General features: G+C 57.6%; 5 protein-coding genes and 1 long non-coding RNA gene across 13 annotated transcripts; 4 read left to right on the plus strand and 2 right to left on the minus strand.

Moving 5' to 3' along the window:
• The first annotated feature begins 14,987 nt into the window (after positions 1 to 14,987).
• NAA40 (N-alpha-acetyltransferase 40, NatD catalytic subunit) lies at positions 14,988 to 29,039 on the plus strand. The gene is made up of 8 exons (XM_059931857.1): positions 14,988 to 15,256; positions 21,210 to 21,305; positions 22,707 to 22,759; positions 25,101 to 25,196; positions 25,286 to 25,444; positions 25,576 to 25,659; positions 26,110 to 26,187; positions 26,439 to 29,039. Exons 1-8 carry the CDS (start codon positions 15,251 to 15,253, stop codon positions 26,578 to 26,580), a joined length of 714 nt encoding a protein of 237 aa, XP_059787840.1. The 5' UTR covers positions 14,988 to 15,250; the 3' UTR covers positions 26,581 to 29,039.
• An 8,901-nt stretch (positions 29,040 to 37,940) lies between these two features.
• On the plus strand, positions 37,941 to 39,947 carry LOC132370907 (cytochrome c oxidase subunit 8A, mitochondrial). Its single transcript, XM_059931859.1, has 2 exons — positions 37,941 to 38,129; positions 39,619 to 39,947. Exons 1-2 carry the CDS (start codon positions 38,016 to 38,018, stop codon positions 39,712 to 39,714), a joined length of 210 nt encoding a protein of 69 aa, XP_059787842.1. The 5' UTR covers positions 37,941 to 38,015; the 3' UTR covers positions 39,715 to 39,947.
• A 5,411-nt stretch (positions 39,948 to 45,358) lies between these two features.
• OTUB1 (OTU deubiquitinase, ubiquitin aldehyde binding 1) lies at positions 45,359 to 53,687 on the plus strand. Its single transcript, XM_059931858.1, has 7 exons — positions 45,359 to 45,463; positions 47,108 to 47,169; positions 47,415 to 47,513; positions 51,675 to 51,793; positions 52,040 to 52,124; positions 52,240 to 52,434; positions 52,577 to 53,687. Exons 1-7 carry the CDS (start codon positions 45,406 to 45,408, stop codon positions 52,772 to 52,774), a joined length of 816 nt encoding a protein of 271 aa, XP_059787841.1. The 5' UTR covers positions 45,359 to 45,405; the 3' UTR covers positions 52,775 to 53,687.
• Positions 53,688 to 53,829: 142 nt separating this feature from the next.
• MACROD1 (mono-ADP ribosylhydrolase 1) lies at positions 53,830 to 207,156 on the minus strand. 2 transcript variants are annotated; one of them, XM_059929781.1, is made up of 11 exons: positions 206,560 to 207,152; positions 196,035 to 196,136; positions 195,274 to 195,390; positions 68,550 to 68,579; positions 55,763 to 55,879; positions 55,149 to 55,270; positions 54,998 to 55,028; positions 54,739 to 54,812; positions 54,273 to 54,354; positions 54,144 to 54,180; positions 53,830 to 53,973 (listed from the first exon to the last, which is right to left on the minus strand). In XM_059929781.1, the coding sequence occupies exons 1-10, from the start codon at positions 206,855 to 206,857 to the stop codon at positions 54,176 to 54,178; spliced, it is 978 nt and encodes a 325-aa protein (XP_059785764.1). In that variant the 5' UTR covers positions 206,858 to 207,152; the 3' UTR covers positions 53,830 to 53,973; positions 54,144 to 54,175. The 2 variants fall into 2 exon arrangements, with proteins under 2 accessions (XP_059785764.1, XP_059785765.1); XM_059929782.1 differs by lacking the exon at positions 68,550 to 68,579 and having other exon boundaries at positions 206,560 to 207,156.
• FLRT1 (fibronectin leucine rich transmembrane protein 1) lies at positions 89,001 to 165,870 on the plus strand. Of its 7 annotated transcripts, none has more exons than XM_059931861.1 (4): positions 89,001 to 89,151; positions 152,863 to 153,302; positions 153,522 to 153,789; positions 163,152 to 165,870. In XM_059931861.1, exon 4 carries the CDS (start codon positions 163,201 to 163,203, stop codon positions 165,223 to 165,225), a length of 2,025 nt encoding a protein of 674 aa, XP_059787844.1. In that variant the 5' UTR covers positions 89,001 to 89,151; positions 152,863 to 153,302; positions 153,522 to 153,789; positions 163,152 to 163,200; the 3' UTR covers positions 165,226 to 165,870. The 7 variants fall into 7 exon arrangements, with proteins under 7 accessions (XP_059787844.1, XP_059787847.1, XP_059787843.1 ...); XM_059931864.1 differs by having other exon boundaries at positions 152,863 to 153,122; XM_059931860.1 differs by having other exon boundaries at positions 152,863 to 153,789.
• Positions 184,063 to 185,042, minus strand: LOC132370050 (uncharacterized). Its single transcript, XR_009504516.1, has 3 exons — positions 184,981 to 185,042; positions 184,472 to 184,657; positions 184,063 to 184,180 (listed from the first exon to the last, which is right to left on the minus strand). It is a non-coding gene; the product is annotated as an uncharacterized LOC132370050 (long non-coding RNA).
• Positions 207,157 to 217,402: the final 10,246 nt, after the last annotated feature.

The raw sequence follows: 217,402 nt of genomic DNA on the forward strand, positions 1-217,402 counted from the left end.
GGGTTCCCTGTCACCCCAGCTGGGAGCAGCATCCCCCTCCCCCAGGACGAGCACGGGCAGAGTGACAGACCGGGAAGCGGGTAGAGCGGCACAGACGGAGATGGGGGAGGGGGGTGGGCAGAGACTTTCAAAGCCAGACCCAGCCACCCTGCCAGGCACACAAAGAGCCAGCACACACACCGGCGACAAGCTGCGCCGGTGCCCGTCCCCGCCGCCGCAGGCACGTGCTGCCGCGCACACAGGCCGAAGCCCCCTCCCACCCGTCGCCCCTCCCACCCGAGCCCCAGACTTCTAGACACACCTCCACCCGGGCACGCCCCGCTGTGCCCAGACTGAGCCGAGCCTGCACTCGCACCCTCCTCTCCCTTCCCTTCCTCGGCCACTCAGTAATCAGATTCCTAAATTTAGAAGCAACCCAGGGCCCAGCCAGGGATGGATCCCCGCCCCCACCCGCTGCCTGCGGCCAGCCGGCCGGGGTCCTGCGGTCGGGCCACGACCCGGCTGGGGCCTCCTGGTCCTGGGGGCTCCTGCGGGCGGCCGGGCAAAGTCAGGCACAACCCCACCCAGCTGCGGTGCTGTCTGGCCACATGGGGCCACACTGGGGCCACCCAGCCGGCAGCCACGTTGCCCGCCACACCTCCGGTCAGAGCTATGGGGCCTTTTTCCTCCTCTTAAATCATGGATTGGGCACCAAGCCCCAGGGTGGGGAGGTCTGGATAGAGGAGAACGAGTGGGCCAAGGGCAGGTCTGAGCTAAGGGGTCTGCTACAAATGAAAAGAGCCTCCGCAGCCTTACTCCTCCTGAGTGGCCACCCTGCCCCCAGCACCTCCAGTCTTTAGGGAGCCTCTCATCTCTGTCCCCTCCTGCCTGGCAGGCAGCCATCGCTGCTCACAGCCCTCTCCTATGATGGAGTCTTCCATTTTGCCCACACCAGCCCCTCTTGAAGCAGGGCCTCAGCTGGGTCCCCCATTTCCCCCTTGCCACTTTTCCATACTCATGCTTAGGGTCCAGGGCCCAGCACCTCACCCCACCCCCAGGCCACAGCATCATGCTTATTCTGGCCTCCCTCCTCCTGGGCTGCCCCAGGTACCCCCAGCCACAGGCGTCCCTCCTTCCTTAGCACCCCTCCCCCCAGTAAGAACCTAATTCTGTTCTCACTTCTCCCTAGGGCCTGGAGCTCAGGGCCAGAGGAAGATTCTGCTCTGGAGGAGGGGGCAGGGAGGGGAGGCTTATTCCTTGGCGTAGAGAGGAGGGGGGCAGTCCCTAGGCCCTGGTGTGATGAGGCTTCCGCCTAGGAGGTGGGACGCGACATGGGAGGGGTATCCTAGGAATTTGGGGATGACTCTGGGGGCCACAGTGTCCAGAGAGAGAGAGGAGGCACATTCCTAGTGAGCAACCTCCTCCCCAAGGGGCAACGGTGCAGGGTTAGGAGGGGGAGGGGCAAGGCCCCACCCTCCCACCTGCTGCAGCCGCCCCCTCCCCAGCTGGCCCCCTCTTTTGTGCAAAGCCACACAAAGGACAAGGGGCCCCGGCCGGCCTGGCCATCTGCTCCCAGCAGCCTGAAGGCTCTTAAAGAGACAGCACCCCCTCCCTGCCCTGGGGCTGTGGGGCGGGATGGACCGGGTGCGCCACCGGACCTGGTCTCAGCGGTACCCCACGTGCCACCCACTTTTCCCTCGCTCCCCCAGCCCCAGGTCGGGAATCATTCTCCCTCAGGCCAGGGGCACCGAGGTGCCACGTGGCCCAGAACAGGAGGCGTGGGAGGGGAGAGAAAGGAGGCAGCCAGGGACCAGCCCCTCCCCTCCTGCCTTAGGCAGAGGGGCCAGGGAAGCTCAGTAGTACAGCACTAGTACTGGGGTCCCTCACCTCCCTGAGGCCACCTCTGAGCTTTGTGAGCTGCTGCCGGCCTCCGGGAGTGCCCTCCCCGCCGTCCTCACTGAGGAGCTCACCCTCGGCCTTCCTCAGGGAGGATGCCGGTGCCTGCTTTTTGAGGGCTGCAGGCCGCTGGGCAGCAACCCCGTGATCCGGGCACATTTGCTTCCTGGGTTTTCCAGTTGAGGAAACTGAGGCTTGGCCAAGCCCCCCCACAGGCCTCCACAAAGCCAACGCCCCCGGCTGTGTCTGAAGCCTTCCTCCCGCCCCCAACTGCCACCCCCCCGCCCCCCACCCCTGGGCCAGATAAGGGTCCTCACCCCTGAGATCCCCCGGGAAGCCAGACCAAGGCGCTCAGAGCCTTTGCCACACTGCTGGGGACACCAGTTTACATTATTTGTGTGATTGTTTGTTTCTCGACTGTCTCCCTGCAGGGCGGCATGGCAGGGATTGGGTCCACTGTGTTCACTGCTGTGTTCTCAGTGCCTGGCATATAGTAGGCACTCAATATTTGCTGAACAAATAAATGCCAGAAGCCCCAAAAGCCTTCCTCTTCGCTGGGCTCCTCTGTCCCCTGCGTGTTGGGCATCTTGCCTCCTCACTCCTCGAGGTGAGGCAGAGCGGACAAAGGTCGAACAGGGATGCTGGGAGAGAAAAGGAGGGTGACCTTGAACAAGCCACCAGCCTCCCCTCTCCCTCCTCCCAAAGGCGGGGGCAGCTCCAGCCAATCCTGAACCCGTAGCCCTGCCAGACAGACTGGGACTGTCCTGAGCTCTGGCCAGGCAAGGCTGGCCGCTGCGGTGTGGTGCCTGGGACCCCGGCCAGGCCCTCAGTGGCCAGAGCCAAGGGGCTCAGCTTGGGGAGGGTGGCAGGCAGGCGGGCCCTTGGGTGGGGGAGGGAGGGTGGCAGGATCTAAGGAGAAACCTGGCTGAGCAGCGGGGGAGTCGGACTGGAGGCCAGGGGGAGATGAAGCTGGAGAAATGGAGAAGGTGGGCTACAGTGTGGAAGGAGCATGGGGGCGCTCCCTCCAGGGCCCTCACCCCCTCAGCCTGCCCAGATAGGACTTCAATTCCTCCCTCCCCGCCAGGCCCCCGGGGCTCACTGGCAGGCGTGTGGCCCAGGGCACTGCCCTCCTGGGCCCAGTTAGTAATCTCATGAACTGGCCCACCCTCCCACCCGGGGCTGTGAAGAGGCTGAGAGAAGGTGACAGAGGTGACGATCCGGTGCTTGGCATCGCCTCAGCACCGTGGCCACGTGAGGGGTGGGGGTGGGGGGCGCTAAAGGAGCCCAGGCCAGCACATCTGTGAGTGGCGCTGGGGGCGGGCAGAGCAGAAGCAGGCGGGAGGTCAGCAAGGAGACCCCAGGCTTCCTGACACCCATGCCGACGAAAGCTGACTCCCTGAGTGAAGCAGGAACTAGGGCGGAAGGGTCAGGGAGACCTTAGCAGAGAGACACGAGAAGGTGACAGGGGCTCCCTGGAGCCACGAGGGGGCAGCTTCCAGACCTGGGAGCCCCCTCTGTTTCTCCGGAAGCCAGGAAAGGAACCTCCCCTCACCCTCACCTGGGCAATAGCTGGCGCCCTCTAGCGGTGACAGCGTGGACCAAGGGGTCCCACCTCAGCTTGGCCACAGATGTCCTCCCAGGGAGTCTGAGCACGGCACCGTGAGGAGCCCATTCTCCTAGGGCAAGTGCATGCAGTCAAGATCCTCTGGGGCCAACTGAGCTTTAGATCCAATCCCCAGCACGTCTCCTGGCCCCAGAGCCACCCAGAACCTCCCAGAACAAAGTCGGGTGGAGCGGAAACCCCTAGAGAAATGGCAGAGGAGAGGGGAACCGCAGGGAAAGTGCAGGAGCACTGCAGGCCAAGGAGCTCAGCCCTGGAGTGAGTCCTGGCTCTGCTTCTTGCTTGCTGTGTGGCCTGAGGTGAGTTACTTGGCCTCTCCGAGGCTGAGTCCCTCCATCTCTCAAAGGGAGCAATAACGCTGACCTCATCTGATTGTTGGGAGGATCCAACATCATCTCAGATGGAATGTAATTGGAGTCTCCATCAATGCTGCTTTCCTTTTGAAGCAGGGGTCCCCTCCTGAACACCCCTAGCTGGGCTAGAAAACCACCCTTCACTTCTCTGTGAGGCTGCCCATGCTCTGTGCACCAGCTGAAGGCCATTGCCACCTGCAGCTCCTGGTTCTGGCCTCTGGAGCTAAAAGCTCTTCCTCTGAGGCATTTGACACTTGACAACCTCCCTCTGACTTGTCTACCGCTTCAGGTTCCTGCCTTCGGTCTGATCTCGCCAATCCATCACACAAACATAGCTGGATACAGATTCTCAAATACTGCTTTGATCAGGTCTCACTCCTGCTCAATAACCTTGCATGGTTCACTATTGCCTTCCAGGCAAAGTTGGAGCTTCTCCTCTCCCAGCCCAGTACTCAAGGCCTTTCTAGCCTGTATCTGATCCAGCTGAACAGGTCTGCTCACTACTTGCTGAGCCCTACCTGGTGCCCCAGAATACCCCATCCACCCTGCAGACCCTGGCCTGGCCCACTTATTTGCATGCCCCATACCTGGCCAGTCCCTTGGGACTGCTGGCTTCTGCTGGCCAGCTCTGCTGCGACAGGGCACATCCAGCGTTCCCGGCTTGGCTACAATCACCCTTCCTACTTCCCCCAACCTGCCCCCCTCATCCTCCTCCTCCACCACCCCATCTGCTGCATGGCTCTTAGCCCATGACCTTGCCTTCTGCTTCCAGAGAGAATAGAGGCCTCTGGGAGGAACCCCCTCTAAGGCCTGCCCCTGCACCCAGAGATTCACTCCTTCCCTCTCACCTCCAGTTGTAGGTGTACCTTCCCCCTTCAAGGCCAACCTCCCTCCCAGGCTCGGCATCTCTCAGCGACACACACACACACAGACACACACACACACACACACACACACACACGTTTGGTCCTCATTTACCTCTCCTCCCTCATTATTCTCTCCCCTTCGGCATGTCAACCTGCCTAAGGCCCTCCATCCCAAGACACTCCCATCCCGCATGTACACCAACACACACACGCACCCCTTCCTCCATCCCAAGTTTCACCTTTAGCTACTCCTTTCAGCTACAGCTACTGAAAGCTAGTGCTACCTTTTCTCTCTCTCTCTCTCTTCTTTTTTTTTTTTTTTTTTTTAAAGCTGAGCTTCTCAGGGAATTCCCTGGTGGTCCAGTGGTTAGGGCTCTGGGCTTCCACTGCAGGGGGTCTGGGTTCAATCCCTGGTCGGGGAGCTAAGATCCTTCAAGCCGCACAGTGCAGCCAAAAAAAAAAAATTAAAAAATAAAGCTGGGCTTCTTAAAAGAGTTGTTCACACCCCTTCATCCTTGTCCTCACCTCCCACTCACTCTGCAACCCACTGCAGTGTTGTGTCACCCTCTGCCACTCCACGGAGACTGCTCTTGCCAAGGTCACTAGTGGCTGTCATCTCTAAACCCAAAGGACTTTTGACGGGCCTGGACTCAATCCACCTCTGGGCAGGACGGACAGAGAGGGCTACCCCTCTTCCTGGACATGAGCTCCCAGCTGGCGTCCATCCTCTCTGCCTCCAAACCCTTGCTGTAGATCCTTCGGTCCCAGGCTACATCCTTAACTCCCCGGGCTGTGGACACTGCAACCTCCATCTCCAGCCCCGACCCCTGCCCCTGGCTCTGGACCCCCATACCCAACCAACTGCCTTCTGGACATCTGCTCAGTTTTCTCTCAGACACCGCAAGCTCGGCCTGTCCGAAATGGATCTCCGCCTCTTGACTACCCGTTGGCTCTGCCTGCCCACCTCTTCCCACCAGTCCCCGACAAAGTACAGAAACTTCGGAAATGCCCTGGACTCGTCCTTCTGCTTCACTTCCGAGTCCAACAGCCTCCAATTTGCGTCAGCCTCTTCCCCCATGGCCACTCCCTCTCACCCCATGAATGAAACCGCCTCCCAGCAGGCCTCCCTGCCTCCTCTCTTGGTCCCTTCTAATCTATTCTTTATTCAGCAGCCAGGGCAATCTTTCTCACATCCAATCTAATCAAGTCAATCCGCTGCTTTTCATTATCCTTTGATAATCTCCTTCAGAATCTGGCCTCCTGATATCCCATCCCCCTTTGCCTTTCTCCTTCGGGGATCCAAGTGGTGCTGTGGAGTTGATCCCACCCCAATGTCAGCCTTTCCCAAGGCCCTGGAGATCATGATTGGTTCAGAAGCGGACTAGAGACCTAAGCCGGCCCAATCAGCATGTTACAAATATGGGATGAAGGCCAGGAAGCTGAGCCTGGAGGGCACCACAAAGAGATGGGAAAAAAACTGGCTTCCCAATGACATCAACTTTACCTGAAGCCACTGAACCTCTGAACTTTTTCGTCACGTGCGCCAGTACCTTCCTTTGATTGTTGGAGCCTGGTTGATTTCAGTTTTCTGTCACTTGCAACCAGAGCCTCTGAAATAAGACATCTCTCAACATTACCTCACTTGAAGTTACGCTTTAGCCATGCCCAACAACCTGCAGTTCGCTTGGAGTCTGTAGATGCGATACCTGATACCTGGGATGCCAATCCTTTCCTTGTTGACTAATTCTCATTTGCCTCACAAAATGAAAGTCAGTTTCACCCTGTCTAGGACATCTGCTCCTCCCCATCTCAGCACCGATCACACTCTAATGTAACCACATACCTGTTTACCTGTCTGTCTCCTCCTTGAGGCTGTGAGTCCTGAGAGGGCAGGGCATCTGTCTTACTCACCCGTGCACCCCCAGCCCCTCTCACTCCACAGGTACCTACACCGCCAGGTCCCGGGAAATCACTTCTGCCGAATCTCCCCTGATTTTACCAACGTATTAGGATCTCCTTGTAGGCAAAGATTTATAATAATAATAGAAAATGCCAACTTCTGTGAGTGCCTATTATTTCTTTTTTCACAGCTATATTCCCCAGACCCTAGATTAGCACAAGTACATAGTAAATGCTCAATAACTATTGTTGAATAAATTAATGGATGAGTAACAAACAAATTGAATGCTCATAGGTACCAACCACAGTGTGCAAAATGCTTGCCTAAATTATCTCATTTTCCTCCACAGTAGCCCTGTGAGGTAGGTAGTCTAATTATCTTCATTTTACAGATGAGGAGCTGAGGCTTCAGAAGATGATCTGCCTAAGATCATAAAGCTTGAAAGTGGCAGAACTGGGACTGGTTTCAAGCCAGCTGATGCCAGAGTCCTGTTTTTTATATTCCTGTGTCCATATCCTTCCAGTTAAGATGCATTTGGCTGTTCCAAGAGGCACCATCATTTGATGGTGCTTTGAGCAAAGTGGACATTTTATTGTTTCTCCTAAGAAGTGTGGAGGTCAGTGTCACCACTGACAGTGCTCAGTGGTCACCAAGGCCTCAGGTGCTTCTCACCTCTCAGCTCTGCTTCTTCCATGCATCAGAAGATTTCCCCTCATGGTCCCCAGATGGCTGCAGCTGCTCCGAGCATCCCACCCTCGGAGGACAATTTCCAGAGTGTGAGGGAAGGGACATAGAGCAGGGGCTTTCTCCTTGGCATGTCTCTTTTATCAAAGAGAAAAACCTTTTTCAGGAATTCCTGAGCAGGCCTGTGCCCCTTAAACCAATCCCCTGCCATGACATCCAGGGATCTCCACCCATCACCTGAGCAGTTGGGGCTCTGTTAGCAAGGAAGAAGGAAACATGGCTCTTGGGTAGACAGGCAACCCTGCCCTCTGCTGCCCTCCCCATCCCCCTGGCACCCTCTGTGCACTAGAGTATTCAGAGATATTTGTTGGCTGAACTACAAAGAGAAGAAGCAGGTAGCGGGGTTCTCTTCCCTGGCAGACTTGGGTTATGGCCCTGAAGTCACGGCCTCCAGGTGCCCACATTTCTGAGGATGAAAACCAGCAAAGAGGGCTGCAGTTCCTGGTGGAAAGCTAGACCCAGTGGTCCAGTGCAGAGACAGATAACCTGGAACAGACAGACAAGTTGATGGATTTTGCGGGTTAGATGTATGCAATCATTCATTCAACAAGCGTTTATTGTCCATCATCTCCTCTGACTCCTCCCTCTCCTCCACAAAGTCTTAACCAGCTGATACTGGTGGACAGGTTGCCTGGAGACTGCTGATGAGGACTCTGAGTCTGCACCTTGCTTCAGCAGAAAGGATGCCAGGAGGGATTCGTAATGTCTGTCATGGGCACAGAATGAGTGGCAAAGAGGCAGAGAGAAGGAGAGAGTCCAGGAAACAACAAATTATGGAAAGACTGTGACCCTAAAGAGGGGACTCCAGAGTGTTATGTTAAGCTGTGTCCTCCCCCAAATTCATATGTTGAAGGCCCAACCCCCAGTACTTCGGAATGCGACTTTATTTGGAGATAGGATCTTTACAGAGATGATCAAAGTGAGGTCAATAGGTGGGCCCTCGTCCAGTACGACTGGTGGCCTTATAACGATGGGAAATTTGGAACAGATAGCCATAAACGGGGAACAGCATGTGATCATGAGGACGGCCACTTACAAGCCAGGGAGAGAGGCCTGGGACAGCTCCTTCTCACACAGCCCTCAGAAGGAACTAACCTTGCCAACACCTTGATTTTGGACTTCTGGCCTCCAGAACTGTGAGACAATAAACTTCGGTTGTTTAAGCCACCCAGCCGGGGGTGCCTTGTTACAGCAGCCCTGAAAAACTACTACATGGGGCAACAGCCTCTGGGCTCAGGGGTGTGTGTGTTCAGATTGGGCACGACTTACCTGGACCAAGACCTGAAGAGGCCGTGGGCCTCCAAGTCAGGACATCTCACCCCCTTCCCACCTTTGGACCCCTCTCTGGCCTTGGCGTCCTTGGCTGTCAAGGAGGGATAGACTAGATGACTACCTGGCCTCCTAACCAGCCCTGAGGCTGATGAGACCAGCTGTCACTGTTAAATCCAGCCACCAGTTGTTGCCTTCTGTTGACTTCTAATGCCAAGGGTGGGGCCTGTGGACCTTGAAGTTGAGAGTAACAAGTATGACGTTTAACTGCCTTGTATTAGTTATGCCAGAGTAGTGCTGTGTAACAAAGGACCCAAAGCTTCTGGGAGTCAGAATCTCAGGAATGACTTCACTGGGTGGTTGTGACTCACGGTCTCCCGTGGGGTTGCTACCAAGATGTTGGCTGGGCTTCAGTCCTCTGAAGGTTTGACTAGTGTGGGACAATCATCTTCTAAGGTGGCTCACTCACTTGGCCAGCAAGTGGCATCTGGCTGTTGGTGAGAAGCCTCAGTTCCTCACCTCCATGGTGCTGCTTGTGCATCCTGACAGCACAGCGGCCGGCTTTCCCAGAGGGAGCAATGCAAGAGACCAAGGCAGAAGCTTGGTCTTAAGTTTTGATAACCTGACCTTGGGAATCACACCCTGTCACTTCAGAAGTATTTTATTGTCACATACGTCAGCCCTACTCATTGTTGGAGGGGACTATGTAAGGGCATGAATACCAGAAAGTCACTGGGGCCATTTGGGTAGCTGGCTACAGCAGGCCGGATAAGAGATCTGGTACCAGAAGGGATTATGGGGGCAAAGGGTCATGAAGGAAGAGTCTTATGCATTGAACTTGGGAAAGATGGAACCTTGGGAGTGTATTAGTGTCCCAGGGCTGCCATAACAAATTTCCACAAACTGACTGGCTTAAAACAACAGCAATTAATTTTGGCCAAAATGTCCAAATCAAGGTATTGGCTCGGTTGGTTCCTTTTAGAGGCTCTGAGACAGCTTCCATTCCGTGCCTCTCTTCTAGCTTCTGATGACTCCCAGAAACCCTTGGCATTCCTTGGCTTGCAGCTCCTTCCCTCCAATCTGTGCTTCTGTCTTCATATGGCCATCTAGCCCCTGGATGTGTGTCTCAAATCTTCCTCTGTTTTCTGTTATAAGAACGCTGGTCCTTGGATTTAGAAGCCAACCCTGAATCCAGGATGATTTCATCCTGAGATCCTTAACTTAATTACATCTGAAAAGATCCTATTTCCAAATAAGGTCACATTCACAGGTACCAGGGGTTGGACTCGGGGACACTATTCAACCCGCTACAGGAGGCATCCCCATGGAGGGGCTGGTTGATGCCACGACCTAGTGTCTCCATCTGCTTTGGCTCAGGTGTCACCTCCTCTAGGTAGCCTGCTACCTCTCCTTTGTGCCCCACAGCACGGGTGCCTGGTACCACCACTGCACCGTTATTCCTTCAATGAACATTTCCTGACCACCTGCTCTATATCAGGCACTGAGCTGGGTCCCGGGAGTTCAGAAGTTCAGGTTGCCAGATTTAGCACACAAAAACACGAACACCCAGTGAAATCTGAATTTCAGATGCAGAGTGAGTTCCAGTTTGCCCCCCCCCCCACCCCGTATTGTGTATTGTATCTAGCAACGCTAACAGCAGCGGGGGAGAGAAGCACAGCCTTCAACTGAAGGAAGCCTACAGTCTTGTGGGGGAGATGGCAGGGTGCAACAGGGGGAGAACAAGGCATCAGGAGACCCAGGGAGTGCGCCCGGGCCAGCAGGAGTGAGGGGAGTGAGAGGAGGCTTCTTACATCTAAGCTGGGACCCCAGGGGTGAGGAGGAAAAAGAGTTTCCAAAGGTGGGGAGATGGGGCCCTTGCCAAGCAGGCAACACCAAACATGCAGTCCCTAACCCTGAACAGAGCCTGCAGCTTCCGAGGGCTTTAACTGGCCCACCAGATGTGCATTTTAGAAAAAGGGCAAAGTATGGGGTCACACATGCCAAAGAAAAAGAGTGTTTCAAGGAAGGGGGAGAGAACAGGCCAGGCGTGGCAGGGAGGCCCAGAAGGATCTGGGCTGAGACGTGTCCCTTGCAGGTAGCAAGGCTGCTGGAGGCCTCGGGAGAGGCTTCCGTGGGGCGGTGGGAACAGAAGCGAGGCTGCAGCGGCTCGAGAGCAGGCAGCGTAAGAAGCGAGGAGGAGGTAGAGACAGGGAAGGCCGCTTTCTCCAAAGGTTTTTGGGTGGAGCGAGGTGGAGAGCAGGAGAGCAGGGTTGAGGAAGGCTGGGGGAGGGCGGGGTGACTGAAGGGAAGGACCCTGAGGGGAGGAGGCTCAGCAGCTCTGCAGGTGGCAGGGAGGGGAGGGTGGAGTGCATTCAGATTCTTTTCTGGTCTTTTTGTCTTTTCTTCGTTTTGGGAAATGGAAGGACTCTCCTTGGCCAGCTGATCACAGGGTGCAAAGTTTGCCCATCCGCCCCCCACTGTGCTGTGAGTGCCGTGACAGGCCCCCTGCGGGGCAGGGCTACCTCCCAAGGCTGCTCCCCTGCACGGAGGACTACAGTGTAAGGCAGCCCCCAGGCCTCCGCTGAGCATGTGAGTGAATAGATAGTCGGGAGCAGTTGAGAGCCGTGGAGTGAGGAAGGCAAAGCACGGTGTTTGGGGGAGCGGCCGACTTGGAAGGAAGGGGAGTCCAGGAAGGAGGTGGGAGGGGTGCAGGGCCTGGGAGAGAGGGGAGACAGTGTCCCCATCCTGAGAGGTCAGAGGAGGGTGGAGAAGGTCGCCTGGGTTCCCTGCATGCACAAGAGCTGGAGGGCGTGGCTAATGAGTCAGGCCTAGACAACAGCCTGGTCACTAGGGGCAGAGGCTTGGCAGAGAAGGGAGGGAGGGTGGTGAAGGGGGTGGGGTGGGGTGTGTGTAGGGGTGGGGAGATGTACTTTTGTCCCAGGGAGGGGGTTCCTTTCCTGCCCCAGGCCATGCCAGGTGCCTTACAACATAATCTCATTTATTTATTTATTTTTAAATATTTATTTATTTGGCTGTGCCGGGTCTTAGTTGCGGCACATGGGATCTTCGTTGCAGCATGCGGAATCTTTAGTTGCAGCATGCAGGCTCTTAGTTGCGGCATGCATGTGGGATCTAGTTTCCTGACCAGGGATCGAACCTGGGCTCCCTGCATTGCGAGCGTGGAGTCTTAACCACTGGACCACCGGGGAATTCCCTCATCTCATTTAATCTCATGAATTCTCACCACCTTGCCTGGAAGACGATGCCGATGATGAAGATGACTGCTATTGGTGGTCTCACTATAAATAAGGAAACTTGATGCACCTTGACTAAAGTCACAAAGGACGGAAGTAGCACAAAGGACGTTTAAACCCAGGCCGGTCCGACTCCGAAGCAGGCTCTGTCCTCCACCCCATGAGACCAAGGAAGCCCTGAGCAGGAGAGAGCCCAGAATTGGGGGCAGCCCCCAGGGAGAAGGACACTGCTGTGGGGCAGGAATAGGGCATTGGGCCTTCTCAGGCCTCTCGGGGGCCTAGGTGATGTCACCTCCCCAAGGGACTACTGGGCTCACCTCCCGGGCCTTGTCTGGTGTCCAGCAAATTCCTGCAGCCTGGGGAGGATGGACCCAAGAGTGAGGGGTGGCAGAAGAGACAGGGCACAGGGCATCACAGTGGCGGGCATCTGTTCCCTGAAACAGCTGACCGTGAAGTTCAATGTGGGTGAGGAGACAAGAGAAGCCAAAATAGGGTGGGGAATTGCACTTTGCCCCTCCTCCCTCTGTGAATCCCCTTGCCCCACCCCTTCATGCTTCCTTGGCTGGCAAATACCATTTCCTCCCCTGGGATCTCCTTGCCTCCTCCTCCTCCTCCTCCTCCTCCTCCTCCTCCTCCTCCTTCAAGGGCAAGCTCAGAAGCCCCCTCTTTCTACCTTGGCCACGCTCCTCCCACCCTTAGCTCCCTCTTCTGGCCCCTGGCGTGCTAGCAACCAGATTTTCTGACCCAGGAATGGGATGTAGGCCAAAGAGTCATTCATTCTAGTCTACCTACATTCCCTCCACGGTCTCACCCAGTCTCATCCAGCTTTAAATACCATCCAGACCTGATTGCGCTGAAATTTGTAACTCCAGCCTGAACCTCTCCACTGAGTTCCAGACTCTGATTACTCCACATCTCCATGTGAATATCTAAAGAGACATCTCAAGGGACTTGCCTGGTGGTCCAGGGGTTAAGACTTTGCACTTCCACTGCAGGGGGCATGGGTTTGATCCCTGGTCAGGGAACTGAGATCCCTCATGCTGCGCGGTGTGGCCAAAAAAAAAAAAAAAAAGTCTCATACCTGACGTGGCCAACACTGAAGTCCTGATCTTCCCCTCCTCCACCCACCTTGCTCCTTCCAAAGTTGTTCACATCTCAGTTGAAGTCACTCCATTTTTCCAGTAGCACAAGATACCTTGAAGTTATCTTGACTCTTCTCTTTCCCTCACACCCCACATCCAGTCCATAGGCACGTCCTGTTGGCTCTCCCTTCAACACGCATCCACATCCTGAACCTTTCTCCCACCTCCGCTGCCATCCAGCTGGTGCAAGCACCATCACTCTTGCCTGGGTTATAGCAGTGGCCTCTGCACTGCCTCTCCTTTGACCTTGCCCCTACACTCTTTTCTCAACCCAGCAGCCAGGGAGTCCTATGAGCACATAAGCCAGTCCTAATACTCCTTCCAAACTCTCTAATGGCATCCCAGCTTGCTCTAGTCCTGGCCAAGGTCTTTATGTTTTTAAAATAAATTTATTTATTTATTTAGGCTGTGTTGGGTCTTCATTGCAGTGCGCAGGCTTCTCATTGTGGTGGCTTCTCTTGTTGCGGAGCACGGGCTCTAGGCGTGCGGGCTTCAGTAGTTGTGGCGTGTGGGCTTCAGTATTTGTGGCACGCGGGCTTAGTTGCTCTGCGGCATGTGGGATCTTCCCCGACCAGGGCTTGAACCCGTGTCCCCTGCATTGGCAGGCGGATTCTTAACCACTGCGTCACCAGGGAAGTGCCCTGGCCAAAGTCTTTTAAAACATACAAGCCCTAAATGATTCTCTCCTTACCTGTCTGATTTCACCACCCACTCTTCTCCCACCGGCCCACTCTGCTCCAGCCACATTTGTGCTACGTGTAGTTCTTCAAACATTCCAATCATGCACCTGCTGGGGAGTATTGCACTAGCTGTACCCCCAGCCTGCAATGCCCTTCCCCCAGATAGCCTCACCTCCTTCAGATCTTGACTCAAATGTCACCTTTTGTTTGCCTTCCCTGAACATCTTAGTTTAAAACTATAAACCTGACTTTCCCCATCTGTCTCCCCTGCTTTATTTTCTCCATAGAACCTATATCATCTAACGTGTTACGTATTTTACCGGTTCATTCATTTAGTTTATTATCTGCCTCTTCCTTCTAGAATACAAGTTCTACGACGGCGGTGCCTTTTCTGTTTGGTATTTTCTTTGCTGCCTGCAACAGCGCCTGGCATATGGTTAGTGCCAGTGTTGCTTGAGTGGCTGTTTGGGGGCCGCCCCTGTGCTGAGCACTGATGATGGGATAATGAGTAAAACCTGACAAAGCCTGTGAAGTTTGTCTTGGGCAGCGTTTTTCTGAGTTTCATGAGTACGACCCTATCTGGGAAGTCCTAGAAGAGAAGACTCTGGCTCCACCCCTGGAGATTCTAGGGTAGGTCCCGGGTGTGCGCAGTGCACAGGCTCCCCAGGTGATTCTGATGCGGGTCAAGTGGAGGTCACACTGGTCTGCTGGGATAGACTGAAGTTAATATTGTTCAGGACGCCTAATGTCTCATTTTCACAGCACCTTCCACTCTCCAGTATACAGTTGTTACATGCCTGTCTCACCTCTAAACAGTAAGTTTTGGACTGGGATGGCATGTTGCTCCTTTCTGTGCCCCCTGGGCTCTGCACAGCGTAGGTGTAAGTGCTAGTCAGTGTTTGAGAGAGCGAATGAATGGAGGGTGAATGAATGGTTAGAAGAAGGATGAATGACTCTGGTTAGAAAAGGAATTTCAAGAGTTCATGATCTAGAAGGTGGGAATTTTCCAAAGACTTCCCCTGTGCCAGAGGGTTGTAGGAGGGACTGGTATTTCAGAGGTCGTGACGCGTTTGGTTGTCTGGGAAGCTGGCTGCTGCGCAGGCTGACCCCGGCGGGCGGGGGAGAAGCGGAACAGAGCGCAGAGGCGGCACTGCCACCCACCCAGCTGCCCAACGGCGCGCTTCTCTCGGGGCGGCGCGGCCGTTGCCATAGCTACAGACACAGCCAACCGCGGAGGGGGCGGGCCCGGGCTACGTCATTCCCAGAGCGACGCTGCTCCTCGCCTCCCGCCTCTTTCGGGTGCGAGACCCTCCGCCCGCCTCCCCAGCTCTCCACCTGCGCGCCTTCCCTCCCCGCCCCGTCCCCTCCACGGGCTCTGCGCCGGCGCGGTGCCCGCCGGGGCTCGAGGGGGAGCCCGCGAGGCGCATGCGCCGTGCGGGGACCGCCGCCGCTCTGGTGTCGCTGCCGCCGCCGTTGCAGCCGTTACCGCCTCCCTGCTGGCAAGTGTGGGAAGGAGGAGCTGAGGGCCACCGCCGCCGTTGCCGCCATGGGGGTGAGTGAGGGAGGGAGAGGAGACGCGAGGGCCGGGAGGGCTCCCCGCTTACCCCGTCCCCTGCGCCCCCATTGTTCCTTGAACCCCCTCTCACGTGACCCCGAACCCCTCCGGCCTCACGTGACCCCCAGCCCCCACATGACTCGACTCCCCCAGTCTAAGTGTCCCGATGCCCGGCCCAGCCCGGGAATCTCCTGGAGAGCCCCGTCTCCGGGCCCCACCCCCTCCGGTGCCCCCCGCCTCTCGCGTCGTGCTCGCCCTTGCCTTCCTCTAGGACGTGTTATCTTCTTGGCCTCCCCTCTACCCCCGCGCGGTCCCTGGGTATCCCCCCTGCCCCCAGGGGTCACCCATCACCCCGCTGTCACCGGCTTCGCGGCTTCCCATATCCTAGGCCTACATTGGGTTGGAGGGAACCGAGGCCCAGAGAAAAGAAGGCACCCAGCCAAGGTCACACGGACAGCGACTGGGCGCCAAACCCCGATTCAGGGCTCTCGAGACCCCGGCCGCCCGCCTCCCGCTAGTCGGCTTCTCAGCGAAGCTGGTTTCCCCAGTCTCTTTCGAAATCTTTCCACCAGGTTCCTCCTGCTCCAAAAACATTCTGTTCCTTTTCGACAGAGGCCTGCCTTCAAGGCCTCCCAGATGCGCCGAAGTGGGTCTTATTACTTGGGTTGTTAGTAGTCTTCCTACTTGAGGTGGCTTGGGGTGGGGAAGCTGTGCAGAAGGTGAGCAGGGGGACGATGGAGGAGTACTGGTGATGGCCCCAGCCGGGGATGGATAGTGACCACCTGTTTTGCACAAGGCAGCCTGGAGGTGCATTTTATGCCCTTCCTGGCATGTGCTGTTAGAGGGTTGAGCAGAAGTTATTCGCATGTTTCTGTGAGATCACCTTCCTAAGTCCCAATTAGAGTAGCACCAGTCACTCTCCTAAAAATGTAATTGGCCCTCCCTGGTACCATGTATCTTAGTTTTTACGTGAAATTTCCACCACCTTTAGGGAGTCCTGACTTTGGAGCCAGAGAGACCTCAGTTCCAGCCCCACCTTCCCTGGCTAGCGGCATGATATTGTGCCAGTGACCTGGCCTTTGTGGATTTGAATTTCCTCATCGATGTAATGAGAATGATGATACCTCCCCTTTAGGACAGATGTGAGGATAAAATCAGAGAGTGGCTGTAAATAGCTACATAGGTGCCTCTTAAATAGTGGCTGTTATTTTTGCCTGTATTCTCAGCCTTTAGTCATCTAAAATAGATTTGTGCTATTTTTAACTCATTGGGTTTGTCCCTACTATTATTAATCTAGATTTTTTTCCTCTCCACTCAAATAGTTATTGACTGAATAAATCAACTTGTTAGACAAAAATAGTTGTCTTATCCATGTCAAAGCACTTTATGTAATCCATGTCAAAACACATTCATCATGTTTCAACAAGGACTTTTGGACTGTGTACTTCATGTATAGAAAATCAAGTCTGGAAACCTTAGGCATATTTAACCTAGATTTTAGTGAAAGGTCCCAGACCCCAGGTCTTGTTGAAACTAAATAAAATATTGAGTCCCTGGTATTACTTGGTAAACGTCTACCCAGCATCAGCCACTCCAGACTGAGCAGAAAACAAGAAGCATAACATGCCATTCTCGTTCAACACTTCCTCATTGGTTGAGTTGAAATAGCAGGCCTCAGAGATCCTGCGATCCTTGCTGCTTCCTTAAGGGCCCTGATTGATCTTATTACTCATACTTCACAGATGTGTTTCTCAGAACAGCCCCTACTTAGTCTCTGCAAAAGAGAAATTGAATTTTCCTCCCTGAAGCAGAGCTGGAACCCCCTCATCATACTCATTCCTTATGGGTGGGGGCTGTGGACTCCCCACCTCAGTGTCAGGAGCGTCATGGTTCCTAATGGTCACCCTCCAGAAGAGGGCCCTGCTCCATTTGACAGCCTGACCACAGGCTGAGAGAGTGCATCAGATGGAGCACTGTTCAGAGTTCTTGCACCCTTGCTGCCGCACGTGTTTTAGGAATTAGAATTTAGAGCTCTGTCTCCTTTTGCCAAAAACTGAGGGTTTTTTTCCCTGGATTCTGGATTCTTTGTGGGATGGAGGCATTGATACTGAAAAGCTAAGGGTTGCCAAATCCTTTTTCTGAAAGGTGCCTCCTGCCCCCATCTGGGCGTTTTTTGTTTTTTAATTTCTGTGTGTGACCCCTAGCAGTCATGGAACTACTCTTATGACTAGCAGTCAAAGAGATACTCCTTTGAGGGAATTCCCTGGTGGTCCAGTGGTTAGGACTCCACGCTCTCACTGCCGATGGCGCGGGTTCAATCCCTGGTCGGGGAACTAAGATTCCACAAGCCATGAGGTGCGGCCAAAAAAAAAAAAAAAAAAAAGAGAGATACTACCTTGATAGGAAAAGCAAGGGGAGGAGTTTGACAGCTGCATGTGAAAACAACATTTATATCACACTTGGTAACAAGTGTCATACACATTTAACTGATGTAGTGGAAGGAGCATGGACTTTGGGGTTCAGACCTGGATTTGAATCTTGGAGGATTCATTCAACAGGTATGAACTGAACACCTGCTGTTTGCTGAGCACTGGGTATACATCGGCAAATAAAGCAGATGTGACCTCTCCTCTACCTCATGGAGTGTACAGTCTGGTGGGAGTGGAGGGAGAGGGTGGCCAGAAGACCTCTTTGAGAATCCTGTTCACGGGCTCTGTGACCCTGAAAGTTATCTAATCTCTCTGGGCCTGTTTCCTCATCAAAGAAGTAGGCAGGCATTCCTTGCTGAGTTATTGCAAAGATTAAAATAAATCATCTTTATTAAAGCACTAGCAGAGTGTTTATCGTTAGTAGGTCCTTGTAAACAGAAGTCCTTACAGTAAGGAATTTTTATATCTAGTACATTGTATCATTTTGTCCTTACAACAGTCCTGTGAGGTGTAGGCATTGTTAGCCCCATTTTATGGATGTGGAAATTGAGATTCAGAGAAACTGAGTAACTTGTTGGAGAGAGAGTAAATAACTTGCTCAAAGTCACACAGCTATTAAGTGGAAGAGCTGAGAATCAAATGTGGGTCTCTTGACTCAAAATCCCACACTCTTTATTATATAAAGCTCCCTTGGGAAAGGCACTTAACCACAATGAGCTTTACTGTTCACTGTGCTTATTTCCCATTTTAATTAGGAGAATTTTCCTGTGTCCCTGCAGGATAGTCTTACCTCCGCAAGGCAGGACAAAGCTAATTGGAACAGTAGGAGACTACTTTTCCTAGCGTGTGCTGGGTTTGAGGGAGGGCCCCTGCCTGTCTGGCCCCGCCTGCCGCAGCCTGCCTCGTACCCCGCGTGCAGGCAGCCAAGCGCTTCAGGGGCTCTTTCATTATCCGCAGTCTCTGGCCATGGCGGCCCCAAGCGTCACTGAGAGTTGCCTGGCTCACCTGTTCCCCTGCATGAATGAGCCCATAAATCTCCTGGAGGCCCGGGCTTGGCCCTCCTGCTGCTTGTGCTGAGGAACTACTTACTTCTGGTGCTTAGAAATGAGATGCTGCGGAGGGAACCTACACTTCAGTGCTTTCTGGGTCCTGGGAGTCGCGCTTTCCTCCCAGCACCTCTGATCCCTCAGCTCTGTGCCGTAGAGCTAACGTGCAGGGTGGGGGCAGGCAGCTGGCACCGACTGGGATGGTGTGCTGGCTTCTGACTGTCCTTGGCTGTTCTGTGAGGCCAGCAGTTGTGTTCCCATTTTCCTGGAGGTGGAGTTCCTTTCGCACACGGCGGGTGGCGGGAGGAACAGTGGCCTGGCCTGTTTGATGCCAGAGCTCATATTCTTTCTGCCCCATTGCACAGCCCTGGCGACCTTCCGTCTCAAGTTTCCCTGTCCCTTACCCCTACCTCAGTGTGGACGTAGGGTCTGGGGTGGCGCTGTGCGGGCATGTCACGCCAGCTGTTACCAAGCCAGAAGGGTAATGAGAAGTGAATCACCAAGTGGCTGCCTTGAGGCTCCTGAGGTCTTGTCTTGACCTTACCTTGGCGGAGCTGAGAAGGCCTTGGACGCTGGTGTAGGCTCTCCCGGAGGGAGGCAGGGTGGCTGGTGGGACAGACACTGAATCTGCGGCCCAGCCCTGGGGTTGAGTCTCCCCTCTGCCGCTTACTCTCTGGGGAACTTCGAACAAGTCGCTCCAGCCCTTTGAGCCTCAGTTTCTTGTGTAAAGGGAGGTGATGGTTTCTGCCCTGAGAATTGAACCAGATAATGTTGGTGAAAGTGTTTTGCAAGATGAGTGTATCTCTCAGTGTTGTCTTGAAACCCAGATTCCCAGAGGAAAAAAGGTGGATGATCTAAAACCTCTTTGTGGTAGAGAGGGGCTAGTTCTGCCCCGAGATCCCAGTGTTATGAAGACAGGCTATTCTCTTCTGTTTGCTCCTCTAGGGAGGTAAGAAATGGGCGCTAGCTCTCGGCTTTCTGCACGGTGCTCAGCCTGCAGATAGTAAACAGCTAGTGCTGGGCGAGTCTATGCCTAGCAGGGCCATCCCTGTGAGTCCCTAGTATCTGAGCTCTTGCCTTCTGGTTGCTTGAAATAGGAGTTAAGCAGTGTCATGCCTTGAGGAACCGAGGGTAGAATGTATCCAGCAACTGGGTATTCAGCGCACCGTTTCCTGGGCCAGTCAGTGTCAGGGCTACTGTGGGATCGGAGGAGGCAAAACCTCTCTCCGGTGAGGTCAGGGAAGGGAGGGGTGGGGGCAGAAGAGGCAGTGCGGTTGGTAAAAAGCAGAGCCATCTTCCCAGTGCCTTTGGGGTACCTTCAGGTCTCGGGCTGGGTGGGCAGGCACCTCCGGATGCCTGTGCTGCTCTGCTCCTCCTTGGGAGTGAGGAGGAAAAGTGTCATTTATTGAGCACAGGCCATAGTAACCCTCATGGGCTTAATACTTCAAAGGAGGTATCAAGGGCCCTGCTCATCAGATGAGGGAAGGGGGCTCAAAGAATGGTTGTGTCTTGTCCTAAGACCCGAAGGGAATGAAGGGCAGAAGGAGGCTTTGGACAAGGTCTGTTGGACCCCAGAGCTTGGGCTCTTTTCCCTGTGCTACCAGTTTTTACAAGAGGGTAAGAGGGTCCATTTAGATTTGAGAAAACCTCACGTGAGCCTCCAAACAGGATCTGCTCCATTTGGAGTTACGGGCGGTTTGCAGTTTGCTTCTCTGTGTAAGGACAGCCTCCCTTTGCTCCTCCTCTGTTGCCTATGTGCCCTGCAACTTGGCTTTGCTGACCACGTGTCAGTATGGCCTCTGTCCCCAGATGAACCCCTTGGGGCCCTTCACTCTGCCCTGTCGCTACTAGGTGCTCGGTGTGTCTGCCACTCACTGGCCCTGGCTGAGCAGCCGTTTCTGGGAACAGCTCCGCCGCCTTAAGCCGGAGTGCCCAGCCCTAGCTTAGAAAGGAGACTCAGCTCCCAAAGAGGCTGCCCCCAGACCAGATCTTTGTTTTCTGAAGCCAGAATACACTGAAAAGGCTTACTGAATGAATTTATACTTAGAAACAGCTGTCAGCCGCTACCTCAGATGCCATCACTTCCCTGAAACCTGCCCTGAATGTGTCTAAAATTACTTGTTCCTACCTTAGGAGGGAATGAATGAGTGAATATTTATTAGGCAGCGGCTGGGGGGCCAGGCTCTGCTTCAGGTGTTGTCACGTGCTCTCACTGGGTCCTCACAGTGACCCGGTGGTCCCAAGGGTCAGTACTCTTCCTGATAGGGAAGCTGAGAAGTCTAGTGACGCTCCCAAGGTCTCACGACTGGGACGCGCTTGGGTCTTTCCTACCCTGCCAAGCAGGACCCGGCAGCCAGGATCCGGAGTTTCTGCTGTGGATTGGGGACTGACCCTTAGGGTCTCCAAAGGGAAAGTCAAAGTCAAGTCTTTGATTGGTCACAACCTTCCAGCCAACTTTGCTTTTCCCTGTTGCAGAGGAAGTCCAGCAAAGCAAAGGAGAAGAAACAGAAGCGGTTGGAGGAGCGAGCAGCCATGGATGCTGTCTGTGCCAAAGTGGATGCCGCCAACAGGGTGACTCTTCCCCTCCTTCCTAGTCCCTTCGTCCTGGAACTGCAACTTGGTTTTTAATTTGATTTCTTTTGGCGCCACCCTGTGGCAGAATTGTGTTACTACGCATCCATACCTCTGCTGCCTCCTTGCTGCCGGGGAAAACTAGCCTGGCTGGCAGAGAGCTGCGAGGAGGGCCAGCGGATTGGCCCAGGCGTGCAGGGAAGTGTGGATTGAAGTGGAAGTGGCGTCTTCTCTCTGTGGGTCTCCTTCCTTAACACTAGAAGAGGGTCTGCAGAAATTTTTCATAGGGTTTTGCATTTTGGGGAGGAAACCTCCCTGGTAAAATGTGGTATAGTTTTCTCATTCTTTCCTTCAAACATTTATTGCCTGCCCATGAGGTACCACAGGTTGTGCCAGGGATGCAGCAGCCTGGTTTCGAGGGGCCACAGTCGGGGTAGGAGTAGCTGAGATTCTGAGCACCCGGTGGGCTTGACTGGGAGTGGCTCAGCTTTCCAGTGGAACCAGAGAGATTCTGGTCACCCTTCCTGCCCTGGTTCACGTCCCAGTTTTTGTTATTCTTTTAGTCCACTCAGTAAACATTCACACTTACAAGGATGTGGTGCAGGGACATGATTTTTCATTTTGGGTTTTGACCAGGGGAGGTTAGTTGGGGGCCTCTCAAAAGTATGTGAGTGGTGTTTCCCTAGTGGCACAGTGGTTAAGAATCTGTCTGCCAGTGCAGGGGGCACAGGTTCGAGCCCTGGTCCGGGAAGATCCCACATGCCGCGGAGTAACTAAGCCCATGTGCCACAACTACTGAGCCTGCGCTCTAGAGCCCGCGAGCTGCAACTACTGAAGCCCACGCACCCTAGAGCCCGTGCTCCACAACAAGAGAAGCCACCACAATGAGAAGCCCGCACACCGCATCAAAGAGTGACCCCGGCTCGCCACAGCTACAGAAAGCCTGCGTGCAGCAACAAAGACCCAATGCAGCCAAAAATAAATAAATTAATTAAAAAAAAAAAAAAAAGCTTATAGCATGTAGCCAAAACTAAAATCAGAAGAAAATATATCATTAAAAAAAAAAAAATTATGTGAGTGGAGCAAGGGATCTGTCTTCTCTCTTGGGTCAGGTGGGTGCTGAGTAGGTTTTATGCCCAGAGGCCAGTCTTAGAATTAGGCAGTAAAGTCTCTTCTTACCCCGTCAAATGAAGCTAAAACCCTGTTGGGCTTTCTTCCCAGAGTCTCCCTCCTACGTGTGATTTCAGAGCTAAGGCAGGTGGAGGGTCCGTATATAAGGGCGGCTCCTGGCCCTGGGAGCTGAGCCTCCACTTGGGTCCGCACAGCGTGGTACTTCAGGGTGGAGCCTGTGACTCTGCTAGGCGAGTGTTTGTGCTACTCCTCTTTTCTTTCCCTCCACAGCTTGGAGACCCATTAGAGGCTTTCCCAGTGTTCAAGAAATATGATCGGAATGGGTGAGTGTTCAGCATTCCTAACTTGTCTCCTTGAGTCTCTTCAGGAGTTCACCTTGATATAAAATCCCCCAGTTAAGGAGACAAAGGAATCTGCAAATGAGCAAAGATTGCCTAATCTCAGACTGATGTCTCTGTGGGACTTGTTATTCTCTCCGACGAAGAACCATAGAGCTGAAACAAACTTGAAAAATCATCTAGGCCGACTCCCTCATTTTATGCAGAGGGAAACCGAAGCTCCGAGAAGCTGAATGAGATGTCTGAGCTTATGGAGTTTCTCCCTGACCACAGCGGGGAGCTTTTAATTCCCAGTCCAGCGTTCTTTCCCTGGGTCTGTAGTATAATTGTTAAAAGCCACTTACTGGCTTTGTGACCCTGGACAAATTACTTAACTTCTCTGTGCCTCAGTTTTCGAATCAGAAATGGGTACCTTCCTCATGGAGTTGTCAGGAGGATTAGATGTAAAGTGTTAGTGCCTGGAACATATGAAAGGCTAGGTCAGTGTTAGTTGTTATTACTACTGTTCTTTTTACTAATCCAGTTCACTGCAGAATCTAGACTAAAGCCCCCTTCCACTTTCTGTTCCTTTGGTTTGTAAAATAGGTAGCATTATCTGTCACCCGAGATGCTGTTGGCTGAGGGAAAAACAGGGGCTATGATTTTACAGAGTCATTGCTATGGGTCTGAATCATAACAGTGCCTCTTATTAACTGTATTTGCTTAAGTCAACATATTCTTGAAGCCTCATTTTTTATCTGTTAAATGGAATGATGATGCCAAACTTGGAAGGTTGTTTTAAGGAGGAAAGAAACTATATCCAGCTCTGTAAGTTGCAACTGGTGTGAGTATTTTAATGAGCAAGATAAGACAAATGTAAATGCATGAATTATGAAGGAAGGACTATAGTAGGTAATACTACATTTGCCTTTCATAGCTGTGTCTGAATTTCATAGTATCATATTAATTAATTCTTTCTGTCTGTGATCAGATGCATTATGGTTCCTCTAGAAGCTTTGTCATCATTCAGCCTCTGGGAAGTCCTTTGACATAGTTCAGAGATTCCTCACTGTGATCTCTCTCAGTGTTCCCTATCCCACATTCCCACTGACTTCCAGAAATATGGACCAGCTCTGAAGCAGGCATTGTCAGCTGACTCTGGGCTCATTTGGTGCCTGGAATTGTGTGTGATTTGTGTGGCTGTGATCCTACTTTCATGTACTTAAGGAACTCAGATTAGTGGAGAATTTATACTTGCAAACCAGCCTTGAGAAAATTTATAGCTAAGACAGTTGCAGTGCTGTGTGTGGGCATTTCTGACCACTACATGGTCAGTACTTGGAAAGAAAGGAAGGCTGTTCAGAGCCAGGAAGTTCTGAATTCACAAGGCCACACACATGTGCAGCTCATATGACATACCAGACAGCAGAGGTGACCGTGGATTCCAGTGGTGATGTCTTCTGAGGAGTCGAGTCAGTCCTTTCAGAATGTGGCACTACCTGGAGAATATGATTCCACAGTTTGGCCAAGGAGTTTAACTGTAATTTATTTAATTCATTTAGACCTAAATAGCAGATTGAGGGAGCTCCCTGGCGGTCCAGTGGTTGAGACTTGGCACTTTCACTGCCACGGCCCAGGTTCGGTCCCTGGTCGGGGAGCTAGGATCCCGCAAGCCACGCGGTGTGGCCAAAACAAAAAAAAAAAATAGGTCGATACCTGAACACCTACATCATTCATTAGTTTAGGAAAACAGAGCATGGGGTGAATCCCGATCTACCCTGTTTGATCAGCTGAGAGCACCCACTGTATCCTCAGAGGAAGCAGTGGGCAGGACTCCTCAGGGGGATGTGGGCCATAGTCTTCTTGAAGGGCCTGAGGTCATCCAGCTGCTTTTGCTGGCAAGATTGGTAGATAAGAAGGAAGAGGTCCCCTGGGAGCCCAGTGAAGACTTGATTCCAAATGAAAGCAACAGGAAAAATGCCTAAGGGCAGGAATTGAGGGAACAGAGAGGACTCCGGTGTTTATAACAAACTACAGAAGAGAGGGTGGAGAGAGCAAAGAGCTGGCAGAGAGGGACCGAAGTTTACAAAGTGCTGAGTCTGATAAGGGCTGTGCAGGGAAGGCAGGAAATGGGGCTTGTGGTCAGGGTGGTGGGCTGGTGATGACAGTTGTTAATCTCGGCTTGAACGGCCTAGTTCCTTCACAGGCACCTTCTGTAGTCACATCCGGGCTCGGCTTTTCTCTGTAGATTAACTGAGACCAGGCGGGCTTCGTTGTCAGGCTGTCAGGGCAGCGGGTGGTGCCGGGCCTGTAGCCGCCTCCAGACGCCTCCTTTTCCTCTTCTCAGGTTAAATGTCTCCATTGAATGTAAGCGAGTGTCTGGCCTGGAGCCGGCCACCGTGGATTGGGCCTTCGACCTGACCAAGACCAATATGCAGACCATGTAAGCACGCCCTCTCAGGCAGGGAGCCTGGCCCTCCTCTCCAGAGTCCCTGTCCTGACTGCCCCCCACCCCCGACCCCTGTCTCCCAGGTATGAGCAGAGCGAGTGGGGCTGGAAGGACAGAGAGAAACGCGAGGAGATGACGGATGACCGAGCCTGGTACCTCATCGCTTGGGAAAACAGTTCGGTTCCCGTAGCCTTTTCTCACTTCCGGTTTGACGTGGAGTGCGGGGATGAAGTCCTGTACTGGTAGGGGCCCTGGCCTGGGGGTGGGCGCGGGCGGAGGAGGCACCCCAGCCGGTGGCAAAATGCAGCACGCCCATCTGGGTCTGTGGCAGGCCTCGCAGCCGCTCCACGCTCACTCTGCTTTCCTCCCCCAGCTACGAAGTGCAGCTGGAGAGCAAGGTGCGGCGGAAAGGCCTGGGGAAGTTCCTCATACAGATCCTGCAGCTCATGGCCAACAGGTGAGGGCCGTCTGTGCACCGCTCAGTTGGGAGGAGCTGCCTCTGAGGCATCCCCCGCGGGGGACAGGGCTCACGGGACTGTTCTGGAAGAAAGGTGTCTAGAACCCTCTCAGTAAGCTTCTCTCTGCCCTGCCATGACTCCAGATTTTGTACACTGGGCTCAAGGAGGCAAGCACCTCTGAGTGCCTGTTCCGCGCCTGAGTAATGGGGTGCAGAGAGGACCTGGAGGGGAAGCCAGTCAGGTGGGGGCCTGATCAGCCCTGTCACAGAGGGCGGCACCCAGTGCTGTGGGTGCCCAAGACAGGCTAGAGTCGGGCCTCAGGAATACTTCTTAGGAGCAAACGGGAGACAGCAGGCAGAGACACGAGAGAGCAAGCGGGATTTAGCACCTGTTTCTCTTTCTGGAAGGTTCTTTCTCTTTCTGGAAGGTTCTCTCTGCTTCCTTCTCAGCACACAGATGAAGAAAGTTATGTTAACGGTATTTAAGCACAATCATGGTGCCTACCAGTTCTTCAGAGAAGCGCTGCAGTAAGGAGCTGGGCCGCGGTGTGGGACCCTCTGGGTGGTAGCAGCTGCCTGCCCCAGTGTCTTTTCCCCCATCCTGGCCCCGTTCGTCCTGACATTGAGCTCTCGGTTCTGAGGTCCTTGGGGTTGGCAACTGGGGAGATGGTGTGGGAGCGCCTGTGGCTTGGTCCCCTGCCCTGCTCCTGAACCCTGGCTCCTGGGGAGGAAGGCAGTCAGCTGCCCATAGCCAACCCTTTCCTCCTGCCTGCCTGCAGATTTGAAATCGACGACTCTTCCCCAAGCATGTCCGGTTGCTGTGGGGAGGACTGCTCCTATGAGATCCTGAGCCGGAGGACCAAGTTTGGGGACAGCCAGCACTCCCATTCGGGCGGGCACTGTGGTGGCTGCTGCCACTGAGCTCCCAAGCTCTCTCCAAGGCCTGTTCTCTCCCCGGTTTCAAGCCGCTTGCCAGGTGCCCTCAGAGCTGTGGCCTCCTCTGCCCCAGCCCTGGGGAGGAGTGGTCCGCGCCGCCCCTCCTGCTCTCTCCTAGAAGAGCGGGGTGCCGGAGGGAGCAGAGAGGAGAGGATGCTGCCGGAAGAGCCGGCGGAGGCCGGGGCACGAGGCGCATGCTCTCACGGTGGCTGCCTTCTCACTCGGCTCTCGGCCCTGAGCGTGGGTTCTCCGACTTCCCTACAGCTGGATTCCTGACAAGCCCCCCTCCCCGCCACACACACTGCCGGCCAAATGGAGTGTTTATTCCCACCTTCATGGAAGTCCTGGAGCCCTGGGTCAGGGTCTGGCTGGTTCCCAAAGAGGAATGGGCTCGGTGTAAGATGTGGGCATAGAGAGAGTCTTCAGAGAGACTCCTGTTTCATGGATGGGACGCTCCAGTGGAGACCTCAGGAAGGTCTTTTGTGCCACGACACAGGGAGTCGAGGGAGCTCTTTCTGGCTGTGCCTTCGTGGATCCATTTAGAGTGGAGTCATCCCAGGGGACCAGCCGACTCTGGGAGAAAGGCTGCCCCCCTCTCCCCATTGCTGTCAGTCAGGGGCCGAGAGGACCAGGAACAGGTGTGAATGGGGTCTGCTATGGGGACTGTGGCTTCTCCGGGCTTTGGGACCTGGCTGCACCCTGAGCTTAACCTCTTGATCTCATGGCAGTGACTCAAGATTTTTATTCACAGAAAAGAGCTGAAGCCCTGCCTGCTCTTCTCCGTCACCTCTCACCACTGTTTCTTCCCCTGCCTCTCACCCCACTCGATACCCCTGTTCTTATTCTCAAGGGGGAATAACATCAGGGAGCCCCTTGTCTTCCCCCAGAAGGCCCCTTGCTCCTGCCGTATTTAGTGCCGTTTTCTCTCATATCTTGGTGCTGTTAGCTCTCTGAAGGTGGGTACCCCCCACCGCCACTCCCCCCTTTGGAGAGCCCCCAGCCAGCAGCAGCCCCTTCCTGCACTCCCCAGCCTGGCCGGACGCTGCTCTTCTCTCTGGTGTCACCTGCGGCGGGCGGGGGGCAGGCGGGGGCGGGAGAAGCTTCCTCTCCCCTCCTGGGATAGAGAGGGCGCAGGGTCAGAGCTTAGACTTGCCCTCATCCCCAGACCGTATACCCTTCCAGGGAAGAAAATGACCAAATCCTTATCCAGGAAGAAGCACCTACCGCCTCCCCTTGGTCAACCTTGAGCTCTGCCTTAGGGAGCGTCTCAAAGGCTCTGCCTTTGCGAGGTTGTTCCGGAGGAGGTCTGTCAGTCCTTCCGACCTCGGTCTGCTCGCTCCCCACCCTCTGCCCTGACTCAGGCTGCCTGTGCCGGCCATCTCCCCGATCTCCTCTCCCCGGAGCTGTTCTCGCCTCTCCCCCAGGGTCCTGCCTGTGCCGGGCCTGTGCGCACAGCCTCTCCACTGAGTGCTCCGTGTTGCTCTTGACCTGCCAGCAGTGGACGTGGCACTCCCTCGGAGAGGGCCTTGCAGCTTTACACTGGAATAAGCCCACCTTTGCCCCTACCCTGCTGACTCCCAGGAGATTTTACCTAAGGGGGAGAGTTTTCATTGCTGGAAGGGCATTGGAGGGCTCCTTCCAAGAATCATGGAATGACGGAATCATATTTAGGAAGAGCTTTTCCTCTGATCCCTGCTGTCTGTCAAAGGACAGAGAATGATAAATATTTATTGTCTTAGATCATGGATTTCTGATACCTCCCACCCAAGGGGACCAAAAGGGACCCCAGCGTAAATCCCACATAAAGGGAGTTAAGTGTGCGTGTCTCCCCTCATTGGACACCTGGCACCGAGCCCCATTGGTAGATGGGCACTTGGTGTTGGGCCCTGCTTGTCCAGCCGCCTGTGCCACTTCCCAAGGGCTGCTGGGGGCTCTGGCTGGGTGGGGAGGCGCTGCCTGAGACCCGCAGGTCACCCTGTTGGTGTTGAGCCCATTCAGTTCTCAACCATCAGTCTCTCCATTTCCCCAAGGTCTTGGTTTTAAGAAACATAGCAGGCCTTTTGTACCAGGCTTTTTGGTTTGTTTGGGGCATGTTAAAATATTAATTTTGAGATTTGTTTTTTAGTTGTATCCACCCTATTTCAGGTTATTTTCATTGATGTCAGATGTGTATATGACACGTGTATGGTTCTTTTTAACCCTTCCTGGTGTTTTTTTTTTTTTTTTTTTTTTTTAGAGGAAACTGAAGATAAACTTCTTGATATATATATATATATTTTTTTTTTTTTTTTTCTTTAGAAACTTGTTATCACTGGAATCAAAGGGAAAAAGTGATCTCTTTTTGCATTGGTTGTATTTGTATGTCACAAATAAAAGACACTTTGTTCAGCTGCTGGGATGGCTTCCTGCTGCTGGGGTGCCATTGGCAGCGTGGGCTCAGACCATCCCAGCGTTGGGCCTAAACCCTGGGGGGCACATAGCTGTGACGCCCCACACCTCTTCCTGTGAAGGAAGCTTTGGGCTGAGAAAACCTCAGGGTGTCTGGGGCGAGGAGCCAGAGATGGGAACTGAGACTGAATGCATGTGTTTGTGCCACTTCCCAAAAGCCCTGGGTAGAGGTCACAAGTCTTCTCCTGAGGGGCACCTGCTCTGCTGCTGGAGAGAGTGCCAGGCCAGGCGTTGTGACATTGGACATATGTGGGTAAAGGTAAATTCCAGAACACTTGTGTGGGAGTTGAATAGACGAGAGTAGAGTGTTGGTGTCTCTTTCCTCCCTTTTACTTTATTGGGTTCCTCAGAATATTCTGTGTCTCTTAAAAAGACTCCAGCCCCCTCTTCCCTCCACTCACAAAAGACGAAGGCTCAAAGGAAGGGTAACTCACATCAGGCCTGACAGGGCAGGAAAGTTATGAGCTGGGGGAGGCTCTGGCCCCTCGAGTGTGACAGATGGAGCTGTGCACTTCTCTCCCAGGCCCGTGCCTGGCCCGGGGGAGCCGGGAGCAGAGGCAGGAAGTGGGCCGGGAGCCAGGGCTCAGAGCGCTTCCTGTGGACACCGGAGGGGCCAGCCTCCTTGTGCTGCTGCTTGGTGGTCACATCTGCCGGAAGGTGGAGAGGGCGGCCAGGACGGAGCCCCAAGCCCTACTGAGCCTTCGAGCTCTGGTGGGGCAGTGATCTGGGGAAAGAGGAGCAGGGTTAACAGCTGTCTCGTGGGTGCCAGCATGTTGTGGCCTCAGCCCCGTGGGTGGGGACACAGCCAGGGCACGGTTTGTGCAGCTGCCTTACCTTGGAGGCGTGAAGAAAGGCCTCCCAGTCCTTGGGAAAGGAGAGAGCATTTCAAATGCTGGCAAATCAGAATCATTCAACAGACGTCTCCTGTGAGGGAATTCTGCCCCCTCCCCACCCCGGAGCTCTTTGTTCCTTGAAGGCTGTCTTAATCCCAGGCAGGAATTCCTTGGAATGACCATCCCCTTGCCGCAGGGTGAACGGCCAGAGCCGGAAGGACTGGGGGCCCTTCCTTCCCCGCTGCTGGCCCCATCTGCGCCCTCCACGCCACCTTCCTACGTGGCGGGCTCCCTCTTGGGTCCTCCGAGGTGGCTGCCCCCACCCCTCCCTCCACCCGCAGCTCAGACTTTGTCACTCAAGCGGCACCGGCTAGAGTGCCACCCCGTCAGTGGCGGATGGCACAAGAGGCACAGTGGCGGGACGAGAGGGCCTCGGTTTCGGTCAGAGCCTGAGATGGTCTGAAAGGGACTGCGTTTCCCCAGTGTGAGAAACCTGGTCACCAGACGTTTCTACTGGCAGGCCTTGAAAGTGGTCAGTTCAAACAAACAGGTGTATTCTAGTTTTTTCTGCTTTTCCCTCTCCAAGTGCAACAGGTCGTTTCTCTACCGCCTGAGGTCAAGGGTCTGGGACGGTAGGGGAGGTGCTGCAGAGGCGGCTCGGAGACTGGACAGCCCCATGCAGGCGCGTTGTTACTTGGCTGCGGCGAGGAAGGAAACTGGCGTTTGGTGATTCCCTACTCCGCCAGCAACCACTCACACTTGGTCTTCATGGTGCTGGGTGCCAGGGCAGGATCTGCATCCGCCTGCGGTGCCCTGGCACGTGGTCATGCCCCCGGACAGGATGTTGTTGACATCCAGGTCTTGTGGATGTCGATGTCACCCTTCACGATGCAGTCGTGGGTTGTCTTGTTGGTCCTGGTGGGCGCCATGCCTGGTCTTGAGGTCCTGTCTTCCCTCTCAGGGCCTGGCCAGTAGGGGCGCTTTCTCCTGAGAGAGGCCTGCCTTCTCTCCCATGCAGGGGGCTGCCCAGAAAGACGGGGACTGGAGTTGAGAAGGTCAATATCAAGGCATGTCCGCCCTGCGGAAGCAGAGACTCACCCACAGTGGAGGGCTGGAAGAGGGTCTTAGGACAGGGGTGGGGCCAATGGTGATGACCTGCCTTCTCCAAGGGAGGAGGAAGCAGCCACAGTCATCTCATGCTCAAAGTCCAGGGCCACAGACCCCAGCTTTCCCTCCATGTCCCCGCATGATCTCCTGCCGGAGCCCTGGCTCCAAAGCCTGCAGCCCAGCTTAGCCCCCTCTGACCCAGGCCCTCTGAATCCCATCCTTGCCCAGGGTGGGAGAGCAGCCCCCGCGGGGGCCCCCGCTGCCACGTGCGCATGCGCACGGTTTCTGCAATGCCTGGATCCTACCTGTGCAGAAGACAAGGTGAACATGAAAGCCTGTCCAGGGGCTTTCGGGATCCCTGCTCTAAGAAGATGAACGTCTGCTACAGGCTGGCAGGGAAGGGCTGCCCTGTGCTCAGGGTAGGCCACCCCAAGGTTGGAGGGAGGAGGCCCTGAAGGAAAGGGACCAGGTGAGAGGGCTTGGAGCCGCCGGCAGAATGGGATTGGGGGGTGCAGCCATGAGCCAAGGTGTGGGAGAGCCGACCTGGAGGTGTCTGCAGCTGCCCGCGGGTGCCACCTGCCCTCCTCCACACCAGGACCCAGGAGAAGGTTGGTGCGCCAGGCCCTGTGCTGCTGGGTGGTTCTGGCCTGGCACAGGAGGGTGCTATCGTGGGGAGTGGGCCAGAGGGTGCCTCATCCACCCCAGCCCCTCACCAGTGGTGACAAAGAAGTAGCCGCACTCAGTGAGGGTCTTTATGAGGTTGTCAGTGAGGTCCCGGCCCTCCCAGCCCAGGCGCTGGGTGGCAAGGGGCAGCACACAGCCCTCAGATGGGGTGCTGCCACCCCCAGGGTCCAGCATGATGCGTGGGGGGTGCGTTACACAGGGGCTTCAGGCGGAGCTGGGGAGGGGGCGCCAGGAAGTGGCCTGTACTCATGGGGCAACCCGTGTCCTGAATGCTGGATACAAGGAAGAGGAGGGGCGGGGACGTGGCAGGAGGGGTGTGGGGATCAGGGATGGGGCTCTCAGGTGCTGAGCCTTAGGGCCCTGTGGGGGTCTGGCTGTGAGATGGGGTGTGGAGAGCAATGAAAAGTTATGGGGGTTCGCCCAGGGCTGGAGGTCAGATGTCAGGAGTCCAGAGGTGGAGAGGGGGCCCAGGGTTTGGAGTAGTGAGTCCAGGCTGGGGGCCCAGACGTCAGCGGGCTCTGGACACGAGGTTACAGCACAGTAGGGGTGAGACTGGGGGCCTGGTCCTCACTGGCGCGGCCAGAGGCATATAGCCTCAGCACAGGCTTGGATGTCACCTATGTGGCAGGAAGGTTCAATGTCTTGAACATGACCCGAGCGGTCCTCATCTTGCTGTTGGCCTTCGAGTTGAGGGGGGCCTTGATGAGCAGTGCCCAGTGCTCCTTCCAGGCCACGCACAGCTTGTCGTAGAAGCTGTGGTGCAGATCTCCATGTCGTCCTAGTTGGTGATGATGCCACGCTCCGTGGGGTACTTGAGCAAAAGAATGCTGCACTTGCTCTGGGCCTCCTGCCCACATACGAGTCCTGGTCCAAGCCCATCGTGACCCCCTGGGGAGCTGGGGAAGGAGACCTTGGGTGTGCTGGGGGGGGTCATCCAGCCCAGCAGCCCTCCCCTTCTGTGGGTCTCCAGTTTACCCATCTGTAAGATGGGTGCCTGAGCGCCGTGACTGCACAGGTGTGGGGGACCTTCCCCAAGCCAGCACCATAGTCACACCCGAGCTGGCTCGTCACACTTGGCCGCTGGCTGTGGGCTGCAGGCAGAAAGGGGTTAACTACCACCTGGCTCCAGGCGGGCACCCCGCACCCCGGCCCACAGCCTCCTTGTGCCCTGGCAGCTGCACCTTTCCAGCCAGCTGCGGGATGCCTAGGCCAGGACAGCTGAGTCCCCCTGGGGAGGGCAGCACCCCGGCCCTGCCCCCTGCCCTCACCCTCCCATGTTGCTCCGCCCCCGACAGCTGTGTCCTGGCCTGCCCTGGATGTCTGGCTCCTGGTGACAGCTGTGCCCCAGGAAGAGCAGATGCCCCTTTGGGACCCTGCTCCGTTCCTGTTCCACCCCCGCCCTGGGGGCTCTTTGCTCCTTGTTGAGGACAACCCAGACCAGGGCCGGCTCTTCCTAACCCTTTCTCCCCTTTTTTGCGTGAAAGCCCCCATTTTTAATTTCTCTGTGTGACCCCTAGCAGTTATAGAACTACTATTGTGACTGGCAGTAACAGAGATACTACTTTGATAGGAATAGCAAGGGGAGCAGTTTCACAGCTGCTTGTGAAAACATGTCACACTTTATAACAACAAGTGTCAGTTACATTTAATTGATGTAGTGGAAGGAGCATGGACTTTGGGGTTCAGACCTGGATTTGAATATTGGAGGATTCATTCAACAAGTATGAACTGCGTACCTGCTGTTTGCTGAGCGCTGGGTATACATCGGCAAATAAAGCAGATGTGACCTCTCCTCTACCTCATGGAGTGTACAGTCTGGTGGGAGTGGAGGGAGAGGGTGGCCAGAAGACCTCTTTGAGAATCCTGTTCACGGGCTCTGTAACCCTGAAAGTTATCTAATCTCTCTGGGCCTGTTTCCTCATCAAAGAAGTAGGCAGGCATTCCTTGCTGAGTTATTGCAAAGATTAAAATAAATCCCCTCCTTCTTCTTGAACCCTCCTCTTTGGACACTGGGCTCTTCCTGAGGCTCTACAAGGGCGTCCTGCTGCTACCCCCACCATAGGGAGACAGTCCCCACTGGCCTATAGAGAGGCAGCAGCTGCCCTCAGCGGCCTGGGAGGAGTCTCTTCACCCTATAGCCCCAGGGCTCAGTGCCCAGCACTCACTTGATGTGCCAGGAGGGGAGTTCAGGCCAGTGGGGAGACTGGAGACCCCTAGCTCAGGTTCAGACCAGCTCTGTGTCAGATGCTCTGTGAGGTGGCAAACTCCAGAAGGTGTGTGTGTTTGGGGTGGGGGGGGGGTCAGGTCTGACCCCCTCCCTAGGTCTCACAGCTCCATATTTGGAGAGAGCAATGGTTGAGCCAGAGCCTTTAATGGATGGGGACCAAGCCAGGGGTGGGGTCACCCGGTGTTTCTCTAACCCATGTATGGCCAGTAGGTTCTGGGGGTCAATCCTGGGATGGGGCACCTGGGATCTTCCCAGTCCATATATGACCATCAGGGACTGGGGGCCTGGATGGTGACACTGGTCTCAGGAGTAAGGACCAGCTCCTCCACCATCCCCAAGGCTTGGGATCTATTCCTACTGCTCCATTCAGGGAAGGGGGTGGGGTGGGGGGACAGCTTGGGCCCTGGGATCAGAGCCAGGACCCAGGCTGGGATCTCTAGGCCTCATCATGATGCAGGAGAGACTCCCAAAAATGCGAGCGTAGTGGGCAGTCCTGGGGTAGGAGAATGAGGTCCCCATCCTTGCAGACAGCACAGCAGTTGCCAGGGTGTTAGAAGAGATCCCTGCCTCCCAGAGAGTCTGTCACCCACAGGGTGACAGACCCTGGACCAGTCCAGACCCTTCCCTCCCTGGACCAGTGAGCCCCCTTCTCCATGCTTGCTTATTCTCTTTTTTTTTTATAAATTTATTTATTTTATTTGTTTATTTTTGGCTGCGTTGGGTCTTTGTTGCTGAGCGCGGGCTCTCTCTAGTTGCGGTGAGCAGGGGCTACTCTTCATCGTGGTGCTCGGCTGCTTCTCATTGCGGTGGCTTCTCTTGTTGCAGAGCACGGGCTCTAGGCGCGCGGGCTTCCATAGTTGTGGCTCGCGGGCTCTAGAACACAGGCTCAGTAGTTGTGGCGCACAGGCATGTGGGATCCTCCTGGACCAGGGCTCAAACCCGTGTCCCCTGCATTGTCAGGTGGATTCTTAACCACTGCACCACCAGGGAAGTCCCAATGCTTGCTTGTTCTAATGCCAAAGGAAGTGCCCAAGGGACTGCCCTCATGACCCAGTGGTTAAGACTCCGCGTTTCCACTGCAGGGGGCGCAGGTTCGATCCCTAGTTGAGGCAGTAAGATCCTGCATGCTGCAGGGCGTGGCCAAAAAAAAAAAAAAAAAAGTGCCCAATGTGCAATATTGGAAAATGCAGCAGAAAAAGACCATTTTCCTGCCATCATCTAGAGAGCGCTACTGTTCACAACTTGTGTGTGTCCTTCCAAACTTTTATCTCTGCATATCTATTTCCCTAGGTATGTTTTCTTTGTTTTAGAAAAACAAGATCCTATCACACATTATGTTTTCCTTGCTTTTTTCTTATCTGTTTTAAAACTTTTTTAACTGAAGTGTAACAGGCATACAGAAAAGTGCACAAGTCGTGAATGTCCAGCCACTCATGATGGAATTATCACGGGTGGACGCATTCTTGTAACCAGCCCCCAGAAGCCCCCTCGTGCCTCTCTCGATCCTATGCCCTCCCTCTTCCCCCAGGATCCCCACCACCTGACTCCTCGCCCACCACAATGGCTTAGTCCTGCCTGCAGTTGCACTTTATATAAACAGGACCACACAGTCTGTGCTCTTGGACATCTGACCTCTTCTGCTCAACATTATGTTTGTGGGAACCATCCATGTTGCAGCTGTAGTTTGTTCATTTTCACTGCCGTATAGTGTTTCATTATATAAAATACCACCTGGGTTCACTGCTCTCGTGTTGATGGACTGTCCCTAGTTTTGGGGAGGGGTGGGCTGCTGGAGGACGGGGGAGAGAGCAGAGACGTTGGTATTAATCCAGCTGCCTTATTTAACCTCTGCAAGCCTCCTTCCTCCTCTTTGATGGGAGTTCTGAAAGAAGTCACATCACAGGGGCCACGAGGAAAGCCCTGGAACAGAGCACAGGGGTACCTGCTCGACATACATACACTCTTTTTCCTCCAGACGCAGGCGGAGGAGAGGAACATGAGATTCCTCAAGGGAGTAACCCAGGGAACCACAGAAAGGCCATCCCTTCCCAAAGCCTCTCCAGGGCTCCTGCCTGGCAGTGCTCTAATCTGGGCGTTATTACTTTGTTCACAGGACAAAAGCCTGACAAAGCCCCCGTAGGGCCGCAGGGAGGTCCCTGTCTCTTCATTCTCCCGGGGGCAAGCAGCTGGGGTCTGGGCCTCCCAGCCCTGTGTGCCTAGGCTATGCCCCTTGGGATGTGGGGGGAGGTGCCTAGAAGCATCTGTCCTGGGCTGTTTGCATCTGTCCTGGGCTGTTTGCCAGGGCCCAGGGCAGGGTGAGGGCAGGGGGCCTGGTAGCTGGCGGTCAGGCTGGACCAAGACTGCTGGACATTAACAATACCCACAAACAGGGTGGGGGAGATGGGGAGGGGTGGAGAAGGGCCCTGGATGGCTCAGGCCCTGGGAGACCACCTCTCCAGAAGAAGCTCAGGCACAGACCACCCTTTGGGGCACTCTGGGTCCATTCCCACCTTTCTGTGAGTACCCCCCTGCTCCCATGGGGCCGAGGCTTCTCCTCCAAAGCCCCTGTTTTCCGGGTCTCTTGCCACCTCACCTCATCCCCATCCCCTTTAGCAGCCTTTGATGCTATCGACCACAATATCAAAACTGGAACTGCTGGAACTTCTCCCTCTTGGCGGTTACTTTTGTGGTGGTTAAAAGCATGGGTTTTGGAGTGGATAGACCTGCCCTGGAATCCTGGCTAGGCAGCCTTGGAGCTGCGTGACCTTGAGCAGGTCACCCAGTTCTCCAGGCTTATTTCCTCATTTGTAAAACATTTGAAATAATAATAGCATCTCCCTTGTGACATCGTTGTGAAGGTGGAGTGAGATTATATAGGTAAGGCCTGGCTCAGTGGCTGGCCCCTCACCCCCTTTCCTGTTCTCCTCTACCTATTGTTCAGTCTCCTGCAATTCATAAACGTCTGAGTGTCTGAGTGTGTGCCAGGCCCTTTGGAGACAGTGGTGAACCAGAACAGGCTCTGCCCTCACATGGCCCCCAGCCTAGAGACAGAGATCACTCCCGTGGGCAGGGGCTGCTGAGCACAGAGGCGGCACAGGCCTGGGGTGGCCAGGGAAAGCTTCCTGAGGCAGTGCCACCCCTGTTACTTCCTATCACATCATGGCACTTTCAATAGCTTCTCATTAAGTGTTTGTCTCTTGTCTGTCTCTTACCTCTGGAATGTCAGTTCTGTGATAAGGGAGTCCTTGTTCACCTTGTTCACTGTGTGTCTAGAACAGTTCCTGGCAGACATAGGGGCTAGGAAACATTTGATGAATAAAGTAAGCTGTAACGGTTAGTGGAGACCTGGAAGTAGGAGCTGGAGTGGTGAAAAAGGAAGGCTATGTAGGTAAGAGATGAAAAAGTGTTCTGTAGAACGTAAGATACAAAGAAGCAAAAGGCTTGGGGGTGGGGGGAGGAACCAGAGGGCAAGGAAGAAGGTGTGGAATACTTAGAGATGAGGCTGGAGAGTGATGTCCGGGAATTGGGACTTTGTCTGGTAAGCAATGAGGAGCTTTCAAATTAGGTGTATGACTTGGTTAGATTTATGTTTAAAGAGAAGGGAGGAAGGGAGGGAGGAAGGTCGGCTGCCTACTGCATGGAGACTGGAATTGGAGAGGGTAATAGTAAAGGGGGAGAGTTCATTTAGGAAGTTAGTGTCAGGCGGTCGGACCAGAAATAATGGAGTCCTGGCAGGGAGAGGGGATTTCTGAGTAGAGATTTGAGTATGAATGGAGGGAGGAGTCAAGAGTGCTGCCTGGGTTTCTGGCTTATGTGATTGGGTGGGCCACAGATGTCACTCACGAAGATAGGCGGCTTTGGAAGCGGGACATAATCGAAAGGAACGCCCCCCTCTGTGCCCCGCCCATCGGTGGTAGGATGGCGTCGATTGGCTGTTTCGAGGAAGGCGCCAAAAACTGACAAGGGCGGGCGAGAGGTGTATCCTTACGTCACGTCCTAGAAACATCCGGGCCCCTCTTTTCCCGGCCCCACAGCTGCGGAACTTCCGGCTGGGGCCGCCATCTTGACTTCGCGACCTTGGGTTCCAGCTACTCGCTACCTGCAGTCTGCTCAGTGTGGTCATGTCCGTGCTGACTCCACTGCTGCTGAGGGGCCTGACAGGCCCGGCCCGGCGGCTCCCGGTGCCGCGGGCCCAGATCCATTCCAAGCCGCCGCGGGAGCAGCTCGGGACCATGGTGAGGAGCGGGCCGGGAAGGACATGGGAGATGCCGCCGGCCGCACCTGGGGTCCCGCGGCAGGCTGGGGGCCCGCCGGGTCTGGCGCGCTGCACCTCGCGGCCCGCAGCCTAACGGGGAGCGGCAGTGCTGGTTTGGGTCTGGAGGGCGCGAACGAGGGGATGGTGCCCGGGGTACAGTCGGTGTTCAGTCAGCCCCAGGGTCTCGGGTCAGACCGTGTCAGTGGAGCCCTGCCGCTCCCTCGCTGTGCGGTCTCGAGCAAGCTTCCTTAGCCCTCTCTGAACCTGTTTACCCGTCGGTTCATTGGGGGATGCCTGACGGCTGTCAGCGCTGTCGTTGTTACCGCTTTTATTTATTTGGGGTGGGGAAGAGGACCCCAGCAGGCTTTAGTAATGCCCAGAAACGTGGGCGAGTTTAACCCTTAGTGACTTTCACCTGTTTGGCGCATTTCTACATCTGCCTCAGTGGCAGGACTCGGCCTTGAGTGCGAGTCTTCAGGGTCCAGGTTAGTGGGCTTCCGGTTAGGAGCCGAGCCCGGAGAGCGCTGCGGCGGAGGAAATAATAGTGACAGGAATTGCAGCTGAGTGCCTGCTGGGTGCCAGGCACCGTGCTAAGACTGCTGTGCTGGCCTCATTCGGTCCTCCCAGTCACCCCGAGAAAGGGCCATTTTCTCCATTTCGTGGCTGAGGGAGCGGAAGTTTAGGAGCAGTGTATTGACTTGTCAGAGTCACACCTTCAGTGGCAAAGAAGGAATTTGAACTCCAGTCTGACTCCAAGTTGTGCTGTGATCTTAACTGCTGTCGGTAATATGGAAGTGGCTTTAAAAACGCTTACCTCTAGGACGAAGTGAGAGAGTGGCATGGACATATATACACTACCAAATGTAAACTAGATAGCTAGTGGGAAGCAGCCGCATAGCACAGGGAGATCAGCTTGGTGCTTTGTGACCACCTAGAGGGGTGGGATAGGGAGGGTGGGAGGGAGAAGCAGGAGGGAGGGGATATGGGGATGTATGTATATGTATAGCTGATTCACTTTGTTATAAAGCAGAAACTAACACACCATTGTAAAGCAATTATACTCCAATATAGATGTTTAAAAAAAAACAAAAACGCTTACCTCTAGCCCCAAAGGTTTGGGAAGGGAGGGCTTTTTAAGACAAGGAAGGGGAGATGCATTTTTTTTAGAGTTATTGGTCTGTGCGAGGTCTCTGGGTCCCAACAGACCAGCTTTAAAACAGGTTTAACATCCTTGTTCCTGTCCCTTCACTTTATCATCTGGTGGTGGATTTCCCCTAACCCAGGCTGACCCCCCACCCCATATCTGACCCTTTACCTTAAGGCCTACAGTGGACCTTGGATGCGCTGGCCCTGCTCTGGAGCCTGAATCTTGACTCCTGGAGGGGGCTGTCTGGGCAGACTGCTCGGACTACGAGAAGCCTGGGGGAATCCTGACTCTGAGGGTTCCTTTTTTCTTGTGCTCTGTGTAGGATATCGCCATTGGGCTCACCTCCTGCTTCCTGTGTTTCCTCCTGCCGTCGGGCTGGGTCCTGTCACACCTGGAGAACTACAAGAAGCGGGAGTGACAGGAGCTGTCCTCTCCCTCACCCTGTGACCTGAGCACCCCGGCCTGTCCTGATTGTGTCTGCTGCATTCCTGGCCGGCCTCCCCTGGATCCTGTCCTTCAGTTACAGTGACCTCTTCTGCAATCGTGACCTCTTGATTTCTCCATGTTGACATCCTGGGACCACATGTATCCATTTAGAAGGCCCTGCTCGGTAGGGCCTCCCTTGTAACAATAAAGTCTATTTAAACCCTGCTTCAGAGGGAATTCCCTGGCAGTCCAGTGGTTAGGACTCCGCTCTTTCACTGCTGAGGGCCCAGGGTCAATCCCTGGTCAGGGAACTAAGATCCTGCAAGCTGTGTGGCGTGACCAAAAAATATATAAATAAATAAACCCCACTTCAGAAACTCATCATGCCTTTGGCCTGGGCTCCTGCCTCCATAGTTGAGCTGAGGATGGTGTTGGGTGGGGTGTGGAGAAGAGGGCCTGGCCAGCTGCCTGGCCCTGCCGGCTTACTGCCCTGTGGTAGGTCCAGTGTGCTCAGCCGTTCTCCTCGATACCTGGAAGTGGTGCTTCCATTGCATGCTCTCCTCTGTTTAAATGTTTTCTGGCTTCTGTGGAAAACAAATCCTGTTGTCGTTGGGCAGCCTTTCTTGCTCCCCCTCTAGTCCTCTTGGTTGTACCCAGCTCGGGGCTCTGTGTCTGTGTCTGCCCTCTCCCAGTGGGGCCGGCTCTGCAGCTGGAAGCCCGTTCTCTGTGGGGCCAGCCTTCCCTGTCCTCCTTGGTCGGTGGGCTCCAGCCATTTCTCAGGTGCTTGTTGCCCTTCCTAGTTGCAGGTGGGCAGCGTTACAGTATCTTGCATTTTTATGTCAACCTGGGGCCCCTTTCCTTTTAGCACCATATCTGTAAACGCTTATGCACTGACTGGCTTCCTTGTTCTCTTCCTGCCTGCTTCCCTGTATCCTCCCCTACTTGGCTTGGAGAGTTTGCTGCTCCTCCATCCATCCCAAGGGCCCTTCCTCAGTGATTCTTCCTGGGGGCGCCTCTTAGCTGGGACAGGCATGTGAAGCGCTCCCCACTGCGCTGGAATTCTGACTGCCAGTGTCTGGAAGGAAGGCTCTGACCTGCTGGACCCACCCCTGGAGAAGGACATGGCTTTAGTTCTCTGCATCCTCTTTGCTGGGGTGACATGAATGATTTCTGAGCAGACACAGGTTCAGCGTCCCCTGTGGAGCTGCTGGATGGTGGGCAAAGACGCCAGGTGAGAGCTGAGGGGCTCTAGGTTGTGGGTGCTTTAGGCCCTGGGTGTCAGAACATGCATCTCGCCAGCCACTTTTGCAGGGCTCGCTTTATGTTGACAGGAGCTGAAGGGGGACCCCGCTCTCCCTCCCTTGTCTAGTCTTTCCTGGCCGTTTTGTGTGGTGTCCAGTGACGCCTGGCTGCTGTGGGCACAGAGTAGGCTGTGAGCTGTCTTGTTTCTGTGGTAGCTCCACTGCCCTGACAAGGGTTTGATTGGGTGTCCCCCATTTTTGCGCCCCTGGATCCCAAAGGGACACAGTGGTCCCCTTGGCCCAGGAGGGCTACCTTAGCCCGAAGCTGTGCGTCTTGAGCCACCTCTGAGACTGATGGGAAGCCAGTGGTTACAGGCCAGATCTTCAGGACCCGGTCTGAGAAAGCCCTTAGGAAGCCCAATAGCACCTCCAGCCATTGTGCTCCCACACCTGCTGGGTGCTGCAGCGTGCTGGAAGGAGGCAGGGTTGTAGACTTGTGGGTGGGTGGGAGAGTTTTGGATGTGAGTGAGCTGTCATGCTTGGACCACATCTTCCCCTTGTTCTCAGTGGAGCCACTAAGCCTAAATCTGGTCACCTTTGTGTGTCCCTCTCTTATCCCTAACCAAGTCAGAGGCCGAGGGGCCATTCTTTGTAGCAAAAGCAAGGCTCCTTGTGCTCCCAAACAGCATTTTCTGTGTCTATTTGAGGATGTCTGTCAGATCCTGAGTCCGGAGGGGTGGAGGTCTGTCCTGATGTGCACACTGGGCGGGGTGGAGGGGTGCGGGGGTGGTTACAGTCATGGCAGATGATATAATGTCAAGAATAGTGGACTGGGAGGAGGCCTGGCTTGGCCATTTACTGTATGACCTTGAGCAAGTCATTTAGCCTCTCTGGGTCTCAGTTTTCATGATTGTACAATGAAGGTGGTGATGTGGCACGAAGAATAATGTCTTCCCCAAGATGTCCGTGCTGCCCTAATCCCTGGAACCTTGTGAATATGTTACCTTCATGGCAAAGGGGACTTTTCCGATGTGATTAAAATTAGGCATGTTGAAATGGGAGGTTATCCCCTGGGCCTCGTGTAATCATATGGGTCCTTAAGGTGGACGGGGAAGGCAGATATTTTGCATCTCAGAGATGCCACCTGAGGACTCTGCCTGCCTTGGGGCTTTGAAGATGGAGAAAGTGGGCCGTGTTCCAAGGAATGCAGTGGCCTCTAGAAGCTGGGAACAGCTCTCAGTTTACAGCCAGCAAGGACATGAGGACTTCAGCCCCAGAGCTGCAAGAAACTGAATTCTGCTAATAGAATCTGCATGAGTGGGAAGCAGATTCTTCCTCAGAGCCCCTGAAAGGGAACATAGCCTACAGATACCTTGATTTTAGTCTGATGAAACCCATTCCAGACCTCTGACCTCTAAAACTGTAAAATTATACATTTGTATTGTTCTAAACCACTAAGTTTGTGGTGATTTGTTATGACAGCAATAAGGAGACAAATGTATCATTCTCCTGGTGCTGTGAGGCTCTCAAAGGAGAGGCTGGTGGCTGGATCCTCGACAGACTTGAGGTGAATTGCAATGTGAGGCATTTGCAGGAGGAAGGTGCCCCAAGGAGCGTGGGTGGTGTGAGTCGGGGGGTGGCGGGGCTCTCCCTTGGCCGCCTCTGCCCCTCCTCTGCTTGCTTCCTGCCTTAGGTGGTGTGAACCCTGCAGGCAAGCATCAACCCAGCCAGTGGCCCTGAAGTACAGCCCCTGCTCAGCTTCATCAGCCTGGGTGCACCATCAAAGCCTCCCTAGACCATGATTTTGGAGCTGGCTGCCTGCGGACCGTTGTGCATTCCTGCAGTGGCATCTCCAGAGGTCCGTTTCTGGGCTGGGCACGCCCCCACTCTTCCCACTTGGGCAGCTGCCTGACTCCCAATCCTGTGTTGGGAAGGATCACCGGGGCCTCATCTTTGGCGCACCTTGGGCCTTTCTCCTGGCCATGACCCCCCTGTGAGGACTGTGGCTTTCCCAAGGCCCATACCATGTGCTGTTGCCTGGCCCCTTCCCCTGAGAGGTTGGGTGGGCCTGGAAGCCTTGTGGCTCTCTAGGGCCTCTGTGCCGTTCCATAAACTCTTCCTCTGTGGCTGAGGTTTCAGAGTCCCTGGGTCCTGGTACGGGGTCTCCTCTCCCTCCACCTGACAGAATCCTAGGGACAGGGATGTGGGGTCTGGACACATGCCAAGCCTGTGAGGAGGCATCTATGCCTTGTCGGTTCCACGGAAAATAAAGTCCTGAGCCGCTGCCTGTCACCTTTGTGACTATTTCCAACAGCAGCCTGAACCCAAGCACCAGTGCTGCCTATTTCATTATAGGCCTCAGCAGGCAGGACCAGCAGTGCTGGACAATTTCTGGGTCCAGAATTGGAGTCCAAATCTGGGTCCAAATTGGGAGGCAGGGATAAACGTCTGGAGCTATGCTGGTGATTCCTGGCAAACATGCTATTGGGTTTTAGACGCTTCAGGATAGAGAATCAAAACCCGAAAATGGTAAAAAGTACCAGGAGAGATGGAATGAGGGTAAGAGAACAGTTATTAACTACTAAATAAATTGGCATGGGAAAGAGTGGGGCAAAAGTTGACCATCCTGGGCTGGATTAAGAGCCAAAGTTTCCCCCTGGGCATTTCCTTCCCATTCTGCCTGACAAGAGGGGGAGAGTGGGCAGCAGGTAGGAGGACCCCTCGTTTACACACCCTGCATACATTGAGGGTGCAGGTCTGTTCTTCAAGCCCCAGACCCTTGTGTGGGAGGGAGGCATTTACTTGGTGTTGGCAGCCTGCCTGCAGTCCAGCACTGGGCCACAAATGGATTCCTTCTCACTCCAGAGCAACTGTGTTCTCTGTCCCCGCCATTAATCCCAATCCCAACTCCCCCTGAATGCTCCCCACCCCCCAGACTCCCTAGTCAAAGTAAGGAGTGGGGGTAAGGGTGGAGTTGTCTTATAGTTATTTTCAAGATTTTGTAAAGCCAAATAGAAATCATGTTTTTGTCATCAACTATCTTAGCTCATTTGGTAATACCAGTGCTACTGACTGAAGATCTGATTGGCAGTTACAGATTGCATTGTTAAAATTGGGAAAAGGAATGAACACTTTGGTAGGCATGGAATCCAAACAGGGTGGCCCTTTGCTTCCTTGAGTTTGGAAGCAACCCCAAGGCTCAGTGACCCAATAAATAATAATTTGCAATGTGGCTGGGACACAGACTTGGCATTTGTAGCGTTGCTGTGAGAGAGCCACTGTGGGCTGTGTGGTGAGCCTGGGCACCAAATGCCCCTGGCTCCAGGGCTGGATGTAGCTGATAAAGACATTAGATCACATCCCGCTCCTGTATTGTCACGAACTGAGGGATTTGATTGGAGCTCTGGCACAGCCTTCTCAAGTGCTAACAGACCACCGTCACTTCATGAAAGAAGGCCCTCCATAGTGAAAAGCTGACAACCAGAGCCCCAGACTGTAACCTCTCTAAATAACAGCATCTTTAGCATCCAAGGCCTTGCTACTTTTTAAGTTTTATTTTTAGATAATTCACAGACAATTTTAATAGAATACACAGAAAGATCCTGTCTACCTTTTACCCACTTTTCCCCTATGGGTAACATCTTGCATTTGAAACTATAGTACAGAATATTCCAGGATACTTATATATAATCAAGATAAAGAACATTTACATCTCCACAAGGATTCTCTCCTATTTCCTTTTTACAATCACACCCACCTCCCTGCTGACCCCTACTCCTCCCTAACCCTTGGCAACCACTAATCTGTTTTCCATTCTTATCAACTCCTTTCTTAAAAAAACCCAAAAAACCAAAAACCAAACACCCTGATTTTCTCATAACCAGAAGGGCAGGGAGTCCAAAGTTAGGTCCTTGACCCCAAGGGACATGTTCTCCCTGTCGTAAGCGGGACACCAAAGCCCGCTCAGAACCGAGGCTCAGTGGAGCAGGGCGGTGAAGCCTGATATTAGCACGATTCCTGGTCTCCTCCATCAGGTGATCCTCAATCGCCTGCCATGAGTTCTGGAGCCCGCAGCAGGAATGTTGCCTTGCGTGATTTTAATTTCATCTTCCTGCTTATCTCAATAACACAATCCGCGCTTCAAACTCCAGTGAAAAAAAAAACTGAAGTGGCCCCAGGAGGCTCTTATCACCACCCGGCACCTTGGGAGCCTGGGAAGATGGAGCCGAGCGAGTGTGCGGGTGGAGGGTGGGCGGGGACTACCTTCCCTTTAACCTGCTTCCGCGGCGGCCTCACCGGACCGTGAGCCCCTCAGGTGACGGCGCCCGAGGGTATCCCGTTGCTAGGGGCGTTACCAAGGAGGGGCCACGAGGAGGGGCTCTCTTCCGGGAGGAGGGCAACTGGTAACCCGGAAGCGGTCGGCAGTGCGGCGCTGTTTAAAGATGGCGGCGGAGGAACCTCAGCAGCAGAAGCAGGAGCCGCTTGGCAGCGACTCCGAAGGTACCAACCGGGGGAGGGCTGTCCGGCCTGGGCTAGCGGGGGCGATGCCGGATGGCCGGTTCCCGAGGAGTGGCCAGGGGTGGGGCGGCCGGCGGCGAAGCGCGCGGACGGCCCCTTCCTCCGCCGCCTCCCCCCCCTCCCCCTCACAATGGAAGGAGCCTCTGTCGCGACCCCCGGCCGGGCGGGCGAGCGAGCGGGGCGGGCCCACGGCCTCGGCTCTTCTCCCTCGCGCGCTCCCGGGGCGGGGCCTAGGCCGCCCCGCCCAGCGCCCAGCCCCTCCGTGCCGGGCGCCGGGCGCCGGGCTCCCGGGTCTCTAGCTCTCCCGCCCCGGTCCTTGCAGTCAGCCCCGGGCCTCCTCCGGGCCCGGCTGTCCGCCTTCTCCAGAGCAGCCCGAGCCCGGAGGGGCGTCGAATTACGCCGGGCTGCGGAGCACAAAGGACTGGGTGGGCCGCTGGGGATGCTGCGGGCGGCCCGGGGTTGTGAGCGGCCGCAGGTGTGTGCCCCTGAGGGCAGCAGCCTTCGTTTCTGGTGGAGCCGCCTCTTCTGGCTTTGCAGCCTCTTTCCTCCTGTCTAGGCATTGTTTTCTTAGACCCCTGAAGAGCTGGACCTTTCAGAACGGTCCCACCCTCTTCTTTTCACCCCTGAGTTAGACGCGAAGACTGAGTAGGTCACTAGGGTGGGAGGGACCGCCCTGTTGCAGGGCAGCATAGGGGATGGGTGGAGGCCCAGCTGAGGATCCGGGATGCTCAAGCTCAGAAGGATTGGCCTTAAAAATCATTCAGCACCCACCTCCCATTCCAGTCGCACACTTGAGGGACTGAGCTTTCGGAGACCCAGCCCCCTAGAAGGGACTTGTTCAGGATCATGTAAGTTAAGAAAGAGCCAGGGCCAGGATTCACATCTCCTGGCTCCTCACCAGTGGCTGCTCAGAGCGGGGCCCACCGGGTGGACCTGCCCAACTCACTGATGGGTATTTAACACTATGCCTCTAAGGTAGCGCCTCCTCATGACATTTCAGTGAAGGGGGAAGGTGGTGGTATAAGTCCCTATTCACAGCTGAGGATAAGCCTCGCAGTGAGGTAGCAGAGGAGGGTTATTGTGATGAAGAGTGCAGGCTTTGAAATTAGACAAACCTAGGTTTGACCACAGGTCTTAGACCTTGGGCAGATTACTTCACCCGTCTGCATTTGTTTTGTTATCTGTAAAATGGGCACCGTTAAGAATACCCAGGATGGCAGGTGGAGGAGGGGTGTGATTGAGCAAAGTGCCGGCTCACAGGAAGCTCTCATCCAGCCCAGGACTCTGCCTCCTCATCTTTCTTTCCTCAGGAGACCCCGCCTGGCTCCAGGGCATTCCCGGGCTGCTGGGAAGTGATGTTAGAAAGCAGGGGGAAGGGTTTGTTAGAGCTTTAAGAGTGCACCCTGGGGGTGATCACCTTGGCCTCCTCACTTTAAAGATGAGAAAACTAAGGCCCAGGAAAGGAAAGGACTTTGCCAAGATCACACCGTTGGGGTGGAGCAGGGTGTGACACAGGCTTCCAGATTCCAAGTCTGCTGTCCTCGCCTGCTCTTGTCCTCTGCCCAGCTCCCTGGAGTGGGGATAGCCAGGGCCCACTGTAATCCTTGGCCTCCTACCTTCTTCCAGGTGTTAACTGTCTTGCCTACGATGAAGCCATCATGGCTCAGCAGGACCGAATTCAGCAAGAGGTGAGGGGCTGTGGCCAGCGGCCCTACTTTGGGAATGCATAGGGTGGACCTGAGGCCGATGTTTGTCTCTACTTTGGAAGCCCCCTCCTCTCCAGGCTGAGCTGGGTACTAGATACCTTTATGGGGCGGTGGTCACTGTGCCACTCGGTGACTGGCCCAGCAGCTCTCATTTAGGTGTTCTGGCTGATAGGTGTGGGTCACTCCGTTCACCTATCAGAACATGATGGATTTCCTGCCCTCTGCAGATTGCTGTGCAGAACCCTCTGGTCTCAGAGCGGCTGGAGCTCTCTGTCCTATACAAAGAGTATGCTGAGGATGACAACGTCTATCAACAGAAGATCAAGGTGGGAGCCTGGCTGAGGGGGCAGGAAGAGCTCTCGGGTAGGGACAGGGCAGGAGCGTGCCTGCCTTAGACCTGCTCCTCGCTGGGTCTGGCCTCAGAGAGGGTAGGATGTTGGGGGAGCCCTCTGGTTCATAAGCATGCAGACTCTGGAACCAAAAAGACCTCGATTCAAATCCTGACTGCCACGCAGCAGCTGTCTCCTCAGCCGCTCCTTCGACGTCTCTGAGTTGTGGGGTCTTCATCTGTGAAATCAGGATGATGAGAGCATCTGCCTACAGGGTGGTTGTGAGGTTGAGGGAGGTGATGCCTGTGGGGCCTGGTGCAGGCTGCGGGCAGCTGACGCTTTCAGTGCTCACGGTGGGGCTGAGCGGGCTGGGGCCGGCTGCGGGACGAGGGTGGCAGCGGGGACGCAGTCCTGCATCCTGCTTCCGGGATGCACGGAGAGGTAGGCAGCAGTGGGGAAAAGGGGCCTACAGACCTTTGTGCAAGGCCTTGCTGCATCACTTACAAACAGGTGAGTCCTTTAACCACTCACTTCCTTCTCTGTGAGCTGGGAGTTTGAAATGCGACAGTGAGTATGTGTAAACTGTCTAATTGGCACAGCCTAAGGGTTTAGTAAAATTTTTTTTTTTTTAATTTTATTTATTTATTTTGGGCTGCGTTGGATCTTCGTTGCTGCGCACGGGCTTTCTCTAGTTGCGGCGAGCGGGGGCTACTCTTCATTGCGGTGCGAGGGCTTCTCATTGCTGTGGCTTCTCTTGTTGCAGAGTGTGGGCTCTAGGCGCGGGCTTCAGTAGTTGTGGCACGCGGGCTCAGTAGTTTTGGCTCACGGGCTCTAGAGCGCAGGCTCAGTAGTTGTGGCGCACGGGCTTAGTTGCTCCGCGGCATGTGGGATCTTCCCGGACCAGGGCTGGAACCCGTGTCCCCTGCATTGGCAGGCGGATTCTTAACCACTGCACCACCAGGGAAGTCCCAGGTTTAGTAAATATTACTCCTCCCCACTCTCCCCCAAAGATCAGAGATGCTTAGAACCTTCCACCTGAAAGGATGGACCTTTGGGGTTAGCCATTTCAGGGGCCAGTCAGGTAACCCAGGTGATTGAAGGTGGCTGGGCAGGTGGTGAACAGCCACGCCACAGCTCGGGTCAGCCAGTAGCAGGCAGTGGAAGCTCATGGGGCTGAGGGGAGTGTCCATGCCTGTCACTCCATCGGTGCTTCCAAGACAAGCCAGAGGTTATTTTGTTGTAAAATCTCCAGACTCCTAATAGTTGGCAGCTTATTCAGATTTAAAATGTGTGGGCCAAACAATGCACACAGATCCAGCTATGTGTGGCCTGTGGTCTCCTCTGACCCCTTGCTCAGGGTGTTTGTGGTTTACCCAAGAGGCCTGTAGAGAGAGGAAAGCACGGACTCTGGGGCCCGATAGACCTGGGTTGGAGTCCTGGCTTCACCCCTTCTGTGTGATCTTGGGCAACACCCTGGGAGGAGGAGGAGGAGGATAATGGATATTAGCCCGCAGCAAAGGGCCTGGCAAAGAGTAAGTGCTCAGAATGATTCTGGTAGCGGCAGTGATTTGGGCTCTTTGTACACATTTTTTCCTGTTCATTTAACATTTCTGAGCACATACTGTGGGCCAGGCACTGTTTTAGGTGCTGGAGATAGAGTGATGACTACAGCTGTCGACTCCTGCCCTTAGGTGATGGTTCATAGTGGAAAGACAGCCATTAAATGAGAGGTAACCCTAATGTATGTCAGAGGTGGTAGGCGCTGTGGAGAAAAGTGAAGCGGGACGAGGAGATCAGGAGTGGGAGGGTTTGCGGTTTTATTTTTTAATTAAAAAAAAATTTTTTTAATAAACTTTATTTATTTATTTATTCATTGCTGTGTTGGGTCTTTGTTGCTGTGCGCAGGCTTTCTCTAGTTGCTGCAAGCGGGGGCTACTCTTCGTTGCAGTACATGGGCTTCTCATTGCAGTGGCTTCTCGTTGCAGAGCATGGGCTCTAGGCACATGGGCTTCAGTAGTTGTGGGCATGGGCTCAGTAATTGTGTCTCGCGGGCGGGCTCAGTTGCTCCACGGCATGTGGGATCTTCCCGGACCAGGGCTCGAACCCACGTCCCCTGCATTGGCAGGCGGATTCTTAAGCACTGCGCCACCAGGGAAGTCCCCGGGTTTGCGGTTTTAAATATGGGGGTGTGTGAGTAATGAACTGAGAGGCAAGGGAGCAAGCTGGCGCAGCCGGCTGGGCAGAGCTGGGTGGGGGCCAGTGTGGCCGGAGCAGAGCGTGTAGGAGACGCGGGGGTTGGAGCCGAGAAAGGACTCGGAGGGAGCTGAGTATTTAATGGGTTTCTCTGGTCGCTGGTGGCCTGGGTGGGGATAGACTGAGCAGTGAGGTGGAGGCAGGGAGACCTGTGTGGAGGCTTGTGCAATGAAACCGGCCGGAGATGGAGGGACAGCCAGGGCGGCTGAGTGGCCCAGGTGAGAAGCGGTTGGATGTGGGCACAGCCGAAAGGGTCTGCTGCTGGGTTGGATGGGGTGTGAGGGTGGAGTCGGCAATGGCTGGGAGGTGGAGGGCAGGCGGTTGAGGGGAGGCCGGGAGGAGGTCAGGAGCCGCCTGTTGGCTGGGTCGGTCTGAGGCGGTGGAGGCAAGGCAGTTGGGTGTGAGTCGAAGTTGGAGTTGAGGGCCAAGAAGGGGGCGGGTGAAGAGTTACGTTTAAATCCCATGAGCTGTGAGGTCAGGAGAGCGAGTAGAGCTGACGCCGAAGCTGCCCCGGGCCTGAGCAGGTTGTGCTGTTCACATGGCAGGGGCTGTGGATGGTCTGTGGCGTGGTTGTCTTCTGGCAGGTGACACGTGGGCTCTTGAGGAAGGGTGCTCTGTGGTTTGGTGGCAGCCGTGACCGCCACAGGTTAGATGAGGAGGGGCAGCGGTGAGGTTGGAGGACATGGAGAGGGTGGGCCTGGCAGCACGTGAAGGGAGGACGGAAGTGGGGCGGGTGCGTCACCACACCAGTGGATGCAAGTGGACGCTGCTGAGCGGCTGGTCTGGGGAGGAGTGGGTTCGACCTTAGGGCTTGGGAGGCCATCCGTGACCTTCACTAGAGTAAAAGCCTGCTGGGATGGAGTTCACAGCAGAAGAGAAATGGAGACAGTGGGCACAGACGGCTTCACTAGAAGCCCCACAGGAAAGCAGAGAAATTGGGTGGTAGCTGGAAAGGAATTCACGGGAAGCAGAGCGTTTTTTTCGAAGGGAGAACTGGTCTGGGTTTATATGCTGATGGATCTAAATGGGTCGGGAGAGAGAAATTGATGATGCGGGAGGAGAGGGGAGACATCCTGGAACGGTGAACTGAATCCAAGAGAGGGGCGGCTCTGGTGGCCGCCTCAGACCCTCTGAGGATAGAGAGAGAGGCTGTGGGTGGGTGTGCTGCAGGGGCCGAGGGGTCCTCAGTCGGAGAGGAAGCAGGGTCGTCGGGAAGGTGACTGGGGTGGGGGGGCTTCAGGAGAACGGAGAAGGTATGAGATAGGAGAAGGGGAGGGGCCCAGGCCAGGGGAGTGAGGCCTGCTTGCCAGACAGCACTGAGGGCCAGACACCCCCAACTCATTGGGGACGTTCAGTAGGCAGAAGAAATTTCATTGAGCTGAGGAGGAAACTGGAAAAGAGCAAACCAGTACCTGTGAGCAGGCAGGGTAGAGATTAGATGGGGGTGAGGGAGGCCGTTTCCCACCCCGGGGCTGTGTGGTAGGGCCTCAGGTGTGGCACTATGCCCCGTACCCTAACTTGTTTGCCCTGGAGCTCTCAGGGTTTGAAAGGCTGTTCACTGGAAAAGCTGTGTTGGTCAGGGACCCATTCTCTTGCCTGTTTTTATGAAACAGCAGCCCTTCGGGCCCAGCAGCATGGCATACCCATTGGCTGGTGACCGCTTCGGCAACCCGTGCACGCAGTGTGTCCATAACTCAGTTTCCTGGGGCTTTGGGGGCTCCTGGCAGTGGGTTGCTAAGTGAGCCCCCACCCCAGAGTCAGCAGCCAAGGCTGCCAGGTGGCTGCTTGGAGCTCAGTTGCCACCCGCTCTGGTGTGACCTTTCTTGGGGGGGGTTTCCTTGGCCTGCCATGGTTCTGGCCTGATGTTGATGGGCACGGGGTGGGCTGGGGGCTGCCTCTCCGCAGGACCTCCACAAAAAGTACTCATACATCCGCAAGACCAGGCCTGATGGAAACTGCTTCTATCGAGCTTTCGGATTCTCCCACTTGGAGGCGTTGCTGGATGACAGCAAGGAATTGCAGCGGTGAGGAGGGTGGCCACTTGGGCACAAAGGAAGCAGGTAGGGGAGGGTTCCATGAAGGGCTTGTGGGCCCCCTCCTCCCTCTTGATGACTGGGAGGTGCGGTTCCACCTGAGGCCCAATGACGGGCTGGGCCTCTGCTTGGGGCTTCCGTCAGTGGCCAGTCCCCCACCCCTGGGCTGGTCTCTCTGGGCCCCTGCTCTGCTGGCCTACGAACTCATGCCAGCCTCTTCTTCCCTTCCATCCACAGGTTCAAGGCTGTGTCCGCCAAGAGCAAAGAGGACCTGGTGTCCCAGGGCTTCACTGAGTTCACAATTGAGGATTTCCATAACACGGTGAGCCCAGCCGCCCGGTCACCCGGTCAGCCAGAGTGGAGGGTGGGTGGCCTGGCTGTGGCAGGGTTGACCCATCTCCTCCCTCATCTTGCCCTCCGTCCCCCTCGGGTGGCAGTTCATGGACCTGATCGAGCAGGTGGAGAAGCAGACCTCAGTGGCCGACCTGCTGGCCTCCTTCAACGACCAGAGCACCTCGGACTACCTGGTGGTCTACCTGCGGCTGCTCACCTCGGGCTACCTGCAGCGCGAGAGCAAGTTCTTTGAGCACTTCATCGAGGGTGGCCGGACCGTCAAGGAGTTCTGCCAGCAGGTGCTGCCCCCTCCCTACTTCTCAGACTCGGGGGCCCTTCTTTTCTCTCGTGCCTCGGGTGGGGAGCCCTGGGGCTGGCGGGGGGGGGGGGGGCGGGGGAGGGGCACCGAGACGCGGGCCCTGAGCCGCCCCTGTGCCTCAGGAGGTGGAGCCCATGTGCAAGGAGAGCGACCACATCCACATCATCGCGCTGGCCCAGGCGCTCAGCGTCTCCATCCAGGTGGAGTACATGGACCGCGGCGAGGGCGGCACCACCAACCCCCACATCTTCCCCGAGGGCTCCGAGCCCAAGGTCTACCTTCTCTACCGGCCTGGACACTACGATATCCTCTACAAATAGGGCCGGCCCCGGCCTGCCGCTGCCCTGCCTGCCCTCCCCTCTGCCAGGCGCTAGACATGTACAGAGGTTTTTTTGTGGTTGTAAATGGTCATACTTCACTCCCCCACCCCCTTCCGTGTCACATGACCTTCCATGTTTTATTAAAGGGGACGCTGGTGGTGAGCCGCGTGTGTGCGTGTCCCTGCTCTGCTGCTGCCCCCCTGGCTGCTCTGTGTCTCGCTGCCCCCCTTCCCCGCAGGTGGGTTCCTCTCAGCCTTCCACCTGTCCACCCGCGAGCTTCCCCGCCAGGAGCAGTTTTGAGGGGGCTAGGCCTCTTGGGGGTCCCTCCTGCTTATTGGGGTTCTGCTTCCTTCCCTTCAGGCCTCTGCCCCTTCCCTCTTTAGCTGGCCAGGGGCTTCCATGGAGATGTGGAAGTCCCTCAGAGACTTGCCCAGGGACCCAGGACCACCAAAGCTTCAAGCTGCTCCCTCATAGGCCCCGCCGCCACCCTGCTGTCCTGGCCAGGGCCTGGGTTGCCTGCCCTCCATCAGGGCTCTGCATGGCGGAAGAGTTCCGGGCGGAGAGGGCCGGCGTGGTGGTGGGGCCTGGCTCCGGGCAGGTGGCGGAGCGGGGGCACCCCAGAGCCCCCCAGGTGGTGCCCGCCAGGCGGGGGAGGGGCAGTCCTCAAGCCTGTGCTGGGTCCTCCGTGCCCAGGCCTAGCGGGGCTTGCCAGGCCACCATTCTCTTCCCACCCCTCCCCTCGGCCCGCTGCCTGTGCCTGCTTTGCACCCCCACTGCTTGGGCCGCGGTGTCTGCATCGCCTTCCTTTTTGCCTTCACTTCTTCTCTTCCCCCCGGCACATGTGGGGTCTCGGCCCCCAGGCTGTGAGCTCCTTGGGGGCAGGCCCTCAATAAATGTGAAGTGCTGCTGCCCACCTCTGCTGTCTGGCCCGTGCCTCCACCTGCCTGGCTCACCGAGAGCGCTCGCCAGCCCCTTTAAGCCAAAGCACCCGTCCACACCTGGGCTGCTTCCCTCACCCCCCCCCCCCCCCCAGCCAGGGCTGGGACAGTAGGAGCTGCAACAGTAGTGGTCTTTATTAGAATAGAGGCTGCTGAGGGGGCAGGGGGCAGGGGGCGGAGGGAAAGAAATAGGGTGGCCAAGCCAGGCCCTGCTGCAGGCTTCTTAGAGCTGGGAGCGCGGTCCGGTAGGCCCAGACGAGTCTGTGGGCAAAGCCAGTAGGTCAGAGCATGTGGGCCATGGGCCTCCCCCAGCCTCCCAGGCTTGCCTCCCTGGCTTCCCTGCGTGGGGGTGAGCGGAGCGCGGGGTGAGCGGGTGTGTTAGTGGGCACGAGGTTAGTGGGCAGCCACACGGAGGGCCAGGCCCTGCTTACCAGTCCTGGTCAGGGTAGGCGGCGGGCTGCCGTCATGCTGGAAGGCAGAGGACAGTGAGAGCCCGCCCGGGGTGGATGGGGGCGGGGCGGGGCAGGGGCTGGCCGGGGCGCGCACCACGGGGTACGTACCGACGGGGAAGTAATGGGGGAAGCGTTGCCGGTAGATGTTTTCGTCCTTCTCCAGGAACACGCATATGATCAGCCGGTCCACCTGCGCCAGGGCCTGTTCAGCCTGGGCGGAAACCACCCACACCCCGGCTCCCCAGCTCCCTAGCTCCCCGGTCTTAACACCACCCCGCCCCAGCAGGTTTTCACCTGCCTCGCCCTTGGGGCGCTCTTCGACCTGAGTTTAGAGCTCAGGCTGCAGAAGGCGCTCATGGTGTGGTGTGCTATTGCCTTCTCGCACTACCCTGTGCCCTGGTTGCAGGGGAGGAAACAGCCCCGAGTAGAGGAGAGGGGACACAGAGAGCAATGGCAAGGCCTGAACCCCATGTACCCGGCACTCTGCACGTGACTGGTGGGGCTGGTCAGCGGGGCCGGGGTGCGCCCCGCCACCCACCCCCGTCCGGTCCTCTTGGCTGGGCCCAGGCCTCACCTTGTCCTTGTGCTGCTCCAGCCACTCGCGCAACGTGGTCAGCACTACCTCGGCCGCCGCCTCGTTGGGGTAGCCTGCGGACCGGACCCGGTGGGGCGGGAGTTGAGTCCCAAGCTCCCACCCGTCCCTCGCCGCTTTGCCTCGGCTCCCACCCACCCCTGTACCGGGCCCCACCCCTGCCCCGCCCTCCCGGGCCCCTCCCTGCGTCTGGGCCCACCTGCTGCCCACCCGCGCCCTTCCTCCTCTAGACCCCACTCACCAAACACTCCTGTGGAGATACAGGGGAACGCCTGGGGTGGGGGGGTGAGAAGGGATTGGGGACCGCGTCACTCTCCGCTCCGCCTCCCGCCAGGCCGTGCCCCACCCCCGGCTTCACGTCGCCCCCGCTCCCGCCGCCTGGCGCCCCTTACCACCGAGCGGAGCCGGTGCTCCAGCAGCAGGTCAAGGCTGCTCAAGTAGCAGCTGCGGAGCTCGGCAGCCTGGCTGGCGCTGGGCTCTCCGTGGGCGATGGGTCCCACCGTGTGGATGACATCTGTGGGAGGCGACGAGATCAGACCGGCCGGGGGCTCCGTCCGGTCCTCGGCTCTCCCTCCTGCCGGCCTGGGCCCTGGAGCGGACAGGAAACAAGCCCCCTCCTCCCCAAGTTCTGAGACTCCCCGGGGAAGGACCCCACCCAGGTCGGCACGCAGGTGTACCCTCGAGCCTCAGTTCACGCCTCCACAGACACAGGCAGGCCCACGCTGGGCCCCTCCCCACATCTGTAGGCACCCGGCTGAGGCAATGGGGCGTTGCCTCCTTAGCTCTTACCCTCCCTTCACGTCCTGGCCCCTCCCCAGCCTCCACGCATCCCCTCCCGCCACCGGCTTCCTGGGGAAGGCGAGGAGGGGCCAGGTCCTGGCACTTCAGAAGTGCCCCGGAGGAGGCCTCAGCAATTCTGTGGACGGTGCACCCCTGATCCCCAGTTACAGCACTCACACAGGCGCCCTGTCTGCGCCCCACCGGCGTGGGAGTGTCGGGGACTCACACTTGGCCGGCAGCCGATAGCCGCAGGTGATCTTGGCCTTGCCGGTCTCGCAGCTCTGAAGGGTCCTGCACTCGTCGGTGAGGAGGGGTCCGGCGGCCCGGTGGATGCAGCCGTCCACTGCAGGGGACGGGGCAGTGAGCCTTGGGGTTCCCCGCCTCCCACCTGAGCCCGTTTTACAGAGGAGGCCGAGGCCCACAGACCGAATACTCCCGATCCCCTGGCTGTGCTGGGACTCACAGGGCACCTCGCCTTTCTCCCGCGGCCTCCAGACGCTCCCTCACCTCTCCACCCCCTACCCCCACCCCTGGTCCCACACTTGTTTCACGTCTAGGGAAATCGAGGCGAAGACAGGGGCCAAAGAGGGCCCCGGCGGGAGCCGGCGCAGACCTGCCGGCAGGGGGCGCGCCCGGCCCGCCCTGCTCTTTCCTGGGCTCTCGGCAGGGGCGCGGGAGGGGTTGGGGTCTCCCCGGGCCGGGCAGAGGTGGCTCCGGGAGGCAGGGTCCGGGACGGCAGGAACCGCAGCCCGAGCCGGGCTAGGGGGAAGTCCGCCCTCCCAGCTCCGGCCCGGACGCCCCGCGGTGCCCCGCTACCAGTCACCGCCTCCGCGCCAGGAGCCCAGAGTCCCAAGGTCGACCTCCCAAGGCGAGGCCCCTCGGACCTACTTTACAAACTCTAAGACCCACTTTACAGACGCGGAAACTGAGGCCACCTAGTTACAAGAGGCAGATCCGATCCCGGCCTTGAGCTAGGTCTTACAGCTCCTTCCCTGCGCCACGCGGGGAAGGTGATCCGGCTCGCGCAGGTGTCTCCGGGAGTGCACCCCAGCTCGTTAACGAGCCGCCTCGTTAGTGCATCCGGCTTAATTGGGGCCGGGCCTGGGCTTGTTTATCCGAGGGCGGCTCTGGGGCTTCGCTAGCGACCTTGGGGACCCGGACCCAGATAAACAACTTGGGCGCGGGCGGAAGAGACTCTTCTCCTGTCCGACCTCGCTCCCGCGGCGCTGAGGGACAGGCGGGGTTCGGCCTTGTCCCTCACTGGCTGCCGCACCTTGGTAAGCCCTTTCCCCGCTCCCAGATTGTCCACTGCCTCATCTGAAAATTAGGCACAGTGACCGCGCCCCCCCCGCCCCCCCCCCCCCCACCCCGGCCTCAGGGGAGGCGTTAACATCCTGGCCAGGAGAACATGACCCACCTCTGGCAGGTCCCCAGCTCCGATTGCACCCTAGGCCTGTGCCAGGGGCTTCTTGGACACCGAGCTCAATGCTCTGCAGCAGGAAAGGACTATCATTTCCTCATTTTACAGATGCGCAAACCGAGGCCCTGGCTCCTTCATCACAGCCCCACCCTCAACATCTTGGCACAGGACCAGGGACACCAGCTGGACCACCCCCTTTTCTTCTGTTTTCTTTTATGCCCTGTGAGCCCAATTAAACCTAATTTTGCGACTTCACTCAGGGATGGCACCAGGCGATTTCCCAGAGCGTCCCAGGAGTGGGGGTGGGCGGGTTGGGTAGAGGAGTTGGGGGAACCCGGGGAGGGAATCTGGGACTGGGTCCCCCGCCTCCTCCTCTCGGGCAGGGATGAGGACGGTGGCACCCAATGGGAGGGGGCGGAGAGTGTGGCACAGTGGGTGTACAGCGTCCACGTGCAGTGTGTCTGTTCTGGGTGGGGGTGCCAGGCGACCCACCCAGCACGGTGTGCCACAGCAGGGGCTGTGGAGCTGGGCAGCCTGAGTTCAGATGCCAGCTCTGCCGGGCACATTTGTGTGACCCAGGGCACTTAACCTCTCTGGACCTCGATTGCCCCATCTGTAAAATGGGATAATACTAGTACCCACCTCATAGGAGTATTGGAAGGATTAAGTTAATTCCTGTAACATGCTTAAGGCATGAGTGAAGGTGACGCCAGTGTTGGCTATTACTAGGTAAGTGAGACTGTATGGGCGGGTGCCCAATGTGTATATACCAGGGAGCGGGGCGGAAGGTAGCGTACAGGGTTAGCACAGGGACCTGCCGGAGCCGGCTCACCTGGGGACCTCCCAGCCCTGCCCCAGTGGTCTCATCCACTTGGCACCTGGTTGCCTGCCATCTCCCCGTGCTGTCCACCCTGCAGGCGACCTTGGCCCACTGTGGGGGCCGTGTGGAAGTGGCTCTCAGCGAGATCTGTGTTTGAGGGACTTATTGTTTCCTGCAGAAGTGGACGGGCCTGCAGCCAAGCGTTTGGGGCTGACCTGGGGGCATGAGGGGGGAGGCGGAGGGAGGAATTGGCGCTGGCAGAGCCCTCGGGCTGGAGTCCCCCGAGCAGCATGCAGAACAGGGCCGGGCCGTGTGCAGGTGCCCAGGGAGCAGTTCTCCCAAAGCAGAGCTGAGGGACAGGCCTGGGGTTCCAACCCTGCTCACCCTTCCCCCAAGAAGCCAGTGCCCAGACTGGCCCTGGCACTCAGGGTTTCAGCAGCCAGGCCCCCTCCTGCCCCTGCTCCCTGTCCACACAGCAGCCTGTGGCTCTCCCATCCCTGAGTGCCAGAGGAGGCCCCCAGCCCAAAGGGCTGCCCTTCCCATGTCTCCACCATGACCTGCACCTCCCCTGGCTCTGACCCCCAGGCCCGGTCCCGGCTCTTCCTTGGGCTAAGCTGAGCCCTGGAGACCAGAAGGAGGAGGCTCCCTGGGGTCCCATCCAAAGACAATGTCCTTCCTCCCCACTCCCCACCTGACCCTGGGGCAGCTGGCCCTTGGGCCTGCCTGGTTAGGGGGTGCCCCAGTTCATACCAATTGACCTTCGGTCCCCTCCCTGGTCAGCCACATCCAAAAACCCTCTAAAGCAACTATACTCCAAAAAAATTAAAAAAAACAAAAACAAAAAACCCTCAAAGCTCCAACTTGACCCCCACCTCACTCAGAGTCAGCAGAAAACCTGGGGTCTCTCCTGGGGAGACTGAGCCCACATGGGTGGTAGGGCCTTCCTCAGATGTCCCTCCACTAAGGTCAAGGCTGAATCCTTCCTCTCCCGGAAGATGGCCCTAAGGCCACTCTGCCTCCATCCTCAGCCTCCCCCTCGCTCCTCCACCTTTAAGGTCCCAGATCTGGCTCCTTAATTTCAGCCTCAACAGCTTCTTCTTTTTTTTTTTTTTTTTTTATAAATTTTTAAAAATTTTATTTATTTATTTTATTTTTGACTGCCTTGGGTCTTTGTTGCTGCACGCGGGCTTTTCTCTAGTTGTGGCGAGCGGGGGCTACTCTTCATTGCGGTTCATGGGCTTCTCATTGGGTGGCTTCTCTTGCTGCAGAGCATGGCCTCTAGGCCCGTGGGCTTCAGTAGTTGTGGCCCTCGGGCTCAGTAGTTGTGGCTTGCGGGCTCTAGAGCGCAGGCTCAGTAGTTGTGGCTTGCGGGCTCTAGAGCGCAGGCTCAGTAGTTGTGGCGCACGGGCTTAGTTGCTCCGTGGCATGTGGGATCTTCCCGGACCAGGGCTTGAACCTGTGTCCCCTGCACTGGCAGGCAGATTATTAACCACTGCGCCACCAGGGAAGTCCCTCAACAGTTTCTTGGTGAGCAAGGCGCTGAGCCATGTACATCCACCGTCTTATTTGGGCCTCACAGCCTGGCTGTGCTATTATTTTTCCTGCTTTAGAGAAGAAGAAATTGAGGCACAGAGAGGGTGAGAGACTTGCCCAAGGTCACACAGCTGGACTGCTCTACTTCCTCTAGGACCATGAAAGGACCTGTCTCTCCGTTCCCATCCTGAGCCTCCCTCCCACCCTGGCTGTCTGTCTACTGTTTGCCCTCCTCACCCAAACACTTTGGGAAGACGTTTTGTCTACAGCTGCTGTCTCCTCACTGCTGGCCCCTGCCCCCTCCCCACATCTACATATCCCCCTCCCAACAGAGGGACTGCTTTGGGGACCTTTGGTTGCTGAGCTGTCTGGGACCACTCCTCTTGCACGACTGTTCAGCTGCACCCACAGGCTGACCACTAACTGTCTCCATCCGATCCAGCAAGGCTGCCTTGGAGACCTGCTCTCCCCGTCCTCCTGCCTCCCTGATCTCTTCTGTCTGGGGGCCCTGTCTGCCCTCTCTCTGTTCCAGCCCTGACTCTCCGCCCTGGTCCAGGCACGTCCCCCAGAGAAGCCAGCCGCCCCTGCTTGGAAGCCCACCCCAGCCTCCTGCCATCGGTGTGGCCTCCACAGCCCTGCACTGAGCCTTCAGGAGCATCAGCTCAGACTCAGCCCCTGCCTCACAAGTCCAGGGCCGGGAGGGCGCTGGGAGAGGGCAGGGCCTGGAGCCGGGCCCTCCTGGGAGCCAGTGGAGGTGAAGCAGACAGGCTCCCGTGGGGGCCATTTGCCAAGGCGCTTAGGATATTTTGGCCGCTATTTAGAGTGCTGTAATATTCATGAAGGGAAGATTAGATATTTAAATTTATTCAGCAATAAATGCATCTCAGTGGGGGAGCATTCCTCATGCTAAACAAACAAGCAAGCAGGGGCTAATTAATTATTTACAGGAACACAAGGAGGCCTGTGGCCTGGGGGAGAGGAGGGCAGCTGTGCCCCTGACAGAGGGCAGGAGACCCTGGCTGGCCCTGGGCCTACCACTCCATCTCCCCCCAATTCCCCTCCACTGTCCTGTGGGTCTGGCCGCCCTGCTCGCCCCCTTCTGGGATTTCTCTTTCCAGAAATCCTGCCCACAAGCTTGCCAGTAGCTTTGGGCCAGTCACTTAGCCTCTCTGAGCCTCAGAACTGGCCTCAGAAAGTTTGTGGGGAGGACTGAGGTTTGCTGAGAGGTGGCCGGGGGGCGGTGGGAGACTAAAGGCCAGAATTATTAAGCAACTCGTCCAAGATCTCACAGTTACAGGAGAGCAGATGCTCAGAGCCGCTTCCCCAGCCTCCATCTCACAGGAACAGGGACAAAAGCTCGTGGAGGCAAAGCCACTCTCAGCCAGGTAGGGGTTGTGAGGCCTTGCCTGGGCAGCCCCCAGCCCTACCCTGTGGGCTCCTGTGGGTCCGCAGGGCAGCGGAGGGAGAGGATGGGCCTGAGCAGTGCCCTCCCAGGGTGCCAAGTCTCAGAGCCTCTGAAAGGAGCTCGCTGGGGCTGTGTGGGCCACGCCTCCTGGTAGCAGAGCAGACCTGGCCCCGAGAGACCCAAGGCTCCCTCCCCCCAGCTCTCCCGCCACTCCGCTGGGTCACTTCACCTCCCTGCGCCTCAGTTTCATCTGTACAAGCTCAGTAACAGCACCTCCCTCTGCATTTGGTGTGAGCGTTCAGTGCGAGATGGTACCAAAGGGCCCTGCACGTTATCACATGTCGCCCCATTTTACAGATGGGGAGACCGAGGCACAGCCACGGACTCCGTAGGCAGAAGACTCCTCTGTCCCTCATGCTCTTGGGGTCCCCTTTGCCCAAGGGATGGGACACACTGCCAGGTGGAAATGTCACCCAGAAAGCCCTGGCAGAGAGAGGGCTGGGGAGGCAGAGGGGTGAGCTTGAGGCCCATGGGGCCAGGGGAGGGGTGCACCTCTCGAGCCCGGGAAGGCACCTGGGTCTGGGCCCTCGGGACCACCTCCCACCTAGACGTCTCACCCCGCAGGCCCCAGGGGCTGGGCGCCCGGCCTGAGAGCCCTCCCACTCCAACCACCTCCCACTCCAACCACCTCCCACTCCAACCACCTCGGCGCAGCCTGAAGCTGCCGCCCATCCCAGCCACCTGCACAAACGCCGAATGCCAGGGCTGAAAGGGGGCAGAAGCCTGAGCCGCTGCACTGCCAGGCCCCTAACCTGCAGGGGGCAGGCCCAGCCATAAAGCCTGGCCAAGTGACCCAGGCCAGGGCCTCGGGCCCCCTTCTCTCTGGCCCTTCCTACCCTCTTCATCTCTGGCCTCCACCTTCCTCCCAGGCCCAGGCCGAGACTTGGGATCCTCAGCCCCACATGATACCCCACTGCCAGAACTGCCTCGGCCTCTGCCTACACCCTCCTGGTCACTCATTCAGTCAACAAACCCGTGCCAGCCCCCGCTCTGTGCTAGCCTTGGGCTCATCCCACTGTGGGGGGCGGGATGCAGAGCCCGCCCTCGTCAGGACCCACCCTCGAGGGGCCAAGGCGGGTGGGTGCCCCAGGGAGAAGATGGATGAACGACAGCTCCGCGATGTGATCTGAAATTCATTACGGGGTGAGATCAGCTCCTTAAATGGGGATTTGAAAACATTAGGGCTTCATTATGTACACAACGGCAGCACCTCATTCATCATGCAAAAATCACTCCCGTTATTAAAAATCCCTGTGGCAGCTGCAGGCAGGGGCTTGGAAGCATCTTGCCCGCTGGGGGCGGGGCACGGGCCCCAGAGGCCGAAGCTGGCGTCCCCGCCCTTCTCTCTCCCACCCAGGGAGGGCTGGCTGAGGGGTGGGGGTGGGGAGCGCGGTTCAGCTCAAGGGACTTGGTGCCTCAGTTTCCTCATCTGCAAAATGGAGATGCTAACGGTACGCGTGTCCCACAGTGCTGTGACGGGGGTGAGATTCTGCAGGGAGAGCCCAGCAAGGCGCTGGCACCCCCGCAGGGAGCGCTCCACACGCCTGGCAGCTGTTAGCACCTCCTCCTCCTCACCGGGGCCTTTACTTGGGGGACCGTATCACTCCCCTGCTCATGAAACCTCCCATGGCTCCCACAAGTCCATGAAATAAAATCATCAACGCTGAGCAAGGCTGGGGCTCCCTCCGGCCTCCGCGTGCCTCCCCCACCATCCTCGACACAGGCATTGGGCAGTGGGGAGGTGGACCCGCCAGGCGCCAGGCCCTGGGTGAGGGAGGCGAAGTGCGGCTCTAATATCACTGCAGTGAAACGGCAGAAGGAAACACACTCCAGAGCCAGAGGAGAGGGAAGGGAGCTGGGCAGGCATGGGTGCGGTTCAGGGTTGGGAAGGTGCCTCTGAGAAGGTGGCATCTGAGCAGAGCCCTGAGTGATGAGAAGAAAGGCTTTGGGGAGGTCAGGGGAGGAGGGGTCCAGGCAGAGGGCTCAGCAGGGCAACAGGGGGAGAGGTGGGAGGGGAGGGCTGCATCAGCAGGAACCATTGCAGTGGGAAGGTGCCAGCAGGGCAGGAGCATGGTCTGAGATGGCCTCTGGGGCCCTTTGCTGTGCCCTCGTCCAGGAATGCCCTTCCCCTCTCTGCCGCAGCACGGCCCCCTGCCCCAGACAACTTCTGGCCACACCCGTCCCATGCACCCCCCTGCCGCAGCCTGGCACGGAGCCGTGCTCAGGATTGGCTGGTCGGCCCACACGGCCTGGCCTGGAGAGGGCCATGGGGGCCCCCTGTCTGCCTGCTGTGCCAGGCCCCAGCTAATCGGAGCAGAGCCGGGAAGCAATCACAGATCAGCGGCGCTGGGCGATGGAGATAGTGCCAGGTGGAGGTGCGCGGGATGGCAAATGAGCTGGGCAGAAGTCGAGGCCTGAATCCTGAGGGCGAGTGAGCAGGAGAGAGCAAGAGGTGGAGAGAATGCACGTGCCGGAGGAGCCGGCGTGGAGGAGAGAGACAGAGAGATGGAGCGAGAGTGAGACGGCAAGAGACAGACCGAGTGGGGGCGAGGGAGACTCAGACGGAGACAGAGAGAGGAAAGAGGGTGCCCCCCGCCCCCTGGACTCATGGGTCCCTGTGTGGAGAGAGGAGAGGCTGGGCCCCGGGTGGCAGGTTCTGCCCGAGCCATGTGCCTGCGTGGTGGGTGGGGGAGGAATGCACACAGATACCTGGGCTGTGGGGAGGTGCCCCTGGGCATGGCTGGGTCACCAACAGGTCCCCACTGAGCACCTACTGTTTTCCAGGAGGTGGACAGACAGACGCCCTGTGCATGCCCCTTAGTGGGGGAGTCTGATGGGGAGCAGTTGGTACTTAATCACACGAACAAGAGTCTGATTTTCAAGGATGACAGAATACTGGCCCAAGAGGGGCAGTGGCTGCTGTGTCCCAGTGCCTGCTGTGTTCCAGCACTGAGGACAGTGCCAGGAACGTGGCAGGCCCCTCAGCAAATAGAGCAGTGTGTGGGCGTGTGTGGGCGTGTGTGTGTGTGTGTGTGTGTGTGTGTGTGTGTGTGTGTGTGTGTTGGGGGGCTGCTGGTGGGAGGGGCTGCCCTGACATGGAGATAACTAGGTGGGAAGGTGTGGTGGGCGGGCACAGGAGCAGCATGTGCAAAGGCCCTGTGGCAGGAGAGGGCTATGCCGGGAGCCGAGCCACCTCTGGCTTCTCCCTGGTGGGAGATGCCTGGGACCCTGCAGTGTAAGGGACGCACACATGGACTTGCAGTGTGGGCATAGGGAGGAGGGCGTGCAGAGCCGATAAGCAGGAGGGCAGGGTGGCTGTGCCCTCACAGGCCTGCAGGTTTGGGTGGCCTGCTGACCTCCGGAAGGGAGGGTCCTTGGCAGTGGCTGTGTGTGGACGGGGCTCCATCCTGCCCTGCCCCTGCCAGGGACCTGCCTGACCCCAGCCGCCCACCCCTTGGGCTGGCCCCCGGGGCTCTGGACAGGCGGGGGCAGAGATGGCCGCTGCAAGCAGAGGAAGGCGGCCCTGAATTAATCTGTCACTAAAGCTTGGCCGTGGCAGGCGCAGTCATGATTTAGATGAATAATTGAAACGCTCCGATACATTTATTATCCCTTTAGTGCGAAAGTGGCAGAGAAAGACGAGGGGTAATTGAAAAAGAGTGCACAAATCTCCACCAGAAGGCTGGCTCCTTATCGCCGAGTAAACATTTCAGTCCCAATAAACAGGAGAGACACGCGTCAGGGCCCTGTCGATTCCCATCCTGATTTAGGTCCCGCCTCCCTTCCTACCATACAATAGGAGAGTGTTTGTTCACAAAAATTTTTTATCGAGCCAGTAAAAGGCTCTCCAGGAAGGAGGCGGGAGCAGGAGTGGGTCTGGCAGTCCCCAGGCCTGAGGATCCGGCTGGGTAGCTGCCCCAGCCCTGTCAGGTCTCCCCACCGCAGACACTGGGCTCTCTACCTGGTGGGCCTCTCCATCCCTCTGTACCCGACGAACTCCTATGCAGTCTTTGGGACCCAAGTCAAATGCCCCCTCTGTTGGGAAGACTTCTACCAAAATGGATCTCTTTGAGGGCAGGGTCAAGTCCTGAGTCCCAGGGTTTGACACAGGTGTCCTCCCCAGCTCCATATACACACACACTCAGAAAGAGTGCTGGGAAGGAATGGGGAGTGGGGGGCCTTCACTGTGTTATCACACCACCTACCTTGGCCTCAGGGCCTGGTGGGTGTCCAACCCCAGTGAGGCAGGCCCAGGGGCCCTGGACCCTTTGGGTTAAGTCCTTTAGGCCCCAGCAGCCCCTGGGGGTTCCCACTGAGGTTTAGGGTGCCATAAGACTCCCCTACATACTTGCTGTAAACACTGCGGTTCCCTGCACCAAAGCCCCGCAGGCCAGCCTCAGCCCCCCTTTCAAGAGCTCCTTTCTGAACTGATAGCTACCCTCCCCCAACAGGACTGTATGAGAACCCCGGGGCGGGCTGTTAGTCCCCAGCTCCTAGGGCAGCACCCAGCACACAGGGGTGCAACTAACCATCCCACAAAGGCTGATCTAGGGGCTTGGAATCCCCTGAACCCTGTTCCTGGGGAGAGTATGTTCTAGTGGGGAGAAAGGCAATAAAAATAAGCACAAAACACAAGCATGTTGAAAGGGCATCCGTGCTCTGGGAACAGGCACAGGACAGGGGAGAGGATCAGCATGGAGGGCTGGGCTGGCTGGGGGAGTTTTCAACAGAGTGGCCAGGGCAGGCTGAACGGGACCAGTGCTTGTTAAATGCATGGGTGGTGGCTGGATAGGTAAATGGGTAGTGATGGGAAGTTGGGGGTGGGTAGAGGCCTGAACCCCTGCAGGGCTGGACTTGGGAGAAGAGGGCACCTGGGAAGACCAGGGTCTGTCTGGGCAGGGTTAGATGGGGACCCAGACCCCCCAGTCCCAGGCTGCCCCTGCCTGTGCCCTCCCTCCTGGCAGGTCGGGGCGTTAAGGCTGGATGGACCAGGGGGCGGTAGAGGGTACAGGTGGCAGATGTGAGAGCAGAGGACATCCCGGGGGCCCAGGGCCTGTTACCATTCCCATCCCAGGTGGGCGCCAGGCCCCCCCAAGCCCCAGCCTCTCCCTATCCCCTGTCCCCTCCCTGCCACCTCCGCCTTGTTCCAATCACATTAGCAGAGCGACAGCCCCAGTGAGCACTGGCGGCGGCTCCATAAATCTCGGCCGGCGTTAAAAGGCTGGACTCCGGGCCCACTTCCTCCTGGGTCCTGGCCCACCCCATCCATCTCTGCGTCGGTCAGGCTGCGCTTGGGGCCTGCTCCAGCCTCCTCTCACCCTCAGTGCTGCAGGAAAGGGAGCTAGAGGGACCCCACTGGGCCTCCCCCCTCAATCTGGCCAGAGCAGCTGTCCTTTGACCTCCCAGAGTGAGGTCACCAGGCCATCTATGAGTCACTCCCTGCCCTTCCTGAAACCTCAGTGGCTCCCACTGCCCTCATCAGCAAGTCCTTTGCTTGACATGTAAGGCTGTCTGTCCCTGCCTTTACCTGTAGTTCATTCATTCATTTATTTATCAACCATTTATTGAGCACCGACTGTATGCGCCAGCCCCAGTCCTAAGTGCTGGAGATACAGTCATGCCTTCTGGAGCTATCATTCTCCGCGGGGAGACAGCCAATAAACAATGAACATAATAAACAAGTAAATTATATAGCACATTAGGAGAGAGGTGCTTGGAGGAAAATAAAAACTAGAGCAGTGTGAGGGGCCTGGGGAGGTGGGGCAGGGGCAGGGAGCTGCAATTTCGAGGGGTCAGAGTGGGCCTCACTGAGTAGACGGCACGCAAGTAAACACTTGCAAGAGGTGAAGGGAGCAGCCACATGGCTCTCTGCGGAAGAGCGTTCGGGGCAGAGGGAAGAGCCAGTGCAAAGGCCCTGAGGCAGGAGTGGGCCAGGTCTGTTCCAGGAACTGCAGGGAGGTCGGTGCGGCTGGCACAGAGTAGAGAGGGCCAGGCAGTCTGACGGGCGGCTGGAGACCCTGTGGGCCGTGGGAAGGAGGTGAGGTGAGAGCCCTGGCAGAATTTTGAGCAGAAGAGGGGTGATGACCTGACTTAGGACTTATAAGTCCCACACCTTTCTGCGATCCTTTGCCTTCCTAACTGAACGGCTAAAAATCCAGCTCCGCACGTGGTCTCTGAGGCCCCTGAGTCCTCTCCCGTCTCCCCTCCTCCCGGCTGGGCTCTGACCACTCCAGTCTTCGGAGTCTCCCCGAATGCCCCACGCTCTCCCTCACTCCAGGCTTCACCTGTGCCGTTCCCTCTGCCCAGCACACCCTTCCCACTGCTCTTCACCGGCTGCCTTCTACCCATCCCTTGGGTCCCAGTGGAGGCACCATCTCCTCCAGGAGCCTCCCTGGTCCCCGGACACTGAGGCTGTACTCCTCACTGAGCACCCGGCCCAGCGCCCCCCGATCGCACAGACCACCCTGCGTTGTGGTGGTGCTCCCGTCTGGCCTGTGAGCTTGAGGAAGCAGGGACCAGGCTCCTTTGGTGCCCGGCAGATCTGTCCAGGCACTTGGCTCAGAAGAGGGTCCTAGATGGGCCTGTCTGTGGACCCCCAGTCCCCAGTGAAGCCACCTCATTCTGTGAGGCCGCCAGGGTAGCTGTGACCTCCACAGGGACAGCTGGAGGAGAAGCAGGGGAGGGAGGGAGGGAGGGAGGGAAAACGTCTCTAAACACAAACAGGCTCCCCGCGCCCCCCCCCCCCCCCCGCATCCTGCATCCTGGCCGGTCATCAACAGCTCTTAACGCTGCTCTTATTTATTCCTGACCTTCTATGCCCCTTTTATTTTTCCCCTTTTAAAACCTGGCCTGGGCCCTGCCACGACTGCCGTAAGCGCACCCTGGGATTTATCCGACGGCGCATTAACCCCTGACCCTAGCTCACCAATCTTACGGCTGCCTGCACAGACAGCGGGCGGCCCCGCCAGCCGGGGGGTGAGGGGCTGGGGCCGAGCGGCTGGTGTGGCCAGCCTGTGCTGGCCTGGCCGGGCCCCGGGGCCATAGGGGCTGTCCCCCCGCCCCTCCCCGCCGGCACCTGCTGACCTTGCCCTGTGCCCCTGGGGGCCGGGCCCACGCTGACTTCCAACACCCTGCCCGCCTGGCCTGCCGGAACCCCTGCTTCCTCGTGGTCCTTGACAACAGTGAACACACACGCATTGCATTCTCGTGGGCTTAACCGTTGGCGGAGCTCCCCCTGACTTGATGAGAACTTGTCCTGGCGGCAGAGCCGCCCTGCAAGGTTGCAGAGACGCTAATTTTGCCCTCACAGGTGGCGAAACTGAGGCCAAAGGAGCGCAGGGCTGGCCGAGGGCCCGTGGGCGTCAGGGGAAGGGCTGGGCTTTCCCCACCACACCTGTGCCCCGGCCCCGCAACGACCCGGTCCCAGGCCCAGTCCCTTTGAAAGCTCAGGGAGCCCTCCAGCCCCCAGTTACAGACCAGGAGGCCTCTGCTCAGAGGGTGGGGACCTACCCCAGTCACCCAGTGCTGAAGCAGCCGGGCCTGCCAGCCAGGTGTCCGGCTTCATCCACAGTGAGGGCGACGCCGGGCAAGGCCGATGGGGTGGGAGGCGGTAAAGAAGGGCAGAGATGGAGAAATGGGAACGGCGCACCGTGGGGACCGGGGGGAAGGCTGTGGGGAAGGCGCATGGCAGCCAGCTGGGCTCCGCGGGTGAAGGGGCCAGGAGGAGAGAAGCAGACCCCCAGCCAACCCCCAGGCCGCAGGAAGGGCGTACTCACCGCCGCCGCCTCCGAGCAGGGAGCTGTTGGCTGCAAGAGAGAAAGACGAAGGCGGTCAGTCAGGGAGAGGTTGGTGGGGCATGCAGCTGCGTGGAGGGGGCGATGGGGGGCTGCCAGCCAGGCCCGAGGGCCAGCCCGGGTCCCTGGACACAGGGTCCCTGAAGCAGGGGCAGATAACCAGGAGGTGGAGGGGGCTGGGACTTCCTCTCCAGCTGAGGCTCCCAATGGGCCTGGGTTTGGTAGGGTGGTGGGAGTGGGAGGCACCATGGTCGGGTCCGCTCACCCCAGAAGCAGCTGCATGTGGGGTCTAGAGTGGCAGACGACCCTCGGCCGCACGTATCCTTCATTCACTCGTTCTTTCTTTCTTTTTTTTTGGCTGCACAGTGCAGCATGTGGGATCTAAGTTCCCCGACCAGGGGTCAAACCCGCGTCCCCTGCATTGGGAACATGGAGTCTTAACCACTGGACCGCCAGGGAAGTCCCACGCTCATTCTTTCTTCCCACAGGGTCTCCCGAGCCCCTCTGTGCCAGGCCTGGTGTAGAGATGCGGAGCTCACAGACTGTGGGGGACACAGAGCTGCGGCCACTAGGAACAAACTGCATCGCTGCAGCCGTGGTAAGTGCCGCCCAGGGGATGACTGTGAACCAGGGCTGGGAGCCTCATGGACGACAGCACTCACGTGCGAGGTCAGCACCCCACCCCGGGGCAGCGCAGGGAGGGCCCAGGGCACTGGGACTGGAACCGGACCGGAACAGATGGGTGACTTGTGAAGGTCAAGGAAGAGAGAGGGCTCCTCAGCTCCGCCGGCCCCTGGCCCCCCGCACCCTCGACCAGAGCTGGACCGCCAGCTGCCGCGGCTGCCCTGTCCGTCTCGCTCTGCCTGGCCAGCTGCCCTCTCCGGCCTCCCCAGGGGCCGACGCAGGGGCGAAGTGAGGCTGGCAGCCTCTCCATCAGAATGTGAGGGCTGTGCAAGTCAGCGCCCCCTCCCAGCCTGGCCTCCAGCTTCCGGCCACACAGCTGCCTCTGTGTGAAGCACTGATGCTAATGAGTGCAAGTGATGGGTGAGACAGGGCAGGTGCGTTCCCCAGGCCCAGGTGTTGCCCGGTGGGGAGATGGGTCAGCTGTGCCTCAGCCCCTCTGGCCCCACGGGTCCTGGCTCCCAGGCGGGGCCTCCAGCTCCGACACCGCTGTGGCATCCCTCCCTGCCTTCCCAGGTCCTGTTGCAGCCCCTCTGTAAGAGGGGGACCCGGAAAAGAGCCCAGGCCAGGAATGGGGGCCGTTTGTGAGCCGGCCCAGCCGTAGGCCCGGGGTGCGGCGCGGAGGCTGTGGGCGCTGCTAAGCGGTGTCGGGTGGCTCTGAGTGGCTGGTCTCCCAGAGCTGACAGCTCTTCGCTTGGGGAATAATTAATTCCACAGCCCGAAAACCCAGGGCTGCAAGTTGCCACGTTACTTGCAAGATTAATACAAGCAGCTAATTAAGATGGAGAGGCGAGGAGCGGCTGGGCGCTCCCAGAGCAGCGCTGGGGGGCCGCCGGGAATGTGGGCGGAGGCGGGCTGAGCAGGCGGGTGAGGCAGCCAGAGCCGGAGCCGGAGGGAGAGCGCGAGGAGGAGATGGACCACGCGGGACACCCAGGCAGACGTGGCAGGCCGCTGGGGGCTGGGCCCGCAAAGGCTTGGAATGTGGCCTCTGCCCCAGGAATGCACGTCACCAATGACCGAGCGAGGGCTATTTGCCAGGCACAGACTGACCCCATTCACTATCATAACAAAGCCACAAGGGCAGTGCTACTGCTCCCATTTTACAGATAAGAAAACCAAAGCTCAGAGGTTGAGCTGCGTGGCGGCAGGATTGGAACAGGCTCTGTCTGACTCCAAAGCCAAGCCACAAAGCAGGCCAACCTCGAAGCAGACTGCTGAGGGACTGTGGGAGGGAGGCTTCCCCGGCCCGCCCCTGCCTCCCCCCCCCCGCCGCCCCCCAGGGCTGGGGCCCGCCTCCTCCACATCGGGCAGAGCACACAGCAGGCCCCTCTGATGCAGTCTTGACCCGCCTCCCGCCCCAGCAGGTTGGCTGCAAAGACGAGGGGTCGGACGTCCGGAGAGCTCTGCCTTGGAGCCAGCGCGGGAGACCCCGGCATCTTAGGTCGGCGCGGGTCCAGCTCCCGGCCCCCTTGGCTCCCAGGGCAGTCCTGGCGGCTGTCGGAAGTTGCCCTCCACCGCCCTTCCCTGCCTCCCCCCATCACCTCTCTCTCTTAATTAATACCGGCCGCAAACGAGCTGGCTCCCGCTGGTGGAGAGCTCAGTGTCAAATGCACTGGCAGCGAGCCTCAAAGGGGCGGGAGGGGAGGGGCACCGACCTGCTGTTTTGCAGGCCCCTTTGGAAGGAGATGCCAACATCCACCTGCCCTGCACCCCCTAAACCCCACCGAGTGTGGCCCTGCCCGGGTGAGGGGACTGGGGTGGATTGGCCCGATGTCTCATCCAGGGGCTGAGGAGGGAGGTGAGCCTGGGGCAGAGGCTGAGCTGGGGGAAGGGGGGACCAGGTAGCCAGGTGGCATTACCTGCCACAGGTGGGAGAGGAGGTATGGCCCAGCACTGGGGGCTCAGAATCAAGCTGCACGGAGGACCTGGTCACCAGCCTGTCCCCAAGTTCAGCAGGTAACCCAGGAGGCCGGTCTGCAGTGTCCCCTTCCCCCAGCCCACCATGCCCGGCAGTCCCATGGCGGGGCTCAGGGGGAAGGGCTGCAATCTGATGGTCTAGACCCCGTTCTCCTGCTCCTCTCTCCCTTAGGCCCCTGTCTGGCCCTCTCCCCAGGGGCCTGGACACCTGGTCACATGGTGCCCCTATAGGGATGCCCGAGGCACTCACAGTTGGGAGGATGGCCTGGAGGCTTGGGGGGAACACGGAAAATGGGGAGCAGTACCAAAGATACAACAGGCGGTCCCCTGGGTGTACCGCCCAGCCTCCCATCCAAAGCAGGGCAGTTTCAGGCCTTCCTGCTCCCCGGCCCGGGCCGGCCCTTCCCACCTCACCTCACCCACACGCTGGCCTTGAGTCTCCAGCTCCTCCCCTTTCTGCCGCCCCGCCGCCCCCATGCTCCCCTCAGTTTGGTTTGAGGCTCTAAATCACAACTGGTCATTAGTCCATTTTTCCGATGAGGAAACTGAGGCTCACAGCGTGACTGGTGAGGGGAGGAAAGGAACCAGGATGGCTGGTTGTCACACCCATTTTCTTAACCCCTGCACCCTCCCTCTGTCTGAAAGGGCTTCCTTGTTGAGGCAGGGTGATGGGCGAGCAAGACGTGGACGAGCACTGGACCTCAGGTCCAAACCAGAGTCTGTAACACAGCCCCACCCAAAGGACCCAAACCTGCCCCAGCAAAGCAGGGTCATCAGGCTTGTGAGGCAGGGCCCACGCCTGGCCCTAGGGTTTGAGCGGGGCTTGAGGCTTGTTCTAGCTTTGTGGTGGGCGTAGGCTCCTGGGCCAGAGTGTGCGCCTCTGGGGCTGTGAGATGCCTGGTCCGACGCCTGCCATCCGAGTTGGCTTGTCGGCCCCCATGCAGGACGAGGTGGTCCAGCCCTGCCGCGGCCCCTGCCCGTGGATGTGCCTGTGCCGTGCTCTGTTGGACACGATTAACTGGCTAGGAGCCTCAGTGCTGTGCCTGTGACCTTGGGGCGGAAATGAGGTCCACCCCAGTCACTGCCAAATCCTCTGTCCGCTGACAGCGGCCAACCAGGCCAGGGGCTGGGGCTGGGGTGCGCTGGGGGCATCGCTCCCCGCCTCTCACACATTCTGCCAGCCCTTCCCTGCCCCCGCACTGCTGCTCAGGCAGTGCAGTCCCCCGACCCCCATTTCTCCCTTGCCTACTCCGCACCTTTTCAGGCCCGGGGCACCTGGGGGGGAAGCCCCTCCCCCGACTCCCAGCACCTGTTGTCCTGTGGGTGGGGGAGAGCTGCTTCCCAGTTTGTGCCCCAGCTCCCGGCCCAGTTCAGGGGCTGGAATGTGGCCACTGCCTGGTGAAAGGGAGAGGGCCAGACCCGGAGTGCTTGGCCACTGTCACTTCAGGGGACCCAGCGGCCCCTCTGTCACTCTCTGCACAAAACATTTTAATTGGGGACTCCCCTGGTGGCTCAGTGGTTAAGAATCTGCCTGCCAGTGCAGGGGACATGGGTTCGATCCCTGGTCCGGGAAGACCCCACACGCCGCGGAGCAACTAAGCCTGTGCGCCATAACTACTGAGCCCACATGCCACAACTACTGAAGCCCATGCACCCTAGAGCCCGTGCTCCGCAACAAGAGGAGCCACCACAATGAGAAGCCCGCGCACTGCAACGAAGACCCAACGCAGCCAAAAATAAATAAGTAAATAAATAAATAAAGATAAATAAGTACTAGGGGGTCTTCCCTGGTGGTGCAGTAGCTAAGAATCCGCCTGCCAATGCAGGGGACACGGGTTCGAGCCCTGGTCCGGGAAGATCCCACATGCTGCAGAGTAACTGAGCCCGTGCGCCACAACTACTGAGCCCATACTCTAGAGCCCACGAGCCACAACTACTGAAGCCCACCTGCCACAACTACTGAAGCCCACGCACTTAAAGCCCATGCTCTGCAACAGGAGAAGCCACCGCAATGAGAAGCCCGCGCACTGCAATGAAGAGTAGCTCCCGCTCACCGCAACTAGAGAAAGCCCGCGCACAGCAATGAAGACCCAACGCAGCCAAAAATAAATGAATAAATTCAAAAAAAAATTTGTTTAAAAAAAATAAGTACTAGGGATGTAATGTACAACATGATAAAAAAAAAAAAAAACATTTTGCTTGGGTGCCAACTGTGTGCCAGGGGCCACCAAGGGTACCCAAGTTGAGTCGAGGGGAGTGTGTAAATGTCCAGGTGAGGAAGGTACCAGAGCTGGAGCAGCCTGGAGTCTGGGGGCTTCACAGAGGAGGCGGCAGCACACCTTGGAGGGAAGGAAGGACATGCAGGGAAATGAGTCTGAGCATTTCCCTGGTTGGAGGGACGGGGAGCCACAGGGGTGCCTATGCTGGGGAAGGACGTGGTCGGCTTTGCCTGACTCTCCACAGGCCCAGCGAGGATCAAAGGGGCCAGAATGTGGTTGAACCAGGGCAGCAGCAGAACAGGGATGGAGGGAGGGGGAGGCGAGGGGAGAGGGCGGAGGGGAGGGGTACACACAGATACATCTTCCTCTTCTTTTCTTTCGGGGCCACCCCCTCGCAGCATGCGGGATCTTAGTTCCCGACCAGGGATCGAACCCAGGCCGTTGGCAGTGAGAGTGCTGAGTCCTAACCACTGGGCTGCCGGGGAATTCCCTCCTCTTCCTCTTCTGGTTGCTCCCCACTGCACACCCCCTCCTGCCCTGCCAGGCAGCACCTAGAGTGGCCCCACTTTGAGGGCCCAGGCAGGGAGTAATAGGCATGTATCTGGGGCTCATAATACTTTTAGGGACCATGAAAACGTAATTTCTTTTATTTATTTATTTTTATGTATGTATGTATTTTTGCGCTTTTTATTTTATTTTTTATATTTATTTATTTGGTTGTGCCAGGTCTTAGTTGCGGCAGGTGGACTCCTTAGTTGAGGCATGCGAACTCAGAGTTGCGGCATGCGGACTTCTTAGTTGAGGCATGCATGTGGGATCTAGTTCCCTGACCAGGGATTGCACCTGGGCCCCCTGAATGGAGAACGTGGAGTCTTAACCACTGTGCCACCAGGGAAGTCCCTAATTTCTTTTAAAATCAGAAGACGGGCTTCCCTGGTGGCACAGTGGTTGAAAGTCTGCCTGCCGATGCAGGGGACATGGGTTCGAGCCCTGATCTGGGAAGACCCCACATGCTGCGGAGCAACTAGGCCCGTGAGCCACAACTACTGAGCCTGCGCGTCTGGAGCCTGTGCTCCACAACAAGAGAGGCCGCGACAGTGAGAGGCCCGCGCACCGCGATGAAGAGTGGCCCCCGCTTGCCACAACTAGAGAAAGCCCTCGCACAGCAACGAAGACCCAACACAGCCAAAAATAAATAAATAAATAAATATATTTATTAAAAAAAAAACAAAAAACAATACCAGGGGAATAAAAATAGAATCTGGGTAATAAAGTCTAACCTTTAAAAAAAATAAATAAATAAAAATTAAAAATTAAAAATTAAAAATTAAAAAATTAAAATCAGAAGAAAAAGTGAACTTTTAGGTTGAAAACAAAAGTTATGTATAATTTTAAGTATATATAAAATATATAATATATATAAAATGTTAATAAATTCGTCTTTATGCCAACAAAGTCATACAATTAACTTTTATTTTTGTAGAGGAAGGGCCCACAGTGGCAGAAGGGCCTGGGCCTGGGCCAGGTAAGCTCTGTACTTGCATGAGCTCATTTAATCCTGACCTTGTGTGGAAGACACTATTACTAACTCATTTTACAGATGAGAGAGCCGAGCCATGGAGAAGGATCTTCTCACTATGCAAATATGAGCAACTCATGTGTTACCCCCAGCTTCCTGGTTAAAGGTCCAAAGCCCCCTTTTGCTCTCAGGATAAAGAACAAGCTGCTCCCATACCCCAGGCCCATGACCCTGCTGACTCATCACCTTATCTCTGTCCTCTCTCCCTCCCATCTATCCCTCAGCCACACTCCAGGTCCTCAAACTTGCCCCATTTCCTCTGGCCCCAGGGCCTTTGCATGGGCTGGTCCCCTGCCTGGAGGAGACCCTCACCATCTCCGGCCCTGAGAGCCGGCAGTGTCTGGAGCTGGTCTCCGGCTACACCCTCCCATGGGCCCTGAATCACTGCCTCCAGCATCCTCACCTCCCAGGTGAGCGTCTACTTTGCTACCCTACCCCCCCAGCCCTGAGTGTCTCGTCCACAGTGCGTCCCCAGCGCCCAGCACAGAGCCCAGTGCACAGCAGGCACCCGCTAACAATACACTGAACAAACCTGACAGGTTACAATTGTGCCCAGAGTCACTCAGCCAGGGGTCCCCTGGCTCTGAAGGGTCCCCTGGCTCTGAAGGAGAGGCTCTCATCCACCAGGCCTCACAGAAGAGCCCACCCGGGGGGGCCCTAAGAGGCAGGATCTGGGGTGGGGGCCATGCAGGTGACAGGGCTGGTTCAAGGGCAGTGACAGGAGGTGGTGCAGGAGCTGCCTAGGCTTTTCCCTGACAGGGACTAAATCCTCCAGCCCGGGTGGGGGAGTGCCAAGGGAGGGGGCGGTGGGCCGTGTGGGCCACCACAGAGGAGACTCGGTGACCCGAGGAAAGCGCTGAGCAGGTTACTGGGCCAGGGGGAAGCTGGGTGAGCGGGCACAGCAGTGACTTTGCAGCAGGCACGGCCCCTCCGGGTGTTTCCGGAGGCTGCGGCTGCCACGTGGCCTCATCCTCGCCTCCAAGGCCTGAGAGGCTGCCGGCCAGGCTTGGGGTGGGGGGACTGCTCCCCCAAATCACCCAGCCCCTCTCCCTGGCCCCTTTCCTCCACCCTCCCCTGTAAGGCCAGATCTCAGCTTTCTATCATTTGACAAAGGCACATCCAGCCCCTGTATGTGCCAGGCTCTGGGACACAGAACGGCAAGGCCCTGCTGGCACAGATCTCATCATCAGGCAGGGAGACAGTCCAGAAACAACCAGATAAACTTGAACAAGAATTACCATTAGCGCCAGAGGTTGTGAAGTGGAGAGAAGGGAGGAGAGAGTGGCAGGCAGGTGGGTAGGGGCTCACCTAGAAGTAGTCGGGGACCCACTGAAAAGGAAGCCACTTGTGAGGAGCACAGGCCAGGCAGGGGCTGGCCTGTGCAAAGGCCCTGAGGCAGGAGCCCACCTGGTGGGTTTGAAGCACAGCCAGGAGCCGCTGTGGCTGAGGCAGAGTGAGTCGGGGAGAGAAGGTCAGAGGGCGAAGGGGGCAGGAGGAGGACCAGGGGGCTACTGCACTTTCCAGGTGATCCCTTCCCAGACCTCCTCCTTGGTTCTCCCCCAGTGTCTGTGCGTCCCCGAACAGCCCCTACAATTCCACTGCACCTGCCCCATTCCTGGCCTGCCTCTGCCTGGCCGAGCCCCCACTGCTCCCCTGTGCCCCGGAGTCTAGCACAGCGCCCGGCACCTATGAGGTGACGATTGACTGACGGCCCGCGCGATGGGATGGAATGGTGGCCCCAGCCCCACGGGGGGTTGGGGGGAGTGGGCTTTGTTCCCATGAAGTCCTCACCGTTTCCTCCCCGAGTTCCCACAGGCCTGCAGTGGGTGTCCACATTACTTGAGGACGAGCCGTTTAAAACAGGTTTTAGATTAGAAACGTCCCACAGATGGAATAAAATGTGAAATGTGCTGAATTTCTGAAGAGAAAACAATAGACTTCAAAGGCATCTCAAGCTGTAAGAGCAGTTGCCGTGTTTGACAAGCTCTGTCTCCCAGGCCAAGGTCACTGTCCTGTGAGGTGAGGCTGCCTGGTGGAAAGTGTGAGGCTTACTGGACATTCCCCAGGCTTGGGGGGCCCTCATAGGGGGCAAGGGGCTCACACTTATTGGCACCAGGCTATCAGACCTCTGCTGATCAGCTCAACATGTGTGTACGTGTGTACACACACCCCTTCCTGCCCTGTTTACAGATGGGGAAACTGAGGCCCAGAGAGGCAAAGTGACTTGCCCAAGGCCACAGCCCTCATCGGAGGAGCCAACGTCCTCGTGCTTTGCAAGGTCTGGTCCTGTAACCCTCAGCTGTGACCTTGGGCCAGTTGCTCCACTCCCTGGGGCCTGAGTTTCCTCATCTGTGGGGTGGGGAGGTCAGTTAAGTGAAGGCCTTTGGGGCATGGATGATAATGTTTAAAATGCCTCTAAAACTGTTACGGCGTCATAGAGCTTCGTGATGGCATTGGGTGCAGGAGCTGGGGTCCCCAGCTCTTCCCAGTCAGCCAGGGAGAAGGGTGAGATCAGCCTGCTGACAGGCTGCATTAATAATAATAACAACAATAATAATGACAGCAGCTTCTTCTCATCAGGGTTTGTTCACCAGCCTCCCAGGGAGAGCCATGGGGACCTTACTGGATGCACTGCTCCATTTTACAGATGGGGAGACTGAGGCTCAGATAAGTGCCTGGCCCGAGGCCACACAGTGAGGGTGGTGGAGATAGAATTTCAATCCCATTGATCTGACTCTGGAGCCTGGACCACTCAGCATCCTGCTCAGCCAGATTTGGCTTTTTTGCCTCCAGGACCGAGCTCCTCACTCCATCTTCTGTGAGCAGAGCCCTGAGATTTCCCAAATCTGTTGGGAGTTGTACCCAGCTGGGCTCCCTCTTCCAGAGTCTCCCCCTCAGCCTCCTCCTTCCCACTGGCCCTGTGCCAGGCCCCCCCCTTCCTCGGCTCTCCTGAACCTCAGATGGGCCTCCCTCACTCCTGCCCCTTCACCCACGTCCATTCTGGTTCTGCAGTCCCCTCCCTGGCCCACCCCGGGCATCCCACCCCCATGCCTCTCCCTACAAAAGCTGCCCAGTCAGCCATTTAAGCTCAAAGCAGGTGACTTGGCTGCGGTTCCTGCTGGCCTAGGCCCCTCCTTTGTCCCCTCCTGCCTGGGTTCCTTGGGCTCTGCCCCTGGAGACCCAACCTCCCAGCTGGCGGTCCCCAAGCTGGACCCCAAACTCTTGGATCCCACCCTCCCACAACACCCATTCTCCAAGCCCCGTGGACACCTTCCACATATTGGTATTTTGTTTTGCAAGAAATTCATGTTCATTGCCCCAAATTGGATAATATACATAAAAAGCAAAAGAAAAGTGAGTCACCCATTAGCTCATTGCACAGATTTGGCTAGCCCCCGTTCACATTTTCCTGGAGGAACTTTTAGACTTTAAACAAACACAAAAAATAGTTAATAACACATTTATCGAGCAAATTCTTTGTGCCAGGCATTGGGCCAAATATTTTCAGTGGATTCCTTCCTTTCACCCTTCCCTCCCTGCAGAGCCTAATGAGAGGGAGCTATTATTTTTCTCACTTTACAGATGAGGAAATAGAGGCTCAGAGAGGTTGCACGACTTGCTCAAGGGAGCCAGGCTTCGCATCAGGCAGTCTGATGTCTGAGGGAGTGCTGAGTCTGCAGTGCTGTGGGACCCTGGTTGCTGCCTGGGCCTCCCCTCCCCCAGGAGCCAGGGGTCCCAGCGCTCAGCGTCCCACCATTAGCATAACCACAAACATCCCTGAAACCCAATTACCAAGAGATGACTTGGGCCCCAGCCAGCCGGGCGGGCACAGTCTCCAGCCACGCAGGAACAAGGGGCTGGGGCCCAAGGGAGCCCTGGCGGGTGGAAGAGTGGACGACGAGGGGAATAGGTTCTGGGGGAGGGGCCTGGAGAGGCTGCTTCTACTCTGCTCCCGGGGCGGTGTGGGTGTGTCCTGCAGGCAGCTTTGACCCCCTGCTCAGCCCCAGCTGGAGAGGTCCCCCCTACCCCTCAGGAAGGGTCACAGGTTCCTCTACCCCCAGCTTGCTGGGTGATCCCAGGCAGCCCCTTGCCCTCTCTGAGCTTCAGTTTTCTTCCTGAAAGGAGAGGACCAGGGCTAATGGAGCAGAAAACAAATGACGGCCTGGGAGGAGGAAAGAGTGCAGGTTCAGAACAGCAGGGCAGGTCTGGGGCTGCATTTCTAACTTCCCCATGAGGTCCAACCACCGTCTCCTCCCACCTGGGCAGCTCCTCTGCTGGCCCTCACCCTCCACTCCGTCCTCTTCAGCAACCGGGGCTCCTTTTCTATTGAAAACACACACACACACACACACACACACACACACACACACGGCCCCTTGACCCACCAACAGCCCAACAAATACAATGTCATAGAAGAGCTGAAGCCCTCCCCTCCCCTCCCCTCCCCTCCCCGACAGAGGAACCCACCACCCTGAATCGGGCATGTATTTTCTTTAGAGTTTTACTATGTATACCCCTCAACAGGCTATTACCCAGGTATTCGTGTTTTAATTTTTTTTTTTTCTGGATTTATTTAATTAATTTATTTATTTTTGACTGCGTTGGGTCTTCGTTGCTGCGTGCGGGCTTTATCTAGTTGCGGTGCGCGGGGCTACTCTTCGTTGCGGTGTGTGGGCTTCTCATTGCAGTGGCTTCTCTTGTTGTGGAGCAGGGGCTCTAGGCGTGCAGGCTTCAGTAGCTGCGGCACATGGGCTCAGTAGTTGTGGCTCGCGGGCTCTAGAGCGCAGGTCTAGTAGTTGTGGTGCACAGGCTTAGTTGCTCTGTGGCATGTGGGATCTTCCCGGACCAGGGCTCGAACCCGTGTCTCCTGCATTTGGCAGGTGGACTCTCAACCACTGTGCCACCAGGGAAGCCCATCGTGTCTTAGTTTTATATAAAGTGGAACTCTAGGATTGGCTGCTACCCTTTGTGGTGAGGCTTGGGAGGCTTATCCGGCAGGCCCAGCCTGCTCTGGTCGGTCTGCTTTCACCGCTATGTAATATTCCAGGCTGGGACTGTCCCACACTCTTCCACCCGTCCTCCCACTGACCACCAATCAAGCGTGCCCAGTTTTGTCTCTTGCAAACCCAGCTGCAGTAGCATCTTGCACGCGGCCCGTGAACCCATGTGCTGGAATTTGTCTCCTATACGCCTGGCAGTGGGACTGCTGGTTGTGGTATATGCACATCTTTAACTCTACTAGTTATTGCCAAATTGTTCTCCAAAGTGGTTGTTCAGATGATCGTTTTAAAATATAAATTAAATCATGTCATTTCCCTGCCTAAAACTCTCAAATAGCTTCCTATTACACTTAGAATAAAATCCATACTCCCCTCCACAAATGCATGGCTGCATGCCACGCTCCATTCTCCCCAGTTTCCTGGACTTCTTTCTCTTCCTCGGATAGGGCTGGCTCTTCCATGCCCCAGGGCCTTTGCACATACTGCTCCCTCTGCCTGGCACACTCCTCCTCCATCTCTTTCCAAACTGTCTCCCGCTCATCCTTCAGGTCTTCAATGAAAATGTCACCTCCACTGAAAGTCCTCCCCTGAAGTGCCTCCCACCCTGTTCCTCATCACCCTGTTTATCTCCTTCAGAGGGCACGTCATGGTCCTGTAGTGATCCCGTCCTCTCATTTATTTGCTGGTTTATTACCAGCATGGCAGCCTGTGGAAGAGGGCCTGGTCTGCTCTGGTCATTCCTGTGCTCCGGAGGCCAGCACGGCCGGCACTGAAGCTCTGCTCTCAGTGACATTCATTCATTCAGCAGATGTGGATTAAGCCCCATCTGGTTGAAATGTCCAGAGGGGAGTGAGCCCGAGTTGAGGGCAGAGGGGTAGCCAGGCCCATGGGGCCCTGAGCCTTCTCGCACGGCCATGGGGAACTATGGCAGGTGCTAGAGTGAGGGGGTGGCAGGGTCAGGCTTGCACTTTAGAAGGCTGCTCCTCAGAGCTGAGGGGGAGCAAATTGGAGGGAGTGGACCTGGAGGCAGGGGCTGGAGGGATGGTGGTGGCCGAGGATGGGTTGATGGAGGGCCAGGAAGAGAGGCGATGCTAAACCCACAGGGACCAATTAGAGGACCACGGGAGACAGGATTGGATCGGGCACAGGATTGGCTTCCAAATGTGGCTCAATCCAGTCGATGGAAGGAGTACCTTGGTGTGAGGAAATGGCAGGGCTCTGGCCCCCTTGATGCCCCCCACCCCCATCTTCCACCACTGCAGGAAGCTGGGAGGGAGCTCTCCCAGTGATTTTGAGAGGGCGGCAGAAGTCCAGAGGTGCCTCCTTGGACCCCAGCGAGGCACACCTTGATCTAGTCCAGCCCCTCTGTGTATAGACAGGGAAACCGAGGCCCTAAAAGGAAAGGAACTAGAAGAAGACCACACAGCTGAATCCTCACGCTAGTTGTTGCTTTTGGAACATGAGGTGTGGTACTGAGACCAAACAGACATTCCCTTCTTCCGATATAGACAGAGGAAAGGGGCTTCCCTGTGGCGCAGTGGTTAAGAATCCACCTGCCAATGCCGGGGGCACGGGTTCGAGCCCTGGTCCGGGAAGATTCCACATGCCGCGGAGCAACTAAGCCCATGCGCCACAACTACTGAGCCTGCGCTCTAGAGCCCGCGAGCCACAACTACTGAGCCCACGTGCCACAACTACTGAGGCCCACGCACCTAGAGCCCATGCTCTACAAGAGAAGCCACCGCAATGAGAAGCCCGCGCACCACAATGAAGAGTAGCCCCTGCTCGCCACAACTAGAGAAAGACCGTGCACAGCAACAAAGACCCAATGCAGCTAAAAATAAAAAATAAATAAATAAATTTATAAAAAAAAAAAAAAAAAAAGACAGAGGAAAGGCAGCCAGCCTTTGCTGTGCAGGGAATTTAAGTTAGACACCAGGAAGGACTTCCTTAGAAACTCCACCCACCAGACACAGCCTTGTCAGGCCCGCCTTCTCTGGGCAGCCCCTGGCTGACAGTCCTGCAGCTGGCCCTCTGGGACACTCAGGACACGCGGTTGGGGAGGTGGCCCATTCAAGGTCACTCAGCTGGGAAGAGGCGGTTTCATCTGGGTCTAAAACTAGAGCTCCTTTGGCGGGAGGGCCAGGGGTGGTGCTGAGGAGTCCCAGTTCCCTCCTGTCCCAGGCCCTGCGGTCCGAGAGCCCAGGGTGTCCCCTGTCCTGAGGGCCTCAAGGCGGCCTTCTTGCCCCCTCCCAGGTTGTGTCCTGTGGGGACAAGATAGGACCCCAGTGTGGTTCCAGGCCCAGCTGCCTCAGGTCCCCCTGGGCTGGGCACCCCTCCTCCCAGTCCTGCCACCCTCCCAGCTGGAGCTCCACTCTTGGAGGGAGGAGGAGGGGGAGGCCGGGTGGCAGGCAGCCATTGGTACGCGAGGCCGTGCCTCCGCCCCTCCAAGCCCAGCCTTTTCTGCTCAGCTGTTTAAGGATCCCTCCTCACAGAGGCAGCGTGGTGGTTGCTGGGCAACCCCATCCCCCCACCGTCACTGGAGCCCTCCCCCTCCTTCCCCACCCCTCGTCTGTGGCTCCTCCCAGCACCCAGTCTCAGAAGTGTCCTGAGCTCAGAACCTGCCAGGCCTGGCTGCACCTGTGCCAGGCAGGCGAGGGGCCTTGAGTGACCCCACCCAACCCCAGCCCTGGACCCCAGCTCTGCTCCACCAGGACTCAGGAGGGGGAACCCAGGCTCAGGACACCCCGTCTGATCTTCAGTGACTTCAGCTGCCCTGAGGTGTTGGAACCTGTTGGGAGGACAGAGAGGACCAAAGGGGACCAAAGGAGAAGGGCCCAGGAACTGTCTGAGTCCCCGGGGAGGTGGCCTACACAGGGCATCGGGCCTCAAGAGCCCCTGGGTGGTGGTGGGAACCAAGGCAGTGAACTCGGACGGGGGCAGGGGTGGGAGAGAGGGGAGCTGAGGGGGAGGGTGGGGTTCTGAGCCCGGAGAAGGAGGTCTGCAGGGGGTCAGAGAGGCAGTGGTGGGGTGGAGGGGTTGTCAGGCGAAGCCGGGCTGCAGCAGAGGTTTCTGAGCCTCCAACCTCAAAACCCCGAATTTTCTACCCCACCATCCTCCACCCTGCCCCCGCCTTCCACCTCCTCGGGCAATCAGGCAGACAGTGCTCTCTGGCTCCCCAACATCTTGGGGATGTTCTCGTTCTTCCAACTTCCTTCCTGATCAGGCCTGTACTTCTGGCCTCGCCTCTGACTCTCCTTCCCACAGCCCTCTGCCCACAAGCTGCTCCCCATCTGGCCCTCTGTACCTTGGCACAGGCTGGTCCCTCCACTTGGACTGTCTTTTTAAAAAATTAATTAATTAATTTTTGGCTGCGTTGGGTCTTTGTTGCTGCGCTCGGGTTTTCTCTAGTTGCGGCGAGTGGGGGCTACTCTTTGTGGCGGTGCACGGGCTTCTCATTGCGGTGGCTTCTCTTGTTGCGGAGCACGGGCTCTAGGTGCACGGGCTTCAGTAGTTGTGGCACGCAGGCTCAGTAGTTGTGGCACAGGGGCTTAGTTGCTCTGCGGCATGTGGGATCTTCCCGGACCAGGGCCCGAACTCCTGTCCCCTGCATTGGCAGGCGGATTCTTAACCACTGCGCCACCAGGGAAGTCCTGGAATGTCCTTTAAGACACAACTCAGGTCTCCCTTCCTGAACTTGACTTGGGATGTGTGTAACAGGTGAATGATAGCCAGAGTCAAGAAATGCTTAAATCACCATCAGAAGCATTACTTCTGGGAGTAATGGCCTAGGAGTGAGTGGGTGAGGGAGGCAGGGAGCAAGAGGCAGCCCCAGGTGCCTGGAGGAGATGGGGGATGGGGTGGTGGTGATGTCATTTGTGGGGGGAAGAGGAGGTTCCCAAGGGAGAGGAGGGCCCATCAGAGACAAGCCTGGACAGCAGCCTCAGTCCTGCCAGGGCAGGGGAGGGTGGGCTGGTGGGGAACCCTTGCCCCTGGGGTGGCATGGTCCTGCCTCTCCCCAGGCCTGGTTCTAACTCTCTCTGGCGTACTTCTCCCCACCCACCCAGGGGCCTGGAGTGGTATCTGTCCATTCTGATCTCCATCCTTCACCTCCCATCACCCCCAACTCATACAAACACATTAGGACCCTACCCTGCCATACTCCAGTAGCTGGAAGTGTGTCTGGCGCCCCTCTGAACCCCTGGAACCATCATTTTGGGGCATTTTTAGGAATCACGATTGGCCTTGGGCAGCTCTGTCACTGTTCCCTGCAGGGCTGTTCCAGCCTGACACTCAGCAACGCCTGATTGTTCTCCCCAGGTGCCCGGCACTGCAGCAGGTGCTGGGGACACGTGGGGACCACAAGAGGCCCAGGATGTGCCCCCAAGGGGCTCACAGTCTACTGGGAGAGACAGACACATACGACACTGAACACGGGCTCCATCGATTCTGAGTCTCACCATGGCTTCATGTACAACTGAAGAAGAAAACACACTACCAGCCGCGCCCCGATTTCAGAGATGTGAAAGTTTGGTCTAGTAGATGAAGAATGGAAGCACACAAACCATGCATAATCACAGACTGAGCTAAGTGCTACCAAGGAGAAGCTCAGGGGTCAGAGAGAACAAGGTGACCCAACTGGGAAAAATGGGTTCAGGGAGGCCTCTCAAAGGACACGATGGTCAAGCCCTGGGCTGAGAGGTGAGTAGGAGCTGGCTTGGTCTGGAGAGGCGGGAGAGTGCAGGGAAGCGGGACCCCTGATTCAGCGCCCGGACAAGGCGGAGCGGGTGTGCTCCCGGCCTGGCCAGCGGCTTCCCAGGCCAGCTGCCCCAGGCCACCATTCCCCACTGCTCCCAGCACCTGTCCTCGGGAGTTGCTGGCTTTGTCCTACCTAACTTTGTCCCTGCTGTGCCTGTTCCCTGGAGCACCCTCTCTGGGACTTCCGCCTGGGCTGGGGCCTTGCTGTCCCTGAAATTCTGCCCTGGGGGCCACCCCTGCCTCTCCTGTACCCTGACCCTGTGCTTATGGGGAGAAGCCCCCAACCCTCTGTGCTGTGCAGGATGGAAAGGTTTAGTGCACAGTGGCAGAAGAGAGAGCGTGGTGGTGTTAGGACTTGGATCAGAGAAGCCGCTGAGACTTTCTGGTGAGAACTGTTGTTCCCAGCCAGATGTGCACAGCCAGCCTACCCACAGGCCCCACGCCCACGAGTCATGGAAACATATCAGGGCGCCCCTGGGCGTCACCAGGAGACCACAGTCTGGGATGGCCAGGTATTCAGTGACTGCGATTCTCTGGGTCCCCCCCCCCCAATCAGGTACCCCCAGATGCAGTGGACCCTGGGGATCTTGGAGGGCAGTGATCTTCAAGATCAAGCACCCACAGATGGGGCATAAAGTCCATTAGGTGGCTCTCTGGATCCAGGTGAGAGGCTGGAGGTCTGTCCTCCCTGGAGATGATGTCCAAGCTGGGGCCTGTGGGGCAGGCTGAGCCTCTGACTCTTGGGCAGCTGGCTGAAGTCCAAGGTCATGCCCTCTGAACAGCAGCTCTTGGCCTTTTCAGTGGTGCTGATCCCTGACCACTCCCTCAGGGGGCTTCATTCCTGGATGCCCAGCACTGAGCCTGGGGCGAGGGGGTCCCTGGTGATGCCCACTGACCACCCAGTGGGGCAGACCCTACCCCTCTCTTGAGTCAGGTAGTCCCTTCTGCTGCCCCCAGCCTGGAACAAGCCCAAACAGGGCCAAGGGTGGCACAACCTTGGCTGACAACAGTCTAATCATGGTGAGTTGTGTTGTTGCCGCACTTCACAGTATACAAAGCACTTTTCCTCTTGGGGCCTCATCAGACTGTCACAGCAGCCTTAGGAGGTCTGTGATGGCCCCATTAAGATAAGGAACAGGGAGGCTGCGACAGTGCCCGGGGTCAGCAGCGGGGAAGTGGTGAGGTGGTGAGCAGAATCCACATCCGAGGACTCCCAAGAAGGTGGGCAGATGGTGGGGAGGCCGGGGTGCTGCAGGCGGGGCCAGCGTGACCTTGGCTGCCCAGCATAGGGCCCACCGCACCTGGATGCCAGACACTGCCTGGGTTACTGCCGCCCTGGGAGCTGGGGAGCTGGGGCTTGGCGAGCCCACGGCTGAAGCCACAAATTGTCCCTGCGTGACATGTGCCGCCTCGTGCTGAGAGCACCTCTTTGACTGCCTGGCTCGAAGACTAGCTCAGTCGTCCTGGGCCAGGGCCCCACCAACCAATGCCCTCAGGGAGCCCCACAGCACACAGGGGCTCAGCAAGTGTTTGTTGAATGAACGAGGGATCTTTCTGAATCTCATAGCCAACAGTGCCTCTGCCGTACTTATCCTCCCTGGCACCCTACTCCTTCCAAGATAAAGGCCAGACTCTCCAGGCTTGTCCAAGGCCCTGTATACCTGGCCTGGCTGACATCAGTTACCTCATCTTCCACCATGGTCTCCGTTGACTCCTAACCCCCAGCTCCAACCAACAATTCCAGATCTCCAAACCCCAGGCTCTTTCACATCATAGCCCCTGAGAACAAGCTGAAATGAGCTTCTAGTGTCTGCCAAGAACATTCCTCCCTACCTTCCAAGACCAGCTCAATAGCCACCTCCCCTGGGAAGCCATCCTTGGATCTTGCAGTTGACTTGGCCCCTGTGTCCAGGGGTCACGTGGTAATGATGTCTGTTTCAGCAAGATCCTGCTAAGCCAAAACTATTTAGATGGCCATCCCCCGGCTGGATTTCCAGCTTTGCCAGGGCAAGGTACAGCAAGGCCTGATCCCCTTTGGTCTTTGGTACCCAAAAAGCACCTGGCACGGTAGACCTCCATATTCCCTGAACTGTGTGTAGCCACCAAGTACATCAGCTCAATGGAATATCATGCAGCCATTAAAACCACTATTATGAAGAAGATATTTTGATATCTAAGTGCAACCTGTCAAACCGCTATATCCATGCCATCCACTCCACTCCGAGGCTGTGAGTGCCTGCTTTGTGCCAGCCCTGTGCTTGGCATGGGGGTGGCAGGGATGGAAAGGGGTCCCTCCTTCAAGGGATTCAGTTTAGAAGAGGAGAAAGACACACATAATTCCTGAGCAACACGCCAAGTGCCACGATGGAGGGAAGATGGAGCCCCAGGGCCCCCACGTCCATCTGGGGGTCTGGGGAGGCGGGACAGAGACCATAGCTCTGTAAAAATTACAGCCAACAGTGCATGGACAAGCCTGGAAGGGAGCGGAGGAATGGAGGCTGTTGACGCCACAGGATGGTGGCAGTGTGGGTGATTTTTCTTTCCTTTATTGTTGGTATAATGCGGTTTGGAAAATAAATAAAAGTTGGGAGGAAAAAAATAGCTGTTTGGTGAATTGAGTATAAAGCAGGGGAAGGAAGAGAGGGAGATAAGGGGAGGAAATGGGAAGGGAGGGGTGAGGAGGGAGAGGCAAGAAGGGCCAAGGCAGGGGTGCTCACAGTGAGGAGAGGCAGCAGCCTCAGGCAAGGCCTCAGCCTGCTCCCAGGCTGGGGGCGAGAGGGCCAGGAGAGCACAGGACGGGGGGAGAGGGGGCCAGTATCCCTTACGGTGACCTTCTCCCAGGGAGAAGCCGGGAGGGCATCCCAGGGGAGGGGTGGCCTGGCCAGGCATTGAAGGACAGCAAAGCGCAGGGAGTGCTGGGCTCCGGGAAGGGTCTAACACGGGCCTGCAGTTGGGACAGTGGGTGGGAGGTGCTGGGATGGGTCTGGGGGGAGGCGTCCCACCCAGACTGTGGGCATTCTGGGTGTGGACCGGCAAACAGTGGGGCCTAGGTGGAGGCGGTGGGGTTCTACGTAGAGGCAAGGACTCAGAGCAGCCCTCCAGGGAAAGGGTTGCAGGGCCTGATGACTGAGCTCGGTAAGAAGGTCTGGCCAGGGGGAGGCCAGGCAGACAGAGAGCTCCTTAGTACCCCAGAGAAGGCCTAGAGCATGGGGACTTTCCAGGCTCAGAGGAGGGAGGTCTGGTCCACCGGCACCCTCACGCCCGCACCAGACCCCACACAACAGGTGCAGACATCTCCTTAGTCCCCAGTGCGTGCCAGGCATGGCCCTAGCCACCTTTCTGCTCAAGGTCTCCTTCAACCCTCCTGTTAACCCTTGCAGGTAGGTTGTTAATGCTCCCATTTTACAACAGGGGACACTGAGATTCAGAGAGATTAAGTAACTTGCTCAAGGTCACGGTCAGCTAATGTAGGGAAAGGCGGGGCTGGGATCTGACCCGGGGCACTGCCTGCTCAGGCAGCTTGGTGGAGCAAGGCGAGCAAGCCAGACGAGGGGGTCCCCGCGGGGAAGGCGAGCCAGGCAGGGAGGAAGGGGTTACCTTGGCGCGCTGAGTAGATAGTGGGTAACTGTTTGTGAATGAATGAATGGACGGATGGTTGGAAGGATGAATGAATGAGTGCAGAGAGGAGGGGTGTAAGGGGAGGCGCACGTGAGGGAGAACGCTTTTCTCTCTCCCCGCCCCCGCGCTGGAGGCTGGCTCCGGGAGCCTCCCTCCTCAGACCCCCCCGCGCACTGAGGACCGACACCCCAACCTCCCCACCCTCCCCATCCATTTTAGCCGAGGGCAGGAGGAGGGGGACGCGGAGGCCGATTCTCCCAGGCTGGGCCCGAGTCCCCGCGCGGCGGCGCAGCCTCCCGCGCCCGGTCCCGCCGGCCAGTGCGCAGAGCGGCGCCCCCGCCCCCGTCACCTCCTCCCCGCCCGCTGCCTCCCCCCTCCTCCCCTCCCTCCCCGCTCCGCGCCTGCACGCACGGCCCCCGCCGCCGCCGCCGCCGCTGCCGCCGCGAGGGGAGAGGCGGCCGCACAGCCTGGTTCCCCGCGCCCTGCTCGCCGCCGCCGCTCGCGCAAGCCCTGCTGCTGGCCTTCGCCCCACCGAGCGCACCCACCCGGGCACACGCACCCCGGCCGCCGGGCGCACCCCCGCGCACGCCCCCCGCGGCTCCGCCGGGCGCCGGAGCCGGGCAGATGCGCCGCCGCGCGCCCCCAGCCCCGGGCCCGCCACCGCGCCCCGCCGCGCGCCGGGGGCTCCTCTCCCGGGCCCCCGTGGGCGCCCTCCGGCTCCAGTTCCCGCCCGCTCCTTGGAATAACCCCTGAGGCTCCAGCCGTCGCCGCAAAGTTTCCCGAGGAGACCCGCCTCCCTGGCCGTTGAGCAGGTAAGGGTGGATGCACGGGGCGGGGGCCGGGGTCCGAGCGTGCGGGACGGGACGCCGGGGCCAGCGGGGCGGGGTGGGAGAGTGCAGGGAGGCGCCGCAGGATCCGGCTGCCCGGCTTTGCCCGGCAGCCGCGGGGGCCGCGCAGCCTTTGGGATTTCGGGAGGGGGGCCCCCCCAGTCGACAGCCGAGTACCCATGGCGCTGGCTCCGCCGCGGGGAGGCGCGGGGTGCGCGGCCGGCGGCTCCACTCTCCCCAGCAGAGGCTGGAAAGGGCGGGGGCTCGGCGGGAGCCCCGGTCCGAGACCTCGCTGCGCCCCCAGGGAGACGGCCCCGCCCGCGGGGGTCGCCTCGCTGGGCTGGACTGTTCCGGCTCCGGTCTAGTACCCGGGAACCAGAGGGCTTGGCGCACGCGAAGACAGGCAGCCTGCCGGCCCGGTCGCCGCGCTCCCGTCCCCACCAGCCGCGTGAGTCACGGTTGGAGCGAGGTTTTATTTTTAAAACGACTTCAAGGGGGGCATAAGCAGCCTCCAACTTCCCTCCCTGTGCGCGCGGTAGACTGTCAGCCCTGTGCGGGGCAGGAGACCAGGGCGGTGCACCTGGCGGCTAGAACGGTGGGACCTCTGGGCTGGAGGCCGGGGGCAGCCGGTGACCCCCCAAAGCCAGGGGCCGGGCGCATGCCCCTCCTCCCGGGGGACTGGGGAGTGTGTTGCCCAGCTGCAGGGAGCCCTGGCTGATCAGAGCTCTCCGAGGAGGAGAAAGTTGTGGAGCATGGACATCAGGGAGCTGCCCCAGGCTTCCCGGCGGCCCCGAGGGCTGTGAGGCTCTCTGGGGCGTGTGGTTTTAAGAGAACACAGCCCAGCTGGGCTGTGCGAGGCCCTTGTATCCCAAGCCGGAGACCTGATGTGAATAAATAAAGCCTAGGCTGGGGGCAGAGGTGGGGGGCATCTGGGTCCTGCCCTGCCCCACCCTGGCCCCTGCATCCTCAGGGAGGACAGAGACCAGTCTCTCTCTCCCTCCCCAGGTGGCTCAGGAGTTGGGGAGGCGGCTGCCTGTGTGGGGCTCAGAGCCCCACAGAACGCAGGATGCCCCTGGCAGAGGGATGTGGGCTGGGGCATGCCCCTCTCTGCTCAGCAGCCGTGGGGAAGGTGGCTACGCTCAAGGGCTCCAGGCTCAGGTTTCTGGAGTGAAAGCCAACTGCATCTCTTCCTGCCAGCCCCAGGAGGAGAGGCGCAAACATCACCTGTCAGCTGGTGCCGACTCCGTGGGCGACTGTTCAGGGCTTCCTCAGAGGTTTAAATGGAAACGGCCTGAGCTGCCAGGGCCCATGCCCAGGAGGGAGTACTGCCCAGCTGAGCAGGCAGAGAGGGGGCCCTGGTAAGTGTGAGGGACAGGAAGAGCCGAGGGGCTGTCACATCCTGGCTGAAGGGTCAGACATGGGCCAGTTTGAGAGCAGGAGAGAGGAGGGCAGACAGAGGAGGGTCTGTGTATGGAGGCGGGGGGTGGCCTCTGTGCACGTCCCTGGCCCCTTGACCTCACATAGACACAGGGCTGGACACTCTTCTGTAAAAAGCCTCCCCGGCATGAGTTTGAGCCAGGCATGCCCCGGGGCTGCTGTAGCCTGTAGCATGTCCCCTAAGCCCCGGTCTGTGTGCCTTCGCTCTACCACTTACTGGTTGAAAGTCCCTGCCTCTCTGAGCCTCAGTTTGCCTTGTTGAGTGTACTCACCTCCTGAGGCTGAGTTTGGCGGGGACAGGATGCATTATAAAATGGGGTGAGGTGGACAGATGCCCTGCTCCTGTTGAAGGGGTCCCCGAGGGCTGAGAGCACCTGGAGGGCTGGGGGGGTCCGATTCCCCCCAGCCAGGGGCCTGTTGGTAGACATCAGCCTGACGGTGACCCTCAGCACCAGCGCCCTTCTTGGTGTCCCCCCTCGTACCTCCTCTGAGGCCCCCCGTCGTCGTGAGCCCCTGGGAGGTCCACCCGGCTGGTCTCTAAGGAGACGGTGGGTGGGAGGGCTGCTGCCGCCCCATCGCATCACCTGCTGCCAGGGCTCTGTGGGGAGGGCGTTGGCCTGCAAGACTCAGCTCTGCACAGACTGAGGTCTGGTGGCTGAGCCTGTGTCACCCACTGGGTGACCCCAGGCCTGTACCTCTGGGGACCCACTTCCTTGCCTGCACAGGGGGATATAACGGCTCTCCCACCCTGTGAGAATGGGTGGGCACCCTGAGTGTGGGTGTTGAGGGACAGTGAGGCAGGCCCGGAGCCGGCTGACTGCCGGCAGAGGCCCAGTACAGGGGCAGTTGTCAGGAAGTGGCTGCTCTGGTGCAGGGGAGGATGAGGCCCCTGGGGCCCGTGGGGCAGAGCTCCCTCTGCCCAGTCAGGTGGGACAGAGGCAGGGAGGCAGGGCTGGGCGGGGCAAGGCAGGTTGCCCCCCTGCCCGGGGAAGGGGCAGATGGCTCAGGAGTTGCGGTGAGCGGGTGAAGGCCCTGCCCTGAGATGTAGATGGCCCCACTGTGTGTCCGCGGGGAACTGGGGACCTGCTGGCAGCCACCTCCCCAGCCAGCCAGGCTGCCCTGGAGTCAGGGCTGAGAAATGGCCTGATCTCAGAGATGGGGCCTGTCTGGGGCTGTGTGGGGGGGATCTGGCTGGGCCAGCCCTTCTGCCCCAGGGTCCTAGGGACTTGTGGTTCCTGGGGAGGGTTCTCTGCCTGGCCTGCTGACCTCGAGCCAGTGACTGGATCTCATTGGGCCTCAATATCCTCATCTGTAAAGTGGGGTAATAGCAGTTCCCACCTTGGGGTACCCACTATGAGATGATGCATATGAAGCTTCTAGCAGAGTTTATGCCTAGCAATGCGTTGCCCCCTGGGGTCCCCACCCCTGGATCACGCTGGGCTGAGGGCTTTCAGCTTCTTCAGGCCTTGGAGTAGCAGGAAGGATGCCTCGGTACCCCGCCGCAGCCACCAAAGTCCATTCCGGGTGGGATCTCACATGCCAGCTGGCTGGGGTGTCAGCTCCAGTGACAGTGGGAGTGTCCAGGAGCAACAGGGGTGAGGCTGAGGGGTTTTGTCTTGGATCCCTCGTGGGATGGGGTGTGTGGGCTGTGCGGGCTGCGAGCGTATGGACCAGGAGGGGTGTGAGGCGTGTGGGCGTGGCTGGGGGGTCTTGAATGCCTGCCGTGGGATGGGTGGTGGGTGCCCCAGGGTGCTCACCGTCCGGAGAGGCCGCAAAAGCTCTGGAAGGGTGGGGCTGGCACGGGCCTCAGGCCTGCTTGCTGCCCTTGATGTGTGCATTTGGGGGGGTCGCCTCCCTAGAACCTGGGTCGTTCTCCCCGAGACAAAGTTCAGGCCTGCTCCGGCTTGTACCAGACATGAAGCAGCTGTATTCTTTCCTCTGCCACGAGGCAGTCACCCCAAGAAGGCCAGGGTGGGGGGACGGCTGGAGGAAAAGACAGGGGAATGGACAGTGTGACCCCAGGGTGCTCCTGCCATGCTCCACATCACGCCCCCGCCCCGCCGGCCTGGCATCCCCTAGAAGCAGCTGGAGCGGAGGGAGCTCCATGGAGAGGGCCGTGTTTGTGCAGGCCTGTTTGCCTGAGCGGCGGGTGGATGTCTGTTTACCGCCGCCTGCGGCCCCCAGGGCTCAGCCGCTCCCTGGGGTCAGCGGCTCTGCGGATGATGTCAGCATTCGGGGGCCTCGACTCGCCTTGTGGAAGTTGTTTGCTGGATTCACTGCAGCCCTGGGTTTTGAAACTCCCACCGTGGCCTTGCTCGTGCTGCCTCCCACCCCGCAGAGCTGGGGGGGGACATGGGGGGGTGGGCAGTGAGCGTGGGGGAGGGGAGGTCGGCCACAGGCATTGCTGGGGGGATGGGGGGTTGGCTCACAAGGTGTCCTGCTGGGCACCCCTGGCTCCCTGGCTCTTCTGTCTTTCCCTCCCTCCTTCCTTTCCTGCCCGTTCATTCATACATACATTCATTCATTCGCGTTGAGCACCGGTTGTGGGCCAGGTGCAGTGCCGGCTCTGGGGGAAAGGGAAAACAAGAGCAGCTGTTAAGTCTTGCTCTCGGGGAGCTACAGTTGGGAGTGGGGGTCAGACTGCAATCAGTTACTTTCCCTCCCACCTCGGAGCCTTGGGCTCTGAAGGCAGGAAGGCAGCCCTCTGAGATGGGGTGACCGGGGAGCCTGCTGGGGCCCGGGATCCGGGAACGGGGTGCTCGAGCCAAGGACGTGAAGGTGGAGCAGGAGTCGGTGAGGAGAAGGGACGGGAACAGGAGCCCGGAGGACAGAACCAACAGAAGGGGCTGCCTGTGGACCCCTTGGCAGGTGTGAGGAGCGCTGGGGGGTCGGGGAGGCATCTGGACGGCGGGTTTGTTCAGAGCTTGTGGTCTGTCTCCCTGGGTCTCTGCTGGCCTGTCCATCTCCATCTCTCGGGACTGCCAGGCCTGCCTCAATGACCGGCTGCCTAGTCCTCCTGGGTGGGCCCCTGGAAGGGTGGGCTTCCTGGGCTCAGGGTGGTCCCCTGTTCCTGAGAGCTGTGTGTCCGCCTGCGTGGGCAGCCTGACCCAGCCTCTGATGGGCCAGGAGGGAGAATATTTGGGCTGGTTTGTGATGGGGGCAGTGGCCCCAGTGTAGACGGAGGGCTGCTGGTGACGGAAGGGTGTTCCTTAGACACCCCTCCCCCACCTCGGCTTTGAATGTCCCTCAGTCAGGGGCTGGGGAAGAAGGCAGTGAAGGCCGGGTCTCCTGGAGGCACCAGGACCCAGCTGTATGGGGCTCAGCTAACCACTAGGGGACACTGCCTCCCAGGCAGAGCGCGGGACCCAGGCTTCCGGAGGGTGGCTGGGCCCAGGTGCTGCAGGCTCTGCTCACAGGGTGGGGGTGGGGGTGGGCCTCGCTGTCAGGGAGGCAGCGGCTGGGCCTTTGGGGAATGGCTTTGTACTTAATTAAAACTGGGCTTAAAACCGGGGTGGCCGAGGCGCTGGTCCTGGCCGCTCCTGTCTGCACTGCTCCCGAGAAGCAGCTCTGTGACAGCACGTTTTTTGCTCCCCATTCCCTCCCTCTGGCTGAATTAATCGTTGGCACCAGATTACAACAGATTTAGCAAACTGTAAAAAAAAAAGAGAGAGAGCGCGTGCGAGCGAGGAAGAGAAAAGAAAGGGGGATTCACTTCGGAGGAGAGGACAACGGCGTTTATCTACAGAAGCAAATTGCTCTTGTCGCCCTGGTGCCCCTCCAGCCTCCACCCTGACGATGCCTGCCTGGGAAGTGCTGCGGGAACATGTCCTCTCAAACGCCGCCGGGCGCTGGTGCCAGGATGGGCTTTCCCTGGGGGCGGGGTGCCAAGGGCTGCCTGGTGGAGCAGAGGGCAGAGCCGAGTTTTCAGGGGGCCATGGGGGGGCGTCCAGGGCTGCTCTCGGGGGGAGTGCCCGGCTGGCTGGTCCTGAGTGGTGGGGTCCGGGGACAAGGGGTCAGAGGGCCCGTGCGGCAGGGATGGCTGACGGCAGGGGTTGTGTCTGTCTTGCTCATCCCCAGGTCCTGGTAGGGGGCCCGGCACATGGTAGGTGCTCAGTGTGGCGCAGGGTGGATGAACGGATGAGTAAAAGACGAAGCCACGGCTGAACCGCCTCAGGAGCTGGTGTGGGGGGCAGTGGAGGGTCCAACGTGCCAGCTGGTACTCCTGGGGATGAAATCCGCTGGACTGAGCTGCCCTTCAAGGGACACGCCCCCCTGGGTCCTGGATCAAACTTGGACGAGGGTCCCTGCGGGCCCTGCCCAGGAGCTGCCTGCTGGCTTTCCCGGGATGACCTTGATTTCAAACATGCTCCTCTGTGGTCAGACCTGAGGGGCCTGGTTCAGGCTCAGGGAATCTGGCTGCCAGCAGGCCCACTGGGCTCCCAGACTGGGCTGGGCTGCCCCTGCCCTGAGTAAGGGGCTTAGGTTCAGTGGCCGGGGGGGGCTCACTATCTCCCTCAGAGAAGCTGCCCAGGATGGGCCAGGCCTGGAGCCCGCCACAGGAGAGTTATGCACAGTCCCAGTCGTGGCAGAGCCAGGTCAGGACGGGAGACAGGTGTGCACCGTGCTCACACCTCCCGCGTGCCCACACACACTCACACTCCTGCACAGAGGCTCACACCCATCCCTCTTAACCTGCCTTCCCTGAGCCGGGCTCTGGTGAATGACCCTACAGCCTGTCTGACCCCCAGGGCCCCGCTGCTAAGAAGAGCCTTGAGTGGCTGCCACCCACCCAGCCCAGGGCCTCTTCCTGTGCAGCCCCTGCCCATCCCGACCCTGCAGACAGGGCCGTCTGTCGCCCATGTGCTTTCCCTGGGCCCCTCTCTGGGGAAGGGGTGGATGCAAAGGAGTGAGAAGCTGGGGTGAGAGCCCCTCCACAAGCCCTGCTCCAGCTGAGGAGGCCTGGAGATTGTCAGCCTTGCAGCCTAACCTCAGACCCCAGGAGGGAGCCCAGCACTCAGGCCGGCATGGCACTCGGCAGGGCCACCTGCTTGGATCCAGCAGCAGGGGAGGGGCTGGCCCATTGCTCAGAGCTGGCCAGCGAAGAGAGAGGGCTCCTAGCAGAGAGAGGGCGGCGGGGGTCTTGGAAGCCCCTCCCCTCCTCTCTAGACTGTACCCCCTAGAAACTGCCCACCTGTCCCAGGGAGACAGACCACACACACTCCCCTACCCCCCGTCCCAGTCAGAGTCTGGGGCTCTCTGTGCCTCAGTTTCCCCACTATTATTGGTCAAGGGGTTGGACCACCAGGCTCCAAAGGGCCCGAGAGCATCATGGCTCTGCGACTCTGAGCCCTGAGACCCCCCCCAGGCTTGGGCTATTGAGGGGAATGGGCAGTGCCAGGCCCCCACTCTGCCTGGCTTGTCTTCTTCCCACTGTGAGTAGGGAGGCTGAGGCACAGAGTGGAGAAATGCCTTGTCCAAGGCCACGCGGAAGTCTAGATCCACCAGGAGGCAGCCGGACTGTGGAATGAAAGTGCCCACGCTCTGGAGTCTGGTGGACCTGAGTTCCAATCCTACCGCTGTTACTTATCAGCTGGGTGCCCCTGGATGCCTCACTTTCCCTCCGCGTGCCTCAGTCTCCACACCTGTGAAAGGGACCGACAGAGTGCACTTCCCAGGGTCAGTGTGAAGATTCAGTGTGACAGTGTCCACAGAAGGGCTCTGTAGGAACCAGCAGTTACTGCACTTCAGCAAATAGGCCAGGTCCTGCCAGACGCAGGGCTGGGATGCTGCTGGCCCTGCTTGGGGTTCTGAGGAGCTCAGGGCCTGGGAAGGGGTGCACACGCTGGCCTCTTGTGCTTCCTGGCTGGCAGGCTCACGGGGCATTTGCTGAGCTCCTCATGGGGGCAGAGGTCGGTGTCTGAGGTCTGCGGCCCTGGTGGGTAGCAGGTGGATAGATGGGGGAGGGGAAGGGACCCTATACCACTCAGCTGTGATGAGGAGCGTGTTGGAATGTGGGTAACTCTGGGGAAATTGGGGAGAACTGAGCCGCCGAGGTCTCCGGGAAGCAGTAGGGTTGGGGGGTGGGAGGAATGGAGGGGTTAGGGGCCAAGGAAGAAAAGGGAGAACGTGGGGCTCAAATGTCACCTTCTGCCCAGGGTGAGTCCCCTGGTATGGGGTCAGGTGGGTCTCCCTTGGGTATTTACTTACTGGGCACCTCCTGTGTGCCAGGCCTCGGGGTGGAAGCCAGGCACGGGGACCAGTGACTAGATCCCTCCCGTGAGGGCAGCAGAGAGGCCATTACCGCTGCCTTTATTGACTGTTCACTGTCTACGCAGCAGGCCGCGAAGCACCATGCTAGGGACTCTTCCCATGCAGGACTCCTTGAGGCTTCAGAACAACCCATTTTACAGAAGAGAAAACTGAGGCACAGACAGATTAAAGTGTCCGGACTAAGGTTGCACAGCCAGGACAGGGCATCTTACCCCTTACCCCCCAACACATAAGGAAAGGGTGGTCATCCTAAAGGTAGTAGCCGACAGATTGCACTTGCTACGCACCCGGCGGTGTTAACTGGATTTATCCCCCCCAACAAGCCTCTGAGGTAGACTAAATTATTTTCCTGATTTTACCCCAGGAAACAGACACAGCTGAAGTGACTTGCCCAAGGTCACACCAAGGAAGGGCAGCCATCGAGGCACCCTTGGTCCTTACAATGCTCTTGAAGACGGAAACCCAAGCACAGAGGTTCATCTCTCAAGCTTCCCCCTCCCCCTTGCCCCTCCCCTTCTGTCTCCTCCCATCTCAGAGCCTCGTGCCTCCTGTAGGGCCCCCCACTCGGCCCGCCCTCCCTGAGGCCCCACTGTGTGCAGGCGAGGTGCCGCCCTTTAACCCGCATGGGGTGGGAGGATGAAGGGAGGGCTCTGGCGGAGGTGCCAGGAGCCTGGAGGGAGAGCCAGGCGGGGGACCCTCTGGGCCGGGTCTGCTTTCCGGGCTGCAGGGTCGGGCTGCTAGCTGGCGGTGGGCAGGCTGGGTGGCGGCATGTGCTTCCCCTTCCTCCAGCTGCTCTCTAGCCAGACGCTGCCCGAGACCGAGACGTCAGCAGGCGGCCCATGGGGCCGGGAGGAGCTGGCGGCGCGGGGTCGCGGGCGGCCTGCGGCCTGCGGTCACGGAGCAATCTCCATTAGGGCCCAGAGCGAGTGGCTGCAGCTCCTGGAATCCTATTAAAAGCTTTTTCATTGTTCCCTGCGATATGCTCCGCTCCGCCGGGACCTGGGCATGTTGATAATTTATTTGTGGAAGGGAAAGGGGCGAAGAGCGCAGGAGAGAGGAGGAAATGTCATTATTTGCTCAGCCGGCTTTCTGCAGCGCGGCCCTTCCGCTGGCAGCTCGAGTGGGGGCGCCCCATCCTCCCCCCGATTCTGGAGGTTGGGGGAGCAAAGCTCTGCGAGGGTGCAGCTGGGGTGGCCTGGGCCGGGGGAGGAGGGAGGCCTGGGGGAGGTGAAGGCCGCATCCTCTGGGGCCCTGACAGTCAGAGGCCCCAAACCCACACCTGCAGCGGAGGGGGTTCTCCCGGCAGCTTCGTTGAGACTCTGGTGTGGACCGGGGTGCGGCTGGGGCCTCTTGCTGTCCTGATTCTGGCATGGGTAGGGGCCAGGGCAAGCTCGCGGGGTCCTGAGGGTGCAGAGTCGAGAGACGGCTCCTGGGGTCTCCAGGGTGGGGAGGGGAAGCTGGTTGCTGGGAGGCGGTGACTGGGGGGCCCACACCCCTGCAGCTGCCAGCTGTGTGATTACAGAAGTCCCTGTACCCCGGACGCCTTAAAACAGGAAGAGGCCTCGGCCTCTCTGGGGGACGGGAAGGGATTCAGAGCTAACAACATGGAAACAGCAGCGACGCAAGCCCATTTACAGAGTTCTCACGTGTGCTGAGTGCTTCACGGGCAGCGTCTCTCGCAATCCTCACAGCATTCCTGTGCGACGGAATGCCTAGTGTCTTATTACGCGTGAGGAAACTGAGGCACAGAGGGTCATGACCACACAGCTTCGAAGAGGCAGGGGTGGGATTTGCACGCTGGCCTCTCTCAGCACAGTTACTGACTCTGGTCAGGGCTCCACAGAGACCTGGCTTCCCCTTGGTCCCCAGCCCCCCTCTTCCAAGGTGAGGAAAGCCCAGAGGAGGGAACAGGGGTCCCCTCCTGCAGGCACCTTCAAGGGTTGAACTTAATCGTCCCAGGGGCGCTGTGGGGCTCAGGCATCCTTATCCTCCTCACAGACGTGGAAACAGAGGCTCAGAGAGGTGGTGTCATTTGTACCAAGTCAGGGCGGGGCCGGATTTGAACCCAGGCTGGCTCTGGGTTCTCAAAGTATCCCCTGAGCTGGGTGCAAGGCTGCCCACAGGGGCATGTCATGGTAGCCCTGGGCAGTGCTGGCTTTGGGACTAGGACCCCACAGAGGGTCAGGCTCTGGACGGCTCTGCGTGGCCCGAAGTCCCCTTCACATACACAGCCCTGACCGGCCCGCTCTAAACTGCAGCGGTGGGAAGGAGGATGCCACGTGGAAATGTCCCCCATCCCTGCCCCTCTAGCACAGACACTGCCAGACAGTTAAAAGAGTTCATACTTGCTCCAGTCACTCACTGGCTTTGAGATCATCAGTGACTCCCTATTTCCTGAAACACTGACCAAAGCCCTTGGCCTGGCATGTCAGACCTCCCCAGCCCAGCCCTGGCTGGCCCACCAGCCTCTCCTCCAGACCCTCCCCCACTAGGCCTGTGGATGACACGGCTCACACCTCTGCTGTTCCTTGTGTCCAGAAGGCCACCCTCAATCCCCACATCGGGTGACCGCTGCCTCCTGCGTGAAGCCGTCCCTGACCGACTGCAGGAACCAGCCCTTCCTGCCTCTCATCCCCGGAGCACTTAGCCGGCCTCCCTGTGATGGGGTAGGTGGCTGCGTTTACACATCTGCCCCACCTCCACCCACCTTTACTGCTCCTCCTTCCCCTCCCCAGGCCCCTGCAAGGTGCTGCTTATCTCTGGAGTCGAATCTGGGATTCATTAATTCATCCAAACAAGGCTTCCTGAGCCTGAGGTGTGTTGATAAATGGCTTTCTCTTTACAGCAGCCCTGGGAGTGGGTGGCATTAGCCCATTTAATTTTATTTAAAAATAAATTTTTTTTTTTTGGCTGCGCCGCAGAGCTTGTGGGATCTTAGTTCCCCGACCGAGGATTGAACCCGGGCCCTCAGCAGTGAAAGCACAGAGTCCTGACTGCTGGACCGCTGGGGAATTCCTGCACTAGCCCATTTTATAAAGGAGAAACCAAAGGAGGTTCAGTCGCCAGGCCAAGGTCACCCAGGCTGAGCTGGGGTTGAAGCCAGGTCCCAGGTAGGAGTAGTGATGGGGTCATGATTAGGTCAACAATCCCTGAGTCCTCACGCCTGCCTGGCACCAGGTAGAGAATTAAATGCAGGAATCATTTGATTCTCACAGATGCTCTGGGGGTGGAGGTGGGGAATGTACTTGGAGGCTCCATTCTACAGATGAGAAAACTGAGGCTGAGAGAGGAAGGGAAGCCTGGAGGCAGAGCCCCGGCCCCGCAGTGACTTCCTGAGAGCCCTGGGTGGGAGGGATAGGGGCTTTTCCCATGTTCTGTGTGCCAGGCCTGGAACTGTCACTTCAGAGCAGGGATGTGGGCAAGCCCTCCCCTCCACCCCCTGAGGCCCAACCTGGCTCTCAGGCCTGCAGCCTGCCCTGTCCAGGCATCCTCTGGGTGAGAGGAGGCTGGGGAGGCGGTGTGCCCAGCAGCAGGGTGGGCGTGGGCCCTGCCCCCACGGCAGCTGCCTGCCTGGCCCGGTGGCCTCACAGACAGACAGGGCTTGTGAGAGCCGGGGGCCTTCAAGGAGAGCTCAGCTCCCGCTGGCAGCTGCTCAAAGGCCTCATTGTGGCAGGAGGGTCCTCCACGGGCAGCTGCCCCCGCCTCAGGCACAGGCAGAGCCCAGCCTTTGTGCCAGCACACTGCCCCTGCCCTGACCCGGGGTCAGCAGGACAGAGGCTCTTGTCTGCGGGAGGCTGGGGGCCTGCCCGGGGAGGAGCTGCCCTGGACCCTCAGATGGCCTAGGATGGGTGTGGTCTGTGTTGCCAAGACCCAGGAACTCTTCCCAGCGCACAGATCTGGCCTTGGAGGGGGCTGGCTCTTGGTCTGGCTCAGGCTTGAGGAGAAGGTGTGGAAGCTGGAGGGTTAATTTAAAATAATAATAATAATAATGATAGCAATAATGACGATGGCTACTGCCGTTCGTGGAGCTCTTACTGCGTGTCTGCTGAGAGGCGTGTGTGTGTGTTTTATCTCATTGATTCCTCAAAGCAGCCCTACAGGTTGTAGACAGTCATTTGCCCCATTTTAGAGATGAGGAAACTGAGGTTCTGCAAGGTTAGACATTCACCTCCCGTCACAGAGCTCTAGGGGAGCATTGGGACCCAATCCAGAGCCCATTCTTAAGTGCCATCCCTGCTGAGCACCCAAATGGCCACCACGGTGTACAGGCACAGAGCCACCTGCCCTGCCCCGCGGAGTTCCGAACCACTGGGCTTGATCTGCACTGCAGTCCCTTGTGAGGGAGGCCCCGCCACCCCATTTTAGGGCCCAGGAAACATGCTCTGGGAGCTGTCTGGGTGCCTGGCCGGTGAGGGGCAGACTGCCTCTATATGCGGCTTCCCCACCTGCTCCTTCCTCAGGCTTGCCCTTTGGGGTAGGTGGGACAGTTGCCCAAACTTCGTGGCTGGGCTCCAAGGTCCCACAGCAGGGGGTGGCGGAGGAGGTGATGGAGTCCCAGCAAGAGACTGAGCCTCCTCCGACACCCACAGCCCCTCCTGGGAGGACCCTCAGAGACCATGTGTTACATCCACACTGTGTAGTCAGGGAGACTGAGGCACAGAGAGGGGGAAAGGGCCTGGCCCCGGTCCCACAGCCTTGGGGACTGAACGTGGGCCCCCGAAGGCTGTGCTGTTCACTAGGACACCACCGCTGACCTGGGGCGGGGTGGGAGAGAACGGCAAACTCTGAGCACTTTCCGTGTCCCAGGCGCAGTTCTAAGCATTGACCTGGGTAACTAATTAACCCTCACAAGGACCTTATAAGGGCTGTACTGTTATAATCTCCATGACACAAATGAGGGAACCGAGGCAACTGTCCCCAGGCCACACCCTGGAGGTCTCCTAGCTCAGCTGGTTAGATAGCCTCTCCCCTCCCCCAGGACCCTGACCTCTGGCACAGACACCCTGATGGTTCAGGGTCGGAGGTGCCTGCTGAGGGGGGGATGGGACTTCGGGTGGGGCCAGATGGACACCTCGGTGACCTTCTGCAGGACAGTGTCCTGTTGCTGAACTTGCCTCCTTCTCATCCTGAGCTGGGTGGTTTCCCCACCTGTGAAATGGGCGCCGAGCCTGCGCAGCCCCTTCCTAGGGGACCCACAGGTGAAATCCTGTCTGTAGACCCCCTCATTGCTGGGGCCGGGCCTCCCCTCCCCTCCCCTCCCCCAGCTGTGCCCTTGAAAGGTTCTGCCCCAGACCCAGACCCCACAGCCCTGGGGAGGAGACTGAGCCTCCCTCAGAGCCTGCTGGCCTGGGGATGACTCACGGCCAGCCCAGGCCTGGATGCCGGATTAGAAATAATTAATGCTATTAATATTCATAATGAGCGGGCTGGTGAAATGATGAGGGTGACCGTCTGCTCTTCCCTTGGGCTCTCTCCCAAGGATGGGAAATCAGGCTCTCGGGCCCTTATGCCCCAGCACCTCCTGGGTGGGCGCAGGTGACCCCCGCAGGGGAGCCAGGTGCCAGGCTCCAAGTCCCCTGTTCAACCCTGCTGGCTCGCTCCAGGACCCTCACACCAGCCTGAGGGGGTGGGTGGGGGCTGACGGCTCCGTTTCCCACGCGAGGGACCTGAGTCCCAGAGAGAGAAGCAGTCCCAGAGGACTGTCAGCTTCCAAGAGGCCCAGCCAGGGCTCCGTCCCAGGACTTGACTCTGAGTCCAGCGCTCTCCCTACCTGCCCTTCTGGAAACGTGCAGGCTGCCTGAGGGGAGCTGGACAAGGCCAGCGACGTGGCCTGCCTGCTGCCCAGGGTGGCTGCTGTCCCGGGGGCAGAGCCTTATGCAGCCCTTGGGAGGACACGGTGGTCCCAGCCCCGCTCCTTCCTGACCGTGTAGCTGTGGATGCTTCTGGGCCTGCACCCCCTCTGTGCTTCAGTTCCCACTGGTCTCCAGGGGAGGACAGTCCCCCTCCCAGGGCTGTGTGCAAGCCTGGCACAGTGAGGGCCACACAGCGGTTGATGGGTGTCACCCAGCCAGCAGACTGAGCACGTTCCTTTCGGCCGAACTGTGCTGGGTCCCAGGTGGTTCAGCCCCTGCCCTGCACCTGAGGATTCTCATGGGGGAGGGACAGGTTCGCGTGGTCCTGGGCAAACCACACACGCGTGCTGGGGCGGGAGTGAGGGCAGGGCTGTGGCTCACTGTGCAGAAGGGTCACTGGCCCCAGGCAGGGTTCTGACTCACAGGGGGAACCAGAGGGTCCTGAGAGCTGAGGCCGACTCTCCTTTGCCCAGATGTCTGAGCCGGGACTTCAGCACCCACAGCCTGACTCTCGTCCAGCCTCCAAGGCCTTCCTGCTGTAGGTGGCCTTGACTGTCCCCTCAGCCCCCACTTCTAAGTCCTCCTCACTCAGCCTCGCCAGGGAACAGCCAGATGTCCCCAGTCGTGCACGCCAGGGCTTTGGGCCCAGGTATTGTACCCACCTGGGGGGTTAGCTCCATGGAAGCCTCCCTCTGGGTGCGGCTCCAGAGCCCTAGGTCTGAGTGCCCTAGCCACTCACCTGGCCTCCTCACTAGGCCTCAGCCTCCTCATCTGTAACATGGGGCCAGGGATGCCAAGACAGGATGATGTGGGCAGAAGCTCACCTCTCGTGGATGCCTGGTCAGGGGAGGGAAGGGGCTGGTCCCTCCGGGTGAAGCAGCTCTGGAAAGATACCAGCACTGACAGCCCTCTGGGCACCCAAGTGGGTGACAGGGTGGGTGTGTGCGCCTTCAAGCTGGGGAGGGGGCGGGGGACTCCAGCGGCTTGGCCTGACACTGTTGGTAGGGACAGCCGAGTGGCGGCCCCTCCCTCGCCGGGGCCTGGCTCTGGCTGAGTCTTATCATTACAGGGCGGGGGCACCCTCGCCGGAACCTCGCTTCTGGCTCCCGGGCTGGTGGCAGTGCTGTCGGCTGAGCAGGCTAACAGCTGTTTGCATGGAGACTAAATCTGTCCGGGTCTGACAGACGGGACTTGAGCCGCCACCCTGCCGTTTCAGTGTGAGAGAGGGCTACTAGCTGACAGCCGTGTGTACTCGGGACCTGGGCCTAGACGACTCTCTTCTCTGAGCCCAGGGTCCCTGAGCATATGGGGGCAGGGGGCCAAGGTCAGTGATTTCCTCCCTGCACAGTGGGCTGGCCAGACTGCCCTTAGGCCTTGTCCACAAGATGGGCAGGGCTGGGGCTCAGACCCTCAGGGGCTCCCTCCTACCCCCAGGAACCTTTCTACATCCTAAACTGATGGACAGAGCACCCGTGGCCTCTAATCTCACTCCCTGCCCGTCCCCCAGGGACTCTGGGGCCTAAGCGGGCTCCTTTGGATCTTGGGGTCCACCCCCACCCCATCCCCAGGTCCTGTCTTTCCTCTCTGGGCGGGGGGCTTCGAGAAGGGCAGCTAGTGACTATTCCAAGGCCACTTGGTTCTGACGCACCATGTTACGTGTTTATGCCATTTCTGCTTGAGAAACAGGTGGGGGCTATTCGTGAACTTGGCTGGCATCTTGGGCAGTGTTCGGGGGAGGAGGAGGGCAGGGTCTCCAAGCCAGTGCAAATTCTTTCCTTGGAGGATGCCCCCACCCTCCTCCTTTCAGTGAGAAGGAATACCCTCAGGGCCAGGGGATGGCTCCGGACAGGCCACCCCAGAGTCTCAGTTCTGAACCAGGGTTGCTCAGTTCCAAATCTTGAAGGGTGGCGGGAAGCGCAAATGAATATTGTCTGTTAAAAACCTTTTTCAGCAGTGAGGCCTTATGTTTGAGGAGTTGTGAAAATTGTTTTCCTCTGACTGTGGGAAAGGTTTGAAATATTGACACAGAGATAAGCCTCTTCAGAGGCTGGCAGGATGGCTGGGATCAGAGTGGCACACGAGCCTACACGCCTACACTCCTTACCCACTGCCCTGGGCAGACATGACTAATCAATCCCAGCACTCTCCTCTGCTGAGCTGGGGAGGGCCTGCCTGGGAAGGGAAGTTGTCAGGCATCTCTGGCAGGTGTTTTGCAAATGAAGAATGGGGGCTCAGAGAGGCAAAGTAGCTGACCACAACCACCTAGTCTCTAGAGGTGGAGGTGGGATTTAAACCTGGTTCTCTTGACCCCAGAGCTTCGTGATCATGGAAGCTGGTGGTTCAGGGGCTCCTTGCTCAGGTGGAGTTCTGCTACAGTGCCAATAGTGCTCTTGCTAGAGCCCACCCAGCTCCCTGTGGGACAGGCACAGTGTGGCCAGGCTCGTCCTCTCTACCATGGCCATCCCTCCCTCTAGGCCTGCTAACCTTTATCAGCTGCAGCCTGTCTGTGCTGTCTAATTACGGCCACTTACATTCCAGGCTCTTAACTGCAGCCAAGTGGTGCGTATGAATGTGGGACTTCCAACTCCCGCCAGCACGCTGAGCCTGACTGAGGGGTGTGTGGGACTGGGGAGCTGGTCAGCAGTCACCAGGCCGATGTAGGCTGGGAGCTGCCAGAAGCTGAGGGCTGGGCTGGGCCCTAGGAGGGGCATGCTGGGGGGCAGGGCGGGGGGCTCTCCTCTTTGGTGCCAGCGCTGCCTCTGCACCGCCTCGTGCCTTGTTAGGAGGTAGTTCTGCTGGCTTCCAGGTTACCCTTTTAATTAAGCCAATTAATTAGTGCCTTTAATGAAGCAGATTAATCAGGCTGGGCTCTGCAAACGGGGCTGTCGCAGCCCACGGTTTCCTGCAGGTTGGGATCTGGAGGTGGCTGCTAGGCCAGGCCTGCAGTCCTGGGGGGCTGACGTGCTGGGTCAAGCTGGGCCAGGGATGTCTGTGTCCCCCATGGGAGTGTGGCCAGGAACCCAGGCCTGGAGAGGGGCAGGCAGGGCTGGTCTGAGGCCACAGGAACCTCTGGACCCAGATGCCTCAGCACAAACAGCCCAAGGTTGGAGCGGGAGGGACACAGGGATTCTGCCTTGGGGACCCACGAGGGATGTTTGCTCAGTGGAGTCCTCGGCAGGTATGATTGCCTGCGGGCAGGGGCTTGGGGGAGCTGGAGTCCCTGCCCACCTTGCCCTCCCCTCTCTGGCTGCTCCCAGCCTGGTGGCGCAGCCACCAGCTCCAGAGCCCCTCATTCGCCTGCAGGTGGGGAAAGAGACTTGGAGAGGGGAAGGGGTCTGCTCAGGGTCACCCGGCAGCTAGTGACAGGGCTGAGATGTGAGGCCATGTCCCGGGTTCCTTCCACACCATCCTGCTCACCACCTCGATGGCCTGGGGTCGGCTTCCTTACCAGGTGCTTCCTACGTACTGGGCACCGTGTTGAGTGCTCCACCCAGGTGATGCCACTGACTCCTGTCTCCAGCCCAGTTCAGGAACGGAGGCCTGGCCTGGGGTGGCAGGAGGTGCCCTAGCCTGTGGATGGCCCAGGCTTCTCCCACCAGGTAGGAGAGAGGAGCCGGATGCTAGCCAGAGCCAGAGAGGCAATCCCCAGTTCAGAGAGGAGCTTTGGGAAGAGACCAAGGGGGCCCCAGCTCCCTGGAGACGTCTTTGTGAAATGAGCACCCACTGGTGTGAAGAGGGTGAGGCCTCAACGCACTTCTGCCCTCAGTGCCCATAGCCAAGGGCGTGGGAGCAGGGCGGGCCTCCCCTGCGGGGCAGATGGCAGCCTGCTCCAGGACGGCCGAGCCCCGCAGAGACTGCTGGCTCAGCCATGACAGGAGAGATTTAGGTTAGACAGAGGAAGGACTGCCTGACAGCAGGGATTATTAACAAGTTTGCGAAGAAGGCAGCAGCCGCTTCCCCAGAAGACTGTGCTTGGAAGCGGGCTTGATCTGAGCGTTTCGGAAAACACGCTGCCCTACATATGCAGGCGGCATTTCCAGCAGGTATCAACAAAGTGGGCACTGGGCTCCCCGTAGGATGCCCTCGGGCCCTCACCCCTTTCATCCCCTCTCAGCCCAGAGTCGCCTGACAAAGCGCAGGCCGGCAGCTAGCTAGTGGGCCCCAGACGGTCTACGAGCCAGGGCAAGCCATGGAACCTTCCTGGGCCTCAGTTTCCTCATCTTTTAAATGGGTGAGTCCTTCCTGGGGAGAAAGATGACCTCATCTCTCACTTCTCAGAGAAGACAGAAAGTCCCCTCTTCTTGCTATCTACCCAACCTGTAAACTTTCTTGCTCCAGGCCTTCACCCACCCCTGGCCAGCCCCTTCCTGCCTTGAGGGGTCCTCCCTTTGAAACTCATCTTCTCTTTTCTTGAGTGGCCATCCCTCCTCAGATAGCATTTTCCAGGCAGCTTTTAAGGAGGTTTAATGTCTCCTATTAAAAACACCCTCCCTGGACCTCCCTTTTCCCTCCAGCTACTGCCCTCTATCTGTCTTCCCCTTCACAGCCAAATTTCTCAGAACAGTTGATGAATCTCCCACCTGCCATTTCCTAATGCACTGAAGTCTGGCTCTTGCCTGCCTTTTCTTTAATGTGCTGACATTGCCTCCTCCAGGAAGCCTTCCCTGCTTCCCCCACCCTGATCCAGAAGTTGACCCTCATTCACAGCCAGTTGGGGTGACCTGAGAGCAGCCCTAGGCCTTAGTTGTCCCTGAATCTGCCGTGCCCCGCTCAGGGCCTGGCAGGGAGCCCAGCCTGGATGAGGCACTCCTCTGGTGCCAGAGCAGGGGCGAGGGGCAGCCAGTAGCTCTGTCTCCAATTTACCGTGAGAGGGACACTGTGGGGTGGGCACAAGACAGGAATGGGAACGAACGCCATCATCACACTCAGAGACACCTCTTTAAATACCAGCTGGAAGCAGCCCGGTTTCTGGGTGGGTGGAGTTGCCCTTCATTAGCAGGAACCACGGGGGACAGGGGCTCTGTACAGCCCCCCGGGGGTGGGGAGGGGAAGCAAAGACAGAGCTGGGGGTGGGAGCAGGCAGCTCAGGGTCTGCCTGTCCCCATCCCACATGGCTCCCCCCCATAGGGTCTAGGAGGAGCTGGGGAGCATCTCACCTGTGTCCTTTCCCAGCACAGGGTACAACGTGACACTTTCTGTCTATAGCGTAACTCCTCTCCATTGTCTGTCCCCACCAGGCAGTGAGCGCTGCAGAGGCAGGAACCTCAGCTCTCTCCCGTTCCCCAGGGCCTGGCATGTTAGACAAGCAGTAAATATCCACGGATGGATGGAGGGTGGGCCGTGGGTGGAGTGCCAGGTCTATTCCTTGCCGCTCTGCACTGCCTCGGTGCCCCCTCCGTACAGGGAGCCCTGGTCCGGGTACAGTTCTTAGCACCAGGCCTGGCTTGTGACTGGGTGTGCTCTCGTCCCTTAGGGGCTGCTGGAGCACGCAGGGCACAGCAGAGTGGGGACAGAGGCCATGCTGGCCCCCGCCGAGAGCCACATGGGCCAGGCACTTGGGGAGCTCTGTGAGCAGTGGGGCCCCAGGAGACAGTGTCAATCCTCAGGGTCTCGGGCCTCCCACCCACAAAATGGGAGCACAGCGTGTTCTCCCTGTGGGGAAGGGTAGAGGAGGGAGGGGAAAGGGTGCTCAGGAGTCTGCTCTGAGCCCCCAGTTTGGAGCCAAGGCAGGTGGGACCACAGCCCGCTTGTCTCTCAGCCCCCGGCCATCCGGGCCTGGATGTCGTTGCCTGTTTGGCTTCGTAGGAGCTGTGGCAGGCGAGCCACAGGAGGAACCGAGGGAGCCAGACCACAGCCCTGGTCTGCAGGGCCCCTGGGGAAACCCACTCCCCCTCCCCAGCCCCACCCATCCACCCAACTGCTTCCTGCTCCCTCCCCAGGCTCAGCTTCAGTAACAGAAGGAACAGGCCCTCCCTCCTAGTGGAAATTCATGCTCACAGCCCAACCAAGCTGTCTGCAGAGAGCAGGGTGGTGAGGAAGGGGGAGCAGCTGCGGGAACAGGAGGCTGTACGAGAGAGTGGACAGACGGACGGGGAGACAGAACCCAGACCTCCATCTGTAAGTGACAGCCGGGGGCCAGGTGGGCCGCCAGCCCTCATGGCCCAGAGGGATGGGGCCTGGGTGGTGGGTCCTGAGTCTGGTGGCAGCAGGCAGGGCTGGTTGTGACGAAGATGCGTGGCCAACAGGTTGTGGGACAGAGGGGACCGCAGGGGCTCTGCCCACTAGTGGCGCTCACTGGGGACAGCTGAGAACGCAGTAGGGTTGCCAGGCCAATCCTGGGGTCTCCATGATTTGGGGCTGGGACGGTATGAACCTCGGGCTGAAGTCAGGGGTCTGAGGCACTGGGGGAGGGGCCTGTCCCACCCCCCCTGGGAAGGCTCCCAGTCTGTCTTATAAATCACGTCTATGCTCTTCAGACTCAAGGCGCCAGGCTCGGGGCTGGTCTACCTTCCAGACTCACTACCACAAGGACAGTGAGTCCTCCTTTCCACCCCCGCATCCCTGCCCAGCTCAAGGCCTTCCCTGGCCTTCCTTTTGGCCTCTGCTCCCGTGCTGCCTCCCCCAAGAAGCCCCCCTAGGCCACCCTGGCCACCAGGCCTCTCCCTGCAGGCCAGTCTGCACCACACTGGTTACCCCTAAACAGGGATCTCAGTATGCCCATCTAGTGGCCCTGGGTGGCCCCTACACCACTCTTGGCCTCGGTTAGCTGCTAGTTTACAAGGCTGGGTGAAAGGGCAGGGACCAGGTCTCTGAGGTGAGCTGGCCGGAGGCCGGGTTTAGGGGAGGGGGCAGCCTACTACGGTTCCTCCCAGTCCCCCCACCTGCGGACTGAGAGCAGGTGGGGCCCCTGTGCTCAGGCCAGAGAGGTGGCAGGACCCTTGTCTGCCCTGTTCGTGCACAGCTCCTGCTTGATAAGCGGTTTCACCTGCCGAGGTGGACTCAGTACCTCGTGGGAAGTGACCACTTGGTGCCAGGCTCAGTGCCAGCTCCAGGACAGAGAGAAGCCAGACAGACCCAGTCCCAGCCCTGGGGAAGCTCCCAGCTAGCAAGGATGCCGGGCATGGAGTGAGTGCTCTCCAAGGCCCAACAGGCCATCATGGCCCCTTTTTAGACGAAGAGAGAGAGGCAGAGGGGCGGAGATCCTGAGGCCATCTGGCTCCTCTCTGCCTAGAAAAGGGCGTCTTCAAACAGGAAGGGGACTCTTGCACGACTCTGTGGGCCCCAGAGGGCACAGAAGTGTGTATGGTGGGGAGGGCAGCCCCGCACCAGCACCCATCACCCCAGGGGCCAGATTAGGAGAGGGGGCTGCAGAAACGTGTCCCTCATGCAGGGTGCTCCTTTCTGTCTGCAGGTCTGACGGAGAATTTCCCAGAAAGGAGGGTATGACAGGCGGGGGACACTGGCGCTCTTGTGGGAGGAGGGGGAGGGGACGGTCACTCGTTGGGCACTTACTCTGTGCTCAGCACTGCGCCAAGCGTTCTGTCCACGAGCCCACTGAGTTCTCAGAAACCACCCTGGGAGCAGGCAGCAGCGCCCCCACTTTACAGATGCGGAAATGGAGGCATGAATTGGTGAAGTCACAGGATTTGAACTCAGGTGGGTCCAATCCCAAAGCCGTTCTTGTTCCCCCAGGCCACTCCTGGGCCGTGGCTGCGCGCACAGCACTGCCAGGCGCCTCCCCATCGCCGGTCTGGAAGGGCGGCCCAGTGTCACCCTCGGCTCAGCCCTCCTGGGACAGCCATCCCCTCCCTGATCTGTGAGCCACAGCGTGATCTGCTAATATCGAGTGCGTTATGTACAATCGCAAACCCTTTACAGTCCAGTTCTCCTAATACATGACAGACTATCAGAGCTCCCAGTGGTGCTGCGTTTCTGAGCGCTGCCCACCCGCGGAATGATGAATCCTCTCGTTCGGTGCCTGGTAGAGGGGGCGAGGCATCTGAGAAGGGTGACCTGCTCCTTCTCCCCGAGGGAACCCTGAGATGGGGCAGCTGGGGACTCCTGCCAGCCCAACTGTGTGCTCCTCGCTTCTCATCTCAGCTCCTGGCCTGAATACTCCTGATCTGTAGGAGAAGAGGCAGCCCAGGGCAGGGCTCGGCCTGGACCATCACCTGTAAGTGAGGAGGGCCTGGGGGGTGGGAGCTGGCAGCCGCTCCCCTGTACGCCAGGCCTGGCTGCGGGGGTCACATGAGTTGCGCACCTGGACAGGGGAGTATCAGGGCAGGCCTCTCTCTGGGCAGCTGCCTGGTGCTTTCTGGAAGGGGCAGCAGATGCCCCAGGCCCAGAGGTGCTGTGAGGACACTGGGGAGGGGGCAGCAGCGGAGCCGGCAGCTGTCGGGAGTAGCAGGCCTGGCCCTGTAATTGGGCAGCCTGTTCCCAGATAAGGCTGATGACACTGAACAGCTTCCCGCTCCACGCGGCCTGCGGCCGTTCATTTCCTGCTCCCACAGCCGGCGATCCCAATTACCTCACCTCCTGCTCGCCAGCGGCGGCTTCTGAGGCTGCCAGATGATTCTTCTGTCATCGGCCAGGCCTGGATCCTCTCTGGAGAGCGGGAGGGTATGGAGAGGGCAGCGGTGGGGTGAGCAGAACCAGCGATGGGGGGTCGTACTGGGCACGGCTGGAGGTAGGGGTGTGACACACAGACCCAGGCCATCCTGGGAAGGCCCCATTTCTTTCCTGCCCGCACCCCCAGAGCGGGTTCACTGTTTGCTGAATGGGCTGAGGAGCTGGCGAGTGGGCATGTGAACAGGACAGACAGAGCTTCGCCCACCTCTGGTTTTCCAGTAGCGTTCCCTGGCCTTGCTACCTCCACTCTGCCTGCTTCCTCTCTCTCCTGGGCCCTCCAGAAGACCCTGGACATGTCACTGAGCCCCTCGGCACCCATTGCCTTATCTGTAAAGCGGGGTGATGGAGGCAGTGCCCTTGCAGCGGGTGAGATGAGAGCTCAGAGTGGAGAGGGCGAGCTCCTGCTTCAGCGCCCCACACTCAAACCATGCCCGTAGGATGAGGATGGGCACCCATTTTGCACTGGGGTAAACTGAGGCTCACACAGGGGCTTGGCTAGTGTTGAAGCAACGAGACAGCCCCTGGCCCTTCTCCTCTGCTGCGACTCCCCAGAGGATAGACTTGGGGGAAGAGAGGAGGAAGGGGCAGCCTGTCTGAAAGGGGCAAAGGTTGGCTCCAGACTCCTATCACCCCAAGGGGATGGAAGAAGCACATAGGACGTGTGGGCTGTGAAGAGGGAACATGCAGGTTCCAGCTCCTCTTAGGGTGGGCGTGTCCAGCCACAGACTTGGGAGTTGGTGAGCACCCAAGAGGGGTGCCGCAGAGCGGGCTACTTGTAGGGGTGGTGGGAGGCTGGACCTGTTCCGAGGGGGCATTCCCAGGGCCTTCCACGGCTGGACCGTGCGGGCTCTGGGTCCCCCAGGCCATACCTGACTGGGGGAACCCCGCTGTGATTGGGGGAACAGGTAGCACAGAGGCAGTGGGCACGGAGGTGTCTGTACCTGGATAGAGGGCCTATGGGGGCAGCCCTGCGGTGGCACAGATGCGGAAACCGAAGCCCAGGCCCAGAGAGGGGTGGATCACCCAGCCACTCCAGGCGGATCAAACCGAGGCCTTCCCCTCCAAGTTGGGGTCCATTCCCTCGCCAAGGTGTTTCAGAAGCGCATTTTTAGGTGGAACCGAGCTTGACGGCGAGAGGCCCGCCCCTAGGCGCTGATTGGTTGCCTCTCCCACTGGCCCTGGGGCGGGGGCTCGAGACCCCTGGCGCCCAGACTGGCACTGGGGCTCTGGGGGGATGGGGGGGCGGCGACCAGGTGGCCCCACAGGCAGGGAAGGGCTGGGCGGCGAGGGAGGCGCAGGGATGGCTAGGGGCCCCCTCCCACACGGCGTGGGTAGGGGGAAGCGGGTGACCAACTCCCTAAGGGGCAACTAACAGACCAATTAAGCTGCCAATAAAAAATTTAATCAAGTAATAATGCACCTTACTTTGTTTAATTAGTGTTCTGTCAAGTGAATGAATATTTAAGGCGCGGGTGGCGGTGCCAGCATCTGCCCAGCGGGCAGAGAGGCCGGACCCACATTTCAGTTGGCCTGACAGCTCCCCACGCAGGCACTGATTGTCGCCCACCGCCACCCAGGAGGCCCAAGAGCGCAGAGCGGTGGGGAGCTTTCCATCCCTGCGCAGGCAGACTGTGGCCGGCCCTGCCCCGTCTGGGCCTCAATTTTCTCATCTGTCTAATGGGAGCAGGAGTCCAGGCGAGCTCTGTCAGTCTTTAAAAAATCCTTGGATTGATTTTTTTTCTGAAACCCCAGAGTCCCAAGTGGGTGCGGAAGGCATTTGGAGCCTGAGAGCCCAGTGTGCTGCCCCGCCAAGTCTACGCCCCCAGGGATGCCCAGTGTCTGTCAGCTGTGTGAGCCTGTGAAGGGGTACCTGGAGAAGACCCCAGACCGGCGATACCCTGGGAGGTGGCCCCTCCACGCCCCCCCAGCCTGAGGACCGAGAGTGGGTCCTCAGGCCTGTGAGATCCCGGCAAAGACTGTCTGGGCTATACTTCATCCTTTCCTTCATTCAACAACTTGGGGGCTTGTGCTCTGTGCCGGGCCCAGTGTTTCTTTCCTTGGAAAATGCAGGACTTGCGCTGCCTCTCGAAGACCCTGTCTGGGAACCCTGCAGGCCCCACATCGCTCCCCTTCCCCACGCCTCTCTCGGCCTCGGTCGGTGTGGGCAGTGGGCCGAGCCCTCTGAGCCAAGCGAGTCAGCCCCACCCTACCTCTGCGGGGCCTATTTGCATATTCATAACCTGGGCGGGCATGCGCATCGCATCGCGTTGGGCGGGCGGTGGGGCATCCTCAACCGGCGGCCTGTTCCTGCCTTTTCTTCATGGAAAGTGCCCGGCGTTCCTCCACCTCCCTCCCCAACCACCTGAGAGCCTCGCGCTGGAAGGACTTTGGTAATTATTTGTTTCAGTTGAGCTGTTTTCAGTCTAGGCTAGGCTGAGTCTTGTAATGAGTATGGATTTGCCAGTAAATAAGTCCCCCGCTTCTAACCCCTGTAATAAATGCATTTGGAGTAATCTGGCGATCACGCGGTGTAATTGCTGGCTGTCAGGGCAGATGGATGCGCCGCGCGCTGACTTTGCCACTGTCTGCCCTTCCTTCACGCTATGCCTCCGTCCCGCCCCCAGCTAGAGGTGAGGACCCTCTGCTAGGGGAGAGGAGTAGGTAGGCCCCGCCTGCTCGGACCCCAGTCCAGCCTCCGGAGCCTCGGCTCCCTCCTTGTGCCGGCACAGGCTTTCTAAGTCACCTGCCTCTGACCCCGTAGCCAGGGCCTTGTTCAAAATGCATGGTCCTGGGTGCCACCCCTAACTTGCAGGAGTGGATTATCTGTGGGTGGGGTCCCGAATCTGCATTTTAAAACACCTCCCTCTGGCCCCAATTTAGGCAGCTAGGGCACTTTTGAGAGCATCCCTCGGTGGAATGTCAAGTTCCAACTTTACTTTTCAAAGGAGTAAATGAGACACTCTTATACTTGGCCACCCGCTCCACCCCCCCGCCCCCCCATTTCCATTCCTTCTGTTGGTTAATTTTCCAAACAAATATGGCCTTGTTCATGCCTCTGAGACTTTGTCCAAGCCTCTGCCTGGCATGCCTTGGCCCCTTCTCTGCCTGGATGTCCACCTGGCCTTGCTCAAATGCCCCCTCTTCCATGAAGCCTTCTCGAACTTCCCTAGACAGGGGTCCCTCCTCTTCAGTCCTCTGGCTGGGCAGACAGTTGTCTTTCTACACAAGTGCCTGGTTCCGCCACACTGTGAGGGCTGCACCTCCCCTTTGCTTCTTTGAGCAGCCCCCTGCACCTCGCACGGTGCCTGGCACACAGTAGGTGCTCAATCAGCGTGAGGTGTGTGAACCAATGAACAAGTAATGAGCCTTGGCTGCCTCCCAGAGGGAGCCCTGAGTTTGTGGGCTGACTCGGGCTGGGCTTATGCAGAGGTCTTCCCAAATCCTGGTCTTATATCTGCTAAGTCCTCTGCCCATACCCTGGGACCACCTGGGCATTCTGGATGTGGAGGGGGCATATCCCACCACATACGAGGCCAAAGGAAATGTCACAGATTTCAGCCCAGTTCAGCCCAGCCTCCTCCTGCACTCTGGCACCCAAACTCGGGTGAGTGTGAGGTTATGTAACAACTCGGTCAGCATTTACTGAACACCCGCCCTGTGCAGGCACTGTTCCAGGCACTGGGGGTGGAGCCACACTGACAAACTGACATTTGATGAGACTGACATATGCTGGGACAGGGACACCACCGCTGCAAGGGGACAGGGCTCCTGCCGCACCTCCCGGCTATGAGGGGATTAAGGCGGTGTGAGGTCTCAGTTGCTGTACTGCAGTCTCCATTCGAATGAAGCCTTTCAGGGAGCAATGTGGTCAGTGAAAAGGCCACTGTAGAGTGATCAAGGGCACAGACACAGGAGCAGGGTGAACTCGGGCTCTGTGTGCCCTCAGACTGATCGCTTAACCTCTCTGTGCCTCAGTTTCCTCATCTGAGCAGTGTGGAGAGTGATACTAGTGCGCTCCTCCTAGGGTTATTACTGGCTGCAGGAGTTAACAGTTATAAAACACCTAGAAGATTGCCTGTTCATCGGAAGTGCCACTCGTGCGTCAACTAAAAACACAGCCCATATGTATACCAGCTGTCACGGAAGCCCAGGGAATGAAGGAAGGAGAGGAGGAAGACTTCCGGGGGAAGTGACATTGTGCTTTTCTTGAAGGATGAACAGGAGTTCGTCAGGGGGTGGGGGGAGGGCAGTCTCAGGGCCCCAAGAAGCCCCCATTACTGCCCAGCAACCCTCCTAGCAGCTCCTTCCCCCTCTGCTCGCTGAAGCTCATATGGGAATAAAACCACCTTGAGAGGAGTGAGGCTTGGGTTACCTGGGTGTGTGTGCTGGAGAGGGCGGGAAGTGGGGGGTAGCTGGGACAGGCCTCAGTGTGTGCTGAAACAGGGCTCTCCCTACACGGGCAGCAGCTCGGCTGGTTCTCGCCCGCCTGTCAGCCAGCAATCATGTTTAATAAAGGCCCCAAATTAGACAGCCAAGCGCAAGCACCCTCAGTCTAACAATGCAATTAGCACAGACAAAGCCTCCCACTTCCTCCCCGGCCCCAGAAAGGGTGGCAGAGGGCAGGGGACGGGCTGGGCCCTCCCTAGAGAGCTGTGGAGAGGTTTGAAAAGGAACCAGCGATAGACGAAGAGGTGACGAATCGCATCTGAGTGACGGCTCCTCTTGTTGTCAGGCAGCTGCGAGAGAGCGCATCTTTGGTGGATCTTTGCAGGTTATCTGGCTTTGAACAGGGACACCCACACATACCTGAGGTCTCCTTGTCTCCGAGCCCCTCAATCTCTACGAGTCCTCCCCGTCTCTCCCTCTCTGTCCTGCATCTTCTCTCTTGCCATCTGAGGACAGATGCAGGCTGGGTTTCCATTAATAAACATCAGCAAAGGGGGGAAGTATCCCAAACTGCACAGCCCAGGTTTGAGGACAGAAAGCAAGCAAGCGACATTCCCAGCTCCATGTGCAGCCCTTCGGGTGCTGGGGGTGGCTGTCTCACCCAGGGAGGGCCTGCTTGTTCGGGGGTAGACCCGTCCAATGGCTCTGGCTCCACAGGGAGGGGGACGTGAGGTCTGGGAGGCTGATCAATGTCCGCACTGGCGCTGGGGCCCCGGGGTCCTGACTCTTCAGGACCTGGCACTGGAACAAGCAGTCTCTGTTTTCTCTTGGCCAAAGAGCCAGGGCCCTCAGGCCCTGCCCTGGCTGGGCACGTGGGGCCGGGTGTGTGTGTGCCTGACACACGGTCCTCGCCTGAGACCTGCCTGCTGGCTGTGCTTCCTCCTCTCCAGCCCTATTAAAACCCAGAGCGTGTCCTGACAGCGACAGAGCAGCAGGGTTCAGAGGGTAGGGCCTCTGGCCAGACATTAAACAGTACAGAGCTCTCTCAGCTCTCCCCTCCCCTCTCCCCTGCCTCCCACTGCCTGGCACCCACTGCCCAGTGAAGGTTGGCAGAGAGGGGGCTGTCAGACAACACCTTGGGCACTCAGTGGCCAGGAGCCCAGAGTTTCACAAAGACCTTAATCAATCATTTGTTCATTCATTCATTCATTCATTCACCAAGTGCCTCCAGGGCCCACCTAGGACACACCAGCCAGGCAGGAGGGACACCATGGTCGCTGAGACACTCAGGTCCTGTCCCCAGCACCCCAGCCCAGTCTAGTAGGGGGACAGGCCAGACATGGGGCAGTGATGGTGCTGGGGACATGAGCTGTGATGAAGGAAACTGGGACAGGCATCTGACCCTGACTTGGGGGCCTCGGAAAGGTTTCCCAGAGGAAAAATGGGCTGGACATGTGTCTGGAGGTACGGTGGTGGCCAAGGAAAGGGTGCAGGATGGCATTTCAGGAGAAGGGCCGGGGTAGGAGAGGCCGAGGAGTGACGGCACAGAGGTCAAGAGTGGGGGCAGCATGAAGCGTGAGAGGTGAGGTAGAGGGCGGCAGGCCAGGGCAGGATGGCGGCAGGCCGGGGCAGGAGGCTGAGCTTTGTTCAGAGGTGGCTGGGGCCTTGGAGGGCTGCAACCCAGGGCCTGACACGGTCAGATCTGCCTTTTAGGATTTCCCTCCCTCTCTCCTTCCTCCCCTCCAAAACTGAACATTCATGGGGGCTGCGGTGAATGTGGCAGGGTGTGTGCTTGTCCTGAGATAGAGAAGGTTTAAAAGATGAAAAAGAGAGAGTCCACCATCCCTCGGTGCACAGCCAGCCGGGTTGGAGAGGACGCAGCAAGGTTCACCCCAGCACTGCGAGAGCACAACTCACCCTGCCTCAGGAAGGCTTCCCAAAGGAGGCGACCTCTGTGGGGGTGGGGGGTGGGGGGTGGGCCTTGATCGATGAATCAGAGCTTGCCAAGTGGCTATAAAGGTGTATTTAAAGAGTTACTCTCGGGCTTCCCTGGTAGCGCAGTGGTTGAGAATCTGCCTGCCAATGCAGGGGACACGGGTTCGAGCCCTGGTCTGGGAAGATCCCACACGCCGTGGAGCAACTAGGCCCGTGAGCCACAACTACTGAGCCTGCGCGTCTGGAGCCTGTGCTCCGCAACAAGAGAGGCCGCAATAGTGAGAGGCCCGCGCATCGCGATGAAGAGTGGCCCCCACTTGCCGCAACTGGAGAAAGCCCTCGCACAGAAACGAAGACCCAACACAGCCAAAAATAAAATAAAAATCAATTAAAAAAAAAAAAAAAGAGTTACTCTCCTGAGGAGATATCTGCCTCCAGGGTGGGCACACGGTGAGGCTTCCTGCTTCCAGGTGCTCCTGGGCACTTTGACCCACTTCATCCTCACAATGCTCCTCTGAGCACCCGTCTTACAGAAGGGCTGCTTGCCTGGAAAGCAAATGGCCTAAGATCACACAGCTGGAAAGCAGCAGAGCCAGGATTTGGACCCAGGCATCTAGCGGCAGCGCCCACACTGATAACCAGGGTGCCCTGCTGTCCCCGTGCACAGGACGGGTCTGTACCGAACACCTGCTGTGTCAGGCCCCTGCCAGATGCTGCGGAGGAAGTGCCAAAGCATCACCAGCGTCCCGGCCCTCCTCCCCCGGGCTGGGCGGACCCTGGGGAGACCAGTGAGGTTTCCAGTAACTCTCAGTGACCAGTGTCCCGGTCCATTTGCCAGGGGCTGGCAGCTCCCCAGGGTATGTGAGGTTTAAAGGGCAGAATGGAAGTGTCTCGTTTCCTCACAAGCAGGGACTGGCTTGGTTGAGGGCTGCTGGGGGTCAGGCGGGCAGGACGGCGGAGGAAGGAGGCCAGCATGCCCCCCCGTAGGAGCATGTAGCTCCAGGAGGTGGGAGGGGAGAGCCTTGCTCGGGGCACCCGCCGGCCCAATCGGCACAGCAGCGTTGCAGACAGGACACTTGGCCTCCCCCTGCTGCTTCAGTCTCCCCCGGAAGAGCCGTGAGGGGGAGTCCATTATCAGGCAAATAGCAGCTACTGATGTGAAAATGAAATATAGATTGAATACCTGTGCCTTTCGGCTCACAAATCATGCCCCCAGCCCAGGTGTCAGCCTGCACAGACGCCGGTTCAGATTACAGAACGCGGGAGGACAGACCTCAACCCCCCCACCCCAAATCCCCAGCAGTTCTCCCTGGGACTCACGGACCCAAAGCAGAGACCAGGCTCTGGCTCCCTGCTGCCCTCAGGGGTGACGGCAGAGACGGGCCTGTGGCTCCTGCACACACACCACCTGGTGTCCCCAGAGCAGGGAGCCCAGGGAAGGAGCTGCCCCAGCCTGCGGCATCGGAGGCGTCGGACTCAGTCGGCCCTCAGGGGCCTGGCAGGCATGGCCCTGCTTGGGAATTGGGGCTGGCTCCAGAGCTGTTGGCCTTCCAGCCTGCAGGTGGCTTGCCAGTCCCGCGCTCCCAAAATGGGCACCAAGGGGGTCCGGGAGGAGCTGAGCGGCGCACTTCCTGCTCCCGTCCATTTAGCCGACGTTCACTCGACTTTCAGTGGGCTGGCAGTGAACTCATCCCCGTTACAATGCACTCAGGGACCCTGACAACTAATTTAATTTAAAACATCCTTGCAATAAAAGCTCAGAACGGAAAACCACCAAGTCCTGGGGGTTATTTAACAAGTTGCCTCACAGATAAATACATTAAAACGATTCTCAAACCAGAGTCATGCGAAGTTAAAGTAAAATTAAGAAAGTCGAATCAAAATATAAATTAATGGCATTGAGATACAGCGTTTGAATTGGCAGGAGTCATGTGAGGGGAGCGTTGGCAAGGGCTCTGCCTTCTGTTCAGGTGACATGGCACCTCCAGGCAGTGCCAGAAACCCCTTCTGTACCAGGCATTGGGGAGCTCGGGCGAGGTGGCTCCAACCACACCCAGCACCCGCCTGGCCCACCCTTCCACCCTGGAGGACACTTCACACCTACCAGCCCTGGCAGGGACTCTGGCTGGCTTGCTCCCTGCCTCTGGCCCGGCTTTTGGCGTGCCCCAGCTGTTATAAAATGGAGGTGCCCACCACACCTGTGTTGACAGCTGGCATCAAGAAATAAGGGAGGGGCTTCCCTGGTGGCGCAGTGGTTAAGAATCCACCTGCCAATGTAGGGGACACAGGTTCAAGCCCTGGTCCGGGAAGATCCCACATGCCGCGGAGCAACTAAGCCCATGTGCCACAACTACTGAAGCCCGCGTGCCACAACTACTGAAGCCCTCGTGCCTAGAGCCCGTGCTCCGCAACAAGAGAAGCCACCGCAATGAGAAGCCCGCGCACCGCAACGAAGAGTAGCCCCTGCTCGCCGCAACTAGAGAAAGCCTGCGTGCAGCAACGAAGACCCAACACAGCCAAAAATAATTAAAAAAAAAAAAAGAAAGAAGGGAGATTGGGCATGTTAAGGCCTGGTGCAGAGTGGAGCCTCGCATAAGCATGAGGTCCTAGGATGATGATGGTTGTTACCACTGTCGCACATATTTACTGCTGAGTGAATCTTAGAGCACCCCACAAAGCTGGCAAGGCCAGCATTCCCATTTGATTGACAAGTAAACTGAGGCCAGGGAGGCACAGGCAGAAATGGGAAGGGCTCCACACGCCGAGGGGCTTTTGCCTCCATCTCTTCCAGCCAGCATGCAGGGTCCTGATTTCACTTCTCTGTGTCTCTGTTTCTCTCCCAGCTGAGGGCAGAGAAGCTGGGGCTGGGCTGGCTGCCAGCCTGGTGCTCAGGTCCCGGCTGCAGCCCTATGGGCACGCCCACCCCCACTGTGGGCCTATGCTCCCAAGCAGCCCTCCCAGCCTGGCCAGGGTCAGCCTCTGGGCTTAGCTGGAGGTTGTCAGAACTGTAGGGGACTTGGCGGGAGATGGGCACCCATGTAACCACCCCCTTTTCCCAGGCTGGAGCGGCCCCAGGTGCCGACAGGCAGCATTGGGAACAGTATCTGGAGCTGCCTTTCTTGATAGTGCCACGAGCTAATCAGTCTGGGAGGGAAAAGAAGAGGGAATCCCCAGGGAACAGCGGCAGGGAGGGGTGAGGAAGGATGGGGCAGGACATGAGCCTAGGAGAAGGGAGGTGGGGGGGAGCGTGAGAATGCGGCCGACCCCCGCCCCCAGCTTTTGATGGCAGGGTGGTGGAGAGAGGTGGAGGGAGGGAGAGCGGGAAGGCACTGGTGTGTGTGTGTGTGTGTGTGTGTGTGTGTGTGTGTTGAGGGGGGCACGGGGGATGTCTTCACCTGGAATCACAGCCCATCTGACACCCGAGACAGCTCTGAACCGGGAGGGGAAAAGCGCTGCCAGGCCTGGCTGAGGTGCAGCCTGTAAGCTGTCTGCGCCTGGTGGGGCGGGTGGCCTCCCGGGCCAGCCAGCTCGAGGAAGGGATGGTTCTCGGGTGAGCCCGGCCACTGGAAGCCTGGGAGCGGGCGTGGGGGGCTCTCCCCGCCCAGCAGTCCTCCCAGATGTGGGGCCAGTTGTGGGGGCAGGGCTGCTGGCTCTGCCCTGCAATGGCTGGACCCCATCCTGGGCAGGGGGAGGCAGTCCCCTCCCTGCAGGGACACATGCAGAGCGGCGTGTTCACATGGGAGGGGGCGCAGTGACACTCCCGAGCCTGGCCTGGGCAGCTGTGTCACCTAAATGCTTCACCGGGAAACCTCTGCGAGCGGGCAGTGCTGCGGACGCAACAGGCTACTTATTGACAGTCATTAAGTCTTTAGCAAATGGTTTCGGGAGAAAAAATAGCCATGATGACGATTTATCTTGGGCGTCCATCTCAGACCTCAGCTATGAAGGCATGTGCTTCCCCGACCCCCGGGGCGCCAGATCCCTGTCCCTCTGCAGGGGAGCAGAGCAGGGGGTCCAGCAGACCTGTTGGAAGCTGGGGGGCTGGGGGAGGGTGGTGATGAGAGGTGTTGGCAGGTACCAAGCTCTGTGCTAAGTGCTCCCTGCATCTCAGTCTTCATGGCGGCCTTAGGAAGAGATGCTATTATGATATCCCTTCTACAGATGTGGCAGCTGAGGGCCCGAGATGCCAGGTCGTGTGCTCAGGGCCACGCAGCTGGTGGGGGACAGGGGTGGGAACTGAATTCCTGCTGAACCAAGTGAGGTGACCGGGACCCGTGATCAGAGCCCAGCGCGTCCCCTCCAAGGAGGCCAGGCCAGGCCCGCAGAGCTGCAACTAAGGGTTAGGATTCTCCTGGCCTTGGGCAAGCCCCAGAGCCTTTCTGAGCTTGAGTTTCCTCTCCTGGGAAATGGCAGGGCTGGGCCTCGGGAGGAAATGTGCGGGAAGTGTCTGGAAAACTATAAAATGCCAGATAAACAAGAGGCTGTCGGGAAGCTTCCCCACACTCCTTGCAGGTGAATGGAGGGTCACCTGAGAGCCAGGGGCAGGTCCAGCGGGATCCAGCCCCGCCTGCCACTCGGGGGAAGGGCTGCTGCCACAGTGGTGGAGAAGGAAACACCGTAACTAACCCGGGCGTGCTGGGGCCATGGGGCCGCCCAGCTGATCGGGGCAGATTTAACAGGACTTTGAAAAATAAAAACGTAAAACAGCAAACCGCTGCCCGCTCCTCCCGCTGCAATAAAAATGGATTTATTTGTTCGTGGAATGAAATTTAATAACTTTGGTGGGAGATGAGGCGTGAACAATAATAGTTTTTTTGCTCTTTCTCATTTTGGAAGCGGGGAGAGAAGGAAGGAGGAGTGAGGCCGGGGGCCCATCTGGGACACTATGGGGGAAGGGGATGCTCGGGGGTCCGCATCCTCCGGGGGTTGGTTAAGTAAACCGAGGAGGGGCTGTCTTTATTCATTGCTCCCAAGGAGCAGTGCATACAGTTCATCAAACTTTCACATTTCCCGTGCTGGCCATACTCATCTCTCTGTTCTCCCCGTGCTCCCGTGTGGGACACCAGGCCTTTGCTCTGCTGAGCCCTCCAACTGGGGTGCCTCTCTGCCCTCGTCAAAATTGTACTCATCCCTTGGAGGCCCCTCAGAAGACTCCTCCTCCGAGGCTCCTGTGGTGCCCCCAGCTGAAAGCAGCCTTCCAGCTCTCCTGAGCCCCCCGTTAGCACCAGCCCTCAATTTCTGCCCAGCGCGGGGCTGTGCAGGGGGCCCGGCGTTCCTGGGGCCCGGCACAGAGCAGCAATCTGACAATATGTGTTGAATGAATGCGTGAGTGAAGGTCATGGACAGAGACCCAGTGTCTACCTTTCCTTGTAACCTGGTACATCCGGGGCCGGGCTGAGGCCAAGGACAGAGTCCCTTTGCCAGCTTGCCAGGCGGCCCCTGCCCCTGGACTGGGCTAGGACCAACCTGGGGCCTTCCCTAGACCAGGGCACCTGTTCCTGGAAACTCCTGCTCCTCCAGGTACAGCTTGTGCCATTGCACCTCTCTGGGCCTCAGCTTCCCCATCTGTGAAGTGGTTGTGGGGTCTGCACGAGACCAGGGCCCTTTGTCAAGCAGGAGGCCCCAGCATCAGGTGAGGCAGGAGACTGGGCCTGTGAGGGACCCTGAGTCAGGACTCACCAGGCCAGGCTGTGCACAGGGGCTGGGAGTGGCAGGAGGCCTGGGAGGGGGTCACAAGGAGCCCCCCAACCTGCCCAGTGGTGCTTCCAGCTCCAGGCTCCGCAGCCTGGAGAGGCCTGAGCAGCCGAGGGGGACGAGCCGCCTCCTGCGTTGTGCCGGCAGGTCGATAACAAAACAAGTGCACTATTGACCAACAGCGCACTAAATCCTCCCGGCAGACAAGATGATGCGAGCCTGAATCGACTGCTGAACTCATAACCCGCGTGGCCCTGCCCCGCCACTGGCAGCCAGAGGAGGGGACAGGCGGAGCGGCGGCTGGGGCCTCGGGGGGGCAGGGATGGGGCGCAGGGCCTCACATCATCCTCACGCTGCCCTGGGATGGAGAGGCTGATCCTGCCCCCATTGCTGGGCTGGGCCCCAGGGAGGCGGGCCTAGGACAGTCGCCTTTTGGGGGCTGCATCGGGAGGAGGCTTTGGAAGCCAAAAGTGCAGGAATCCCAGAAGCTAAAATTAGGAGGTCAGCTGATCCAGCTCTTTTGTTTTTAATTAAAATAATGACATAACATCAGATAAATACAAAAAATACATGTGGCATCTCTGTAAGTCATGAAGCACAATGATAAAGCACACACTCTGAACCCGCCACGCAAATGAAGCCCAGTGGTTAAATGCCCAGACTGCTGGGTTAAAATAACAGCTGTGCCGCTTCCCGCTGTGTGGCCCTGGACACGTTGCTTCACCTTTCTGTGCCTTAGTCTCCACAACCATAAGATGGGGAAAATAAAGAGTACCCCCCACCCTGGTTATAGGGTTGTTCTGAGGATGAAATGAGTTCGGATTTCTAAAGCACTAGGAGCACAGGAAGAGGTAACTGCTCCCGGCGGAATCTGGGATTTCTTTCTCCCTTGCTTCCTGTTGCAGCTTCATCCCACGTGTGGCCCCGGGGTCCCTCACCTGGCCTTTTGGGAGTCTGTGAACCCTAAGAATCCCTTGTAAACTTGAATGTCTGGGGGAAGAGGTTCATATTCCAGGAACACGATCAGATTCTCAAGGTGAGCCCTCTGAAAGTGAAGACCCCTGATCTGCTCCAACTGCCCCATTTTATGAGGGGTCCTGTGGCCCAGGGAGGTGTAGAGCCCCACTCGTGGTCAGCTAGAGGTGGAGCTGGCAGGCCAGAGGATGCTGACGGCTCAGAGGATGCTGGGCCATATGCAGGGGAGGGGGCCAGAGACACCCCCCCCCCCACTGCAAGGTCCTGAGGGCCATGGGGCACCAGACCCCCAGGGCTGCCTGATGCTGTGCACAGGGTGTCTGGTTGTGACCAACGTGCTGTCCCCCAGCCGTTGTCCTGTGGTCTCTGTAGATCCCTGCTGCTCTGTGCCCATCCTCCCTCCTTTCTGAGGCAGTCAACACCAGACTCCAGGTCCCACAGGTCTGCCTTTGAACCCCACTTGCCACTTTCCAGCTTCTGCTCTGGACAGGTTACTTAGCCGCCCAGAGCCTCAGTTTGGGCATCCGTAAGATGGACAGAATGAAGCTGGGAGGTTTAGGGAAGGACTGACTGAGGTCATATGTGGCACTTGTTAACTTATTAATTCAAAGTTAGTGCCAGTTTCCTGATGTCCCGAGGCCGCCCAGCTCCGGCCCCAGTTCAGGAGGCGCAGCCCGTAGACGGCGCTGGGGCGGCACATCTGCAGCTGGGCCAGGAGCCTGTGTGGTCTGGCGCGTCAGATGGTGTGGGAGTGGGCGTGTGCGCGTGGGTTCTCGCCTCCTAAATGCACTCCTCCGGGAGTAAAAGCTGGGCCTCTGCAGGGTAAACAGTGCAGCTTCCCGCGGAGAAGCCGGCGTCCGGCTGGGCTCAGGGCGGGGAGGCCCCACAGCCCCAGGAGCCTTGCAGGGGCCAGAGTCGCAGCTGGGACTCCGGGCTGTGCAGCTGGAGGCCTGGCTGGACCAAGAGTGCAGGGGAGGGAGGCTGGGGCCCTGGCCACTGGGGGTGCCGTGGAGGCCCAGGCACGAGGGAGCGGGGAGGCATCTTGCCAACCGCATCCCCAGCTGTCTGCACCACGGGTGACCTGTCAGCCTAGCCGGTCAGAGGGATGTTGGGGGGATACACCCTCCTCACTCCAGTCCTGCCTTCCCCTAGGGAAGAGTCATCTAGACTGTCACAGCTAGACATGAGGCTGGCTCAGGGCAATGGTCTCCTTTTATGATGGGGAAACTGAGGCACAGAGAAAGGAAGGGCTTCCCCAAGCCCTCTGAAGCCTGTTTGTGGGGTTCTTTCCTCTCTCTAGCAGGGGGGTAAGGCTTATGAGGGAGGTTCCCTCACCTTTTCTACCTCCTGAATTCCTATGCATCCTTCAAGTCCCCATCTCTGGGAGAACTTTCCTGACCCCTGCCCTCTTACCTCTGAGGTTTGTGACCACAGCTTTCTGTGCTGAGCCCTAGTGGGTCCCCCTACCCTGGATCCCATGTGACTCTCAGAGCAACCTTGGGAGGGAGGACTTGTCTTTATGCTATAGAGGAGGAAGCAAGTTCAGAGAGGTTGAGTTTCTGGTCCAAGGTCACACAGTAAATACAGGGTGGACAAGCAATCCCCCTCTGTGCCCTCAGCCTCCTTCTCTGCGTGCCCTCCATTGTAGCCCTTCTCCCATCACTGAACCAGGCTCTCCTCGAGGGACAGCCCACACCTTTCCAGCGCGTCCAGATAGACCCCCTTTTTCCCAGGAGCCAGACACTATTAATCAGCCCTGTGGGCCCCTGAGCTGCTGCCTGGGGTTCTTGGGCTCAGCGCTTTACTCGCAGCAAGCAGATTATCAAATCTCCAAGTTCCAAGCTCTTGGAGCTTGGGGTGGGGAAGGCTCTGGTTGCCCCAGTGATCTCTGACCTCATTTTGGGATCCTGAGCATACCCTTTCCACCTGGGAGTCTCCTGCTCGGTCAAGGAGATGGCACTCGGGCCAAAGGGGTTGTTCCCTATCAAATCAGTTGGCCTCCTGACTTCCCCAGGGCTGAAAAGGGAGGTCTGGGATCCAAGACCCTGCCCCAGCCACCCACAGGATAGGAAGGGTGTGAGGACCCGGGCATGTTGGACTTGAGGAGGCCTGGTCTCCATTATGGCCCCAGAAAGCACTTTATCTTCTCTGGGCCTGTTTCTTCTCCTTGGAGAAGATGGGAGGTGAGGCTGACCCCACAGGGTGGCTTATGAGGACCTTCCCCGGGAATCCTGGGCCACATCTAGACAGGCTGGGACCTACCTGGCCAGCCCCTGACCCCGCTCTCCTGATGACCCGTCATCACCCCATCTGGATAGAACTGGCCCTGCCCGGGGGTGGCCCTCCTGGGTCTGAACCACTCCCTGGGCACCATCTAAAGCCTGGCACTTTAAACGCTTCGCTTCTTTGGAGGCTTAGCACAATCCACTATTATTCCCATTTTACAGATGGGGAAACTGAGGCTCAGAGAGGCTAAGTAACTTGTCCAAAGCCACCCAGCTGGTAGGTGGCAGAGCCTCATACAGGCTCAAACCGAGGCTCAGGCAGAGGTGGATAGATTACCTGGCCCTGCTGACCCTCCCCTCGGTGGCTGGATTCTTGTCCTGTTCCCTCCTCATTTGAAGTGACAATCTACACAGCTCCTGAGGAGAGGGAGGGGAGACCCTGAACCTGGCCCTGGGGTGAAGGGAAGCTGGAGGGAACAGCCCGGAGGTCCCGCTCCACGTTGTTCTCACTCCATTCTGCTGCCTCCTCACTGGTGCCCCCTCTCCCTGCAACCAGAGGCATCTCCCTAAAACACAGTCTTACGCTGCCAGTCACCTGCCTGGGCCTGGGTCCTGGGGGAGACCATGGAGGGCCTCCACCTCTGGCCCCAGCAACCTTCCCAGCTCTCCCCCACCCTGCCCCCCCTTCCCCTCTCTCCCTTTGCTCCTCAAATGAGCCACGTGCCCCGCTGCATATCACCCTGCAGGTTTCTACTTCCTAAGCAAAGCCCTCTGACCCCTCATAGGCATCCCCACTGAGGTACCTCCAGACCTCCCACCTCCTGGGTCAAAGACCCCCCTCACTGCACCCTGGTTCAGCAGCTCTGAGGTCAGGACAGGTCTGGAGGCTCCCTGGGTGCCCAGAGCAGCCTAGCGCTCAGATCCCTGATCTGTCTCCAGCGCCCAGAACAGTGCCTGGCATATCACAGGCCGGCCTTATGCTCTGGGCGAATGAATGAATGAATGAATGTCCTCTGCGCTGGGCTCTGTGCAGGCACTTAGGATCTAGAGATGGCCGACTTTCATGTCACCGCTCTAAGCTTTCAGCCAGTATCAGCTCATTTAATCCTCACAACAGCCATACACGGTGGACACTATTATCCCCATTTTCCAGAGGAGGAAGCTGAGGCACAGGGAGGGATGTGAAATCACCCAAGGTCACACAGCCAGGAGAATGTGGGCCCCCCACCCCGACTTCAGGAGCTGGAGGTCTGGTCCCAGCAAACACTAGGATGACTTGGGTGGTTTGTGGCACCAGAGCAGAGGGTGTGACAGCTGCCCCAGCGGTGAGAGGGGGCAGGACCCAGGGGTGCAGTGCAGGCAGGATGGAGCAAATACCTATTGGCCACTCCCCCTTTAGCAGCTGGACTGGCTCAGGCAGAGGGGTGGAGAGGGACTTGATCCAACGAAATAGAGTTCAGATTTAGCAAATAAAAATGCCACATGCCCGGGGCTTCCCTGGTGGCTCACTGGTTAAGAATCCACCTGCCAATGCAGGGGACATGGGTTCGAGCCCTGGTCCGGGAAGATCCCACACGCTGCGGAGCAACTAAGCCCATGAGCCACAACTACTGAGCCTGTGCTCTAGAGCCCGCGAGCCGCAACTACTGAAGCCTGCGTGCCTAGAGCCCGTGCTCCGCAACAAGAGAAGCCACCGCAATAAGAAGCCCACGCACCACAACGAAGACCCACTCGCTGCAACTAAAGCCCGTGCACAGCAACGAAGACCCAACGCAGTCAAAAATAAATAAAATAAATAAATTAAAAAAAAACCAAACCAGATGCCCAATTAAATTTGAATTTTGGAGAAATAACCAATAATTTTTGTAGTATTAAGTATACCCCAAGTGATCTTTGGGACTTACTTATACCAAAAAAAGTATTGGTTGTTTGCCTGAAATACACGTTTAAGTGAGTTTCCTATATTTTGTCTGCCAGTCCTACAAAGAAGAGGTAGAAAGGACCCCGGTGGGTGAGAGCCAGGTTGTAATGTGAGATTACAGCCACTTTACAGAGGGGAAACTGAGTTTCAGAGCAGCAGGCCCTTGTTATTGAGAAAGCCAAGACAGGACCCAGGCTCTGGACTCCCAGCCCTCGTACTCAGTGGGCTGCCCCAGGAGACCAGGCCAGGAACACCCCTCCCCCAGCCCCACCCCCAGCCCCACAGCTCGGCAGAGCTGCCCCGTGCCCTCTGCCAGGTGCCTGATGCAAGCCACAAGCCACAAACCAGCCAGAGGGTCTCCTCTCCAACTTCCCCTACCACCATCCCTCTCCTTCTCATACTCCCGCCCTCACTCATCTCCTCGGCTTGGGGCTAAGACTCCCTCACGTGGAAGGGATCTGCATGGAGTGAATTTTCACAGCTGGGTTATCACCTCCCAAAAATAGGGCCGAGTGATGGATGGGGGCTGTTGCCAGGCCCTCCAGCCGTGGGGAGCAGCGGTGGGAGTGAGGGAGGGGGATGGGGCCCAGTGAGGGGTCCACAGGCCCCAGCCAGTGCCCTCGACCCTGGGGTGACTCCCCAGCCCCTGGTGGGCTTCAGCCCCCACTCATTGATGAGGGGGAAGCTGCTCTGTGCCTGAGGTCTTCAGAGATGGGCCTGAGCCTCCAGGAGGAACCAGCTGGACAGGCACCAGCCACACCAGGCCAAGTGATTCATCTGCCCAACAGGTGCCCCCGCTGGGAAGCTGCAAGTGTCCACATCAGGTGGGACTGGGGCTGTGCCTGGGGCAGGGGTGTCTGGGAATCAAGGACCCTGTGACAAGGCCGCCCTGCCCTCTCTCCCCAGCTGTGCCCTGTTCTCAATTTTGTCTTTTAGCTTCTTGGTTTTTAAACACCCATCAGCCTGGCCTCAGGATCCAGGTGCCGACGGGCATTTGTGGAGACATGGCTGGGCTTCAGCCTGCAGATGGGAAGGTGGGGGGCACGGGGGCTCCTTGCCCCCAACACACATACACACGTGCTCAGCCCGGACACACTGATGGGCACGCACAGACTCACAGACAGACACACCAGCATGCACACACCCACCTCTCCCCCTTGGTCTCTGGAGGCACTAACATTTAAGCCCAGGTCTGGAGGGGCGTCCAGCTGGTGTCACTGCCCATTATCTCAAGGTCACCTAGCATTGGGCTGACATTTTTTACAGAGGATCCCCCCAACCCACTGCCGGCCTGGGTCTCTGGCCACCTAGGAGCCTGGAAAGGCTGCTGCTTGACCACTTGGGCCAAGGGCCTCCCATGGTGATGGGTGGGCTTCAGGAGACCATTCTGGCCCAGCCTGGCCTCCTTCCCCAGTCCTTCAGCAGCCGGGGACCCAGGGGCTCTCCTCACACCCCAGGCCTGGGCCGTCTGGCATCAGGTCTGGAAGTGGCCTGCCCGTTTGTGAGGCTTGCCCTCGGTCCAGAGCTATGTACAGAGCGCCCCCCGCCGTGGGTGCTGGCGACAGCCCAGTGCTTCCTCCCTCGTGTGCAGCCCCCTGCCCAGCCCAGAAAAGCTGGAAGAGCAGGCCGTGTCCCTTGCTCAGAAGGACGTTGCCCCCCCTCCCCCCACCCCGGAGATCAGCACGCTCGCCCTCCGCACAGCTGGGAGACGGGAGACCCCTGCCCCTGGCTTCTTCTCTAGGCCGAAGCCCCCACCCAGTCCCGTCTATGTCCATCCGCCGATGCTCTCAGGGGGCGAGGTGGCCTCGGAGTTACGATATTAAATGCAGCTGCACCGAAACATGGCCTCAATCCAATTACACCAGGAAACAAGAGGAGCCGCTTAGGCTAATCTGGTTATTCTGCCTTGGCCTCCCTCGGCAGCGTCGGAGGGATGCCCAGGAGGGGCAGCTGTCAGGGTGGGCAGCGGCCTGAGCGCGGCCCTGTGCCCCACAGGGTCCCACTGGGTGGCCGCGGGACGGACTGCCCATCTCCGGGGCTATGTGGCCGGCGCACTCGGCTCCTGCTGGCGGGGAAGCCACGAGGCTGTGGAGGCTTCTCGGCCCACAGCCCGGCGGGAGAGCCCGTCACCCATCCTCCTACAGATATTTACTGAGCACAGAGCTTCGAGGGGCCTGATCTGGGCAGGGGGACCCCGCAGAGAAGGGAGAGCGGGGCTCTGCCCTCAGGGAGGTAACCGAGCTGGGGAGACAGGCCACAGGTAAATCCGAAAGCTGGTTTCAGATGGGCGATGGCGGGGAGGAAGGCCCCTCCGAGGAGGACACGCTGCGGCGCAGGCGGGCATGGGAGGCAGGCCCAGGGAGGGAACTGCAGAGCCCAGAGTGGGGAGGGATTGGGCCCGATCCAGGGCCTAAAGGCAGCCAGTGTGTCGGAGTGTGGTGAGCGGGGAGGTGGAGGCCTTGTGGACCCTGGTAAAGAACTTGGATTTGTTCTAAGGGGAGAGTTGCGATGGATTTAGTTTCCCAGGGGCTCACTCGGGCTGCCGGTGGACAGACCGCTGTGCGGGGGCGGGCAGGAGGAGGCCATCGTGGGCTCCAAGCAGAGGCGGAGCTTAGCGCAGAGTGGGAGCGGGCGGGTGGACAGACAGACGAGAGAGAAGTGGTTGGATTCCGTCGGTTCTGAAAGGACTTGCTGACCACTGAGGCGGGTGAGGGGGTCCAGGGGAGGCCCTGTGGCCTCTCCCTGCTCCCCCCCGAATAGCTGCCCATGTGGTGCTTTAGGATTGCAGGAGTTCTCCCACCTTTGCTGTGTGCTCCCCAGCGCTGGCGCTGTGGGTGCCTCTGGGAATTAGACAGACCCGGGTCTGCCCTCCGAGAGGTTGTGGTTAAAGGGAGAGACAGATTTGGAGTAAGAACTTACAGGCAGGAGGGGTAGCTATGCGGGCACGTGCAGCGGGTGTCAGAGCCAAGATCCAAGGGATGAGCACGAGTCAGCCAGGGTAGTGGGGGGGAGTCGCGCATGAGAAGTGTCCCAAGCAGAGGGACCAGCAAGTGCCAAGGCTGGGCGGTGGGAGGAATTTCAGTTGTCATGGAACGGAGAGCAGTCCAACGAGGCTGGGGGAGTGATGGACGGGTCTGGGGTGGGAGATGGGCTGGACAGAGAGGCAGAGTCAGGGCCCAGGCCTGAACAAAGCCTATGGGAGCCGAGACCCCTGGAGGAAAGGGATAGGTGGGGTGGGTGGGCTGGGCACAGGCAGTACTGGGCGGTGGATGGGGGAGGGGGGAATGTGGAGTGGGTGAGGAGGAAGAAGAAGGCACTTCTGTCTGGAGGTGTAGCCAGGCCTGGAGGAGCTCTCAGGCCTATGGAAGGAGCAATAGGGAGCCAGTGAAAGTTCTTGAGTGAGGGAGTAGTAAGATTAAAACTTGTCTTCAGTCATAAATGAGGGAAGCAGGGATGTATTGTGGGAAGTGTTAAAATGACCTGGGTTCCAACCTCAGCTGTGTTATTTGTTCACTTGAGACCTTGAGCAAGTTCCTTTCCCTCTCTGAGCCTGTTTTTTTTTTTTCTTTCTTCTTTATAAGGTTCAAACTCACTTTAAATATATATATATAATTCATGTAAGATAAAATTCTCCTTTTAGGGGCTTCCCTGGTGGCTCAGTGGTTAAGAATCCGCCTGCCAATGCAGGGGACAGGGGTCTGAGCCCTGGTCTGGGAAGATCCCACATGCCGCAGAGCAACTAAGCCCGTGTGCCACAACTACTGAGCCCACGCACCACAACTACTGAAGCCTGCACACCTAGAGCCTTAAAAAAAAGAAAAATTCTCCTTTTAAAGTGTAGAATTCAGTGGCTTTTCGTATATTCACAAAGTTGTGCAACCATTGCTTCTATCTAATTCCAGAACATTTTCATCACCCCAAAAAGCTTCAGGTTTGTCATCTGTAAAATGGGGACACAAATAAGCACCCGAGTCAAAGGGAGGTGGTGAGGGTTTAATAGGAGACAGTGTACAGTGCCTGTTTGATAAGGAAGGGTTATATTTATGATACAGAAAAGGGCCCTTTCCTGTGTCCCCATTTCACCCTTCCCTATAGAACTTCCTTCCTCCACGCACCCACTGCACAGGCCCAGACTACTGAGGACCACTCAGAACCAAGAGAGAGCAAATAGGAAACAGGAGAGGGCACAGAGGCCGTCCAGTGGATCCTAGGGTTGCTTTACAGCTAGGTGAGCTCACGAAGCCCTGGTGTGGCCCTAAGGGAGACAGTGACAGGAGAACTCTCAGAGCAGGGAAGTGAAGAGGCATCATATGGCCATCGCTGGCGACCGCAGCACGCAGCCTGCAGGGGAGAATTTGGGGGGGGATCCCCGATTCTCCTGAAGTCCCCACACTGACATTATTGGAGTCTATTTAACGAGGGGACCCTCTATCAACTTCCTCTGAAAGGCCTACACTTTGTAATTCTTTTAACATCAGTTACCGTGAACCAGTTTATCCTGAGTTTATCCCCGCTTGTCGGGCACACTCGGCATCACAGCATGGTGGTCCTGGAGCCTGGACTGTTCAGGATATGGACTGTGTCTGGTGTTTGTTCTGGCCCCATAAAGCCTTCTCCACTTGAACCCAGTCGGTGAGGGGGTGGCGGAAGCCTGTTCCTACAGGCAGTTGGCCACCCAGCACCAACCCCCCCTTGAGGTCCCAAGCTGAGTTGGGCAGGCATATGCCGCTCCCCATCTGCCTCCTTCAAGAGTAGCTAAGGAGCCCGGGAGAGGATGGGTGCATCCTCCCAACTCACAACGGCGGCTGCTGGGTGGTGGAGCTGAGGGTCCAGTGGTGGGGGGTTCTGCACTGGACTCCCCAGCCTCTGTCCTGGGTGCTGCTTCCCACCAGGTGCTTCTAATAGGCGTTCAGTCCCCACGGCTGTGTCAGCAAATCCGCCACTCGCATCCCAGGACAGGATTACAAAATATGTGAGCGCCAGCGTCCTGGGCTGGGCCAGGGGGGAGTCTCTGCCTGCTCTGTGCACGCCTGGAGTGGCCTGGCCGGCCTGTGGATCATGGGGCCTGTGCCTAGCTCCCCGGGCCCCGCCTGGCTGCCAGGCCTGGAGCCCCCAGGAGGAGGAGGATTGGGGGGAAACCATAGAAGACAGGACGGGGGGCCTGGAGCAGTTGATGGCTGGGGAGAAGCCAGACCATGCTCAGGGCAGGCTGGGAAGTCCCCCTGGAGGAGGTGATGATGATGGTGAAGGGGTTGGGGGCAATTGGGGGCTGGGCCAAGGGACTGAAGGTCAGGCTGGGGCCAAGAGCTTGTACTGGAGAGTGAACCAAGGCCACGGGAGTCAGAGCTCAAGGCTAAAGTGGGGTTCGGATTCGGGGTGAGGCTCAGGGGCCAGGAGCTGAAGACCCCACCTCTGGGTGCAGGTACTAGATGTGAGGGTGGAGTCTCCAACCTGGAACCCCAGACCTCTCCACCCTGCAGGCTCTAGGCACCCCAAGAGGGGCAGGTGGGGTGATGGTGCTGTTGCCCTCTGAGAGGAATCTGGAGGAATTACTGGACCTTGGCATTCGAGAAGTTTGAGACTCCTGCCCAGACCGCTTTCCTGCAGTTCAGGACCCGGAAGGCCCCAGGATTCGGAGATGGGCCGTGCTGTGCCTGCTACAGCTCTTCACCCCCACCTGTCCTGCCCTGACTTCCTTCTCCTTCACCTTCTCTCCTAATCACGAAAGCACCCAAGAGCTGTTTGCCCCTCCCGTGTGCCAAGCACCTACTCGCTCTGTCTCCCCTGGCGTTTTCTCATTTCATCCCCTTAACATCCCCCTGGGTGGGCATTATTATCTGCATTTCCCAGGTGAGGAAACTGGGGCTCAGAGAGGCACGGTGACCCCAGAGCAAAATAAGTAAATGAAGAGCAGGATTTGAACCCGAGCCTGTCTGCTTTGGAGGCTGCGTTTTCCCACCCTACTCCACTCCCTCCTCTCGATCCTCTCGTATTAGGTTGTATTTCTGTAAGCTGCTGCAAATCCTTTAGGACGAGACGGGAATAAATAAATAAATACATAAGTAAATAATGAGAGGCTGCAGGGGGATGGTGACACCAGGTCAGAGCTGGGAGTGGGAGACAGCATGGACAGGGCTATTTCCGGTCCCTTCTCTGTGTGTGTGTGTGTGTGTGTGTGTGTGTGTGTGTGTCTCCTGAGGTGCACCAGCCCCAAGGCTGGGTCTCCCAAGGTCAAGGGTGAGTCGGGGCTGACATGCAGCACCCACGGGGGGGCGGTGGGGCACCAGCCCGGGGAGGGTGCTGGGTGCGTTGGAAGGGGTGTGCACGGGGTGTGCACGGGGTGTGCACGTGTGGGGTTTGGGAGATGCAGCAGCAGCAGCAGTGTCTGCTTCCTCACCACGCTGCTGGCTTCTTAGAGCCAAGCCCCTGACGCTCCTGTTATAATGCAAATATGTTGACACGTTAATCCCTCCACCCTTGGGAGTACACTGGGAGGATTAGCCCAGCACTTGGAAGGGACAGAGCTGAGTTCCCAAGCAAGAGGACGGACGCAGGGTCCTCCAGCCCAGGCTGGAGCAGAGGGTGGGAATGGCTGCTGCAGTTGGAGGAGGCCGAGTCCAGGCTCCCAGATCCCCGGGTGTCTGAAAGAAGGACCTTGGATTCCTGGGGGGACTAAAGGATAAAAGAGACCCCAAGGGTCCCCGCTCAACACCTTGGCCCCAGCTCTGTGTGCGAGGGTGCTGGGCAGCCCCGGCTAAGGTCCAGCGATCGCCAGGAGCTGGCGGCCACCCACTCTTCAGTGCAGACCCCGCCCACACCCCACACCCCCACCGGCACTCCTGTGGGGCCGGGTGAAGGGTCTCATTGCACAACTGGAGAAGAAAGGTGCCGGGATCAGGCCCAACCTTTATTGGTCCCTCAGGAGGCCAGGACGGTGACATCTGAAGCTTGTCCCTCCCATCCTGTGTGCATGTGTGAGTTTGTGCATATGTGAGCGGGTGCATGTGGGAGGGCGTGTGCACGCACACGTGCCTTGTACAATCCTGGTTACTGCAGCCCCCTCCCGTCACCTCCTCCCCAGTCCTAGGCAGAGCAACGTCGGGGACTCAGCCTCGGAAGGTGACATGGCTATTTCCGGGCCTGGATTCCTGCCAGTGGCAGCACAAGCGTACATGCGTGCGTGCGTGAGTGTGTGTGCAAGTTCTGGAGAGGGAGATGCTTCTGCCCCCCCCTTCCCTGAGCCGGCCCAGCTCCCCCTCATCTCTCCATAACCCCCCACCTTGGACAGGAGCTGGGAGGCAGCAGAGAAATTGCAGGGGGCAGTTTCTTCACCTCTCTGAGCCTCACTTTCCTTATCTGTAAAATGGGTGGACAGTGCCCACTCAGGAAAGCACCTAAGAGGGGCCCAACATGGCAGTGGGGTGAGAACATTGATGGGGCCGCTCAGGCAGGGGATCAGCCCAGAGCGAGCAGGGTTGTGCATGGGGGGGGCCCACGTGCTTGTGCTGCCACAGCTCAGCCTTGGGGACCCCATCACTGTTCCTTATTCAATCAGACTGTGCAAACCCAAAGTAGCACCCCCAGGTCCAAAGAGATGACCCCCTGGCCCTGGTGGGGAGCGAGACCACAGGATTCTTGGAAAGTCAAAGACCCTCCTCGGCTTTGCAAACCCCTGCTCCCTCCCCTTCACAGCCTGGGCGCTGCCCTGTGACAATGAGGGGATTCCACCTGCAGGGCCGTGGTTACATTATTACATCAGCTAATAACAATAGGTCCTCTTTTACAGACTGTCCCATTTTACAGATGAAGAAACAGACCCCAGGAGGTTTAGTCGCTTGCACAAGATCTCCTAGCCTATCTGGGATTCCAGCCCAGGCAGTCAGGGCCCAGGGAGGATCAGGGTACTGGGCAGAAGACAGGGCTTGGGGACAGAGGGCAGCTGGGTGGCACACGGAGTGGACAGGTGGGGTGCCGGGCCACCTCCCCCAGTGAGGAGGCTGGTGGGCATGGCGGGGCCCCTCTGGAGGCAGTGCTGACCCTAGGTCCCAAGGGAGGCCCTGGCAGAGGCAGTTCCCACCCAAAGCCCATTCTGTCCCGTTCAGTTTTGAGCTGAAGTGCAAACGAGGCTCAGTGCCTGCTGCCGCCCCCCTGCCCTCCCCACGCCAAATCAAATTCAGTGCTATGATTTCAATGTGGGCGGCGGCCTGCCTTCCGGGGAGGGAGTGCGGGGGAGGCTGGCACAGGGGCCAGACCCAACCACGGGGCTGGCAGGCGGGAGCTGGCGGGGATGAGGCCATTTGTCTGGGGCAGCCGGCTTGGCTGGCCGGGATCTTCCACCCAAATTAAATTTTAACCCAGCTCATAGATCTTCCAAGTCCGTCCCCTGCCACCCGCCATGTCCACCACAGGCTTCAGCTTGGGCCAGCACAGGGACAGGTTCGTGCAATGTTCTGTGTGCCTGCAGGGCAGTGGGGTCTGCCTGCCTTGGGGAGAAGGGACAGTCATGCACGGACAGGCCTGGAGGTCCTGCCAGGCACTGGCTACTGGGGTTGACCAAGGGCCCAGCCTGTCTGTCCCAAGCGGAAGCTTGGTGTCATCAGCTGGGGGCCCTAAAGGCCTGGGCCAGGGTCCCAGTGGGGCTGTGGCTGGCTCTGCAGTCAGAAAGGTCTGGGTTCAAATCACAGCTCCACCTCTTCCTGGACAGGAGGTGGGTTTCCTAACTTCTCTAGGCCTCAGTTTGCTCAGCTGTGCGGTGGGGGAATCATAGCGTCCCCTGGAGGATGTAGGGGGAATAAGGAAGGTGATGTAGATAATGCCCTGGAACGGAAGTGGGCTCCTCTGGGGGCCACCACCAACCTGCGCTGTCAGAGAGGTGGGCTGGGTGCCCCTTCCTCTCGCCGCAGCCCCTGCCCCCAGCAGACAGCGAGTGGCCTGGCGCCCAAAGGGGAAGAGCAGGGGTGGCCACCGCAGGAGCAATCTGGGAAGCCCACAGGCCTCCTTCCTCTGCCCCTCCCCCTGGAGCACTGCGGGCTGCACCCTGGCATGTGATGGGAGCCCTAGGGCTGGGGTGGGGAGCTTGGCCACCCTGCCCAAGGCCCTCTGTGCAGGGCCAAGGGAAGCTTCCCTTAGCTGTTAGTTTGTTGTTTACGGAGGTGTAAGGCGCACGGCCAGCCACACACGAGCTGAAGTGCCAGCTCGGGGAATTTTATCTTGTACGCACCACCCTCAGCTCAGAGGATAAAACATTCCTGTGCCTGCCCCAGACCTCCCCTCCCCGGTTTTCTACTCTCAAGTCTCAACCTGCCCCTCCCCCTCCACTCCGCCCTCCCCGGGTACCCCGCTGCCCTCAGGATGAAGTGCAGACCCATTCCCCAGGCGTCCCCAGCTGACTGACCTCCCCCCCAACCCCCCGCCCAGGTGGGCTTCTCTCATTACCTCCCCGAGCCAGCCTTCTCCCTGCTGCTGCCTCCCGCCCTGCTCCAGGCATCATATTGTCCATGTGGGCTCACGTTTAGGGAAGAAAGGGAGGAGAGAAGGAAGGAGGGAGGGTTATCATGCCCACAGCACAGGTGACAGCACTGAGGGATCTGTGACTCGCCCGGGTCCCCAGGCAGTTGCTGGCAGAGCCGAGGTCTGTGGGACTGTAAATTCGCCCTCCTTCCTCCCCCGCGCTGTGACTTCTGCAGCCGCCCTGGAAACAGGGGTAGGAGAAGCAGGGCTGACGCTGCCCCCTCTCCTCCGCTGCAGGGGTACAGAGAGGAAAACCAGAGAAGCCTTTTCCATGTAGCGACCCCTTCCTTGGCCCCCACATCTCCTGGCCGACGCTCCCAGAACACACTGGGTCCTGACACACGCAGGGTGCCTGGTTCCCCACCCTTCATGACCCACAGGCCCTCGGCCCACCTCGCTCTGCTGGCCTTTCCCCACACAGTGGCCACGCGGCCACCTCCCGGGTGGCGGCCACCTCACCTTTGCCCCCAGATGCATGTTTGTCCTGCATCAGTGGTGCACAGTTAATATCCCCACCAGTAAACGACGCGGAGCCGTATTTCACCCGCACCCAAACGTGGACCACGAAGGCATTAAAATAAATGATGGCGCAGTCAAGTGAGGCCCGGGAATTGCAGGTCTGGCAGAAGCGCACCTGTGCTGGCCTCCTGCTCCCCTGGGGCTCCAGCCCCACGTCGGCGCCCAGAACTGGGCCTTCTGGAAGGCCCCCAGGACCTAAGGAGGGAAACAAGCCGGCTGCTGTCCCCTCTGAACGCAGGCCAGACGGGGGATCCTGCTTCTGCGGCCCGGGGAGGGAACATGCGGGCAGATCAGGGCAGGGGAGCTCCTTCATGGTCTCACCACTCAGACCTCCCGCCTCTTCCACCCATGCCCCCCGCCCCGGCGCTGTAGGTCAGGCCGGCACCCCACTACCCAAGCCCCTTGTTCAGGGCAACAGGAGAACCCAGGCCGAGGGAGGGGCCTGGGGCATGTGGCTCTCACCGAGCAGGCTGTGTTCTCTAGGCCCTAGAACGGGCAGGGTCAAGCTGGGTGCAAGCCTCACCACCCCCTGAAGGAGCTCTGGGCTAGCAGACAGGGACCCAGGCCCCAGGCTGCCGGGCATCGCCAAGGATGCCCCGAGGTGATGGTGGCCCGTAGAATGGGCACAGCTAGAGCCAATGTCCTGCCAGCCTCACTCCCCACAGCCCGGACATGGATGGCTGGAGGGCAGGATGCCTGGCCCAGCGCCTCTGCACTCCGGGGTCCGTCGACCACTTTCCTTGTGGGCGAGGGCGGGTGATGGCTTAGCTCCCCTTAGCTTCTGGGGTGACGGAGAGGCCGGAGAGGCCCAGATTGTGTCAGGAGGGGAGTCCAGGCCTCCTCAGCGGTTTGAGGGCTCAGGGGGGGCTCTGCCCCAGGTCACCCAGTCCAGCGTGGATAGACAGACAGGTTCCCACATTATCACTGCCCCCCATCACCATCTGCCTCTCCTGGCCTCCTCTTCTGGCTCTTCCCATAGACACGTGGGCCCCTGTGAGTCTCCTGCCCCCGCCCCAGGGCCCCGGGGACTCAGTTACTCAGACAGTGCTTGCAAAAATAAAGTTGAGCCACCTGGGGACTCCTCCAGGTGAGTCGATTAAAGCCGCTGTGTCCCCTGGGGAGAGACAGGAGGGCGCCCTGGGGAGCCGTAACCAGGAGATGGAGGGGCCTGTGTATCTAGAGGCTCAGCTGCCAGGCAGGGCTGGGACGGGCAGCAGGGACTTGGGGGCAGGGAGGCCGGGTCCAGCCCCAGCTCTGCCCCTCTGAGGCCGCGAGACCTCAGACAGGCTGCTCTGGAAGCCTCAGGTTCCTCACCTGTGAAAAGGAGGCACCACCATGCTCCTTGTAGGGCCGCCGCTGTGAAGGTGAGCCTCCGCAGAGAAGGCGGGCGCTCGGTAACCGCCAGCCTCGCGCTCCCGCTTGTCCCCTGCACGTGGCAGCCGGGACTGTGGCCATCTGCAGTGCGGCCGTGTGACGGCCTTAGTCCCTGTGCTCTCCTGGGCAGAGCGCCCAGCTCAGGGCTCCCTGTGAGGTATCTGCGTCCCTCTTCAGCCCCCCGGCCTCCGCACCCCAGCCCCAGCATCCCTCTTGGAGGTACTCACAGGGTCCCTTCTGGCACCACGTCACACACACCGGGACGCCTGTGAGGGGCTGCTCACTGTCTGCCTGGCAGCCCCCGATGGCACCGCCTCTCATCCCTGTGGCTCCAGGGTGCACAGCCCTTTACAGTTTTGTCCTGCACTTCAGTCACTTAAACTCTCTGGGTCTCAGTTGTCTCATCTGTGAAAAGGGGACAGTATGCTTCCTCACAGGGTCGTTAAGAGAACGAAACGAGTCAATGCAGACAGTAGAAGACTTTGAACGTGCATGGCACGCAGTAGGCCCTCAGGAGGTGGAAGCGGCTATTCTGTTGTCACTTCGCAGGGGATCAGGGTGTACTGGAGGGGCTGTTCACACAGCCACGGACAGGGTTAGGGAAACCCGCGCGGGAAGGGGAGGCTCTCTGGGCTGGGGACAGTAGGGAGAGTCACCACGCAGGTCTGAGGGGGAGGGGAGGCAGTGGTAGCCAGAGAGGGTAGCCAGGGCCGTCAGCGGGTCCCTGAACAAGAGAGGGACGCGGCCGGCCGGGGAGTCCGTGCTGCACCCGGCTCCCCTCCCTCCCTTTGCGCTGCTGCCGGGGCTCCCCATGGCCGAGCCCAGCCAGAAGCCAGGGCTCCAGGAGCTCGCTGGTGACCACAGCCTCCTGGGCCTAGAGCAGGCTGGAGAGTGATCTGAAGGGACAGCGTGCACAGCCTCTCAAAGTCCCACGGGCCCTGGAACAGGATGCAGGCAGGCGATGGTGAAGACATTTCACATAGGTTAAGAGCACCCACGGGCTCTGGGTCAGAAGGAGCAGGGTCCTGGCCTTGACTCTGCTGTGAGACCAGGGTAGGGTGACCAGCTGTCCCGGGTTGCCCAGGATTTGTGCTAAAACTGGGGAAGTCCCAGGCAAAACAGGACTTGTGGGTCATCCTGGACCTGGGCCAAGGTACCTCACGCCTCTGAGCCTCAGTTTCCTCGTCTGTAACATGGAGAAGGAGCCTTCTACCTGGGCGAGCAGGCCTGGGAAAATCAAATCAGGCCCAGCCGGTGGATGGGATGGGCGTGCGGGTCTCCCGCCCTTGCCTGTCCTCAGGAAATGGATCCAAGCGTGTTCTTCCCGACCAGGAGCCTAACAGTCAGCAGTTATTTATCATCGAGCTCTCAGTGGGTAGGAAAGCCACAGATAAGTAAATTCAGGCAGCAGGGCACAATTATCGAGCCCAGTGCTTTATTTCCCCATCTCGTCTCCAGCCCGGGCCGGCTTTTGGTCAATAATAATTTACGATGCAGGGCTTCCCTGGTGGCGCAGTGGTTAAGAATCCGCTTGCCAGTGCAGGGGACACGGGTTCGAACCCTGGTCCGGGAAGATCCCACATGCCGCGGAGCAACGAAGCCCGTGCACCACAACTACTGAGCCTGCGCTCTAGAGCCTGCGAGCCGCAACTACTGAGCCCGTGTGCCACAACTACTGAAGCCCGCGCGCCTAGAGCCGGTGCTCCACAACGAGAGAAGCCACCGCAGTGAGAAGCACGCGCACCGCAATGAAGAGTAGCCCCCGCTCGCCGCAAGTAGAGAGAGCCTGCGCGCAGCAACGGAGACCCAACGCAGCTAAAAATAAATAAATAAATAGATAAAATTTATTAAAAAAAAAAATTGTGATGCAGCCCCTGCAAGAGAGGGGAGGTGGCCAAAAAACCACGGTAGGTTGGAGTCACCCTCCGTGTACCAGCTCTGCGCTCACAGGTGGCTGTGACGGCTGGGGTGGGGGCTGGGGAGGGAGGCCAGCGGCCCAGCGCACAGGGGAGGAGGCAGAAGGGGGAAGCCTGGGCGCCGCTGCACGGGTGCCCCTGGAGGAGAGCAGAGGCGAGCAGGCAGCTGAAGTGCTGACCGGCCCCAGGCGTGTCCCTGAGCACCAATCAGGCCCACATTCTGGGCCAGAGGTATCGCAAGACTAAAATGGGGCAAGGGAACAGCAGTGGGTCTCTCCACGGAGCAGTCTGGGATTTGTCTCAGGTGGGAGCCAAGGGGAGCAGGGCCTGAGACAGGGGTGCTGTGCCTGAGCTCGTGGGAAAAACCTAAGGGAGGACGTGAACCGAGAGAGGAGGGGAAGGGAGGAGCCTAGCGGTGGTCCTGACCCGGATCTAATTCACGGGGGCTCCAGAGCAGAAATTGCACACAGTGGTGTCTCGCTGAGGCCTCGGGGCCAGCCAGTGGTCTCTGGGACCCTGCTTGCTGGAGGAGGAGGGAGAGGGCGTGAGTGGCTGGCGGGGCGGCTGGAGCCGCCGGCAGCCGCCATTCACAGTACGTGGTCTAGGGGTTCGGGGGCCCGGAGGCCTCCACCAAAGGGTCTCCAGCCCACAGAGCCTTTGCCAGCGTTTACCCTGCTGCAGAAGGAAAGGGCTGTGATTTGGATTTCATAATTTACATAGCTGATTTCATCACGTTTCATGTTCTGTCATGTTTCCTGCCATGACAATTTCATTCTTCCCTCTGGGGACACGAGGGCGTTAAACTGGGATGCGGGGCGGAGGTGGCACCGAGCTAAGCTCCTGTCCCATGGCCAGGCTGGTGCGAGGGAGAGTCAGACACAGCAGGAGTCTGCTGGTCTGGGGCCACAGGCTGAGGCTGGGGCAGAGGGGCTGCAGGAGGGAGGTGGGTTTCCCAGGCAGTCCGACGGGACGCCAAGGGAAGAGCTTTACCACGAGCACTTGTCTCAGGGGTTATGATAATAATGATCGCTGGCTTCCATATGTGCCTAGAGTGCAAGACTGGTCCTTAGGGCATCCACACGGTGCCTCCTTGGATCGTCACCACAGGCCCATGAGGTGCTGTGAGGTGCTTCCCTCATTACTCCATCTCATAGATACAGAAACCGGACGCTCAGAGACATAACACACTGGCCCCAAGTAACGCAGCTGTTGAAGCTACACAAGGAGTTCAACTCCGACCTCCGACTCCAGGCTGTTAACCACCTATTAACGGCCCTCCTAACCCTGCAGCCACATCCCAGTGCCCCAAGGAGGCAGCTGAGGCCCCAACAGGTCAAGGACTCATCCAAGGTCATCTAGCACTGAAGCACTCTCCCTGTGCCCACTGTGGGCACTCCCAGGTTGCCCCTGCCTCCCAGCCCTCCCTCTATCCGCACTGTGACCCCAGCCCATCTGGGGAGGCCCCAGGCTCCACTTTCTGACAGGAGCTGGGCAGAAACCTAATTTGCAAACAGTGGAGAGGCAGGCTGGCTGCCTTAATTAAGGGGGCTCCCTCCTGAAGGCCTCAAAAAACAACCCTCCCAAGCCAGGGCCAGCAGCATGCCCTGGTGTGTTCAGAAGGCCAGACTGGGCCCCTGCCCCTGTCCGCCATCCACTGGAAAATGGGCTGCCCCCCTGCTTGGCCTGTTTTAGGGACAGCAAGCTGGTCCTGGGATAGCTGGTAGCACCGCACATGGCCGACCCCCTCCTGGCCCTCATCAGGGGCAGTGTGACCATGGTGGGGGGGGGGGGGCGGGGAGGGGGAGGGAGGTGGCACTGCACCTTCTCAAGGCCAGCCGCCCAGAGAAGCTCTGAACACAGCCTCAAGGAGGGCCCCAACTTCCACCACTGATGCTTCCCTTTTCTTGTCTTTTCTTTCTGCCTGGCACTTACAAAAATTAAACACGGATGGTTTCATCTTGGGAGAATTAGTATTCTAGGCAGGGCTGGGGGATGTGATCGGAATGTCAAGGCCAGAGCCACAGAGCTGGAAGGGAAGGGAAGAGGGGCCCTGGAGTCGGGGCAGAGGGCTCCAGCCTGCCCGGGAAGCACGGTAGGGCCTGCGAGGGGCAGCCTGCTTCCCGTCCACCTGGCCTCACCTGGCCTCCAGGGGTAAGGATGAGGCTGGGCATGGCCGGAGGGGGCAGCATCGGTCCAGGGCTGGAGGAGGAGGCGATGGGGGCGGCTCAGGACAGAGACTGCGTCTGGCCAGGACCTGTGGCTCCCCGTGGCCCCAGATCAGCTTATCTACACATCCATCCCCTCCCTCATTTGGCCCTCATTTGCTGATGCGTGTGCCTCTCGTGCGCTAGGCACCGAGCTGGGGGGGGTGTTAAGGGCAGAGACATGCCTGTCCTCACCACTGCCTGGCACAGAGCAGACACTCATCAAACATCATACTGTGTCTCCCAAAGCGTGATCTGAAGAACGTGCTAACAGGTTAACAGAGGTTAACACGTAACCGCTGGAGCGAACAGGGTTAAATTGGTATCTTTGAGACGGGACTTCTCAGAGCCTTTAACACGCTGATGCGCCCTGTGAACCGGGTTGGGGGAGCGCTGGCCTGCAGCCCCCTGCCCGTCTGAGCGCAGCCCTCTGATCCTGGCCACACAGGAAATGTGCTGTGGGCACAGAGCTGAGTCGAGAGTGGGTTTGTGTTCGGGCTCCGCGGTGGACCCACTGTGTGACCTTGGGCAGGCTCCTGAATATCTCTGTTTCCTCAGGTGGAAAATTGAAACAGTAATAATAGTGCCTGTGGGTTCAGTGAGGTGATGTAAGAACAGCGCCTGCCTCAGACTTAATACGGGGTTGCTACTGTTGTTGTCATTGCTGTATTATTATTATCCACTTAGCTCTGTGTGCCTGGGCTGTAGTCAGAACTCAATCAGTTTAGCTACGGTTGTTGTCACTGCTGCTGACACAGTCCTTGCCCTTAAGAGGTCACAGCCAGGGGGTTAAAGACAATTAGAATCCAGGGTGGAGAGTACAGGGCTGGGGCTCTGTGGAGGTAGCCAGAAGGAACCACAGCATGGCTGCAAGAGCAGACCTCAGGGGATTGGCGAGGCCCCCACCTGACATGGTCATCCTGGTCCAGCCTCACTGCTAAGCGGCCATCCAGCCTGGGCCTTGGCACCCGCGGCAATGGAAGTCTGGCCCATCTTTGGGCATCTCTGCCTGTTACAGATTTCTTCCTTAACTGAATCTCTCCTGGTCTTCTAGTTCTTGGGCCTCCCAGAGTAGGCTGGTCTTCCTTCTCTAGGTCAGCTGTCCAGAAAACGGAGGACAGGGGACCAGCTCTCTTCCCCGAACCGTCCCATCCTCCCTCCGTCACTGCCCTAGCTGCCTCTCACTCCTCTGGGTCTCCTGTCCTGCAGTGTGGCTGTGCATCTCGTGGAGCCCAGACTGAACAGGGTTCCTGTTTAGTCTGACCCGGGCAGAAGCAGGCAGGGAGCAGGGTGCAGTCTGTCCCTCCTTTTAACACTGCCCATCCAGAACTAGGAGCTGGGGCCCTCCGCGTCTGGAGCAGTCGGTCACCTTGCTCTGCAGACACAGAGAAAGCCAGTCTAATAGAGAGCAGGGTGCCAGGGGAGCCTGAGAGGCCATTCTAAAGGAGGCTGGGGACAAGGAAGGGTCAGGGAAGGCTTCCTGGAGGAGGCGGCAGCACTTATCAGCCAGAACCAAATGGCAGGCTCCCAGAGCAAAGACCTTCTGAGTCACCCAATCCGCCCCTATCTGACCACAGGGAGACTGGCAGAGCCGTTTGGTTGCTTACATCATAGGTCAGACTCCAGGAGCTAACTATTCAGGTGTTATAGGAGGGATCATTTATCTCGAGGAAATGTGGTTCGGGGAGGCCAACCACAGAGGCCAGAGACCCGGCAATGCTGGATCCCCAGCTCCTTGTCTACCAGGATTCAGAAAGTCCCCCCACCCATCATGACCATGGCATCCCTGGCTGTCCATGGGGTCCACGGGGGTGGGGGGATTCTGAGGCCAGAGAATCGCTCTAGCCCGATGCCCCCTGTCTGGGCTTATATCCTGGGAGGTGAGTGCCGGTTTTTTGGTGGCCACAGGACAGGGAAGCAGCTGCCAGGCGAGGCCGGCCCATGTGCTCCAGGAATGAAGGTACCAGGGGCCTCGTTAGCCGCAGCTTCAAAGAGCCCCATTATTAACAAAGTACGCCATGAATCCTTTTTCTTCCTCTTTCCATCCTTAAGGCAGATTCCCAAATGAAAAGGAAAATATACAATGAGTGGCAATGAGGAAACCTCAGAGGAAAGCCAAGCGGCTGCAGAGCCGGGAAGGAACATCAGTCCACCCTCGCGTGCGGTGTGGGCTTCCTTTCTTTATTTAAAATAGTCTCTCCCTTTTCCCTTCCTCCCAATTCAGCTGGTCTCTCAGGCTGCACTTTAAGTCCTTTTGAAGTGTTACAACCATTTTCTCCTCTTTCAATTAACAACAAGAAAAGGAAGCTAATAGCTTCCTGAGCCACTCGCTGTAAATATTAACAAAGCCTGGCCGCCTGGCCTGGGCGCACGCGTTGCTCCCAGCTGGAGAGTGAGTTTACGGGAAGGAGGGGAGGGGCGAGAGATTTCCAACGCAGAGGCGAAAATCCCTTGGCACAGGCTTCTGCTGGTGCAGGGAATCTGAAGAGCCGGGGAGGCAGGCGAGGGGGAGGCAGGCGAGAGGGCGCCTGTCCCTGGGGGCTGGGGGTCGGCACAGCTGGCGAGAGGGAAGTAGATACTTCTGGAAGAAAAGGCAGCTTCCACCAGCTGCACCTGAGTAACTTGGAGGGTGTAGGTGGTGCGTGCCCTGGAATCCCCAGCTCGTGGCTTTGCGTGTGGTCAGTGGTGGAGGTCTAAGGAGGAGTGGCATTTTGAATGCAGCAGCTGGAGGGGTGCTGGGGTCCCCCGGGTGCATGCTAAACCCCGAGCACCTGCCTGTGCCCATACGGTGTAGGGCTCCTGAAGGAATCTGAGGCTGGGGAGGGGGCTGAGGGAAGGGGCTGTGGACGAGGGGAGCTAAGACCCCACGAGCAGAGCCTGGGTTCTGAAAGCTCCTCATCCTGCTGCCTGGGAGGCTGCTGACCGTGACCCCCATGACCCCAAGCCTACCAGACACACCAGCAAAGTCCTGCTTCAAACATCTGCTTGAGGGTTATGGCGTGTAGACTCCGCAGGGCCCATCTTGTGGCCAAGGTGGCCAGGGGGCCCGGGTAAAAGCACGCAGAGGCTGGTGGCCGGGAGGGGACCAGGTCTTCTGCCTGGGGCTCCCACCACCTGCATCCACTGAGGGCCAACCCGGCTAAGAGCTCACGGTGGGGTGCGGTGGGAAACGCACAGCCACTGTTCTGTCGGCAAAGGAGGCCAATTTCCTGAGAAAGGCCTGGCCTTCTCTGCCACTACACCAGACTCGTCCGCCCCGGGCTCCCACGGGCTGGACACAGCCGGTTACGACAAGCCCTGCGGGGTAGACCTGGCCAGCAGGCAGCCCCTTCCTGGGAGCCGCGGGCAGCGGGCAAAGGCCACGAATGCCCCGTGTCATGCACAGGCTGGCCCCACCGCTGCATCCCTCTACGCGGGCAGAGGGGCAGGCCTTGGAGGTCCTTGTGCCCTTGCCCTCCTCCACCCCTCCCGAACAGCAGGACCACCTGCAGCCCCCTCGAGGGCCTTCCCGCCCTCGGGCTGAGAGCAGTGGTCATGAGCCCAGCTGAGTGCCAGCGCCCTTGGCCAGCCCGCGCCCTCGCCCGCTCTCGCAGCTCCCGCGGCACCGAGTCCCTCCCGCCGCCCGCTGGCTCGGAGGAGATTTCAATGGCACGAGACCACTCCAGGTGCGGGAGGCCTCTGCAGGCACCTGCTTGCTCTTCTGTCTCACCGCTGCCCAGGGATGACAGTGCCCACTTGACGGCCTTTCTAGGTGCCCACTGCTCGGCCACATTGTGGGGGCAGCACCCTAAACTGGTACAGCCAGGCCTGGAGGAGCCTGGGACCCTGGAGCCGGCGGCTTCTCTGCTCTGGGCACTGCCCGCCGGCTCCCACGCTTGCACACCCATCCCTGAAAGTCTGGGTTTTGTCAGGAAATGGTTTAATTAGTAGAGTGGAGGCTGGGAGGGTTCACGCCCGAATGCAGGCTCCCTCACCTCCTCCCTTTCTCACCCGCGATGCTGTGCGGGTGCCATGCTGCCGTGCCAAGCCTTGGGGCCAGAGCGAGCGAGAAGGGGGCAGGGGGGCCGAATCACATGCAGAGGCAGGAGCTGGAGCCTCCAGCACGCCCCCTCCAGAGGCCTCCCTGCTGCCCTGCCCAGGGCACCTAGGACCAACACCCGCCTCGGGCAGGCTCGGAGCCCCCGGCGGGCCAGCCACCCATGGTGCTGCTTCATGCGGTCACGGGAGCCACCCTCAGCCACCCTCCAGCGAGGAGGAGAAGGGGGAGGGAACCCACTCAGCTCCTGGGCTTGTCTTCAGGGAGGCTCCAAGTCAGCCCCTTCCCCTCAACCCCCCTGCTCCCCACCCCTCCTCCTGAGGACATTGTCCCAGCCTCTCACTGGTCCCCTCCCATGCACCCTGGTAACCTCCAATTCTCCAGGAAAGTCTGGTCATGCCCCTTCCTGCCTGGGCACCCTCGTTGGCTGCCCGCTGCCCTCAAAATGAAGACCAGGCCCCTCAGCAGAGCATTTGAAACTCCCCCCAAGAATCCCATCTCCCACTTCAGCTTAGATCATTGCCCTCCACTAACTCAGAGCTTTGGGACACCAACCTTCTCACTGCACCAAGCCCTCTCACCTCTGAGCCTTTGCATATGCTGTTCCCTCAGCCTGAAACACCCTTCCTGCCTAAACCCCTACCGTGCTGACTCTGTTACAGGAGCAGTCCACACTCCCAAAAGGAAAAGCTCTCCCTGACCCATGGCCCTGGCCCCCAGCCCTCTGCGTCCCGGAGAGAGGGCACATGACTGTGGCAGCACCTGGGTCCACGCTGGCACAAGCGAGGAGTGACCCACACACTGCAATGCGGGAGAAGGGACAGGCCCTGTGGCTGGCCGTCCTCACGGCAGGAAGTCAGCAGCCACGGAACAAACTCCAGGTTTGAGTCACAAAGAGCCTTTTCATCTCTAGAGGTCAGATACAGATGTTGACCTCAGCCTGGAAGTCTAAAATGAAAGAACACTCTGGGTCTCCTAGCTCGAGCCAGCTTTGACCTGCTTACAATGATCTAAACTCTGCCCTCTTTGCCACGGGGCAGCTCTGCCCAGGGAGGGGGGCAGGCATGTTGTTCATTTAAAACGCCACTCGGCTAAGTCACCAGCCATAAAGCCCACCTGGGTTTCCAGCAGCGCATACAGGAACCTGATTAATGACACACACATAAAATCCATCCCAAAGAGCCATAGGTTGGAAAGAAGCAGGAAGGCTAATTGCTAATATAGGAATTAATATCAGTGAGTACTGATCTTCAAGGCAGGTGGGAACTGTAAAGCTACAGAGCGTTTCCACTTCAGGTGGAGGCCCTGGGGTCCAAAGTTGGGGTGGCCACCCTGAAAGATGGATGGGGGGACCCCGGCCACACCTGCACCACTCTAGCTTGCCATTGAACCCACGTGACTATTGTGATGTGGGAGTCCAGAGGACCCCAGAACCACAGCACAGTGTCACCTTCCCCAGAAAGCCCCCTGTGATCCAGGCCCCCCCACACACACACACCCAGGCTGGGCAAGGAGTGGCTTTTGGCTCTGCTAATGCCCTATGTGTGTCTCACAGTGTGGACTTCTGCAAACCAGTGGCCTCCCCCACTGGACCATGAGCTCCTAGAGGACAGGGGCTCCTCTTCAGGTCCATGTGTCCTGAACAGTGGCGGGAGCGTGATGGGTCTCAATACACATTTGCCAGATAGATGGATAGATGGATGTAGAGATGGAAAAACAGACGGACAGATGGAAAGATGGATGGATGGATGGAGAGGTAGATGGTTGATGGATGGATGGAAAGATGGATGAATGGATGGATAATTGCATGACAGGGACTCAGGAGAAACCCAAGGTCCCTGGGTGCATGGGCCTAAGGGCCACCTTGTGTTTCTGTTGCACTGAGACTTGGCATCCTGCAGGGAGAAGGAAACTGGCCCAGGGTTCAAGGTCCTGGCTGTCATGTAAGTCACACAAACTTAGACAAGTCCCCCCCTTCTCAGTGTCACTGCACCTGCACAGCGCGAACAGTCCTCCCTGCCCCGCCAGCTGTGCTGGGTTGTCCCGAGGCTCAGGGGAAATGGCAAAGCAGAAATGACCTGGAAAAGGATAAGGGACATTGTCCCCTTGTAAATGGCGTATACGTACAGGCAGACAGATCCGGCCAAAATGCAGAGTGCTGAGACGTGGGATTGTGCACTTGGCTTTCTTTCCCCCCTTTCAAATTTCTTTTAATACAGTTATGATGTTGTTATTTATAACAAAAAGTAAAATTGTGTAAGCATCTCAAGTACTTACAGATGGAAGCTTTTATTACGCTGACCCAAAAAATTGTTCTTTGGCACTGGAATGCAGGGACCAGACCTATGGGAACAGGGGACGGCCGAGGCAAGGAGCGTGAGCAGAGGCTGTCCTGTGGTCAGAGTGCCCAGAACTGGCCCAGAACTGGCCAAGGAGCGGCTCCCACTTACTGAGACCCTGGGACCATGCAGACTCACTTTGTCCTTGGTCAACTTGACGGAGGACTTTGCTTGCACTGTGTGGCCTAGGCTTACTCGATCCAATGTTGTGCCCACTGGGGACTGCATGGCCCTGATGATAGGTGTGTGCCAGAAGGGCTCATTTAGGAGGTATTCCTGGGCCCAGCCCATGCAAGTGGCTATAACAATCATAATCATGCACCCATGCGGGGAAAGTGCTCTCACCTCACAAGCACTGTGGCCAGGCTGCCCTTGGAGCACACACACCCCAGACACCCGAGAGGCACCCGCTCACCCAGAAGCACTCAAGGAGCCCATATCCTCAGTGGGGCCTGGGGCGTGCAGCGCTGCCTGATTCCCAGGAGGACCACACTCAGGGAAGGGGGATGCAGGGGAGGGTTACCCAGAATGCACAAGGCTGGACAGGCCCACTGAGAGCCTTGCTTGGACCCTTGATTTTCTAAATGAGAAAGCAGAGTGGGGAGTTCACTGGGTGCATTTATTAAGCACCTACTGTGTGCAAGGCACTGACTCAGGCACTAGGGGATCAGCCTCAGGTGAGCAGATGTGGTCTCTTCCTTGAACCAGCAAGATAATTCCTTTCAAGACATTATGTCATTGCCCTCACGGTTTGTGCAACCCTGCAGACAGAGAGGAGGCTGAGGGGTGATATTGGATGGACACTTGCAGGAGGGGGAACAGCATGGGGAAGGGCAGGGGCCAACTCGGGGAGTTAGGGGGAGGTGGTGGGAGTTGAGGCCGGGCGGGCGGGGTGGGGACGTCAGGCAGGGCCAGGCCTTGTGGGGCCTTGGAGGCTGCCATAGGAGTGTCGCCTTCATCCTGAGGGCTGTGGGAAGGGCCTGACGCCAGCAGGATGCAGCTGCCTTCCTGGATTCATCATTTCGAAAGCAGAGCTCTGTAATGGGGGATCAGCCGGCCATGGCCAGCTGGAGCCTTGGCTCTGAGGACACTGCCACCATCCTCTCTAAATATGGAGGCCCAGCAGCCTCTGCCCCCACCCTCCAAGGTATAAAACAATTTCCTTGCCCCGGCCAGGGACGCAGATGACCTCATTGGACGCTTTCCATCTCTCCCTTTCACAGAGAAATTACAATTTATAATTGGATGAAATCACGCGGGTGTAATAGCAATAAGAGCCGTGCTGGAGCCCAGCATTCACCTCTCCTGTGGGGACTCTGTCCTCATCTTCCCTCCTGTCTAACCCCCACCTGCCCCTTCCCAGGGAGCTGCACCCCACCTGCCTGCTCACACCTTGAGTGTTTGCCAGACCCTGGCCATGCAGGGGTGATGTCCTGTGAGCTCTTAAACCTTGCCGTTTCTTAACCCTCCTTGCTCCTGGGGAAGCTTGTCCCAAGACCTCCCCACTTCTCCCGTCAACCCATCAGCCTCCACCTGCCCTCCACCTGGCCAGCGCCTGCCCCTCTTCCTACACGCACTCCCTGCAAGGCTGGGCGCCCAGTGAGTGGTGACCCCCCGGCCTGTACTCTAGACTTGTTATAACGTGCACCCTAAATATCCTTGTTTTTATTTGTGACAGCCTCAGACAACACGCATTTCTCAAATCAGCCACCTTCGGCCCTACAAAGAAAAGTGCCCAGATGCAGCCGAGCCCATCTGGATCCAATTTCAAACCAGAGCTAACACTCTCAGATGTGTAATAAAAGCCCTTTTCCAAAGAGGGGCTCCTGCAGGGGGAATATGGACACCGGGGCACTGTGGGCCTTCAACACGCCATGCTAATGAGAGGCGATCCAGAGAGCTCAGGCTGTTTTGGATTCTGAGGAACAGCCAACCCTGCTCCCGGGTCTCCGGGGAAGGGGAAGGTGGCCGTGGAGGGCAGCCGGGGTGTGAAGCACTGACCCTGGCCTTGGTGGGGAGGCCAGGGATCCAGCTTCCCCAGTTCCCTGATGCTCCTGCTTCCCACGGTGGGGAAAGGCAGCACTTGTTCTGGAAGCCGAGGCCACGGTGGCCCAGTTGGATCCTTTGAATGACATTTAGCAAGAGGAGCAGGTGCTGGGGGAAGCAGAGCCAGCTCTGGGCCAGGCGGGCGGCCCCTGCACAGCCGGGAGCTCTCAGAACTTCATTTTTCCCTTCCCGGTCCTCCCACCCCCAGGAAAAGGGAAAGCAGGGAGCTGCGAGGAAGGGTGCTTGGCACGGCCGGCTGTCTGTTATCTGGATTTGGAAAGAGAGGGGAGAAATCCCAGATCATGGGAAAGTGGCGTTCAAGAAAACAGGTTCCTGAGGGATGGGAGGAGAGGGGCTGCAGCCCAGGCTGCCGGTCCCCGTGCGGCTCCTAATTTCCCTGGGCTTAATCGCTTGTATTGCTTTTTGCAGGTGAGGAGGCAGGGAGTGGGTGAGAAGGACTCCTTTTTGGACAGACGAGACCAGGGCTGAAGCAGGAATAACCCGTGCCTCCACCTCCCCAGCAAGAAAGCCTTCCTACAAACAGGAGCAGCCAAGCAAGACTGAGTGACCCCCCCCCCGCCCCGCCCCGCCCAAACATCTTCCCAAAGAGGGGCATGTGGGGCCTGACAGCTCGGCAGCGCATGTCAGCAGCTCCAGCCCCGCGGTGAACATCTGAACTCCTCAGCGGGGTAATGGACCCCCTCCTTCCCCCGGAGACACAGCCTGAGTGGCAGGAATACCGATTCTTTGGAGAGTGACTCCATCTCAGCTCTGTCACGCAAGAACGCTCTCTGCACCAGAGCCCATTCCGCCAAGTGACTTAAAGGGATTAAAAACAAAACAAAACAAAACTTGGTAAAGAAAAAGGGGTAAGAGCCACGCAGAAGCCTTTCAGAGGAGGTGGCGGCCAACAGACAAAAGGGCGGAAGTTGAAAGAGGGTGGGGAGGCCACCCTCCCCAAGGATGGGCGCCCGGCCCTAGGGCATGCCTGGAGAGCAGGGGCCCAGAACACCCTCAGGTCGCGCACGGGAGCCCCGGGGCTTCGGGGGGCACCCCTGCAGGCCCCTCACGCGAACCCCTCATTCCAGGAGGAGAAGCCAGCAGTGCCGGCAGCCTAGGGCGCGGGAGGTGCTGCTCCGGACCCGCAGCCACGTCTGAACACGAGGAGCCCAGCAGAGCGAAGCACAGGGTCTCCTCCCTGAGTCCCGGGCACCCCCAGCACCACCCAGCACCCCAGGTCTGTGGTCTGCACCCTGAGTGCCAAGGCTGGTGGGCTGGAACGTAAGCACGGCCCAGGCCCACCTCGACGGAGGCGCAGCATCCAGAGCTGCGGGCTGCCAGGCTGCAGCGAAGGAGGTAAGGCGGCTGCAGATGGGCTCCGGTGGCCCAGAAAGGCCCAGGGGCTCCTCGTGCCCAGAGAGGGCACAGGACAGGTGGGGCCTGTCCTCTTCGGGCTGGGTTGAAGGTCTGCAGCTCCACCCCGCCCACCCCACACATGCAGCTGAAGCAACTGCTGGCATCTGCTTGCCAGGGGAGGGCTCCTTTGCTACCTGGTGGCCCCTGCGCTGCTGGGCTCTGCCCCAGGGTGGGTGGACCCAGGATGTAAGGGAGTGACCTTCCCTGGAGGAAACTCCTGCCCCTCCCAGCCGTTGCCCCTTGGGGGAGGTCTCACTTTGAGCCCTTCTGAGTTCTGACCAGAGGGGGCAGCCGTGAGGCCTTGGAGAGGCAGGACCTTTGGTGAACTAGCCACTGGCCATGGCACCTGCTGCCCTCCAACTGGAGAGGGTCCACAAGTCCCCTCCATCCAAGGCCTTCCCCTGCCCTGGCCAGGAGAACCCAGGGTGGGGTTGATCCAAAGCCACCATCCAAGGCCTTGCACCTGCCGGCCCTTAGGCATCATCTGCTCTGGCCTCCAGTTCAGCCCTTTTGTTGGTGAGAGTGGCTTGATGGGCCCAGAGATGTGCGTTTATTGCCCTAAGGTCACACAGCAGGCGGCGGCAGCAGTGGCGTGGCGCGGTCTGGCTAGGGGTGTGGGGGGTGTGGGGCCTACTTCTTCTGGCTTCCCAGAGGCCAGGGGGGAGGGTTCATGCCTCCCCAAACACAAATCCCAGAAACCCCAGGGCACCTCTATCGCAGCGCCCTGGGCAGGGCAGGGAAGCCCCAATTCATTACCAAGATGGAAAATGACAATTCCCCGCGCTCTTCCCCAGGAGAGGGGCTGATTTATGACGGCGCCAGGGCCTGGGACATTTGTCAGCGCCGCACTGCACGCACGCCGTCTGAGGGGGCATTAATAGCTGTGTTATTAGCCACCAGCGTGAAAGATGCCCTGCGGATCGGCTATTTACTGTTATTTATTATAAAGGTGCACCAGCCCGGCAGCGGGGCCGTGAGGCGTCGTGAGCTCGCTGGAGCCCGAGCTCGGCCCCTGCCCAGCCGGCCTCCCTTCCCCCATCCCTACCTACCGCCCCATCACTTGCTCCTATTCTCCTCCCATCTCCTAGGAGAGACTGGTGGGTAATGCCTGGGGCTGAGGCCAAGCCAGAGGCGGGCAGCAGCAGGCCTGCAACCCAGATATTTATGGAGCATCTGCTCAGTGCTGGGCTCTGCCTCTGCTGAGCTTCCCTCCATCCCAAGGCAGGAAAACAAAGACCAACTTACTGGGCTCTGGGGCCAGACAGAGGTTAGTTAGCACCCTGGCCCTCCAGCTGTGAGCAGTGTGACCTTGGGGACGTCCCTTCCCCTCCCTGAGTGTGCTCCCCTTTGTGCACTGGGGACACAGGCTCCGCAGGGCTGTGGCCAGCTGGAAAGGAGAGGCGTTTGTGCAGGGTTGAGCATGCAGCAGGTGCTCAGCTTTGCCAGCTACTGCTACTAGTGGGACTGACCCCACAGGGCTAGAGGGGTCTGCAGACCTGCTGGTGGGCAGCCCCCATTAGATCCTGCTTGTGTTGGATACTGTCCACCATCATCCTCTCCATGCCAACCCTTTGGGAAAGGGTTTGAGAGTTCAGTGCCGGGGCCAGAGGAGGTAGGCAAGGGAGAGGGCTGTTCATGGCTGCTGGAGGGTTCTCTCTGCCCTGGAGCCATCCCTTCTCCTCTCTGGGCCTCAGTTTTTCCAGGGTCCTCTACCTCCCTGATTCCAGGGTCCTGAGGGTGAGTTCCACCCTTGTGCATATCTGCGGGGTGGGAGGGAAGGGACCATCTCTAAGAAAGTGGGGCCAGCCTCTGTGCCTGGAAGCAGACCTGCAGTCGGACAGGGCCTGGTTGGCCACCCCATGTCAGAGCAGACGAGAGGAGACAGCCAGGGGTTTTCCCTGGGTTTGCTCCCTCGGGGCCTGGGGTGGCCCCACCGGGCAGCTGAGGAGGGCAGGTAAGACACCTGGGAAAGGAAAGCCTGGGTTTCCGTCCAGCTCCTCCACCACCTGCTGCACAATTCAGACCTATCCCTTTGCCTCTTTGGGAGGCCGTGGTGAGGGCACCTGTCATTATTACCTCCCAGCGTGGGGCTGACAAAGGGCCAGCCTCCCTCTTCTCTCCCACTGCCCTGTCCTGGCTTTCAGATTCTGGGGTCTCCCTTTTGGCATCCTCATTCATTCATTCATTCATTCATACATTCATGCAACAGGTGTTTATGAACACCTCTGATGCCAGGCTCTATACTAGGCCAGTGAACAAGGCAGAACATATTCTGACTTGTAGAAGTTTACATCCTAGTGGGAGGGCTTGACAATCAACTTGTGATAAACAACTGGGGGAGGGGAGGGATTGCCCCAAGAACAGGGCCTGCATGTGGGGGATGCCACACAGCTCCTAGGGGAGCCCCAGCCCCACCCAAGCCTCTGTCTTATGATCAGTAAGCATCACCATTCCCAGTCTTTCCTGATCAGCCGGCTCCTCTCCCAGCCCCTGGCTGTCAGGATCCCGCTGGCTGCTGAGAAACCCAGCAGTGCAGAGCTAGGGCCCCTGCCCTGTTCTCTGGGCTGCCCCTCACCCAGAATAACAGCCCTTAGGCCCTCCTCCTACCTTCTGAAAAACACCTGACCTTTCCTTTTTCCTTCCCAGAAGGAATTAAGCCTCAGTCTAGGCAGCCTTACTAAAAATGCCCACAGACAGACAGAAATATAGGTGCAGCAACATCTTATTAAATAATACAGAGAAAGAAAGAAACAAAATTACATGTGTCTCCTTTCATCCCCCTCAACCCCTCCTGGCCCTGAATAGTTTAATATCGAACACTGTTATCAATATAATTAACCTCCTAAGACACAATTTTAAAGTCTTGTTTTTTAAAGCAATTTGCATTCTCTGAAGTTCAGGACATCCCACCGCCCGGCACAGCCCAGACGGCCTACGCAGTGAGGTGAACTCCAGGTACATTTTTAGTGGATTTGCGTACCTGTCTGTAATTACCGCCAGTGATAACAGCTGATGCATAATGCATGCGGCATGAAATTAGAAAAATAATTAACTTTAGGTTTTAAAAGAATCCCACCCCCTTCCCCCATGCATTACAAGTTCTCAATGGCACCAGTAGCCGAGATCAGGAGCAAAGTTGTGCCACGCAGGGTTGGAAGGGCCTTGAGGTCACGGCATCCTGCCTGAAGAAGGGGCCTCCAGTGGGCCTAGACTGGGCTGGGCAGGAGCAGGCCCGGGGCTTCTGCCTGAACGAGGGTGGGCTCGGAAAAGCCCCACTCACACAAAAGTCGCAAGTCCCCCTCCTGCCTGCAGTTCACATCTCCTGGACCTGCAGCAGGCCCTCTGCTCAGCACCCAGGGCAGTAGATCGTTTATGGTCCCATTTTACAGATGAAGGCCTGAGACCCAAGGCCACTCTTGGTTTGTGGAGCAGCTGAACTGATCCCAGGCAGGCCTTCTCAGGGAAGGGGCTTCCTAGAGGGGAGCTCTCCCCAGGCCTCCGTGAGCACCAGGAGGTGGAGGCTGGCCCCCCTGCCTCTAGGCCCTCCTCCCTCCATGTTGCTTGTAGCTGAGCCCCGAGAGACAGTGTCAGCTGGTGGAGGAGAAAAATGCGGGGTCCCTCATTGCTTTAAACAAAGGTTTGCTGAGGACCCATCACAGGCATGGAGGTGACCCTGCTCTGGTGGAGCTCTCAGCCCGGTGGGGAGGTCACTGCTTCCTGTGGGGCAGGGGTCCTTCTGGAGCTGAGAAACTGCTTCCGCCCCCAGTCTGCCCTGCACACCTCGCTCCTGCCTCGGGCCCTGCTCTGCCAGTAAGGACCCGAGGGCCTGGCAAGGTTTAGGGAAAACACAATGAATTGTTCTTGCTGAAGGGAGGGACTGAGAGAGTGCACAGAAAGGGCGAGGGAGAGGGGCTTCCCTCTCTCTGAGCTGTGGCCCCCTTGCCCACTCGTGTCTGCCCTCCCTCTTTCTGAAGTTCAGCCAAGAGAGGCGGGCGGCCGCCCTGAGTGGGTCATAGGAGGACTTTGGGGTCCCCCCCAGGGGCAGGGTGGGGCAGCCCTTCTTTCCAAAACCTCCAGGCCTGTGCCGGGCACTTCACACAACCCCTTCCTTGTCATCTTCCCAGAAGAGTGGGGTTCTCAGCAACACGTTACAGATGAGGAAACTGAGGCCCAGAGAGCGTCACTGGAGGTCACACAGCTGAGGACTGGTGAGATCAGATTCAAACCTAGCCCTGGTGTCCTCTCCCCGCTTCTAGTCTACACGCCTCCTTCTCGGGGTCAGTGCCACCTGGAACTCTCTGATTCCCATAGTGGGGACGGAGACTGTACCTGGCACTTCGGGGGACGCAGCATCAGGACAGCCTCACATGAGCTGCCTTCATTGGCAAACGGGGAGGAAGGCCAGGACTGGGAGGCAGGGGGAGGCCTCTCCAGACTTCCCTCTCCTGCCTGGGATGCCCAGCTCCCTCCTGCCACGTGCCCCCGCCCCTGCTCAGCCCCTGGTGCGTCATGTCTAACTGTGCCCCGCTCCCCAGAGCCTGTGGCGGTAGATGCCCTCTCCTATCCAGTGTGCCAGGGCCTGTGCTGGGCCTGGGGTCCTGCAGCTGCCCCCCTGCCCTCACTCTGACTCCCCAAGAAGACCCCCCCAAAGAGGGCCGTGGGTCTCTGGCAGCCCCAGCTTGATGGGATTTGGGAAAGACAACGGGGCAGAGTGCCAGGAGGCCAGGCGTCTCCAACAGGGAGGCACCTCCATCCAGTTGGCAGGTATTTACAGATATTACTCATGTCCGACTACCACCAGTCAAGTGGGTATGGGAAGCAGAGCCAGACACAACTTGGGAGGCTTCATGGAGGGGGCGTCCAAGCTGAGGCCTGGGAGGTGAGCAGAAGCTGGCCTGGCGAAGCTTGAGTGGGGAAGGTGTGTTGATGTTCAAGAAGCAGGAACAGCATGTGCAAAGGCCCAGAGGCAGCACAAGGGAGAGCAGGCTTAGGGTCAGTGCTTCTACCCTAGCTTGGGGCGACAGGGCTGAGGAGGCACAGTTTGAGGTTGGGGAGACCCAGCATCACAGCAATGACAGGGAGTCTCTGCCAGGAAGCAGCTTGGCCTACAGCCTCCCAGTCGACCCTGGAGGCACAGCAGGGGCAGGGGAGTAAAGAAAGGGTCTCTGGATTGCAGAGGAAAGAGACAAGCAGTTAACACAGAGGCTAGACCGGTGTGCCTGGAGCAGTCAGAGAATTACAGCAGCTTTTAAACCTCATGCACTTACGAGGGTGTACTTTGCAGGTATTACCTCACTGAATGCTCAGTAGTGAGCTCCCCTCTAAGGGGAACTTGATGACTACATTCATAGATAAGGAAACTAAAGCTCAGAGAGGGCAAGTAACTTCCTCAAGATCTCACCGCCTGGAAGAGGGTGAGGCAGTACTCGAACCCAGGTGTCTCTGTCCTAGATGGCAGGAGCTAGCGACTGATAGAATATGCCAAGAATGACGCCCCAGGTCTCCTCTCGGCTAGTGGGGGTCTGGATACCTCTAGTCTGAGCCATCTCACTGCTCCTCTCCCCCACTTCCATTGCACACCAAGGATCCGGCTGTCAGTCATGGAGCTGGCAGGTCGTAACTCACAAAATGCTGAAGTCTAAGGGATTCTCACAACAATGAAAAGTGACCCCGTAAAAGACGGGCGATTTACCGGGTTTAATTTGATGGCCACATAAACCATCAAACACAAAACAAGGGAATAAAAGGGCCTCGTGGCACCCGGGCAATTAAAGGCTCCTCAGGCAAGGCACGCTGTCTTCCTCCCCACCCCAGGCCCCTCCCTGCCTTACTGGAGCCAGGGCTCAGCATCGGGAGGCCTTGGGGAAGGGGGCGGCAGGGGAGACTCAGCCAAGATGGATGAGGGCCGCAGACAGGGGAAGAGAAAGGCCTTGGGTTCCTGCCTCCCAAATGCTTCTTGGTTATCCATCAGGCATCTCTGAAAGGTGTAATTTAGACTCTATTATGATGCCGGGGCCTCTGGAGGCTGAGGGCTATGGCCATGAGCTGAGCGGGCACTGGGAACTGATGTTCATGCCAGAGAAGGCGGTCTGGCCTCGTCTTTGGCCTTAACAAGTCCGCCCCCTGCTCAGGGCACTGCTCCGGCATCTGTGCGCCCAGGGGCCAACAGCATCCCTTGTGCCAAGGCTCAGAGGAGGGTGTGCGTCCTCTGGCCAGATGCTGGGGGCCTGGGCAGAGGTGCTCCTGGGCTCAGACCTGACCCCTGAGACCGAGGCAAGGTGGCCTTGAGCAGGCCTGAGGCTTCCTGTCCCCAGGACCTGCCCTGGCCCTGCCTCTTTGCTCATAAGCATCTTGAGACAGGACCTCCAGGCTCCATAACCTTCATGGCTCTGGCTTTGTGCAGAGGAAGGGACAGATGTGCAGCTGGAAACCTGGGCTGGCTGTGACCTTGAACGGGCCCCTCACCTCTCTGAGCCTCAGGCTGCTCAACTGTAAAATGGGACCGAGGACCTGTGTGTATGTGACAGGTGGGTGCAGATACAAACATGTGCCTGTGAGGGCGTTGGGCAGGGCCTGGCCAGAGGGTTGCCCCTTATGCCTGGGTTTATCCCTGTCCAAACCCACTGAGAGCTGGGAACACATGTGAGGGAAGCAAAGACCAACTCCAAGTCCCAAGGGGCAGGGGTGTGAGTGGGGTCATGACCCATAGACTAAGGACAACCTCCAAAGAAGCATCAGGAGTAAGTAGGCAAATGTCCTCAGCCCCTCAGGCCAGCTGCGGCGGCTGGGAGGGGGCTTGAGCTGGCTTCAGAGGCCCAGAGTGTCAGTCACAGTCTCACCAGTCCCCCTTCCTCCCAGCTTCCCTCGGGACCTCATCCCCCTCTGGCTCCTTGCGCAGATCCCGTGCACCCCTCCCCCTCCCCCTCACTTGCTTCCAGCCAGGTGTCCTCGGCTGGCCCTCCACCTGCCTTCGGTCCACCTCATGGATAAAGCTTCATTCCGCTAACAGGCCCTGAGCAGAGTTAGTGCGTTAGCCACGGGCAAAGCCTGAGCTCCCTCCAGAAGGCCTTGGAGCTGCCGGCAGCCTGGGCAAAGGCCCCTGTAATGCAAATGGGGCAAGAGTTGAGGGGTTGGCAGGGAGCAGGGCAGAGGCATTCCCGCCTTGCCTGGCACCTCAGCCGGCTCCCTTCTGTCCTTGAGTGGTCACTGATGGCAAGCCACACCAGGCCTACACAGCCCACAGGCCCTGCCCTCGAGCACCCGAAATTTAGTCAGGGACCTTAAAACACTAGTCACTAAATAGTGCAACCCGCAGCCCACAGAGATGGGCACGAGATGCAGCACCACAAGCCTAGTGGTCAAGATCCTGGCTTAGGTTCTTCTTCACCACTTATCAAGTGGTCTCGAGCAAGTTAACACCTCCGAGTATCAGTTTTTTCATCTGTTAAATGGGAATAAAAAGGGCACTGACCTGACATTTGCTGGGAGGATTAAATGACTTAAATATTCATAAAATTCTAGGTGAGACCTTTATTATAGTGTGAGCTACTATCCCATCAGAATAGAATCCCAAGTGGCTAGAACACAGGTTGGCACATGGTAGGTGCTCAATAAAGACATGTTGAATGGCTGGATGGACAGATGCATGGATGGATAAGTGAGTGGGTAGGTGGATGGATGGATGGATGGATGGGTGAGTGGGTGGATGGGTGAGTAGATGGATGGATAGATGGGTAAATAGGTGAGAGGGTGGATGGATGGGTGGGTGGATGGATGGATGGATGGATGAGTGGATGGATGGATGGATGAATGGATGATGGATGGATGGATGGATGCATGAGTGGGTAGATAGATGTATGGCTGGGTGGATGGATAGATGGATGGGTAAATAGGTGGACGGGTGGATAGGTGGGTGGATGGATGGACAGATGGATGGATGGAGCAGAGGGAAGCTCTATATGGCATGAGGAAGACCTAGCAGAGGAGGAGACGTTTGAGCATGGTCCTGAAGGGTGACGAGCAGTTTGCTAGACGGAGAGGAGCAGTCCAGGAATAGAGAGGGACAGAAGGAAGAAGGGTTTGACGTGGTTGAGAAATGGAGACACAGGGTCCCTGGGTCATGGGAGTGAGGGCCCCACCGTCTCATTCAGTGAGTGGCTCCCAATTCTGCTCTGCACACCCGGGCTGCCCTCCAGGCTGCGGCCTCAGCTCAGGCTCCCAGAGGCCATTGTGTCTCACACTGAAAAGTGTTTGTGAACCTGGAGTTAGTTATAAAGCAGACCTTTGCCGGCTGCATGAACACCACTTCCCCACTGAGGTTGAAAGATAATTTCTCTTTAATTGATTTTTTTTACCACTATGAACAGTAACGTAATATGAGAAAAATCTACACTGCAATTTTTCCACTTGCGAAAACCAAAATTACACCTTGCAGACAATTCCCTCAGAGTGTGGACCCCTCCCTCCTTTTATTTGTTTCCTGTCTTTAAATGCAAGAAAACAGATATATATATTTTTCAAAATAGCTGAAAATTTCGTGATTTAGGAAGGGAGCAAAGTATGGAATAAGTTCTCACATTACGTGGAACACAGTAGGAAGGGCACCGCTGATAGAAAGAGATTTCTGTAAAGCCATGGGAAAGCAGTTCTGTTGACACCTCATTCTTCTGTCTATAAGATGCACAAGTGCAAACAGGACATGTTGTTTTAACACCAGACGATGAAGTGCCCCACTTTCCCCTGCTCGCCAGTGAGGACGCTGGCAGATTCTTTCTGCAGGTTCTAGTGATGCCCCTCCCCCACCTCGAGCTCACAGGCCTCGCAGAAACAAGCTTTCCCTTCAGTCCCTGGTTCCGAGCCAGAGAGGGATACGAGATCCCTGTTCCAATGAGAAATGGTGGCTCTAAATCCATCCCATCAACACTGAGCAGCCACTTTCAGCATCAGCCATAAAGACTGGCTTAGTGTGGGATCTTGAAAGAAGAGACTGAAACTGCAGCCCGGCTCCCAGTAAATTAACGTCACGAGGCCCACGGCCACGGTCCAGGAGGGCCAAGGCCACGTCTGTCTTGTTCACGGGCAGCATCTTTGCTCCCGCTGAGATTAACGGTAGCCAATGTCATTAGAGGCTGACCTCAGCCCGAGCTATCACCTGTGATGTAAACTTGACATTTGGAAGGGCCACGGGGCATGCACCTCGAGGTCTGACCTCTGCCCCGTGGCCTCGACTGCAGCCACCCCTCAGCGGCAGGTGGGTGGACACCCGACTCGCTCTCACCGCACATGTCTTGTGCTCCTTGCAGGTGTAGAGGCTGCAAGTCAAGTGGGGCCCGGCTCCCTCAGCCGTCCACCATGGTGGTGGCACACCCCACGGCCACCGCCACCACCACACCCACCGCCACCATCACGGCCACCGTCGTGATGACCACAGCCACCATGGACCTGCGGGACTGGCTTTTCCTCTGCTATGGGCTCATCGCCTTCCTGACGGAGGTCATCGACAGCACCACGTGCCCCTCCGTGTGCCGCTGCGACAATGGCTTCATCTACTGCAACGACCGGGGGCTCACCTCCATCCCCGCCGACATCCCCGACGACGCCACCACCCTCTACCTGCAGAACAACCAGATCAACAATGCCGGCATCCCCCAGGACCTCAAGACCAAGGTCAACGTGCAGGTCATCTACCTATACGAGAACGACCTGGACGAGTTCCCTGTCAACCTGCCCCACTCCCTGCGGGAGCTGCACCTGCAGGACAACAACGTGCGCACCATCGCCCGGGACTCGCTGGCCCGCATCCCGCTGCTGGAGAAGCTGCACCTGGATGACAACTCCGTGTCCACCGTCAGCATAGAGGAGGATGCCTTCGCCGACAGCAAGCAGCTCAAGCTGCTCTTCCTGAGCAGGAACCACCTGAGCAGCATCCCCTCGGGGCTGCCCCGCACGCTGGAGGAGCTGCGGCTGGATGACAACCGTATCTCCACCATCCCACTGCACGCCTTCAAGGGCCTCAGCAGCCTGCGGCGCCTGGTGCTAGACGGCAACCTGCTGGCCAACCAGCGCATCGCCGACGACACCTTCAGCCGCCTGCAGAACCTGACCGAGCTCTCGCTGGTGCGCAACTCGCTGGCCGCCCCGCCCCTCAACCTGCCCAGCGCCCGCCTGCAGAAGCTCTACCTGCAGGACAACGCCATCAGCCACGTGCCCTACAACACGCTGGCCAAGATGCGTGAGCTGGAGCGCCTGGACCTGTCCAACAACAACCTGACCACGCTGCCCCGCGGCCTGTTCGATGACCTGCAGAACCTGGCCCAGCTGCTGCTCCGGAACAACCCCTGGTTCTGCGGCTGTAACCTCCTGTGGCTGCGGGACTGGGTGAAGGCACGGGCGGCCGTGGTCAACGTGCGAGGCCTCATGTGCCAGGGCCCCGAGAAGGTCCGGGGCATGGCCATCAAGGACATCACCAGCGAGATGGACGAATGTTTCGAGGCGGGGGTGCAGGGCGGAGCGGCCAACGCCGCCGCCAAGACCACGGCCAGTGACCGCGCCTCTGCCACCACGCCCCAGGGCTCGCTCTTCACCCTCAAGGCTAAGAGGCCGGGGCTGCGCCTCCCTGACTCCAGCCTCGACTACCCCATGGCCACGGGCGACAGTGCCAAGACCCTGGTCATCCACGTGAAGCCCCTGACGGCGGACTCCATCCGCATCACGTGGAAGGCCACGCTCCCCGCCTCCTCCTTCCGGCTCAGCTGGCTGCGCCTGGGCCACAGCCCAGCCGTGGGCTCCATCACGGAGACTCTGGTGCAGGGGGACAAGACAGAGTACCTGCTGACGGCCCTGGAGCCCAAGTCCACCTATATCATCTGCATGGTCACCATGGAGACCGGCAACACCTATGTGGCCGACGAGACGCCCGTGTGCGCCAAGGCGGAGACGGCCGACAGCTACGGCCCCACCACCACACTCAACCAGGAGCAGAACGCCGACCCCATGGCAGGCCTGCCCCTGGCGGGCATCATCGGTGGCGCCGTGGCCCTCGTCTTCCTCTTCCTGGTCCTGGGGGCCACCTGCTGGTACGTGCACCGGGCCAGCGAGCTGCTGACCCGGGAGCGGGCCTACAACCGGGGCAACCGGAAAAAGGACGACTATATGGAGTCGGGGACCAAGAAGGATAACTCCATCCTGGAAATCCGCGGCCCCGGGCTGCAGATGCTGCCCATCAACCCTTACCACAGCAAAGAGGAATACGTGGTCCACACCATCTTCCCCTCCAACGGCAGCAGCCTCTGCAAGGGCACGCACACCATCGGCTACGGCACCACGCGGGGCTACCGGGACGGTGGCATCCCCGACATAGACTACTCCTACACATGATGCCAGCACCCGGCTCCTGCCTCCTCCTGGTGTGGCGACTGTGTGGCTTCGACCAGCCTGCTGCCATCTGACAGAACAAGGAAAAGAAATTCCACGATGACTTTCCCATCAGAAAGCAGAGTTTGGGGAGGGCTGACAATTTTGTAGAACACAACAGTGAAAAAAATAATTTTTTTTAAGGAATAGAAGGCAGGAGGGGGATTTGACATTGATGAAGACATAATTTATACCAAATTATGCCAGGTGGGGAGGAAAAGACTAAAAATAATATCGCAGGAAGGGTTGGGTCGGGGCTCTTATTTTTCCTGAACTGGAAAGATGCTACCTGTGCACCGTCTGTGTGTGCCTCATGCTCTGTGCAGGGCCGTCACAAAGGAGCCATTAGAGAAGCAGCCAACACGCGCAGCCCCCGTGCAGCTCTCACTGCCGGCTGCTCACTGGAGACGACATGATGGAAGGTTTTCAGGCTCCTCACAAAGGAGAGGGGAAGAAAAGATGTTTTGCTGTGGAGATATTGTCCTGAAATCTCTTCCCTGGTTCTTTCCATGCCATTTCCCTTACAGATTTGCAGAAATAGCGCGTCTTTCACTGCATTCTTTGAACAACGATGTAGTTGATTAAAAAACAAACTTTCTTTTTCCTATACTGAAGCCCTCCTCAATTCCATGCACCATAGTCCATGGAAGCACCATGGAAGCTGTGGCTTTTCCAGGGCTTGGAGGTGCATCTATCTACCTGTTTATCTTTATGTCATGTCTCTATCTATAGATGGGTAGATAGAGCCACATATACAGCCCTTACCGTACTTCTTGGGTCAGTTCGTACAATTTCTTGAGACAATAGAGTCACGAAAATGTTGCTTTCTCCTAGAAATCATTGAGTAAGTAGACAAAGTGTGTTGGGGATGGGAGTGGGGTGGGGGATAATGCTGTTCCTAAGGGCGGAGGCATGTCTGTCCTGGCTGGGTGGCTGGGGAGACCCTGGGCAAGGGGTGTTTTCAGTTCAGTCAGTCCTATCTCAGGTTGGCCAGAGCTGGGCCAAGCTCCTTTCTGATATAGAGAAGAGCTTTCTTTGACTTCCAGTGTCCTCATCTCTCTCCCCCTACACCCCCACAGATGCAATCACCTCAACAGCTACTTCCTGAGCATTTACTCTGTGCAATGTGCTTCCTCCAGAGACAGGTAATTGGTGCAGAGACTTTTTTTTTTTTTTTTTTTAAATATCAGCTGATTAGACCTAATGGTTTCCATGGCTGCTCAAACAAAGCCCAGAAAAAGACATGAAAATTCTCAGAAAAGCCCTAGGAGACAGCACGCCCCCCAACCCCAGAATGCAGAACACCCCACTGTGCCCACCCCTGGGATGCTGCTCTTAAGAGGAAAGACCAGATCCCTCTAAAAATGCCAGCCTCCAAAAGGGTAGTGACTGGAGCCCTCAGAAGAGTTAAGATTTTTTTTTTCCTCCCTCTGGAATCAATGTTGCCATCATTTATCAACTGACAGTGCTGTTTGGCGAGCCATGAGATTAAAACGATGATGAAATAATGACAGCAAATCTGGAAAGAAGAGAGGAGTGGTGCCTGGGGTTCTGATATCTCCCACATTCCAGCACTCGGGGAACTCGGGTCACCATCTGTCAAGGTGCCAGTTGTCCTGCGCCCAGGAAGGGCGATGTCAAAGGAGAGATGCTGTTCTGAGGGCAGGGAGGATGAGAGGGGTCCAGCTCCTGGCCGTGGTGTTTTCAAAAGGCCTTGACTGCTTTGACAAAAGCCAAAGACAGGAAGAGAAAGATGAACGGCAGTCACAGGGCTGCTGTGACAGGCCCGGGGTCCAGACATTTGCTGGACCTGAAAAGATGCTGCTGGCCCCTCAGGGAAGAGGCTGGGCTTGAAAGAAATGGACACAACAACCACGTGAGCGAGGTGGAGAAGAGGCGCGGCTCTCATTGCCAGGCTGGATGGATGGTCTCACCAAGGGGGGAACCCCAATCCCCAGCTCCAGGGAGAGGCCGAGGGTCATGGACACATTTCATTCTAGACTCAAGCTTTTTCTCTTTTCCCACCTGAAGCATTTTCTCATACAATGAGGTCAGGAGAGAAATGTTTCCAAGGCTGGGACCATGTTTCCAAGGCTGGGACCGTGTAAAGGTCACATCCGTGTAAAGTTCGCCCTCCCTTTGGCACCCCCCCAGACACAGGCGCATTCCCCGCGGCTCAGGGAGGAGCAGAGGGGCCTCGCTAGCAGCGTCCAGGAGGAGAGGGTGCACGAGGGTGTGGGGCACTGGCTGGGGGTCAGAAGTTCAAGGTCTCTGCTGGTTCTGAAATGCAGTTTCCTCCCCAAGGCACCACCCCTGTCTTTGGCCAGCGTTCCAGGAAAATCGGTCCCAGCCTCCCCACTTCCAACCCCCAACCCCTGCTGCCAATATGCTTGGTCCCCTGTTCTCACTCTTCATCCTCCTTTCTCTTCTCCCAGAGCCAGGCGGGAGGTCAGATCATCCCCTTAGAGGCTAAGAAGGCATTTGGGGAACAGCAGGTGGCCCTGTACAGGGAGGGCTACAGGGGAGACCTTGCAGCTCTGAGAGCCTGCCTGTGCCAGCAGCGCCCTCCAGGCCAGGCCTGGGTGATGAACTTTCCTGCCCCGTAGCACAAAGCAGGCCCAGGCAGGCCTGGGCCTGAGGACACATCAGTCTCCTGCTCCCGCCTCTTGCACTAATGGGGCTTGGGCCCCACCTCACACCAGGGGGAACCCGGGCCCTGCCTGCCTTGCTGCAGGCGTCCTCCTGCCAGCGTAAGTGCTGAAGATAGTGGAGACTCAGCCCAGCCAGGGCCCGGGGGCCCCCCCTCTCATCTTCTCTGCCCTCAGCATCCCAACATCTTTCCAGCATCCTTTCTAAGAACCAGCCTCCAAATGTCTGCTGTCTCATGGCCCCCCAAGCCAGGGATGGGGCCTGAAGGCAGGTCCACTCTGAAACCCCATCCCTTCCTGGTCCAGGCCCTCTGAGCCAGCCATGCAACATAATGAGAAAGGGTGTTCCAGGGCACCCAGCCTCCTCCACCCCCTAGAAGCACGTGAGGACACAGGGCTTGGGCCACCACTTCTGTCTAGAGTCTCCCTCCTGTGGGCGGCCAACCTGACCCTTGCAGCCTCTAACTAGCCAGAACAACCTCATTGACCTCAGCGTTGATGAGTGTATTTTGTGGCATTTAAGGCAGGTTTCAAGTTAAAAAAAAAAAACTCATGACACTTCTTTGGTTAAGTGGTTTACCCTTTGTGGTAATTAGATGTAGTGATTGGAATCTCTTTTCTATTACATGGCAATTTTCCTTTAAATTTCCCCTGAAAAAAAAAAAAAAAAAAGGAAAGAAGGCAGCAGGGCCAGGCGAGTCATTTGCATTTGGCGAATGAGGCCTCTTGTAAGCTCAGCTCAGGCGTGGGGCCCAACGTATGGAATGCTTAAGAGATTACTAAGAATAAAATCTATTAATTAGTCATACTCAATTCCGCAGACATGATGTGCATCAAAAGCTTCTTTTCTTCCCTTTTCTCCTTCCCTCTTCCTGCGGCCTCCCACAGAAGCCTCCATCTTCTCTAAATTGCCTCCTGCTTCCTGGACCACCTCCCATTAACATGGCGGCTGCATGGCTGACTAGGGGACCTCTGGGGTTTGGGGGTCGGAGCTGGGGCACCGGCTCCTACCCACTCTGGGTGACGCTGGCAGGGGAGGTGACAGTGGCTGGGGGACCCAGGCTTCCCCACCCAAAGTCCAAAGCTTACCCCTGCCTGTGCCTCTTCCTTCCTCGATGGGCACCGGGCCTCCTCCCCCCTCCCCTAGGGGTCCAGGGAAGCCCACCAGCCCCAGCAAAGAGTAGAGTGCGAAAGGTCAGGGAGAGCTTCCAGGGAGATGCAGGGAAAGCAGGTTTTGCGAACCCACAGCCTCTGCCTCTGTTTCCCCTTCTGTAATGTAGGGGTGGGCTGAGGCCGGGTCTAGCTTCACCCAGAAAAGATGGGGGCTCCAGAAGCCAAATGGGGGCTCCCCCACCATCTGCTGATTCTGGAAGGTTCTGGTTGGCCCAAGGCAGGTGACGGAGGCCCAGAGTGAGAGTGGCAGGCCAGGTGAGGGATCCTGGGGGTCTGAGGGGGCTGACTGGGCAACGTGCCAGGACTGCATCTGAGCCTCCCTCCTTCACCCCCTCAGAGCTGTGGAGCAAGGGGAGGACACCGCCACCCCCCTCCAATGGCAGCTCAAGTCCCAAAGCCAGCCCACTCCAGAAATCTGCTTCCTGCTGAACGTGCCAGGGAGGACGGGGCTTCTGAGCCTCGCACTTATGAAAAATACAACAAGGAAAATTGGATGCGGCAGACAGGGAGCAATGGAGTTGAGAAGGCAACCAGGAGGGGGCTGGGGCATTTTCTGGAAGGAGGGGCCTCGGGGCGCATGGCAGCCTGAGTCCCAAGGGCCAGACCACACTCTCAGGGCCAGGGCTCAGGCGGGGTCAGCTGCAGGTGTCCCCTGTGCCCACATCCCCCATCACTCAGATCAGTGCAGGTGACAGGCAGCGGATGCCTGGCTCTGGATCTGCGCCAGGGTGAATGCTAACAAGCAATTCACAGCCCTGCACAGGCCTTCTAGAATGCAGACAGAGGAGGCATCTTTTTTCTTAAGGAGGGATAAAAAGGCTCAAAAATGAAAATCATTACCGTTTACAAGCAAGCGAGTCTGCTAAATTGATTAGGAGAGATTAAACTCCTTGGAGGTGAAAGGAAAAGGGGATTTTTCACATTTTTTGAACCTGCCCCCAGTGGCCGAAGGCAAAGCAGGGATTTTTCTGGGCCTGGCTGGTGGGGAGCTGGGGTCTCTGAAGGCTGACACCACGCGTGCCCCAGCACTGGCTCCGGATATGTCGGTTGGACAGAGCCTGGGCTCGAGCTCGGGGTGGGGCGGGCGGGGAAGCATTTCTGCCTCCATCGAGTGCCGTGCGCAGCCCCTGGGACGAGGTGGGGGGGTTACGTGGCCCACACAGGTCACTCAGAAGCTGCCCTGGCCCCCAGGCAGAGACTCTGCCCCTGCCCTCCAGATTCCATCTGCCTTCGGGGTGAAAAGCTGGGGGAAGTGGCCGGGCTAGTCCCTTCGTGAGTAGGACTCTAAAGCCACGAGTCCTTCTGCTTCCTTTCTGTTCCAGGGTGGGTCTGTCTCTGATCCATTCCCTGCAGCCAGTGAAAGGGAAATGGGGCCAACGGTAAAGGGAAAACTGAAGTCAGGGAAGAGAAAGCTGGCCCAGCAAAAAGAATCAGGCAGTGAGCTCTTTGTCACTGGCCGCATTCAAGCACTTGATGGGGAGGTGGCAGATATTTTCCTGCCTAAGCCAAGGCCTGGTTCTTTGAGAAGATCCTGGTTCCCACTCTCACTTTACCGTCCCTGAGGACCCTTTAAGGAAGATATTGAGAGATTGCTCAAAATGACCAGTGTCCCCTGAAAATCGCAGGTCAGGGCTATCTCACAGCCAGGCCACCCAGCCCAGTCAAAGAGTCGGTTTTGCCACCAGACAGCCTGCAAAATCCCCATCCTCAGTGTCTAAGGGGCACCGGGAGAGGAAGTGCAGACACGCACCGCCCCATCTAGGAGTCTGGACAGGCAGGGAGCACAGAGGGTGACCCACCACCCGTGCTGGCTCTCTTGGGGCCGCTAGGGGGCCACCTCCCAGGCACTGCAGCTTCCCGTCCCAGGCCGCCTCCTGGCCATCCTCGGTGCCAGGACCCGCGCCCCCTGAGCTCCCACCACCATCCCACTGGCTGTTCTCCCAACAGCAGGCTCACGGCTGCCGGCTCAGTGCACCCGTCCCAGCCAGGTTGACGGCTGCCTGGGGCACTTTTCACTCTACATTTTTAAGCATTTACCATTTCTTTTGAAATGTTCCAAGTAGTTGCCTGAAATATCCACATTTGCTTCTTTAAAAACACTCAAGAAGATTCCCTTGGCTCTTCATTCTCCCTCCCTTTACTTCCTCCCTCCCTTTGCATTTTTAACACACTGTTTTTCTCTAGTTTTGGAAATTCTATTATCACTGGGGTCAGGCCCATTTTTCTCATGTTAATATGATTTCCAGGATTGCCCAAGACCCCACCCCACCTCCCATGCTGCAGGGGCAAAGCCCACCTTTCCCCATGTCTCCCCTGGGGACATCATTCCCCGGGGCAGATCTTCAGCTGGTGGGTGGGCAGCTGCTGCCTTGCTCCCCGCTGGAGAGGCTGGCAGGCCAGGGGCTTTTTGAGACCACTGTCACTGCCCCTCCCACTTGTGCTGGGAGGGCAGTGTGGGCATACTGAGGGCACAGGGGGTCCTGTGGGGGGCTGACCCAGCCCCCACTTCCTGGCAAAGCCAGTCCCTGAGGCACTGTGGCCATCGGAGCTACCACGGTGCCATGGCCCCTGTCCTTCCCACTCCTACCCATGCCGACCCCCACCTGAAGGCCCAAAAGTCCAAGCCCGGAGAGTCCTTGCAGGAACGTCTTTGCTGTCACCGCCCCTAAATCTCTTTTACAGCAGTCAGGGTTGACGGCCGCTCGGGCAAGATGCCAGGTCCCTGCACTCCTCCGCGCTGGGTCACTGAGGCCCAGCACAGGGCACGGCACACAGGGGTGCCTCTCATCTCTTCCTCCCTCCTTGCTTGTCCCTGGGGCTCAGTGCAAAGGGCCCAGGCGGGTGTGTTGGCAGTGGCCTTCCTCTCATCCTGCACCCACCCCGCTGGCAGCCTGGCCCCAGGAGGGGCTCCTTCTCTCTGAAGCATCTCACTCCACCCTCCCTCGGACCCGCGATCACCAGCTGTGAGCCTGATGGGGAAATCCAGCCACTTGGCGAGATCTGGCCGCCAGCCGGGGTGACCCGGTTCCCCCTCTCCGAGCCAAGCCTCAGGTGGGTGACGAGGGGGGCAGAGAGCTGGGTGCCCCCCACCCCGTGTCTGACGCTTCTGTCGAGAGTCCCCGCACCCGAGCCGCCCACCTGGAAGAACTAACAGGCTTTCTCCTCAAGACGGAGGGAAACAAATGCAACACGAGCCAACGATCAAAGCCACAGCAGACACGGGACTGCCACTTGCTCATCTCCCAGGAGCCAATGTCCAGGGCGCCTCTCACCTGCCCTGTGCAAAGGACATGCTTGCAGAGGGTCCCAGAAACCACCCACCTCTGGCTGGTCCCGTTTTCAGAAGGTTCTGTGTACCCAGGAGGAAGACACACAAAACTCTGAAACTGGCTTAGATATTTTTACCCGACCCAGAACACCACCTGCCTGCAGGCCAGCGGCCTCAGCTGAGATGCCCACCTGGCATCCAGCTCCTGAAGAGATGCTGAGAGCCGTGGGGAGGAAGCAGAAGCGCCCAGTGTTTAGAGGTCTGCCATCTGAGAGGGAGAGAAGCGGGGAGATGGGGTTGAAGGTTGGGGACAGACAGCTGCAGGGCTGCGAGCCAGAGAGACAGTGCAGTTGTGCGCCTCTGCTGGCTGGAGCGGACGCCCCCTAATTATGAATGTCACAAGGCGGGTGTGAACGGAGAGGCAAAGGAGAAAAGTAAACTAGAAGAAACCCCACGCATAAGCCCTGTGGAGCAAATGTTTTTAACAGCCACCAACAGCAATTCCCCTTCCCAGTGTTCAAAGGTTACTGTATCCGGTGAGGTGTGGAGTGCTAAAGCGCTCGCTCGGGGGCCACCCAGCGCTGTATCAGCAGAATCCATCCATCCCTGGCGCCTGGGGAGGAAGAGAGCAGGGAAGGGTCCTTAGCCAGACCCTGGTGAATGCAGGGTTTGCTGCAGAAGGTGGATGCCCGGCCAGCCAATGGCATGGGGAGGACGGGGCTGTGAACAAGGTCCCTTCTGCCAACTGAGGGACCCCTGCTAGGGGCACCCCTGGCTTTCCTTGAGCCCCTGCCCTTTCCTACCTGCAGAATCAGCCCAGTGGGGCCATCTGGCCACCTGCTCCTTGTCTTCTTCCTTTTTCTCTGAAGGGCAAAGCAATCTCGGGGGTCTGAGTGACGGGACCAGTCCTGCTGCTGCCTGCTGCCATCTGACACCTGGCTGGCTGACTTGGCCTGGCCCCGGGCCCACCTGCTTCCCTCCCAACCTCACCACCAGACACACAAACACCCACCACGACAACAACACAAACCAAAGTGCACTGCGAACCGCCCTTGGGCCTCCTTCTTGTAGGTGCCTTGAAACTTCAGTGTTGAGATGAATGTGATGAACTATTTGGTCCTATTTTCTGTTTGTCTGTTTTCATATAAAATGTCCAAGTCCACTTTCCTTGTCCTTTCTTGAAATAAATAGAAAGATTTAACTTTTACAGTCCTCTCGGCTGCTGACTCTCAGCTCGGCGGCCCAGCGTGCCAGGGGCCGGTGTCTGTCACCCACGTGGTCTCGGCTGCCCACACCCCCTCCCCAGGCTTCGCCCCGAGGGTCAGCCCCGCTGTCAGGGTCCACTGGCACAGAGGTGGTGGCTGGGAGGGATGGAAGCTCTGGGTTAGTATATTCCCTGGGCACCATGGGAACCAAAATAATGATTCTGTTGCAGGATGGAGAAGGGACTTCTGGCCCCATCCCACAGGCCCCAGGGAAGGCGACTGCCAGCTAAAGGCAGACTCCAAGAGGGTTTCCATGTGGAGATGTATTAATCAGAGCCATGGATTATCTTGTAACAGGCTCCAGCAACCATGTGGGCACCCAGATAAGACTGGCACCATACGGGTGCTGGGGACACGGCTCTTCCTCCGCTTGCCTGGGTCCCGCCACCTCTGACACCCCTCATCCCCTAGACGCACCCACCACATTCACAACTCTCCAGGCCTAGCCTGATATCTCACACTCCAAAGAGGGGGAAAAGGAAAAAAGTTATTTTCCATGAGAACAATAGCAGTTTCTGCTAAATTTAACGTATAAAATAAGAGCTCATTACTTCTGCCTTAAATCTGATTTCACATCTGGATACAAGTTAATGAGCTTTTCCTTATATTCCAAGGAAGCAAAGTTATTTCTGGATGTGCCTTGGTGGCAGGTGGCCTGGCTGGGGTGACACGGGGTGCTCTGACCCCACAGGTGCCCCTCGCCCCCCCATCCTCTTCTCTTGGTCCTCACTGCCGGCCCCCTGGAGGCAGGAGCAGCCCGGAGATCATTCCAAAGGGCGGCTCGCCACATAGGCTTCGGGGAAAGGACCGAGTCTGTTTCCCCAAACTCTTCCTAGGGCCCAGCGCACAGTGGGTGCTCAGGAGGGCTCACCTGACACTCACCTTTCTAGAACCTGATCAGCCAGCCAGTCAGTAGATATTTACTGAGGGCCTACTATGTGCTGGGGCTGGGGCTGGGGCACCCTTCCAGCCTCACGGAGGGGGAGGGAAGGATGCTCACGGACAAGATTGGGGTGGGGAGGCTCTCTGGGAGCCAGGTCTCCACTGAGGGTGTTTCCTCAGATGAGCAGGACTTGGAGAGCAAGGGAGAGGGCCTGCCAGAAGCTCTGAGGCAGGGGGCATGAAGGCGAGTCCGATTCTGTCCCCCTCTGGAAGACTCCGCTTCCCCCATAAGCACAGGACCCATCTGCTGGGCCCAACTCTGGCCACACCGAGTACAGTTCACTCCCCAAGCAGGCCCTGCCTACCCAAGCGGGCTCTGGGTCTGTGCTGACTTCTCCGCTGGGTGCCCTTGAGGGCCCTTGAAGGTTCAACCCAGGCATTGTCTCTGGAGAGGCTGCCCTCTCCGGGCCACACCTGCTGGTTCTCACCTGGACAGGTAACTGGTTCCAGCACCTCGCTCACTAGGGGCCCCTGGCCAGCAGGTCTTGCCTTCCACCCCTTCAGATCCCAGAGGGCACTGGCCTGGCACACAGGAGGCACCGGAAACGTGAATGGAGGGAGTGAGTCAATAAACACCAGCAAATCAATCAACCAACAGATCAATCTATCAATGCTGGGCCCAAGGAGGACGACTTTCCAAGAGCAGCAGCCCTGGCGTCCCAGTTGTGAGGCAGTCTCTACTTCTCCTCCCACCCCTCCAGGCAGGGGGAACCTCGGACGGGGCTGACCCCGCTCACCTGACCCTCCACACACTGGCAGCAGCACCACAGACCAGGTGCCCCGGCCACTCTCTTCAAGCCGGAGCGGGGGGGCTGGCTTCCCAGACTGTGTTCCTGAGCCCCTAGAGCTAACAGAAGTTCTGCCCAGGAAGGGTTCATGGTCACATGTGTTTGGGAACCACTGGATTAACGCCTGTCCTGGGGGCTCCTCGGGCAGGGCCTTGGAGTCCCTCAGAACTGGGTGAGACCCACAGGCTCCACCACCCACCCCCTGTGCCTCCGTAAAGCGTACGCATGATGACAGCTCGCTGCTCTCATTTTTCCCACCACGACAGCACCGACGCTGCTGACGTGTGCCGGGGCCTCCGTGAGAACGCTGCTTTCCCCGCCACTTGTCCGGGGAGTGCAGGCCCCATCCCTGGCGCCCCCGGGGTTTACCCAGCATCCCTGGCCCCCAGGTACAGGTGCTGAGCTGGCTGGCACTCCTCCCAAGGAGGCCCAGGTGTCTCCGCAACAGCAAAGTGCCCCCAGGTCTGCACAGAGGAGAGACGTCGGAACAGGGCCTGTTCTCCAAACCACCCCGACCACACCCAAGGTCTGCGGCCTGCTCCCGAAACCTGCTAGACAGGCTCTCAGGCTGACCCGAGCTTTCGGCTTCTGGAGAACAGGGGTGGGGATGAGGGCATCTTAGGTTTTAATAAGTGGCCCGGAGGGGTTGGAGGCCCAGACAGGGTTGGGCCCCACAGGAGGAAATCACCAGGAACCATGGGGGAGGTTCCAGGACCTGTATTTCCGGTCAATGGAAAGAAGACCCTCCAAACATAACTGACCCTTTCTGAAGAGGAGGAGGTGGTCTGAGCGGTAGTGAGGCCCATCCTCACAGGAGAGCAAGCAGAGCTGGCCGGCCCCTCAAGGGGGTGCAAGTTCGGGGTGGTGGAGGCAACAGGCTGACAATGAAGGGCCCCTGTCTCTCTATCACGTCTTCAGATGGACCCTGGGAGACAGGGTGGTCTCCCCACAAACCCGGGACTTCTCCTGCTGCAGCCTCCTCTCCAGCCAAGCAGTTTCCAGCCCTTTCCTTCCCAAAGAAATCTCAGGACCCACATATTGCTGAGGTTACGGATATGTATGGGGCAAGTCCCCTGAATAGCTGCTCAGCAGACAAGGGGCACGCCAAAGTCCAGCGCCCCTGCTTCATGTGTCCAACTCCTCCTGTTCGGTCAGGCTCAGGACTGAAAGTTCCAGTTCAAGTGGGATGAAGAGTGGGTGGCCGCCATCCCCATCCCTGGACGCTGCTCTTACCTGGCTATCACCAGGTTCCAGAAGCTTCCCTCCTCCTGCCCCCACTTCCTAGGAGGGGTCCCTGCCCTCATCAAGCATCCTGAAGAAGCGACCAAACCCGGGAAGGGTCTAACACCCCAAATCCCACCTCACACCCAAATTCCGAGGCCAGTTCTTAGCACCCTGCATACAAAGCCCTGATCGGATCTGAGGTCCCCAGCCAGCCCCAAAATGCTGCCTCAGAAGGGCTGGGTGGGGACTTCCCTGGTGGCGCTCCCGATGCAGGGGGCCAGGATTCGATCCCTGGTCAGGAAACTAGATCCCACAGGCATGCCGCAACTAAGAGTTCGCATGCCACAACTAAGGAGCTGGCGAGCCGCAACTAAGGAGCCCGCCTGCCACAACTAAGACCCAGTGCAACCAAATAAATTAAAAAAAAAAAAAAGAAGGGCTGGGTGGAGCTTGCTCATCACTCTCAGACGCCCGCAGCCCACCTGCTGGATGCCTCCCCTCCCCTCCTCCACACCCCTCGGCCTCTTGTCAGCACCTGCTTCTGCACGGCCTGCTGCCCCCAGGTCCGGTACCAACACCTCCAAGGGACCCCCTCCTCCCGAGGCAGAGGAAGTAGGATCCCTCGAGCCATTAACTGACAGCACAAGTGAAAACCCGGCACTCCCGCCTCGGAGACTTACAGAGGAAGTGAAATCTTATTTGCACTGCTGCCAAGCCTGGGACGCGATGAAATGATGCCTCGGGGAGAGACCAGACGGCTCCCCGTGGAAGCCGCGGCATCGGAGCTGGACTTATTAAAAGCCACAGTGGCCACATTTCAACCTGTTTCAGGTGTTAAGTAATTTACCGCCACCCAGAATTCAGTGGCAGGTTTTTATCATTTTTATTTCTGTGATGCAGGCCCGAGGTCCCTGCACAGGGAACTGCAGGTCTAAATGCTCCCTGCACCCCCAGGACTGCGATGAAAATGAGGGAGCAGGGGCCTGGGAGGGGGTGAGGGTGGAGGCTGGCGTGGCAGCAGATGCCCCGATTCTCTCCCGGGTTACACCAGGCTTGGCTCAGCGTGACAAGGAGGACCGGCTCTAAGATCCCCCCGGACCCCACATTTAGGGGCTCAGGGATTCCCCAAAGACCCTGCGGGTGTTTTCTGAAGGCAGCAATAGTGTAAGCTCTGTGAGAGCAGAGGCTACCTCTTTCAGGACCTGTCCACCAACCACACAATCAACAAGTCTTTATTGAGCACCTACTGTGTGCCAGGTCCCGACATAGCAGTGAGCGAGACCCCAAAGACCCCTGCCCTATGGACTGCACACGTTGCTGGCAAGTGTCGAATAAATATTTGTGGTTGGTTGATCAAAATCTCTAAAAGGCAAACAAGCTCTTGAAAGAAACAATGCTGGCATGGGGGGCACCGGAGGGAGGGGCAGGGGGAAGTGAGCCCAACTGACCGGGCATCCGCTCCACGCGAGCCGCTGCAGCCACCCTTGAGGCAGGGCCTCCACGTCACAGACGAGAAGGCCCAGCGCCACAGTGCTTCTCACTGTTTTGCAGATCGTGCGGTGAGGGACCCGTGCCCTGACCTTCCATGGCCTTGACCCTCTTGGGGAATGCAGAGCCTCACATTCACAGAAAGCCAGGGACAGGGAGCCGTGCGGTCTGGGGCCCACAGGGTCACAAGCCTTGTGCACCTTCTCAGCAGTGCTGGGCGGAGGACTGTTTGACGCCTGCTGGCTTTGGGGGGATTAAGCCTATTACTGAGGCTCCGGGGGCTTATCCGACACCATTTCTGAGGCCCCCTTTCTCCACCTGTTTTCAGCTACTCCAGGAAGACCAAAGGGAATCTTCAAAGTCCAGGCTGAGCCAAAAGCAGAAATTCTTTAATTAGCTTTCTCTTGGATGGGGGCCCTGGCGAATGGATTAGTTGTGGTGGGCCAGAGAAAGGGATTGCAGTCCCTTAGAGCTGAGATTACAAGCCCGGGTGAAGGGCTGAGGGGCCGTCACCAGGGATGGTGGCTCCCCAGGGGCTGGCAGATGGAACCTGTCACCAGGAAGACACAGGAGATGTGCTCTCAGTGAGGCCTTCGTCCCTGGGAAGCTGGCATGGAGAGACGCTTGGCATGGCCGGGCTGTGTGCCTGAGTCTACTAATGAATGTGCCTCCTTCTCATGTGATGGCCCAGATCTGGTACTTCATAATTAGGGGGGATTTCCTAAAGGGGCACCCATCTGTGAGAGGCAAGGCAGTGCAGCCCGATGGTGCCAGGCACCAGACACCTGTCAGGGCGTTCCATCCTCACTCATCCCTGTTTTCAAGCAAGTAAACTGAGGCCCAGGACTAAGGCGTTTGCCCAAGGCCACGGTGACAGAGGTTAGTACGGGAGCTCGGTCCTGGCCGGTGAGACAGCCTGATTGGGGTCTGTGAACCTGAAGGGAAAGGCACAGGTACACCCCCACCAGAAATCGCTGCAGGGAAGTAAGCCTCCCCAGGCAGGCCTCCTCCAGGAAGCCTTCCCAGACCGGCCCACAGCACCTTGGATTCCCCTACTAGGCACTTACACCCTGTGCTGTACCCACTAGTCCCACTATACACTGAGTGTCTTTTAGAGGCAGGGACTGGGCCTTCATCATTTCATACTCTCTGAATGAGGGAAGGAGGACTGTGTCCTCCTCAGTCTGGGGGCGTCCAGAAAGAGAAGGTGGGCAGGAGGCTGGGTCTTGGGAGTAGAAGGACAGGGAGGACAGAGCCGAGAGAGGAGGCTGCCAGGGATCCCGGGAGCCGAGCTCCAGGCTGAGGTCTCCCCCAGGCCTGCGCTCTCCTGCTGCCCGGCTTTGCCCAGGGAGGCACAGGAGGGGCAGGATGATTCCAGGACGTGGAGACCCAGATTCCTCGGGACTGAAGCCCTTTGAAGTAGGACTTGTGCTCTCCCCCTTGAGCTCTGCATCAAAGGCAGCTCTGCCGTGGTCGGGCCACGCTAGGCTCTACAGATAAGGGCTGCCCTCTTGGGGCAGAAGGCGACTGGGCTCCCGCAGCAGCCACCACCCACCCCAGCCTCCCTCTGGCTTCCCTGCCCCCGGGGCAAGAAGCTGAGCCACCCCCAGGGCGCCACCTCAGGCCCCTGTCTGGGATGCTCCCCTGGGCTTCCCCTTCCTGACCCTCCCGACAGCTCTGCCTCCAGGACCAAGTGCTGCAGGTGACCATGTCGCTCCCCAGGGTGTCCTGGCTGCCTGGACCACATCGCCCCTGCTCGCCCTTGCTCGCCCTTGCTCGCCCCTGCTCGCCCCTGCTCGCCCCTGCTCGCCCTTGCTCGCCCCTGCTCGCCCTTGCTCGCCCTTGCTCGCCCCTGCTCGCCCTTGCTCGCCCCTGCTCGCCCTTGCTCGCCCTTGCTCGCCCTTGCTCGCCCTTGCAGCCTCAGCACCCAGCACCTGCTGAATGAATGAATGTATGGCTGCGCTCTGGGGCATGTGGGAGGGATGCCTAACCCAGGTCAGGGCAGGTGTCTGGAGGAAATGACATCTAAGCCGGGGCCTGGCGCCTGACCAGAGTCAGCCAAGTGGAAATGGGAGGAGGAGGTGCTCCAGGCAGCGGGGAGAGCCCAAGCGAAGGCCAGGAGGTGAGAGAGAACACGCAGTTATGAGACCCAAAATCATTTAGTTGGGCTGGAATGGGAGAGGGTAGGAGAGGGAACCAGAAACGGCAGGAGAGGTTCTGGGGCCGGACGATGAGGGAGAGCCAGTCACGATGCCTGGGGAGCCAAGGTCACTATTAGGGCAAGACCTTCCCTAAATCGAGGATTCCCTGGGGTGTTGGAAGAGGCCATGATATCAGCCAGGGCTGCCCAACTCTGGGGGCCCCCATTTCCATTGTGGCCTCTATGAATACCACCCCCCACCCCGCTGTGCAGTGTAGCCCAGGCACCAGCCATGAGGTTGCAGAGACAGCTGAAACCCAGAGGCACTGTCCAGCAGCAGGAAATGGCATCCACCCCACAAGAGGCCAGGCCCAGAAAGACCACAGCCAAGGAAGCGTGTGGATCCCTGGGGCCAAGGAGCTGAGGGTGGGAATGAGGCCAAACCCCCCAGGAGCACCACCAGCGGAGGGTGTGGCAAACCAGGGGCCACAAAGGCAGCAGTGGCCCTGCGGAGACTCCCTGTGAGCAAGGAGGAGTTCTTTGTATTTTCTGGGATAAAGCAAGTATTTCCAAGCACCTACTGTGTGCCGGTTGGTGCGAGCTGCAATGGTGAGCCCAGCAAAGGCCTGTTTCCAGCACCACGCCTGTGCATATCAATACTTCCAGCCTTTGCCTCTTCTCCAGCCATGGAGAATGATGTCTCTTATTTAGATTAGGCTTTTCCTGATTGCTGGCGAAGTTCTGCGTCTTTTCACTTGTTTACTGCCCATTTGTTTTTCTCCAACCGGGAATTGGCTGTCCATATCTTTTGCCCACTTTTCTTATTGATTTGTAGGAGCACTTTGCATATCAAGAGAGAAGTAGAGAAGCAGCCTCCGCCTGGGGCAGACCCTCAGGGCCTCCCTTGAGGGTCCTCAGGCCCAGGAAAAGGGGGAGGATTTGCGTGGGCTTCTGAATGCCCCCACTGCATCTCTACACCCTGCCCAGCTCCCAGGGGGCCAACTCTGCTCAAAGATGAAGCACCGTCTGCAGGTGGGAGCCCCTGCCAGGCCTGCATCTCAGCTGGCAAAACCCAGGCTTATTTTTTACTGCACTGAGAAGTCTACACTGCCAGTAGCTGGCAGGGTGCCCCGGATGGCACCTGAGGGGAGCCAGCTGGTATAGCTGGGCATCCAGGAAGAAGGGATGACCATCCCAGCCCAATTCAGCGGGACCCAGCCGACAAAAGAGGCAAGTCCCAAAGCCTCAGGCTGACCCTCCCAACAGAATTCCAGGGCCCCCTCTGGTGCACACCATCCCGGCCCCCCTTCCAGCTATGACAGTCCCCAAAGAGTGACCCAGGCGTGGAGGACACATGTGAGCCCTGCCGCTTCACCCTCAGCCATCTGACCTTTCAGGGCTAGAAGCAAACCTGTGGTTCATTCCCCTCCAGTGCTTTCCACATTTCAGCAGACAAACAATACAGGCCATAAAACTGATTTCCAAAGCCTATAAAGGCAATAACATTTAGGGAGCCAGGAAAAAAAAACAACCCTCCTTTCCCGGAGTAATGACTGCCGAGAGTCCTCGTGGGGCCCTTTCAGTAGCTGGGGTGGCAGACGCGGGGACCAGCCCACAGACCTCCCTGCACCAGGTGGTAAATGACCGCTCAGCACGTGTTCCGACAGGGCCACAGCAGCCAGGGAGGCTGCAGACTTCCCGCTTATCTTTTCCGACTGCCCTGAGCCCAGCTGCACTGGCTCCCCAAAACCAGGGAGGGCTCACTGGCACCCTGTGACCACCCCTCTCCCACCCGCCACTAAGCTCCTGGCAGAAGAGTCAGACTGCAGACTGCAGGCCACCTGGTGCCGGCCAAGGTCACCCCCCTGCTCTGCGCCATGCTTGGGTGAGCCTCCCGGGAGGACAAACAACACCGCCACAAAGGTGGCCACAATGACCTCTGCATGACAGGAGGGGGGGGGTTCCCTGACCTCCTCCAAGCTCTCCAAATACCCCCATCCTGGGCTGACACCATGCCCACTCACCAGACACCTAGAACTACGAGTGGTTGCCATGAGCCCACTGCCCCTCATTCATTCATTCATTCATTCACTCACTCATTCATTCAAAGGGGATGTGACACAGAGGAAAGTACCCAGGATCTGGTTCAAGCTTCCGGACTGTCTGGAGACAAGTCACTTAATATCCCAGCACCACTGCTTCCCAACCTGAAAAGTGGGAATACTAAAAGCCAGCTCCCAGGTCATTGTTATGATGATTATCCTGGGCTCAGAGAATTGCTGGAAGAGGAGGGGACCAAGGTCTGGGTCTGTGGGGCAGGAGACTGGGTCAGGGCTGAGGGCAAAGTGACAGGGGCAGGTCTGCCAGCCAGAGGGGAGGGGGCCTGTCTGGAGACAGGGGGATAGTCAAAATGACCCCAACAGTCCCTTCCCAACAAGGATGAAACAGGGTCAGAGGACACGGCATCCAGGCCCTAAAAATCCCACCCTCAGGGCAAATCCATTGTGCAGCCAACAGATCCACAGACAAGGGTAAGGGAGGGACCCCCTCCCCTTGGGGACTGTGGGGACCCCCTCTCAGAAGTCATTCCTCCTCCTTCTCCTCCAGGATCAAAGCACATCGTGACATGGAATTAGCCGCAAGCTCAGCCTCCAGCTTAACCACAAAGAGGTGGAGAGAAGTGAGTATCTTCTAACCAAGGACGCCCCCCACAAAGGGGCCCCCAGAGTCTCTGCGGGAGCACGAGAGGTAGGGAGGTGGGGTGCCAGCCCATGGGAGCTTGGGGTGGGCTCCGAGGGCCTCTCCAGGCTGGCTGTGGGGCTGAGAGGTGGCATTTGCGTGGAGAGCCTCTGTGGCTCTGGAATTTATGCAGCTGCCTGTGTGATTCCTAAGGCGAGACGAATCTCCAGGCCGCTTTTCTCAGCAGGAACAAGTCTTTTCTTCAAATTGATGGTGACACATTTTTAAACTCCGATATTAAGGAGGGAAAGATTTTGCCGCCCCCCCCGGGGGCAACCCTTATTAGTCACTGGCTCATCTGAGAGAAGTCACAGTGGCGGACCCAGTGGGCCTGCACAAGGCAAGAGGCCCAGAGGCCAGGCCGCTGACAAGGGAATGGACAGCGACAAAAGAGAGGGCAGAGGGGCCTCCCAAGTCCAGAGCAAAGCACTTAGAGATGGCGCTCTGGAGCAAGGGATGAAGAATCTGTAGGGGTAATAAAGAAGAGTTGGTAAGGGTGATAGAGGGAGACAATGGAGGGAAAAGGGACAGAGTAGAAAGAGAAAGAGGCATTAAGCTGAAATATAAATGGATTTCCAAGTTTAGAGTTACAGAACCTAACATCTTGTTTCCCTTTTTGCTATGGCTGCCAGGAAGCTCAAGGCCACTTTTCATATTCAGTTGCAATAGACTTGTTACAATGGCCTAGCTTTGAGGTGTCTTCTGGGCGGGGCCAAGGTAAGTGCCAGGAGCCAAGCTGCCCAAGCAGCATAAAATACCAAAATACCACCAAGAGCATAAAATACAAGGGCATGGTCCCTCAGTAGACCAGACACCAGCATCCCAAGGCAGGAGGTAGGGCTGAGCAGACCCAGGAACCAGGCAAGAGGCCAGCAGGTCAGAAAGCACGTGCAAAGAGCATCCAGGCCAAAGGGTTCCAGGTGTGGCCAAGAGCACGGGGCACATTCTTATTGGATGCCCAGGTCAGCGTCCTCCTTGTCACTTGTTTCTTTTTATTCCTGTTTTAATCCTTCCCCGGTTTTATTATATCTGTTTTTCAATGGAAACAGGTAGGTTAAACATTTTTAAAAAATCAATTCCAGCTCAAACGCCCACTTGCTCAGTGATAACAGTCACCATTTATTGAGTTCCAGTGACTTGCCAGGCATTTGCATGCATCTCCGTCCTCCAAACCACCTTCGGGGGGGGCATCACTCTCCCAGGTTTACAGACGAGAAAACCGAGGCTCAGAGGGGAGGTGTATCCTGGTCAAGGTCACAAGAGCTCCTAAGTGGCCGCAGCAGCCCTGGCCCCTAACATGCCCCCACTCCCACCCCCTGAGCCCCAGAGCCAGCACCCTATTCTACGCACCAGAGGGGGCTCCCATCTGCCTTGTTAGGAGGGAGATGAGGCTGAGTCAAGGTCAAGGCCAGGGAGGCCAAGAGGTGGTCAGGTGACCCACAGAATTCCATCACCAACACTCTGGTCCCCTCCCTGCCAAACCCCAAAGCTTCAGCCACAACCTGCCCCACCTTTGCGTGACCCGTGAGCCTCACCAGAAAGTTCCCCGCCAGCTGCCAAGCAGGCCTTAGCTCCTTTGACAGAGCTGTAAGGCTCCCGTCACAAATGTCAATTCTGGGCCATTTGCTTCGTAGATTTTAATGTTCCTGTTTCTCCTCAACATCCTCAGCAAGGTAGCTCTTGCTTTTCAAAAGGGATGTGGCGTTTGATGATGTTTAAACCTACGTGAAATACAGCCAGGCGGCAATAATAAAACAGACTCGAGCCCTGCTGGTAGGGGGATGGCTGACAGCCGGGCCTCTCTCTTCCCACATGCTACGCAGCCGTCACCGCAGCTAAGCTCCTATTTTTATGGCAATTACAATGTCCGAAGAGGGGGAGACAGCAGCGAGGGGGAAGAGGAGGGTGGGTACCGCTGTACAGGATCACTTGTTGCCGCTGGCTGTGGGGTGCGGCTGATGGGGTTTTAATGCACCGAAGCGGGTGATGCCAGCCAGCCGTGTCCACCCCCCGCTGCCACCCTCCCAGGGCCATCCAGGCTCACCGTCAAACCCGGGTCCACATCCCAGCACCTATCCTCCCCGGAGGCTGCAGCCCAAGCTCCTGGTTCCCGAGTCCTCACTGGCTCCTGACACTCCCACAAGGACATAAATATCTGTGGTCCCTCCCCTGCCTGACGTGCAGGCAGCAGGAGTTCCCGCCACTGTGCCCACTGGGCAGCCTGCTTTCACCCAGCGGTCCTCGGCAGAGAGGAGTTGTTAGTTCCTGTCCTTTTGTGTCCCTCCTGGGGAACTGCTGTGCAGACATTCTTGGACGGCCCCCGCCACGGATGGGCACCGGCCATGTGCCAGCCCTGTCCAGGGATGGAGACCAGGGGTCAGTGGACCCTGCCCCTGCCCTCCAGGGGCTCCGGTCTAGTGGGTGGTGCAGTGAGATACTTCACTAATAAGAACAGTACTTATCATTTACTGAGCCCCTCCAGCGCGCAAGGCATTACAGGCACTAACTCATTTTTTCCTCTTAATCCTCCCATAAGGTGCACGTGTGGAAACTGAGGCCCGGAGAAGCAGCTAGTGGAACCGGATTTTACCCCAATCTATCAATATTTTGTGAGCTGGCTCTGAGGCCAGCCCATGCCACACCCGTGGGGGGGCTTCCAGCCCAGGCCTGGCTCCAGGACCCCCCAGGACAGCTGCACCCCTTCCATAAGTGATCAGTCAAGATTACAGGGGGGAGATTCCCTGGTAGTCCAGTGGTTAGGACTCCTCACTTTCACTGACGAGGGCGTGGGTCTGATCCCTGGTTGGGGAACCAAGATCCCACAAGCTGCTCAGCGTAGCCAAAAAAAAAAAAAAAAAAGATTGCAGGGAAAGGGAACCCATGATGCAGTCACTGCAGCCACGTGAAACACGGCTGCCAGCAGGGCCTGAGGAAACATGAGTAGAAATAATTTGCAGAATAAATAAATGAGCCCCAAAGCTGAGCTTCTGAAATGCAAGAAGACCCCGAGGAGGGGAGAGGAAGGGAGGGCTGGAGGCTACAGGTGGCTTCAGGTCTGCCAGCTCAGGCTCAGGCGAGGCAGCCGAGCTCTGAAGGAGAGCTTCAGTCAACACCCCACCTCCTGGCCCCCAGCGGAGAGGGAACATCCCCCGTCCTGGGCTGTTCCCATGTGACACACACACCATTCCCGACAGAAGGCAGAGCAGACACTGACAGCCCTGCCACAGAGGGGAGGGGGGCTAGCCCTCCTGCCCTGCGTGCTCATGGTCGAGACCCCAAATCCAAAAGACTGGGGGTCAGGAAGGGCCCTCCTCACCTCCTTGGGCCCAGCAAGTGCTCAGCTCACCACAGGGAGGACGGGAAGGCGGTGCCCTCGATATCCCCTGACCCAGCCCTACTGAGGGCTGGTGCACAGCAGTCCTGGTTCCACGGGTCTGAGCTGCCCTCCCAGAGAAGCAGCAACAGCAGCGGGCCCAGAGCTGGCATTTCTTGGGTTTCCTCTATCCCAGACATCGCCGTGCTGAGCAAATTGTCTCCTATCAAACCCACGATGAGGGACTTCCCGGTGGTCCAGTGGTTAAGACTCTATACTCCCAAAGCAGGGGGCCTGGGTTCCATCCCTGGTCGGGGAACTAGAGCCCGCATGCCACAGCTAAATCTCCCGCACGTGGCAACAAAGATCCCGCAGGTGGCAACGAAGATCCTGTGTGTTGCACCTAAGACCTGGCTCTGCCAAAATAAATAAATAAATATTTAAAAAACAAACAAACTCACAATGACCCAGGACGTGGGTCCTAATGCACATTTTTTTTTTTTTTTTTTTTGGCTGCACTGGGTCTTCGTTGTTGCGCGCAGGCTCTCTCTAGTTGTGGCGAGAGGGGGCTACTCTTCGTTGCAGTGCACGGGCTTCTCATTGCGGTGGCTTCTCTTGTTGCAGAGCACGGGCTCTAGGTGCGCGGGCTTCAGTAGTTGCGGTGTGTGGGCTCAGTAGTTGTGGCGCACGGGCTTAGTTGCTCTGAGGCATGTGGGATCTTCCCGGACCAGGGATCGAACCCATGTCCCCTGCACTGGCAGGCAGATTCTTAACCACTGCGCCACCAGGGAAGCCCCCTAATGCACTTCTATCCCTGTTTTACAGACGAGAAAATCAAGGCTCAGAAAGGTGAAGGGGCTTGCCTGAGGCCACACAGCTGGTGCACAGTGGAGCCGGGACTCATACCTAGGACTCCAACTCCCAATTTCAATGTCCTGTAATGGAGACTCCAGAGCGGGTGGGGCTGTCTGGAGATTGGGAGGTGAGGAAGCGGGGGCTGGATCCTTTCACTCTCTTTTAGGTCATATTATGTCCTAGAGGCCACCCCAAGTTGGGACCAGGGCAGGTCCCACCCAGGAGTCCCCAGAGCCAGGCTCTGGTGTGTGTGTAAGCCCACCCTAGGGGTCTGGAGAGAGCAGATTCATCTCAACACCCCCACAAACAGCACTGTCTGCACAGAGCTTTGTGTTGAGAGGGAGGGAGGGGAACCCCAGTTCCTGGGGGGAATCCATGGCTTTCACATGCTGCGCCAGACCCCCTTCACCTCCTAGGGACACAGGGTACCCGGGCGTTAAACGGTGGGCAAGACACAGCCTCCTGGGGAGGCCCGAAGCTGGCTGGGCAGCCCTTTGCCAAGGCACTGGAGGATCATTCCGGGAGAGCGATCCAAGGGCTGCAGATCCAGCCCTTTTCATGCTTGGCCAATTTAATGGTCCCCATTAATTTCAAAACACACACATTCCCACAAGCTCCAGGCTCCTCAGCTCAGTGCTTGGGGTGGAGAGCACGTCAGGGACACAGGCCGGCACACTGGTGTGGGTGCTGAAGGCTGGCGGCCTCAAGGACGAGATGAGCCGGACAGAAAGAGTTCAGGGCACCTCAGCAGGGGGTGGCGGGCAGCAGAGCCCTACCTGCGTTTCCTGACCATTTGTGTGTTGTGATGGGGAGAAAAAGGCCCAGGAGAAAGGGCAGTGCTGGGAGTTAGGAAGGCCTGCTTTGCCACTTCCCTGCTATGTGACCCTGAGCAGGTCACCGTCCCTCTCTGGGCTTCAGATGTTCCCCTGTCTTCCCTACAAGACTGCAAATGCCTTGGCGGCAGGCACTGGGTCATTAAGCCTCACACTGAGCCAGGAACCTCACAAGCAGCCCTCACAAGCAGCAGTCTGCCACTGTCCTCACCTGCATGATGCTTTAGTCCCGTCCAGCCCTGGCTTCTATGACCAACCAAGAGGGGCTGTGTGGGGTCTGGGCTGGGGCTGGGGCAGGGGGAGGGGGCCCAGAGGGGATCACTGGTTCATCCAGTCCCTCCTGCTGCCTGACCAACTCTCAAGGACATCTGATCACTCATTCATTCAACAAACATTTACTGAGTCTCAGGACAAAAGATCATTGGGTCCAAGGTCCATTGCCCACTGTCACGTTCCCTATGGAAGGACAGGAACAATCTGGCTAATAAAGGGAAACTTGGGAGAAGACCTTGGGGCAGAAGGACCTTCCAGGATCCTCGAGTCCCGCCCATCGGCCAGAGCTCGGCTCACTGGCCCAGGCCCTGCGAGCCCTTGAGGGAATCTCAATAATTCAGGAGGGATCCATCATTTATGAATTTATGTAACCGCTTCTCGACCTTGTGGAAATGAGCCTCCCTCCTCCTGCAGTGGTGGAAATCAGGCCTTGGCACAGTCTTTGGTGTCCCGGGCTTTCTAATGTGGGGAGGGAGCTACCTGCACCCCAGGCCTCCCTGTTGGCCTCCCAATCCACTCAGCCCCTCACCCCCAGACTGGACCCAGAGGGGACTTCTGAAAAAGCAAACGTGACGGCATCTTTCTCAAACCCAAGTCCTAAAGATGAGGGTTTGATTCCTGGCTCGGCCTTTTACCCAGCACTGTGGTCTCATACGTGCCTCAGTCTCCTCATCTGTAAACTGGGGGAATATTATTGCCTGCCTCAGAAATGAGGTGATATGTCCAGTGTGGGGGCAGCCCCTGGCCCAGAGGGAACACACAATAACACACTACCCCCACCCAGAAGCAGGGCTTGGTGGGGTGCTCAGGGCAGGGACTGGGGCACAGGACAACCAAGCAGCCGCAGGAGCAGGAGTCCACCACGAGGCCTCGTGGGGCCAATGAACCCGGACCCATCTTTTCTGCACTGACCACCTAGTCCCCATCCCGCTTCTCTGTTTCCCTGTAGTGAGGACAGATGGCAGCAGACCCACTCTGGGGACCCAAAATTTTAAACCAGAAAAGAAAAGGGAACAAAGAGAAGGTATTCCCAGCTACCCACAAAAAAAGTGGGGGTGGGGATTTCCTGGAGGCTCTTCAGTCTGGCAAACCTTCCCTACCTGTGCCACTACTGTTTAGCTGTGTGGCCTTAGGTAAGTTGCTTCAAGTCTCTGAACCTCATTTTCCCATTGACACCGTGGGGCTGATATAATAACACCAGGAGGCTAGGAGAGGTAGCATGGGGGGTGGATACAGCCTAGACCTAGAAGGAGACCCTCAGCTCAGACCCACCACGGCTCATTCCAAGACCCCCAGAGCTTCCCCTGAGTCCCACCCGCCTCACCCTCCCTGCCAGTGCTCTCCCTCTCTCCCCTTAGAATGTCCTTGTCCAACTTCTAACTCAGATCTCTACTTCTCAGCTCAAGCACTGCCTCCTCCAGGCAGCCCTCCAGATTGCCTCCCACCCTTGCAGGTGTGATTCCCATCCCTCATGCACTTTGCTGTCCCTTCCATTCATATTTTTCACTCTGTATTTGGGAATTGAGATTGAGTCTTCTGTAGCCCAGGATCTACCACAATGCCTGGTGCACAACAGGCCTGCCATGTACGCCTGCTGATCGAATGAATGAAAGGCTACACATGAGCTTGAATTCTGACTCAGTCACCTGCCAAGCTGGGGCATGTTATCTCCTTCTTGAGCCTCAGTTTGATCACCGAAAATGGGGATCAGAGTCCTGCTTGCTTTGCGGGGATGCCAAGTGGGCAGCATGGAGGGAGTGGCCGGTCTCACCTGTGCTCCCCAGGGGCCAGGGCCCCAGGAGTCTTCCGTGGCTCACAGGTTCCCGCCCACCCTTCTTGTCCACTGCGAAGAGGCTGCTGCTGAAGCTAGCTGTGGAGGCCCGGCCTCAGTAAACACATTTAAATCTGAAGTGACAGGTAAAGCAATTTACGGAGACAGTTCAGCGTCAGATCACTTCCCACAAGGCAGTCGGCGTCCCTCGGCCCCCCTGCTTGCTAGTCCATCAAGGCGGTCTCTAAATCACTGACTCCGAGCGGTGGCCCAGGGACAGCCAGGGGGCCAGGCTCCTCCAGGCCCTCCTGGCAGCAGAAGGGATGAAGCAAGGGCTTTGGCTGGCTTGCGGAGACGAGGGTGATACAAGCAGCTGGCAGATTTTCACAAATCAAAGCCCCAAGACTTAAGGAAACAGAGCACCACTTCATGCCTTATTTTAAATAAATAAGCAACTTAAAAAAACTCCCAGTGAGGCCAGCTTGTCGCTGTGAAACATGGCTTCCCACCTGTTCTGCACGGCCCGGCCCGCATGCCGGGGCCCCTCAAAGGCTCCCCTGACCCTCCTCGCCTCCCGCGCCCTCTTTGCAGAATTAACTGGTCCCTGAGGCGACGCGTGGCACTCTGTTCAGACCTCGCTTCCAGTGCTTTGTCACATTATATTCTACTTAGTTTCTCTCATGCTGACTTTCCAACACTAATTTACAGGGGCTTACTATGTGCCAGCCCTGGGGTGGGGCCAACGATGCTCCATTTTTCAGATGGGGAAATAGAGGCTTGGAGACGCCTGACCGGAGGCTACAGCACGGCAAGCGGGAGTGCTGGGATTCCCACCTAGCTCCTGGCCTCTGTGCCCATGGCCTTGACTCAGTGGCCTGGGACAGCTTTGCAGTTTAATATTCCTTCTGTCTTTGCACAAAGCATCACATTCATCCCTGCTCTGTCCCGTTATGCCCTGAAGGCCAAAGCCGGCAGCCGGACCCTGGACTGGCCAAGAATGGGGGTCTTTCTTTGTGCCAGGACATTTCCTGCCTGGGATTCAGCTGTCTGTCGGGAACTAGGGGCCCACAAGCACAGGCTTGGTAAGCTGGCAAACTCAAGGGCATGGAAGGGACCCCGTCAAGGTCATGCTGCCTCTCCCCATAGTCCCCACCATTCCGTGGCAAAGAGAAGACATAAACACTCCAGAAGCTGAGGCGCCCCCCCAGACCCAAGCTTTCTCTGGAGGAGATGCTAGGCCTGGCTCTCCCTAGACACAGCCTGGGGGACGTGGGGCCGAGCTGGAGAGGCAGGCGCTGCCCCAGAGAATCTCCTGCTCCAGAATGGGGGCTGCAGGGGCTTCCTGGCTTATCTCACCAGCGTGGCAGCCCAATTTAATTAAGATGGATGCAGTGTGCCCCCGTGGGCAGGAGCCGTGGCCAGCACAGATGGCAGGAGCCTGAGACTCTCCAGACTCTGCCCGAGCAAGTGGCCTCAGCTGGCAGCCACTGGGGCAAGACCAAGGATGGCCCGGGGAGGCCTGCACTGCCCCTGGGGACTTGAGAGGGTTTGGTCCTGTCCCCTGTGACCTCATGCCCTGCCACCGGCCAGGCACACATCCTTCTACTCTGTCCCAGCCCCCCTCCACATATCATATAACATCATACATCATATTATACACACAACAAATCACACACATATCCACTATTATAGGCACATAATAGCACATACACCCCAGTCACATATCAAATACCAACAGAGTGGGGTAAAAACCAGCCCTGGACTTCAAATGCCAGGGGAACAGTTGGGAAACTGAGTCTGAGTTTCCAAAGTCCTGAGCGAGGCTGTGGGTGGAGTCACTCTGCAGGGAGGGGAGAAGTGAAGGGGGCAGGAAGGGAGGACACCCAGCCCCTGCCCTCTCCAAGGACCCCCAGGGTCCTCCCTAGGGATGGGAAGAGCGCCTGCGTGGCTGGAGACACCCCTGAGACACAGCTCTTCAGGATGGAGGGGTTCTGGGGGTGCTGACCGCTTTCTCGCACAGGCCCTTCCCAGCCCCCTGCAGGCCTCCCCCCTCCATGGTCCCTGCAGCTGGAGCAAGGCCCAGGCAGCGATGGCATCTTCCCTACCCTTCCCCATCTGGCCTCAGGGACAAAGAGAGACTCCCCGCCCCCCACCCCGTCCCGAGAAAATCCACAAGCTCCACAGTGGACCTCAAGCCCCCAGCCCTGTCCGACCCACATGGCTCCCCATGGGCCACAGACCCTGGCGGGGCCAACACTGCCCCTGACTTCAAAAATAAAAATTAAAAAATTCCCACCCCGAGATAATTGCTCGCTCCTTTTCCTCATTGTGGTGGCTCCGCGGTCGGCGCTGAGAAGCAATTATTCAGGGCTAATGATTATAATCAAGTCAAATAGAATTTAATGGACACGTATTCTCTTCCTGCTTGAAACTTTACATATGAATTAAGCACATGTGGGTTTCACGAGGCACAGACCAGATTTATGCAGCCCTGAAAAGCCCCGCGTTGCCGCGACTTTTATTCCGCTAATAAACAGGCTGATTTACGGGCTCTGCTGCGCGCAGGAACCGCGATCTCTGCTGCCCCCTGGTGGGCGGCGGCCCCAGGCCATGGCGGGGGCCCCAGGGAGGATGCCGGAGGGTACCAAAACCACCAAAGACCCCCGAGGTCTGATCAGTGCCAAGGCCACCCAAACACCGGGCTGGGAAAACCTGCAGGGAGGGTCCGCAGGGGATGCAGGCTCTGTGTGGGAGCTCTGGATCCAGGGCCTGCCTCAGCCGTTTTTGGGGGGTTCCAGGCAGGTTCTGGGTCCTCTCTGCTATGAGACTCTTTCCAGAAAAAAAAGGAGATCCCGGGAAGACACACCAGGAGGTATTTAGTAAACTGAGGCAGGCAGGGGGAGGCATAGCTGCTCATTTGTAGGAGGTACCAGGATCCCTTGGCATCCCTGGGCCAGGGTTGACGTCCAGTGACTCTGCTGGCATCACTTCTAGCACCGACAACAGCGGTAGGCGCTGAGGGCTCTGTTCATGCCAGGGGCTGCGTGAGCATCACTGTTCATGGGCGTCAGACCCTAATATCCCCAACTATCCAGTGGGTGGGTTTCCCACCATTCCCATCATGAAAGCCCAGGCAGGTACATGGAGAAGGGGAGCCCCCAGAAAGACACAGCAAACACTGCCACGCCCAGCCCTGGCGAATCAAATGAAGCCAGGACCAAAGGGCTTCCCTGAGAGCATGAGAGGCTGACAGAGCTGCTGCACTCAGAGTCTGGCCAGGCACAAGGGCACTTAGGAAGAGCCATTAATCATGCCTGCAGCCCCGCGAGCAGAGCCCCCACCCCACTCCATCTGCATTCTGCCCACACCCTGCCTTGGTCCCCACACCCTCCCTCCTGGCCGCCAACCATCAACCTGGCTGGGAAGGAGGTGATAAGATGCCCTACTTTTCCCTCTGGCCACTTTGCAGCTCAGGAAGAAAAGTACCAGTAGGGGGACTTCCCTGATGGCTCAGTGGCTAAGAATCCACCTGCCAATGCAGGGCACACAGGTTCGAGCCCTGGTCCGGGAGGACCCCACATGCCATGGAACAACTAAGCCCGTGCGCCACAACTACTGAAGACCTCGTGCCTAGAGCCTGTGCTCCACAACAAGAGAAGCCACTGCAATGAGAAGCACGCTCACCGCAACCAAGAGTAGCCCCGCTCGCCACAACTAGAGGAAGCCCGCGCACAGCAACGAAGACCCAACACAGCCAAAAATAAATAAATAAAATAAATAAATTTATTTTTAAAAAAATAGTACCAGCGGGGCGCCCCCCACACCCTTGCCAGTGACTGACAGGGCCAAGGGCACTAGGCAGGGCAGACTCGCAGGGCTGTGTCAATGTCCCCTCAGCCGGGGCCCCAAGGCTTGGTCTTTCCACCTCAGGCCATCACTCTGGGGTCCAGGCAGCAAGAATACCCTTCTCTCCTGGGCCACTATGACTTGACTTGTCTTAGCCCCGTGTCTCCCCAGATGGAGACCTTGCTGCTACCCACCATCCTAGTGGCCCAAGAGAAACACATCAGAGGAAGCACCAGCAGAAACCCAAAGGTGACCCCACCACTCCCTGCTCCGAGTCAGAACTCCTACCTTCCTGTGACTGGTCACCTGTGCGCTGAAACAGGCAATGAGGAGGGAGGGAACACCCCTGTGACCACACAGTTCTGCGAACATCAGCGGGGAGACATGCAGATCAATGCCACCGCCGGAAATGCAACCCAGATCACAGACAAGCAGGCCCAGAGCGGATGAGCGGCCACCTCTCCCCTGGTCTCTCAAGCCCAGTCGCTTAGCAAGACCAGCACGGGCACCACCAAGACCCAGAGTCACTGGGCCACTCCACGTCCTGGCCAGCACTGGGGTCAGCCACTGGCTGCAAGCCCAAGGGTGCGATGAAGGAGATTTGAGACGCTCCTGGGAGCGCCTGAGACTGCGCAGGTGGGGAAGGGCTAGCACAGTGGAGTTTCCCTATGAGTCAGAGCCCAAGACAAGGGGGTCTGCCCAGGTCTGCGAACCTTTCTGCAAGAAGGAGGCTGCGTCCTGTGACACTTGGCAACCACAGAGGGGGGATTCGGCCCCCACTCGCCCTTGTCCTGTGAACCACCTGAGCACCTGCTGGACTTGACCGCCCCTTGACACACCACTCCTGACCTCAGCCAGACAACCACTGCCTGAGAGGAGAGCCGCCACCTCCCTCCCTCTCCCAAGATGGGAGAGACACAGCAGACTGCTCAACTCATCACAATAAACTGCCCAGCCAGCAAGAGCCGTTGCAGGAAGCTGACAGGGGTGCAGGGGCCTGTGCCCCCACCCTTCTTCTGACATGCTCCCCAACATGCTCCCTCGCCCACCCCAATTAGAAGGGGGGCTGGGAGGGCAGGAGGCGGAGGAAGGAAAGCACTGGTCAGGGGCATCTGCAGCCCCCAAGGTTGGACCACCCCATCTGGCCACCGCCTTCCTGGCAGGGCAGTCCGGCGCAATTCCAGCGGAGCTCTCTCCCTTACCAGCCGCTAATGGGTCTCAGAGCTTCGAGGCAGCTCAGCCAAGGCGCTCCTGACACAGCAGTCAGGGTTTCAAGGGGAGAGGAGTCCACGCTGCCAACACGCTGGGCTCCCGTGGCGCCAGCAGGCCACCTTCATCCAGCCACCCGAGCCTCACTGGAGCCACGTGGCATCCACGCGTGCCTGGCACAGTGACGAGGTGGCCACCCAGGTCTCTGGCTCAGGCTGGCCAGAAGCCCTCACTCACCGGCGTTGACGATGGCGTCCACCTCCAGCTTGGTGATATCGCCTCGGAACAGGGAGATCTTCTCGTTGAGCTGCTTGTCCTTCTTGTACTTGGGCTCCTCCACCTTCATGGTCACCCCTGGAACAAGCAGAGGCCGGGGGTGGTGTCACAGAGAGGTCCCCACTGAAGAGTGACCCACCAGTGGCCACCAGTCAGGCAAGCCGCCATCAACTGCCCTCCACCTCCAGAGGCAATGTGCCACGCAAGGACTGATGACACGGTAATGACAGCCCACACTGACTAAGCACCTACTGTGTGCAGCACACACTCATCTCGTTGAATCTTCACAACGCTGCACACAGGTAGAGTATCAATGCCATACATCCCCATTTTACACACTAGGTAACTGAGGCCTAGGAGGGTTAAGTAACTTGGCCTGGGTTCCCGGTTACCAGGCCTGCAATTTGCAGGGCCTACGTGCTCACCAGGACGCCGCACTGCAGGCCACTACACCAAGCAGCAAATCCCAGCTCCAGCGGCCATGGGATTGCAGGTCTAAGGCTCAGTTTCCCAACGGTATAATGGGGATAAAAACCGAGCCTGCCTCAGGCTGTGTTAATAATTAAATGAGGTGACACTGCAAAGTGCCCCGCACATAGCAAGCACTCATAAATGCTGCCGCCATTCTTCTTCTTGGCCTTGTCTTTATGATTCTCCCAAGATATGGGCCTGAAAGGACCACTCACCACCCAGCCAGCTGGGCCCCCCAGCGCAGGGCCTACCTTTCGCCGCCTCCTTCCACGTCGGGATCTTCTTCAGCCTGACGAAGTCCCGGCAGAAGTAATGTTCCTCCCGCTGCTTGTCACTCAGGCCCTTCAGAAACGCTGCAGGGGCGGGGCGGGGTGGGCAGGAGAGTCAGGCGGGCCGGGAGAGGAGCAGTCCAGGGGGCCGCCCCACCGCGCACAGGTCTCCTATCCTCACGGAGATGCTCGCCTCGTCCAAGGATGCAAAGCAGTCCCGCATGCCCATCCTTCCCGCAAGCACGCGGGGAGGGGCGTGGAAGGAGGGTCCCCTAGAAGATCTTGCTGTGCCCTCTCTGTTAGGAGGGGAAACTGAGGCCCATGGAGGTGGAGGGTGTCTCTCAGGCACCACAGACCTGAGTTCAGAATTCAACTCTGCTGCTTTCCAGTTGCGTCCACACCTCTGGGTCCCTAATACCTTCAAGACAGCCCTTGCAGACTAATTTCAAGCTTACTCATACATGCTAAGGCCAGGCAGGTCGGCGGCACTGACTCAGTTACATCATCCGTCAGTTACATCATCATCGTCGTTATTTGTAGGCAGCAGGACACAGGGAACCAGGACACCCGTGCTCCTCAAAGAGCCACAGAACCAAGCAGGTCTGGTGCCCGTTTGTGACAAACCCCCTGCATTGGCAGAGGGCTCCCCGCGGAGAGATGCCCGCTGGGGTGAGTCATGGATCAAGGGAGTGGCTGGAATTGTCCCCATTTTACAGATAAAGAAACAGGCTCAGGAAGGTCAGGAAGCCACCCGTGGTCATACAGCTAGTGAGTGGGAAGCCAGGCCCCCCATCCACTCACAGACTCTGGGTCCACCCAGGCTGGGTCCCCTGCTGGGCCTGGTCTTCCCTTTGGGCGGCCCCAGGCAGGGGAGCATCTCTCCAGAGCAGCAGTCCAGGCTCGCGGCTCGTGGGCTCCCCCTGCCGGCCTGAGGCCACCAGGGCAGCCGGGCTCTCAGCCCAGCCTTCTCCTCCTCCACCACACACTCCCCAGATGGAGCAGCCCCCGGTGACCACCAGGGGAGGGGGAGACGACAAAGAGGAAAGACCACGGTCAAGGAACCCAAAAAGCATCAGAAAATGTGCAGAGGTAGGAGGGCAATTAGAGGGGGTAGGGGGAGAGGTAGGGTCTGTCTGCTGGAGCCTTCTGTGGAAAGGCAGAGACGGACAGATATTCAAGAGACAGGTGGGTCCCCCACATGTGCCTCTCCCCTGCCACAGTCAGTCCATCCAAGCCTCTGCTCCTCAAGATGCCCGAGGAGCCTGGAAAGGGCCCCGTTCACAGTCCAGCTCAACACTGTAGGGAATTATTACAAAAAGCTCGTTACACCTTGAATCTGCTTACACCAGCTCCAGCTCAAGATAGAACCACACTCTCCGGCAGCCACTTCCCACCCCCTTCCCTAGACACCCATCGCACACAGGTCCTACAGGTGGTGGTGGGGATCCAGCCCCCAGCAATGCAGACGTGGTCCTGGCCCTCGTGCATTTATAATGCAGCAGGGGAGACAGAGGCTGACCAGGCTTTACCCAATCAAGCAAGCAATCCAAATTCCAAGAAGTGCTATGGAAGGAACGCTCGGGGACTGGGAGAGGAGGTAGCCGGACCCCCAGTCCAGTGGGGCTTAGCGGAGACTGGGAAGAGGACTGAGAGGTAGCCAGAGTAGGGAAGGGTGTTCCACCATCCGGAACAGCATCTTCGAGGTCCTGGGTGGGTGCAATCCAGGGTGTGGGGCAGGGGGCAAGCACAGGGGGAGAACGATGCTGAGGGGAGACAGGGGCACCCAAATCAGATTAAAAATGCTTCCACCAGGTAGAGATTAAGAATCCCCCCACAGCAGTGCCATTCCCATTCTTTCTAAGAGGCAAGGGTATCCAGCATGGATGGTACCCAGCGTAGACAGTCCCCTCTGTCACTAGAGTCCCTGGATACTCACAGCCCATTTCCCAGCCTCCTTCTCAAGGGTCTGCCCTCCCCATGATCTAAGAAACGGGCCAAGAGCTCCTACTTTAAACACTCCTTTCTTTGTGTGTTGGGGGGGTGGCGGTGGGGGGATGGTGCTGGTATTTGAAGGAACTGAAGTGCTTCTCCAAGCCTTGCTTGCCTTCTTCTGTAAAATGGGGGCACAGAAAGCTCCCTCGCGTTAAATGAGAAGCAGAACAGGCTTAGTTGGGCACAAAACAAAAGCACTCAGCTGCCGGCAGACGGTACCACCAAGCAAAGAACGGGCTCGGCTCCATCCAGGCTCTGCCCCTCCCTGGCAGTCTGAATACAGATCAGTCAGTTAACAGACATTTACTGAGGACCCACCATGCACCAAACCTGGGAGGTGAGGTGAGGTCTGGCGCCTGACCGAGCAGAGGGGCGGCCGGGATAGTTTCCTGGAAGAGGTACCCCCAGTTTCTCTGGTCTGCCCCAGGAGCTGCAAATCGCTCGAGAAACTCCCACCAACCAAGCAGAGGCTCCCTCTAAATTCTTCATCTTCCCCAGGTGGCCACTCCAGCTGCTCCTTTGGAAGTGGGTGCCCCCTCCCCTTCTCCCTCTCCCAGGGCTCCTCCGCTCGTCCTCCCGGCCAGCCATCCAGCGGATGCTGCCTCCCCCTCCCACCAAGGCGGGAACACCCCCCCACACCTGCCCATACCTCGTTCTCCCTCCCTCAGGTCACTGGGCACGAAGGTCCTTCCTCCCAGCCGAGGCCGCCCAGCTCACCTTCCCAAGGACTCACTCCTGCGGCTCCCCCTCCACTGGAATGTCCTGCCTGCCCTCAAACACCTTCTGGTGTACCCCGGCTTTTAAAACAAAACCCTCCCTCAACCACGCATTCCACACGCTGTAGCTGTGGCCTCGTTTCTCTGCCCCACTCCACTGTCTACACTCGCTGTCTCCACTTCCTCCTCCCCCCAACCCCACCTCTCCATCAAGACCAAGGTCAGAGGCACCACACTGGCCACTTGTCCTTATTCAGTGGCCCTTCCTGGCCTCCCCTGTACCCTCAGCACCCCCAACCCCTTCTTTCTTCTCAGGACCCCCAACTTCCGATCCCAGGCTGCTCGCTGGCCCCCCTTCTCAGCCTCCTTGCTGCCTCCCCTCTTCCTTAATCTACAGCCTCTCCCTGGGTTTTCACATCAGTTCCACGCATTCGAAAAGGCTCATGATCCCAAGGCTGCACCTCCAGCCCCTCACCTCTCCTGAGCATCTGCTCCCCAAGGCCCACAGCCTGCTCTCATCCCCAAATGCTCTGTGTGCAGAACTGAACTTCTGACCTCTCCATCCTTCCTCCTTCTCAGTGAACGGCCCCAGACTTTGCTGGGGCCCCAAACCAAGAGTCTTTCCTTTCTCTTCTTCCCCCTTCCATCCATCTGCAGGCTGTTAGATTTATCCCCCCAACACCACAGACACCATGCCTTCTGCTACCCCCAGCAGGGCTAAGCCTGCGTCACTGATTGCACCCTAGACCCCTCTGGAAGCACCCCACCCACCCTGGCCAGCTGACTCCCTGTGTCCACCCTATGGTCTGTTCCTAACACAGCAGCCCAGAGATATTAGGGACAGAAGTCAGATAGAAGCTGTCTCTCTGTGTGAAGCTCAGTTCAAACTCCAAGTCCTTGCCAGGGCTTGGAGAGCCTGCCTCTTTCCCAACCTCCTCCCGTGCTACCCTCCCCACTGCACTTCACCCTGCCCACAGCCCCTCAGCCTTTCAGTTCCCCCAACAGCCAAGCTGTTTCCCGCCTCAGGGCCCTTGTACCTGCTGTGCCTCCTGCCTGGTCTTCCTTTACAGTTCCCTCCTCACTGCCCTCCCCCTCCCAGAGCAGCTGCCTCCCCTACCATCTGTGCTTTGCTTGACCTTGGCCATATGGGGATATGTCATGTTTATGTTGGATTCCCAGCACCTGGCACAGCATAAAGCATGTGTGAGTGTCCCTGGGCATCTGTGGGATGAATCAATGAACCAAGGAGCTGAGACCTGAAGGTTGTGGGCAAGTTTGATAACAGAACAGGGTCTTCCAGGAGGAGAGAACAACGCGTGCAAAAGCCCTGAGGTCGGAGAGAGCATACGGGTGGGGAAATGGAGAGAAATCTAGAACAGCTGGACGGGAGAGCAAAAGCAAGGCTCTGGCAGCCTCCCCCGGCTTGTCTGAGGCATTTGCTGGCCCACGGCCCGGCCACTGCTGGGGTTTTGATTCCGCTCATGCTCCTTGGTCCCCCCAGGTTTGGGCTCATGACCTCCCACCATCATGTTCATGGGCAAGGTGCTCAGCCTCCATTTTCTCATCTCTACAATAGGGACAAGGCCGGCCTTCCGTGGCACCCAAGCTTGCTGTGAACAAGAAGACTGGCTGCGAAAACACAGAGGAAGCTGTCGAGTGCGATAGACACATCAGATACATTCACTCTTTCCTGTGTGTGAAATAAGAAGGCCCAAAGAGAGCAAACGAAAACAAGACAAAACTTGGGAGGGGAAACATTATTTTTCCAACTTGGGGCAAAGCAGGTGCAGGAGCTTTTTAAGTTATTTGGGTCCCCATATTTATCATCTTGCACAATTGTGACCAAAGGCCCCCTCCGAGGCCTTGGCATGCCCAAGTGCCAGTACTCAGAGCTGGCTGGACCTGCGGCCAGAGTGCAGGCCCGTACTGTGACACTGGAGGGGCTGGTCAGCCAGAGCCCAGACCAACCCCACAGGACTCCCAAGACCGGAGTCCCTCTGGCTGGGGCAGGCCCCAGGCACCCCACGGAACTAGTCTGGGATGCCCCGAGATGGCTCAGGTCCCTGAGCAGACACCATCTGGCAGATGCCACCACCTTGCTTTACAAAAGCAGTAGAGCAATCGCCCTGGCCACAGGCAAGCAAAAGGAAGCCAGGGCGGGACCCAGCCCAGGGCTCTGTCCTACACTGTCCTCCCCAGTACCTGAGGTCTGCTCTGAGTGACCCACAGCCCGCGCAGTCCTCTCTCTCCAGCAAAGGCCAAAACACGACTCCACTTCCCGGAGACGGCAAAGAAAGACCGTCAGAGCTTCCAGCTCAGCTACCGGCTGACAAGGCGCCAACCATGGGGACACCTGTCAGCCTGCCCTTCCGGCCTGTGGTCCCCAAGCGCACACCTCTCGAGGCCAGTGTGCGGGGTGCCCTGTCCTCACTCATCTCCAGAACAAGGCTGCAGCCTGACTGACCCCGAGGAGCTACAGGCGGCACTGCTCTCTGATTTATGCGAAAGGAGAAGCCAACTGAGGACCGGAGCGCTGTCTTCACAGCCTCAGCTTCACCGTCAGCGGGGCCGCCCCCAGACCCTCCTCACTCGTTCTGGGAGGAGGAGAAGCAGGACCCTTACGGTGGGCATATGCCCCACGCATTTATAACACGCGCTACCTCCCTCTGCCAGGACAGGTGCCGACTTAAAGCACAAGTGAGTTTTATTTTTCTTATAAAAGATGTACAACATACGTTTTAATTTTCTTTCTTTTTTGGAGAGGCGAGAGTATTTCACAGCTCAGTGAGACAGGTGCTGTAAAAGGATGTTTGCAGTAAATTTTGATGGGGAGGTCTGACCCCAGATGAAGCTTTCAGCGGCTCCCGGGCACGAAAGCCGAGCTGGAGGAAGCAGGCTGCGTCAGAACCATAAAGTGCACCGGGTGAACGGGAATTCAATGATGTGTTTTAAGAAGTGTCTTTATGGCACTTCACAAGACGGTGTTCGGAAAGGTGAGGGCAGGCTGGCACGGAGGGAGGCTCCTCTTCTGGAGAAGGGTGGGTGGGCAGGGCTGGTAACAGCTGGGCTCTGGGAACACGACGGTGGGGGCATTAATCACCTCTCACCGTCCCCCAAGAGCAGGGGCTCGTCAAAGCCTATGGCACGAGCAAAGGGGAGATGGCAGGAGGCATGTTGGAGCTTTTCTGCTCTCCCAGACCCCCTCGCCTCCACCTGCACTGGGACGTGCCAAGGCTGCTTCCCCAGAAGACAGGTGGGAGAAGCCCACCCAATTCCCAGGTGTGCCTGGGAAATTTTCTGGTTCGGCAGTCGAATCAGATAAATCATCCGCTCTGCATGAAATTCCACAGGGGTTGAAATCAGTCTTTGCCCTGCCCCATGCAAACAGGCTGGAACACATGAGCCCTATCCTGAGCCACCAGGGAGAGGAAACAGGGCTCAGGACCTGAGGGTCAGGGTTCTAGCATTTGACACCATGGGGGAGACAAGTTTATATAAGCCCAGTGTCCCCATGGCCAGAACAGGGCAGAGAGAGGAGACAGACCCAAGGGGCGACAAGGGATGGGGGGCATTGGGAGGTGACAGGGGGGGGCACTGGGGACCCTTTGGCCGCTGTGTACAAAATGGTTTCTAATGTGATCCCAGCACAACCTACAAATCGGGTGCTGTTGGTCCCATCTTACAGATGAGGAAACTGAGGCTCAGGGAGCATGGAAGCAGTGGTGCCAGGGCTTGCCACGTCTGATGACACCAATGCCCGTTCTCTTTTTTAGCACACAGCTCTGCCCCTACCGCAGGTCAGAAGGAGGATCTGTGCCCTTCTCCTGGAGGCCAGGCCCCTCCTGTGGTGGCAAAGCCCCCAAATACCCCAGTGCCTGAACTTAAGTCCCCTCACACCCAACTGCCTTACAGCAGGACTGTTTCCACAATCTTCTGATGAAAAGGCACAACCTGGCGGGGACGGGTGGTAATGAGACACTCCAGAACTGAGGGAATTAAATTATAGAAATTAACCCCTAGCCAGTGAAATCAAATACTGCAGAGGTCTCTCAAAAAGACTGAATGTCTCCTAGCCAGGAAGGTCAGCCTGATGATATTTTCTTACCTAGAGAAAGAATAGGTCCACAGAAAGAATAGGTCCATAGAAGTGGGTAGTCAGCTTGAACCCAGGAAAAAGGAATGTGCAGAACCCAGGCAGAATTTGGCTATCTGTCCAGAGGACTCGCTGGGCCATGGACTGAGGCATCTGCACCTGGGGCCCAGAGCAGGCACTCAGCACTGCATTTGTACTGGAACACTGAGCAACCGCCCGGGGAAGGGCATCCTCAGTGGGTAGGCGCACCCCTGGCAGGGAAGCTTGCCCAGCCTGCCCAGGGCAGTGGGATCAGCTTCCAAAATCATTCAACCAGCTCCCTAGTTGAGAACACCTGCTGCTGAGCAAACTTAAGACTATGAATTGGCTTCCACATGGCTTTTTTACAGGGAGAGGAGGCCCTGCCCAGGTGCACGAGTTTCCAGACCCACAGCTATTACATTTCCCCAGCGTGAACTGCACCTCAACCCTCTGAACTATACATCAGTCTCTTGTGAGTTTGGTTACTATGTGCCAGTCTTTGAGAGAGGATCATCTCAGGCATAGACAGGCATTTAGATGTCGGGCTTCCCTGGTGGCGCAGTGGTTGAGAATCTGCCTGCCAATGCAGGGGACACGGGTTCGAGCCCTGGTCTGGGAAGATCCCACATGCCGCGGAGCAACTAGGCCCATGAGCCACAACTACTGAGCCTGCACGTCTGGAGCCTGTGCCCCGCAATAAGAGAGGCCACGACAATGAAAGGCCCGTGCATCGCGATGAAGAGCGGCCCCCGCGTGCCGCAACTAGAGAAAGCCCTCGCACAGAAACGAAAGATCCAACACAGCCAAAAATAAATAAATTAATTAACTAATTAAAAAAAAAAAATGTATAGAGGCCTATGTAGGTATATCCCCAACAGAAAGATGAGCACATGTCCATCAAAGACATGTACAAGGATATTCACAACAGCTTTATTCTCAACAGTCCCAAACTGGAAACCAAATGCCCATCAACAGGAGACTGGGTGCACAAACTGTAGTACATCCACACCACGGAATATTACACAGCAGTAAAAAAGAGCAAACTGTCGGTACACCCAATAATGTGGACGAATCACACAGATATTAGTAAAAAGAACCGGACACACTGTATGCCTCTGGTGATATGAAGTTCAAGAAGAAACAAAATGAATAGATAGAAAAATGATTAGCAGTAAGGGGTACTGATTGGAAAGGGGCTCAAAGGAACCTTGTGGGGCGATGGCAATGTTCTACCTATTGATCAAAGTAGTGGTTACACAGCAGTATACTTAGGTAAATGAACACTGATTGTAGGAATTCCCTGGCGGTCCAGTGGTTAGGACTCGGGACTTTCACTGCTGGGGGCCCGTGTTCAGTCCCTGGTCGGGGAACTGAGATCCTGCAAGCCGAGCAGCGTGGCCAAATAAATAAATAAATAAAGGATCAAAGCTTGGACTCCAATCAGAGGCAGAATCCAGTTGAGGCAGTCCCTCAGTGCGGTGGTTTTAAAAATATGCCCCAAATTCTTTGATCCTCTTTCCTCCCAAAGGTGAAAACTAATTTCCCTCCCCTTGAATGTGGGCCAGATGAGGCATTTGGGCAACAGCCATTTCACAGGAGTGAGCCATCTGGGAAGGGCTCACTCCACCCCTAACCAAACCCCCGCCAACCTCCTGAGAAACCCTGAGCCTGACCACCCAGCTAAGCTACTCCCAGCTTCCTGAGCCTCAGAGACTGTGAGATAACGTAAATGTTTGCTGTTTTAAGCCACCACGTGTCTGGGTAATCTGTTATTATGCAGCAATAGCTAACTAAGACACAGAGACGTCTCTGTGTCTCACCCCCACAAACTACCACCTAACGGCTGCTGGGGGGCGGGCGGCTTCACACCTAGGGCTGGGGTTCCTGGGGCAAGCCCACCCTCCTCACACTGCCCCCTGACTGGACACTGGCACTCAGGCGGCCCCATGTGCCACGGCTTCTTTGCAGCACTGACCTCTACCTGGCATTGTCTCATTGCCTCGATCACATGCTCTACTGTTTCTTCCCCCTAAGCTCCGTGAGGGCAGGGTCCTTGCCTGTCTCCGCAGCACAGCAGTGCTGGCTACACAGAAGGCACTCGATACGCATGGACTGAATGAATGGAAATCCCAGCTCCTAGCAGAGAGCAGCCTGGGAATCCCTGACCCATCAGCTTCATGAGGTCTGGACGTTCTCAGTGGCACCCAGGAATGGGAGGGGCGGAGAGCTGGGTCCTAGAAAAAGTGGCAGATCCAGGAACAGGTGCCTGGGCCCCTGGCCTCCCCAGCTCTCTTTCCCACCACCCTGGGTTACTGTTCTCTGACAGAGAAGGGAAAGCAGGGCTCCCTGTGGGGACAGTCCCCGTACCAGGGGGCCAGCCCCCTACTCCCCACCCTGAACGGTGTTCTGGGGCCAGGGCTGAAGGGCTGACAAGCACTCCTTGTGTTCCCGGAGCAAAGTCAAGTGCTTCCTGCTGGTGCTTTAAGATCCCAGTGAAGGCAATGCAATTCATGAGAGTGGTAAGTCATCTTGAACTCTACCTCCAATCCCAAGAGGATGCCTTCCCCTTGCCCGCAACCACAGCCCGCCCTAGGCCTGACTTCCCAACCCAATTGGCTGAATCCACTTCACCACAACGGCCCAGCCAATGAGCTGTTGTCCCTGCTCTTTTGAAAGGGGATCCAGCCCGAACAGTCACAAGAGCCCAGGGAGCAGGCCCTGAAGGGCAGGGGCAGCTGGACAGGCAGCCGGGGCTATTTGGGGCTCTGCAGGTCAGGTTGCCTGCCTTCCCTGCTCTATTCGGGCCCAGAGTCCAGCCCTGGGATTCATGCCCACCAGGACTCATGCCCTGCCCCAGAGCGGGAGGAAATGGCTTGATTCCTGGGTAGGGGGGGCGGCGGGGGGTGAGGGCGGAGGGGGCGGCGGGGGGGGGGGGAGGGCGGAGGGGGCGGCGGGGGGTCACTGTTCTCATAGGCACAACGCCCCATCTCTGCCCTGCCCCGCAGCTCCTCTGTCCTGTGTCCCCCAGGAATAAGGCAGAGAGTGCTCACAAGTGTCCAGAGGCCAACGTTAAGGGCAAAAGGGCACCAAACCACGTGCCTAGAGAGGCAGGCCCCCGGGGTAGGCGTGGGGGAGGTGGAACCGGCCTGCTCAGGGAGGCCACTCCTTGTGGCTATCTGATCCCACCAGGTGGGATGCCAGCCCCAGAGCTGTCCCGTCAGCCCATTCCCTGCCACTCTGCCTAAAATGCCACCCCTTGAGAAACCATGCTATGCAAAACCTGGGGAGTTCAGAGCCTACTGTCAGATCCTGAAGCAAACTCCAAGTGACCTTGGCCTATTGGCTCTGGCACTGGGCCTCAGTTTCCCTCGTGCACAACAGATTAAGGTACTAGGTCTTGGATGCTCCCTGGGGGTGCCCAGCAACACATTTCAATGGCGTGAGGCCACCCTCCTCACACTGCCCCCCACTGGGGACCTGGACCCGGTCGGGGCGGTGAAGTAGTTTATGGGGCTGGGCACATGGGGGGCGTGGCTGTTAATGGGGGTCCATACCGGGGCACATGGGACCTTAACTTCCCCAGTTCTCTGGGGTGGACGAGGCTGCTGGTGGGGTGCTGTCCAGCCGGAGAAGGCCCACGTAGAGCCGCCCTCGCCCCTCGCGCCCCCCTCCTGCTTACACTTACATTTTGCCTCCTTCCAGTCGGTGGAGGTGCTCAGGTCCACCTTCGCCGCCATGGCCAGGGGGGCCCAGGTGCGCACCCCGGCTCTCCGCCCCACCGCCGCCGCCCCCCAAGCCCCAACTCCCGCTGGGGTCCGCGCGCGCGGGTCGTACGCGCCCAGGGACGCCGGGGGACCGCACGCAGTGCTGCGGGTCCGCGTGGCACCCGCCGAGGGGCCGGGCCAGGGGCGCCGGGCGCCGAGCAGCTGCCCCGCCGCGCGCAGCTGTGCCAGGCGGCCGGACACTCGGCTCTGCAGAGACATGAGCGGGCGGCGCGGGGCGGCTCCCCGCCCACTTCGACTCTATTTACGGTGCTCGGGGAGTCTCTCCCTTATTTACTCGGGAACCAGGTGACGCGTGCCAACCCGCGGCGACCTGCTCAGGAGCCAGCGGGCCGCGCGGCCAGAAAACCCAGGCGCGCCGCTGGGCACCCTGGAACTTGTAGTCCGGGCCGCTGACGGGCCCCCGCACTCGTATACACACGTGCGCGCCCCGCCCGGCCAGCGGGGTCGCGCTGCGCCTGAGCCCCGCTCTCGCAGGGTCGCGCGTCCGCCGTGCGCCTCCTCTTGGGGCTGTCTCGGCCGCCGCCAACTTCCTGGTGGGAAGTGCCTCCCGCCCCCGGCCCCGCCCCTCTGGCCGGGTGTACTGAGCCGAGCGCGGCTGCCTAAGGGTCACCGGGGACCCACCCCGTCCCCAGTCCCCGGGAGCCGCGCGTCCCCGCCGGCGATGGGGAGGTAACGAGTGGCACGAACAGGGACGTCCGGTTGGGCGACTTTCCCCAGGCCGCTGCGCTGCTGCTTCTTAGCCGGCGGCGGCAGGAACCGAATCTAGAGCAGCTAGGGAGGCAAAGGTGGAAATCGTGTAATTTGAAGGCAGAAAATTAGAGTTCCAAGTGGCCTTCTCGGTGGAAGAATTGGGGTGATTTTTTTTCTTTATATTTTTCCTAATTTTTTACAAGGACTATAAGGATGGATTTTTTTAATATAAATATTTTAATGTCTTTCTATACCATTTTATTATTTGATAAATATGATACTGGATATTTTTTTGTTTGTTTTTGGCCGCCTCCCGTGGCTTGCGGGATCTTAGTTCCCCGACCAGGGATTGAACCGCAGGCCCACGGCAGTGAAGCGCGGAGTCCTAACCACTGGACGGCCAGGGAACACGCCATAGTGGATATTTTTTTAACCTGGGACAAGAAGCCAGGGTTCCAGAGAAGGTTTTAGCACCAGCTTTGCTCGTTCTTACTCGGGTACACTGGCCCCTTGTACCTTGCTTCTTGAGCTGTATATGAGGAAGACAGCGCTCAGGTCTGACTGGTTGCAGACCTGCCTTGTGCTCCAGGCCTCTCTGGCGCTGAGTGTGGCAATAACTCTTCACAGGGCTGTGAGGAGGATCACAGAACCCTCCTGTGGATGCAGCTGGCACCACTGTGGTGCCCAAGAGAGGATCAGTGGGAGACCTGTGTGCAGAGAGGGTAGATCAGAAGCCAGGGGACAGGAAGGAAGGGCCAAGGGCCCCCAACACTCCAGGACCACCAACGACCAGGCCTGCGCCTTTCCCCGAAAAGGTCAGCAAGATGAGTTCAGGATGCTAGGCCCCCAGGCCTGAGGTCACCTCACCACTTGCCGCTTCTCCAATAACTTACCAGGGCAAGAAGGGCCTTGCCAACTGCATCCAGGACAGCAGCCATTCACAGGGGGCTAGGTACCAGCTGGTGCTGAGCTAAGCCCTCTACCCCCATTTGCTCTACTTGCATTAACTCACTATGTGCTCCCCACAGCCTGGTGCGGCAGCACTGCCCCAGGCACACATGAGAAGCCTGGACTGGCCCAAGGTCAACATGGCCTATGGGGGTCAGAGTCCAGGCTTGGGTCAAGGTTGTTTGGTTCCTATCTGTGGTCTGGTAAGTGATTACACAGATGTCACTGATTCAGGCAATGAAGCATGTGGGTGACCCTGTGTATTAGCTTCCTGTTGTTGCTATAACAAATTCCCATAAATGTAGCAGCTTAAAGAATAAACAAGGGCTTCCCGGGTGGCGCAGTGGTTAAGAATCCGCCTGCCAATGCAGGGGACATGGGTTTGAGCCCTGGTCCAGGAAGATCCCACGTGCCGCGGAGCAACTAAGCCCGTGCGCCGCAACTACTGAGCCTGCGCTCTAGAGCCCGCAAGCCACAACTGCTGAGCCCGTGAGTCACAACTACTGAGCCTGAGTGCCACAACTACTGAAGCCCGCGTGCCTAGAGCCTGTGCTCTGCAACAGGAGAAGCCACCCAATGAGAAGCCTGCGCACCGCAACGAAGAGTAGCCCCCGCTCGCCACAACTAGAGAAAAGCCCATGTGCAGCAACAGAGACCCAACGCAGCCAAAAATAAAAATAAATAAATAAATAAATTTAAATAAATAAACAAAATTCATTTTCTTAAAGTTCTGTAGGATACAAGTCAGACATCGGTCTCACTGGGCTAAAAATCAAGGTGTCAGCACCAGCTTCCAGAGACCACCCACATTCCTTGGCTTGTGGGCCCCTTCCTCCATCTTCAAAGCCAACAATGTTCCATCTCACTGACCAGTCTTCCCTGGTGGTCTTTCCCTCTGACTCTCTTCCATTTTCAAGGCCCCTTGTGATTACATTGAACTCACCTCACCGGTGATGATCCAGGATGATCCCATTTAAAGTCTGCTGATTATCAACCTTAATTCCATCTACAACCTTAATTCCCCTTTGCCATGTAAGGTAACATATGCACAGGCTCCAAGGATTAGGATGTGGACATCTTTGGGGGGCATTATTCTGCTTACTACACCCTTCCCGGCAAAGTCTGGGGAGGAGAACACAAGGAGAGGCAGGGGACCCAGCCATAGGAAGTATCAGTGCCTATCAGGAGGCTGCCTTCTGCACAGAGCCTGAAATCCATGTCCCCCAGAGCCAGGCCATGGAAGCACCCTGGACACCCTCGGCATCTGAACTAGTCCTTCTGTTTCTTTTTGCTGGGATTCAGCTCTGTTCTCACATGGCAGCCAGGATAGAGAAGGTCCCAGACAATAGCCTACCAGGGTCTGGTCTAAGAGAGGCCTGGGCCCCACACACGGATGGGTCTAGGCAGAGAAGTGTGATTCTGACTTGGCAAGGCAGGACCTCTTCACAGAGTTTCAGCTGGACCTTTTAGAAAAGGTAAAATCTTGCCAGGTACCACAGATGTCTATGTGTGTCAGGAGCATTCCAGGCCGAGAGACCCACGGAAGCAAAGGCATGGGAGTCTGTGGAATGCCAAATCTGGTGGGGCTGTAACACCCGCTGTTGTCTGTTGAGGATTTTTAATGTTGGAGAAGGGGTTTTTTCATGCAGAGAAAAGTTACCTACTGCTGCTTGTATTTAATACTGTATTTATTAAACTTATAAATTAAAAGAACTAGCTTTTCTTAAACATCCAAATGCAACTTGCAAATCTAGTTTTCTATTTATAAATCTAATTTTTGTGTAAAAATAAGAACAATTACTTTCACTTAGTCTTTGATGAATATTTAATTAAATCACAGGTTCAACAGGTTAAATTCTGAAAATGAATGCCAATTGCAAACTTAGGTAATTAAATTCCCTAATAGATTTTAAACTACATTTTACAGAGTTGAAATAGCTGGTCCTCTCAAATGCCTCAAACTCTCAGCAGAAGAGACTTACATTTTTTCTTTACAAGCAGGGAGGGAGTAGGGGGTAAAGATGCCTTCATCCCCCACCTTATTCTCGCCTCCCAAGCCAAGCATATTTTTTTCTAATCAGTTAGCAATTCTTATACACTAATAGATTAAACTTACAAACATGGTAAATCAGTTCTCTTAAATATTCAAACGCCGTTTATGAACTTAGATCCTTTTATACTGTCTCAGTTATCTTTTGCTGCCTCATAAACCACTGAAAACTCATTGGCTTAAAATGACAACCAGGCCTCTGCATCAGCAGTTTGGGCTGGGATGAGCTGGAAGTTTCATCTGCTGGTCTTGCCTGGGTCACTCCTGCGGCCACAGTCATCTGACAACCCAACTGGGGTGGGGGGCCCAGGATGGCCTCACCCACGTGACTGGCAGTTGGCGCTGGCTGTCAGCGAGGCCCCTCGGTTCTGCCCCATGTGGCCTCCACGACGCCAGACTGGGTATCTTCACAGCATGCTGCTCTCAAGCCCTGCTCCAAGAGGATGTCAGCAGAGGCTGCAAAATGCCTCGAGGCCTGACTCGGAAGTCACACTACATCACTTTCACCACATTGTGTTGCACAGAATTCACACAGTCACGGCATTCAATGCATGTCACAAGGCCAGCCCAGAATCCAAGAAGTGGAGAAATAGACTCCATTTCTTCATAGAAGCAGCCAAATCCCATGGCAAAGGGCAGGCATACAGGGATGGGAGGCATTATTACAGTCATCACTGCAGGCTGTCTCCCATTCATTGCTTTCTAATTAAAATTGCAAATCAAATAGGGCAGATTGATGCATGTTTCAAAACATTTAATAAACATACAGGTATTAGCACAATGATTACAAAACTTCCTAAACTGGTAGCAAGATTCTGGGTTTGCTTTTCTGGCTTCCACACCTTTCAGGGTTGCAAAGGTACCCAGAGGAGCAGATTCACCATCTCAGCAAGACTGAACATGCAGTGAGGTGCGGGACCACAGTACGGTGAGGGTTTCCAGCTTCTGGTCTTTAAGACCAGAGCAGGACCCAGGAGAACTGCCAGATCTAAAGAGACCCCCAAGGCAGTGCACTCCTCTCCCCAGGGGCTTGATTTTAAAGCGCAGTGCATTATTGTTTCCTGAGTCTTTCGAGTTTTAGCCCTACCCCATTTTACCTGGCCATCTTTCTTCTTTTTACTGCCTCATTCAGGTAGAGGAACCCCTGCACCTCCCGGGTCCCCCTAACATCTTTGCTGTGTGATCACAATTTTGCACCTCCCGTCATCCAGGTTGTAGTGCTCTCTTCATATTTTATCACCTGCCTGTTTCATTTTACTACCTGTTTCGTTGGCCAATATCATATTGTTGTTATACTGAGAGGTGTGAAGGGGAAGGATGGGTTACAAGGTACTAAACGTCCAGAACATGTAGCTATAAATCATAGGGCTGCATGGCAGAGGCCTCGCCATCTGCTTCCTCTCAGGGTGGTCTGAGGACCTGGCCGGTGATCCGGAGCGGCTCACACTGCCTTCCTCAGGGGAAGGGCCTCATTGGGCCCTGGAGCTGGCTAGGCTGGCAGAGGTCACTAGCTGCCCCTCCTCTGACTTCAGAGGAGGCCTGGGAAGGAGGTGGATGCTCTGGGGACATTTAGCTCGAATAGGAGCGTTCAGTGTAAGAAATTTTTTTGCCCCCTCACCCCCCCACGCCACACCGCACAGCCGGTGGGATCTTAGTTCCCTGACCAGGGATCAAACCCATGCCCCCTGCAGTGGAAGCGCAGAGTCTTAACCACTGGACCACCAGGGACATCCCCACTGTAACAAATTTTCACAACATAATAGAAAGTGAAAGCCTCTGTTATGGGCTGAATCGTGTCCCCCCAAAAAAATTCATACGTTAAATTCCCAACCCTCAATACCTCAGAATGGGACAGTATTTGGAGACAGAGTCTTTAAAGGGGTGATGAAATTAAACCGAGGCCCTCAGGGTGGGCCCTGATCCAATCTGATTGGTGTCCTTATAAGAAGAGGAAAGTTTGGGAGGTCCCTGGTGGCCTAGTGGTTAGGACGCTGGGCTTTCACTGCCGTGGCCCATGTTCAATCCTTGGTCAGGGAACCGAGATCCCGCAAGCCACGTGGTGTGGGCAAAAAAAAAAAAAAAAAAAAAGAAGAGGAAAGTTGGATACACAGACACTGGGGATGCGTGCTTGCATAGAGGAAAGACCATGTGAGGAAACAGTGAGAAGGTAGCCATCTTTAGGCCAAGGGGAGAGCCCTCAGAAGAAACCAGATCTACCAGCACCTTGATCTTGGACTTCCAGAACTGTGGGAAAATTAATTTCTGTGGTTCAAGTCACCGAATCGAATCTGTGGTATTTAGTTATGGCAGCCCCAGCAAATGAATGCAGCACCCCTCCCCATTCCCAAACCACAGAAGCAACAACTTTAGCAGTTAGCTATATATCTGTCTAGACTTTTCCCATGCATATATATAATCATATAGAAAGATACACACACATTTTTTTACCAAAAGTAAGATTCGCCATACACACTGCTGCATGACTTTCGTCATTCTGCAGTCTATCATGGGCATGTTTCCATGTCAATATCTACCGGAGTGTTCTTTTGAACACTCACTAATATTCCGTCCTCTGGCAGCAACACCGTGTTTCCCAGTATCCTCCATGGATGCACATGTAGTTGGGTACTATTCCTTTTGCTGTCACAAACAGGGCTGCAGTATACATCCTTGTGCCACCAGGCTGGGCCCAGGTGGGATAAATCTGTAAGCGAGGAATTGCTTTTTGTATTTTAAGTAGATGTTACTAAGTGTAACTTCCCATCAATAGGATATGAGAGGGCCCATTTCCCCATGCTCACGCTCTGCACCACTTGGTATTTCTCAACAAACAGATATCAGAAACAGCGGGATTGAGATGTTTGAATCTGATGGGACTCAACCATTTGGCCCAGAGAAGGGTAAGCAGAATAGGGAGCAAGGAAGTCTAGAGGGAAGAAGGCCAGAGAGCCTCCCTGGGAGGGGCTGAGGGTCCCATGGGGGGTAGAAGGATGATCAGCTCCATTTGCTCATTCACCAAACTCTTACGAGCATGGACTAGCTCCCAGGCCCTGAGCACACACGGCAGTGAACAAATCACAGGCCCTGCCCTCTGGAAGCAGCATCTAGCGTGGGAGGCCTCGATATGGCCTGGGAGCCCAGGCCGGGGGTCCCTTCTGCCTCTGGCCACCTACCAGCTCAGGGAGCCAACACTCCGTTCCCCTTCCCAAAGCCAAGAAATGGCTGGGTGATGAACTGGATGAACTGGATGAACAAGGATGCCTCCAAAGTTTTCAGCCTGAACCAGCCCAAGAATAGCGAGGCCACTGATGAGAGGGAAGTCAAGGAAGGAACAGCTTCAGGGGAGATTATCAGGAGCTCTGATTCGAACACGTTGGGAAGTCCATTTGCCAACCAAATGGAGACATCGAGGAGGCAGCTGGGTAGACAAGTCTGGAACTTGGGAGCGAGATCTGAGCCGAAGCTAATGTGGGAGTCATCTGGGATTGTGTTTATAGCCACGAGACTGGCTGAGGGCACCCCGGGAGGGCCTGTGGATGGCGAGCTCCCAGATTGGGCTCTGGGCTCTCTGATAAATAATTATCGGATAATAATTACCATCGTTTTATTCCTTGAAGTATCTGGCACAGTTCCTGGCTCTGTACGAGTTCACTGAATTGAGCAGCACTCTATGGCACTTTATTTCCCCCCACACTTTTCCTGCTAATCAGGACTCAGACTCTGTGGTAACAGGTAGCTCAAAGTTGGAATCACTCAATTGAGTGGTAAATGAAAATATTCTTTAGGGATTTCTCAGAACATGGAATGGAACTTCACTCTCACTTGGAGAAGGAAACTCAGGTTGTCTTAAATTCCCACTCCAACACTAAAAGTTCTTATAAAAACAAAACTTCCATGTTCTACAGACGCCAGAATTCTGAGCTGCAACCCTCCCCTAACCCCCACTCCTAACTCCTCACTCCCATGCTAAGCTTCCTGAGTTCCAGCTGTTTTCTTTTTTCTTTTTTTTTTTTTTTTTTTTTTTTTTTTTTCACACACACACACTGTATTTTATTTTTACAAGAGATAAATCGACTGACACCAAGCATTGTACATGGATGACCACAACAAAAGCAACAATGATTGCAATTACCAAACATGAAACACACTCATACTATGTCATAGTATTGACATTCAGTCCAGTAATCCTCCACTGTAACAGCTCCTTTACTTTGCAGTGAAAATTGATTTGTATATTCTTTGCCTCTGAGTCCTTGTGGAATTTTTTTTTTTTTTAATTCAGACAGAAAGTCACAAAAATTATACTCATCCTCATCAGTTCACTCAGTCCCATGTAATTAATTTTTTTTTTTCATCTTGATCTTTTGTTAGCACTTTTATGAGTTCATCAGTTTTTCATTAGAGTTCTGAAAATGCTTATTCATTCAGTTCAGCAGTACAGTCCGTTACCAGAAACCTGTACTTGTCAGAGTCTTTTCCATGTATTTCTTGAAGATGAAACCCTTTTATAGGAACATATTTGCAAAATCATCAGAGTACACCCAGAACTGTCTGTAAATGACAAAAGACTTAAAAATGACCACGGTTAAAGATTTGATGACAGTTCATAATAATGCAGTTGACAAGAAAATTAGTTATTTCTGAGATATACATTTTAAAGTAATAACTAGGATTATTACTTATAACATTATACCAGAACATATAAGATTTTTAGAAATTTCATGTAATGTCTGAAACATTTATATTAACATATTTCCATACATATTTCCATACAAGTACAAATATAAGATTTTTAGAAATTTCATGTAATGTCTGAAACATTTATATTAACATATTTCCATACATATTTCCATACAAATACAAATATGATTTTTAGAAATTTCATGTAATGTCTGAAACATTTATATTAACATATTTCCATACATATTTCCATACAAATACAAATATAAGATTTTTAGAAATTTCATGTAATGTGTTTTCTTTTTTCTGATATTGGGAGAACTTTTTTTTTTTTTTTGCCGAGCTTCAGGGATCTCAGTTCCCCAACCGACCAAGGATTGAAACCTGGCCACGGCAGTGAAAGCCCAGAATTCTAACCACTTGGACACTAGGGAACTCCTGGGAGAACTTTAAAACTGGGAATTTGCTCTGCAGAGAATCTGGTTGCACGCGGTGACCCCTTCAGTCTCTCATTTGCTGCAGGATTTGCAGCCTCAGAGTTGACTCCAAACGCAGCCCTTGCCATTTTGCTCCCCACCTAAAGAGCAGCGGCACTAAAATAGCAGCATGAATCACTCCGAAGCGTCATGCAACGCCAAGGGCCAGGATGCCTGCTGTGGTGGAGCTTATGCTTGAGTTCCAGGGACCTGGGGAAGGGGACACTGGCTAGCCAGCCTGTACCACTGCCTCCTGGCCCCCAAGGGAGGGCTCTGAGTTCACCTGGAGAAGCCTGAGTTGGTGGAAATCATAATGTTCAGAAGTGGCTTTACCATGACACTGAATAAGCTTAAACCTCAAGGTGCCTCATTCGCACTCCTTCTAAAGCGCCATGGTTTTTTTAATCTGTATTTTTCTTTTCTCAAAGAGGGCTCTCTGGAACGTCCCTGGTGGCGTAATGGTTAAGAATCCGCCTGCCAGTGCAGGGGACACAGGTTCGAGCGCTGGTACGGGAAGATCCCACATGCTGTGGAGCAACTAACGACCGAGCCTGCGCTCTAGAGCTCGCAAGCCACAACTACTGAGCCCGTGAGCCACAACTACTGAAGCCCGCATGACTAGATCCCAAGCTCTGCAACGAGAAGCCACCACAATGAGAAGCCCGTGCACTGCAACGAAGAGTAGCCCCCAATCTCCACAACTAGAGAAAGCCCGCACACAGCAACGAAGACCCAATGCATCCATAAATAAATAAATAAACAAACAAACAAACAAAAACTTGAGTATGGGTTACTTTGTTTAATCCTCAAAAGTGACCTTGGGAAGTCATAGGCAGTTCATCATTTTCATTTACAGACAAGGATACTAGAAAAGCCTTCTTTGGGTTCCTTGAAAATTCCAAATTTGTTTCAGTCTCAGGGTCTTCGCACTTCCTGTTGCCCTGTCTGGAACGCTGTCCGTGTCTTGCTTTTCATAACTGCAAGTCTAAGGGGCCTTCACTAACCCCCCACCTCTAGGCACTCCTTCCCTGCCTCCCTGCTAACTCTTTATCCTTACTTTTTGTTTTCTTTATAGCACACACCACTCTTTAGAATTATCTTTATTTGTAACTTTATTTTTATTTCACAAATGTATATGGTACTTATTCTGTTGTCAGGCACTGTTCTCAGTGCTTTGTAAATATCCAATCATTCAATCGTCACAACTACTCTGACACTGAAACTTTTTCATCCACATTTTAAAATGAAAGCAACTGAAGCACAGAGAGGTTAAGCAGGTTGCTAGAAGTCACAGAGCTGTTGAGTTTAAGTACCATCTGTCTCTCCCACTACAAGAGAAGGTCCATGTGTGCAGAAGCTGCATCTGCGGGCTGCCTTGTTCACTGTTGAGCCCCTGTACCCAGAGTACTGTGCCACACACAGAAATATAAAAAAGATGTATGACAGCAGAGACCAGGTTACAGAGAGGGAGGGATGGCAAAGAAGCCTGGAGAGAGGCTGTTGAGGAGACAATATAAGGCCTCAAAAGGCCTCCAGAGGTGGAGAAAGAGCTGGGCTGGGGGGCAGCAGTGGGATTGGCAGGAGTGCGGTGGTCTGGGGACGGTGCCAAGAAGAAAGGAAAGGTCTCGTTGACAGATATAACTTAGCAGACGAGTAAGAGGCCAAACACCTTGGCGTCACCTCCTTCCTTCACGCTCTGCATCCAATACATCAACAGATCCTGTCAGCTCTTCCAAAATGCATTCTGAATCCAAATTTTCTCACCCATCCTCTGCTCCCACCCTGGCCCATGCCATCACCGCTCTCCTAGAATCCTGCAACAGCTTCCTAAGAGGTTCCTCTGCTTTCGTCCTCTTCATTGATACAGCAATCAGAGGGATCCTGATAAAACTGTCAGAT

The sequence above is a fragment of the Balaenoptera ricei genome, chromosome 8 (genome assembly GCF_028023285.1).
Source record: "Balaenoptera ricei isolate mBalRic1 chromosome 8, mBalRic1.hap2, whole genome shotgun sequence".
In the NCBI taxonomy this organism is placed as follows: Eukaryota; Metazoa; Chordata; class Mammalia; order Artiodactyla; family Balaenopteridae; genus Balaenoptera; species Balaenoptera ricei.

Excerpts from the sequence above, each read along its gene's own strand:
- NAA40 (XM_059931857.1), top strand. Across the intron at positions 22,760-25,100 it reads AAGAAATATGATCGGAATGG|GTTAAATGTCTCCATTGAAT; the intron begins GTGAGTGTTCAG and ends TCCTCTTCTCAG. Across the intron at positions 26,188-26,438 it reads TTCTTCAGAGAAGCGCTGCA|ATTTGAAATCGACGACTCTT; the intron begins GTAAGGAGCTGG and ends GCCTGCCTGCAG.
- LOC132370907 (XM_059931859.1), top strand. The coding sequence starts at position 38,016 with ATGTCCGTGCTGACTCCACTGCTGCTGAGGGGCCTGACAGGCCCGGCC. Across the intron at positions 38,130-39,618 it reads GGGAGCAGCTCGGGACCATG|GATATCGCCATTGGGCTCAC; the intron begins GTGAGGAGCGGG and ends TGCTCTGTGTAG.
- OTUB1 (XM_059931858.1), top strand. The coding sequence starts at position 45,406 with ATGGCGGCGGAGGAACCTCAGCAGCAGAAGCAGGAGCCGCTTGGCAGC. Across the intron at positions 52,125-52,239 it reads TTGAGGATTTCCATAACACG|TTCATGGACCTGATCGAGCA; the intron begins GTGAGCCCAGCC and ends CTCGGGTGGCAG. Across the intron at positions 52,435-52,576 it reads TCAAGGAGTTCTGCCAGCAG|GAGGTGGAGCCCATGTGCAA; the intron begins GTGCTGCCCCCT and ends CCTGTGCCTCAG.
- FLRT1 (XM_059931860.1), top strand. The coding sequence starts at position 163,201 with ATGGTGGTGGCACACCCCACGGCCACCGCCACCACCACACCCACCGCC.
- MACROD1 (XM_059929781.1), bottom strand. The coding sequence starts at position 206,857 with ATGTCTCTGCAGAGCCGAGTGTCCGGCCGCCTGGCACAGCTGCGCGCG. Across the intron at positions 196,137-206,559 it reads CGACTGGAAGGAGGCAAAAT|CGTTTCTGAAGGGCCTGAGT; the intron begins GTAAGTGTAAGC and ends CCGCCCCTGCAG. Across the intron at positions 55,880-68,549 it reads CCTGCTCGGAGGCGGCGGCG|TGGACGGCTGCATCCACCGG; the intron begins GTGAGTACGCCC and ends CGTCCCCTGCAG.